This window comes from Phacochoerus africanus, chromosome X, assembly GCF_016906955.1.
Source record: "Phacochoerus africanus isolate WHEZ1 chromosome X, ROS_Pafr_v1, whole genome shotgun sequence".
In the NCBI taxonomy this organism is placed as follows: domain Eukaryota; kingdom Metazoa; phylum Chordata; class Mammalia; order Artiodactyla; family Suidae; genus Phacochoerus; species Phacochoerus africanus.
This window is the reverse complement of record NC_062560.1, coordinates 35206427-35494784: the sequence shown is the minus strand read 5'-3', so window position 1 is coordinate 35494784 and position 288358 is coordinate 35206427. Positions and strand designations below refer to the sequence as shown.

The 288358-nt window shown below is 41.8% G+C and overlaps 3 protein-coding genes, 3 long non-coding RNA genes and 4 pseudogenes across 10 annotated transcripts; 3 read left to right on the top strand and 7 right to left on the bottom strand.

Moving 5' to 3' along the window:
• Positions 1-7101: 7101 nt before the first annotated feature.
• LOC125118004 (ferritin heavy chain-like) lies at positions 7102-7580 on the bottom strand (the record flags this gene model as incomplete). The annotated part of the gene is made up of 1 exon (XM_047764184.1): positions 7102-7580. A coding segment is annotated over one exon (372 nt), but the record flags the coding sequence as incomplete, so codon positions are not given.
• A 5-nt stretch (positions 7581-7585) lies between these two features.
• On the top strand, positions 7586-9598 carry LOC125118709 (uncharacterized). The gene is made up of 3 exons (XR_007132882.1): positions 7586-7654; positions 8429-8764; positions 9412-9598. It is a non-coding gene; the product is annotated as an uncharacterized LOC125118709 (long non-coding RNA).
• Positions 9599-33053: 23455 nt separating this feature from the next.
• On the bottom strand, positions 33054-33839 carry LOC125118003 (ferritin heavy chain-like; the record flags this gene model as incomplete). The annotated part of the gene is made up of 1 exon (XM_047764183.1): positions 33054-33839. A coding segment is annotated over one exon (618 nt), but the record flags the coding sequence as incomplete, so codon positions are not given.
• A 26248-nt stretch (positions 33840-60087) lies between these two features.
• LOC125118378 (heterogeneous nuclear ribonucleoprotein A3-like) lies at positions 60088-61216 on the bottom strand (annotated as a pseudogene).
• A 6772-nt stretch (positions 61217-67988) lies between these two features.
• LOC125118616 (60S ribosomal protein L17-like) lies at positions 67989-68562 on the bottom strand (annotated as a pseudogene).
• Positions 68563-70609: 2047 nt separating this feature from the next.
• On the top strand, positions 70610-71874 carry LOC125118973 (uncharacterized). The gene is made up of 3 exons (XR_007132949.1): positions 70610-70638; positions 70770-70882; positions 71801-71874. It is a non-coding gene; the product is annotated as an uncharacterized LOC125118973 (long non-coding RNA).
• A 5612-nt stretch (positions 71875-77486) lies between these two features.
• LOC125118273 (transmembrane gamma-carboxyglutamic acid protein 1) lies at positions 77487-214637 on the bottom strand. Of its 3 annotated transcripts, none has more exons than XM_047764551.1 (4): positions 214529-214637; positions 154696-154744; positions 136376-136536; positions 77487-78153 (listed from the first exon to the last, which is right to left on the bottom strand). In XM_047764551.1, exons 2-4 carry the CDS (start codon positions 154703-154705, stop codon positions 77668-77670), a joined length of 657 nt encoding a protein of 218 aa, XP_047620507.1. In that variant the 5' UTR covers positions 154706-154744; positions 214529-214637; the 3' UTR covers positions 77487-77667. The 3 variants fall into 3 exon arrangements, with proteins under 3 accessions (XP_047620507.1, XP_047620506.1, XP_047620508.1); XM_047764550.1 differs by lacking the exon at positions 214529-214637 and adding an exon at positions 213568-213812; XM_047764552.1 differs by lacking the exon at positions 214529-214637 and adding an exon at positions 189548-189643.
• Positions 78015-88000, top strand: LOC125118276 (uncharacterized). Of its 3 annotated transcripts, none has more exons than XR_007132809.1 (6): positions 78015-78073; positions 78800-78840; positions 80908-81006; positions 81113-81183; positions 83678-83802; positions 87542-88000. It is a non-coding gene; the product is annotated as an uncharacterized LOC125118276 (long non-coding RNA). The 3 variants fall into 3 exon arrangements; XR_007132808.1 differs by having other exon boundaries at positions 80900-81006; XR_007132810.1 differs by lacking the exon at positions 83678-83802 and having other exon boundaries at positions 80900-81006.
• On the bottom strand, positions 116214-117030 carry LOC125118275 (ferritin heavy chain-like; annotated as a pseudogene).
• On the bottom strand, positions 191989-193698 carry LOC125118272 (zinc finger protein ZPR1-like; annotated as a pseudogene).
• Positions 214638-288358: the final 73721 nt, after the last annotated feature.

The following is a 288358-nucleotide window of genomic DNA, read 5'->3' as shown; positions in this document are numbered from 1 at the left end:
CTACGCCACAGCCACAGCAATGCCAGATCCAAGCCACATCTGCGACCCACACCACAGCTCATGGCAATGCCGGATCCTTAACCCACTGAGTGAGGCCAGGGATTGAACCTGCAACCTCATGGTTCCTAGTCAGAACCATGAGGAGAAGCTGCACCATGATGGGAACTCTGCTCCATTTTTTTTTTTTTTTTTTCCTCAGGATTGCTTTGGCTGTTTTGGGGTCATTTGTGTTTCCATACAAATTTAATAGGGATTGCATTTAATCTTGGTTACCTTGGGTAGTATAGTCATTTTGACAATATTGATTCTTCTTGCATGTTAATTTTGAATCCTGCAACTTTACTGAATTTGATGAATTTGAACAATTTTTTTCTGGTGGAGTCTTTAAGATTTTCCTGTATATAAAATCATGTCATCTGCAAATAGAGGACAATTTTACCTTTTCCTTTCAGATTTCTTCTGGGTGGGTGGGTGGGGGGGAAATAAATAATCAGTGTTTTATTTTTTTATTGAAATGTTTTAAATGTTTAGAAGTATAGTTGATTTACAATGTTGTGCCAGTTTCTGCTATACAGCAAAGTGACTCAATCATACACACACACTCCTTTTCTTATATTAACCTCTATCATGGTATGTCCCAAGAGACTGGATATAGTTCCCTGTGCTATGCAGTAGGACATCATTGCTTATCCATTCTAAATGTGATAGCTTGCATCTGCTAACTCCAAACCCCCAGTCCATCCCATTCCAACCCCCTCTGCCTTGGCAACCACAGGTCTATTCTCTTTGTCAGTGAGTCTGTTTCTGTTTTGCAGATAGGTTCATTTGTGTGATATTTTAGATTCCATATATGGGATATCATATGGTATTTGTCTTTCTGACTTACCTCACTTAGTATGATAATCTATAGTTGCAACTGTGTTGCTGGAGATGGAATTATTTTGTTCGTTTATATAACTAAGTAGTATTCCATTGTATTTATGTACCACATCTTAATCCTTTCTTCTGTAGATGGACATTTAGGTTGCTTCCAAGTCTTGGTTATTGTAAATAGTGCTGCAGTGAATATTGGGATGCATGTATCTTTTTGAATAATAGCTTTCTCCAGTTCTGTGGAAAATAACCTGGGTAATGTGATAGCAGTTGCATTAAATCTATAGATTGCTTTGGGTAGTTACAGCCACTTTAACATTAATTCTTCTAATCAAGTAACATGGGCTATCTTTCCATTTCTTTGAATCCTCTTTAATTTCCTTGATTACTGTTTTATAGTTCTCAGCATGTAAGTCTTTCACCTCCTTGGTCAGGTTTATTCCTAGATATTTCATTTTGGGGGGTTGTAATTTTAAAAGGTATTGTTTTTATATATTCATTTTCTAATATTTCATTGTTAGTTTACAGAAATGCCACCAATTTCTGAATGTTCATCTTATATCATGCTACTTTGCTATTCATCCGTTTGAAGAGTTTTTGTGTGGAATCCTTAGGGTTTTCTATATATAGTATCATGTCATCTGCATAGAATGACAGTTTTACCTCTTTTACTCTGATTTGGATACCTTTTATATCTTTTGTTGTCTGATTGCTGTGGCAAGGAATCCAATAAAATGTTGAATAAAAGTGGTGAGAGTGGGCATCCTTGTCTTGTGTCAGATTTTAGAGGGAAGGCTTTCAGCTTTTCTCAATCAAGTGTTATATTGGTTGTGGGTTTGTCATAAATGCCTTTTATTATGTTAATATATGTTCCCTCTATACCCACTTTGGTAAGAGCTTTTATCATAAATGGTTGTTGGATGTTGTTAAATGCTTTTTCTGCATCTATTAAGATGATCCTGTGGGTTTTGGCTTTTCTTTTGTTAATGTGAATGATGTTGATTGATTTGTGTATGTCGAACCATCCTCATGACCTTGGGATGAATCCCACTTAGTCTTTGTGTGTTGGATTCAATTGGCTAAAATTTTGTTGAGAATTTTTGTGTCTATATTCATAAAAAATACTGGCCTATAACTTTCCTTTTCAGTAGTATCTTTGTCTGGCTTTGGTATTAGGGTGATGGTGGCTTCATAGAATGTCTTTGGGCATGTTGCTTCCTGCATCTTTTGTAAAATTTTAAGAAGGGTGGGTATAAGTTCTTTTTTGCTTGGTAGACTTTGCCTGTGAAGCCATCTGGCCCTGGACTATTGTTTGTAGGGAGTGTTTTTATTACGAATTCAATTTCATTTCTAAGGATGGGTCTGTTTAAATGATGTGTTTCTTGATTCAATTTTGGTGAGCTGTATGTTTCTAGAAAGTTGTCCATTTCTTCTAGGTTCTCAAATTTGTTGGCATATAAAATTGTAGCATTCGCTCTCTCTCTCTCTCTCTTTTTTTTTTTGTAATTTCTGCAGTATCCGTTAAGATATCTCCCTTTATTTCTTATTTTGTTTATTTGGCTTCTCACTCTTCTCTTCTTGGTGAGTCTGGCCAGAGGTTTGTCAGTTTTGTTTACCCTTTTAAGGAGGCAGATCTTGGTTTTATTGATTTGTTTTTCTATTGTTTTTTTTTGAATTTCTATTTTATTGATTTCCTCTCTAATCTTTATGATTTCCTTCCTTCTGCTGATGTTAGGTTTTGTTTGTTCTTTTTCTAATTCTTTTAGATGATAGGTTAAGTTGTTGCTTTGAGATGTTCTTTTTTTGACGAAGGGCTGTACTGCTATGAACATCCCTCTAAGAACTGCCTTTGTGGCATCCCATAGATTTTGCATGGCTGTGTTTTCATTGTCATTTGTCTCAGTGTATTTTGTTTCTTTATATTTTATTTATTTATTTATTTATTTTTTCCACTGTACAGCATGGGGACCAAGTGACACATTTTTTTCCCACCCTTTGTTCTGTTGCAATATAAGTATCTAGACATAGTTCTCAATGCTACTCAGCAGGATCTCCTTGTAAATCCATTACAAGTTGTATCCGATAACCCCAAGCTCCCGATCCTTCCCACTCCCTCCCTCTCCCCCCGGGCGGCCACAACTCTATTCTCCAAATCCATGATTTTCTTTTCTGTGGAAAGGTTCATTTGTGCTGGATATTAGGTTCCAGTTATAAGTGATATCATATGGTATTTGTATTTGTCTTTCTGTTTCTGACTTATTTCACTCAATATGAGAGTCTCCAGTTCCATCCATGTTGCCGCAGATGGCATTATGTCTTCCTTTTTCATGGCTGAGTAATATTCCATTGTGTATATATTACCACATCTTCCTAATCCAATCCTCTGTCGATGGACATTTGGGTTGTTTCCATGTCCTGGCTATTGTGAATAGTGCTGCAATGAACATGCGGGTGCACGTGTCTCTTTTAAGCAGAGTTTTGTCCGGATAGATGCCCAAGAGTGGGATTGCGGGGTCATATGGAAGTTGTATGTATAGATTTAAAAGGTATCTCCAAACTATTCTCCATAGTAGCTTTACCAGTGTACATTCCCACCAACAGTGCAAGAGGGCTCCCTTTTCTCCACAGCCCCTTCCAGCACTTGTTACTTGTGGATTTATGAATGATGGCCATTCTGACTGGTGTGAGGTGATATCTCATGGTAGTTTTGATTTGCATTTCTCTAATGATCAGGGATGTTGAGCATTTTTTCATGAGCTTGTTGGCCGTCTGTATATCTTCCTTGGAGAAATGTCTCTTCAGGTCCTTGGCCCATTTTTCCATTGGGTTGTTGGCTTTTTTTGCTGTTGAGTTGTATAAGTTGCTTGTATATTCTAGAGATTAAGCCCATGTCTGTTGCATCGTTTGAGACTATTTTCTCCCATTCTGTCAGTTGTCTTTTTGTTTTCTTTTGGGTTTCCTTTGCTGTGCAAAAGCTTTTCAGTTTGATGAGGTCCCATGGGTTTATTTTTGCTCTAATTTCTGTTGCTTTGGGAGACTGACCTGAGAAAATATTCATGATGTTGATGTCAGAGAGTGTTTTGCCTATGTTTTCTTCTAGGAGTTTGATGGTGTCCTGTCATATATTTACGTCTTTCAGCCATTTTGAGTTTATTTTTGTGCGTGGTGTGAGGGTGTGTTCTAGTTTCATTGCTTTGCATGCAGCTGTCCAGGTTTCCCAGCAATGCTTGCTGAATAGACTTTCTTTTCCCATTTTATGTTCCTGCCTCCCTCGTCAAAGATGAATTGACCCTAGGTGTCAGGGTTTATTTCTGGGTGCTCTATTCTGTTCCATTGGTCTGTGTGTCTGTTTTGATACCAGTACCACACTGTTTTGATGACTGTGGCTTTGTAGTATTTCTTGAAGTCTGGGAGAGTTATGCCTCCTGCTTGGTTTTTGTTTCTCAGGATTGCTTTGGCGATTCTGGGTCTTTTGTGGTTCCATATAAATGTTTGGATTGTTTGTTCTACTTCTGTGAAAAATATCCTGGGTAATTTGATAGGGATTGTATTGAATCTGTAGATTGCTCTGGGTAGTATGGCCATTTTTACAATATTGATTTTCCCAATCCAGGAACATGGAATATCTTTCCATTTTTTACATCTTCTTTGATGTCTTTGATTAAAGTTTTATAGTTCTCGGCATATAGGTCCTTTACCTCCTTGGTCAGGTGTATTCCGAGGTATTGGATTTTGTGAGGTGCAATTTTAAAAGGTATAGTATTTTTTTTTTTTGTCTTTTTGTCTTTTGTTGTTGTAGTAGTTGTTGTTGTTGTTGTTGTTGCTGTTGCTATTTCTTGGGCTGCTCCCGCGGCATATGGAGGTTCCCAGGCTAGGGGTCGAATCGGAGCTGTAGCCGCCGGCCTACGCCAGAGCCACAGCAACGCGGGATCTGAGCCGCGTCTGCAACCTACACCACAGCTCACGGCAACGCCGGATCGTTAACCCACTGAGCAAGGGCAGGGACTGTACCCGCAACCTCATGGTTCCTAGTCGGATTCGTTAACCACTGCGCCACGACGGGAACTCCAGGTATCGTATTTTTATATTCCTTTTCTAATATTTCATTGCTGGTATACAGAAATGCGACTGACTTCTGAATATTAATCTTATATCCTGCTAATTTGCTGAATTTATTAATCAGTTCAAGGAGTTTTTGGGTTGAGTCCTTAGGGTTTTCCATGTATAGTATCATGTCATCTGCATACAGAGACAGTTTTATCTCTTCTCTTCCTATATGGATGCCTTTTATTTCTTTTGTTTGTCTAATTGCTGTGGCTAGGCCTTCCAAAAGTATGTTGAAGAGCAGTGGTGAGAGTGGGCATCCCTGTCTTGTTCCAGATTTGAGTGAGAAGGCTTTCAGTTTTCCCCATGGAGGATTATATTTGCTGTGGGTTTGTCATAAATGGCTTTGATTATATTCAGGAATGTTCCCTCTCTACCCACTTTGGCGAGGGTCTTGATCATGAATGGATGTTGGACTTTGTCAGATGCTTTTTTCTGCGTCTCTTGAGATGATCATATGATTTTTGACTTTTTTGTGTGTTAATGAGGTGTATGACGTTGATTGATTTGCGTGTGTTGAACCATCCTTGTGAACCTGGGATGAACCCTACCTGGTCATGGTGTATGATCTTTTTGAAATGTTGTTGGATTCGGTTGGTAAGATTTTGTTGAGAATTTTTGCATCTATATTCATCAATGATATTGGGCGATAGTTTTCATTTTTGGTATTATCTATGTCCAGTTTTGGAATGAGGGTGATGGTGGCATCATAGAATGTCTTTGGGAGTATTCCTTCTTCTTCCACCTTTTGAAAGAGTTTAAGGAGGATGGGCATCAATTCCTCTTTATATGTTTGATAGAATTTGCCTGTGAAGCCATCTGGTCCTGGACTTTTATTTGTAAGGAGTGTTTTTATGACCTCCTCAACCTCATGGCTCCTAGTCGGATTCATTTCTGCTGCGCCACCATGGAAACTCCAGAGGCTAAGTTTTTAAAGGGGAACAGAAAAGAAAAAAAACCCATAAAACCAAAAACAGATCTATTTTCTTAAGAATCTCTCTCTCTCTCTCTCTTTTTTTTTTTTTTGTCTTTTTGCTATTTCTTGGGCCGCTCCCGCGGCGTATGGAGGTTCCCAGGCTAGGGGTCAAATCGGAGCTGGAGCCGCCGGCCTACACCACAGCCACAGCAATGAGGGATCCGAGCCGTGTCTTCAACCTACACCACAGCTCACGGCAATGCCGGATCGTTAACCCACTGAGCAAGGGCAGGGATCGAACCCGCAACCTCATGGTTCCTAGTTGGATTCGTTAACCACTGCGCCACGACGGGAACTCCCCTCTCTCTTTTTTAAGTGGGAAATTTCTTTCTCCATAGTCATGAAAATAAGTTAAAAAACTAAATCTTCTCCACATCCTGAGAGACCAGGAGGCCACATGAAGGTCAGGAACAGGCTGCCTTGGGGCCCCTGGGTGTGGACCCAGGTGGCCACAGTCTGCAGTGAGGTCACAGTCCAGGTGGGGTCAGCACCGCTCTGGGTGTTTCATCACCTCAGCCCACCTTCTCAATGTTGGCCCTCCTGGGCTTGGCGCTGGTTGTGCCGTATTCTCTCTCTGCTCTTTGGTGAGCTTATCCAGTCCCATGACCTCAACAGCATCTGTGTAGGCTGACGTCTCCCCTGTGTGTTTCTACACCTGACATCCCTCCTGAGCTCCAGATTCATTTTTTTTTCTGGCTACCTGTGTGACTCCACTGGGGTGTTTCACAGGCCTCGCGGATTTTACATGACAGGCCTTCCCCACCCTTCCACCCCAGTTGTGCCCCCTAGCAAAAGACCGTAATTAATGAATAGCACCCAGGCCAACCCCAATCATGATTTTCAGGCCATGTTTTAGACTGTAACTATGCATAGGCACCAACATTCATGGGGGGCCGCAGACCACCTTCCACCCTGCAGTATTTGTAAGGGGAAGACTGATTTTGTTTTCCAGGGTCCCATGGAACACCTCCTCCCTCCATCTGTGGAGATTCTGAGCTGCACGTGGACAGGGCACGTGTCGGTGGTGAGACTCATGGATGCCCGTTTGAAGACTTAAAAGGTGAGACACTGGCACACACATAGCAACCAGAGACCTTTATTTACTGAAGAACCAGTAACTTTACGGGAAGAAATGGCACAAGGGAAAGAAGGAAGACCTGAGTGAACTTTGTCTGCAAGGGCAATATTGTGGGGGCCACGCGGGCATGGTGGCCTTGGACAGTGGCCCCGTGGCTCCGGGGAGGGCAGTCCAGGGTCAGTCCTTCTTGCGGCGGTCACCCAGGGTGAGCTTCTCAAAGAGGTACTCGGCCATCTCAACCTCCGGGGCCCCCATCTGGCTCAGCGTGGTGACATGGTCCCCCAGCTCTTTGATGAACTCGACCTGCTGGTCCAGGTAGCGACTCTTGAGGAAGTGACAGAGCTGGGCGTCGCTCTTGCGGGTGGCCAGCCGGTGCAGGTCGAGCAGGCTCTGGTGGACGCGCTTCTCCAGGTGCAGGGCGCACTGCAGGGCCTGGAGGCCGCCCCCCGAGGCTTCCAGGTCGGGCTTCTGGGTGCGGAAGCGGAGGCGGCCCCCGCGCCGGTTCTGCAGGCTAATCAGCTCCTGGGCGCGCTCGCTATGCTCGGTGGGGAGCGGCGCAGGAAGCAGCGGGCCAGGGGCTTCGCGGCCCCGTCCTCGTGGTCGAAGGAGAAGGCCATGACCAGGTAGCGAGGAGGCGTGCAGCTCCAGGTTGCGTGGCATTGAGGGCGGCCTCGCACTCGGGGTGGAAGTTCTGGCGCACCCTGCGAGGGCGGCGTGATCACAAGGCCGGGCGGCGGGGGCGCCAAGGCGAAGGGGAAGGCGGCGCGGAAGGCGGCGCGGAAGCGGGGGCTGCGGGCGGGCAGCGGCGGGGGCGCCGCGGTGCCGGCCGCCTCGGAGCGTCCCCAGGGCGGGTGATGGGGAGGGCCGGGGCCCGGTGGGCTCCGGGCCTGGCGGCGGGGTCCTAGGGCGCCGGCTCTGGGATGGACCGGAAGCCGCGTGGTTGTGCGGCGCGGGCGAGGGGGGCTTGGGGGACCGTTACAGGAAGTGGGGCGAAGGGCGAAGGGGCGGGGTCGAAGGGGGCGGGGTCGAAGGGGGCGGGGCATGACCCCTGTGGGGCAGGTTCCTTGGAAGCCTGCGGTTTTGACTTGAGCACCTGGAATCTCTTAAGTTTTTAACTTTGCAGTTTTATTTCCAAAGGCTTTCTCTTGTTCTCTAATTGTTCCCTTTCTAGCACCCAGTTCTCACTTTATAAACCCACTGTCTTCCTTAAAATTCTGAAAACATGAATTTGGATTTTTTTGGTGAAGCTCTCCCTTGTGTCCTGTATTATATTGGTTTTTTTTCTCCAAAAATAGTTCGGTTTGTTCATCATGATCTTCTCTTTCATTTTCTTCAAATATCTGGCGGATGTTTGTTCGTTCATATTTTGGAGTAAAGGACTCATTTGGTTGGCCTAGGTGACTAGCATGGCTGTGAGCTACAGCTTGAAGTCCATGTCATTAAGTCTTCTCCGAATGGAAGCGTGGAGTGTGTCCGTTGGGAGTGGTCTCTCTCTGGGATACATGGGTTGGAGCTTGCAGGTAAGATAGGGAGCATCTCCAAGGCCAAAATCTTGTCATTTTCTGACACTGGAAGACTTCTGTGTATCTCTTCTAGGTAGATGTGTCCTTCCATTTTGTTTCTCTTCTGCTGCACACTCTTCCACACTTATCTCACACCTGCTCCTGAGCCATTGAATGATGTAAGGAGACTATCGTCCCATCACTTGCACCATCAGTGTGCACTGGATCTTGGTAAGAACAAAAAATAAAAATGCACTGTGTTAAGCCAGTAGGACTCAGAATATTTGTTAGAGCAGTTAGCCTACCCTAATTACCCAGTCAAGTGAAGTTCTGGATGACTACGTGTTATATGCATGGGTATAAGTGACTAGGAGCTTACAGCACTTCCTCTTTGTGGAAGTGCAGATCCAGAAGTTAAAAGTCAAGGTAGAGCTGAACCATCATGCTCTCTTTCTTTGGCTAAATTCATCAATAATGTATATCAGCTCCGCCCCCTTTGCCCTCATGGAGAGTGGACGAAACCTCCCTGGATTGCAGGGAAGAAGTGTTTCCACCTCCTTCCGGGCTGGTCTTCAGCTGCCTGACCTAAAGCCAACGGCAGGAGGCCCGAGGCACAGGAACCGGGGCTGGCTGACCCCTGAGCCGTCAGCGGTGCTGAGGGAGATGCGGGTCAGGTGGGGGGGGGGCTCCCCCCAAGAACCAGGTAACCCGAGGACGTGTGTGTGGGGGCCCGCTCCCCAGAAGAGGAGGATGCCCTTCCAGGCGGTGGCGCAGCTAAGGAGGTGGTCCAGGCATTGAGCCAGTCAGTCTGCCCTATGGACGGTGAAGCCCGGAGCCCCGAGGGGGCCCCCATCTGCCGTGTCTCCCGCCCACAACAGCACGCCGGGCGCTGAGCACGTGGTTCCCGGAGCCCTCTTCCTTCCTTGGCAAAGAGTACAGAGAGAAAGGAGCCGCAAAAGCGGCTCCGGAAGGCCTGGAACAGCCGGTTGGAGACATCTGCTGGGGTGGAAGATGGCTTCGACTCCCACGTACAGCCGGGGGATGCTTCCGGGAAGGACCGGGTTGGGGAGCCTGCCCCCGGGAGCCCCCGTTAATAAAGGTGACCTGGGAGCCCGTCCCCGTCCTGTCAGCGGCCAACAGGACTTGAGGAGCCCCTGCCAGACCCGCTGATTTCCTGCCCTCTGGCCCATCCTGGCAACCCCTTGGGATAGGTTTGGTTTGAGCATCTCCCACGCGAGGAAACCGAGTCCGGAATATAAACGACTCACCCACGATGATGTGGACACTGGATTAAAGTCCGCGCCTCCTCCTCAGTCACCTGTTCAGGAAAACGGGGTGTCAAGAGGCCAGTGGGTCATGTGCTTTCTTGAGGCCTGTCCCAGCTTTATATAAGGTGCCAGCAAAGAGGTGCAGATAGCTGTTGTGATGCTCTAGCAGCTCAGGAAGGCGGCCCCTGCCCTTCTTGGCAGAGTCCTGACCTTCAGCAAGGCCAGTTTCTCCTCCCCCCCCCCCCGCCCCCCGCGCACGCAGAACAGTCCCTTTTTGGCTCTGTTTCTACTAGAAAATGTGTTTAGCGATTTTTTAAAAATCTTGAAGGGTCGTAGTTTGAGACTGAACACACCGTTTTCCCCAGCGGGCTGCCAAGCCCCCAACCAGGGCCGGGATGGGGCTGAAGAGGAAAGAAGGTGTCTCATTCCTCTCCTGAGCTGGCCAGACCCCCAGCTGGGTTCTTGCTTTACATTCTTCTGTTCTAATGTATAGGTGCTGCTTCCTCAGAAGTATGTGATCTCTCCACCTCTTTCAATGGAGACAATCAATATTTCATCCTAGGGCTAGAACAGAGGCTTGGGCTGCTTTTCCACATAGGACTAAAATAATTTTTCTCGAACATTATTTCGTACCTTGCTCCCAAACTACTGCCCCTTGGTTGATTCTCCAAATAACTTTTGATAGTTGTATATGCGTATTTCCAGCTATACTTTGTGAAATGTTATGAAGGTCATCTCCCCTCTCCATCTCTCAGCACTTCGATGCACATAAATCGCAAATAATTGCTACAGCTTATGTGTACCTCTTTGGCTTAACTGAACCAACACTTCTCAAATGTGGACCATAATTCTTCACACCGGAACTTTTATCTGGAGGGACAGGCGAGGCTGGCATGTCAGAAACCACCCATATTTTGCATTTAGTGGCCAGGGCTGGACTAGGATCCATTTCTTTTTCTTTTTTTTCCCCCAGGGTTGCACCTGCGGCGTATGGAAGGTCCCAGGCTATGGGTCGAATCAGAGCTGTAGCTGCTCATGTACGCCACAGCCGTGCAGATCTGAGCGGCCTCTATGACTTAGACCACGGCTCATGGCAATGCTGGATCCTTAACCCACTGAGTGAGGAGGCCAGGGATCAATTCTGCATCCTCATGGATACTAGTCGGGGTCCTTATCACTGAGCCACAAAGGGAACTCCTTGGATCCATTTCTTAAAGAAACTAACACAGCCATGGGGATCATGGCTAGTCTTTCATGCTTTCCTGTCGGTTATTTTAAGACTGAGCACCTGTGGTTCACAAATCCAATACCTTAGTGGTACTTTGTATTCTAGAAGGAGTTCCCATGATTTCTCTGTCACACATCGCCGGAGACTGTGACCCTCTCGTAGAGGGTTCTAGTCTAGCCATGGTCCTGTGACCGCTGACTGCTTATCAAATGGCCGGGTTGAGCCTAGGAGTGCGGAAGAACAGCTCCAGGAGGAAGGTAAACCGTGGAAGTGTTGGAGGCGGGGGCAGCGCCAGTGTTGTGTGCTGGCCTCTGCCTCTCAAAAGTGATGCTATTGGCCAGAAACGCCTGGGGGCACTCACCTGGGCTGTACTGCTTGTGGCAGCCCCCCGCCCTCCCCAGACATTTTCCCTTTGGGAGCCAATATTGTGATTGGACTCCCCCTTGGGCTTCTTCTTATGATCACAAGACACACCTCAGTAGCAACCATGAGGGGACTTTGAAAAAAACATGGTTTATCACTCATAGGTCCTGGAGGATACATGGGGATGTGTGGGGCCACCCAGTGAGCTCATGGGGAGAGGAGAGTATGTCCGCAGACCTAGGGTTCTTTTTGGGGGGGTCCAGGATCAGATCCCTAGAGTTTCACAGCTGTAGTCTTTATTGGTGGATTTAAAGCAGAAGCGAGAATTAAAATGCCTTAAGGAAAAAAACAAGTGGTCAAAGGATCAGTTGTTTCAGTCGGCCAGAGATCTCGAAAACCACGAAAACCTCAGGGGTGGGGCAGCCTGGCTCTTCTAGTGTGTAGCTAGTAATGTGTTTATTCAAGAGAAAAGTCTTTGGAGTTCCCGTCGTAGCACAGTGGTTAAGGAATCCGACTAGGAGCCACGAGGTTGCGGGTTCGATCTCTGGCCTTGCTCAGTGGGTTAAGGATCCGGCATTGCCGTGAGCTGTGGTGTGGGTCGCAGATGCGGCTTGGATCCCGCGTTGCTGTGGCTCTGGCGTAGGCTGGCGGCTACAGCTCCGATTCGACCCCTAATCTGGGAACCTCCATATGCTGCGGGAGCTGCCCAAGAAAATGGCAAAAAAGAAAAAGAAAAAAAAAAAGTCTTTGATGTGGATGCCGCAGCAATCAGCTTAAGCTCAGGCACTTGCATTACAATAAAAAAAAAACAAGCCTCACGTGCTTACACTACATTCTACCCTGTGATGCTGAGGCAGCAGAGTTGGAGGGGAGGACATTAACAACTTTCAGGCTAAGGGAGAGCCTAGGGATGCTATGTCGGCTCAACCCACCCTGTGAGGGCAGTCAGTGGACACAGCGCAGTCCCTGGAACCAGATGGGTTTTAGGTGCGGGCAGTCACAGGGCGGTGGACAAACATTCAATCAACTATCAAGTTAAGAAAAAAAAGGAGTTTTATTTGAGCCAAACTGCTGAGGGTTATAACCCGGGAAGCAGATTTTTCAGAAAGCCCTGAGAACTGTTCTGTTAGACGTCAAAGGCATAGTCGGAGACATCTTCGAGACAGTGGATCGTACATCAAAATGACATACTGATAGTTTACATAAAGGTCGCCAAGGACACATCGGCCAGGTAAGCACATACCAAGTGAGCAGTAAGTCACCGTGACCCGCTACAGAGCTGGGAAAGAACACTATTCTTTTATGAAGTTACATTGCCGGGATCAAAGCGAAGACAAAAAAGATCTTGACGGCTGAGCAGGCACTGCCGTCTTTGAGGGGCTGCTTAATGTGTAATGCAGATGCACACTGCCTGGGAGGGAGGGAGGGAGGGAGGAGGACTCAAACAAGCACGGAAAGAGAATGTAATGTTTAATTTGTTCCTGTCCTGCCTTCAAGTATAAATTTTATTTCATCAGGGCCAATTAGCGGTAGCACTATTTGATGTTGAAATTGGGCAACAGGCGTCATTTAGACTTTGCTTCCAGAGTGCCCCTAGCCTATAAAGGGATACGAGCCCTTTGCCGCCCAGACTCAGGGGCACACTGGCCTGAGCTCTTCCCACAGGGCTCCCCAGCGTTCCCTGCTTTTCCACCTTGTGGTGCAATGAGAGGCCAGAGCGGTACTTTTACAGCATTACCTGAGTGAGGGCCCGAGGGGTCTACCAGTGACCCTATCACTCAGGCTGTATAAAACCATAAGAATAACCAGAGCCAGGAGTTCCCATTGTGGCTCAGCGGGTTAAGAACCCAGGGCTGTCTCTGTGAGGATGCAGGTTCGATCCCTGGCCTCGTTCGTGGCTTAAGGATCTGGTGTTGCCACGAGTTGGGGGTAGGTCACAGACACAGCGCAGGTCTGGCATCGGTGAGGCTGTCGTGTAGGCTGGCAGCTGCAGCTCCGATTCTCAACCCGTAGCCCGGGAACGTCCATATGCCGCAGGTGCGGCCCTTTAAAGAATAAGGGAAAAAAAAAAAAAAGCCAAACCCAGATAGAGCGCCGCCGATGTTTGAAAGCACTTGGGTCACATTCCTTCTCCATGGGGCTCTCTGTGTGTTGCTTAATGGCTGGGCTCGGTTGCCTTGGTGAGGAAGTACTTGGGTCACCTTGCCTTGCGTGGGGCGAGACCACGCCAACTTGGAGCTTGCTCACCGTCCCCTCATCTCCAAATATGGCTCGTGTCTACCAAGCAGAGAGTCTCTCTTCCTCTTTCAGATACTTCTGTGCCCCTTCCTGGTTGGTCTTGGCACCATGTCATCTACTTCCTCTAGGTTAATTGGAGGATTCGCTTTGATCAGCCAGGCTTTGTCGCCACTGTATTTGGTGACAGTGGCCAGCGCGAAGGTGGCTCCTTTCGGAGAGGCCTCACCGTTGTCAGAGTTTCCAAAGAAAAGATCTCGAGCTGACCTGGTGGGCTTGTGGCCTGTGGTGCATTCAGATGAGGGGATTATATTGGATTATCTGCCCTCAATTAGGTTACCAGAATGAAGCAGGTGGGCAGATGAGTGAAAAAATCCTAGCAAAGGAGAACAAAAAAATAACAAAAAAATCATAGCTGCGGGGGCGGGGGTGGAGTCAGAGAACAAAATGAAAAGGGCATCATGTTACAGCATCAAAGCTTGAGGATTGACAGAAAGGGCCACAAGGGGAATTTGGGGGGGGGGTGATAATTGTGTAATAATTGGCATGTGGGGTATAAAGCGGGGAGGGGGGTGGTGGCGAGAGTTAAGCAAGATGAGGGCCTGGGGCAAGGGTTTGATCTGTTTTGAGAACCACTTGCTTGAAACTAAGTAGTGTCTCTTTAAGAAGGTCCTTAAGATGCGGGCTGAGCCCAGCCACCTGGGGGCGGCCAGCTAGGTGGAAGCTTCGGAGAACATGGGTGCGGGAGAGCCCGCTCTTGAGGCTCCTGAGAGGTAAGTAAGGTGTCCTGGTCCGAGTCAGCAATGTCTAGCGTTGCGGAGGGACCAGCACAGATTTTCGTAAGGAAAGAGCACCTGTGTGGAGGAGGAATTCTGCATGGGGTTCGCCAAGAGGAGTCCCGAGTTAAGCATGGGTTGGTTGTGACGGTGCGGGTGTATCTGGCAGCCCCGGCGGGGGTGGGGTGGGGTGCAATGTGCCAGGGTACCCGCGGGAGGATGGTCGGTCCCCCCTGGGGAGTGGCTCGTCCTGGTCGGGATGGCCCCTGTGGTTTGGTTGGGGTGAAGAGCACTCGCTCATCTGTCGCCGCCTGGGCTGCCGCAGAGGGGGCGGGGCGGGGGCTCCTTTGCTCAAGCCCCAATTATTTGATTTGTTTTTGCTCTTTTTTAGGGGCTGCACTGTGGCATATGGAGGTCGCCAGGCTAGGGGTGGAATCAGAGCTGCAGCTGCTGGCCTACCCGCCAGCCCATGGCAACACCAGATCCGGATCCCCGACCCACTAAGCGAGGCCAGGGATGGAACCCTCCTCTTCATGGATACTGGTCTGATTCATTTCCACTGAGTCACGATGGGAACTCCCTTGAGCCCCAATTACTAAAGCATGAATTCCAATGCCCCCAGGTTTCGCAGGCGCATTCCACAAGCAGGTGAGAAGGGTCGGTACCCCGAGGCCTCTACCTGGGGAGGAGAGGAGGGCTGAGCGAGGGGGTCTGCCGTCTTGTTGAAATTGGCTTCCGCTGTGGAGTAGTGAGCATCGGTGTTGAGGGCCAGGCATTCTCACAGTTCCTTCCGCACTATCTGGAGCCCCAGATGGCCTTGGCTTCCGTGAGAAAGCCATCCCTCAGCCATTGGCCAGACCAGACTGCAGGGCCGTTAGCAACAGCTCCAGAGTCTTTGACAACGTGGCTCGGTGAAAGGCCCTTTTTTTGGCCTCCTTAAGGGCTAGGTGCACCGCTACGAGTTCTGCCAGTCGGGCTGAGCCAGCAGGGTCCTTCTTGACCGGAAGGGCACCCGAGGCTGGGTGGCTGCTGCAGCCCCCAGCCAGCTGCATTGCGAGCAGCGATGGGCACTGCCCTTGGCAAGGAGCGCTCATTCCCTGTCTGTTTCAGACAGTCCCAAGGGGGTCCCCAAGTAGCCACAGGAGGAGAAAGGGGAGGAAGGGTACTGCCGTCACTGTGGGAAGGGGCGGATCACACACTCCTATCACTGGGAAGGGCCTCTGACATCAGGTTCAGCCCTCTCCCGAAGGTAGCATTCATTTCCCTGTTAACAAGGAGGCACCGCTAGCTGGGCTGAGCTTTTCCCTTGAGGGGCATCTCTAACCCAGGGCATTTTAGGAACTCGTGTTTGGAGTAGTACCAGGTGGGGGGTATTTAGGGACTCGCTTCCTGAGAGGATGGCAAAAGCCTGTGCTCACAGGGAGTGTTAGGGGCTGCCCCTTCGGGTAGGCGGCTAGTCCCACATCCCATAGGAAGCCATGTAGACGCCTGTTTGGACCAGAGGTTCTAGCAGGCACAGTCAGGTGTGGCCAAAGGCTTGAGATGGAACGTGGAGCCCGTGGGGACTAAAGGTAAGACTCGGACTGCCTGCCGGGCAGCTCCCAAGACACACTTGTTGGGTTTTGCCACAGTGGCAGGTGGCCAGCTGGAACGTGATTGTGTATATTGGGTGAAGAAACAATGACAGATGGGGGATGCGTTGCCCCTAAAACATTAAAAGGCCTAATGGGTGTTTTGTTTGAGTGTAGTGAGTGGTTTAATGTTGAGTGTTTGGTTGGGAGAAATTTCTCAATCTGTCAGATTGCTCAGAAATTTGACAGATGAGCCTCGGCTTTGGATCTTGAGGTCTCAGTGGTGTGTGAGGGGGTGCAGATTTGCTCGTACTGCTTTCTCAGAGGGACCCCTGAGCGTAATGTCCTTAATATAATGCCCCAAATGGCACCTTTTTGACGGTAAGGTATGTATGTGTATGTATTTTGCCTTTTGTCTTTTTAAGGCTGCACCCATGGCATATGGAGGTTCTCAGGCTAGGGGTCTAATCAGAGCTACAGCTGCCGGCCTATGCCAGAGCCACAGCAAAGCGGGATCCAAGCTGCATCTGCAACCTACACCACAGCTCATGGCAACCCTGGTTCCTTAACCCACTGAGCGAGGCCAGGGATCGAACCTGCAACCTCCTGGTTCCTAGTTGGATTCATTTCTGCTGCGCCACGACAGGAACTCCGACTGTAAGGTATTGAAATCTTAGTGGCAGAGGTTCTGCGTGATGGCACTGATTTTGGAGAGACCGCAGTGCGTGATGACTTCAAGTGAGATCTTAATTCTCTGCTCAGGAATTGAACCTGGGCAGCCTGGATGAAAACCAGGGATCCCAGCCACTAGACCGGCTAGAGGCTAGAGGTAGAATGGCCCCGATTTGTGCCCCCCTGTTGAAAGCAAGACTGTTTCGAGGAGGCAGAGACTGGAGAAACTGGTATAAAGTTTATTGTCAGAAACACAATAGAGCATGTGGGAGCGCACACAGAGAATAGTCTGTTTATCTAAGGCAGAAGCAAAGCAGTAATACACACACATCCAAAGGAATGAGGGCGGGGCCGTCCCCTTCAATGAGGAGCGCACCAGAGAGGTGATTTCATCCATTTATATATGACAGTTCTTCCAGGTCTTGGTCTTCCTTTGGTCAGTTATCTTGTTTTATCTTTTGTACCTGACCAGACCCAGGGCCTTCCTCCCATCTGCGTGCACGTCTTTTGGCCAAGATGGCTTCCGAAGCAAAGCATGGCGGGAAGGTTATCTAGACTTAGTATGGCCTGTCCCCGCCTCCATGTCTGACCCAGAGGGGTCTCTCTGCGCATGTGTAGTTGGGGTCTCCCTGATCCTGAGGATGGGGAGTAATGTGGCCTCTTTGGTCTTTTGTCCAGGCAGAGCTCAGCCCTCTTTCGATCCTGTCATTACCGTTGTTGAACAGGTCACAGAAGACAAGTCCCAGTTGGGTGCCTTGGGCCTGTTGTTATTTCTGTCTCGAAGTATAGATAGGCGGCTGGCCATAAATATTTGTCTCAGAGCCCACCTGTCTCCTGCCTCAAGAAATGTAAATAAGAGGCTAGTTGCACATGCCTATCCTGGAGCCCATCTATCTCCCACTTTTAAAATATCCCATTGGGACCCACATCGAGGCATCTTCAGTGCCTTCAAAAGTGAAAGCAAATAGAGCCTGGGATTCCTCAGAGATGGGAACAGAGGAGAACACGTTAGTGGGTCTGTGAACACAAAGGATGCTCCCTGGGCCCACTCGATGTCCTCGGTCAGTTCTCTATCATTAGGAATAGGAGCCTGGGTGGCGAACCTAAGCACTAAGGTTTTGATAGTCACGGGTGGAGTGCCCTTCGTTGGTGGCTGGCTTAAGTACCAGCCAGATGGAGCTACTGAAAGGGGACATGGTGGCTTCATGATTCTGGCCTCAAGCGTATCTTTAAATGACATGCCATAGGCCTTCGGTGCCCTGTTGAAGTTGATCTTGGGAAATGCCTAGTGTCTGGACCAGGAGAGGAAGAGTCCCGGGTGTCCATTTGGTGATTCCCGTCACGAAGGCCAAGAACCCAGACTTACACCATGCAGCATGGCCTCGTGTCAGTACATCTCTGCCTGTAATAGGGAAAGAATGAACCACCAGCCGGAGAAAGCCGTTTGAGGTGAATGGTCCCCAAAGTGATATCCAGGTGGGTTGGTGTATCTTTGATTCTTTTACTGCCAATGCCCTATAGGTGGAAAGGCTTCCCTTTCGGGGATACACAGGGATTTCCTGGGATGACAGAAACTTGGGGCCCCTTGTCTGTGAACTGAAGTTTGGTACTTGCCATCAGCCTCTACGTGGATTAAATTAGGAGCCACTGCAGCTGCCGACCCGACCCTGTAGCACCCCTTGAGCAAGGCTTAGGGTGGAGACCAGGAATGAGACACTGTGCTCTGGGGAAACTGGAAGAACAGGCCTTCAGATAATTTGAGGAGATTTTATGTGCCCAATTCTGGCATCTCCTCATATCTAGAAAAACAGTAAAATCCTTCATGGTGATGTCTGCTCCTTGGGGCTGGTAGCGACCTTCAGGAGATCAGCCACGTTTTGTCAAACGTGTGGCTGCTGCATGCACCTGCCCCTCCCCTTTACCATATCCTTATATCCCCCCTTTCCCCTTTGGGCAGTATTTCAGGGCTATCTGAACACTGCCTCCTGGTCTGTAGTTAAGGATAAAACAAAGAATGTCACGGTCATCTTCAAATGCAGTCACCTTCAAGGGAGAGAGCCTGTGAGTCTGCAGGCTGTGAAAGCTCAGGGTACTGGCCCTGAGAGTGGAGGAGCCTATCAAAGGACTGATTTCAGGGAGCCCAGGCCTCTTTTGTTCCTGCTCCCTGCCCTTTGTTGCAACAACTCCTATGTATCCTAGCTTCTCCCTCACCACCTCAGAGCGGTTTCTCAGGGCTGCCTGAGATGCTATCTTCCAGGCTTAAGTCCTCATTTTGCCCCAGATAAAACTTAACTCTCGGAGTTCCCATCATGGCTCAGTGGTTAACGAATCCGATTAGGAACCATGAGGTTGCGGGTTCGATCCCTGGCCTCGCTCAGTGGGTTAAGGATCCGGTGTTGCTGTGAGCTGTGGTGTAGGTCGAAGACTCGGCTTGGAATCTGCATTGCTGTGGCTGTGGCATAGGCCAGTGGCTATAGTTCCCATTAGACCCCTAGCCTGAGAACCTCCATATGCTATGGGTGCGGCCCTAGAAAAGACAAAACAAACAAACAAACAAACAAAAAAACCTTTCGACTTTCAGGTTGTGCATATTTTTATAAGTCTACATGTCTAATGGGGGCCAAGAAGGACTGTGCATTTTTATTGTCCTAATGGACCACAACAGAGGTATAGGGTTGACTCTCTCCAGGAGGTGGGACAAGCCTCAGGGAGCTGCTCATTTCCTAGGGTAGGAACTTATGTGGCCGTTAGGGAAGGGGGCAGAGGGAGTAGCAGGGACTGGCTTGGGCTTAGAGGGTTGTGGCCGGAGGATGGACGGCAGAAGGGGTCTGTGGCTGGGAAAATGTTAGCCTGGAGTTTAGAGCCTGGCTGTCCAGAGATTAAGTAGCCAGGGACCCCAAGTTTTCATAACTCCCAGTAGAGGTTTTGTGTATTCCCATAAGGGGAACAATTCAGTGGTTTATTAGGGAGAGAGTGGGGAACACTTTCCGTTGAGGGAAATGTGTTGGAGGAAGATGTTTCTAGGGCAGTGGGGATGGAGGACCATGAAGTCTGAAGTGCTGGGGCAGCTGGGCGCCCATCTTCTCTATGTCCAGCAACCATGTCATGGCCCTCTAGTGCCTGATGGATGGTTTCAGGAATCCCCACCCCCACCCCCCCAAAATGAAGTGGTGTTGCCCTGCACTTAGGGGAGGGCCCTGTAGAAAGAAGTCTCTGGACTTAGGGTCAAATGGAGCCTATTCAGGGTGGGAAATTTAAGGCATCATTTGGGTCACTATGGTCATGGACATGACAAAGCCATTGGACCTGCCAGTTTTGCACAGCAGGAGGCATTAAGGCCTTTTAAATTAGTGGTCTAATTGTCTCATTAGACCATGTGGCTTTGATCACGCCACTCTGGTGAGATCATTGAGTCGTGATGGCAGCAGTGACATCTTGGGATGGATACCTCAGGCAACACATGGCAGAGGCAATACGCAAGGCCACAGCAGCACGACAGACCTCCAGCAAGTGGTGTTCGGTTCCCAGATGGTATTACCCACCTAGGTTATTACCCACCTAGGTTAGTCAGCTAGTAAGCCAGTTGCAGCTCAAGGGTGTTTCCCCTGATTAACTGCAAAGGCAAACATGCAATCCTGCCAACGAAGCCAATTGTTTTGTCCTGGTCTCAGCCTGTCAGGAGTGAGGCTATTGGCTAGAAATGCCTGGGAGGACTCACCTGGGCCAGAGGAAACCACCGCCCCCCAGCAGACATTTCCCCTTTGGCAGTCAGTGTTGTGGCTGGACCAGCCCCTGTGGTTCTTACTATGATTACAAGGTGCACCTAGATATCAACGACCAGGAAACTTTGGGGGAAAAAGAAAGGATTATTACAGATCCTGGAGGATTATTGCTATTATAAACTCCTGGAGGATGACACCTGGGGCCCACATAGCCAGGTTTCACTAGAGAGAGAGTGGACCTGGAGCTCTGCCTTTTTCGGAGTCTAGGCTGGGATGCCTAGGGTGTCACAGGTTCACTCTTTGTGTTGGTGAATTTAAAACGTAAGGGAGGGAGTGAAAACTTAGGAAGGGAAAAACAAGGTCAATGATCTAAGGCAACCAGAGATCTCTAAAACAAAGGACACTTCAGGGGTCAGGCTCTTTATCTAGTGTTTATTCAAGATTGCTGTCTCTGAAGTGGATGCCTAGGCAATCACAGGCTTAATGTCAAGCACTTGCATTAGAATAGAAAAGCACTCAGGTGCTTACCCTATGTTTACATAGAGATGCATGGTTTGATTTCACATCCTCTAGGGCAAGGGTTGCTTACAAAAATGGTAGAGGGAGAAAGGGTGTCCTTCCAATGCCCAAGTGTGCTTAGTGATCTTTCTTTTCTTCCAGTTTTCCTGAGAGAGAATTGACATACAGCACTGTATAAGGTTAAGGGGTACAAATACTGATTTGCCGTATATACATCATGGAATGATTACCGCCGTGAATTAACATCCATCATGTTCTACAGAGGTTGTATCTCATGTTCCTCTTGATGAGAACACTTAGGATTAACTCTCTTAACAACTTTCATATATACCATACAGCTGTGTTAATTATAGTCTTCATGTTGTACATTACATCCCTCGTAATGCTTTACCTTATCACTAGAAGTTTGCACTTTTTACCACCTTCATCCAGTTCTCTCTCCTTGCATGTCCCATCTCTGGTAACCACTAATCTAATCTCTTTCTGTGAGTGGTTTTGTTCTAATTCCATGTATAAGCAAGATCATACAATATTTGTCTTTCTCTTCGGAATTTGACTGATTGCACTTAGCACAATGCCCTCAGAGTCTATCCATGTTGTCAACAAATGGCAGGATTTCCTCCTTCTTCGTGGCTGAGTAATATCCTGTTGAATGTATGTATACCATGCCTTTTTGTCCTTTCATCTGTAGATGGACACTTAGGTTGTTTTCACGTCTTGGCTATTAGAAATACTGCTGTTAGGAACATGGGGATGGGGACAGATGCTCTTTAATACAGTGTTTTCACTTCTTTCTAAGTGGAATTGCTGAACCATATGATAGTTAATTTTTGAGGACTTAACATACTAATTTCCATACCAGCTGTACCAATTCATAATCTCCCCATCAGTACACAAGGGTTCCTTTTTCTCAGCATCCTTGTCAACATTTGTTGTCTCGTCTTTTTTGTTGTTGTTGTTGTTGTTGTTGCTATTTCTTGGGCCGCTCCCGTGTGGCATATGGAGGTTCCCAGGCTAGGGGTCCAATTGGAGCCGTAGCCACCGGCCTACGCCAGAGCCACAGCAACGCGGGATCCGAGCCGCGTCTGCAACCTACACCACAGCTCACGGCAACGCCGGATGGTTAACCCACTGAGCAAGGGCAGGGACCGAACCCGCAACCTCATGGTTCCTAGTCGGATTCGTTAACCACTGCGCCACGATGGGAACTCCTCTTGTCTTTTTGATCCTAGTCTTTCTCACATTTATGAAGTGATATTATGATTTTGATTTGCATTTCCCTAATTGTGTTGAACATCTTTTCATGTACCCTTTGGCCATTCATATATCTTCTTTGGAAAAATGTCTATTCTGGTCCTTTGCCTATTGTTATTTTTTTTTCTTTCTTTTTTTTCCCTTTTCTTTCTTTTTGGCTGTTGTATGAGTTCTTTACATACTTTGGATATTCACCCTTAATCAGATGTTTGGTTTGCAGATATTTTTTTTCTCCTTCTGTAGATTGTCTTTTCATTTTGTTGATTGTTTCTATTGCTATGCAGAGGCTATTTAGTTTGATATAATCCCACTTCTTTTTTTTTTTTACGTTGTTGTGCTCTAGGTGTCATATATATACAAAACAATCATTGCCAACACCCATATTAATATGGGAGCTTTTCCCCCATGTTTACTTCAGGTAGTTTTATGGTTTCTGGGTTTCTATTACAGTTTTTTTTTTTTTTTTTTTTGTCTTTTTGCTATTTCTTGGGCCGCTCCCGCGGCATATGGAGGTTCCCAGGCCAGGGGTCGAATCGGAGCTGTAGCCACCGGCCTACGCCAGAGCCACGTCTGCAACCTACACCACAGCTCACGGCAACACCGGATCGTTAACCCACTGAGCAAGGGCAGGGACCGAACCCGCAACCTCATGGTTCCTAGTCGGATTTGTTAGCCACTGCGCCACGACGGGAACTCTTCTATTAAAGTATTTAATCTATTTCCAGTTAATTTTTGTGAGTGGTATAGGTAGGGGTCCAATTTCATTCTTTTACATGGGAAGATTCAATTTTCCCAGCACCATTTATTGAAGAAAGTGTCTTTTCTCCATTGAATATTGTTAACTCCCTTGTCAAATATTACTCAGCTATATATACTAGGGCATATTTCTGGGTTCTTGATTATGTTTGATTGGTCAAAATGCCTGTTTTTATGCCAGTAATACACTGTTTTGATTGACTATAGCTTTCTAATATAGCTTGAATTCAGGAAGTGTGATGCCTCCTGCTTTGGTCTTTTTCAGGATTGCTTTGGCTATTCAGGGACTTTGTTGGGACCAATTAAATTTTCGGATTTTTACTTCTACATTTGTTAAAAAAAAAAATCCCTTAGACTCTTAACATGTATTGCATTAAAACTATGGATGGCATGGAAAGCATGGAGATTTGGGTACTATAAATTCTCGTGTTCTGTGAACAAGGGATACCTTTCTAGTTATTTCTCTTTGATTTTATTCATCAAGGTCTTAGAGATTACAGTATAGAGATCCTTTGCCTGTCTGGTTATATTTTTATCTAAGTACATTCTTATGCTTTTGTAAACGGGATCATTTTCTGTATTTTCAGATAATTGCCTCTTAGTGCATAGAAGTGCTACTGATCTTTGCATGTTAATTTTTTTAAATGTTACTTGACTGTAGCAGATTTACAATGTTGTGTTAATTTCAGGTATACAGCAAAGTAATACAGCTATAATATGCATATGTTTATTGTTTATTAACATTCTTTTCCCATATGGGTTATTATAGACTATTGAGTATAATTCCATGTGCTGTATAGTAGATGCTTCTTGGTTATTTTATTTAGAGTACAATGTAAATGTTAATCCCTACTTTATCCCTCTGCCCCTTTCCCCTTTGATAACCATAAGTTTTCATTCTATGTCTGTGCATCTATTTCTGTTTCGTAAATAAGTTCATTTGTATTATTGTTATTTTTAGGTTCCACATATAAGTGGTATCATAAGATACTTGTATTTCTCTACCTGGCTTACTTCACTTAGTATGATAATGTCTAGGTCCATCCAGGTTGCTGCAAATGGCATGATTTAATTCTTTCTTATGTCTGAGTTATATTCCATTATATATATGTACCCCAGCTTCTTGATCCATTCTTCTGTCAGTGGATAGTCAGGTTGTGTCCATGTCTCGGCTATTGTAAAAAGTGCTGCAGTAAACTTAGGGGCCCACTTTCTCTTTTTTTTTTTTTTTTTTTGATGATGGTTTTCTCTGGAAATATGCCCAGGAGTGGGATTCCAGGATCACGTGGTAGTTGTATTTTAAGGATCCTCCCTACTGTTCTCCATAGTGGCTTCACCCACTTACATTCCCACCAACAGTATAGGAGAGTTCCTTTATCTCCACACCCTCTCCAGCATTTATTGTTTGTAGACCTTTTGACGTTGGCCATTCTGACAGGTGTGAGGTGATACCTCATGGTTGTTTCGGTTTGCATTTCTCTAATTAGTGATGGTGAGCATCCCTCCACAAGCTTTTGGCCATCTCTGTCCATCTTTGGAGAAATGTGTATTTAGATTTTATGCCTGTTTTTCAATTGGATTGTTTGTTTGATTTTCAACTGTATGAGATGATTGTATGTTTTGAACCCTTTGTCAGTTGCATCATTGGCAAGTGTTTTTTCCCATTCTGTGGGTTGTCTTTTTGCTTTGTTCATGGTTTCCCTTGCTTTGCAATGGCTTTTAAGTTTAATTAGGTCCCATTTGTTTGTTTTTGTTTGTATTTCCACCACTCTAGAAGATGAATCCAAAAAGATATTGCTGCAGTTTATGTCAGAGTGTTCTGCTTATGTTTTTCCCTAGGAATTTAGAGTATCTGGGCTTAAATTTAGGTCTTTGATCCGTTTTTGTTTTATTTTTGTGTGTAGGGTTAGGCAACATTCTAACTTCATTCTTTTGCATATAGCTGTGGAGTTTCTCCATCGACACTTACTGAAGAGACTGTTTTTTCTATAGTTTGTATTCTTGCCTCCTTTGTCATAGCTTACTTGACTGTAGTTGTGTGGTGTTTTTTGGCCATCCGTATATCTTTAGAGAAATGTCTGTTTGGATCTTCTGCTCTTTTTTTTTTTTTTTTTTTTGTCTTTTTGCTACTTCTAGGGCCACTCCCGTGTGGCATATGGAGGTTCCCAGGCTAGGGGTCCAATTGGAGCTGTAGCCTCCAGCCTATGCCAGAGCCACAGCAACTCGGGATCCGAGCCGCGTCTGCAACCTACACCACAGCTCACGGCAACGCCGGATGGTTAACCCACTGAGCAAGGGCAGGGACCGAACCCGCAGCCTCATGGTTCCTAGTCGGATTCATTAACCACTGCGCCACGACGGGAACTCCTTCTGCTCATTTTTTAATTGGGTTGTTTGTTTTTTTGATATTGAGCTGTAGGAGGTGTTTATATATTTTGGAGATTAAACCCTTGTCAGTTGCTTCATTTGCAAATTTATTCCCCCGTTCAGTGGGTCATCTTTTCATTTTATTTATGGGTTCCTTTGCTGTGCAAAAACTTCTAAAATTTAATTAGGTCCCATTGTTTATTTTTGTTTTTATTTCCATTACTCTAGGAGATGGATCTGAGAAGATATTGCTTCAGTTTAAGTCAGTGTTCTGCCTATTTTTTCCTCTAAGAGTTTCACAGTATCCAGTCTTATATTTAGATCTTCAGTCCATTTCAAGTTTGCTTTTGTGTATGATGTTAAAGAGTGTTCTAATTTCATTCCTTTGAATGTAGCTGTCCAGTTTTTGCACCACTGCTTATTGAAGAGACTATCTTTTCTCCATTGTATATTCTTGCCTCCTTTGTCATGGATTAATTGACCATATGTTCTTGGGTTTATTTCTGGCCTTTCTGTCCTGTTCCATTGTCTATATTTCTGTTTTCATGCTGGTAACATACTGTTCTGAAAACTATAGCTTTGTAGTATGGTCTGAAGTCAGGGAACCTCATTGCTCCAGCTCCATTTTTCTTTCTTTTTTTCTTTTTTCTTTTTTTTCTTTTTGTCTTTTTGCCTTTTCTAGGGCTGCACCCATGCCATATGGAGGTTCCCAGGCTAGGGGTCTAACCGGAGCTGTAGCTGCCGGCCTACGCCACAGCCACAGCAATGCCAGATCCAAGCCACATCTGCGACCCACACCACAGCTCATGGCAATGCCGGATCCTTAACCCACTGAGTGAGGCCAGGGATTGAACCTGCAACCTCGTGGTTCCTAGTCAGAACCATGAGGAGAAGCTGCGCCATGATGGGAACTCTGCTCCATTTTTTTTTTTTTTTTTTTCCTCAGGATTGCTTTGGCTGTTTTGGGGTCATTTGTGTTTCCATACAAATTTAATAGGGATTGCATTTAATCTTGGTTACCTTGGGTAGTATAGTCATTTTGACAATATTGATTCTTCTTGCATGTTAATTTTGAATCCTGCAACTTTACTGAATTTGATGAATTTGAACAATTTTTTTCTGGTGGAGTCTTTAAGATTTTCCTGTATATAAAATCATGTCATCTGCAAATAGAGACAATTTTACCTTTTCCTTTCAGATTTCTTCTGGGTGGGTGGGTGGGTGGGGGGGAAATAAATAATCAGTGTTTTATTTTTTTATTGAAATGTTTTAAATGTTTAGAAGTATAGTTGATTTACAATGTTGTGCCAGTTTCTGCTATACAGCAAAGTGACTCAATCATACACACACACACTCCTTTTCTTATATTAACCTCTATCATGATATATCCCAAGAGACTGGATATAGTTCCCTGTGCTATGCAGTAGGACATCATTGCTTATCCATTCTAAATGTGATAGCTTGCATCTGCTAACTCCAAACCCCCAGTCCATCCCATTCCAACCCCTCTGCCTTGGCAACCACAAGTCTATTCTCTTTGTCAGTGAGTCTGTTTCTGTTTTGCAGATAGGTTCATTTGTGTGATATTTTAGATTCCATATATGGGATATCATATGGTATTTGTCTTTCTGACTTACCTCACTTAGTATGATAATCTACAGTTGCAACTGTGTTGCTGGAGATGGAATTATTTTGTTCGTTTATATAACTAAGTAGTATTCCATTGTATTTATGTACCACATCTTAATCCTTTCTTCTGTAGATGGACATTTAGGTTGCTTCCAAGTCTTGGTTATTGTAAATAGTGCTGCAGTGAATATTGGGATGCATGTATCTTTTTGAATAATAGCTTTCTCCAGTTCTGTGGAAAATAACCTGGGTAATGTGATAGCAGTTGCATTAAATCTATAGATTGCTTTGGGTAGTTACAGCCACTTTAACATTAATTCTTCTAATCAAGTAACATGGGCTATCTTTCCATTTCTTTGAATCCTCTTTAATTTCCTTGATTACTGTTTTATAGTTCTCAGCATGTAAGTCTTTCACCTCCTTGGTCAGGTTTATTCCTAGATATTTCATTTTGGGGGGTGTAATTTTAAAAGGTATTGTTTTTATATATTCATTTTCTAATATTTCATTGTTAGTTTACAGAAATGCCACCAATTTCTGAATGTTCATCTTATATCATGCTACTTTGCTATTCATCCGTTTGAATAGTTTTTGTGTGGAATCCTTAGGGTTTTCTATATATAGTATCATGTCATCTGCATAGAATGACAGTTTTACCTCTTTTACTCTGATTTGGATACCTTTTATATCTTTTGTTTGTCTGATTGCTGTGGCAAGGAATCCAATAAAATGTTGAATAAAAGTGGTGAGAGTGGGCATCCTTGTCTTGTGTCAGATTTTAGAGGGAAGGCTTTCAGCTTTTCTCAATCAAGTGTTATATTGGTTGTGGGTTTGTCATAAATGCCTTTTATTATGTTAATATATGTTCCCTCTATACCCACTTTGGTAAGAGCTTTTATCATAAATGGTTGTTGGATGTTGTTAAATGCTTTTTCTGCATCTATTAAGATGATCCTGTGGGTTTTGGCTTTTCTTTTGTTAATGTGAATGATGTTGATTGATTTGTGTATGTCGAACCATCCTCATGACCTTGGGATGAATCCCACTTAGTCTTTGTGTGTTGGATTCAATTGGCTAAAATTTTGTTGAGAATTTTTGTGTCTATATTCATAAAAAATACTGGCCTATAACTTTCCTTTTCAGTAGTATCTTTGTCTGGCTTTGGTATTAGGGTGATGGTGGCTTCATAGAATGTCTTTGGGCATGTTGCTTCCTGCATCTTTTGTAAAATTTTAAGAAGGGTGGGTATAAGTTCTTTTTTGCTTGGTAGACTTTGCCTGTGAAGCCATCTGGCCCTGGACTATTGTTTGTAGGGAGTGTTTTTATTACGAATTCAATTTCATTTCTAATGATGGGTCTGTTTAAATGATGTGTTTCTTGATTCAATTTTGGTGAGCTGTATGTTTCTAGAAAGTTGTCCATTTCTTCTAGGTTCTCAAATTTGTTGGCATATAAAATTGTAGCATTCGCTCTCTCTCTCTCTCTCTTTTTTTTTTTGTAATTTCTGCAGTATCCGTTAAGATATCTCCCTTTTATTTCTTATTTTGTTTATTTGGCTTCTCACTCTTCTCTTCTTGGTGAGTCTGGCCAGAGGTTTGTCAGTTTTGTTTACCCTTTTAAGGAGGCAGATCTTGGTTTTATTGATTTGTTTTTCTATTGTTTTTTTTGAATTTCTATTTTATTGATTTCCTCTCTAATCTTTATGATTTCCTTCCTTCTGCTGATGTTAGGTTTTGTTTGTTCTTTTTCTAATTCTTTTAGATGATAGGTTAAGTTGTTGCTTTGAGATGTTCTTTTTTTGACGAAGGGCTGTACTGCTATGAACATCCCTCTAAGAACTGCCTTTGTGGCATCCCATAGATTTTGCATGGCTGTGTTTTCATTGTCATTTGTCTCAGTGTATTTTGTTTCTTTATATTTTATTTATTTATTTATTTTATTTTTCCACTGTACAGCATGGGGACCAAGTGACACATTTTTTTCCCACCCTTTGTTCTGTTGCAATATAAGTATCTAGACATAGTTCTCAATGCTACTCAGCAGGATCTCCTTGTAAATCCATTACAAGTTGTATCCGATAACCCCAAGCTCCCGATCCTTCCCACTCCCTCCCTCTCCCCCCGGGCGGCCACAACTCTATTCTCCAAATCCATGATTTTCTTTTCTGTGGAAAGGTTCATTTGTGCTGGATATTAGGTTCCAGTTATAAGTGATATCATATGGTATTTGTATTTGTCTTTCTGTTTCTGACTTATTTCACTCAATATGAGAGTCTCCAGTTCCATCCATGTTGCCGCAGATGGCATTATGTCTTCCTTTTTCATGGCTGAGTAATATTCCATTGTGTATATATTACCACATCTTCCTAATCCAATCCTCTGTCGATGGACATTTGGGTTGTTTCCATGTCCTGGCTATTGTGAATAGTGCTGCAATGAACATGCGGGTGCACGTGTCTCTTTTAAGCAGAGTTTTGTCCGGATAGATGCCCAAGAGTGGGATTGCGGGGTCATATGGAAGTTGTATGTATAGATTTAAAAGGTATCTCCAAACTATTCTCCATAGTAGCTTTACCAGTGTACATTCCCACCAACAGTGCAAGAGGGCTCCCTTTTCTCCACAGCCCTTCCAGCACTTGTTACTTGTGGATTTATGAATGATGGCCATTCTGACTGGTGTGAGGTGATATCTCATGGTAGTTTTGATTTGCATTTCTCTAATGATCAGGGATGTTGAGCATTTTTTCATGAGCTTGTTGGCCGTCTGTATATCTTCCTTGGAGAAATGTCTCTTCAGGTCCTTGGCCCATTTTTCCATTGGGTTGTTGGCTTTTTTTGCTGTTGAGTTGTATAAGTTGCTTGTATATTCTAGAGATTAAGCCCATGTCTGTTGCATCGTTTGAGACTATTTTCTCCCATTCTGTCAGTTGTCTTTTTGTTTTCTTTTGGGTTTCCTTTGCTGTGCAAAAGCTTTTCAGTTTGATGAGGTCCCATGGGTTTATTTTTGCTCTAATTTCTGTTGCTTTGGGAGACTGACCTGAGAAAATATTCATGATGTTGATGTCAGAGAGTGTTTTGCCTATGTTTTCTTCTAGGAGTTTGATGGTGTCCTGTCATATATTTACGTCTTTCAGCCATTTTGAGTTTATTTTTGTGCGTGGTGTGAGGGTGTGTTCTAGTTTCATTGCTTTGCATGCAGCTGTCCAGGTTTCCCAGCAATGCTTGCTGAATAGACTTTCTTTTTCCCATTTTATGTTCCTGCCTCCCTCGTCAAAGATGAATTGACCCTAGGTGTCAGGGTTTATTTCTGGGTGCTCTATTCTGTTCCATTGGTCTGTCTGTCTGTTTTGATACCAGTACCACACTGTTTTGATGACTGTGGCTTTGTAGTATTTCTTGAAGTCTGGGAGAGTTATGCCTCCTGCTTGGTTTTTGTTTCTCAGGATTGCTTTGGCGATTCTGGGTCTTTTGTGGTTCCATATAAATGTTTGGATTGTTTGTTCTACTTCTGTGAAAAATATCCTGGGTAATTTGATAGGGATTGTATTGAATCTGTAGATTGCTCTGGGTAGTATGGCCATTTTTACAATATTGATTTTCCCAATCCAGGAACATGGAATATCTTTCCATTTTTTACATCTTCTTTGATGTCTTTGATTAAAGTTTTATAGTTCTCGGCATATAGGTCCTTTACCTCCTTGGTCAGGTGTATTCCGAGGTATTGGATTTTGTGAGGTGCAATTTTAAAAGGTATAGTATTTTTTTTTTTGTCTTTTTGTCTTTTGTTGTTGTAGTAGTTGTTGTTGTTGTTGTTGTTGCTGTTGCTATTTCTTGGGCTGCTCCCGCGGCATATGGAGGTTCCCAGGCTAGGGGTCGAATCGGAGCTGTAGCCGCCGGCCTACGCCAGAGCCACAGCAACGCGGGATCTGAGCCGCGTCTGCAACCTACACCACAGCTCACGGCAACGCCGGATCGTTAACCCACTGAGCAAGGGCAGGGACTGTACCCGCAACCTCATGGTTCCTAGTCGGATTCGTTAACCACTGCGCCACGACGGGAACTCCAGGTATCGTATTTTTATATTCCTTTTCTAATATTTCATTGCTGGTATACAGAAATGCGACTGACTTCTGAATATTAATCTTATATCCTGCTAATTTGCTGAATTTATTAATCAGTTCAAGGAGTTTTTGGGTTGAGTCCTTAGGGTTTTCCATGTATAGTATCATGTCATCTGCATACAGAGACAGTTTTATCTCTTCTCTTCCTATATGGATGCCTTTTATTTCTTTTGTTTGTCTAATTGCTGTGGCTAGGCCTTCCAAAAGTATGTTGAAGAGCAGTGGTGAGAGTGGGCATCCCTGTCTTGTTCCAGATTTGAGTGAGAAGGCTTTCAGTTTTTCCCCATGGAGGATTATATTTGCTGTGGGTTTGTCATAAATGGCTTTGATTATATTCAGGAATGTTCCCTCTCTACCCACTTTGGCGAGGGTCTTGATCATGAATGGATGTTGGACTTTGTCAGATGCTTTTTCTGCGTCTCTTGAGATGATCATATGATTTTTGACTTTTTTGTGTGTTAATGAGGTGTATGACGTTGATTGATTTGCGTGTGTTGAACCATCCTTGTGAACCTGGGATGAACCCTACCTGGTCATGGTGTATGATCTTTTTGAAATGTTGTTGGATTCGGTTGGTAAGATTTTGTTGAGAATTTTTGCATCTATATTCATCAATGATATTGGGCGATAGTTTTCATTTTTGGTATTATCTATGTCCAGTTTTGGAATGAGGGTGATGGTGGCATCATAGAATGTCTTTGGGAGTATTCCTTCTTCTTCCACCTTTTGAAAGAGTTTAAGGAGGATGGGCATCAATTCCTCTTTATATGTTTGATAGAATTTGCCTGTGAAGCCATCTGGTCCTGGACTTTTATTTGTAAGGAGTGTTTTTATGACCTCCTCAACCTCATGGCTCCTAGTCGGATTCATTTCTGCTGCGCCACCATGGAAACTCCAGAGGCTAAGTTTTTAAAGGGGAACAGAAAAGAAAAAAAACCCATAAAACCAAAAACAGATCTATTTTCTTAAGAAATCTCTCTCTCTCTCTCTCTTTTTTTTTTTTTGTCTTTTTGCTATTTCTTGGGCCGCTCCCGCGGCGTATGGAGGTTCCCAGGCTAGGGGTCAAATCGGAGCTGGAGCCGCCGGCCTACACCACAGCCACAGCAATGAGGGATCCGAGCCGTGTCTTCAACCTACACCACAGCTCACGGCAATGCCGGATCGTTAACCCACTGAGCAAGGGCAGGGATCGAACCCGCAACCTCATGGTTCCTAGTTGGATTCGTTAACCACTGCGCCACGACGGGAACTCCCCTCTCTCTTTTTTAAGTGGGAAATTTCTTTCTCCATAGTCATGAAAATAAGTTAAAAAACTAAATCTTCTCCACATCCTGAGAGACCAGGAGGCCACATGAAGGTCAGGAACAGGCTGCCTTGGGGCCCCTGGGTGTGGACCCAGGTGGCCACAGTCTGCAGTGAGGTCACAGTCCAGGTGGGGTCAGCACCGCTCTGGGTGTTTCATCACCTCAGCCCACCTTCTCAATGTTGGCCCTCCTGGGCTTGGCGCTGGTTGTGCCGTATTCTCTCTCTGCTCTTTGGTGAGCTTATCCAGTCCCATGACCTCAACAGCATCTGTGTAGGCTGACGTCTCCCCTGTGTGTTTCTACACCTGACATCCCTCCTGAGCTCCAGATTCATTTTTTTTTCTGGCTACCTGTGTGACTCCACTGGGGTGTTTCACAGGCCTCGCGGATTTTACATGACAGGCCTTCCCCACCCTTCCACCCCAGTTGTGCCCCTAGCAAAAGACCGTAATTAATGAATAGCACCCAGGCCAACCCCAATCATGATTTTCAGGCCATGTTTTAGACTGTAACTATGCATAGGCACCAACATTCATGGGGGGCCGCAGACCACCTTCCACCCTGCAGTATTTGTAAGGGGAAGACTGATTTTGTTTTCCAGGGTCCCATGGAACACCTCCTCCCTCCATCTGTGGAGATTCTGAGCTGCACGTGGACAGGGCACGTGTCGGTGGTGAGACTCATGGATGCCCGTTTGAAGACTTAAAAGGTGAGACACTGGCACACACATAGCAACCAGAGACCTTTATTTACTGAAGAACCAGTAACTTTACGGGAAGAAATGGCAAAAGGGAAAGAAGGAAGACCTGAGTGAACTTTGTCTGCAAGGGCAATATTGTGGGGGCCACGCGGGCATGGTGGCCTTGGACAGTGGCCCCGTGGCTCCGGGGAGGGCAGTCCAGGGTCAGTCCTTCTTGCGGCGGTCACCCAGGGTGAGCTTCTCAAAGAGGTACTCGGCCATCTCAACCTCCGGGGCCCCCATCTGGCTCAGCGTGGTGACATGGTCCCCCAGCTCTTTGATGAACTCGACCTGCTGGTCCAGGTAGCGACTCTTGAGGAAGTGACAGAGCTGGGCGTCGCTCTTGCGGGTGGCCAGCCGGTGCAGGTCGAGCAGGCTCTGGTGGACGCGCTTCTCCAGGTGCAGGGCGCACTGCAGGGCCTGGAGGCCGCCCCCCGAGGCTTCCAGGTCGGGCTTCCTGATGTTGCGGAAGCGGAGGCGGCCCCCGCGCCGGTTCTGCAGGCTCATCAGCTCCTGGGCGCGCTCGCTCTGCTCGTGGGAGCGGCGCAGGAAGCAGCGGGCCAGGGGCTTCGCGGCCCCGTCCTCGTGGTCGAAGGAGAAGGCCATGACCAGGTAGGCGTAGGAGGCGTGCAGCTCCAGGTTGGCGTGGCAGTTGAGGGCGGCCTCGCACTCGGGGTGGAAGTTCTGGCGCACCTGCGAGGGCGGCGTGATCACAAGGCCGGGCGGCGGGGGCGCCAAGGCGAAGGGGAAGGCGGCGCGGAAGGCGGCGCGGAAGCGGGGGCTGCGGGGCGGGCAGCGGCGGGGGCGCCGGCGGTGCCGGCCGCCTCGGAGCGTCCCCAGGGCGGGTGATGGGGAGGGCCGGGGCCCGGTGGGCTCCGGGCCTGGCGGCGGGGTCCTAGGGCGCCGGCTCTGGGATGGACCGGAAGCCGCGTGGTTGTGCGGCGCGGGCGAGGGGGGCTTGGGGGACCGTTACAGGAAGTGGGGCGAAGGGCGAAGGGGCGGGGTCGACGGGGCGGGGTCGAGGGGGCGGGGCATGACCCCTGTGGGGCAGGTTCCTTGGAAGCCTGCGGTTTTGACTTGAGCACCTGGAATCTCTTAAGTTTTTAACTTTGCAGTTTTATTTTCCAAAGGCTTTCTCTTGTTCTCTAATTGTTCCCTTTCTAGCACCCAGTTCTCACTTTATAAACCCACTGTCTTCCTTAAAATTCTGAAAACATGAATTTGGATTTTTTTGGTGAAGCTCTCCCTTGTGTCCTGTATTATATTGGTTTTTTTTCTCCAAAAATAGTTCGGTTTGTTCATCATGATCTTCTCTTTCATTTTCTTCAAATATCTGGCGGATGTTTGTTCGTTCATATTTTGGAGTAAAGGACTCATTTGGTTGGCCTAGGTGACTAGCATGGCTGTGAGCTACAGCTTGAAGTCCATGTCATTAAGTCTTCTCCGAATGGAAGCGTGGAGTGTGTCCGTTGGGAGTGGTCTCTCTCTGGGATACATGGGTTGGAGCTTGCAGGTAAGATAGGGAGCATCTCCAAGGCCAAAATCTTGTCATTTTCTGACACTGGAAGACTTCTGTGTATCTCTTCTAGGTAGATGTGTCCTTCCATTTTGTTTCTCTTCTGCTGCACACTCTTCCACACTTATCTCACACCTGCTCCTGAGCCATTGAATGATGTAAGGAGACTATCGTCCCATCACTTGCACCATCAGTGTGCACTGGATCTTGGTAAGAACAAAAAATAAAAATGCACTGTGTTAAGCCAGTAGGACTCAGAATATTTGTTAGAGCAGTTAGCCTACCCTAATTACCCAGTCAAGTGAAGTTCTGGATGACTACGTGTTATATGCATGGGTATAAGTGACTGGGAGCTTACAGCACTTCCTCTTTGTGGAAGTGCAGATCCAGAAGTTAAAAAGTCAAGGTAGAGCTGAACCATCATGCTCTCTTTCTTTGGCTAAATTCATCAATAATGTATATCAGCTCCGCCCCCTTTGCCCTCATGGAGAGTGGACGAAACCTCCCTGGATTGCAGGGAAGAAGTGTTTCCACCTCCTTCCGGGCTGGTCTTCAGCTGCCTGACCTAAAGCCAACGGCAGGAGGCCCGAGGCACAGGAACCGGGGCTGGCTGACCCCTGAGCCAGTCAGCGGTGCTGAGGGAGATGCGGGTCAGGTGGGGGGGGGGGCTCCCCCAAGAACCAGGTAACCCGAGGACGTGTGTGTGGGGGCCCGCTCCCCAGAAGAGGAGGATGCCCTTCCAGGCGGTGGCGCAGCTAAGGAGGTGGTCCAGGCATTGAGCCAGTCAGTCTGCCCTATGGACGGTGAAGCCCGGAGCCCCGAGGGGGCCCCCATCTGCCCGTGTCTCCCGCCCACACAGCACGCCGGGCGCTGAGCACGTGGTTCCCGGAGCCCTCTTCCTTCCTTGGCAAAGAGTACAGAGAGAAAGGAGCCGCAAAAGCGGCTCCGGAAGGCCTGGAACAGCCGGTTGGAGACATCTGCTGGGGTGGAAGATGGCTTCGACTCCCACGTACAGCCGGGGGATGCTTCCGGGAAGGACCGGGTTGGGGAGCCTGGCCCCCGGGAGCCCCCGTTAATAAAGGTGACCTGGGAGCCCGTCCCCGTCCTGTCAGCGGCCAACAGGACTTGAGGAGCCCCTGCCAGACCCGCTGATTTCCTGCCCTCTGGCCCATCCTGGCAACCCCTTGGGATAGGTTTGGTTTGAGCATCTCCCACGCGAGGAAACCGAGTCCGGAATATAAACGACTCACCCACGATGATGTGGACACTGGATTAAAGTCCGCGCCTCCTCCTCAGTCACCTGTTCAGGAAAACGGGGTGTCAAGAGGCCAGTGGGTCATGTGCTTTCTTGAGGCCTGTCCCAGCTTTATATAAGGTGCCAGCAAAGAGGTGCAGATAGCTGTTGTGATGCTCTAGCAGCTCAGGAAGGCGGCCCCTGCCCTTCTTGGCAGAGTCCTGACCTTCAGCAAGGCCAGTTTCTCCTCCCCCCCCCCCCCGCCCCCGCGCACGCAGAACAGTCCCTTTTTGGCTCTGTTTCTACTAGAAAATGTGTTTAGCGATTTTTTAAAAAATCTTGAAGGGTCGTAGTTTGAGACTGAACACACCGTTTTCCCCAGCGGGCTGCCAAGCCCCCAACCAGGGCCGGGATGGGGCTGAAGAGGAAAGAAGGTGTCTCATTCCTCTCCTGAGCTGGCCAGACCCCCAGCTGGGTTCTTGCTTTACATTCTTCTGTTCTAATGTATAGGTGCTGCTTCCTCAGAAGTATGTGATCTCTCCACCTCTTTCAATGGAGACAATCAATATTTCATCCTAGGGCTAGAACAGAGGCTTGGGCTGCTTTTCCACATAGGACTAAAATAATTTTTCTCGAACATTATTTCGTACCTTGCTCCCAAACTACTGCCCCTTGGTTGATTCTCCAAATAACTTTTGATAGTTGTATATGCGTATTTCCAGCTATACTTTGTGAAATGTTATGAAGGTCATCTCCCCTCTCCATCTCTCAGCACTTCGATGCACATAAATCGCAAATAATTGCTACAGCTTATGTGTACCTCTTTGGCTTAACTGAACCAACACTTCTCAAATGTGGACCATAATTCTTCACACCGGAACTTTTATCTGGAGGGACAGGCGAGGCTGGCATGTCAGAAACCACCCATATTTTGCATTTAGTGGCCAGGGCTGGACTAGGATCCATTTCTTTTTCTTTTTTTTCCCCCAGGGTTGCACCTGCGGCGTATGGAAGGTCCCAGGCTATGGGTCGAATCAGAGCTGTAGCTGCTCATGTACGCCACAGCCGTGCAGATCTGAGCGGCCTCTATGACTTAGACCACGGCTCATGGCAATGCTGGATCCTTAACCCACTGAGTGAGGAGGCCAGGGATCAATTCTGCATCCTCATGGATACTAGTCGGGGTCCTTATCACTGAGCCACAAAGGGAACTCCTTGGATCCATTTCTTAAAGAAACTAACACAGCCATGGGGCTCATGGCTAGTCTTTCATGCTTTCCTGTCGGTTATTTTAAGACTGAGCACCTGTGGTTCACAAATCCAATACCTTAGTGGTACTTTGTATTCTAGAAGGAGTTCCCATGATTTCTCTGTCACACATCGCCGGAGACTGTGACCCTCTCGTAGAGGGTTCTAGTCTAGCCATGGTCCTGTGACCGCTGACTGCTTATCAAATGGCCGGGTTGAGCCTAGGAGTGCGGAAGAACAGCTCCAGGAGGAAGGTAAACCGTGGAAGTGTTGGAGGCGGGGGCAGCGCCAGTGTTGTGTGCTGGCCTCTGCCTCTCAAAAGTGATGCTATTGGCCAGAAACGCCTGGGGGCACTCACCTGGGCTGTACTGCTTGTGGCAGTCCCCCCCCCCCCCAGACATTTTCCCTTTGGGAGCCAATATTGTGATTGGACTCCCCCTTGGGCTTCTTCTTATGATCACAAGACACACCTCAGTAGCAACCATGAGGGGACTTTGAAAAAAACATGGTTTATCACTCATAGGTCCTGGAGGATACATGGGGATGTGTGGGGCCACCCAGTGAGCTCATGGGGAGAGGAGAGTATGTCCGCAGACCTAGGGTTCTTTTTGGGGGGGTCCAGGATCAGATCCCTAGAGTTTCACAGCTGTAGTCTTTATTGGTGGATTTAAAGCAGAAGCGAGAATTAAAATGCCTTAAGGAAAAAAACAAGTGGTCAAAGGATCAGTTGTTTCAGTCGGCCAGAGATCTCGAAAACCACGAAAACCTCAGGGGTGGGGCAGCCTGGCTCTTCTAGTGTGTAGCTAGTAATGTGTTTATTCAAGAGAAAAGTCTTTGGAGTTCCCGTCGTAGCACAGTGGTTAAGGAATCCGACTAGGAGCCACGAGGTTGCGGGTTCGATCTCTGGCCTTGCTCAGTGGGTTAAGGATCCGGCATTGCCGTGAGCTGTGGTGTGGGTCGCAGATGCGGCTTGGATCCCGCGTTGCTGTGGCTCTGGCGTAGGCTGGCGGCTACAGCTCCGATTCGACCCCTAATCTGGGAACCTCCATATGCTGCGGGAGCTGCCCAAGAAAATGGCAAAAAAGAAAAAGAAAAAAAAAAAAGTCTTTGATGTGGATGCCGCAGCAATCAGCTTAAGCTCAGGCACTTGCATTACAATAAAAAAAAAACAAGCCTCACGTGCTTACACTACATTCTACCCTGTGATGCTGAGGCAGCAGAGTTGGAGGGGAGGACATTAACAACTTTCAGGCTAAGGGAGAGCCTAGGGATGCTATGTCGGCTCAACCCACCCTGTGAGGGCAGTCAGTGGACACAGCGCAGTCCCTGGAACCAGATGGTGCGGGCAGTCACAGGGCGGTGGACAAACATTCAATCAACTATCAAGTTAAGAAAAAAAAGGAGTTTTATTTGAGCCAAACTGCTGAGGGTTATAACCCGGGAAGCAGATTTTTCAGAAAGCCCTGAGAACTGTTCTGTTAGACGTCAAAGGCATAGTCGGAGACATCTTCGAGACAGTGGATCGTACATCAAAATGACATACTGATAGTTTACATAAAGGTCGCCAAGGACACATCGGCCAGGTAAGCACATACCAAGTGAGCAGTAAGTCACCGTGACCCGCTACAGAGCTGGGAAAGAACACTATTCTTTTATGAAGTTACATTGCCGGGATCAAAGCGAAGACAAAAAAGATCTTGACGGCTGAGCAGGCACTGCCGTCTTTGAGGGGCTGCTTAATGTGTAATGCAGATGCACACTGCCTGGGAGGGAGGGAGGGAGGGAGGGAGAGGACTCAAACAAGCACGGAAAGAGAATGTAATGTTTAATTTGTTCCTGTCCTGCCTTCAAGTATAAATTTTATTTCATCAGGGCCAATTAGCGGTAGCACTATTTGATGTTGAAATTGGGCAACAGGCGTCATTTAGACTTTGCTTCCAGAGTGCCCCTAGCCTATAAAGGGATACGAGCCCTTTGCCGCCCAGACTCAGGGGCACACTGGCCTGAGCTCTTCCCACAGGGCTCCCCAGCGTTCCCTGCTTTTCCACCTTGTGGTGCAATGAGAGGCCAGAGCGGTACTTTTACAGCATTACCTGAGTGAGGGCCCGAGGGGTCTACCAGTGACCCTATCACTCAGGCTGTATAAAACCATAAGAATAACCAGAGCCAGGAGTTCCCATTGTGGCTCAGCGGGTTAAGAACCCAGTGCTGTCTCTGTGAGGATGCAGGTTCGATCCCTGGCCTCGTTCGTGGCTTAAGGATCTGGTGTTGCCACGAGTTGGGGGTAGGTCACAGACACAGCGCAGGTCTGGCATCGGTGAGGCTGTCGTGTAGGCTGGCAGCTGCAGCTCCGATTCTCAACCCGTAGCCCGGGAACGTCCATATGCCGCAGGTGCGGCCCTTTAAAGAATAAGGGAAAAAAAAAAAAAAGCCAAACCCAGATAGAGCGCCGCCGATGTTTGAAAGCACTTGGGTCACATTCCTTCTCCATGGGGCTCTCTGTGTGTTGCTTAATGGCTGGGCTCGGTTGCCTTGGTGAGGAAGTACTGGGTCACCTTGCCTTGCGTGGGGCGAGACCACGCCAACTTGGAGCTTGCTCACCGTCCCCTCATCTCCAAATATGGCTCGTGTCTACCAAGCAGAGAGTCTCTCTTCCTCTTTCAGATACTTCTGTGCCCCTTCCTGGTTGGTCTTGGCACCATGTCATCTACTTCCTCTAGGTTAATTGGAGGATTCGCTTTGATCAGCCAGGCTTTGTCGCCACTGTATTTGGTGACAGTGGCCAGCGCGAAGGTGGCTCCTTTCGGAGAGGCCTCACCGTTGTCAGAGTTTCCAAAGAAAAGATCTCGAGCTGACCTGGTGGGCTTGTGGCCTGTGGTGCATTCAGATGAGGGGATTATATTGGATTATCTGCCCTCAATTAGGTTACCAGAATGAAGCAGGTGGGCAGATGAGTGAAAAAATCCTAGCAAAGGAGAACAAAAAAATAACAAAAAAATCATAGCTGCGGGGGCGGGGGTGGAGTCAGAGAACAAAATGAAAAGGGCATCATGTTACAGCATCAAAGCTTGAGGATTGACAGAAAGGGCCACAAGGGGAATTTGGGGGGGGGGGTGATAATTGTGTAATAATTGGCATGTGGGGTATAAAGCGGGGAGGGGGGTGGTGGCGAGAGTTAAGCAAGATGAGGGCCTGGGGCAAGGGTTTGATCTGTTTTGAGAACCACTTGCTTGAAACTAAGTAGTGTCTCTTTAAGAAGGTCCTTAAGATGCGGGCTGAGCCCAGCCACCTGGGGGCGGCCAGCTAGGTGGAAGCTTCGGAGAACATGGGTGCGGGAGAGCCCGCTCTTGAGGCTCCTGAGAGGTAAGTAAGGTGTCCTGGTCCGAGTCAGCAATGTCTAGCGTTGCGGAGGGACCAGCACAGATTTTCGTAAGGAAAGAGCACCTGTGTGGAGGAGGAATTCTGCATGGGGTTCGCCAAGAGGAGTCCCGAGTTAAGCATGGGTTGGTTGTGACGGTGCGGGTGTATCTGGCAGCCCCGGCGGGGGTGGGGTGGGGTGCAATGTGCCAGGGTACCCGCGGGAGGATGGTCGGTCCCCCCTGGGGAGTGGCTCGTCCTGGTCGGGATGGCCCCTGTGGTTTGGTTGGGGTGAAGAGCACTCGCTCATCTGTCGCCGCCTGGGCTGCCGCAGAGGGGGCGGGGCGGGGGCTCCTTTGCTCAAGCCCCAATTATTTGATTTGCTTTTGCTCTTTTTTAGGGGCTGCACTGTGGCATATGGAGGTCGCCAGGCTAGGGGTGGAATCAGAGCTGCAGCTGCTGGCCTACCCGCCAGCCCATGGCAACACCAGATCCGGATCCCCGACCCACTAAGCGAGGCCAGGGATGGAACCCTCCTCTTCATGGATACTGGTCTGATTCATTTCCACTGAGTCACGATGGGAACTCCCTTGAGCCCCAATTACTAAAGCATGAATTCCAATGCCCCCAGGTTTCGCAGGCGCATTCCACAAGCAGGTGAGAAGGGTCGGTACCCCGAGGCCTCTACCTGGGGAGGAGAGGAGGGCTGAGCGAGGGGGTCTGCCGTCTTGTTGAAATTGGCTTCCGCTGTGGAGTAGTGAGCATCGGTGTTGAGGGCCAGGCATTCTCACAGTTCCTTCCGCACTATCTGGAGCCCCAGATGGCCTTGGCTTCCGTGAGAAAGCCATCCCTCAGCCATTGGCCAGACCAGACTGCAGGGCCGTTAGCAACAGCTCCAGAGTCTTTGACAACGTGGCTCGGTGAAAGGCCCTTTTTTTGGCCTCCTTAAGGGCTAGGTGCACCGCTACGAGTTCTGCCAGTCGGGCTGAGCCAGCAGGGTCCTCCTTGACCAGAAGGGCACCCGAGGCTGGGTGGCTGCTGCAGCCCCCAGCCAGCTGCATTGCGAGCAGCGATGGGCACTGCCCTTGGCAAGGAGCGCTCATTCCCTGTCTGTTTCAGACAGTCCCAAGGGGGTCCCCAAGTAGCCACAGGAGGAGAAAGGGGAGGAAGGGTACTGCCGTCACTGTGGGAAGGGGCGGATCACACACTCCTATCACTGGGAAGGGCCTCTGACATCAGGTTCAGCCCTCTCCCAAAGGTAGCATTCATTTCCCTGTTAACAAGGAGGCACCGCTAGCTTTTCCCTTGAGGGGCATCTCTAACCCAGGGCATTTTAGGAACTCGTGTTTGGAGTAGTACCAGGTGGGGGGTATTTAGGGACTCGCTTCCTGAGAGGATGGCAAAAGCCTGTGCTCACAGGGAGTGTTAGGGGCTGCCCCTTCGGGTAGGCGGCTAGTCCCACATCCCATAGGAAGCCATGTAGACGCCTGTTTGGACCAGAGGTTCTAGCAGGCACAGTCAGGTGTGGCCAAAGGCTTGAGATGGAACGTGGAGCCCGTGGGGACTAAAGGTAAGACTCGGACTGCCTGCCGGGCAGCTCCCAAGACACACTTGTTGGGTTTTGCCACAGTGGCAGGTGGCCAGCTGGAACGTGATTGTGTATATTGGGTGAAGAAACAATGACAGATGGGGGATGCGTTGCCCCTAAAACATTAAAAGGCCTAATGGGTGTTTTGTTTGAGTGTAGTGAGTGGTTTAATGTTGAGTGTTTGGTTGGGAGAAATTTCTCAATCTGTCAGATTGCTCAGAAATTTGACAGATGAGCCTCGGCTTTGGATCTTGAGGTCTCAGTGGTGTGTGAGGGGGTGCAGATTTGCTCGTACTGCTTTCTCAGAGGGACCCCTGAGCGTAATGTCCTTGATATAATGCCCCAAATGGCACCTTTTTGACGGTAAGGTATGTATGTATGTATTTTGCCTTTTGTCTTTTTAAGGCTGCACCCATGGCATATGGAGGTTCTCAGGCTAGGGGTCTAATCAGAGCTACAGCTGCCGGCCTATGCCAGAGCCACAGCAAAGCGGGATCCAAGCTGCATCTGCAACCTACACCACAGCTCATGGCAACCCTGGTTCCTTAACCCACTGAGCGAGGCCAGGGATCGAACCTGCAACCTCCTGGTTCCTAGTTGGATTCATTTCTGCTGCGCCACGACAGGAACTCCGACTGTAAGGTATTGAAATCTTAGTGGCAGAGGTTCTGCGTGATGGCACTGATTTTGGAGAGACCGCAGTGCGTGATGACTTCAAGTGAGATCTTAATTCTCTGCTCAGGAATTGAACCTGGGCAGCCTGGATGAAAACCAGGGATCCCAGCCACTAGACCGGCTAGAGGCTAGAGGTAGAATGGCCCCGATTTGTGCCCCCCTGTTGAAAGCAAGACTGTTTCGAGGAGGCAGAGACTGGAGAAACTGGTATAAAGTTTATTGTCAGAAACACAATAGAGCATGTGGGAGCGCACACAGAGAATAGTCTGTTTATCTAAGGCAGAAGCAAAGCAGTAATACACACACATCCAAAGGAATGAGGGCGGGGCCGTCCCCTTCAATGAGGAGCGCACCAGAGAGGTGATTTCATCCGTTTATATATGACAGTTCTTCCAGGTCTTGGTCTTCCTTTGGTCAGTTATCTTGTTTTATCTTTTGTACCTGACCAGACCCAGGGCCTTCCTCCCATCTGCGTGCACGTCTTTTGGCCAAGATGGCTTCCGAAGCAAAGCATGGCGGGAAGGTTATCTAGACTTAGTATGGCCTGTCCCCGCCTCCATGTCTGACCCAGAGGGGTCTCTCTGCGCATGTGTAGTTGGGGTCTCCCTGATCCTGAGGATGGGGAGTAATGTGGCCTCTTTGGTCTTTTGTCCAGGCAGAGCTCAGCCCTCTTTCGATCCTGTCATTACCGTTGTTGAACAGGTCACAGAAGACAAGTCCCAGTTGGGTGCCTTGGGCCTGTTGTTATTTCTGTCTCGAAGTATAGATAGGCGGCTGGTCATAAATATTTGTCTCAGAGCCCACCTGTCTCCTGCCTCAAGAAATGTAAATAAGAGGCTAGTTGCACATGCCTATCCTGGAGCCCATCTATCTCCCACTTTTAAAATATCCCATTGGGACCCACATCGAGGCATCTTCAGTGCCTTCAAAAGTGAAAGCAAATAGAGCCTGGGATTCCTCAGAGATGGGAACAGAGGAGAACACGTTAGTGGGTCTGTGAACACAAAGGATGCTCCCTGGGCCCACTCGATGTCCTCGGTCAGTTCTCTATCATTAGGAATAGGAGCCTGGGTGGCGAACCTAAGCACTAAGGTTTTGATAGTCACGGGTGGAGTGCCCTTCGTTGGTGGCTGGCTTAAGTACCAGCCAGATGGAGCTACTGAAAGGGGACATGGTGGCTTCATGATTCTGGCCTCAAGCGTATCTTTAAATGACATGCCATAGGCCTTCGGTGCCCTGTTGAAGTTGATCTTGGGAAATGCCTAGTGTCTGGACCAGGAGAGGAAGAGTCCCGGGTGTCCATTTGGTGATTCCCGTCACGAAGGCCAAGAACCCAGACTTACACCATGCAGCATGGCCTCGTGTCAGTACATCTCTGCCTGTAATAGGGAAAGAATGAACCACCAGCCGGAGAAAGCCGTTTGAGGTGAATGGTCCCCAAAGTGATATCCAGGTGGGTTGGTGTATCTTTGATTCTTTTACTGCCAATGCCCTATAGGTGGAAAGGCTTCCCTTTCGGGGATACGCAGGGATTTCCTGGGATGACAGAAACTTGGGGCCCCTTGTCTGTGAACTGAAGTTTGGTACTTGCCATCAGCCTCTACGTGGATTAAATTAGGAGCCACTGCAGCTGCCGACCCGACCCTGTAGCACCCCTTGAGCAAGGCTTAGGGTGGAGACCAGGAATGAGACACTGTGCTCTGGGAAAACTGGAAGAACAGGCCTTCAGATAATTTGAGGAGATTTTATGTGCCCAATTCTGGCATCTCCTCATATCTAGAAAAACAGTAAAATCCTTCATGGTGATGTCTGCTCCTTGGGGCTGGTAGCGACCTTCAGGAGATCAGCCACGTTTTGTCAAACGTGTGGCTGCTGCATGCACCTGCCCCTCCCCTTTACCATATCCTTATATCCCCCCTTTCCCCTTTGGGCAGTATTTCAGGGCTATCTGAACACTGCCTCCTGGTCTGTAGTTAAGGATAAAACAAAGAATGTCACGGTCATCTTCAAATGCAGTCACCTTCAAGGGAGAGAGCCTGTGAGTCTGCAGGCTGTGAGAGCTCAGGGTACTGGCCCTGAGAGTGGAGGAGCCTATCAAAGGACTGATTTCAGGGAGCCCAGGCCTCTTTTGTTCCTGCTCCCTGCCCTTTGTTGCAACAACTCCTATGTATCCTAGCTTCTCCCTCACCACCTCAGAGCGGTTTCTCAGGGCTGCCTGAGATGCTGTCTTCCAGGCTTAAGTCCTCATTTTGCCCCAGATAAAACTTAACTCTCGGAGTTCCCATCATGGCTCAGTGGTTAACGAATCCGATTAGGAACCATGAGGTTGCGGGTTCGATCCCTGGCCTCGCTCAGTGGGTTAAGGATCCGGTGTTGCTGTGAGCTGTGGTGTAGGTCGAAGACTCGGCTTGGAATCTGCATTGCTGTGGCTGTGGCATAGGCCAGTGGCTATAGTTCCCATTAGACCCCTAGCCTGAGAACCTCCATATGCTATGGGTGCGGCCCTAGAAAAGACAAAAAAAACAAACAAACAAACAAAAAAACCTTTCGACTTTCAGGTTGTGCATATTTTTATAAGTCTACATGTCTAATGGGGGCCAAGAAGGACTGTGCATTTTTATTGTCCTAATGGACCACAACAGAGGTATAGGGTTGACTCTCTCCAGGAGGTGGGACAAGCCTCAGGGAGCTGCTCATTTCCTAGGGTAGGAACTTATGTGGCCGTTAGGGAAGGGGGCAGAGGGAGTAGCAGGGACTGGCTTGGGCTTAGAGGGTTGTGGCCGGAGGATGGACGGCAGAAGGGGTCTGTGGCTGGGAAAATGTTAGCCTGGAGTTTAGAGCCTGGCTGTCCAGAGATTAAGTAGCCAGGGACCCCAAGTTTTCAGAACTCCCAGTAGAGGTTTTGTGTATTCCCATAAGGGGAACAATTCAGTGGTTTATTAGGGAGAGAGTGGGGAACACTTTCCGTTGAGGGAAATGTGTTGGAGGAAGATGTTTCTAGGGCAGTGGGGATGGAGGACCATGAAGTCTGAAGTGCTGGGGCAGCTGGGCGCCCATCTTCTCTATGTCCAGCAACCATGTCATGGCCCTCTAGTGCCTGATGGATGGTTTCAGGAATCCCCACCCCCACCCCCCCAAAATGAAGTGGTGTTGCCCTGCACTTAGGGGAGGGCCCTGTAGAAAGAAGTCTCTGGACTTAGGGTCAAATGGAGCCTATTCAGGGTGGGAAATTTAAGGCATCATTTGGGTCACTATGGTCATGGACATGACAAAGCCATTGGACCTGCCAGTTTTGCACAGCAGGAGGCATTAAGGCCTTTTAAATTAGTGGTCTAATTGTCTCATTAGACCATGTGGCTTTGATCACGCCACTCTGGTGAGATCATTGAGTCGTGATGGCAGCAGTGACATCTTGGGATGGATACCTCAGGCAACACATGGCAGAGGCAATACGCAAGGCCACAGCAGCACGACAGACCTCCAGCAAGTGGTGTTCGGTTCCCAGATGGTATTACCCACCTAGGTTATTACCCACCTAGGTTAGTCAGCTAGTAAGCCAGTTGCAGCTCAAGGGTGTTTCCCCTGATTAACTGCAAAGGCAAACATGCAATCCTGCCAACGAAGCCAATTGTTTTGTCCTGGTCTCAGCCTGTCAGGAGTGAGGCTATTGGCTAGAAATGCCTGGGAGGACTCACCTGGGCCAGAGGAAACCACCGCCCCCCAGCAGACATTTCCCCTTTGGCAGTCAGTGTTGTGGCTGGACCAGCCCCTGTGGTTCTTACTATGATTACAAGGTGCACCTAGATATCAACGACCAGGAAACTTTGGGGGAAAAAGAAAGGATTATTACAGATCCTGGAGGATTATTGCTATTATAAACTCCTGGAGGATGACACCTGGGGCCCACATAGCCAGGTTTCACTAGAGAGAGAGTGGACCTGGAGCTCTGCCTTTTTCGGAGTCTAGGCTGGGATGCCTAGGGTGTCACAGGTTCACTCTTTGTGTTGGTGAATTTAAAACGTAAGGGAGGGAGTGAAAACTTAGGAAGGGAAAAACAAGGTCAATGATCTAAGGCAACCAGAGATCTCTAAAACAAAGGACACTTCAGGGGTCAGGCTCTTTATCTAGTGTTTATTCAAGATTGCTGTCTCTGAAGTGGATGCCTAGGCAATCACAGGCTTAATGTCAAGCACTTGCATTAGAATAGAAAAGCACTCAGGTGCTTACCCTATGTTTACATAGAGATGCATGGTTTGATTTCACATCCTCTAGGGCAAGGGTTGCTTACAAAAATGGTAGAGGGAGAAAGGGTGTCCTTCCAATGCCCAAGTGTGCTTAGTGATCTTTCTTTTCTTCCAGTTTTCCTGAGATATAATTGACATACAGCACTGTATAAGGTTAAGGGGTACAAATACTGATTTGCCGTATATGCATCATGGAATGATTACCGCCGTGAATTAACATCCATCATGTTCTACAGAGATGGTATCTCATGTTCCTCTTGATGAGAACACTTAGGATTAACTCTCTTAACAACTTTCATATATACCATACAGCTGTGTTAATTATAGTCTTCATGTTGTACATTACATCCCTCGTAATGCTTTATCTTATCACTAGAAGTTTGCACTTTTTACCACCTTCATCCAGTTCTCTCTCCTTGCATGTCCCATCTCTGGTAACCACTAATCTAATCTCTTTCTGTGAGTGGTTTTGTTCTAATTCCATGTATAAGCAAGATCATACAATATTTGTCTTTCTCTTCGGAATTTGACTGATTGCACTTAGCACAATGCCCTCAGAGTCTATCCATGTTGTCAACAAATGGCAGGATTTCCTCCTTCTTCGTGGCTGAGTAATATCCTGTTGAATGTATGTATACCATGCCTTTTTGTCCTTTCATCTGTAGATGGACACTTAGGTTGTTTTCACGTCTTGGCTATTAGAAATACTGCTGTTAGGAACATGGGGATGGGGACAGATGCTCTTTAATACAGTGTTTTCACTTCTTTCTAAGTGGAATTGCTGAACCATATGATAGTTAATTTTTGAGGACTTAACATACTAATTTCCATACCAGCTGTACCAATTCATAATCTCCCCATCAGTACACAAGGGTTCCTTTTTCTCAGCATCCTTGTCAACATTTGTTGTCTCGTCTTTTTTGTTGTTGTTGTTGTTGTTGTTGCTATTTCTTGGGCCGCTCCCGCGGCATATGGAGGTTCCCAGGCTAGGGGTCCAATTGGAGCCGTAGCCACCGGCCTACGCCAGAGCCACAGCAACGCGGGATCCGAGCCGGAGCCGTGTCTGCAACCTACACCACAGCTCACGGCAACGCCGGATCGTTAACCCACTGAGCAAGGCCAGGGACCGAACCCGCCACCTCATGGTTCCTAGTCGGATTCGTTAACCACTGCGCCACGATGGGAACTCCTCTTGTCTTTTTGATCCTAGTCTTTCTCACATTTATGAAGTGATATTATGATTTTGATTTGCATTTCCCTAATTGTGTTGAACATCTTTTCATGTACCCTTTGGCCATTCATATATCTTCTTTGGAAAAATGTCTATTCTGGTCCTTTGCCTATTGTTATTTTTTTTTCTTTCTTTTTTTTCCCTTTTCTTTCTTTTTGGCTGTTGTATGAGTTCTTTACATACTTTGGATATTCACCCTTAATCAGATGTTTGGTTTGCAGATATTTTTTTTCTCCTTCTGTAGATTGTCTTTTCATTTTGTTTATTGTTTCTATTGCTATGCAGAGGCTATTTAGTTTGATATAATCCCACTTCTTTTTTTTTTTTACGTTGTTGTGCTCTAGGTGTCATATATATACAAAACAATCATTGCCAACACCCATATTAATATGGGAGCTTTTCCCCCATGTTTACTTCAGGTAGTTTTATGGTTTCTGGGTTTCTATTACAGTTTTTTTTTTTTTTGTCTTTTTGCTATTTCTTGGGCCGCTCCCGCGGCATATGGAGGTTCCCAGGCCAGGGGTCGAATCGGAGCTGTAGCCACCGGCCTACGCCAGAGCCACGTCTGCAACCTACACCACAGCTCACGGCAACACCGGATCGTTAACCCACTGAGCAAGGGCAGGGACCGAACCCGCAACCTCATGGTTCCTAGTCGGATTTGTTAGCCACTGCGCCACGACGGGAACTCTTCTATTAAAGTATTTAATCTATTTCCAGTTAATTTTTGTGAGTGGTATAGGTAGGGGTCCAATTTCATTCTTTTACATGGGAAGATTCAATTTTCCCAGCACCATTTATTGAAGAAAGTGTCTTTTCTCCATTGAATATTGTTAACTCCCTTGTCAAATATTACTCAGCTATATATACTAGGGCATATTTCTGGGTTCTTGATTATGTTTGATTGGTCAAAATGCCTGTTTTTATGCCAGTAATACACTGTTTTGATTGACTATAGCTTTCTAATATAGCTTGAATTCAGGAAGTGTGATGCCTCCTGCTTTGGTCTTTTTCAGGATTGCTTTGGCTATTCAGGGACTTTGTTGGGACCAATTAAATTTTCGGATTTTTACTTCTACATTTGTTAAAAAAAAAAAATCCCTTAGACTCTTAACATGTATTGCATTAAAACTATGGATGGCATGGAAAGCATGGAGATTTGGGTAATATAAATTCTCGTGTTCTGTGAACAAGGGATACCTTTCTAGTTATTTCTCTTTGATTTTATTCATCAAGGTCTTAGAGATTACAGTATAGAGATCCTTTGCCTGTCTGGTTATATTTTTATCTAAGTACATTCTTATGCTTTTGTAAACGGGATCATTTTCTGTATTTTCAGATAATTGCCTCTTAGTGCATAGAAGTGCTACTGATCTTTGCATGTTAATTTTTTTAAATGTTACTTGACTGTAGCAGATTTACAATGTTGTGTTAATTTCAGGTATACAGCAAAGTAATACAGCTATAATATGCATATGTTTATTGTTTATTAACATTCTTTTCCCATATGGGTTATTATAGACTATTGAGTATAATTCCATGTGCTGTATAGTAGATGCTTCTTGGTTATTTTATTTAGAGTACAATGTAAATGTTAATCCCTAATTTATCCCTCTGCCCCTTTCCCCTTTGATAACCATAAGTTTTCATTCTATGTCTGTGCATCTATTTCTGTTTCGTAAATAAGTTCATTTGTATTATTGTTATTTTTAGGTTCCACATATAAGTGGTATCATAAGATGCTTGTATTTCTCTACCTGGCTTACTTCACTTAGTATGATAATGTCTAGGTCCATCCAGGTTGCTGCAAATGGCATGATTTAATTCTTTCTTATGTCTGAGTTATATTCCATTATATATATGTACCCCAGCTTCTTGATCCATTCTTCTGTCAGTGGATAGTCAGGTTGTTTCCTTGTCTTGGCTATTGTAAAAAGTGCTGCAGTAAACTTAGGGGCCCACTTTTTTTTTTTTTTTTTTTTTTTGATGATGGTTTTCTCTGGAAATATGCCCAGGAGTGGGATTCCAGGATCACGTGGTAGTTGTATTTTAAGGATCCTCCCTACTGTTCTCCATAGTGGCTTCACCCACTTACATTCCCACCAACAGTATAGGAGAGTTCCTTTATCTCCACACCCTCTCCAGCATTTATTGTTTGTAGACTTTTTGACGTTGGCCATTCTGACAGGTGTGAGGTGATACCTCATGGTTGTTTCGGTTTGCATTTCTCTAATTAGTGATGGTGAGCATCCCTCCACAAGCTTTTGGCCATCTCTGTCCATCTTTGGAGAAATGTGTATTTAGATTTTATGCCTGTTTTTCAATTGGATTGTTTGTTTGATTTTCAACTGTATGAGATGATTGTATGTTTTGAACCCTTTGTCAGTTGCATCATTGGCAAGTGTTTTTTCCCATTCTGTGGGTTGTCTTTTTGCTTTGTTCATGGTTTCCCTTGCTTTGCAATGGCTTTTAAGTTTAATTAGGTCCCATTTGTTTGTTTTTGTTTGTATTTCCACCACTCTAGAAGATGAATCCAAAAAGATATTGCTGCAGTTTATGTCAGAGTGTTCTGCTTATGTTTTTCCCTAGGAATTTAGAGTATCTGGGCTTAAATTTAGGTCTTTGATCCGTTTTTGTTTTATTTTTGTGTGTAGGGTTAGGCAACATTCTAACTTCATTCTTTTGCATATAGCTGTGGAGTTTCTCCATCGACACTTACTGAAGAGACTGTTTTTTCTATAGTTTGTATTCTTGCCTCCTTTGTCATAGCTTACTTGACTGTAGTTGTGTGGTGTTTTTTGGCCATCCGTATATCTTTAGAGAAATGTCTGTTTGGATCTTCTGCTCTTTTTTTTTTCTTTTTTTTTTTGTCTTTTTGCTACTTCTAGGGCCACTCCCGTGTGGCATATGGAGGTTCCCAGGCTAGGGGTCCAATTGGAGCTGTAGCCTCCAGCCTATGCCAGAGCCACAGCAACTCGGGATCCGAGCCGCGTCTGCAACCTACACCACAGCTCACGGCAACGCCGGATGGTTAACCCACTGAGCAAGGGCAGGGACCGAACCCGCAGCCTCATGGTTCCTAGTCGGATTCATTAACCACTGCGCCACGACGGGAACTCCTTCTGCTCATTTTTTAATTGGGTTGTTTGTTTTTTTGATATTGAGCTGTAGGAGGTGTTTATATATTTTGGAGATTAAACCCTTGTCAGTTGCTTCATTTGCAAATTTATTCCCCCGTTCAGTGGGTCATCTTTTCATTTTATTTATGGGTTCCTGTGCTGTGCAAAAACTTCTAAAATTTAATTAGGTCCCATTGTTTATTTTTGTTTTTATTTCCATTACTCTAGGAGATGGATCTGAGAAGATATTGCTTCAGTTTAAGTCAGTGTTCTGCCTATTTTTTCCTCTAAGAGTTTCACAGTATCCAGTCTTACATTTAGATCTTCAGTCCATTTCAAGTTTGCTTTTGTGTATGATGTTAAAGAGTGTTCTAATTTCATTCCTTTGAATGTAGCTGTCCAGTTTTTGCACCACTGCTTATTGAAGAGACTATCTTTTCTCCATTGTATATTCTTGCCTCCTTTGTCATGGATTAATTGACCATATGTTCTTGGGTTTATTTCTGGCCTTTCTGTCCTGTTCCATTGTCTATATTTCTGTTTTCATGCTGGTAACATACTGTTCTGAAAACTATAGCTTTGTAGTATGGTCTGAAGTCAGGGAACCTCATTGCTCCAGCTCCATTTTTCTTTCTTTTTTTCTGTTTTCTTTTTTTTTTTTTTGTCTTTTTGCCTTTTCTAGGGCTGCACCCATGCCATATGGAGGTTCCCAGGCTAGGGGTCTAACCGGAGCTGTAGCTGCCGGCCTACGCCACAGCCACAGCAATGCCAGATCCAAGCCACATCTGCGACCCACACCACAGCTCATGGCAATGCCGGATCCTTAACCCACTGAGTGAGGCCAGGGATTGAACCTGCAACCTCATGGTTCCTAGTCAGAACCATGAGGAGAAGCTGCGCCATGATGGGAACTCTGCTCCATTTTTTTTTTTTTTTTTTTCCTCAGGATTGCTTGGCTGTTTTGGGGTCATTTGTGTTTCCATACAAATTTAATAGGGATTGCATTTAATCTTGGTTACCTTGGGTAGTATAGTCATTTTGACAATATTGATTCTTCTTGCATGTTAATTTTGAATCCTGCAACTTTACTGAATTTGATGAATTTGAACAATTTTTTTCTGGTGGAGTCTTTAAGATTTTCCTGTATATAAAATCATGTCATCTGCAAATAGAGACAATTTTACCTTTTCCTTTCAGATTTCTTCTGGGTGGGTGGGTGGGGGGGAAATAAATAATCAGTGTTTTATTTTTTTATTGAAATGTTTTAAATGTTTAGAAGTATAGTTGATTTACAATGTTGTGCCAGTTTCTGCTATACAGCAAAGTGACTCAATCATACACACACACACACACACACACACACTCCTTTTCTTATATTAACCTCTATCATGATATATCCCAAGAGACTGGATATAGTTCCCTGTGCTATGCAGTAGGACATCATTGCTTATCCATTCTAAATGTGATAGCTTGCATCTGCTAACTCCAAACCCCCAGTCCATCCCATTCCAACCCCTCTGCCTTGGCAACCACAGGTCTATTCTCTTTGTCAGTGAGTCTGTTTCTGTTTTGCAGATAGGTTCATTTGTGTGATATTTTAGATTCCATATATGGGATATCATATGGTATTTGTCTTTCTGACTTACCTCACTTAGTATGATAATCTACAGTTGCAACTGTGTTGCTGGAGATGGAATTATTTTGTTCGTTTATATAACTAAGTAGTATTCCATTGTATTTATGTACCACATCTTAATCCTTTCTTCTGTAGATGGACATTTAGGTTGCTTCTAAGTCTTGGTTATTGTAAATAGTGCTGCAGTGAATATTGGGATGCATGTATCTTTTTGAATAATAGCTTTCTCCAGTTCTGTGGAAAATAACATGGGTAATGTGATAGCAGTTGCATTAAATCTATAGATTGCTTTGGGTAGTTACAGCCACTTTAACATTAATTCTTCTAATCAAGTAACATGGGCTATCTTTCCATTTCTTTGAATCCTCTTTAATTTCCTTGATTACTGTTTTATAGTTCTCAGCATGTAAGTCTTTCACCTCCTTGGTCAGGTTTATTCCTAGATATTTCATTTTGGGGGGTGTAATTTTAAAAGGTATTGTTTTTATATATTCATTTTCTAATATTTCATTGTTAGTTTACAGAAATGCCACCAATTTCTGAATGTTCATCTTATATCATGCTACTTTGCTATTCATCCGTTTGAAGAGTTTTTGTGTGGAATCCTTAGGGTTTTCTATATATAGTATCATGTCATCTGCATAGAATGACAGTTTTACCTCTTTTACTCTGATTTGGATACCTTTTATATCTTTTGTTTGTCTGATTGCTGTGGCAAGGAATCCAATAAAATGTTGAATAAAAGTGGTGAGAGTGGGCATCCTTGTCTTGTGTCAGATTTTAGAGGGAAGGCTTTCAGCTTTTCTCAATCAAGTGCTATATTGGTTGTGGGTTTGTCATAAATGCCTTTTATTATGTTAATATATGTTCCCTCTATACCCACTTTGGTAAGAGCTTTTATCATAAATGGTTGTTGGATGTTGTTAAATGCTTTTTCTGCATCTATTAAGATGATCCTGTGGGTTTTGGCTTTTCTTTTGTTAATGTGAATGATGTTGATTGATTTGTGTATGTCGAACCATCCTCATGACCTTGGGATGAATCCCACTTAGTCTTTGTGTGTTGGATTCAATTGGCTAAAATTTTGTTGAGAATTTTTGTGTCTATATTCATAAAAAATATTGGCCTATAACTTTCCTTTTCAGTAGTATCTTTGTCTGGCTTTGGTATTAGGGTGATGGTGGCTTCATAGAATGTCTTTGGGCATGTTGCTTCCTGCATCTTTTGTAAAATTTTAAGAAGGGTGGGTATAAGTTCTTTTTTGCTTGGTAGACTTTGCCTGTGAAGCCATCTGGCCCTGGACTATTGTTTGTAGGGAGTGTTTTTATTACGAATTCAATTTCATTTCTAATGATGGGTCTGTTTAAATGATGTGTTTCTTGATTCAATTTTGGTGAGCTGTATGTTTCTAGAAAGTTGTCCATTTCTTCTAGGTTCTCAAATTTGTTGGCATATAAAATTGTAGCATTCGCTCTCTCTCTCTCTCTTTTTTTTTTTTTTGTAATTTCTGCAGTATCCGTTAAGATATCTCCCTTTTATTTCTTATTTTGTTTATTTGGCTTCTCACTCTTTTCTTCTTGGTGAGTCTGGCCAGAGGTTTGTCAGTTTTGTTTACCCTTTTAAGGAGGCAGATCTTGGTTTTATTGATTTGTTTTTCTATTGTTTTTTTTTGAATTTCTATTTTATTGATTTCCTCTCTAATCTTTATGATTTCCTTCCTTCTGCTGATGTTAGGTTTTGTTTGTTCTTTTTCTAATTCTTTTAGATGATAGGTTAAGTTGTTGCTTTGAGATGTTCTTTTTTTGACGAAGGGCTGTACTGCTATGAACATCCCTCTAAGAACTGCCTTTGTGGCATCCCATAGATTTTGCATGGCTGTGTTTTCATTGTCATTTGTCTCAGTGTATTTTGTTTCTTTATATTTTATTTATTTATTTATTTTATTTTTCCACTGTACAGCATGGGGACCAAGTGACACATTTTTTTCCCACCCTTTGTTCTGTTGCAATATAAGTATCTAGACATAGTTCTCAGTGCTACTCAGCAGGATCTCCTTGTAAATCCATTACAAGTTGTATCCGATAACCCCAAGCTCCCGATCCTTCCCACTCCCTCCCTCTCCCCCCGGGCGGCCACAACTCTATTCTCCAAATCCATGATTTTCTTTTCTGTGGAAAGGTTCATTTGTGCTGGATATTAGGTTCCAGTTATAAGTGATATCATATGGTATTTGTATTTGTCTTTCTGTTTCTGACTTATTTCACTCCATATGAGAGTCTCCAGTTCCATCCATGTTGCTGCAGATGGCATTATGTCTTCCTTTTTCATGGCTGAGTAATATTCCCAATCCTATCATCTGTCGATGGACATTTGGATTGTTTCCATGTCCTGGCTATTGTGAATAGTGCTGCAATGAACATGCGGGTGCACGTGTCTCTTTTAAGCAGAGTTTTGTCCGGATAGATGCCCAAGAGTGGGATTGCGGGGTCATATGGAAGTTGTATGTATAGATTTAAAAGGTATCTCCAAACTATTCTCCATAGTGGCTTTACCAGTGTACATTCCCACCAACAGTGTAGGAGGGTTCCCTTTTCTCCACAGCCCTTCCAGCACTTGTTACTTGTGGATTTATGAATGATGGCCATTCTGACTGGTGTGAGGTGATATCTCATGGTAGTTTTGATTTGCATTTCTCTAATGATCAGGGATGTTGAGCATTTTTTCATGAGCTTGTTGGCTGTCTGTATATCTTCCTTGGAGAAATGTCTCTTCAGGTCCTTGTCCCATTTTTCCATTAGGTTGTTGGCTTTTTTTGCTGTTGAGTTGTATAAGTTGCTTGTATATTCTAGAGATTAAGCCCATGTCTGTTGCATCGTTTGAGACTATTTTCTCCCATTCTGTCAGTTGTCTTTTTGTTTTCTTTTGGGTTTCCTTTGCTGTGCAAAAGCTTTTCAGTTTGATGAGGTCCCATGGGTTTATTTTTGCTCTAATTTCTGTTGCTTTGGGAGACTGACCTGAGAAAATATTCATGATGTTGTTGTCAGAGAGTGTTTTGCCTATGTTCTCTTCTAGGAGTTTGATGGTATCCTGTCGTATATTTAAGTCTTTCAGCCATTTTGCGTTTATTTTTGTGCGTGGTGTGAGGGTGTGTTCTAGTTTCATTGCTTTGCATGCAGCTGTCCAGGTTTCCCAGCAATGCTTGGTGAATAGACTTTCTTTTTCCCATTTTATGTTCTTGCCTCCCTTGTCAAAGGTGAATTGACCATAGGTGTCAGGGTTTATTTCTGGGTGCTCTATTCTGTTCCATTGGTCTGTCTGTCTGTTTTGATACCAGTACCACACTGTTTTGATGACTGTGGCTTTGTAGTATTTCTTGAAGTCTGGGAGAGTTATGCCTCCTGCTTGGTTTTTGTTTCTCAGGATTGCTTTGGCGATTCTGGGTCTTTTGTTCCATATAAATGTTTGGATTGTTTCTTCTAGTTCTGTGAAAAATGTCATGGGTAATTTGATAGGGATTGCATTGAATCTGTAGATTGCTCTGGGTAGTATGGCCATGTTTACAATATTGATTTTCCCAATCCAGGAACATGGAATATCTTTCCATTTTTTACATCTTCTTTGATGTCTTTGATTAAAGTTTTATAGTTCTCGGCATATAGGTCCTTTACCTCCTTGGTCAGGTGTATTCTGAGGTATTTGATTTTGTGAGGTGCAATTTTAAAAGGTATCGTATTTTTTTTTGTCTTTTTGTCTTTTGTTGTTGTAGTTGTTGTTGTTGTTGTTGTTGTTGCTGTTGCTATTTCTTGGGCCGCTCCTGCGGCATATGGAGGTTCCCAGGCTAGGGGTCGAATCGGAGCTGTAGCCGCCGGCCTACGCTAGAGCCACAGCAACGCGGGATCCAAGCCGCGTCTGCAACCTACATCACAGCTCACAGCAACGCCGGATCGTTAACCCACTGAGCAAGGGCAGGGACCGAACCCTCAACCTCATGGTTCCTAGTCGGATTCGTTAACCACTGCGCCACGACGGGAACTCCAGGTATCGTATTTTTATATTCCTTTTCTAATATTTCATTGCTGGTATACAGAAATGCAACTGACTTCTGAATATTAATTTTATATCCTGCTAATTTGCTGAATTTATTAATCAGTTCAAGGAGTTTTTGGGTTGAGTCCTTAGGGTTTTCTATGTATAGTATCATGTCATCTGCATACAGAGACAGTTTTATCTCTTCTCTTCCTATATGGATGCCTTTTATTTCTTTTGTTTGTCTAATTGCTGTGGCTAGGCCTTCCAAAACTATGTTGAAGAGCAGTGGTGAGAGTGGGCATCCCTGTCTTGTTCCAGATTTGAGTGAGAAGGCTTTCAGTTTTTCCCCATGGAGGATTATATTTGCTGTGGGTTTGTCATAAATGGCTTTGATTATATTCAGGAATGTTCCCTCTCTACCCACTTTGGCGAGGGTCTTGATCATACATGGATGTTGGACTTTGTCAAATGCGTTTTGAGCGTTTATTAAGATGATCATATGATTTTTGACTTTTTTTTTTTTTGTTAATGTGGTGTATGATGTTGATTGATTCACGTGTGTTGAACCATCCTTGTGAACCTGGGATGAACCCTACCTGGTCATGGTGCATAATTTTTTTGATACGTTGTTGGGTTCAGTTGGCTAAGATTTTGTTGAGAATTTTTGCATCTATATTCATCAATGATATTGGGCGATAGTTTTCTTTTTTGGTGGTATCTCTGTCTGGTTTTGGAATGAGGGTGATGGTGGCATCATAGAATGTCTTTGGGAGTATTCCTTCTTCTTCCACCTTTTGAAAGAGTTTAAGGAGGATGGGCACCAATTCCTCTTTATATGTTTGATAGAATTCGCCTGTGAAGCCATCTGGTCCTGGACTTTTATTTGTAGGGAGTGTTTTTATGACCTCTTCAATTTCATTTCTAGTGATCGGTCTGTTCAGTTGGTCTGTTTCTTCTCGATTCAGTTTTGGCAGGCTGTAAGATTGTAGAAAATTGTCCATTTCTTCCAGATTGTCAAATTTGCTGGCATATAAGTGTTCATAGTATTCTCTTATGGTTTTTTGTACTTCTGCAGAATCCGTTGTAATTTCTTCTTTTTCATTTCTTATTTTGTTTATTTGGGTTCTTTCTCTCCTCTTCTTAGTGAGTCTAGCCTGGGGTTTGTCAATTTTGTTTACCTTTTCAAAGAACCAGCTCTTGGTTTTATTAAATTTCTCTATTGTTTTTTGAATCTCTATTTTATTGATTTCTTCTTTGATCTTTATAATTTCCTTCCTTCTGCTGACTTTAGGTCTTTTTTGTTCTTCTTTTTCTAATTTGTTTTGGTGAAGGTTTAAGTTGTCAATTTGGGATCTTTCTTCTTTTTTGAGAAAAGCCTGTATTGCTATAAATTTCCCTCTGAGCACTGCTTTTGTAGCTGCCCATAGATTTTGTTTCAAGGTATTTGTTTGAAGGTATTTTTTAATTTGAAGGTATTTTTTAATTTCCTTCTTGATTTCCTCATTGACCCATTGGTTTTTTAGTAGCATTTTGTTTAGTCTCCATGTAATAGGTTTTTTCTCATTTCTTTTCCCATGGTTGATTTCTAATTTCATGGCATTGTGGTCAGAGAAGATACTTGAGATAATTTCTATGCTCCTAAATTTGTTGAGGTTATCTTTGTGCCCCAATATGTGGTCGATTCTTGAGAATGTTCCATGAGGATTTGAGAAGAATGTGTATTCTGATTTTTTTGAATGTCGTGTCCTGAAGGTATCAATTAAGTCTAACTTTTCTATTGTTTCCTTTAGGATCTCTGTTGCTTTATTGGTTTTCTGTCTAGAGGATCTGTCCATTGGTATGAGGGGGGTATTAAAGTCTCCTACTATGATTGTATTCCCATCAATTTCTCCCTTTATGTCTGTTAGTATTTGTTTTATGTATCTGGGTGCTCCTGTATTTGGGGCATATATGTTGATGATAGTAACATCCTCTCCTTGGATGGATCCCTTAATCATTAAATAGTGTCCTTCTTTGTCTTTCTTTATGTCTTTTATTTATTTTTTTTAAGAGTCCACAATGCATGATTTTTATCCTCTTGCTCTGAGAGCTTGTATCAAAAAAATGTATATTAAACTATGGAAAATAACCAAAGATTTAAGGGCCTCTTGTGCTTTAAAAAGGAAAAAAAAGGCAGCCATTAATTTGCTCAGATATAGCAGGCTTAGTGGTCCTGTATTTGAAATTTTTAAAAATGTTTTATAAGATAGGAGGAAGGGGAAGACATTCACTACCCCTTTCCCAAATTTAATCAGAGGGCAGCAGACATCCTTTATACCCAAATAAAACTATGGGAGCAGTTCACATGTGACCAAGGTGATTGCAGAATGGAGATGTTCTAAACACAGCTAGGACTCTCAGCAAAGCTAATACACTAAAATCATATGATTACATATTGAAAGAAAATGCACAAAAACCAAATAGGAATTTTGAGATTTTTAATTTGAAGGTAAATCCTAATGCTATTAAGTTCATAAATATGCTAATTTAAATACCCAATTCTATTATCTAAAACACACATTGCAAACATACAAATATCTATTCTCTCCACATGTCAGAGCCCACTCATTTCATGGTTTGGAAATGGGGAGAATAAATTTCCCCTTAAACTGCAAGTCAGCAGGTGTTTCTTTACAGTTAACTTTAGTAAAATTCATACAAAATAGTAATTAACAATGATCGTCTTTACTTGTTAACTCACAAGGAAACACCTTCAAAACTGCATTTTGTTAGTTTCTGTACTAAAATATAGAAAAACTGAACTACACAAATACTGAAAAGTTAAAAATTCCTTAATTTTTTGTTCCTGGCACCACTACCGCAATTTACAGGAATGTAATGAAATGAAAAAGAAAAAGCTACAACAGATAAAAGACCTCAGGAATGTACATCTAATTGACACTACATTGCATTTATCAATAGCTGCACTTTTTGCAAACTGTGGCTATGACAGTCCTGAACAAGAAGGGTTTCTTGTATAAGCTGCAGTAACTTTTCCGACCATGGATCATCGTTCCTTCTGTGGCAGATTTTTATAGTTCCTCTAATGCATTTGGGACGACTGTCTCAAAGTAACCTGCAGCTTTCCTGACAACCTCTCACTCTCTCTCCTGCTAAGAACTGTAGCCCTCTTCTGCTGAGTTTTTAGAACCTTCTGCTACCATATCCACCACTTCCACCACCAGATCCATAACCACAACCATAGGGACTGCCCGAGCTTCTTCCACCAAAACTGCCCCCCTTCATGGGTCCATAATTTGATTGTTGTTGTCCACTATAATTTTCATAATCATTATACTTCCCACCTCCAAAATTTCCTCCTTCATTGTAACCATCATATCCTCCACCACCACCACCATATCCACCACCTTGGTTCCCATATCCTGGTCCACCACCACCATAGCCTCTTCTACTACTATAACCAGGACCACCACCATAGTTGCCACCATCACCTCCTCCATAACTACCCCTGCTGCCACCACATCCACCACCATAACCTCCTCTTCCACCAAAGTTTTCGCCATGGCCAAAGTTGCCTCCACCACCTCCAAAGTTTCCTCTATGACCCATAAAGTTGCCAGATTCTCCTCCACGACCTCTCTGTGATCTGGCAGATTGCATTTCTTGTTTAGAAAGGGCCTTTTTCACTTCACAATTATGCCCATTTATAGTGTGGTTTTTCTGAACAACAATTTTATCAACTGTATCATGATCATCGAAAGTTACAAAAGCAAAACCTCTCTTTTTTCCACTCTGCCTGTCTTCCATAACTTCTATGGTTTCAATTTTGCCATACTTTTCAAAGTAGTCTCTCAAATTGTATTCCTCTGTATCTACTTTATTACCACCAACAAAAATTTTCTTCACTGTTAGATGGGCACCAGGCTTTACAGAATCCTCTCTAGAAACAGCTCTCTTTGGTTCCACTACACTTCCATCAACCTTGTGTGGTCAAGCACACATTGCTGCATCCACCTCTTCAACACAAGAGTAAGTCACAAAACCAAATACCCTGGAACGTTTTGTTTGGGGGCCTCTCATCACCACACAATCTGTAGGTGTGCTCCATTTCTCAAAATGTTCTCTTAAACTATCATCTGTAGTTTCAAAGCTCAGACCACCAATAAACAGTTTTCTCAATTGCTCTGGTTCCTTTGGATCATGGCCCTCCTCCCCCTCCTCCGGGCGTGGCAGTGACTGCCGGAGTTGGGCTGGGGGCGACTGGGTGGCTGTTTTACCTCCATTTTGAGCTATGTCTTTTGTTTTAAAGTCTATTTTGTCTGATATGAGTATTGCAACTCCTGCTTTCCTGTCATGTCTATTGGCGTGAAATATTTTTTCCCACCCCTTCACTTTCAATCTATATGTATTCTTTGTCCTAAGGTGAGTTTCTCGTAGGCAGCATATTGAAGCTTTTTGATTTTTATCCAGTCTGCCACTCTGTGTCTTTTGATTGGAGCATTCAGTCCATTGACATTTAAGGTGATAATTGATGATTATTTATTGCCATTTTAAACCTTGTGTTCCAGTTGATTCCATGGTTCTCCATTCTTCCTTTCTTTTTTTTTTTGGTTGGATGACATCTGGTTATTATGGGTTTTTTTTTTTTCCATTTTTTGCAAATGCAATGTTTGGTTTTGGCTTGTGGTTGCCCTGTTTTTTAAGTATGCTAACCCCTTCCTATAATTGTGTGTTTTAGCCTGATGGTCCTGTAGGTTCAAACACTTCATTACTGTATTAAAATTAAGAGAAACAAACAACAAAAAAGGGTCTATTTATTTCCTAACATCCCTTGCCCACATTTTATGATTTTGATGACTTTTTTTCTTTTTAATTTCATTTTGTTTGAAGCATGTTCATGATTAAATCTGTATGCTGGCTTATTTGAGTGACTGCTCTCTGATTGTGGTTTCCTCAGTCCTAGCTCTTCCTCCTCTTTTTTTTTTTTCTTTTTCCTCCCATTCTTTCCTTCCTTTCTTTTTGGTTTAGAGAAGCCCTTTCAGTATTTCTTTTAGCCTGGGTTTTGTACTGCTGTATTCTTTTAGCTTTTCTTTGTTGGAAAAAATTTTTATTTCTCCTATTTTAAATGATATTCTTGCTGGATAGAGTATTCTAGGTTGCATATTTTTTCCTTTTAGCACTTTAAATATCTCTTGCCATTCCCTCCTGGCCTGTAGTGTTTCTGTAGAGAAGTCAGCTGATAACCTTATGGGGGTTCCCTTGTAGGTAACATTCTGTTTTTCTCTTGCTGCCTTTAGGATCCTCTCTTTATCACTAACTTTTGCCATTTTTATTATAATGTGTCTTGGTGTGGGTCTATTTGGGTTCAACTTGTTTGGGGCCCTCTGCGCTTCCGGTATCTTGAACTCCGTATCCTTTAGATTTGGGAAGTTTCCAGCGATAATTTCTTCAAATATATTTTCCATCCCCTTATCTTTTTCTACTCCTTCTGGAATTCCTATTATGCGTAGATTGGCCTGCTTTATATTATCCCATAGGTCTCTTATATTGCTTTCCTGTTTTTTGATTTGGTTTTCTGTCTGCTGACCTGATTGGGTGATTTCCATTATTCTATCTTCCATATCACTGATTCGTTCTTCTGCATTATTCATTCTGGTTTTTACTGCCCTTAGTTCGGTTTGTATCTCTGCAAATGAATGTTCTAGTTTTTCTTGGCTCCTCTTTATATTTTCTAGTTCCTTTCTGAGGGTGTCTGCATTTACTGTTCATATCTTCTCTTAATTCCTTCAATATTTTCACTATTTCTCTTTTGAACTCCAGGTCTGTCAGACTGCAGAGATCTGTTTCATTGTTGACTGCTTTAGATGAGTTCTCCTGTTGGTTTAACTGGGGGTGGTTTCTCAGCTTCTTCATCTTGTTTGTTGTTTTCTTTTTCCTGGTGGAGTTGTACTCTCCATGGCCAGGCAGTGTTTGCCTTGTCGCTGCCATGGAATGTTTCCTGAGGGCTGGTGTTGTTGGTCAGTCTTTGAGGCAGCGTGGCTTTTCCAGAGGGTGGGTGGGGCTGACAGGGTCTCTCTGAAGCAAGGAGGACTTCCTGAGGGCAGACAGGACTGGGAGGTGCACACCACGATGGGAGCAGATTTCACTTGGCTGGGCAGAGCTTGCTCTGGTGTTTTTGGGCTGTGGGGCTTTTGCATGAGGCTGGCAGTGCTGGGCAGCTGTTCTTCAGGAGTGCAGCACCCCCTGAAGGCTTGAGCTGCTAGCTGGGCTGCTGCAAACCCAAGAGGCTCTTCCCCAGGGCAGCCCTACTTGGAAGGCCTGTCAGAGAATGTAGGCAGATCTTTTCACGGCCCGGCCAAGCTTGTTCTAGCTTTTCTGGGCTGCAGGCCTTTTTCCAGGGGTGGTGGTGTTTGGTGCTGCTCCATGGGGGTATAGCCCCTCCAGAGGGCAAGCAGGCCAGGGCAGGGACAGCCCCTGCAGTGGTAGGCTTCCGGTAATTGTCGAGGCCAGCCCTCCTGGATGGCAGGCAGCCCCAGGTCCGCGTGTGCATAAGGGGTGGCGGGGGCGGGGGGGGGGATGCACTGGGAAGCACAGCTTTCTGATAGCTGGTGGGCCATTGAGCTCACTGTGGCTGAGGAGTGTTCTTTGGGGGCCCACCCCTTCTTCTCTCCTCTCCTCTCCTCAACACTGGTGCCTTGTCCAGCTCTTCTCCCAGGTTCCCTCTGATGTGGCTTTCCACTTCCCAGCCCTTAGTGTATTGCTCCCTCCCCCTGTGATGCTCTGCTTTCTAGTCTCTCAGGCAGTCTCTGCCCTGTCAAACCTGACAGACCGGTTCCTAGACATGCCCCCCCGCCCCCCCCCCCCCCCCCACCCCCGGCCAAGCAGTCTCCGCACCTCCCACCCCAGCCTGTTCAGGGGACTAACCTCTGGAGCTGAGGTCTGGGTGCCCAGCCCCCACCCAGGCGTCTCAATTTTTGGTGACTCTGCCAATAGTTCAGATGATCTGTTTGGTTCTCGCTCTGCTTTTCAGAACTCTGACTTACTGCTGCACTCTTCTCTGCATCTGGAGATTCTCCGATTTGGTTGATCTTTCTGTCGAGTAGGTGACTTTCCAGGGTGTGGGATCCCTTTCTCCTCCACAGTTCCCTTTCGGAAGCGCCCATCTGGTTTGGATTCACCTTCTCTCACTCTCTTTTCTCTTGTTTTACCCAGTTATGTCACGAGATTCTTGCCATTATTGGAGTTTAGGTTCTTCTGCCAGTGATTGGCTGCTGTTCTGTGCGAGTCATTTATCCTGTAGATATGTTTTTTGTTGTTGTTGTGTTTGTGGGAGAGGGTGAACATGTCCCCCTACTCTTCCGCCATCTTGCCTCCTATCCCACACTGTCTTAATGACTGTGGCTTTGTAGTATTGCTTGAAGTCTGGGAGAGTTATGCCCCCTGCTTGGTTTTTGTTTCTCAGGATTGCTTTGGCAATTCTGGGTCTTTTGTGGTTCCATATAAATTTTTGGATTGTTTGTTCTTCAATGTATTTTTAAATTTTCTTTTTGATTTCTTCATTGATCCATTGTTTTTTAGTAGCATGTTGTTTAGTCTCCATGTAGTCAGTTTTTTCTCAGGAAGGTTGATTTCTAGTTTCATGCCATTGTGGTCAGAGATGCTTGAAATGTCTATACTATTAAATGTGTTGAGGTTACTTTTGTGTCACAGTATGTGGTCAGTCCTCGAGAACATTCCACATGCACTTGAAAAGAATGTATATTCTGGGTTTTTTTGGATGTAATATTCTGAAACTGTCAATTAAGTCTGTTTCATTTTGTGATTTAGGATCTCTCTTGCTTTATTGATATTCTCTCTAGAGGATCTGTCCATTGATCTGAATGGGGTATTAAAATCTGCTGCTATTGCAGTCCCATTAATTTCTCCTTTTATGTCTGTTAATATTTGTCATGTGTATTTGGGTGTTCCTATTATTAGGGGGCATGTATATTGACAAGTGTAATATCCTCTTCTTGAATTGATCCTTTTATCACTACATAGTTACCTTCTTTGTCTTACTTTACAGCCTTTGTTTTTAAAGTCTATTTTGTCTGATATGAGTACTGCAACTCCCATCCCAAGACTGAATCCCACTAGATCATAGTGAGTGGTCTTTTTAATGTGCTGCTGAGTTCAGTTTACTGGCATTTTATTGAGAATTTTGCATCTATATTTATCAGGGATATTGGCCTGTAATTTTCTCATAGTGTCCTTTTCTGGCTTTGATAATAGGGGAATGTTAGTTTCCTACAATGATGTTTGGGAGTGTACCCTCCTCTTTGATTTTTTTGGAAGAGTTGGGGAAATATTGTCATTAATTTTTTAATGTCTGGTAAAATTCAACTGTGAAGCTATCTGTTCCTGAGCTTTCCTCCTTTGGGAAATGTGTGATTACTGATTCAGTCTCCTCCCTAGTAATTGGTCTATTTGATTTTTTTCTTCCTGGTTTGGTCAGACTATGTTGTATTTTTCCAAGAACATATCTAATTTCTTCTAGGTTGTCCTGTTTGTTGGCGTATAGTTAGGCACATTAGCTCTTACGAGTCTTTGTATTTCTCCAGTATCTGTTGTAATGTAATGTAATGCTTTTCACTTAATACTTGTTGGTTTGGATCCTTTGTCTTTTTCCCTTGGTTAGTCTAGCCAAAGATTTGTCAATTTTATCTTTTTCAAAGAAACAACTTAGGTTATTTATTTCTATTCTCATATTATTTTCCTCTTCAGCTAAGTTTGGGCTTAGCTTTAAGCTAAGCCCAAAGTTATTTCGTGAAGGTATAGAGTTAGGCTGTTAACTTGAAATTTTTCTAGTTTCTTAACGTGGGTGTGCAGTGCTGTGAACTTTCTCTTTAAAGTGCTTTGGCTGTATCCCAGAAGTTTAGTGTGCTGTGTTTCCATTGCCATTTGTCTCAAGTTACGTTTTATTTCCTCTAAATTCTTTGATCCATTGGTTGTTCGGGAAAGTATGTTTAACTTTCCATGTATTTGTGAATTTTCCAGTTTTCCTCCCATTATTAATTTCTAGTATCATACCATCATTGTGGTCAGAGAGGATATTTGGTAGGATTTCATTCTTCTTCAATTTGCTAAAACTTCCTAACATGTGGTGTGTCCTAGAAAACTTTGTTCCGTGTGTGCTAAAGAAGAATATGTATGCTCTTGTTATCAAGTAGAATGTTCTGTTTAGGTCTGTTAGGTTCATTTGGTGTATATTGTTCAGATTCTATATTTGGATCATCTATTCACTGTTGGGTTTTTTTGATAAGTGTTTTTATTTTAAAAATTGTTATTGAAGTATTGATGATTTACAATGTGTTAGTTTCGAGTATATAGCAGAGTGAATCAGTTCCACATACATACATTTTTTCCAGATTTTTTCTCATATAGGTTACTACAGAGTACTGAGCATATTGCCATGTGTATGTATGTATAGTAGGTCCTTGTTGATTAGACTAGTGTGTATATGTTAATCTCAAACTCCTAACTTATCCCTCTGCCCCCTTTCCCCTTTGGTAACCATAAGTTTGTGGTCTGTGTCTGAGTGTCTGTTTCTATTTTGTAAATAAGTTCATTTGTATATATATTTTTTACATTTCACCTATACGTGACATTATATGATACTTGTCTTCCTCTGATTTAATTAGTATCATAATGTCCATCCAGGTTGCTGCAAATGGCATTCTTTTTTTATGGCTGAGTAATATTCCATTGTATATATGTACCCCAGCTTCTTGATCCATTCCTTTGTGACAGTTTGCTTCCATGTCTTGGTGATTGTAAACAGTGCTGCAGTGAACACTGGGGTGCATCATGTGTTTTTTTAAATGACGCTTTTCTCTGGATACATGCCCAGGAGATTCTAGGGTCATGTGGTTGTTCTATTTTTAGGTTTTTAAGGACCTTCTATACTGTTCTCTGAGGTGGGTTCACCTATTAATATTCCCACCAGCAGTGCAAGAGAATTCCTTTTTATCCACACCCTCTCCAGCATTTACTGTTGGTAAACTTAATTATTTGTCTTTTTTAGGGCCACACCCATGGCATATGGAAGTTTCCAGGCTAGGGCCTGAATAAGAGCTGCAGCCACCAGCTTATGCCACAGCCACACCAGATCTGAGCTGCGTTTGTGACCTATGCCACAACTCAAGGCAATGCTGGATCCTTAACCCATGTCCTTATGGATATTAGTTGGGTTCATTACCACTGAGCCAGAACAAGAACTCCATTGGTAGATGTTTTGATGACAGCAATTTTTCCTCACTGGTGTGATGTGATAGCTCATCATTTCAGTTTGCATTTCTCCAGGAATTAGTGATGTTGAGCATCTTTCTATGTTATTTTTGGTCATCTGTCTGCCTTTGGAGAAGTGTCTATTTAGATCTTTTGCCCATTTTTGGATCAGGTTGTTTGTTTTATTTTAATATTGAAATGTATTTCCTGTTTATATTTTGGGGATAAATACCTTTTTGGTTGCTTCATTTGGGAAGATTTTCTCCCATTCTGTGGGTCATCTTTTTGGTTTGTTCCTGTTTCCTTTGCTGTGCAACAGTTTTCAAGTTTAATTAGGTCCCATTTGTTTATTTTCATTTTTATTTCCATTACTCTAGGGGATGGACCCCAAAAGATATTGTTGCCATTTATGTCAAATAATGTTCCGCCTATGTTTTCCTCTAAGAGTTGCATAATATACAGGCTTATATTTAGGTCTTTCATTCATTTTGAGTTTGTGTGTGTTAGAGAATGTTCTAATTTTATTGTTTTCATGTAGCTGTCTGTTTCTTCAGCACCACTTATTGAACAGACTTTTCTCCATTGTATATTCTTTTTTTTTTTTTTTATGGCCACACCCACAGCATATGGAAGTTCCCAGGTCAGTGATTGAATCCTAACCCTAGCTGCAACCTGTGCTGCAACTGGCCACACCAGATACATTAACCCTCTGCACTGGGCTGGGGAAAAAACCTGCACCTCTGCAGCAATCCAACCTGTTGCAGTCAGATTCTTTTTTTTTCTTCTTAGTTTACTTTTATTTTCATTTATTTTTGTGAAATTTATTCCTGGGCCATAAGTTTTTGCTTCTTCAATTTCTTCTGGGATATCTTTCTTCTGTTCACCCTCCTCTTCTGGCTTAGGAACAATCTTCTCTTTTTTCAGTAAAGATCATCTCAGTGTGGCAGGGAGAACTCATGTAAGGGTTGCTCCAGCCATGAGCTCTCTAAGTCCTATGCTGCATCTTGGGGGCTTTGCTCACCTGGATGTGCTCAATGATCAGAGAATCTACATCTAAGCCCCTAAGTTCAGCACTACTCTCTGCATTTTTGAGCAGCTGCAATAAAAATTCAGCACTCTTTTTGGGCCACCAACCCGGTGTCCAGCCCCACTGTTTGGCCTGGGCACACCTACCACCTCTACCATTGCAACGACGGAATGGCACACATTGCTTCTGTAGAGCAACATCCTTCAGACATTTAGTGGCTTTTCGAATATGCATTCCCTTAATGGCCTGAGTGTTGTTAAAGTGAATATGAAGATTTGACCCTCTTGCTTTGCATGATTTTGTGGGGTTTTCTGGGTCAAGTGACGAGTGAACCATTTTTAGAGGTCACCTCAGGCCGTTTACCGGAAATGCTGCAGTCAGAGTCTTAACCCACTGCAAAACGGAGGGACCTCATGCATTATATTTTCTTGACACTTCTGTCATAGATTAATTGACCATATCATTCTGTGTATTTTGATTGGATAATTTAACCAATTTACATTTGAAGTAATTATTGACAGGTAAGGACTTGTTCCTGCTGTCTTTTTTGTGTTGATTTTTATTATGTGTATGCTTTGAATTCTTTTTCATTTTTTTTTTAATTCTAAAGATTTTTTTCCCTTTTTGTCACCAGGGGGCTCACATAAAATAGCTTAAAATTATAAGAGCTGATTTTACACTGGTAACAACTTTAACTGAATTTCTGAGCTTTATACTTTTACTTCTTCCTTCCATTTCCATTATTGATATTACAGTTGACATATTTTTATATTGCATAATAACAGATTATTTTAGTTATGATAATTTTTACTACTTTTTCTCCTGGCCGCACCTGTAGCATATGGAATGTCCTGGGCCAAGGACGGAATCCGAGCCACAGCTGTGGCAATGCTGGATCCGTAACCCACTTGTGCCAGGGCAGGGATCAAACCTGTGCCTCAGCAGCAAGCTGAGCCAGTGTAGAGACAGTACTGGATCCTTAATCTGCTGCACCTTAGCAGAAACTCCATACATTTTTTTAAACTTTTAATCTGTTGTCATAAGTGAATCATGTACCTCCATGATCATATTAGAAAATATAACATGGACTCTGCATTTGCCATTACCAGTGAGTTTTGCTCTAACTTTATGATGTTTATTACTGTCCTTTTACTTCTTCTCAAAGCATTCCCTTTAGCATTTCTTGTACAGCAAGTCTAGTGGTGATGAACTTCCTCAGATTTTGTTTGAGAAAGTCTTTAATCCCTCCTTGATTTCTGTACAGCTTTGCCCTGTATAGAAATCCTGGTTAACAGTTTTTTTTCCCCTCTCCATATTTGAAGATAGCAATTCCATTCTGACCTGAAAAGTTGATGTTGAGAAATCCATTGATAGTATTATGAGCGTCCCCTTGTATATAACTTCTCTTTTGCTGCTTTCAAAATTCTGTCTTTGTGTTTGACTTTTGACAATTACTATAATGTGTTTTGGTGTAGCCCTATTTGAGTTCAACCAATTTGGGGTCCTTTAAGACTTCTGGATCTGGGAGTTCCCATCGTGGCGCAGTGGTTAAGGAATCTGACTAGGAACCATGAGGTGGCGGGTTCAATCCCTGGCCTTGCTCTGTGGGTTAGGGATCTGGCATTGCCATGAGCTGTGGCGTAGGTCACAGGTGTGGCTCGGATCCCGTGTTGCTGTGGCTGTGGTGTAGGCCGGTGGCTACAGCTCCGATTAGACCCCTAGCCTGGAAACCTCCACATACTGCGGGTGTGGCCCTAGAAAAGGCAAAAAGACAAAAAAAAAAAAAAAGACTTCTGGATCCAGATGTCCATTTTTCTCCCCTGGTTTGAAAGTTTTTAGCCATTTATTGCTTTAAATACCCTTTCTGTTTTTCTTTCTCCTGGAATTCTCATAATATGGATATTGTTTCTTTTTATTGTGTCCCAGGTGTTCCATCATCTTCCTTTACTCTTTTTATTATTTTTCTCCTCTGACTGGATAATTCCAATAGTCTTATCTTATTGGTCACTGATTCCTTCTTCTGTTTGGTTCAATCTACATTTGAAGCCCTCAGCTGACTTCTTCATTTTACTCATATTTTTATATTTCTTAGCTCTATGGTTGTTTTCAGTTTTGATGGTTATTATTTCTTTGAACTTTTATATTTGTTCCTATATTGTTTTCCTAACTTCACTGAGTTGTCTTTGTGTTTTTGTGGTTCACTAAAATTCCTAAAACAATTTTTCTGATTTCTTTGATATTTGATAGATTTCTATGTCTTTTTTTTTTTTTCAGCTGCATCCACAGCATGTGGAAGTTTGTAGGCAAATGGCTGAACTTGCACCTGAGCGGTAACCCAAGCCCCTGCACTGACAATGCTGTATCTTTAACCTGCTGTGCCACAAGAGAACTCTAGATTTCTGTTTCTTTAGGGTCAGTTATTTGAGCTTTATTAATTTCCTTTGGTGGTTTCCTATTTATCCCATTTTTTAAAAATGATCTTTGATTCCTTACATTGGTGTATCCACATTTGTGTAAGTGGTTTGCTCTTCCATATTTTACAGGTTTGTTTTGTCAGAGACAGCTCTTCACCAGTCACCTTACTTTGGATTCATGAACATGTCTGCTGGTAACATCCGCGGGCTAGTGGGGTTTGCCACCAAGGTCTGTTTTTTTGGTAAGGCCACTGCCTAAGCTCTGAGGTTGGGGTCGTGTGTTGCTGGCTGAGAACTGCTGGATCATAGGACTGTAGGCTTGGCTCCCTGCCCACATGAAGCTGTAGGATGGGCTTCATGGTTGCCTGAGTTCTCTGGTCAGGCTTCCTAAGTGGTGCAGACTGGGTACTATACTAAGAAGTAAGTGGAGCTATAAATATTAAGGAATAGCAACTCTGGAAATCAGATTCCTGCCTTCCTTAGGGTTTGTTTTCACTATTTGTTCCAGTTGTTTTAGTAAGATTTTTAGGTCATTTTGTAAAATTTGTATTCTTTGTTATATGTGACTGAAGTCTCATTTCTGTTCTCTAGAGGTTAGCTAGGGATTTGGCACAGTTCCTTAAATACCTGGAATGTGCCCCTCACCCCCAAAATGTGTCCTAGTTTTTGCAGATGGGCTCTTTGTGTTAGAGGAAACTTTCAAGTTCCAGCCAGACAATATACAACTCTATCATAACCTTCACTTCTTGCTTATGGAGAACCTGAATGTAAGACAAAGGCGAGAATTTAAAGCCTCAGTTTTTTAAGAGCATGCGCCCAGCTTTGGATATGCGCTTGGCCTTCTATCTCAAGACCATATGGGAGCTTTTCAAATACCTTGTATTCTTTATTCCCTAGCCTTTCCGCCCAAGCTTGTCTGTCTTTTGTTTATTCTAGCTCTTTTTCCTTGTCCAGTTGGGAGTAACTAATGCTTTTACCTTTAAGTATTATTTTTGATTGCCTCTCCTCCCCCAACCATAGCTGCCTCCAACTTGGGAGAGTTCCTAGTAAGGTGAACTAAAGTAAACCCTTTGAACGAGTACTTCAGGGAGCCAAAATAGAGGCTAAACAGCCAACCTCAATTCTTTGAGAATAAGGTTCATTTTTCTCTCTGGTACTAGAAATCTATACCTGGAATGTGAGCTGTTGTCTTCCATGATGCCAACAAGAAGGGAAGCAGTGAATACGGGCAGGGTGAGTTACAGGTTTTATTCTTGATTGGTTGCTCTAAACTGTAGTTTCCAGAGTTCTAATGAAGTTGATTCTTACACTTTTGGGCAGTTTATTTGCTGCTTTTATGGGAGAGAACATACTTTTGGCATTCCCCATTCTATACTATTTTCATTGACATTAGTCTATGCTTATTTCAGAGTATGGCGTATGACTATCACAAAGCTATCATTTCCACAAATCTAAAAGGAGTGAGTATTCAAAACATGGCAAAAACTGTGGTGATGATGGAAAATGATGTAAACAAGGGATCAGAACTATTAACATTCCATGGCTCTCTCTTATGACAAAATTTTAATACATAGTATAGGTTGGTGGCCAGTGCAGTCTACTTGGGAGTTAGGAACAACTGGACCAGAAAGAACATTTTGAACCCTGAGCAGTCTGTTAGTGGAAGAGATCCTGTAGATTGCTTTTTTGTGAATGTGGAAAGATGTAGGACTAGAAACTGGACACCAATCGATGTTCTATTACAGTGGCTTTCCAATTAGGTTAATCAAATACTAATGTTTGCAGAGGGGGCTTGGACTAACCTGAAGTAAAGGGGATTGACGAGGAAGGTCACAGGTGGTGAGGTTCTAAGCTTCCCACTTCTACAGTCAACTGCAGTAGTCTCATCTGCTTAATGTATTAGGTTCTATGAAAAAACTGCTAAAAACTTAAAGAAGTCAAAACACAGCCTGATATACAGGACTGCATGATAAAGATGACTGATTATAAATTCCATGGGACTTTGGACAAAAAGAATCTCTGTGAGATGAGGTGGAATTAAGGTTACACTAAATTAGAAGATTAGAGGGTTATTCCAGTCTAATGGCCAGGGACAAGGGCTACAGGCACCTTTGTTTTCTAATCCCATTAGGGTCTAACACAAGGTATCAATCATCAGAGCCATGGAGGGAAATAAGGTTAGATAAGACTGTGGGACTATATTATAGTGGGTTTTGACCTTTTAAAAAGGTAGTAAAGTAAAATTACCGAGAACAAAATGTTATCATACAAAGTTTAAGGAAGTGACATGTGGTAAGAATTACAGCAGAAAGACAAGCATTTAAGGACATCAGCCAGAAAGGTACTGATGTTTTGGGTCAATTTATAATATTAGAAAACCCCTAACTTTTAGGTATTGAATGTATTTGTGGAAGAGAGTCAAATGGATTAAACATAACTCTGGCTCCCAAGAGGTTCAGGTACCTAGAAAAGGCATAGAATGAGTACGTGATTTCATGGAGGGCCAAGAGATGGAAGAGCATCTCAAACTTGTAGCTTGAACTTTTTTGGAATACTTCAAAGAATTTGAAAAGGGAAAAGAGGCAAGTCCATATGGACACAGCCCAGTATGAAATTTAAAAAATTGATCTTTTATGATAAACAGAATAATATATCTTTAAGAAGGGGGAGCTTTCTGGGGTGCTGGAAGTTTCTTAATCTAGGTGTGCTTCGCAGATGTATTAAGCTGTAAGTTAGGTAATTTTTAGAATTTGCTATATATTTTTAAATTTTGGACATTTTGGAGAACTCTGAAAACTTACACAATTTATAAGCATACTTAGATTTATAATTTGTACTTAAAATTCTTCCTTGGATAGAAGTAAATAGTTTGAATTTTTTATTCTATAAAGATCAATTCATATTTGCATTCACTTGGTCAATGACACATCCCATCAGATTTTAGTGTTTGAGGTAACTGCATTTAGGAAGATGCCCCGTGGTCACAAATGTTTGCATCCTGTGCTTTGCTGTCTCATTGTCTCAAATGTCAAATGCAAGCTATTCGGCTAAGGAAGAAAAACCAAGTTCCTTTGTATTTACAGACAACACTATTCCCGATAATTGACAAACTACATGAGAGCAGAGGGCTCAAGCTATCCCTTTGGAGCAAGTGTGCCCCATCTGTGTCATGCCAGCATCATTCATTCCCAAGTAGTACAGATAGTTCTTTCTTATGCTGAGAACACCCTGACATTTTTGATTTCCTTACAGAGTCAAATTCCCTAAATTCCTAAGAAAAAAAGAAATGTAATAATTTTATCACGTTAAACGGATCAGAGCTCATAAGAGCTTCTGCAGCATGTTTATCATCTAACCATAATATACGGCAAAAGAAATCTTGTGGGTTTAAAAATAGCTTTATTTAGCATACCCAAAACACAGAAATATAAGAAAAAAACCTTACCTAGAATGAACATAAAAATAGTTAAATACCATAATTTAATGTAAACCAAGTGTTTAAAAATGTGAAATATTATAATAAAATACATGCTATTTACACAGAACCAAGTTAAAGCTACCTCCACAGTTATCAGATCAGCGCATCAATCTTGAAGTCATCATTAACAATGAATCAAACACAGCATCCTTATTTGTCCTGGTCAAGAGGAAGAAAAGAAATCATGTAATTGACTTTAAACAGAGATACAATTCACTGTGACACTCAAAGCAGGGAGGCAGAAAAGTGCCAGTTCTAGGATTCCAGACCTGAGCACTGCGGAGGCCTGGAAACCGTCCCACTGGAGGACCAGGCAGCGCCTCCTTTCCTTTGAATGCACTGGTTGATTCAGTTGAGTTACTGCGTAAGAAAGGTACTACCTAGATCTGTAAAAATAAACCTTTATTAAAAATGATCAAAGGTGAATGTAATATCAATCAGGTAAGAAAGGCAAAAGCATAAAAAATATATATTATTCCAGATAAGCCCCTCGAATTGTAACAAATGTTAAGAAACTCAGTTTATAAAACCAGACAGGGTAGCAAAAGGGTTTCTAAAAAGGTAAAACCCAAACCAAAAATCAAACGAAACGAACTAACCTAAGAGCATGTTTCTTGAAGAAGGTACTTGTTTTCTTTTAAAAAGTGTGCTTATCCTGTCGTTATCCCATGCGTCCTGCCGCCAGGCCTGTGGCTGATGACCGCTGTTGACACTGCGGAGTAGCGTCTACTCCGACCAGGAGCCTAACAAGCTGTAGTCAGCGGTCAGTTTAAACATTTGGCTTTTGCTTCAAGGAGCAGCATTCCTTCTGACACTGACATTCAGCCGTCTCTACGAGACAGCATTAAATCCACTATCGGGAATTTAAAATGGCCAGAATACGTAATTGAGGAATAGAAAATCCTGCTCTTTCGCCTGTGCCTGTTAATTCTCAAACTTCTGGTCTCCAGACCCCTTTCTACTCTGAACATTTGGTGGGGATCCGGACCCCAAAGAGTTTTTGTTTATGGAGTTTATATCTAACGGCATTTGCCACATTAGACAGTAAAACTGAAAAATTTGAAAGAATTTATTCATTTAAGAAGATAAAAGTCCAGTACATGCTAACATAACATTTTAAAGAAAATAGCTGTACGTTCTAAAAGAGGACAAAAATTCATGGGAAGATGGCTTCTACATGTTTACTTACTTTCTGGGAGAGAGTGAAAAGAGCAATAATGTCTTCATATTATTATGAAAATAGTTTTGACCCTCAAAGTTTCTCAAGGACTCCCCGAGGTTTATGGGCCATACTTTGAAAATAATCTAAGGCCTGATATTATTGACAAAAAAGTCTACAAAAAAGGAGCCTTAATTCTTTCCTTTAAAAATCAACTCAAATACATACATGCATGCACACAAATCACCGGATCGGACACTCCCACTTTCAGCTTTAAATAGAAGCTAGAGGTCACCATGTACTCATGGCCGACTTCAAAACAATATTGTCATTTGTGCTCAGACTAGGTTCAAGATGTATTCATTTTTAGTCCATGAAAGCTATAAAACCTACTATCTAACTGTACATCTTAGTTCCCTTTCTGGCATTTGCTGAATCCTGTTTAGCGTGTGCCGAGTTGGCAGGCGTCGTTCAGTGGGCACAGCTTTGGTGCAGCGCAGAGAGTGGCAGGAGTTGAAGGGCCCACGGTCGGAGATTGGGAACAGGTTAGCCATCTGCTGTCTTTCTGTGGGAAAACTCAGATGAACCTCAGGGCAACAGAGAAAATTGTCCCTCAAGAAGAACAGTGCTGTGACCTCACACCCCGATAGCTCTTCCCATCTTAAGATGGGAAGGACATGCACGCCCACCCTCTCCTTAGGTCCTTTTAAAGCCCCAGGAGAGGCAGGACAGATGCTGCTGTGTCGTCTCAAGCGGGAGCGTGTGGGGAGGATGGAAGGGTCAGAGGTGGGTCTTTCCCAAGATCGCCTGGCACGTACGTGGCAGAGTGGGATTAGAATCACAGATGATGCTGTGCCGTCTCGGGGGGTGCGGATTGGAGGGTCAGAAGTGGGTTTTTCCCAAGGTCTTCTGGCCCGTGCGTGGCAGAGCGGAATTAGAATTCAGGTCATCTGACTGCTGCTTCAGGGACCTCCCCAGCAGTCCTCCTTCCTGGGGTTTGGGGCAGGGCTGGGGCAGGGTGGATGGAGATGGAGGCGGCAGGGTGTGACGGTTCAAAAACACCTGCATTCCTTCTGCCTGATCCATCATTTTAAGGAGTCTTGGGAGTGGCACAGACATTTCCCTGAATGATATAATGAATTTCCCATCAGTGCATATATAACTTCTTTTTTTCCTTTCTGAGCCAGTTGATGTTGGCAGTCCCGTCACAGGCTGTTCCCTTGCTCCAAGGGAAAAGTAAAAATCCTGCAGTTCAAAAAACATCTGATGAAAATACAAAATGAAACGGTGACAGTGAGATCTATGTGTGGCTATAGCTAGATTTCGTGTGCGCCTGGCACAGCCCAGACTGCAGTCTTCCTCCACCAACTGGAGAACAATCTCAAAATCACAGTTCTGAATTCAATGGAAACTCGCCTTCTAATCGTCTTGAGACAAAGACTTCACTCTACACAAAAACAGTAAGAAAGGAATTTTCACAATTTTTACTAAATTCTTAGGTGCTTGAAGATTCTGTGGTAGGAGAGGGTGTAAAAGGCAATTAAATGAGGGAAAAAAATAACTACTGTCACCAATAAGGAAAAGGGAAACGTGTATCTCTTGCTGTTGTTAATTCGTATAGCTACTTTAGACGTTATTCTTTCGTCTGGAGATCCACTCCAAGATGTTAATACAAAGAGCATGTGCCATTCAGAGCTACTAAACACATACTGTCTAATTTCTGCCAGGAAGCCAGTCAGCAGCAGCAGCAACAACAAAATCCCTCCTACGAAACCAGCCCAATGGCCCTAAGGACCAGTGAGTTTCTTGCTGTCCTCTCTAAGCTCGGGATTATTGATGGTGCCTTCCTTCTGAGATGTTCCTCAAATCAAGACTGTATGTGTTTTTTTTGTTTTTTTTTGTTTTTTTCCTTCTAAGGTAGTTGAAGAAAAAGGTTAATAAAAGCCTGCAAGAATTTGAAAACAGGCACAGTTCATCTTACTCTGAAAATTCAACAGCATGGTGCTGGCCATCTATTACGCAGATTGTGGGTGCCTTCCCCCTGCCCCCCAGTTTGGGTGAGTAATGTTCTCTTTACAGGTGGTTTAGACAGATGTTAATGGCTTCTTAGAACAGCTGCCCGTGTACCGGGCTGATGTACACACACATCTCCTCCCGTGAAGACCTCCACGAGTATTCTTCCCTCTCCACATACTTGCTTGAGCAAAAATGAGCATGGATAACGATTTTAATAGCAGGAAACAAAACTAATGAAAATCAAATCAGAGGGTGTGAAGTGGTATGCTGTCAGAGTCCAATAAGTCAAATGCACATGTATGTAGTGGTAAAGTGCTAGAAAGTCCTTGCATTAGTATTTTAAAAACGATTCTAGTAAAAAGAAGTGTGCAGGTTCATTTGATGGTGGTGACCACAGGCACCATAGCGATGGCACTGGCTGAGCTGGAGTTGATGATGTCCTCATACTCCGGGGGTGGGTCTAAGTGAGGTTCTGTTTCGCTCCTGCGCAGGTTCACCTGGCCAGTGGCTTCCTCATAGGTCGGTGGGGGATCGCAGTTGGACAGGCGGGTGGAGACCGAATCGGAGCGCCCAACCACATATTCCAGAAAGCCTGGTGACAATCCGCTGCTATCAAACACTTCATCTGGTGGGGGAGGCGGGGTGATGATATTGAGGTGCTGAGGGAAAGGAATATGGCCTTCAGTCACTGTCTGTCTGCGAGTTTTGTTTCTCAGGAAGCATCTCCAGATGAGGAAAATGACAAGGAGGATAATGAAGAGGCCAAAGATCAATGGGAAGGTAAGGTAAAACTGAAACCAGTCACTTCCTCTGTTGCTCTCTCCTTGTTGTGCTTTTGTGTACGTGCTCCAGAACTCCTTCTGAAAATAGTGAAAGGACGTGAACATCAGTATGATCAAAAGCTAGGAAAGAGCAGCTGAACCCATACCTGTGCTATAGGAACATGATGAAAACAAAATCTAAAACCAGATTTGTTGGCTCAAATGACCTACGGCCTGTATTTTCCCTGACAAGAAACTCCAAATCATGGCGCTCACTCTGGCTCCTCCCCTAAAATGGTCAGAAGTCCCAAATCTTCAAGACTTGCTGCTGTTACTTAGGACATACTAGAAGGACAAAAAATAAATAAATAAGGGATCCCCCCTTTTCCAACCATAGCAGATCTCTTCCATTTAAAAGAGGAATTAAGTATCATTTTCTGTATCCACTCACAAGGGTCTCGTCACAGATCCCATCATCATTAATAGCACGTGCCACTCTGGCTATGGGAGGCTTAGTGCTCATACTTGACAGGTGAACTGCAACTGGGTCTGTCTGGAGTGTCCTACCAGACTTTGCTCTCCAACCCCAAAGTACACAGATCTCATACCTCTAATTAAATTTCAGCTTCACATTGATAACCTATATCCCAAACCATGGAACAAAGACCACCCCCCAATGCTGTTGAGACTGTTTTCAACACTCAGCCAATGCGTGATTTTTTTCCACAATCATATTTGTTTGCAGGCACTAGAGGTCCCTGGTGTTATTTCCATATCTGACAGAAGGTAAGACTGTGGGCACTAAAGCTGCTTGTTTTATAGCACTGTATATTATTAGGCATGTACTTTGAAAATACTCTAGGGGTATAACAATGACCCACTGTCATCAGTGCTTGATCCCTGAACTAGACCTTCCATAAGGTACATTATTAGTCTATTATTCTGTGATTCTAAGATAAAATTTTGAAATGCTACAAGAAAATATGGTATGTTTTACCAAAGGCTACGTACAGATGAAACTATGCAAGGTGTAACATGAAAACAAACCAAGAGTAAAGATAGTATAATCCCAAAGTATACAGCATTTATTTTAGGACAATACTCCAGACCTAAAATTAAATTTTTATTAGTGAAACAATCACTTGATGACCCATGTTGAAAACTTAGGAAATATAGATACATGAAGCTTTTCCTTAAACAACAAAAGTGTACATGCCACTTTTTTTAGGATTGCCAACTTTATTATAGAAATTGTATATTATCAAAATTTACTAATGCAGAAACTTGGAAAAAAGAAAATCATGTGCAGTTACACTGCAATGATACATAATCACTATCAACATACATCTACTCATTTCCAACTCCATGAGATTCTTACAGAAACATACATTCTTTAGAAATCAGGTATCAAACTGTACTAAATCAGAATCTTTTTAGTAATGTATTTAAACCTACCACGTCTGACTTGTAGTCAATTTTTATCTACAGATGAGGATTTCTCCTCTCTTCCTAATCTCTCAGCTCACCATCTCCTTCCTCCCCCATTTAATCTTAACCCCCAAACTCAATAAATACATGATTTCAAATAATTACACAATGCTAATCTTAGATAGATATAATAATAAAAAGTGGCTTTTTCATCCTGTCCAGTCACTTTGGAATAAACAAGGATTCATAATGCACATGAAGTTCTTTTTTTTTATGCTTGGCTTGTATAATTCAATTTCTGTAGTTTCTTTGGCATGCTCGGAAATAAACCCACAGACTAGTAATTTTTTTCCTTCGGGAGAGAACTATAAAACAAAATCAGACCTTTTTTTAACCCTTAAATAAATAAAACGAAGCTTAGACAAAACTGAAATTACAACACCGGCTTTTTACTTAAGCTATAGTAACTCAATCCTCTAGCCTCACCCACCCAATACTGAAGGTGTAATTATCATCCCCACTTGCAGATGAGAAAATGGAGGCTCAGAGAGGTTATGTAATAATAAAACCAAGGTCATTTAACACAGAAATGTTGGAGCTGGGATTTGAATGCAACAGGCCCGGTGTCAGAGCAGACCAAAAAGCAGTATGCCGTGATGTGTAAGCTATTTTTTGAACCCGGCCACTTTCCTCGAAAATTCAATCTTCTCATCATGTTAAAGTGTGTAGTTGAAAGCAGACAACATTGATCTTTGTAAAAAGGTACTGACAGATTTATTTCTTTGGGAACTAGACGTATTTTGTCCTTGAGGCCAGAGAATTGGAGAAAAGTTCGGTTGAAATCCAGTAAAATATTATAATTGTCATTCAAACAAATCAACCCATTGGTCTCTTTAAGCTATTCAAATTGCTTATCTTACTAAAAACAGCTAAAAGATACTCAGAGCAAATGAAAATTTGTAATGAAAAAAATTAAAGGGTTGTAGTAGTCTTAGATAAGGCTAAAATTATACAGATAATAAATGTAATCTGAAGCTGCCAGACAGGTCTGACCATCATTTCAAAGGAAAGAGCTCCAAAAGATGTTTCACCACAGTAGGAGAGTTTTAGAACAAAATTCAGTATGTGAAAGATTGCATCAAACATAATTTGTTGCTATCTTATAAAATGTATGCTTTTCTGTTTTGAATTTTCTCATGGCCATTTCTGAATAGAATTTGAGTGACTCAAGGCCTGAAGGATGCTATTCCTCAATTCAGAGAGTCAAGATGAGAATGTTTTTACAATCTTTAATCAGCTCAGAACCTACCTAGTCAAGTTTGGAAGTGGTGATGAGCCCAGTGAGCTAGTATCTCTGAGTAGCCCTGCAGCATTTATAGCCAGCGCCTTACATGGCTTCTCCCTTTGCTTGAACAAGCACAACAGGAAAGGGAAGGAAAGACAACCAGAGACAAGGGACAAAAACCATCATCCTAGCTCCCCAAACTGCCCTGTTGAGAATACGTCAGGACATTCCAGCAAGAGGTTGGTCAAAACTTTTAAGATTCTTTATCAAGAGGGATGTTGTAGGGAAAATGGATGGAGATACACAAAAGTCACTCAATATCTCTGTTATTTCCTTCATCAAAAGGGCAAGCATATGTGGATCTAACTTCTGAGAAGACAAAGAATGCCTGTCGATTGTAAAGTAAGATACAAAAGGTAAGGCATTATCTTGAAAACTGCCACTAGGGTGTAGACAAGTTGCTAAGAAAACTGTATTTATGCTGAGTATGGTGTCAATTCACTTTCTTTTACTACAAGTTGAAAAATGACACAGCTGGGCGATGAAGAAGGTACAGTTTTGTTTTGTTTTGCTAGGTGGCACAGAGTTTACATAAAGTAAAAAGCTCTACAGTTAGATACAATTAGTGTGGAACTGTTAGGGTGTGTAGCTTCAGGATACTGGAGGCAGGAATTGATAGCTGTCCTGGTATAAGAGGCAACAGGAGAAAGCTCAAGTCTCAAAATATCCCTGGTGACCAGTATTAAAAATCATTAAAAAGTCATTCTTTCAGGGTTCCAGTTCAAAATAGCACCAGAGGAAGACTCTGACCTCACTTCTTCCCATGGACACAACAAATCTAAATAGGGAACATTTTTTTTTTTCCTGGGGGAAAAAAACCAGTTGACCAACTTCTTACTTATCAGGCAAACAAAACCTACATTCAAGTGGGTAGGAGAGGCTGAGACACAATCTCTCCCTCAACCCCACACCCAGTGTGATGACCTACAATCGGGAGGGAGCTCAGAACCATGAGCTGCTTGTTGAGGAGTGAAGGATTTGACCCCCACCCAATGGGGCACCCTGAGTTTTCTTAGCAGGATCATGTGAGCAGACACAGCCAACTGAGAAACAATTTTTTTGTGAAAGAGACTCACTTGCTGATCTTAAAGCATGAAGTTAAGGGGCAGGCCTCTAATTTAACGCATATATAGGGGCCTACTGAAATACTCTTCTGGAAAGAAAATTGTAACCTGTGGTGTCCTGATTTTTAAGGCTGCCACCTAGGGGATACTGCTAGGTTGCCTGGTCCTGGTGGCTAGTGGGGCTTTTGTTTACAGGTCACACAGGACTGTAACCAATGGAAAGAGAATTCTCACCAGCTACCACTGCCAGGGCAAGAGGCAGCACTGAGGCACTAAGTCCTGTGAAAGTGGCTTATTAGCTTATCTTCATAGCTATGGTTTAGGAGTCAGGCTTCCAACTAAACACACACAGCTAAGGGCCCAGTATCATCCTATCCAGAGATGGCTGATGGTAGACACTATCTTCACATTCCATACCTACCATGCGTCCCCCAGAGCACCAAACCAGACCTCCCTGAGAGGAGCTTGTACACATGTCTGCTGCCCAAGGGAAGCCCTCTGACCACCTGGCTCTGGTGGTCAGCATATCTTTTCTTTGTGGGTCTTGTGGTACTGTAGTAACTATTGGGGAAAAAACTCCCTGGCTGGCTACCACCCCCAGGGTACAGCACAGACAAGAGACTGAAACACAGCCCAGTGGAAAACACCTATTTGCTTGTTGTGCAGCTTCAGCCTGAGGGGCAAGATTCTGGTTTGGAATTCATCTAGGGACCTACTGAGGACTCTCCATGGATGAAGGCCAGTGGATGACACCTTTGTGCTTTCCCCTTGCATTGCTGGTATCTCCTGGAAAGGAGCTTATACCTCCTCTGGTACCCTAACTTTTCAGGCTGCTGCCTAGGACACAACTCTATCACCTGGTTTTGGTGGCCAGCACACTTAGCCTTATAGACTGTATAATATAATATATTTGCATATTTTACAGGCTACTGTTTGAGCTCTGGCTTCTACATCCGGCTGAACTAGGTGCTGACAGCAATTCTCCCCTACAGGGCACTGAAATGTCTCAGCATACCCTAAACTACTGGGAATCATTAAAAATAAAATTGGCTGCTTGGACAATCACAAAGGTTTGAGAGACAACCAAGAGCTAGGGGGCAGGGTTGAAAAAGTTCATCTCACACATAAGATTATTCCTTCAAGACTGGGAGAGGTGGTTATTTTATCTAATGTATTGAAACCAAAACAGAGACTCAAGGAAAAGTGAAAAAACAACAACAACAACAAAAAAACCAAAAACAGAGAAATATGTTCCAAATCAAATAGGATGAAACCCTAGAAAAAAAATCCCTACTGAAACAGATAACTTATCTGATTAAGAGTTCAAAATAATAGAAGCTATTGAACTCTTGAGGGGAATGGATGAACACAGTGGTAACTTCAAAAGGAAGTCACAGAGCTGAAGAATATAATAACTGTACTGAAAAATATACTAGAGGGGTTCAACAGTAGACTAGATGAAGCAAAAAAGATCAATGAACTTGAAGACAGGATAGTGGAACTCACCCAGTCAGAGCAGCAAAAAGAATGAAAACCTTTGGGAACAACATCAGACTGACTAACAATTGAATTTTACAGAGGTGGAAGAAATAATGGCTCACACTCACCCAACCTGTAACAGGAAACTGGGATGCCTATGGAGCTCTAAAAAGATGAACCTAAGGAGGTGCACACCAAGATATGTTATAATTAAAATGTCAAAAGTCAAGGAGAGACTTTGAAAAGCAACAAGAGAAAAACACTACAAAGGAATCCCTATAAGTGCAGTACATTTTTTTTTTTTCAGCACATGTTATAGGCCAGAACAGAGTGGCATGGTATGATATATTCCAAGTGCTGAAGGAAAAAGAAAAAAACTTCCAACCAAGAATACTCTCCCCAGCTAAGTAATCATCCAGAGTTGAAAGAGAGGTAAGTAGGCATTTTCTGGCAAAGCAAAAAGCTATAGGAGTCTAAGAAATGTTGAAGCGTTTCTTTAAGCTGAAAAGAAAGGGTATTAAAAAGAAAGGGTATTAATTAGCAACAAGAAAACATAAAGTTTAAATCTCACTTGGTAAATATATAGTAAAGCGGTAGATTAATCACTTATAAAGCTAGTTGGAATTTTAAAGGACAAAGGTAATACACATAACTATAATCAACACAGTTAACCTTGAGCAATGTGGGGGTTGGGGTGCTGACCCTCCACCCACTTGAAAATCTGCATGTAACTTTACAGTGTGTATGGTTGCACATCCATGGATTCAATCAACTGTAGAATGTATAGTATATTTACTGAAAAAAAGAATCTGTGTCTAAGTGGACCTGCACAAATCAAACCCATGTTGTTCAAGGATCAACTGTATACTTAGAGGATACACAAAATAAAGATGTAAGATGTGGAGTTCCCATCGTGGCACAGCAGAAATGAATCCGCCTAAGAACCATGGGGTTGCAGGTTCGATCCCTGGCCTCACTCAGTGGGTTAAGGATCTGGTGTTGCTGTGAGCTGTGGTGTAGGCCACAGACGTGGCTTGGATCCTGCACTGCTGTGGCTCTGGCATAGGCTGGCGGCTACAGCTCTGATTAGACCCCTAGCCTGGGAACCTCCACATGCCGCAGGTGCGGCCCTAAAAGGACAAAAGAAAAAAAAGGATGTAAAGTGTGGGGGATGGGGGGAGGAGTAAGAATGTAGAACTGTGGAATGTGTTGAAAGTTTTGGTAAGCTGTTACATGTAAGCCTCATGGTAGCCACAAAGCAAAAACCTATAGTAGAAGGAATTAAAGGAAATAAATCACAGAGGAGGAGAACAACAAAAGAAAGGAATGGAGGAACTACAAAACAGAAAACAAAGCAGTAAGTGTATATCTATAATTTATTACTTTAAATATATAAATAGACCAAATTCTCTATTTGAAAGACAGAGTGGCAGAATGGATTAAAAAAAAAAAGACCTGTCTACACGCTGCTTTCAAGAGACTCACCTTGTGTGTAAGGACACATACACACTGAAAGTGAAGGGAGGCAAAAAGATATTCCATGCAAAGAGGAACCAAAAGAAAGCTGGTGTAGTTATACCAAAGACTGTAATAAGAGAGAAAAAAGGGTATTACATAATGATAAAGGGGTCAATCCAAGGCAAAGATTTAACATTTGTAAATATTTATGCACCCAATATAGGAGCACTTAAATATATAAAGCAAATATTAACACCTAAAGGAAGAAACAGACAGCAGTACAATGATAGTAGGGGACTTTAGTACCTCACTTTCATGAATCGGTGGTCAAAATCATTAATGAAAATACCAGCCTTAAATGACGTATTAAACCAGATGGTCTTAACAGATATGTCAAAAGCAATAGAATATACATTCTTGTTAAGTGCACATATGATTTCTTCCAGAATAGCTCATATGTTATGACAAAAAACAAGTTTTAGGAAGATTGAAAGCATCTTTTCCAACCATAATGGTATGAAACTAGATGTCAAGAACAAGAAGAAAACCTGGAAAATTCGTAAATATGAAGAGATTAAACCACATGCTACTGAACAACCAAATGGTGTCAATGAAGAAATCAAAGAGAAAAAAATACCTAAGACAAATGAAATGAAAATGTAATATACAAAAACTTATGGGATACAGCAAAAGCAGAAAGGGAAATTCATAGCAATAAATTCCTACTTCAAGAAACAAAAATTGTAAGCAGCCTAACTTATACCTCAAGGAACTAGAAAGAGAAGGAAAAACTAAGGCCAGAGTTAGTAAAAGGAAGGAAATAACAAAGATCAGAGTGAAAATATACGCAACAGCAATTTAAAAAGATAATAGAAAAATCAAACTAAGAGCTGGTTCTTTGAAAAGATAAAACTGACAAGCCTTTAGAGTTAGCCAGAAAAAGAACTAAAGTAAAATCAGAAATGAAACAGGAGAGATTACAACTAAATACCATAGAATCACAAAAGTATGTAAGAGACTATTATGACTAATTACATGCCAACAAATTTGACAACTTAGAAGAAATGGATAAATTCCTAGAAATGTACAAATACCAAGACTGAATCATGAAAAAATAGAAAATTTGAACAGACCAATTACTAGTAAGGAGATTAAATCAGTAACCACAAAACTTCCAACAAAAGACAAGGACCAGACAGTTTCACTGGTGAATTGTACAAAAATTTCAGAGAAGAATTAATACCAATCCTTTTCACATGGTTCCAAAAAAGGAGAGGGGACACTTTCATAGTCTTATTACAAGGCAAACATAACCCCAAGACCATAAATCAGACAGGAATCTACAAGAAAATTACAAGCCAATATCCCTGATCAATACAGATGCAAAAATCCTCAACGAAATGCGAGCAAACCGAATTCAACAATACATTAAAAGTTATCATACACCATGAGTAAGGGGTATTTATTTCAGGGATGGAAGGATGGCTCAACATCCAAAAGTAGATGGTTTAAATCTGCAAGTGTGCTATACCTTATTAACAGAGTGAAGGTTAAAAGTGATATGGTCCAACCATCCAACTCAGGTGGGTAACCCCATCTGGGAGAAAGGACTGCTCGAGGTCTGTCGAGCTGCTCTGCGCTTTCACACAGTGCTGCTGTTTTATGTTGCCCACAGTATCCTACCCAAAATATCATGGCTGTTATAATAACTCAATATACCCAGAGCAGTGTGATCAAGGCCATATGGTCCAGCAACATGAACAAACTAATTATACAGGCTTTAATTGACTATGGATGTGTGTGAGGGTCTTTCCATACCTTAAGGCCAAGGAGCACTAAGGAGGGTAGACTGTATCACAAGGCTATTATCGCTGCCTGAGAAGAGGCTCTGGGTTAAAAACAGGATGAAAGGAAGATGAGAGACCTCTTCTTGTGACAGCTGAGTTGGTGGGCCATGCCTGGACTATGAACCTTAACCCATAAGCGTGAAATAACCTTGTGATACGAAACCAATGGCACCACAAAAGGAAAATTACAACAGAGGCATATATCTCTGCGTCCCTGCTTCAGTCACTACTGGTGCTCTTTGCCCTTTGACCCGATGACATGTCGAGGGTGCAACCCCTGGCATCATGTTGTTAAAAATAAAACATTGAACATATATGCGTCTTGAATATCTGCTGCTGGACACTCCTAACAACTCTAAGGTGGAGTACAAGCTCCTCCATAAATGTAAAACCCCATGGAAGCTTCCTAGGCAATGCTCAGTGCCAGCATACCAACATGCCAAGATTCTGTAGCATGCTCTAGAGGCCCAGGGTTTTTTTCCCGATGGCCTTGGGCATATTGTGCTAGTGGAGGCAGACCCTAATCTTGGTGAGATCCAGCGGGACACCCTGGAAAGGAAAGCAGCTGTCTACAAAAAAGGGCTCACAGTCATGTCATTCAAAATTTTCCAGCAACAATGCTCAAGACTGAGGTAACAGAAAATCAAGAAGAACAGATCAGAAACTGTATCACAACTAAAATTCAAACCTTTCTTAAAGATTTTATGCAGCAGGAAGAAGAAAGGGAAGCTAATTGGCCATTGCTGGGTTTTGTGGTTTTGGGGGGCGGGGGAGATAAGCTCTGGATTGTTGCTCATGGCTGCCAAAATGGGTCAGTTGGTTGGCATCTCTGATTTAAAATCTAAAGCCTGCTCATTTCCTCTAAGATTCCACAGATCCTGAGCCCCTGGGCTTTCCCCTGAATGGGACAGAATTGAGAAACATGCCTTATGAGACATTCCTGCCACCAAAAGAAAAGCTGACTGGGTTATTGAGGCCTCTACTGAGGAAGAGGAAGAAGGAAGAAAGGCAGAGGGTTCAGGAGCCACCAATATTTGTACCAGGGCCGTCCCTCTCCTTACTTGGATATTTATTCTTCGCACCATGCCCATCCTTCCACCACAGCGATCACTGACTGCTAAGCCTCACAGAGAATGGAAAACATTAAGATGAGAATCAGCTCCTGCTGCCCCAAGTTGGCAAAGTCCAATGGGTTTATCATTCTCATCACTATAGTGACCCAAATGACCTCTTCTTCATCTCCAACCTTGAATGGGGCCCCCTTTGACCCTGAGTCCAGAGAATTTTTTTTTTTTTTAAGGGCCACACCTGCGACATATGGAAGTTCCTGGGCTAGAGGTCAAACCAGAGCTGCCGGCCTATGCCACAGCCACAGCAATGCCAGATCTCAACTGCGTTTGCGACCTACACCACAGCTCACGGCAACGCTGGATCCTTAACCCACTGAGCAAGGCCAAGGATCAAAGCCCCATCCTCATGGATACTAGTCGGGTTCATGGGCGCTGAACCACAACGGGCACTCCCAGAGAATTCTTTTTACAGGGCGCATCCCCTAGTTACAGGGTGGGTTAGGACATTTTACTGGGATTCCCTAAATGTTCCAAAGGCACTAAAACTCCTAAAAGCAAATTTATATTCTTTCTCTGTCCCTTGGAGATGTCCTGGGGAGATTATGTTTCAAAGACATGGTAACCAAAACACTGCTCAAAATCACCTAAGACTGAGGGGGGGGGGGGAAGGTGGCGGTGGTGAGAGGCAGGATGCTTTTAATAATACAAACTGCCTTAAAAGCTCAGTTGCACAAAATCTAGTCCACAGCCTAAGATTACTTGTTAAAGATAAATACAAATCTTTAAAGGCTTCTCCACAAATATTAGCAAAAAGCTTTAGCCACTGGAGCAAGTAATCCAGAGGCACAATTTGCATTCAATTGTTTTTTATACATTAGTGAAGTTTGTATTGCTGTTCCTGATTCATGGCTGAATTTTTAGAAAGGAAGCTAATAGGGTTTCTGCGGATCTCTGTATGTCTAATGGATGCATGTTATGTATATGTGACATTTTTTCCTACCTCTAGATGATATTGCCAACATTAATTTATTTAGAAAAGCGCTATTTGACTTACAAAAAAGTAAGTGCTTAGCAAATATCTAAACTTCCAAACAACAGAAACTAACCAAAATTACTTTCAAGTTCTACATGATTGAGGATGACGTTCAGCAAATAAAAGCTAGTTTAAATTTACTGGTTTAAAATAGGTATGTCTTCAGAATTATTTTATTCTGAGTTTATTAGGCGAACAAGCTCATATTATCTTTCTTACAAAAGCTGTCATTATAGCTAGATTTTTAAATGTCTCATAAAAAGTTTCACGAGTAATCTGAATGACTGTTAAGAACAAGTAAACAGACATAAGTGGAATAAAAATTTGTAAGTGAATGTTTTTAAGTATGTCGACTTAAAAAGCTGCTCAGATCTTTATGGTAACTTGACACCTTAGAGTTTTCCTAAGTAAAGATAAATGATGGAAATTCAATGAATATCTAGATCATTTCCAAGTAAGAAAAAATACTGAAAGATTAATTACCAAATAGGGTTATTCACCTGTGGTTTCTTGCTACAGAGAAACTAAAGATACTTGGATGGATCTTTCAGCACACATGTGCCATATTAAAAATTCTACTATGAAAAAGCAAATGCTTCTAGAAATTATGAAATGTACACATAATTTTTCCAATACTTGTGTAACAATTCACAATTGCTTACTTCTTAGTTCTCAATAGAAGTTAAGATTTCTAAGGGTTAAAAATTCTAATTAATATATGTAACTAAAACTACTAGAGATAATAAGGGAAACGCCACTATGCAAGGAAAGTTGCATATGTTTTGGCCAGGAAAAAGTATGGAGATGCATTTTTCTGAAGGAAATCAAGGAATTGTGTCCTGAAGTAGAATGGGGTTTTTTTCATAATAAAAAGAGGAGAATAAAGGACAAACTGAATGGGTGTACAAAGTTGGGGGCAAGAAGAAGCAACTTTACCTTGGGTAGTCAAGATAGCTAAAAATGGAATAAATTTATTATGAGTTTTTTTTAATAAACTTTAATAGTATATGTACATAAATCTAATAATTTTCTTTCATCTGCTAAAAGGACAAAATTTTCATAGGCTACTGTTCTGCTCCTGATAAGATTATAAAAAGGTTTTTCTTTACCTTTTAAGAAATTTGATACCAAAAATAAATTTAAAACAAAGATTGTGTTTTATGAAAATAATCGCCTGTGCTTCATGTTGTCTTTATCAGGCCTTTGGCAACTATTAAAAGACCTAAGTTGTTGTTTCTACAATTTTGTAACTTTCTGTATTTGCCTGCTAAGACTTTGTCACTTTGATTAAACTGGATAAGTAATGTTTCAGAGCGACCTATGATCTTATTTCATCAAGTGTTTTATAAACTTCTCCCAAATCAAATTCCAAATGAAGTCTTTCTGACATTGAACTGACTTCAGGATTTTCCAGAGTCCCTGGAATAGGTCAAAAGACTTGTTTTCTCTCCTTACAAAAAGACAGACTTTAATTATGCTTATTAAATACATTAAATTACATGGTAAGCATTAATAAAAAAGAAAAAATGCTAAACCTTCTTTAGGTTATATTTGCATACCTATATGTTACTGATATAACTGTTCCAGTAATTGTATAAAACTCCTAAAAATCTTATGTCCTAGGAGAATGCTATTATTATAAATCTAGTTAGTGTCTTAAAATGTTTTAGGCCATAGGAATAACCAAATATCCATGTCAACTGCATCATAATGAACTCTGATCAATTTTTTATGATGGCCATTTCTGTCTTTTGGACCTTACGGATAGTTACTTTTGCCAAAGGATTGCTACAGAAACTGCTTCATCTTCGAGGACACTCATGGAAAGCACTCTAACAAAAGTAGAAGTTTCTGATAACTTCAGGTCGGGGAAAAAAAAAAGAGGGGAGGAAAGAAATCAAGAGGGCAGAGCAGGAGGATGCTCAGCTCCCCCCCTCATGAACACATCAAAGTTACATCTACCTTTAGAGCTATTATCACTGAAACCAACCTGAAGACTGGCAGAAAGGCTCTTCTATAACCAAGGCTGTAAACAAAGATCCACACAGAGTTGGTGAGAAAGAGAGGAGAAGCAATCAGATTGGGACCCACCTCCACAAGAGAGAACACAGAAGAGGAGGGAAATACGGGATCAGAGATTCTCCCTGGGGAATGAGGGCTGTAAGCCACATATTGAGCACCCCAGCCCTGGGGTCCAACACTGGGAAGCTGAGCCCTGTTAGCTGGCTTGAAAACCAGTAAGCTGTAAAAAACTGACACTCTGCTCCTGAAAAACACACGCAAGCTTGCTTACTCCTGCAACAAGGAAGCAGCAGCAGACTGAAACTGGCTGAGGCTCTGGTGGGTTTCCTGTGCTGCTTTGGCCTGTGATGAGTGCCCACTCCAGTTCTTCTAACTCTGATCAGCTCCCTACTAGGGCAGAGTTGCCACTGCTGAGGGGAGAGCACACTTGTAGGGGATGGAGCCAAGTTGGATCCAGCACTGCATCTGAAAGGGGTGAGAGCAGCTACTGCTGTTGCTCATGGAGGCAGTGGATTGGGGGCTGTCTGGAGCTCTGACCGGCATGCTGGGACCATTCCAGCATGCACTCCAGCTTTCCCCGAGTACCTGCTCCAGCGCCTCTTGCTTCAGTGCTGCTACTCTCTGGGGTGAAGGTGCCGTTGCCAGGAGCAAGGAGAATGCACACTTGGAACAGAACCAGTTTGGACCCAACCCTTAGAGCTTTTGCTGCAGCATCTTAGGACCTGCCCCACCCCCAATAAGACAGAGATGGCCAGTGAGCACAGGAGAAGCCTGGCTCTCACACCTGGCACTGACCCTAGCCCCTCCTCCCACCAAAGTGCTGTCAGCACTCCACAGGTGAAGATTGGACCTGTGCTCACTTCAGATCCAGCTCCACCCCCAAAGCCAGTGGGCACATGCAGACTGCACAGGGACATTCCCACACAAGGATACTACTCTTTTAAGACTGGGATAGGTTAACTGTTTCACCTAATTCCATAGAGACAGAGATTTTTTTTCAAGTGAAAGCACAAAAAACCCTGAAAAAAACAAATGACTAGTGATATAGAGATAACTAATTTACAAAATAAAGAATTCAAAGCATTAGTAGTGAGAGTGCTAACTGAAATTGGGAAAAGAACAGATGAACACAGAATTTTAACAAGGAACTAGAAAATATTTTAAAAACAGTCAAGTCGAATATAATAACTGAAATGAAAACACACTAGGAGAATTAATAGCAGACTAGATGATACAGAAGAACACAAAAGTGATCTGGAAGACAGAATAAGGGAAATGACTCAATCAGAACAATGAAGAGATTTCTAAAAATGATACAGTTTAAGGGATCTCTTAGATAAGATCAGATGTAGTAACACTCACATCATAAGGGTCAAAAAGGAGGAAGGAAAGAGAAAGGGGACAAAATGTGTTTGATGATTTCATGGCTGAAAAGTTCCTGAATCTGAAGATGAAAGCGATATCCAGGTACCGGAAGCACAGAGTGTCCCAAATAAGAGGAACCCAAAGAGACCCACATCAAGACATAACATGATTAAAATGGCCCAAGTGAAAGAGAATTCTAAGGGCAGCAAGAGAAAAGCAGGATCATATAAAAGGGAAAACTCATAAGGCTGTCAGCTGCTTTTGGATGGAACGACAATGTGCCCAGTTACTGGTGATAAGTCATAATGATTCCAAATCAGTCATATTCTCCTTACAATAGATGGTGCTGTAAAAACTGGACCACCATCTTGCACCATGCAAAAAATTATCTCAAATTGGATTAAGGAGTTGAAATGTATGACCTAAAACCATAAAACTCCTAGAAGAAGACATAGGTGGTAAGTTCCTTGGCATCAATCTTGGTGATTTTTTTGGATTTGACACCAAAAACCGGACAACAAAAGCAAAAATAAAGAAGTGGGACTACATCAAATTGAAAAGCTTCTGAGCAACAAAGCAACCCATCAACACAATGAAAAGGCAACCTACTAAATGGGATAAAATATTTGCAAATCACATATCCGATAAGAAGTTAAGATCCAAAATTTATAAGGAACTCATATAAATTCAATAGCAAGAACTACAAATCCAAAAAAACAATCCCGTCTAGTCATGGACAGAGGATCTGAAAAGACACTTTTTTCTAAAGAACAACAAACCTATATAGGTGGCCAACGGGTACATGAAAAGGCGCTCAACATCACTCATCATCAGGAAAATGCACATCAGAACCATGAAGAGGAATTACCCCACGCATGTTAGAATGGCTGTTACGAAAAAGACAAGAAATAACAAGCACTGGCAAGGCTGTGGAGAAAAGGGAACCCTTGTGCGCTGTTGCTGGGAATGTAAATTGGCATAGCCACTACGGCAAACAGTATGGAGGCTCCTCAAAATACTAAAAATATAACTACCCTATGATCCAGCAATCCCTCCTCTGGGTATTTATCCAGAAGACTTTATGAAAGCAGGATCTCAAAGAGGTATCTGCATCCCCATGTTCACTTCAACATTATTCACAACAGCCCACATACGGAAACAGTCTAAATGTCCATCAACAACCAGTGGATAAAGATGTGATGTATTCATTATCCAGCCATAAAAAAGGGAAATCTTGCTACATATGACAACATGGATGCATCTAGATGTCATTATGCCAAGTGAAATAAGTCATAGAAAGACCAGTGAGATTATCTGATCTCACTTATATGTGGAACCTAAACAATCAAAATAAAACAACAAAATAACTGAGCTCATTGATACAGAGAACAGATTGGTGGTTACCAGGGGTGGGGGTGGACAAGATGGGTAAAGGGGGTTAAATGCCACAAATTTCCAGTTACAAAATAAATCATGGGGATGCAGTGTACAACAGGGTGACTGTAGTTAATAATACTGTATTGTGTATTTGAAAGTTGCTAAGAAAATAGATACTTAAAAGTTCTCATCACAAGAAAAATGTGTAACTTTGGTGATGGATGTTAAATAGACTTATTGTGATCATTTTGCATTATATACAGATATCAAGTCATGCTGTCTACCTGAAACTAAGTGTAATGTTATGCTTTATATCTCAATAAAAATTTCATTCTTTCCTATTGTTAAGGATGGAAAAAAAATCAAGTTGCAGGATCCTTTGAATTATGCTACTATTTAGGTGAGAGGGGAGGGGGTATAAATCCATATATGCTGAAATACACATGAAACAAATGTATGGATATACAGAAAACTCCCAGGAAGAGTTAACATTCAAAGGGTGGGAGAGAAACAATTGAGAGTCTGGCGATAGGGACAGGAGGAAGGCTTTCACATAAATTATTTTATATGTTTTATTTCTGAATCCTGTGGAAATACTACTTTTACAACATAAAGCTAAGAAACTCCTTCCAAGAAAGTCAACAGATACAGGTAACCTTTTCTAGAAGCCTGGCTATGAATTAAAGATTGAGTTAGTTGGAGAGGCAAATGAGGTGTAGGGACCTGTGTGTTTAAGGAATACCAAACATGGAGTGGGAGGGAGGTCATTCAGGGCTGGGTGTGACAAGGACAGAATGAACTCTGGATCTGAACACCTGAAAGGGATATGCAAACACTGCCCAGAAACCAAGCTGCATCACTTTTTCATTTAAAAAAATAGAGGTAAAGTGACTCATTTTGCAGGGCTCTTGCTTAAATAAAAGCACCTGTGTAATACAGCTCATCTAGCTGAAGGAACTGAGGTGATAGCCAAGAAGTGATGCAAAGACATTACCCTCCCCTGAAACCAGCTGATTCTGGCTCTGTCGCTTTGTAGCCATGTAGTTTTAGAAAAATGACACCACCCTGAACCCACCTTCCCATCAAATAAGGAGGATCGATACTTCACAGGATTGTTGGTAACAACACAGAGAACATCTGGAGAGCACCTGAAAAAGGTGCTAAATACGAAATTCCACCTGTAGCACACACTTAAAATGCTGCTTATTTAAAAGGGAGGAGGAAAGGTAGATTCAATTTTGAGTGAGGCTACACAATGCCTTGTCCCTGTAGTCACGTTACATCTGTTAATTAGCTGCAAGTAACAGAATACCCAAAGTACTTACCCAATAACGTCAATCACGTTTTCATATCAAGAAGCCCGAGTGATAGAAAATGCTGGGGTTGATGACTCGGGTGCAAGTAGGACATGGTCTACACGGGTGTCCTGCAATTCTCCCAGCCTTTCCTCATGGTTACAAGGTGGCTCTCTCTGCTCCTGGCATCACATCCCCATACAAGCATCCCAATAAGGATGATTAGAATGGGGGCAAACTGTTTTCACAAAACTCTGTCTCTTCAACTAGGGAAGCAAACTTTTCCCAGGTGGCCAGGTTATGTACACCTACTACTTAGGCCAGAAGTCAGCAGCAGCAGGAGAAACAAAGTATCTTGTAAAGAGAACCTAACTGCCATGAATGATGTAGACCCATTATGACTTCTCACCAGCAACTGGGGACACTGTCATTCCCCTCACATTAGTGTTGCCTTAGCAAGGAAGGAGGTGTGACACGGCAGTTGGATAAGTCAACAACAGTGTCTGCCATACTTCTCTTAGAGATGCTGTATTAAATCATTATCCTCCTAGATTAAATGTGTACAGTGCATTGCTTACATTTCTGCCATAAGGCAGCTGTGGTAGCGAAATTGATGATTAAACTGTAATGTACATATGCTGGAGGTGTAAAGACAGTGGAAAATTTGTAAATATTTAGCAACATTAGGTAAATACGAGGCCTGTAACAAGTTAGTATAAAATAGGGGTTGGCAAACATTTTCTGTTAAGAATAAGATAGTATTTCAGACTTTGTGGGATATAAGGTCTTTGTCTTACCTACTAATATTGTAAGCAGCTTTTGGCAGAAAAGAGCTCTTTGCAGGAGGTCCCTTTTATCTTGTCACCATAGGTAAGCTATATTTTAACTTCTGGCCCAAGCACACCTTTCAAATATTTTGATTACACAACGCTTTGTCTAACCCACTGATTCTTTCCTTAGATCAAAGAAAGAGAAATGAAGAAGTAATTAACAGATGACCAGATCTCTTCCCCAGCTTCCCCTTCAGTAATCTCATGAACAAACTGTGAATGAGATGGCTTCTAAAGAAAGATCACAAGGAGCTGACAAGCCCGCATGCAGCAGGAGATGGTGATGAATCTGACCTCCTATCTCAAGGGTTATCTGAGATTACTTCCCTTTTTTCCCTGAGTAGAATCTTCAGAGTTGTTTTTGGGTCACTAGTTAGCCTCCTCCCTAGATTGCTGGCTTTCTGATTAAAACAATTTTTCCATTCCTGCCAACACTTGTCTCTCATACTGACATCTGAGCACCGAGCAGCTAGACCTGAGTTTGCTAACAACTGTACCACTGCAGTATGAAACCAGCAACAAGCAATATGTATAATCAAGTGGTCATGTGTTTGTTCCAATTAAACTTTATTAAAAAAAAAATAGATGATGGTGAGCTCCCCCTGTGGCACAAGGGTGAAGAATCTGACTGCATCGGCTTGGGTTGCTGTGGAGCTACCAGTTCAATCCCCAGCCCAACACAGTGGGTTTAAAAGGATCCAGTGCTGCTGCAGCTGTGACCTGTGCTGCATGCAGCTGCAGCTCAGACTCAATCCCCAGCCCAGGAATTTCCATAGGGTTTGGGTACGGTCATTAAAAAAAAAAAAAAAAAAAAAAAAAGACGAGGGACTGGATTTGGCCTGTTCCCAATCCATGTTTGTGAAAAACATATGGATTACCAATCCATTTATAAACACAGTGCTTAAAAGTGAGTGTGTATGTGCGTGTGTATGCATGCAACATCAATGGAAATGAGAGCTTTCCAAATCTTACTTATTTTTTGGCCACATCTGCGGCATGTGGAAGTTCCTGGGCTAGGGATCGAATCCAAGCTGCAAATGCAACGCAACCTATGCCACAGTTGCGGCAATGCCAGATCCTTAACCCACTATGCCGGGCATCAAACCCATGCCACAGCAGAGACAACACCAGGTCCTCAACCCATTGTGCCACAGCAGGAACTCCAAGTCTTTTTTACTATTTGCCAATTCAATAGTTGTTGAAGTTACAGTAAGTTTTTAGTGTGTTTGGTCGAGTGCATGCCTAAGGGTATATCTGAACGAGGTGTTTAAATTTAAGCATCAGTGTCATTTTCTAGCATCCCGGGTTATTCCAAGGTACAGCCATTGTTGAGCACCAGGATACTAAGTGCTTCAAAACCTTCAGCATGCAGTGACATCACCTCAAGTCTTACTAAAATGTAGATTCTGATTCAGTAAGTCTGGGGTAGCACTAAATTTCTAATAAGCTCTCAGGTGAGGCTGCTGCTGCTGCTCCACAGACCACACTTTGAGCAGGAAGGTGCTCATGCTGGCTTAACTGCCTGGCATGTCTAGGTTCTGCCCCCAGAGACTGATTTAAGTGTGGTGGGATGTACCCTGGAGGTAATTATAATGGGCAACAAAGCTTGAGAACCCCCATGGCAAAATGTGTGGTGATTTATCAGTTTTACTTATTATTTTATCAGGAACTCTAATACCCTGTCTACTCCCCAGCCCCTCATTCGGGTCCACTCCTTCCTCTCCTTTTCAGATCCCAACATCCAGATGATGGTGGGGATCCGGAGTAGCACTTGATCCTTTGGATCTTTTCCATCTCTGAGGAGCGGGAGGTCATTCAGGATGCAAAGAAGATACTTAGGCAACCTGGAATTGGGGAGAATAAGCAAAACATGTTCTATGGGGGGATTTAAAAGGGAAGCTGGCTGAGACAGAAACGGAGGGGGATGACCAGGGAAAGATGTCATAGCAGAATTCACCTGGAGACTTGGGCCTGCGTGGGGGGGCAGTGAAAACAGCAATCTACCCTCCTGAATCCTGGCAGCACCTGACAACTGAGCAGCTACAAAGAATTTTCCCCTCTAAATATGCGGGGTGACAAGGTTGGTCAAAGTGCAAGAGAGGCCCGCCAATGGCAAAGTATAGACATGAAATCTCCTCAAAGTATAAACAACACAGAAGAACTTAGAAGTGAGTAGATGCTGATGCTGGTGATGCAAAGCGATGAGGAACACATAAGGAACTTATGATAGACACCAGACACTGTTTAGTTTGTATATAACTCATTTAATTGCAAAACCCAATGCGAATGACACTTTCATTATCCTTATTTTACATGTGAGGAGACTGAGGCACGGAGAAGTTAAGTAGCTTGGCCAAATTCACCCAATATAAGTGGATAAACTGGGATTTGAAGGCAGGCAATCTGGGGTTAAGAAATCAATGTGGACAAATGCCTCTCCAAAACAGGAAAATAAGGACCCTTAGTCAATTTACAGGTATAAATATAAACAGATGCTCACTTTGTGCTTCTTCATATCTAGAGGAGAACAGCTATTTAATATATAAAAAGGTAAGATCTGACTTGATGTCAGAGCTCTTGAGAGGTCTTCCAAGCAGGCAGAGAAAGAAAGACGGTAAAAAGATCAACTTTGACTAAGAAGAGGTAAGTGACAAAAGCATTTTCTGGAAACTGAACTCGACATAATCTTTTTTTGTTTTTTTTAAAGTATTAAAGTGGAGTGATAAAATGTGGAAGGTAATTACTACATAGCCAAGCTTTTTTTTTTTTTTTTTTGTCTTTTTGCTATTTCTTGGGCCGCTCCCACGGCATATGGAGGTTCCCAGGCTAGGGGTCCAATCGGAGCTGTAGCCACCGGCCTACGCCAGAGCCAGAGCAACGCAGGATCCGAGCCGCGTCTGCAACCTACACCACAGCTCATGGCAATGCCGGATTGTTAACCCACTGAGCAAGGGCAGGGACCGAACCCGCAACCTCATGGTTCCCAGTCGGATTCGTTAACCACTGCGCCACGACGGGAACTCCCAAGCTTTCTATTAAATGTTCAAAGCAATCTTCTAGCTTTAAAGAGACTTACGCTACTCATGTAACCTTGAATACTGCACACAAAATGGGTAATTTTAAACTTTTGTCTGTAACCAACAGGCGCCTCAGAAGAAACAAGATGTTTTGATAATTTTTTCCCAGTCATGGACAACCTCAGATTTGACATGGGTACAGATTTCATCTGGTCGAACACAGTGGACTGAAGTTTTAAAAGGGAACAGAAAAAAAGAGAGACAGACATAGAAAAGCAGACCTATCATTTCCTTAAGGAATCTTCTTTCAACTCGGAAATAATTTCTTTCTACCCACAGCCATGAAGACAAGGTTAAGGTGCTAACTATTTTTCACTTCCTGGAAGAAGAAACCAGAAGTCACAGTGAGGTCAGCAACAGGCTGATTTGGGGCTACTGGGTGTCAACACAGATGGTCTCAGTCTGGAATGAGGTAATGGTCATGGTGGCGCCAGCAGCCCTCTGGGTGTTCCATCAGCTCTCTCTGCTGCTGGCTGCCCTGGGTGTGGGGCTGGCTATGCCACACTCTCTCTCCACTCTCTTTCTGGTGAGCTTCTCCAGTCCCATGACCTCAACATCACATGGGAAGAATGCCTCCCATAGGTGTATTTCAAAAAAAGACCTGCTCTGAGCCCCAGATTCATTTTTCTGGCTTACCTACATGACATTTTCACTTGGGTGTCTAATCAGCATCTCAAGATTTTTTTTAGATGGCATGCCTTCCCCACTCTTCTACCTCCAGTGTGTCCCCAGCAAAAGCCCCCAGATTAATAAACAGCACTATCATCAACCCCATTGCTCAAGTCCAAATCTCTGAATCTAGCTTATTTTCTCCATTTCTCATTCCTCGCTTCCAGATCCATGAGCAAATCCAACTTACCCCAAAAATCCATGTGAGAGCTGTCTACATCTCATTTCCTTAGCCACCACTGTCATGTAAGCCATCATGGTCTTTCGCCTGGACCACTGCAATTGCTTGTACTCGGTCCTCTTGCTTCAACTCTTCCCTAAACCCAGATTCTTCAAAAGAACCAGAGTCACGTGCCTGCCTAAACCCCTTTACAGCCTTCCCCTTGCACTCGGAATATAATTGGGAGAGGTAGGGTCTAGAGTACCAGACCCTACCTCTCCACCTTACCTTGTACAACTCCACCTCAATTCTTTGTGGTTCAGTGACAGACACCTCCTTTCTGATACCCTAACATCTAAAATGCTTTCAATTGGCTGTTATATTGGTGATTTGCACTTATGCTTTGGCCTTCAAACAAACATCAACCCACAGAGGTATCCCTGATCACCTTATTCAAAATAAAAATAATGTTTCCTCCAGCAGTGGCTATTCTCTATCACAGTGTATTTCTCTGTGGTTTTAATCCAATTGAAGCTAATCTTCTATTTATTTACTTATTTATTTTTAGGTTTTAAGCTCCTGGAGGACAAGTGCTTTTGTCTTACCATGGTATACACCCTCATCAATGAGTATAGTGTATACACACTAGGCTTGCAATAAGTATTTGTTAAATGAATAGCACAGAAATGAATAAAATTAGGGCAATTATAGTCTCATTCCATATCATATGCAATTAGAAATAAACAAAACTGGTAGCCCAAAATATTACTTAAATTTTAAAAACATCTGAGTTTCTCAAGGTAAAAGGGAAATAAAAATTGATGTTCCCTGCTATTTAGAAATTACACACAATAAGAGAATTACATATAAATAAGATTATCTACTTTTACTTTTCATTTATTCAACAAATACTTGTAAAGCATCTATTACAAGTGTTTTTTTTTTAAATTTTGGTTAAAAAACACATAACATTAGATATACCCTCTTAATAAAAACTTAAGTGCACAATACAGTGTTGTTAACTATAATCTCAATATTGTATAGCAGGACCTCTGGAACTTTTTCTTACATAACTGAAACTTTATACACATTAAATAGCAAATCCCCAGTTCCCTCTGCCCTCCAGCCTCTGGAAATCCCCATTCTACTTTCTTTTTTAAGAGTCTGAATACTTTGTGTATCTTTTATTAGTGGAATAATGCACTATGTGTCCTCCTGTGACTGGTTTATTTCACTTATACTGTTCTCATGGTTCATACACATTGTAGCACAAGAGGGGATTTCTTCTTTTCCTATGGCTGTAAATGTTCCACTGCATTTCTTCACCACCTCTTCATTATACATTCATCCATCAATGGACATTTAGGTTGTTTCTACCTCATGGCTATTGTGAATAATGCTGCAGTGAACATGGCGGTGCAAATCTCTCTTTGCGATCCTAATTTCAATTCTTTTGGATAAATGCTCAGAGGTGATATGCCTGGATCATATCGTAGTTCTGTTTTCTAATTTTTTCAGGAATATCCATACTGTTTTCCATGGTGGCTGTACTATTTTACATTCCCCAAAACAGTGCACTAGGATTCCAATTTCTTTACATCCCTGCAAAAACTTGTTATTTTTCTGATTTCTGGATCGTGGCCATCCTAACAGGTGCAAGATGACATCTCACTGTGGTTTTGATTTGCATCTCCCTGATGATTAATGATATCCAACAACTTTTCATGTACCCATTACCATTTGCATGTCTTCTTTGGAGAAATGTCTATAAATCCTTTCCTCATTTTTAATTGGGTTTTTTCTTTTTCTAATTGAGTTATATATGTTCCTATCATGTTTGGGATATTAGCACTTTATCTGATATGTGGCTTGCAAATATTTTCTCCCACTCTATAGACTGCCTTTCCACATTTTCTTTTGCTGTGCAGAAGCATTTTAGTTTGATGCAGTCCCACTTGCCTCTTTTTGCTTTTGTTGCCTATGTATTGGGTATCCAAGAAATCAATGCCAAGAACAATGTCAGCAAGGTTTTCCCCTGTATTTTTTCTACATGTTTTATAGTTTCATGTCTTATGTTAAAATCTTTAATCCATTCTGAGTTGATTTTTGTGTCTGGTGTAATGTACGGCTCTAATTTCATTCTTAAGCATGTGGCTAGCCAATTTTTACAATACTCTGGTGAACAGACTATCCAGTTCCCATTTTTGGAACCCTTGTTGAAGATTATCTGACCATGTATGTGTGGGCTTATTTCTATTCAGTTCTATTGGTCTATATGTCTGTCTTTATGCAATTACTATATTATTTTGTAGTATTTTTTGAAATCAGGAAGTGTGAAGCCTCTAGTTTTGTTCTTTTTTTTTCAAGATTGTTTGGGCTATTGGTTCCATATTAATTTAAGAAAAATTAAGACTAGTCCTTTTCAAACTCTTCCGAGAAACTGAAGAGGAGGAAACACTTGCAAACTGATTTTATATGGCCAGTATTACTGATTTCAAAGTCAGAAAAAGAAATTACAAGAAAAGAGAGCCAATACCCTGATGAATATAGATGCAAAAAAAACCTCAACAAAATACTAGCAAATCAAATTCAACAACACATTAAAGGGATCATATATCATAACCAAGTGGGATTTATCCTGGGGATACAAGGATATTTGAACACATGAAAACAATCAATCCAAAAATAAATCAATCATTACTGGAAAAAATTTAAAAAGGAATAAATGAAAAAACATATTATTTAATGGATTAGAAGACTTAATATTGTTAAAATATTCACACTACCCAAAGCAATCTACATACGCAATGCAACCACTATCAAAATCCCAATAGCATTTTTTAACAGAAATAAAAGTATCTATCTTTTAAAAAAAGAGCAAAGGGCAAATCTAGATAATAAGAATTCTACTAAGTCTTCTAATATGAAAACTATTCCAGAGCATATAAAAATGGAGAAAATCTCCCAATTTATCTTAAAAGGCTAGGATAATCCTAACACCAAAGAAGGACAAAGATGTCACTCACACATATTTAACAAAACACCTACATGTTAAAGTATGACTAGAGATGCAAAATCATAAATAGAAAGCAAGACTGATGTCAGTATCATGGCGGAATAAAACATTTATTGTTTTTGTCCCTCCTCAACAACAATTTGGCATCAATTCATGGACAAAATGCCTTTGTGGGAGCAGTGGGATGATCCAGCTCCATATGCCAAGTGACCCAGAACAAATTTCAACCACCCATGCACTGGGTAAAGGGAACATAGACTTGGTCACAGCTATGGATCCTGAGAGAACCTGTGAACCATTTCCGGCTCCTCTTGGCCACAGTCCAAGGACCCTTGGAAAACAGTTTTAGACAATCGCCCACAGATATGAGAGGCTTTGTGGAAGTCAAAGTTTCTAGAGGAAAAGTTCAAACACACCACTGGACAAAAAATTACAAATTTCAGATGCATTGGAGAGGAACAATAAATTGTGAGTTGCATGACTGGGGGTCAGGAAGAGGCTAAGCAAACAGTAGCTAGGCTGCTTAGAGGGTACTAAAGGGACATGAATCCTACTGTGTCTCTGACTCTATTAAGAAGCCTGGCCATGAGCCATTGGTAATGCCTTGCCCATGGATGACCCCAACTGACCTATAGGTTCCCTAAGTACTCAACATGCCTCCTTCAAACACCTTTGCCACATTTTGGTCAGCTCCCTGTGTGTGCTCCTGGTGGTGGTGGCAAGGATGAGCTTTGGCAAATGGCAAATGAGTATATATAGAAAATCACCCAAATCTGCAGGCTAGCTAAAGACCACAAACTTGAGGTCTAGTGCCACTTTTTGGAAAACAAAAGTGAGACTGTCAGCACTGGTCTAGTTCAGTGTGTGATCAAAAGAGGACATAAGAGAAAGCTAAAGAATTCTGCCATAAGAGGGAGGAAGAGGAGTTCCCTTGTAGCACAGTGGGCTAAGGGTCCAGCATTGTCACTGCAGCAGCTCAGGTTGCTGCTGTGGCATGGGTTTGATCCCTGCTGTGGGAATTTCCACATGCCACAGGCTCAGCCAAAAAAAAAAAAAAAAAAAAGGAAGGAAGAGGTGTGAAGCAGCTCTACCCATAGGAGGAAGCCTCAGAATCACTATCAGGGCTCAGGGTAGGTATGCCTTTTCTGAAGGCAATTAGTAAAGACTGTAGGAGGTGGCTACTACTTCAATGAAAAGACAGAAATGAAAAACTTCAAGGAATATGAAAAACATCAGGGGAACATGACACAACTACAGGATCACAATAATCATTAGTACCCAACCCTGAAGACACAAGGGAAAAACTTGTATTAGATACAAAAAATAATAATAAAGGAATCAAAGCATACCACTGCAAGAAGTCATATCGCAAAGGAAGATAGCAAGAGAGAAAAAAAGGAACAAAGGATGTACAGTCAGAAAGCAATTAACAAAATGGCAACGGTATGTGCCCTTACCTATCAATAATTACTTTAAACATAAAGGGAATAAATTCTCCAATCAAAAGACACAGAATGACTGAATGGATAAAAAACAAGTTCCAATGATAAACTGTCTACAAGAGAAGAACTTTGGCTTTAAGGACATAAATATACAGAGAGTGAATTGATGAAAAAAAGATATTTCTAGCAAATGGTAGCCAAAAGAACACAAAGGCAGCTACACCTCTTTCACATAAAATGGAGTTAAAGCTAAATATGGTCAAAAGACACAAGGAAAATCATTATGTAATGATAAATTGATCAATCCAACAAGAAGATGTAACAAGTGTAAATATTTAGGCATTCAGCGCAGAATGCCTAAATATGTAAAGCACATACTAACAGAACTAAAAGGAGAAATAAATAGCAATACAGATTAGCCTAGTGGATTAGAGACAAGATGGTAGAGTAGAAAGATTCAAATTCTCCTCCTCTCACAAAGACACCAAAGTCACAACTACCTGCTGAACCATCAACAAAACATAGTGGAAACTACCAAAAAAAGATATCCAACACACAAAGACAAAAAAAAGAAGCCACAACAAAAAGGTAGAAGGAGCACTTTTGTGATAGGAAATCCCATGGCCAGGTGAATGATGCACAAACTGAAAAATAACTATATTGCTAAAGGAAATTTTCTGGGCAGAAAAAAACGGCCACAATTAGAAACAAGAATATAACAAATGAGAAGGTTAGCTGGCAAAGGCAAACATAGTAAAGGTAAGAAATCATCCACACACACGTATGATATCAAAGCAAGCAACATGAAAAGAGGAGAGTATGACTGCAGATACTGGGAAAACATTTGAAATTAAGAGACCGGCAACTTAAAACAATCTTGTACATATATATTGACTGTTATATCAAAACAAAAACCTGTATTAGATTCACACACAAATAAGAAAAAGCAACACAGGAGTTCCTGCTGTGGCACAGTGGGTTAAGAATCTGACTGCAGTGGCTCAGGTGGTATGGGTTCAATCCTTGGCCCTGAACAATGGGTTAAAGGATGTGGTGTTGCTGCAGCTGTGGTGTAGAATGCAGGTGCAGCTTAGATTCAATCCCTGGCCCAGGAACTTCCAAATGCTATGGATGTGGTCAGGAAAAAAAGAAAAGATCACCCATACACAATGCTAAAAATAGTCATCAAACCACAAGAAAGGAAAACAAAAGAAGGGAAGAAAAAAGAACTACAAAAATAAAGCCAAAATAATTAACCTAATGGCAATAAGAACATACATATTGATAATTACCTTAAGTGTAAATGGATTAAATGCTCCAACCAAAAGACATAGACTGGCTGAATGGATACAAAAACAAGACTCATATATATGCTTTCTACAAGAGGCCTGCTTCAGATCTAGGGACACATACAGACTGAAAGTGAGAGGAAGGAGAAAGGTATTCCACACAAATGGAGACGAGTTAACATCTATCCTTCTGAAACTGTTCTAAGAAAACTGCAAAAGGAATACGCCCAAATTATTCTATGAAGTCACCATCATGCTGATACCAAAACTAGACAAAGATAACACAAAAAAAGAAAGTCACAGGCCAATATTGCTGGTGAACGTAGACACAAAAATCTTCAACAGAATACTAGCAAACCAAATCCAACAATACAGCAAAAGGATTATATACTATTATCAAGTGGGGTTTATCCCATGGATGTTAAGATTTTTCAAGATTCACAAATCAATTAGTGTGATGCATCTCATTAACAAATTGAAGAATAAGAACCATATGATCATCTCGATAGATGCAGCAAAAGCTTCTGAGGAAATTCAACACCCATTTCTGATAGAAACCCTCCAGAAAGTGGGCACAGAGGAAACCTACCTCAACATAATAAAGGCCATATTTGACAAACCCAAAGCTAACATCATTCTCAACAGTGAAAAGCTAAAACAATTTCCACTAAGATCAGGAACAAGGCAAGGATATTCACTCTAGCCACTTTTATTCAACACAGTTTTGGATGTCCTAGTCAAACCAAGCAGAGAAGAAAAAGAAATAAAAGGAATCCAAATTAGAAAAGAAGTAAAACTGTTGCTGTTTGCAGATGACATGATACCATACAGAGAAAATCCTCAAGATGCTACCAGAAAACTACTACAGCTCATCAGTGAATTTGGTACAGCTGCAGGATAAAAATTAATATAAAGAAATCTCTCATATCTCTATACACAGACAATGAATGATCAGAAAGAGAAACTAGGGAAATAATCCCATTCACCATCACATCAAAAAGAATAAAATGCCTATGAATAAACCTCCCTAAAGTGGCAAAAGATCTGTACTCTGAAAACTGTAAGATACAGATGAAATAAATGGAAGATGACACAAACAGATGGAAAGATATACCCTGTTGTTGGACTGGAGACATCAATATTGTCAAAATAACTGTATTAACCAAGGCAATATTCAGATTCAGTGCAATTCATATCAAATTACCAATGGCATTTTTCACAGAACCAGAACAAAAAATTTTAAATTTTTATCAAGACATAAAAGATCCAAATAGCTGAAGCAGTCCTGAGGAAGAAAAACAGAGACGGAAGAACCAGGCTCCCTGACTTCCCATTACACTACAAAGCTACAGTCATCAAAAGAGTATGATACGGGCACAAAAACAGAAATATAGACCAATGGAACAGGATAGGAAGTCCAGAAATAAACCCATGCACCTATGGTCATCTTATTTATGATGAAGGAGGCAAGAATATACTAAAGAGAAAAGACAATCTCGTCAATAAGTAGTGCTGGGAAAGCTGGACGGCTACATGAAAAAGAATGAATTTAGAACACTCTCTAACACTGTTCACAAAAAATAAACTCAAAATGGATTAAAGACATACATGTAAGACTGGATACTATAAAACTCTTAGAGGAAAACATACACTGAACACTCTCTGACATAAAATGCAACAATATATTCTGATTCACCTCCTAGAATAATGTAAATAAAAACAAAAACAAACAAATGGGACTTAGTTAAACTTAAGAGTTTTTGAAAAGCAAAGGAAAACTACAAGCAAAATGAAAAGACAGCCAACAAAATGGGAGAAAATATTTGCAAACAAAGCAATCAACAAGGGATTAATCTCCAAAATATACAAATAGCTCATGCAGTTCAATATAAAAAATACAAACAACCCAATCAAAAAATGAGCAGAAGATCTAAATAGATGTTTCTCCAAAGAAGACATGCAGATGGCAAAGAAAACACATGAAAAGATGCTCAACATCACTATTAGAGATATGAAAATCAAAGCTATAATGAGGTATAACCTCACACCATCATTAAAAAAAGTCTACAAACAAAATCTGCTGGAGAGGGTGCAGAGACAAGGGAACCCTCCTATGCTCTTGATGGGAATGTAAGTTGGTACAACTACTATAGAGGTTCTTCAAAAATCTAAAAATAGAACTACCCTATGATCCATCAATCCCACTCTTGGGTATATATCTGGAGAAAACCATAATTTGAAAAGATACATGCAAAACGTGCAGCACTATTTACAATAGCTCATATGTGGAAGCAACCTAAATGTCCATCAACAGAGGAATGTATAAAGAAGATGTGGTACATATATACAATGTAATAGTAGCCATAAAAAATGAAATAATGCCATTTGCAGTAAGCTGGATGGACCTAGAGATTAACATACTAAGTGAAGTCAGAGAAAGACAAACATCATAGGATATCATTTAAAAGTGGAATCTTTAAAAATGACACAAATGAATTAATTTACAAGACAGAAAAGGTTTCACAGACTTAGAAAACAAATTTATGGTTACCAAAGGGGACAGGTGCGGGGGATGGATTGGGTGTCTGGGACTGGCATATGTACACTATTGTATATGCAATGGATGGTCAACAGGGCCCTGCTGTAAAACACAGGGAACTTTACCCAATGATCTGTGATCATCTATATGGGAAAAGAATCTGTAGAAGAATGGCTATGTGTATAAGTGAATCACTTTGTTATACAGCAGAAATCATAACACTGTAGATCAACTATCCTTCAGTAAAACCTTCAAAAATGGAAAAAATAACAATACAATAATAGTTGAGGCCTTTAATACTCTATTCTCAACAATGGACTGATCATCCAGAGAGAAAATCAACAAGGAAATGTTGGATATGAACTATACTTGAGGCCAAAGGGATCAAATATACATACATACACACACACACACACACACACACACACACACACACACACACACACACACACTTATCTTTCCTTTACATATACATAAAATTTTCTCTAACAGCAGAATACAAATTCTTCTCAGCACATACAAAACATTCTCCAAGATAGATCATGTGATAAATCACAGAGCAAGTCTTAGCAAATTTAAGAAGATTGAATTCATACCAAGTAGCCTGCTGAGCACAATGGTATGAAACTCGAATAATGGAAGGAAAGCTGGAAAAATCACAAATATGTGGAAATTAAAAAATACACTCCTGAACAACCTATGGGTCAAAGAAGAACTCAAAAGGGAAAGAGAATATTATCTTGAGACAACCAACAATAAAAACACACAGCATATTAAAACAAATGGGGTCCACAAAAAATAGTTCTAAGAGGGAAATGTATAGTGACAAACGCATACATCAAGACAAAAGAAAGATCTCAACCTAACTTTATACCTCAAGGAACTAGAAAAAAAAACAAACTATGCTCAGAGTTAGGAGAAGGAAGGAAATAAAGATCATGGCAGAAATAAAACAGAAACCAAAAAAAGACCTATAAAACTAAGATCTGGTTTTATGAAAAGATAAACAAAATTGATAACCTTTGGCTAGCCTAAGGAAAAAAAAAGAGAAAAGACTCAAAATCAGAAATGAAAGAGGAGATGTTACAGTGGATACTATAGAAACACAAAGCATCCTAAGAGATCCTATGAACAACTACAACTATAAACCAACAAACTGGAGTTACCATCGTGGCTCAGTGGTTAATGACCCTGACTGTATCCATGAGGATAAGGGTTCCATCCCTGGCCTTGCTCAGTGGGTTAAGGATCTGGCATTGCCGTGAGTTGTGGTGTAGGTCACAGATGCGGCTTGGATCCCATGTTGCTGTGGCTGTGGTGTAGGCCGGTGGCTACAGCTCTGATCCAACCCCTAGCCTGGGAACCTCCATATGCTGCAGGTGTGGCCCTAAAAAGACAAAAGACAAAAAATAAATAAATAAAATAAACCAACAAATTGTAACCCAGAGAAATGGATAAATTCTGAGAAACATACAACCTACCAAGAGTGAATCAGGAAGAAACAGAAAATCTGAACAAAACAGTAACAAGGTGATTGAATCACTACTGAAAAAGCTCCCCTAAGGAAACGCCACGACCAGATGGTTTCCCTGGTGAATTCTACCAAACATTCAAAAAGAATACTAATCCTTCTCACACTTATAAAAAATGAAGAGGAGGGAACATTCCCAAAAGCATCTTACAAGGCTGGCATCACCCTGATAAAAAGCCAGATGAGGACATTACCAGAAAAGAAACTAGAGGTTAATATAACTGATCGATACAGTTGCAAATATTCTCAACATAACATCTGCAAAATGAATTGAGCAGCACATTAAAAAGGTTATATCCTATGATCAAGTGGAATTTATTACTGGGATGGAAGGACAGTTTAACATATGCAAATCAAAAACTGATCCAGTTCATGGTGCATGGAAACAAATCCGACTAGGTTGCAGGTTCGATCCCTGGTCTCGCTCAGTGGGTTAAGAATCTGGTGTTGCCGTGAGCTGTAGTGTAGGTCACAGACATGGCCTGGATCTGATATTGCTGTGGCTTTGGCATAGGCCGGCAGCTGTAGCTCCGATTGGACCCCTAGCCTGGGAACCTCCATATGCTGTGGGTGCGGCCCTAAAAAAAAAAAAGCAAAAAAACCTGATCCACAACATTAACAGAATGGAAGATTAAAATCATATGATCATCTCAATAGATGAATAAAAAGGATTTGACAAAATAAAACAACCTTTCATGATAAAAATTCTCAACAAACTGGGTATAGAGAGAAGACAGCTCACCATCATACAAGCCATACGGAACAAGTCCACAGGTAACATCATCTACAATGATGAAGAGTTGAAAACATTTCCTCTAAGACCAGGAACAAGACAAAAGTCCCATGCTTATCACTCCTATTTAACACAGTACTGGAAGTCCCAGCCACAGCAATTAGGCAAGAAAAAGAAATAAAAGGCATCCATAATGGAAAGGAAGAAGGTAAAAAAAATGTCTTTGTAGATGACATGGTTTTGTATAGAGAAAGTCTTAAAGACCCCACCCAAAAACTATTAGAATTAAGGAATTCAAAAAAGCTGCAGGATACAAAATCAACATAAACAGTCCCATCTTTTATATGCTAACAAGACATTTTAAAAATAAAGAAAACAATCTTATTCACAATAACACCAAAAAGCAATAAAATACTTAAGAATAAACTGAACCAAAGAGGTGAAAGTTCTATACACTGAAAATTTTAAGATTTTGATGAAAAAAAGACCTAATAAAATGAAAGCTAAACTATGTTCACTGATGAAAAGAACTGATATGGTTTAAAGATCCATATAACCCAAGGCCATCAATAGATACAGTATAATTCCTATCAAAATTTCAACAGCATTTTTAAAAATTTTACTATAGGTGCTTTACAATATTCTGTCGATTTCTGCTATACAGCAAAGTGACCCAGTAATACATATATATATACACATATATATTCTTTTTCTCATATGATTTTCTATCATGTTCTATCACAAGTTCCCTGTGCTTTACAGCGGGACCTCACTGCTTATCCATTCTAAATGTAATAGTTTGCATCTACTAACCCCAAATTCCCAGTCTATCACACTCCCTCCCCCTCCCCCTTGGCAATCACAAGTCTGTTCTCCATGTCTGTGAATCTGTTTGTGTTCTGTAGATATGTTCATTTGTACCATATTTTAGATTCCACATATAAATGATATCATATGCTGTCTTTCTCTTTCTGACTTCATATAGTATGAGACTCTCTAGTTCGATCCATGTTGCTGCCAATGGGATTATTTTGATCTTTTTTATGGCTGAGTAGTATTCCATTGCGTATATGCCCCACAACTTCTTCATCCATTCATCTGTCAATGGACATTTAGGTTGTTTCCATTTCTTGGCTATTGTGAATAATGCTGCTATGAACATAGGAGTGCATGTATCCTTCTGAATTGTAATTTTGTCTGGATAGATGCACAGGAGTGGGATTGCTAGATCATATGATAGTTCTATATATAGTTTTTTGAAGACCCTGTATACTGTTTTCCATATTAGTTGTACCAATTTACATTTGCACCAACAGTGTAGGAAGGTTCCCTTTTCTCCACACCCTCTCCTGCATTTGTTATTTGTAGACTGACCAGTGTGAGGTGGTACCTCGTTGTAGTTTTTGCTGTTGTTTTGCTTTTTGGGGCTGCACCCGTGGCATATGGAGGTTCCCAGGCTAGGGGTCAAATCAGAGCTACAGCTGCCAGCCTACACCATAGCAACGCAGGATCTGAGCCACATCTGCAACCTACACCACAGCTGACAGCATCACCAGATCTTCAACCCACTGAGCAAGGCCAGGAATCGAATCCACAACCTCACGGTTTCTAGTCAGATTCATTTCTGCCGTGCCATGATGGGAACTCCACCTCATTGTAGTTTTGATTTGCACTTCTCTAATAATTAGTGATGCTGAACATTTTTTTCATGTGCCTGTTGGCCATCCATATGTCTTCTTTGGAGAAATGTCTACTTAGGTCTTCTGCTCATTTTTCTTTCTTTTTTTTTTGCTGTTTAGTTGTATGAGTTGTTTGTATATTTTGGAGATTAAACCCTTGTCAGTTGCATAATTTGTAACTATTTTGTCCCATTCCATAGGTTGTCTTCAATAGCATTTTTATATAAGTATAAAAATAATCCTAAAATTCCCAAACAGACAAAAGCAACCATAAGAAATAACAACAAAGTTGGAGGCATCATACTTCCTGATTTTAAACTATAATACAAAGCTATAGTAATCAAAAGAGTTTAGTGCTGGCATGAAAACACACATAATCCAATGGAAAACAATTAAGAACTCAGAAATGACCTCATGCATATATGACCAACTAATATTTGACAAAGGAGCCAAGAATATTCAATCAGGAAAGGACAGTTGCTTTGTTAAGTGGTGTTGGGAAAACTGGATAACTACATGTACAACAATGAAACTGGACTCCTATTTTATTTCTCTCAAGAAAGTAGCTCAAAAAGGATTAAAAACTTGGAGTTCCCAGCATGGCTCAGTGGTTAACAAATCTGACTAGGAACCATGAGGTTTCGGGCTTGATCCCTGGCCTCGCTCAGTGGGTTAAGGATCCAGCATTGCTGTAGCTCTGGTGTAGGCTGGCGGCTACAGCTCCGATTAGACCCTAACCTGGGAACCTCCATATGCTGTGGGTGTGGCCCTAGAAAAAAAAGACAAAAAAAAAGGATGAAAAACTTAAACATATGATCTGAAAGCCATAAAACTCCTAGAAGATAACATAGGGAAAAACTTCTCTGACACTGATCCTGGCAACAATTTTGAAGGTATGACACCAAAATCACAAGCAACAAAAGCTTTAAAAATAAATAAGTGGGGAGTTCCCATTGTGGTGCAGCAGAAACAAATCTGACTAGGAACCATGTGGTTGCGGGTTCAATCCCTGGCCTCACTCAGTGCATTAAGGATCCGGCGTTGCCATGAGCTGTGGTGTCGGTTGCAGACACGGTTCAGATCTGGTGTTGCTGTGGCTGTGGTGTAGGCCAGCAGCTGTAGCTCCAATTAGACCCCTAGCCTGGGAACCGCCATATGCCACGAGTGTGGGCCCCCCCCCAAAAAAAGCAAAAAACAAAAATAAAAAATAAATAAGTGGGACTACCTCAAAACACCGACAAAAGAAACGATTAAACAAACAAGAAAATCACACATCTAATATGGGTTAACATCCTAAATATATAAATAACACACACAACTCAATAGCAAAAAACCCAAATAACCTAATTAAAAAATGTTCAGAGGACCTGAATAGACATTTTCCCAAAGAAGACATACAAATGGCCAATAGATACACAAAAAGGCGCTCAACATTACTAATCATCAGGGAAATGCAAATCAAAACCATACTGAGATATCACCTCACATCTATTAGAATGGCTATCATTAAAAAGAAAAGTGATAACAAGTATTGGCAAGGATGTGGAGAAAACAGAACTCTTGTGTACTGCTGTTGGGACTGTAAATTGATACAGCCAGTATGAAAAAACAGTATGGATGCTCCTCAAAAAATTACAAGTAGATGTCCAAATGATCCAACATCTGAGTATGTATCCAAAAGAAATGGAAACAGGATGCCAAAGGGAAAATCTGCATCTCTATGTTCAAGGCACCATTATTCACAATAGTCTACATTTGGAAATCACCGAAGTGCCTTACCAATAGATGAATGGATAAAGAAGATGTGGTTGGGGTGTGTGTGTGTGTGTAATGGGATATTACTTAAACACGAGAAAGGAGGAAGTCCTGCCCTCTATAACAACTTGGATGAATTCTGAGGTGGTTATGCTAAGTAAAAATAAGTCAAATATGCAGTCAATCACTTATACGTGGAAGCTAAAAAAGCGAAATTCATAGAGACAGAGTAGAATGGTGGTTACCAGAGGCTAGGGGTGGGAGGAAGGGGAAGATGTTAATCAAAGGGCACAAACTTTGGGGATCTAATGCATAGCATGGACATTATAGTTAATACTGCGTTATATACCTGAATGTTGCTAAGATTATCAATCTTAAATGTTCTTACCGCCAAAATGAAATGGTAATTATGTGAGGCGATACAGGTTTCACCTAAGGCTTTGGGAACAATCATTTCACTATAGATGTATCAAATCAACACATTATACATCTTAATTATATGATGTTACAGTGCAAAAAAATGTACCAAAAAACAAATCAACAGTGACCAAATAAGTTTCATTACAGGAATATCTGTTAATCTAATTTAGAGCACTGCTATATTAAAGGAAAAACTATATGACCATAGTATTTGGATTGTAGTTAGCCTTTTAAAAATTATTTCTTGGAGTTCCCATTGTGGCTCAGTGGTTAACGAATCCAACTAGGAACCATGAGGTTGTGGGTTCAATCCCTGGCCTTGCTCAGTGGGTTAAGGATCTGGTGTTGCCGTGAGCTGTGGTGTGGGCTGCATGTGCGGCTCAGATCCCAAGTTGCTGTGGCTGTGGTGTAAGCGGGCAGCTACAGCTCTGATTGGACCCCTAGCCTGGGAATCTCCATATGCCGCGGGTGCGGCCCTAAAGACAAAAAAAAAATTTAAAAACTAAAAAATAAAAATTATTTCTTGATTATTATGTTCCCTTTTATACAACCTCCTCTTTCTTCCTTTAGAAATTTCTTTTTTTTTTTTTTGTCTTCTGTTGTTGTTGTTGTTGTTGCTATTTCTTGGGCCGCTCCCGCGGCATATGGAGGTTCCCAGGCTAGGGGTTGAATCGGAGCTGTAGCCACCGGCCTACGCCAGAGCCACAGCAACGCGGGATCCGAGCCGCGTCTGCAACCTACACCACAGCTCACGGCAACGCCGGATCGTTAACCCACTGAGCAAGGGCAGGGACCGAACCCGCAACCTCATGGTTCCTAGTCGGATTCGTTAACCACTGCGCCACGACGGGAACTCCTCTTTAGAGATTTCTATTGGTGGCTATTAGGCATTATACAAGGTCTTTCTATGACTCTTATTTCTCTGAGCTCAGAGATGCAACCTACCATATATTATCAAAAAATTTATGTTAAGCAACTATCTTAAATTTTCAACCACTGTATTGAGTTTTTTCGTACAAAATTATTAGAAAATGTATTTTAAAAAAACAAAAGCAGAGGTTTTCTAATAGTAGCGTGCATGCCTGGCATTGGTAACCATGTGAAGTTATACCTGTGTCTATGGAGAAGCCAGCCTATGACAAAATTTCCATAATCACTGACAAAGCTGAGCTTGGCAATTAGGTCCTCCCCTATGCCAGTTTCCAGGGCTGACAGGCTGTTACTGAGAAACAATAAACATTAACACTTGCATAATTTAATAAGCTAAAATATTTCAGATAACGTTGAAGACTCCATTAACTTCAATCTCTAATCCTGTTTTCACTTCTTCCCCAGAAGCAACCACTATGATGAAATAAAGAAGTTTTTAATCCATATTTTTACCAAACACATGTGCCAACTGACACAAGTGCCCCAAACCACCACCCATCTCACACCTCTCCACATTACCACTATATAACCATATGCATATTTTAGGGCCACACCTGTGGCATATGGAAGTTCCCAGGCTAGGGGTCGAATTGGAGCAGCAGCTGCTGGCCTACACCACAGCCACAAGCAATGCAGGATCCAAGCCTCATCTGTGACCTACACCACAGCTCATGGCAATGCCAGAGCCAGTTAAGACCCACTGAATGAGGCCAGGGCAAAGGAGAGGTACTCTAAGGACAATATGTATATCCTCCACAGGAACCCACAGGAAGTCACCTTCACATCTATGCAGAAGCCAGTTTAAGGCTGTTTCCCTTGTCACTGCAGCCCAGAGTGAGCTTGTCAAAGAGGGACTCTGCTATACCAGCTTCCAGGGCCAATATCTTGCTACCCAGAATTAACCAAGAACACTTCAAATAAAGTGAAAACTCCCTTTCAGTCCCTTTCCTATCTCATTCCCTTCACTTTTTCCCCAGATCAACCCCAATCATGATTTTCAGGCCATGTTTGTATATTTTAAGCACAACATTCACTAGGGCCCAAGACCACTCCCCCACCCCCACATTATTTATAAAGGGAAGATTGACTTTGTTTTCCAGGGTCCCACGGAACACCTCCTCCCTCCATCTATGGAAATCCTGAGCTGCACGTGGACAGGGGATAGGTGGGTGGAGAGACTCCTGTATACCTGATTAAAAGATGAGGGTTTTGCACAGACACATCAACCTGAGACCTGTATTTACGAATCATTAACTTCACTGGAAGGAATAACAAAAGCAAAAGAAAGAAGACTTAAGTGAACTTTTTCTGCAAGGGCAATACTCAGTGTGTGCACACAGGCATGGTGACCTTGGGCAGTCACCCCGTGGCTCCGGGGAAGGCAGTCCAGGTCAGTCCTTCTTGTCACTGTCGCCCAGGGTGAGCCTGTCAAAGAGGTACTCGGCCGTGTTGTTTTCTGGGGCCCCCATCCTGCGCACCGTCGTGACATGGTCCCCCAGCTCTTTGATGAACTCGACCTGCTGGTCCAGGTAGTGACTCTTCAGGAAATGACAGAGGTAGGTGTCGCTCTGCTAGGTGGCCAGCTGGTGCAGGTCAAGCAGGCTCTCGTTGATGCGTTTCTCCGGGTGCAAGGTGCACTGCATGGTCTTGAGGCCGCTCTCCCAGTCTTCAAGGTCAGACTTCCTAACGTCATAGAGGCAGAGGCGGCCTCCGCGCTGGTTTTGCAGGCTCATCAGCTCCTGGGCGCGCCTGGTGTGCTCCTGGGAGCGGCGCAGGAAGCAGCAGGCCAGGGGCTTCAAGGCCATATCCTCGCGATCCAAGTTGAAGGCCAGGGCCTGGTACACGCAGGAGGCGTGGAGCTCCAGGGTGGCGAGGCTGTTGAGGGCGGCCTTCACTCGGGGTGGTAGTTATGGTGCACTTGTGAGGGCGGCGTGGGCAACATGGCTGGTAGCGTGGGCTCAGCAGGCGCCAAGGCCAAGAAGAAGGTGGTGCGGAAGTGGGGCCCGTGCGGCCTGGCGGCAGCCTCGGAGTGTTCCCTGGGTGGTTGACTAAGGTGGCTCAGGTCAGGGGGCAGCTCAGGGAAGACCGGAAGGCAGGTCCATTAAGGGAGAGGAGCTTCCGGCTCATTACAAGAGGTCGGGTGGGAACAGGACTGGGTAGAGGGTAATGGAGGATTGCGGGGGGGCGGGGGGCGGCAGAGGCACAAGTGCTACGTCCCAAGTTCCATGAAAGCCTGCCTGAGACAAGGAGATGCTGAGCTGAGACCCTAGTTATCTATTAAATTTTAAATTTTGCATCCTATTTCTATTTGCCAAGGACTTTCTCCTGTTCTCTGACTCCTTTTTATAAAAACACCCTGTTCTCTTTTTATACACCCACTGTCTTCCTTAAAATTCTGAGAATATGGGAGTTCCTGCTATGGCTCAGCGGTAACCAACCCTACTGTAACCATGGGGATCGGGGTTCGATCCCTGGCCTCACTCAACCCTGCGTTGCTGTGAGTGGTGTAGGTTGCGGACGTGGCTCCAATCTGGTGTTGCTGTGGCTGTGGTGGAGGCTGGTGGCTGCTGCTCAGATTTGACCCCTAGCCTGGGGATTTCCCTATGCCACAGATGCAGCCCTAAAAGGTCAAACAAACAAACAAAAAACAAAAAAAATTCTGAGACTGTGAATTTGGACTTTTTTGTAAAGTTCTCTTCTGTTCCCTTTACTATATTTTTTTTCTCCAGAAATAGTTCTGTTTATCATGATCTTCTCTTTCACATTCCTCAAATATGTGGCAAAACTTTGTTCATGTTATTTAGGAATAAAGGACTCATTTGATTAGCCTTGGTAATTAGCATGGATCTACTGTAGAGCTGTTAGGTCCATTTCACTATGAGGCTTCTCCTTGGAATGGGAAGGTAGATTGTGTCAGATATTCAGTGCCCTCTTTTGGGGGTATGTGGCATGGAGTTTGCAGGCAGGCTAGGGACTTTCACTGCTGTCAAAATAAGGATGATATTTCTGACACTCTAAGAAGCATGTTTTTCCTTTGGAAGTAGCTGTGTCCTGTTCTTTCCCCTCTATGCAACCGACAGCTGTTTTATTTAGATTCATCCACTGTCTTTGTAGTATAGTTTTGGGAAATTAAAGGGGGTCAAATGGCACAGGTTCTTATGCCCAGTGTAAATAGGGGTGGGAGGGTCTCAGGGCAGGGGAAAAAAAAATGTGCTGTTCACAGAGCAGCTCTTTAATCTCACAGCTGACCTAGGACTCTGTGCAGTACTTCAGTTTTGTTGACTGCTCTTGAAATGTGTCTCAATATGCTCGGTTTTCTATTGCAGATGTTTCACATTCTCTGAATTAATGAATTTGATTGCATTCGCTTTTCCTATCTTCCAAGAATTGCTCTTATTTCTGATGTGCTAATGATACCCTTTAGGGTGTACGTGTGTGTGTGTGTGTGTGTGTGTGTATTTAGTTGTTTATGGTGTCTTTAATAACTACCATGATTCAATCATCATTTCAATAAATTTCTAAAACTGTAAATAATTTTCTGAATAGGTTATATAGTCACATGGTTCAAGGCCATAGTGGTCTCCTCTTTGTAGGTAACCAGTATGATACTACTTATAAATCAGGAGGAAAAAGAGGGCAAAGAGGAAGAAATAATTCTCATGAGAGAGAGATAGGAAATAAAATGTAGTCTTTAAAAGCATATTCTTTTCAAGTACACATGGAATATTTACAAAGATAAATCATATTCTGGGCTATAAATCTCAAAAAGTTTCAAAGGATTCAAATAATGCAAGATTAGAAAACATCTAAACTAAAAAATCTAACCTTCTCTTTTAAGGAACTAGAAAAAGAAGAGCATTAATTACCCAAATCAAGCAGAAGTCACGAAATGATAAACAAAGGAAAATTCAGGGAAATAGAAAACAAAAGACAGAAAATAAATAAAACCAAACACAGATTCTTTAGGATTAAAAAACAACTTTCTAGACAGACTAGTTAGGAAAAAAAGAGAGAAGACAAATTACCAATATCAAGAATGAGAGAGAAGACATTACTACAGATTATGAAAAGGGAGTAATACTGCCATGATTAGCCATGGCAATGATGAGACTAGACCAGAATCCTGATTAGATTAATTATGATGTACCTCTAGCACCTGGGTATATTATTACTCCCCCAAATTGGGGTTATCTTAGCAAGGAAGAGGTAGGTAAAATGGTTTTTAGATCAACAGTATCTGCTGCATTTCTCTTCATTAGCAATTTATGATTTTTTAATTCAGGTGATTAGTATTTTCTGTCCTCACCAAGAATGTCTGTGGGAGGGCAATCCTTGACCAAATTTCAGTGGGCATATGATTTCTGGGATCATGGAAGTGAGGAACAGAAGAGGTGGCAGAAGGCAATCGGAATGGCATACACTAGAACAAAGTATCTTTTTTTTTTCATTTGGCTGTGCCTGTGGTACGTGGACGTTCCCAGGCCAGGGGTTCAACCTGAGCCACGGCTGTGATACAATGCTGGATCCTTAACCACTAGGCCGCCAGGGAAGTGCCAAAGTATCTTTTTATGGTATGCTGAAGAGATACTACAATCCCTCATAAATAATTATCTCTGTTTCATCTAGTTTTTACCCTGAATTTTAATATTTTAAAATAGCAGACAGCAAAATGGAACAATTTTAATGAAAAACTAATATAAATTCTAGGTTTATGGGGAATTATTATTCTAACTGCTTTATCTCATTTTTTTCTTGGCTGTGCCTACAGCACGTAGAAGTTCACATGCCAGGGATCAAACCCACACCGCAGCAGTGACAACCCCGGATCTTCAACCCACTGAGCCACCAGGAGGCTCCTACTTTATCTCATTTTAGTTATTAGTATGTACCTGGATCTTGATAATATAATGTTTTTCAAAGTAATAAAAATTAATCGCTTAGAACTGAAAAGTTTTGTTAGTTTTAAACACAATTTTTTATCATCTCTTTTACCTCTTCAGACATTGCTCTAGAATTGTAATGGAACCTCATCAGTTTACTTAGCTTAAAGACAGCTCCCCTGAAAATGATCAAACTAAACAAGTACAAAAGTGTCTAAGAGTTCAGGTTGCCACTTCTCAGATAACAGAAATCTTAGCCTACCTCTATATTCCTTTCTAATTGGCCCTACTATATTACAAGTTCTATTAGGCTTTCTTTTTCTTTTCTTCCTGCTTTGTGCTCTAAGTGTGTCAGCTACATGGTATGATGCTCAGAACTTGATTAGGAATCAAAAGCCACAAGTTCCAATTTTAGTCAGAAATCAGGTGTATTATTCGTCTTTTTGGCACTTGCAATACTGGTGTAATGGTGCAAAAGAATATCACCCACTTTGCCTGTCCTAAAGCATTTTAAACCAGTAAAAATAAAAATACAGCTAAGAGTATGAACCAGCCACCAATTTTTCCATTTCAGTCATATCCGGGCCTGAGTAAGCACACTGTGGTGTGCCTTTACTAATAGCCTATCAAGAACTCGCATAAGAAGCCTAGAGGTAAATTTTTCCACTGTAAAACCCTATGATAACCATCACCAATTAAATTAGGAGGGAATGCAGAGGGAGGGAAGAGCAAGGAGACCGGGGTCCTACTTAAGGCTACACCAATCAGTATCTTGCTCTGGGCAAAGAAGCAAATTGACAAGTTCTCTGGAGCTATTATTTCCTTATTTGTAAAATGAAGAGCTTGACTTATTTGGTTTCCATGGACCCTGTCAGTTATAAAAATGATGGGAGCCTATTCTATGGGTCTTTCTTCAATACAGAATGGAAAGAAAAAACAGCCTTTAGTCTATTTGTGATGAGCAGTGATTGGTATCAAATATTAGCATTGGGAATGGGATGCTATTTTAAAATGCAAATAATGATGCTATTTTAAGTTATGAAATTAGTGTGACCCTCTGAAGCACAGAATTCAAGAAAAGGCAGAGGCTTCTTTGCTCTGTTTGTTGCTATATGTGCAGTGGGAGAATGGATGCCCTGTTTCAGCTTGGTGGTACCTAAGACCCACAGCTGACAATATAGGGCTAGCCCCAAGTTCTAATTTCCTTTGTCACTGATTTTATTGTACCTCAAAAGTGGCTCAACTGAATCTTACTTCTCCTTCTATAGCTGCTGATATTCCAACCATTAAAACCATGGTCAGAAGTCTTGCCCTGGGAGAACTGCACCCTAACACTGGGGGAAGGAACTAATTATAATCCCCAACAGTACTAAAGAAATCAGCAGCCACCCGCTGTACCAGAAATTGATTTATGGTAGTGGCCCCACCCAGATGTGAATCTCTGAGGGGTAGGCAGGGTGGACTGATTGTTGTATTTTATCAGATATACATGAACTGAGAAGCACACTCTTTTATGCATTCAAAAAGGAAAAAAAAAAAAGATTTCAACTAATGTGACTGATTATAAGCTGCAGCTCAATTTCAGAAAAGTTAAAATGTGAATTAAAGATTAGAGAACTGATAAAATATGGTAATATTTATTGGGTTTTGTCATATGCTTGCCTTAATATAGTTATCAAAGTAGCTACTTTTTTAACCTATTCATAATTGTTTATACTTTTTAGTAATTTATTTGTGGCCCTATTGGTCTACAGTATTATGTATAAAATATAAACCATTAATTTTTAAAAAACTGGCATTTTCTGTTGGATATTGTATCATTTTACAACACTTCAGCCTCATCCCAGAATGGGTTTTATCTTTTTTCTTCTTTCTTTCACTTTTTTGGAGAGAGAGGTTTAGTACATTAGGCTAAGGGATATAATTCCTTGGGTAACAGGTAAGCAAGCCCCTGTTCTCTGAATTCACAGCCAGCCAACCTCCTCCTGGCATGCCATGGGAGCCATGTGACACCATCTTTTAGATGAAATAATAGGTGCATTACACATTTATCAGGCAAAGTTGCTGATTTAGGGTTCTACTCAAATCCCAGTTTGAATGTGAAGGTTTCATTCTTATCACTTCCCCTGACGGAACGCAGTTCCCTGTTGGATGACGTGAGGCATTTCTATCCGTGACAGTTCCTGGCTAGCAAGCAATCAAGCACTCCAAAGAGGCAGCTCCGTGGCCGACAGCGTCACTAGGATCCCCACTGCACACGCTAGGTCGGTTGTCACACTTTTATAGATTCAAAGTTACTGTTTAGACCCTGAGACTGAACTACTGAGGGGAGCTCCAGGAAAGCTAAATGTAGGGCACCCGCAGGAGGAGAACACCCACATTTCATTCCGTGAGGGGACATTCACGTAAGCAGTGGAGTAACCGACCCGCCCCACTCCTGGCCCCTGTGCCCGTAGGAAGGGCGGCGTGGACATAAGGAAAAGCAAGGTGGAGAACAGGCTCAGCAGTAGAACAGACTCCTTCCAAGGATTAAAATGAAGGTGTAAGAGGTTCTCTTAAGTGAGGTGGATACGTGGAAAGCTTGAGCTACATCGCTGCTGCTCTGCCCCAGAGGGCTCTTCGCCTGGCAAAGGGCCTCGACAACAAGGAAGTGAGGTGTGAAAACCAGGACAGGGGCCAGGTAGGGAAGGGGGCAAAAGAGGCCAACAGAGCCCTAACTCCTATTCCTGGAACGGTGTTGTGGGGCAGCTGTGCATCTCCCTCCCAACTTATGATCAGGTCCACCAGAGATTTAGTGACAGCCAAGAAGGGGCTACAGCATTATTGGTTAAGGTAGCGACATCTGTCTCCTTTCCCCTTCCTTCTCCCAGGTCCTCAAAATACCAGAGGGGAGAGAAATGGGAAGGGTATGGGCTAAGGAGCATATCAGGACCCTCTCCTTAATCCACAGTCTTAAGGTCAAGGTCTAGTGGGAGCTAAAGGAGCAGAGAAGGAAAAGGTGAGTGTCAAGAGAAACCAACACTGAAGTTTTAAGTGAAAGAGAGTGGACAGGAGTTTTTATGCCCAAAGTGCCTAGAAAGGTATGGGATCTGCTTGTTTCCAAGGAACAAGAGTGTAGACTGTCAAGCTAAAGTGGTTATACAAGGCAGACTCTTTCAGACACCTGATTCACCAGTTATGTGACCTTAAACTCTGGTGCAGTATTGCCATGGAATCCTTGGGCTCCCATCAGCTCCATGAGAAGAATTCCTTCTGGCAAATGCATTCTAACGAGGAGCGCTGATAAGTTCTGATATTCTTCTACATGTACCTTGAGTGTAATCACAGGTAAATAGTAGCATATATGGAGGTTAAACAGGGCATTAACATTACTAACTAGATACTGCTGCCTAAGATACACAGAGTTTTATTAAATCTATGGCGCAGATGATTCTACAAATGACCAACAAATAGACCCATCAGTCCCACAGGTACCCAGTCTCTGAGAGCAGGTCTGAAAAAGGTTAGCTGGCATTGGGAGAGGAAACTTGCTGAGAAAAAAACCATCAGGTCAAGGTTAAAAGACTGCTGGCCTGGGCAGGAAAGACCCACAGTGGAGTAAGTCCACTGCTTTGGTAACAGACAGGCTGACACCCTCCATATTAAGTTACTACCGTAACCTGAAAAGAGTAACTAAGACTACATGGGATTTATGATCAACCAAAGGGCCCAACCTCCAGAGAGTAGAGTTCGCCACTAATTTCAAAATAACATCAACAATATCATTAATAAAAACTGACCTTAAATGATCTTATAATGGACAAAGTGATATGTACTTGCAGAAGTCAGACCTTCCTCATCTTTCCAGTAGCTCAGAATACCAAGTCCATGAAATGAAAGACTTTGGCCCTATTTAACTTATTCCCAGGAAATCCCAAAAGAAGTAGTGACAATGTCCATAGGAGCCCCAGGAAACCAGCCCCATGTGGCAGAAGGGAAACTTCATATGTGGCTCCTCCAGGAGGGTTTGGGATGGGTCTAGAGAAGGTGTGGAAAGATGTGTATGGAAACACATAGTGTGGCTGGGAGACAGCCACAGTGATGCCCTTTTTGCCCCCCACATGTCTACGCCCAGTCTCAGCTCCCTCCCATCCTTCCTGAATTCCCTCACCCTCGAGGGGCAAAGTTCTGAATCAGCGGTCAAGCGACATCAGTGGATCATGAGAAGCTAAGTGAAATAGGAATTTCTCTGAATATGTCAAAGAATCCGAGTTTCTGCTTGCGAGTGTGATGAGTAACCTCCAGGGAACTAGTGATCAACTCTTAAACCCCTGAGACACTGAGCACTTCTTGCTAATCCCCATCTCCACCCACAAATGTGTACATGCTGCCTCCTGCCATGCGCTATGATTTAGAGATTCCCAATGTGGCTTTAGTAACATATCCTAGTACCAAAGGGCACTACCTATCTTTTTCTTCAATTTCTCTTTTAACCGTTTCCATACAAAATGAATTTAAGGTTAACACTTTGAAATGAGAGGTGCTATCCAAGAAGGAATAGCTGGACTTAGACTTAAAATCTATGGACTTGAGGAGGTCCTGTGGTGGCTCTGTGTGGGTTAAGAACATGACTAGTATCCATGAGGATGCAGCTTTGATCCCTGGCATCACTCAGTGGGTTAAGGATCTGGCACTGCTTGCAAGCTGTGGCATAGGTGGCAGCTGCAGCTCAGATCTGGCATTGCTGTGGCTGTGGTGTAGGCTGGCAGGTGCAGCTCCGAAATGACGCCTAGACCAGGAACTTCCATATGCCATAGGTGCCGCCCTACAAAGGAAAAAATAAAAAAATTAAAAAGCAAGAAGAAAAAATCTTTGGACTGTGTTTCTAAACTACAGACACAACTTGGGGGCAGAGTGGAGCGTGGAATAAACAGTGCACGGGAAAGACCCAGACATGACAGTTGTCTGCACCCCTAGAAACACCACCCACTGCAAAGCTTTTTGAGTATTCCAACTAAGCAGTTTTAATTAAAGCATTTGCTTTACAATCTAACAAAATGTTATCTTCTGATCACCTACATTAGAATCCCCAGGACTCACTAAAGAATGTTCCCTGACCCCCTGGAGACCTATGGGCCCTGGACTGGGCATTTAAAAAATACGTATAATTTTTTTTTTTTTTTTGGTCTTTTCTAGGGCTGCTCCAGCGGCATATGGAGGTTCCCAGGCTAGGGGTCTAATCGGAGCTGTAGCCACCAGCCTACGCCAGAGCCACAGCAATGCGGGATCTGAGTCATGTCTGCGACCTACACCATAGCTCATGGCAATGCCGGATCCTTAACCCACTGAGCAAGGCCAGGGATCGAACTTGCAACCTCATGGTTCCTAGATGGATTCGTTAACCACTGTGCCACGATGGGAACTCCAGGATGGTACATTTTTTATAATTAATCAACCAATACTGGTACATTGCTATTAACAATGGGTTTGGATTTCACTAGTTTTCTCAGTAATGACCTTTCTGTGGAAGAATCCAATCCCGCACTGCACTTAAACATCACATAGCTTCAGTGTCCTCTGTGCTGTGACAGTTTTTCTGTCTACTTTGTCACGACCTTGACAGTTTTGAGGGGTCAGGTATTTTGTAGAATGTAGCCATCTCAATTTGGGTGTCTTTATCATTTTCTCATGATTCCACTGGGGCTATGGGTTTAGGGGGAAATACCACAGACGTGAAGCCCCTTCTCATAACATTATAAACATCACGTATCACTGATGATGCGAGCCTTGATCACCCAGTCAAGGTAGTGTTTGCCAGATTTGTCTACTGTAAGGTCTCCCCCACTCCCCACTTTCCATTGGAAGCAGATTACTAAATCCAAGCAATGCTCAAGAGAGGCAGAGAATTAAGCTCTGCCTCCTCAAGAGGGAAGTATTTACATACATCATCTGGAATTCTTGTGAACTGCAGATTGGTTTCTCCTCACCTGTTTGTTTATTTACATAGCTATGGACGTGTGTATTTATTATATGCTTTGGGTTATAATCCAGTACTCCGTCATTTATTTGGTTACTCAAAATGTCCTAGCTTTGGCCACTGAGAGCTCCTTCAGGCTGGCTGTGTCCCTGAACAGGCTCTTTCTTATTGTTTTTCTGCGTACTTCCTTACCTTCTGGTGCAATAACATGCTTCGGTTTGTCCTGTCTTCTCCCTGCTCCAGACCTAGAATTGGCCATTTGCCCAAGGAGTCCTGCTTTCTTGTGCTGTGGAAGAGTATGAAAAAACCCAGATCTGGGCACTAAGGTGGCCTATGAAGTTCTGAGAAGCAACCAAGCTGATTCTTACGCATGCTGAAGTCTGAGGACAGCCATCGTGGGGAGTCAAGCACAAATTAACTAGAAATAATTTGCGAAGAAAAATTCTGAAATAGCTGTATGAAAGAATCACTATTTTCTTCACGTTAGTTCAAGATTAAAAGTTCCGAAATAAACTACCCTGGGGGACCCAGAGAGAAGAAAGGAGAAAACAAATAATTATGTGGTAGAAATCAAATAATTATTCCTAAATAAAGTGGTTATAATTCAGCCCCTAAAAAGGAGAATCAAATGTATTTATTGCAGGCTTTCTCTGTGCCAGGAAAGAAGCTAAGCGCACAGCTCCAAACCTAATGCTGACAGTGTAATTTCTCTTTTTTTAAAGATACAGAAATGGAGGCCTAGAAAGGTATAAGGTTTGCACAAAGCAATACAGTCAGTAGGTGGCAGAGCTGTGACACCAAATCAGGTCCACGTGATTGTCCAGAGGATTTGAGCAGGGCATTCTTTAACTACTGCTCCTGTGAGCTTTTGTGTATGTGACAGCTCTCTCTCCCAGATTTCAAATGCCTCGGGGCCAGGAGGTGGGATGGGCGGCAGTGGTTAGCTTGTCCACTGTTTTATGTCCCATGTCTATAATATTGTAGGCACTCAGCAGATAACACCCGAATAAGTTTGACTGAATGTCTACATGGTGAAAATGAGGACCACAAAAGTACAACACATTTTCTTCTACTATATAATCAGACTTCTGTTCCAAGTCAGGTAAAAAAAATTACCCCCCCCCCCCAATTCTACTGAAAGCCTAGTTCTAACTTCCCACAGTTCAGATCTGGGGATGATGAAATTAAGTATGAATAAAACTATTCTGACTGATACATTTTAGTAAACAAAAAGAGAGTTAATACGTAGTCTAAGAGTAGAAAGCAAATGCCAAAGTTGGTAATTTTCTTCACTGCTTGGATTAATTAAATGAGCTTCGAAAATGAAACTGTGTTGTTCAAATGCTTCTTAACACAGAGCAGATCCTTCTTAAGTAGAACAAACACTATTCTGAGATAGATGTTCTGAAATGGGTCCAGGATCGGAATGCCATTTCTATGACACTTATTAGATCAAAGACCTTGGGTACACCTTATTGCAAATGGCATGGTTTTAATGGTATAAGCAAACTAAGATGACAGGCTTTAAACTATAAAGAAGTAAAGGAACCTAACAGCAACATAATAGAAAACATTTTAAATTAAGTCCCTATCAGCTAACTTGTGAACAGTTTTAAATCACTACTTCCTATGAATTAAATGTACTTCATGACATGCCAATCCACTTGTTCATTCCTTCATTCATCAAATACCTGTTTATTTAATTCCTATAATGTGCCAGCACTGTTTCATACGCTCAAGACCACAGCTACAAACAACACAGAAGAGAAATGTTGCTGTCGCAGAGCTAATGGTTCTGGAGGGAGAGCAATGCTAAACAAATACAATGAATAGACATCAGGTGGTGATTAAGTGTAGGGAAGAAAAATAATTCCCCAAAGGGCGAGAGGTTGCAATTTGAAGTAAGATACCTCCTCGCTGAGAAAGTGCATTTGATGGAGGGTGGTGAGGGAGCTCGGAAACATCCACCTGGAAGAGGAACGGGCAGATGCCAAGGCCCTGAGGCCGGAAACATGCCACGTCTGTGTGTGGAGCCAAAAGGAAGCCACAGCCAAGTGAGTAAGGGGTCATGGGGCATTGCAGATGAGGTCAAGAAGCACCTGCAGCCGGCGCAGAGGTGTGGAGCGGAGCGGGGAGGGATGAGGACTGACAGTGACGTGCCTTGTGGGTGATTCCGAGCACCCTGATGTTTACTGAGGGAGAGAGAAAGCCGTTACAGAGAAGATAGTTTTTAAAGGATCACTTGAGCCTGCTGTTTTCAGAATGACCTATGAGGAGGGGGCCAAGAAATGATATGGATGAGAAGAGTGATGCTGGCTTGCATGTAAAGTGGTAACAAGTCAAGAGGCTGCAAGGTGGCTCTATTCGGAATATATTTTCATCTTAGCACCAACACTGTTGGCAGGTTGGGTGCGGACTGAAAGCGAGAGAAGAGTCAGAGAGGACAACAAGATTTGGGGCTTAGCAAAGGGATGGATGGACAGCATTATTATCACACACTAAGATCGGAAAGGCTGTGGCTGCAGCAGGTTTGGGGGAAAGAGACACAGATGTGTCTATGTTTAGTTTGAGAAGTATATTCAATTCCAAGAAGAGATGGTGAGCAGGCAATTCGTCAGCCAGGTCTGCAGTTCAGGGTAAGCCCCCAGGATGTATATATGGGAGTTATTAGCATTTCAAGCCACATACTAGGAGAGCTCACCCGGGGAGTGCATCTAGACGGACAGAGGCGAGTTTCCAGATATGAGGTGATTGCTGGAAGGAGATGTAAGGTGAAGAGAGTTCTTTTTTTTCCTTCCTAAAAGGCATGTAGGGTAATGAGAATGATTCTATAGAGAGGAAAAGATGATGCTGGAGAGCGCGGAGAATTGCTTGAGCAATTGTTGAAATAGTTTCTTCTATTTGCTTTGAAGTTTACTAAAATGCAGCATATTGTCTCTGCGGGCAGGAAAGGATACAGAAGCACTGACATGCATAACGGCCAGAGGGAAGCAATAAAAACATCTTTCACCTTGAAAGCAATAAAAAGAGGTCAGTAAGAGAGTAAGATATACAATTAACACATAAAAATCAATAGTCCACAAAATACATGTCTGACAATGCATTTGTATCTAGAACACACAGAAAACTCTCAAAACTCAAAAACACAAGAAAACAAAGAATCCAATTAGAAAATAAGCAAAAGGCAGGAAGGGAGATTTCACAGAAGAGAATATGTAAATAGAAAACAAGCATCTAAGATGTTCAACATTAGCAGCCATTTTAGGAAATGGAAATTAAAACCACAATGTGTTATCACTACACAACTATCAGAATGACTAAAATAAAACACCGTTCACACCACCAAGTGCTGGCAAGTACGCAGAGACACTGGATCACTCAAACACTGTCGGTGGTAATTTAAAACAGTAATTTGTACAATGACAGATTAATCGGTCAATGTCCTAAAGAACTACACATGGATTTCCCATACAACAGTCATACTCCTGGGGATTTAATCCAGTAAAATAAAAACTTATGTTCACAGAAAAACCTGTACACAAATATTCATAACAGCTTTATTTGAAATAGCCCCAAAGTGAAACAACCCAGATGTCCCTCAACAGGTGAGTAGTTCAACAAACTGATCCATACCATGGAATACGACTCAGCCATTGAAAAGGTATGTACTACTGACATACCCAACTTGGATGAACATAAGAGCATTATGTTGAGTGTAAACAGCCAATATAGAGAGGTTCCAGGAATTCCCATCATGGCACGGCAGAAACAAATCTGACTAGGAGCCATGAGGTGGTGGGTTCAACCCCTGGCGTCGCTCAGTGGGTTAAGGATCTAGCGTTGCCGTGAGCTGTGGTGTAGCTTGCAGATGCAGCTCGGATCTGGCATTGCTGTGACTGTGGTGTAGGCTGGCAGCTGTAGCTCCGATTGGACCCTTAGCCTGGGAACCTTCATGTGCTGCGAGTGTGGCCCTGAAAAACACACCAAAAAAAAAAAAAAAGAAAATCTCGAAATTGGCTAATTGCATACTGAAGTCAGGTATATGATAAAGGGTACCTAAAATCACTGGGGCAAAGAGGGATTTTATAATAAATGGTGTTTGGACAACTGGATAGCTATGTTAAAAAAATCAGATCCATAATTCATACCATACCCAAGAATAAATTATAACTGAATTGGACACCTAAATGTAAAAACTCAAATACATTAGAAGAAACTGTATGGATTCCTCTATAACGAGGGCATAAGAGGAACGTTTTCTGCTATGATCAAAAATTTGGATTCAAATAAAACCAAGAGCTGGTTCTTTGAAAAGGTAAACAAAATTGACAAACCCCTGGCCAGACTCACTAAAAAGAGGCGAGAAAGAACCCAAATAACCAAAATTATAAATGAAAAAGGAGAAATCACAACAGATACTGCAGAAATACAAAAAACCATAAGAGAATACTATGAACAACTATATGATGACAAGTTTGACAATCTGGAAGAAATGGACCATTTTCTAGAATCTTACAGCCTGCCAAAACTGAATTAAGAAGAAACAGACCAACTGAAGAGACCGATCACTAGAAATGAAATTGAAGAGGTCATAAAAACACTCCCTACAAATAAAAGTCCAGGACCAGATGGCTTCACAGGCAAATTCTATCAAACATATAAAGAGGAATTGATGCCCATCCTCCTGAAACTCTTTCAAAAGGTGGAAGAAGAAGGAATATTCCCAAAGAAATTCTATCACCCTCATTCCAAAACCAGACAGAGATACCACCAAAAAAGAAAACTATCGCCCAATATCATTGATGAATATAGATGCAAAAATTCTCAACAAAATCTTAGCCAACCGAATCCAACAACATTTCAAAAAGATCATACACCATGACCAGGTAGGGTTCATCCCAGGTTCACAAGGATGGTTCAACATATGCAAATCAATCAACATCATACACCACATTAACAAAAAAAAAAAGTCAAAAATCATATGATCATCTCAATAGATGCAGAAAACGCATCTGACAAAGTCCAACATCCATGTATGATCAAGACCCTCGCCAAAGTGGGTAGAGAGGGAACATTCCTGAATATAATCAAAGCCATTTATGAGAAACCCACAGCAAATATAATCCTCAATGGGGAAAAACTGAAAGCCGCCTCACTCAAATCTGGAACAAGACAGGGATGCCCACTCTCACCACTGCTCTTCAATATAGTTTTGGAAGGCCTAGCCACAGCAATTAGACAAACAAAAGAAATAAAAGGCATCCATATGGGAAGAGAAGAGAAATAAAACTGTCACTGTATGCAGATGACATGATACTATACATAGAAAACCCAAAGGACTCAACCCAAAAACTCCTTGAACTGATTAATAAATTCAGCAAAGTAGCAGGATATAAGATTAATATTCAGAAGTCAGTCGCATTTCTGTATACCAGCAATGAAATATTAGAAAAGGAATACAAAAATACAATACCTTTTAAAATTGCACCCTAAAACATCAAATACCTGGGAATACACCTGACCAAGGAGGTAAAGGACTTACATGCTGAGAATATAAAACATTAATCAAGGAAATTAAAGATGTAAAGAAATGGAAAGATATTCCATGCTCCTGGGTTGGAAAAATCAATATTGTAAAAATGGCCATCCTACCCAGAGCAATCTACAGATTCAATGCAATCCCTATCAAATTACCCATGACATTTTTCACAGAACTAGAAGAAACAATCCAAACATTTATATGGAACCACAAAAGACCCAGAATCGCCAAAGCAATCCTGAGAAACAAAAACCAAGCAGGAGGCATAACTCTCCCAGACTTCAAGAAATACTACAAAGCCACAGTCATCAAAACAGTGTGGTACTGGTATCAAAACAGACAGACAGACCAATGGAACAGAATAGAGAACCCGGAAATAAGCCCTGACACCTATGGTCAATTAATCTTTGACAAGGGAGGCAAGAACATAAAATGGGAAAAAGAAAGTCTATTCACCAAGCATTGCTGGGAAACCTGGACAGCTGCATGCAAAGCAATGAAACTAGAACACACCCTCACACCATGCACAAAAATAAACGCAAAATGGCTGAAAGACTTAAATATACGACAGGACACCATCAAACTCCGAGAAGAAAACCACTCTCCGGCAAAACACTCTCTGACATCAACATCATGAATATTTTCTCAGGTCAGTCTCCCAAAGCAATAGAAATTAGAGCAAAAATAAACCCATGGGACCTCATCAAACTGAAAAGCTTTTGCACAGCAAAGGAAACCCAAAAGAAAACAAAAAGACAACTTACACAAGGGGAGAAAATAGTTTCAAATGATGCAACCGACAAGGGCTTAATCTCTAGAATATATAAACAACTTATACAACCCAAGGGCAAAAAAGCCAATCAATCAATGGAAAAATGGGCAAAAGACCTGAATAGACCATTCTCCAAGGAAGATATACAGATGGCCAACAAACACTTGAAAAAATGCTCAACATCGCTGATTATAAGAGAAATGCAAATCAAAATTACCATGAGATACCACCTCACACCAGTCAGAATGGCCATCATTCATAAGTCCACAAATAACAAGTGCTGGAAGGGCTGTGGAGAAAAGGGAACCCTCCTGCCCTGTTGGTGGGAATGTCAACTGGTACAGCCACTATGGAGAATAGTTTGGAGATACCTTAGAAATCTATACATAGAACTTCCATATGACCCCGCAATCCCACTCTTGGGCATCTATCCGGACAAAACTCTTCTTAAAAGAGACACGTGCACCCGCATGTTCATTGCAGCACTATTCACAATAGCCAGGACATGGAAACAACCCAAATGTCCATCCACAGAGGATTGGATTAGGAAGATGTGGTGTATATACACAATAGAATACTACTAAGCCATAAAAAAGCATGACATAATGCCATTTGCAGCAACATGGATGGAACTAGAGAATCTCATCCTGAGTGAAATGAGCCAGAAAGACAAAGACAAATACCATATGATATCACTTATAACTGGAATCTAATATCCAGCACAAATGAACATCTCCACAGAAAAGAAAATCATGGACTTGGAGAAGAGACTTGTGGCTGCCTGATGGGAGGGGGAGGGAGTGGGAGGGATCAGGAGCTTGGGCTTATCAGACACAACTTAGAATAGATTTACAAGGAGATCCTGCTGAATAGCATTGAGAACTTTGTCTAGATACTCATGTTGCAACAGAACAAAGGGTGGGGAAAAAAAATGTAATTGTAATGTATACATGTAAGGATAACTTGATCCCCTTGCTGTACAGTGGGAAAATAAAAAAATATATATATATGTATTAAAAAAAATTGGGATTCAATAAAATATTTTTTTTAATTCATGGCTACAATGAAAATGAAAAAAAGTTGCATGAGAAAAACCCAGAAGCAAAGTCAAAATATAAATGACAACTGCAAGCAAATATCTGAAATGTATCACCAATAAAAGCTAGTATCTCTAATATACTCTTTAAAAATTCAGGAGGAAAAAAACCATAAATCTGATAGAAAAATGGGCAAAAGACACAGACAATTCATAAGACATATATAAACACATGGTAAAATATGCAACTTCACTTATAAGAGAAATGCAAATTGAAACACCACCAAGATATCATGTCACATCCAACAGAATGAAAAGAAATGTGAGAACTTTGAAAACACACTCTTTTGGTCAGACCGTGAGGAAACAAGCACTCTTACATATCTGGTGGGAGTGTAAAATAGTATAGCCCTTATGGAGAGTACTCTGGGAATATCAAATAAGAGTACATAGGCATCAACCCTTGAACAGCAATCCACTTCAAAGAATTGACCTTGAAGATATACTTCGAATAATGCAAAACTACTACAGCATTATCTGTAATTGCTGAGGTATTGGAAATTACTTAGGGCCTAAATACAGTCGACTGGTTGAATAAACTGTGACACAACCTTACAAGGAAGTATGAGACAGCTTTTTAAAAATAGGACAACCTCTGTGAATACATAGAGTGTGACTTCTAGAATGGATGGACAGATGGATGAATATAAATTTTCCCCCTATCATGATATGAGTATTACAATTCCGAAACCATTGTATATGTGTTGTAGGACTGAGCAAATGAGTTAATACACTGATGTTATTGGATGTCAGGGTTCTCACTGTGGAAGAAAATCCACAAAGAACATACGTATCTCATCTACAAATACAGAACAGGGAAAACAAAGAAGAACCCTGGGTGGTATTAGAATTGGGGAATCAGCAGGACCAATCTGCAAGTGCATGCACACAAACACCCACTTATGCGTAGTGTGTGTGTGCGTAATTTTTTTCCTAGCTCTGTCACTGGAAGGCCCAGAAGCAATGATACTGACAGCAATGAGAACACTCTAGATCCCAGATCTTGATTTCTAATTATTATTCCTAAGTAAATGTAACCAAGTCTCCTCAGGGAAACAGCCAATTCCTAGGCTGAGGCAGGCAAAGTACCAGATTATCCTGGAACAGCTTGCTGGGCCAAAAGGTAAAAAAAAAAAAAAAAATGCTCAAAGAATGATAGGGACATGTCAAAGAGACAGAAAAGCTGGTTTGAAGAAACTTCCATTAGTCAAATTTGATCAAAACACTGACAGTAAGAGATTAATACTCACTGAATTAAGTGATCTATGAAAAATGGACAAAGGGGAGGTCCCTGCCCATAGTGGAATGCCAACTGACAGATGTACATAGAATGATGAAATAAGAACTTCCACTATCTATTTAATTAGCATCATATTAAACTATAATGTAATTGATTTAGTGAAGGACTGTCAACAGCAGAGGTTAAAACTAGTGGGTAGAAGTTTGGTGGAGAATAGAGAATTTACATACTTCCAGAGTATCTTCCCACTAAAGTTCTTACCTTTGCTTTAAAGGAGAATGATAAAGCAGAATGAGAAGTCATTAGCTTTATGAAAAACCACAGTAGAATATCTAAAATACGTATTCTTTTGAAAAAACGCAATATCAAAAACTAAAAAACTAAAGTATGAGCCAGTTCTTATTGAAAACTGAATGCTACGAAGCATTATTTATAATATAATCCTATGGTTCTTTTTAAAAATTATCTGTGTACTAAACATAGGCCAGAAAAATAAATACCAAAATTATCAGATAGAGCTAAACATTCAAGTGATTTTAATCATTTTGTTTTACTACATTTTCACAATTTTTCTACAATGAATATGCATTAATTTTGTAAGAAAAAACATGTAAGAAAAGAAAAAAACAAGGAGTAGCAGATACATAACCAAAAAGCTGTTAAGAAGTTAAAAAAATGGAGTTCCTGTCATGGCTCAGCAGTTATTGGAAACCGACCAGTATCCATGAGGATGCAGGTTTGATCCCTGGCCTTGCTCAGTGGGTTAAGGATCCGTCATTGCCATGAGCTGTGATGTAGGTTGCAGATGTGGCTCGGATCCCATGTTGCTGTGGCACAGGCTGGTGGCCACAGCTCCAATTAGACCCCTAGTCTGAACCTCCATATGCCACAGGTACGGCCCTAAAAAGACAAAAGGAAAAAAAAGAAAAAAAAAAGATATTAAAAAGCTAACAGTACTTTTTGATAGCATGACGGAATCAGGATAATGTATTCTTTTCCTTGTTTTTAATTGTTTTTTTTTTTTTTTTTGAGAAAAAAGAATGAATATATGTATGTGTGACTGGGTCACCTTGCTATACAGTAGAAAATTGACAACACACTGTGAACCAGCTATAATGGAAAAAAATAAAAATCATTTTTAAAAAAGGGGAAAAAAACATGATGCTCATCGTTCATCCCTTTATAAACTGATTTGGCCTTTGCTGCGCACACTAGAATCTAGTAACATCGCCTCTCCAATCATCGCTCCTCGAACTCCTTCTTTGTGCCTCCTGGATCCTTCTATACCTAACAAGAGAACAAGTCCCCTTTCTTAAAACTTCTGCACCCGCTGCTCCTGAGACGATGTGATGTCCCTTTGTCAGCACATCTGACATCACTGTTTCGCATGTTGTGTTATTTTCATGACTGGTGCACAGGAACGGACCTTTCTAAATGGCCACCTCTCATCATTTGCAAGGGTGGACCAGTTCCATAGACTCTGCACCACCACCCTGTGCTTTCCCATCTCAGTTCACCTTGGACGGCATGCGGTCCAGAGTCAAGAGAGGTGAGGAGGCATCTTCTCCGAGCAGAGGGGAGTTCTGATAGGTCTTTTCTGTCGTAGAGGTGAAAGGTTTTAGAACAGTGTCACTTTCTATTAGCCTCCTCTGCCTTTGCTCCCTGATCAAGCAGGGTCAGGGGATGGCAGGATCTAAAACGTTCCCCAACAAGGTCTCGTGCGAAACGAATGCCTCCCCCTTGCTCAGAAGCTCCATCTCAGCTCGGCAGGGTCCTATGGAAACGTGCCCTCAAAGACAGACCAGCCCCCGGAGAAGCCAACCAAGCTCTCGCACGGTATTTTCAGTTAGAGGCCATGTTCAGAAACCCACCAGGGAGAAGTTTTTGACCGACAGCAAAGCACACCATTTGAGAACGCGGGCCTCAAATACGTTTAACAAAGGGGCCGAATCCGAACCTTTTAAAAAGATGGCCGACATACTTACAGTTTTTTCATCATTTTCAAAAGCTTCTCTCGCTTCTTCAAATGTGCAGACTTCTTCTTTGCACTCACGCTCAATGTTGCCCTGTCTTATTTCCTCAAAAAATCCATTAGCTCTTGGGTAGCGTTTTAATACTGAATTGGCTTTTTCTCCTGTGAGGAAAACTAAAAAGAGATACAATAATAAGCACAACATTGTAATCTTAGAAACATGTGGAAAGTCGAGACACAGGGTGAAATCGGCTCCCTGCTCTTTGGAAAGCACAGCCAACACCCTACACCTCTCTCTGCGGGTCAGCAAGGAGGTAACATCAGCTCTGAACCAGCCAGTCTGCTGCCTTCCTCCTCGTGTGAGTATGTCCTTTCAGTGGCAGCTGCCCTGGGCAGGGACAGGGACCTGATCCACTAGGCTGCGTCCAGACTTCAGCACCTTCCTGCCAACCATGGGTGTTTAAATATAGTCATAATAATACCACTGCTTATCCTCAGGACGGTAAGAGGAGGCCCTCGGGCCTTCTGCTCCTGAACAGCGGTAGCCGATCAAAATCCAGTCTCGGGACTCTTCGTCTTCGTCCCCCTAACGAAAAATAAATGAAACTCCAAGTGACCTAAGATAACCCAGATAAACCCAGAGACCCCTAGTTGCAGGCAAAGGCCATGCTGTGTAGTTATACTGTTGGCCACGGGGGAAGTCCGGCTGTATGAAAACAAGAGGTGACAAAACCGTTTTGAGAGGCTAAGATAAATGGGGCCATATCCACATCAAGGAAGAACTAACAGTTTTGTTCCTAAAAGTGCTTAAGTAATATATAGTGTGATGCTTTAACGTACTGAACCCCATTCGATTCTCTTTCAGCAAAAGTTCTTCTGCCTGACCTCTAGTGATACTGCATACAACAGATATGTCAATGAAGTCTAAGACATCCTTGGCTTTTGCAACAGTTTTGGTGAAAATACACCAAATAATCAATAATAATATTTTAAGCTTTTAAGAGGGGAAAAAAAATCTAAATTCTCCTAAGAGAAAATCTTATAGGCTATCTCCATGGAAAAAGAGGTCAAGGAAAGCAGTTAACTCTTGAAACCAGAAAGCAGGCTAATTCAGAACGTTAATTTTCAGAAGGACACAGCTCTGTGAATCCCAGCTTAATCAAATTACCAAGAGCATTTCACACACACCTTCTGTGTATTTCTTGTCCTGGAAGGCAACATGATACAATACTGAGAACTCGAGAGGCAATAAATAGGCAAGTAGATTTTTATCTCACTTGCCAAGTGTGGTCAATTAGAAGATACCACCTGGAGAAAGAATCCGATGAGGAGGAAAGATACTGTTACAGAGTAGTTATGTCTGCCGTATATGAGGGAACACGAAATTGTGGCAGAGTATTTGTCAGGCCTCATCAAAGTCGTTAGGAAATCTAATGGGTGATATCAGAATGAGTATTTTTTTTTTCCCAGTGTAGAAACAAAATAAAGGGGAAGGTAGTAGCTTGGACCTACAGAACAAAATTTGACTATTTCTTCCTAAAACACTGGGCAATTTCTGTGATGTAGGGGCTGTGGTGTTTGGACTTCTAAAACTAAAGCAGTGAGTTTGAAATGAAAGTTTTTTACTTCCCTCTACCTCCTTCCCATCAAAACATGCGAGCTATTCCACAGTTGTCCAGAATCATGTGTATGCCCTCATCAGAGATTACACAATGTGACAAGTAATACAGAATGTAAATTTACTCTGAGAACACAACACTGAGGTGTTATTCAAACAAACTCTTTTCTCATTCAAGAAAAAGCTAAACTGTTTTCTTTAGATTCAGTTAGGAAACACTCTTACTAAAGAAAATATTTAAACTTTAAGGCCAGTGAACTCACAGACAAGCACAAAAGAAGTAATTAATTCAAAACTATAACTACTTTTTCATTTACCCATGTCTTCTCTTCAAAAGAATAAAAATAAATGAAATAATACGGCATCTCAAGTAACTGCCTTAAACCAAAACATGTAATCATGTAATATATTTTTTAATGTGTTGCAAGATATTAAAACCGATATTTTAATGGGAAAATTTTTTTATCCAGGAGAAATCATGTGCATCATACATTTGCTGAAAAACAGCAGATGATAAGGCCTGAAAATTACCAGTTCACATGAAAAATCTGTACTCCAATGATCTAATCAGTTTTCTCAACCTGGGTGTGATTCATTGAAAGAGCCATTATTTAAAGATGCAGATGTTTACATTTTTCTTTTCAGTGAGCAAAATTCTTTCTTTGGGACAGATTTGCTGAAGACAGACTACCTACAGTGAGATCATGACAAATCACAAGGATGAGGCGGAGACAGCCTTTGCCCTCAAGAGAGAATGAAGATAAAAGAGAGACACAAACAGTTCTGACATGAGACAAAACAAGGTAGATACCCTTGGAGGTCAGAAGGCAGGCATATTTCTACTGGTTAGGTGTGTTTGGATGGGATGGGGACCTGGAAAAGGGCTCGTGAAAAGTGTATTTGGGCTGGCTTTTTAAAAACTGACAGGAGAAAGGGAAAAAAAAAAAAAAAAAAAGGAGTTGTCGTGGTGCAGCAGAAACAAATCCAACTAGGAACCATGAGGTTGCGGGTTCGATCCCTGGCCTTGCTCAGTGGGTTAAGGATCTGGCATTGCTGTGCGCTGTGGTGTAGGTTGCAGATTCCGCGTTGCTGTGGCACAGGTGTAGCTCTGATTCGACCCCTAGCCTGGGAATGTCCATGTGCCACGGGCATGGCCCTAAAAATAAAAAATAAATACATAAAAACTGATAGGATTGGGACATGCAAAGATGGTGAGGAAAGACATCCTAGGAAAACAAAACAGTGAGTGAGGGCCTAGAATTGAATAAACCAAAGGCCATAAAAGAGGAATAATAAGCTGGTCAGTAGGGCAAGCCAACAAGTATCTGGCTATGCCCTACTCCCAGAACTGTAGGTGTCTAGCTACTCTACCTATACGTAACTATTAGAGGAAATCAATGGACACACACACACACACACACACACACACAAAAGGATTTTACAAATTTCAAAAGATAGTTTCTCTTGTGAAAAGTATTCAAGTGCTATCTCAATTAGAGGCATGGTTCATGACTTGCCAGCTTGTAGTCATTCCAATTTCAAGTTTCTCCCATTCTGCCTTACCCTTTATTCCACAATTATTAAAACCTGTCCTGTACCAAGTTCTTTACTAGCTGTCTTGAAAGACAGAGGTTGGATCAAAATATTAGTAGTACATGGGCCCTTTCCTCAAGAAGCTCATAGTCTTAAGGGGGAACGAGATAGGCATACCAAAAATTATAAAATAGTTAATTGCTATAATTGAAATATACAGTGGAGTTCCCATTGCGGCTCAGCAGTATCCATAAGAATGCAGGTTCAATCCCTAACCTGGCTCAGTAGGTTAAGGATCCAGCATTGCCATGAGCTGTGGTGTAGGTCGCAGATGTGGCTTAGATCTGGCGTGGCTGTGGTGTAGGCCAGAAACTGCAGCTCCAATGCAGCCCCTAGCCTGGAAACTTCCATATGCCACACATGCAATAATAGCATTATGTCTTAAAAACCAATGTACATATCTTAATTAAAAATACTTTATTGCTAACTATCACCCAACAAAACAGGGTTTTTATAAACCTTCAATTTGTAAAAACCACAATATTTGCAAAGTGCAATAAAAGGAAGTAGCTTGTACTATCTTTTCCAATGGCGAACAAGCTGTCATAATATAAATACCTATGATGCTGTTTGGACCTAATTACTTAATAAATGGAACTACTAGGCATTTCCTTTGGCTCAGGGTTGCTATGAAAAAAAAAAATCACTGCAACAACTAAGGGGACCTTAAACTCAGAAAGTTTGGGAACCTGTGACCTAGGGAGTTTGGGATTGGCATACGCACACTACTGGATATGGAATGGATGGCTGAGGGGACCTGCTGTATAGCACAGGGAACTCTACTCGGTATCCTGTGATAACCTATGCGGGAAAAGAATCTGAAAAAAACACATAGAATGTCTCTCTATGTATAACTGAGTCCCCGTGTTGTATAGCGAAAGTCATCACAACATTGTGAATTAACTATACTTCCACGAAATTTAAAAAATTAAAAAAAAAAAAACCAAAACAACTAAGGGCACCTTAAACTCAGAAAGTTTGGGAGCCTCTGATCTAGAGGTTCTAGAAACTGACGGAGTCCTGCCATTGCTCTCCCTAGTCCATCTGGCATGCCAAGCTTTAACAGGCTGGGAAGTGCCTTCTCTGAGGAAGGAAACTGAGATCCCTTTTGAACGTTGAAGGTTAGTGAAACCTGTTAAATGGATTATTGTGACCCTGCTAAGAGCTGGCAGGTAAAGAACACAGTGTAGTTCCCTATCCCATCCTGTCACAGCGCTCAGCTGGAGGTTACCCGAAGGTCTTCCTCGATTCACCAGTCCGGTTCTGTGAGCTTGCCTGAGGAAGAGGACAGGGAGAGGCAAACTGAAGCAACAAGGTCACTAGACAGCCGAAACACTGCATTATGCAGCGAGCACAGGTGAGTGAAAGGCTGGGTAGAAAAGTGCCCTCCTTGGAGTCCCACTGCAGCACAGTGGGTTAAGAACTCAATTGCAGTGGATTGGGTGGTTGCAGAGATGCAGGTTTGATCCCCGGCCCAAGAACTTCCTATGCCACAGGTGTCTCCACTCAAAAAAAAAAAAAAGTGCCCTTCTCTTTTCCCAGTGCTTCTGATAATTACTACCAGTCCAGCTACAGCAACCTATGCCTCCTGTTACTGAAATGACTCCTCTACTGTCCTTGGAACTGTTCTGGGTACTGGAAAGCCCAGTTTGGGTGCCATGGTTCTGATGCAAGACTGTATGCCAGCAACAGGAGCCAGAACATCAAAAGCAAGAGAGAAGAGGGACTTTCTACAAATGCACTTACGCATTCCATTATCTTCCTTCGGTGCAGGAGTCAGGGCGTACTCCTCTAGACCTAAGGTACAAGGCTAGGGTTCTTGAATTTCCTGTGGGAACTGGGATGGTCAGAGAAGAAAGACATTCTTTTTTTTTTTTTGTCTTTTTAGGGCTATACCCTCGGCATATGGAAGTTCCCAGGCTAGGGGTCCAATCGGAGCTGTAGTCACTGGCCGACACCACAGCAACAGCAACGAGGGATCCCAGCCCCTTCTGCAGCCCACACCACAGCTTAGGGCAATGCCAGATCTTTAACGCACTGAGCGAAGCCAGGGATCAAGCTTGCATCTTCATGAATGCTATTTAGATTCGTTTCCGCTGAGTCACAACAGAAACTCCATGAAAGACATTCTTATATCTGGAGGGGCTGTGGTTGTTTGAATAATAAATGTGATCTCCTTGGTTTCCTAAGCTTGTTAAGTGGTACCCATCAGTTACACATTTAGAGAGTAAGAAAAAAAGTTGTTAAAGCAAACAGCTACATAAAGAAAGCAAAACCCCTAAGCTTCCCTTCCTCATCTATAAAACTGGAATAACAGCACCAACCTCAGAGTCATAAATGAGGTAATGGACATAAAGTGCTTTGCTCAGAGCCTGGCAAAGAATGGAGCTCAATAAACAATAGTATGACTTATTGTCACTGTGATGGTGGCAGCTATTCCACGAAAGGAAAAACAAGAGATTTACAAGATGATAAAAATTACACTTAGAAAATAAATAATAAATGATCAACGAGAGCATTAACTTGCAGTGAGAATGCATGTTTAACTCGAAGGATGCCTGGCACTTTGGTCTCCTTGGTCAAGTTTGGGTTGAAATGTACTAGCTTTATAAAGTGTTGGTTAAAGTCTGAAACATCCGTGGAGGCACTTTGAACCAGCTTATCTACACTGTTTATTAAAAATGTATAGACCGATGATGTGCATTGATGGTATGTAGCCTACTTGCAGCTACTTGACCACTGGGTATCAAAGATTCTTAGAAAACTTGTACCTTGGCTCCCCTGAGACCTATCTTGATGGGGCACAATTAGAAGACAAAAAGCCTGTCCTATGTGACTAAAAATGGCCTTAGGAGCCATCTTTCTCCTGCTGCACCATACCTGTAGCCATTATTAAAGGCTTATGAGAGTCTCATGGGTCCTTTCAATTACCTAATATCGAGTAGTGGTACAATATACTTCGAAGATTCATAAATCTCTTGAGGCTATCATGAAATTTAAAATTTTCAGAGATTCTTCAGAATGTAAATTAAGGACTATTTCTGGTACTTATTTAGAAGGACTGATTTTCTAAGAAACTTGTAAGGAAGCATATACCATTTGCTTATTTTTATTAACTCCAATTTTGGTCAAATGTATGTATGCTGATAGCCTATCGTCATTAGAATTTTAACAATGGATCACAAAGAAGCTTTTAAGAAGAACAGATTAAGAAATGAAAATTATATACATGATCTATATGGTTAGAGAATCATGAATGAGTAGCTGTAACAAAATACACTAAATTATTTTCTATTGATATTTGAGTTATTTGATAGTTCAGGTGGCTATACAATATTTTACATAATCATTATGGATATTAAGGGCAGTAAGGCATTATTTATGTGTAAGTCACTCCAATAAATCAATTCTCATAAAGTTAGAAACAAAAGATGACCAAGGTCATGCATTAGAACTTATGTTTTACCTACAGCGGAGTCCCAGCTCCCTTAGACTAATCAAGGATCGATATGCAACCCTCATCCAGGAGCCTGGCTATAAGACCTGAAAGCCTCACTGTGCATTAAAGCTGAGAAGGAGAAGGGACTAGGGGTGGGCTGAACTAGATCAACACACTGACAGCAACAAGAAGTGAAAGCTGATGAGTCTGAAGACAAGGGAAAAGAAAGACAGCAGGCCCTGTGAGGTTATTTAGAGTAGGTTCTAACCCCACTCATACTAACAGCTTCCAAAGCTACAGACGTCAATGATTACGTTTATAATGGTGAACCTAAGTCACCAAGAAAGGACCATATGATATTCAGGATATTGTTTAGGAAGGCGGTAGTTATACGACCTATGCTAGAACCATTTCCATAAAAATAGGTTAAGTTTTTTAAACAAATTTAAAAGGTGGGCATCAACCATCTGCAAATTGTATTTATTCACATGGAAAGTTAGTTCCCAGACAGTCTTGTATAAATGGTGGTGTGCCACAGACTGAAACTATGAGTCCATATGCTAACCAGGAAGATGGTTTTCTTTTCTGAATAAATCTGATACCTTGTTTAGTTGTAAATTTCTCATAAAAGACTACAGAAGATGCTAAGCTGTCCACTTATTTGAGCCTTCTGCTTGCTATATGAAAACTGCCTTCTGAGACTTTCTTGATGAAGTCTAAGAAAGCCAATATCCATTCCCCACTTTCACCAACTGCAGGCAAAGAGGGAAGTATGGGATGGTGAAAAGGTCATGAATTTGCAGTCAGGTATAAGCATTCCTGCCCAGCTCTGGCACTAAACTGGCTGCATGCTTCTGCATTTGTTGCTTGACTTCTCTGGGCTCCTCTCCTAATCCTTGAACCTAAGGTGACATATGTACATGATTTCCTAGGTCCTTTCTGTTATAACTGTGAAATTATGTGTTTATAATTGGAAAGATTTTTGTTAAGTGGGAGTAGTCTATCATATCCAAATTCTTGGGGGATATGAACACACTATTTTTCAGCCAAGTGACCACGATCTCCCAAACCAACAATAAAAACAAACGAGAAGAAAAATCAATAAGATATCCTCCCCACCCAATCCTGTGCTCAGATTTATATACTATAAAAGAAAATCTTATGAAGTCACCCTCTTAATTCCTTGTTTTCTTGCTTGTAAGCTATTTTGATACTATCATTTACGCAGTTGTGTGTGCATATAATGCCTTCAAGGTTATCTTCTGCTAAAAATAGGTAATAGGCATTTCTTATTACAGGCTGATGGACATAACTTTCCCTAGAAAAACAAGGTCTCACTAGAATTCTAAAGTGAGCTTTCACTTTCTAAAAAACCAAAATTATGCAAAATAAAATGATGCTCTTTGAATCATCTTCCTATTGCTCAGGGAGGTGGAAAAAAACAAATGATTTCTCAGAGTTCTCATTGTGGCTCAACAGTAATGAACCCGACTAGTATCCATGAGGACACAGGTTTGATCCTTGGCCTTGCTCAGTGGGTTAAGAACCCAGCGTTGCCGTGAGCTGTGGTGTAGGCCAGCAGCTACAACTCCGATTCGACCCCTAGCCTGGGAACTTCCATAGGCCGTGGGTGCAGCCCTAAAGACCAAAAAAAAAAAAAAAAAAAAGATTATTTCCCAATTGTATTTCGCCACTGTAACCTATTTATGAAAATGAAAGGCTAATTTTTTTCATAGCAGGTAGGTTTATAATTCCCAATGTGTTGCACAGTGGTGCTCATGTGCCCAAGCAGCTTGTCTCAAAGTTGGAGCATAATTAGAATGGCACATAATATATATTCTCACAGGAAGTAGGAAAGTGAAACCTATTTAAGGACTGAGATATTTAAAAAATAATTTGAAGATAAAGGATTGAGCTAGTGAGTGCGGAGAGTCTGGGTTGAGAAAAGAAACAACGGTTATTAATATCTTTAATATCCTGAACCTGCTTCTTTAGGACAATGTAGTGGTTATCATCACTGTTCCGAGACGTTAAGCAAAAGCTATCTTTGTGCTACCAGAGGTATGCAATGAAATGTCAGATGCTAACAGGCAGGTTTCAGCGAATAAGCATGGAGAAAAAGCCAGAAATGGATTTCTATAAGAGAGAAGACCAAAGAGGTAATGTATGCCTATAAAGTCAATATTCTTTAAAAACAAAACAACTGTGCCCCCCCCCCCCCCAGAGTGCATCTTACTAACTCTACATGGTTTTTGAAAAGCCAAATTTTACATCATATATTCAGATGTCTCTTGGCCAACGAGTTTATGCTTTGTAAGGAATAATGAGCTACAGAGACATGCCCTAATAGATTCTCCACAATGGAAGGTAAAAGGCCAAATTTTCCTTGAAGGAGTCTTATAATGTATAACTCCTTATCAAAAGGACTTCTTCATGAAATGGTAGATGACAGCACTCAAGTTAATAGCAACTACAAGAATTGATTGATTGGTTTTGAAATGATTTTTATGTTTTCCATTATAGTTGGTTTACAGTGTCCTGTCGATTTCTACCGCACAGCAAAGTGACCCAGTCATACATATATATATTTATATATACATTCTTTTTCCCACATTATCCTCCATCATGGTCCATCATAAATGACTAGATATAGTTCCCTGTGCTCAACAGCAGGATCTCATTGCTTCTCCACTCCAAATGCATTAGTTTTCATCTATCAACACAAGAATTGATTTAAATGCACAGTACTCTAACATATGGTATTTATGAACTAGGGGCAGTGCCTTACCCACAGAACATGGAATTAGAAAGTGGTCTAATTGGCACAAAATTAAGCACATAATCAGGTAGAATCACCAATACAAGGGAATTCCAGAGATGGGTATTTCTCCTGTCACTAGTGCCTCAACTATTATCAAAGAGAATATTATTAATTTTAGAGTTTATAGCTATTACAACCATAAAGCTTTGCTTTTAATTTATGGATCTTATTCATGCTAAATATTGTTCTGTCTCATGTGGAAGAACATGGCAACAACTATAACTAATAATCACCATTTAATGGGGGAAAAGGCATGCATCAGAGAGACTCAGCAAATACGAACTATAGTTTTTTTTTTTTTTTAGTGCCGCACCTGTGGCATATGGAAGTTTCCAGGCTAGGGTTCGAATCAGAACTGCAGCTGCCAGGCTATGCCACAGCCATGGCAACACCAGATCCAAGCCGTATCTGCGACCTAAGCCACAGCTTAGGCCAGCGCCAGATCCTTAACCCACTGAGCGAGGCCAGGGATCGAACCCGCAACCTCATGGATACTAGTCGGGTTCTTAACCCACTGAGCCACAATGGGGACTCCTGAACTATAATTTTAAATACATAACTCTATGTTATAGTGAATGGTTTACAACCTGTCAACATATACAGGATGGTATTATCTGTGTGATAGTCAACTTTAATCTAGATGCTAGGAGTGGATACTTGTACTAATAGAACACATACGACATTTAATCAAAAAGCCACATTGCAGAGGTGGTTGCTCACCTAGCATTCAAAGATAGTATTCAGCTATCTTTCTCACCTGTCTCCTGTGCACAACGGCAGAGCATGATGGATTTCAGAAGTGGAGTCTCACTGACAAACAAATGCCTTTGTTACACACACACTACACATGGATTTCAGAAATGACTTCTCGCTGGTGAAATCAATGTTGTTATAAGGGAATTTCCTGTAGAAATGATAGCAGAACTCAAACTTTTGCTTGCTCTGTCTGAAGGGAGTTACTACATACCAGCAGGGCTTCGTTTCCCTTCCTTTCTCTCATATCAGCTTCTCAGGGACCCTTTTAGAAAACCTGGGGCTTCACTGAGCACACCAGAAACCACTGATCCACCTCAACCCCTTCATTTCACTGACAAGAAAACTGAAATCCAGAGCTTCAGTGAATCATCCAAGGACGTGGCTACTTCATTACAGGGCCAGGACTGCGCCTTGGTTTCTAGAACCATAGTGGAAGAAATTTTCACGTACTGAGGTATGGCAAAGTCGCCCTGGCTTATGCGTGATTCAACTTGAGTTTTATGGTAACTAAAACAGCCTGTTTATGGCCTATCAAACATATACTGTACATCTGCTTTAATCCTTCAAGAAAAAGGTGCACTGGCCAGAAAGAATGTCTGTGTTGAAAATAAAGATTAAATGCCTCCCCTCCTGGGTCACCAATGCTGGTACTCCTTTTCTGATAAGACTCCCTCCCCAGGCACCGAGGCCATACCGACTCCATGTGTCCATGCTGATTTGTTTCTATGGCAGTTGTTGGGAAACCTTGAAGGAATGGATCCCTGACTTCCTTGATCTTCGTTCTGACAAGATATAAAACTGTGCTGAAAACCAGGCTTCTTCAGAATAGTTCCTCAGAGTTATCTGAGACGCTGTCTCCTGGGTTACACTCCTTAGTTTGGCTCAAATAAAACTCCTTTCTATTCCTATCATAGACTAGTTTATGGGTGATTTCTACTGACAGCCATATGCATTTGTCCCTCGGTAGCCATGGCTGATTCATTCCAGGACCCCCTATGGACACCAAATTCCACAGATGCTCGAATCCCTTAAGGGAAATAGTGTTGTATGTGCATATAATCTATGCACAGCCTCCCATATACTATAAATCATCTCCACATTACTTATAATACCTAATAACAATGTAATACCACAGAAACGGTTGTAAACATTAATGTAAATGCTAGGTAAATATGTGCTAGCAGGCAGAAAATTCAAGTTTCTCTTTTGTGAACTTTCTGGCGCTTTTGCTTTTTCCCCATGTTTTTGATCCACAGTTGGCTGAATGCATGAAGGTGGAACCCGTGAATAACCGTAGATACAGAAGGTGGACTTTAATGCTCTCCTTTAGACTCCAATTATTTCTATGAAAAACATCCTAATGGTAATTACATCTTATCTCTAAAGATGTCCTTTTCTTTAGTCTCAATCAGTGGTTTTCAACTGCGGGCTATTTTGCACCCCAGGGAGCTTTCGGCAGTGTCTGGACACAGTTTTGGTTGTGACAACTTGGAGGGGTAGGTGCTCCTGGTGACTAGGAGGGAGAGGCCAAAGATGCTGCTAGACATCTTACAATAATGCACAGACAGCCCCCCAGCAACACAGACTTATCTGGCCCCAAATGTCAATAGTCACTGCTACATACATGCCCCCAAAGAACTGTGAATAGATACCTCAAGGTTCACAGCAGCACTAGGTTACAACAGCCAAAGAGAAGAAACAACCCAAATGTCCATTAACTGATGAATGGATGATCAACATGTACCATACGCATACACAGAGCTATAAAAAAGGAATAAGCTACAAATACGACATGAATACACCTAAAAAACATTACGCTAAGTGAAAAAAAGCCTGACACTAAAGGGACTAAAAGAAAATATATTTCATTATTCCATTTATATCAACTATCCAGCATCGGTAAATCCATAGAGAGAGAAATGAGATCACAGATTTCCAGGGTCTGGCGAGACGGAAAAATAGAGAACGACTGCTTACAGTCTCCCTTGGAGGTGATGAAAATGTTTTGTCACTAGACAGTTGCGCAACATTGTGAATGTACGAAATGCCACTGAACTGTACACTTTGAAATGGTCAATTCCATGTTATGTGAGTTGTTTCGCCTACGTTATGTATTTTGCTTCAAATTAACAAAAAAAAATGTCAATAGTGCTAAGGTTAAGAAACCATTCCAAACTTATGTATCGACGTCATGTTCTTCTTGATTAGGAGAAGACTGAATCAAAGACAAAAAGGATCAAGTACTATAATGAGTTTTAAAAAAAGAAAGTGGCCTGACCCTTAGTTAGCTCTTTTTTTTTTTTTTTTCTGAAGGGAAAGGCTTGCCAGGAAAAAATAATGGCTGTTGTCAGCCCCAAACAGATTTGTTTTACTGTTATAAAATTATGAAGATAGACAAGGTTTTCCAATAAATTGGTGACATCATCTAAACTGCAGAGGCATGAACATGCTCCCGTAACAGAGAGACTCTCAAACTTAATACAGGCCAGAAAATAAAATAATTGTCTTTGAATGTGTGCATTCACTTGAACTACAAACCAGGGAGCTGTCAAATAAAATCAGGCACTACATTATCAGATAGTCACTTTATAAGGTTTGTCAGTTTGCACACTTGCTCCCTGTTTCAAAATATGAAGCTATACCTCAAAATTAAAGTTTAGGATTTGCCTCGGCTGGGCAGTGAATCAAAGAGCTTAGGAATTTACTGTGGTATCTATAAATCATCTTTCCTTCCATTACGTCTTATTAAGTAGAGGGGACATATTTGGGTTCTTTGAACAAAAGGAACCAAGCACATCCAGGGACCCAAAGGAATGATGCTGCTATGTTTTCATGATAATAAAAAGACTAACTGGTAGACTGTCATTGCTTCTCTAAAGCACGACAATATGGTCATGTATACTAGGACATCAAGGGCATGTTACCATTAAGTATGGAAAATGAAGAAGGCAACTGACTTTTCAGAGGAAGAACTTAGAGACCTGGGATTTCCTTCCAGGCTAGGTAAAAGTTACTTCCAAAGACTAAATACTGAAAGAGGAGAAACAGGAAAAATGCTAAGGTATCTTTAGATTTTTATTATAATTATTTTCCACACATAAGACCTGCTATCATTCAGCTATTCCAGATACTGTCTTCTAGACAAGGCAAAATTAATCTGTTTAAAGATTTATGGCTAAATATTAGTCCTATTTTGTAAAAGAGAAGTAGAAACACCCTGTTGTTTGCTATTGAGAAAACATAATGAATTTCTTCCAGAAGTTTTGTTTTAAGGTGCAATTAGCTATCAATAGCTGCGTATTAGACTAATAAATACCATAAATTGCTATTACAGCACTTAAAACATGCAGTAAGAGAAGTGTGCTCTGACATAGAAAAAAATCAGATGGAAAATAGGTACAATTAAAAAATCAAATTCTACTCAAACACTGTAACCAAAAAAAAAAAAACAAACCCAAAACAAAACACCCTCAAATTTTTCAGCAAGAAAACTCCCAAGAAACTGTTTTGTAGAATACTGAGACTTCTGTCATTTTATTGTGAATATACCAGTTATGGGAGGCGGATGAAAAGGTAGAATAAAGTTTTAATTTCCATCTGAAAATTACAGATAAATACTCCCTAGTATTACGTACATAAGATTTGGTGAGCCTATATATACACATTTGTAAAATCCTCACATTCTCTTCTTTGTGAAAAATGTTAATTCTCTAATATCTTACGCATAATATTATTTATACAAGCTGTTCTTTTTTGTTGTTGTTGTTAACACCTTCTCCCCTTGTCTCATACTTTTCTGGTGTTCCCCACTGTATTATATTCTTTGTTTTAACAAAAACCACAAAGACAGAAACCCATCGATCAGGAAGGGTGATTTTCACCGCAGAAGTTTTGGTGCCTCCCCTTGTGGGTTGTGTACAGCAAGCTTCTGAGCTGAATTATCTGGTTATCTAGCTTGATGAGTGCCCATCAGTGCTGCTGCCTTTGAATTACCGCAGCCATGGACCACCACTGCTCAGAGGGCTTTGACATCTGAGGCACTCCACTAGCAGAGAAACATGTGTTTCAGCTGTCACCATACATGGTCATGAACACTGAGCCATCTCTCTTTGCCTATCTGCCCACTCCCCCAGGCTGTGAGAAATATGTGAATATCACGGTAGTTCTTAGAAAATATCTTCTCCCATACCTTTCACAGCATCAGACAGCTCCTAAGGTTTTAATCAACCTTATATACTACTGACGACTAAGGTACTGAGAATTCAATTTATTGGAAGAAAATTAAAACTGGATATGACATAAAGAGACCCAGGTTTGCCTTCTGACTCTTCATTTATAAACTGTGGACCCTGGATAAGATTTTGTCTTATGACCCTCAGTTTTATAAAACATAAAATGAAACTAATAATCCCTATTTACATCATAGGGTTCTCTTATAGCTAAAATAAGATAATGAAAGAGAAATACCTCTGAGTTATGAAATGCTCTACACTTGTTAATATCAAAATAATTATATATTCTTAAGAGTCTTAAATACAAAGCCACAGCTCAGAACTCACATATAGTCAATGGCCTAATGAGAAATTAAATACCCAAGTCTGTTCTTATTCCCTGTACCATTTTTAAGACTTCATGAAATTTTTTTATGCCACATAAACAAAAGACGGATGCCTCTACACATATTTATAAATAATTTATTCATCTAATATCAAAGAATCCTGAAAGGAATTCACCTTCATTTAATTTGTACCCATACTGTATTGTTTCCCAGCTGTGTTCTTTGTTTTCATGCCTCCTTAATTAATGAGGCTAGTGCCATGTCTTCATGGTATTTTCCTCTGCTGTCCCTTTGTATAACACATTTGAGCTATGTTTGTGAGAGCCTTTGCCAAATCCATTAAGAACTTCATTGTACACTGCCAGAAAAGAAAAAAAAAAGAGCACACAGGCATCTTTTTTCCCCTTAACAGTGTCAGCAATTAACAAGTATAATCAGACAAACTAAGTAAGGCTTAGAGCGTAAAGGACAGATTCTTTGAGATTTGGGATGTTAAGGATGTTTTCAAAGTGCTCAATGCAGTCAAAACGCTGCTAATACAAGTTTCTGTATGTTTGTAAAAACAGCATTTTTTTTGAAGCACTGCTCTTCTCTCCAGGTTGGAAACATGCCCATCTTTGCAGATTACCATGCCCTGTCCTTTAGCAAGAACTCTATGAATTGCCTGACCATTTAAACAAATAACTTGCTGGGGCACCATTTCAAGTAAGCACCAAATGACCTCCTTGCTAATGATCTGATGACCATTCTGAAAAGGAAGAACAGAAACAAGAAGGAATGTGCTGTCCTGTCTCGGTGCAGCTCTCTTTGCCATATGGCCATGATGAAACCCAATAATCAGAACGTTCTCCAAATCCACATGAAGCTTGAAAGAAGGTGAGGACCAAACCATGATGAGTTGCTTTGGAAACTTCCGTTGACAAGCGACTTGGAGTTAGGACATGGCATGGATTAATCTTATAACTTTGGTTTTTTAAAGAACTTGTTCACTTTTTCTGGGGGGGGGGAGGATCTTTTTAGGTCCACACCCAAAGCACATGGAGGTCCCCAGGCTAGGGGCTGAATCGGAGCTGTAGCTGCCGGCCTACACCACAGCCACAGCAATGCAGGAACCAAGCCATGTATGTGACCTACACCACAGCTCATGCTAACACCAGATCCTTAACCCACTGAGCAAGGCCAGAAATAGAACCTGTGTCCTCATAGATGCTAGTCAGATTTGTTTCCACTGAGCCATGACAGGAACTCCAAGAATTTATTCACTTTTCAAAAATTTCTAAACTATCAGAGATTCGTATCTTTTGTGAAGGTTGGGAGAGATCCAGAATCCCTGGCGACGCTCCAGAGAAAACCCACTAAAGCTGACTCATTGAGGTTCAGGAAGATAATTTTCTTTCTTTTTATTACTCAATGAATTTATTACATTTGTACTTGTACAATGATCATCACAATCCAATTTTATAGGATTTCCATCCCATATCCCAAACACATCCCCCCACCTCCCAGAGGGTCTCCTTTGGAAGCCATACGTTTTTCAAAGTCTGTGAGTCAGCATCTGTTCTGCAAAGAAGTTCAGCCTGTCCTTTTTTCAGATTCCACATGTCAGTGAAAGCATGTGATGTTGGCGTGTCATTGTCTGACTGACTTCACTTAGCATGATAATTTATAGCTCCATCCATGCTGCTAAAAATGCTGGTATTTCGTTCCTTTTAATGGCTGAGTAATATTGCATTGTGTATATGTACCACACCTTCTTGATCCACTCCTCTGTCGATGGACATTTAGGTTGTTTCCATGTCTTGGCTATTGTAAATAGTGCTGCAATGAACACTGGACTACATGTGTCTTTGCAAGTCATGGTTTTCTCTGGATAGATGCCCAGGAGTGGGATTGCTGGATCAAATGGTAGTTCTATGTTTAGTTTTCTGAGGAATCTCCACACTGTTTTCCACAGTGGTTGCACCAATGTACAATCCCACCCACAGTGTACTAGGGTTCCTTTTTCTCCACACTCTCTCCAGCTCTTATTCTTTGTAGACTTTTGGATGATGGCCATTCTGGCTGGTGTAAGGTGGTACCTCATCATGGTTTTGTTTTGCATTTCTCTAATAATGAGTGATGTTGCACCTCTTTTCATGTGTTTTGGGGGAGATATTTTCTGTCCATAATCCTTGGGGCTGCCTACCCAGGGCCCATAATGACATGGGGTCAGCAAGATGCCTGGAGCAGGAAACCTAAGGAAACACTGTCATTTGCACAACCCTAGTCCCATGCTCCCTACGGAGGCATCTGATCAAATAACTTCATTTTAACTAATGAACCAATAAAGATATACTTATTTAATAAGGACGGCAATGAGCAGATACCACTGCATTCTTCCATTATACTTTAGAGTTCTCAACGTCCTTGCATATGCATTATCACATTAGGCCAACCACTGTTTCCTGAGGCTAATACTGCAGGTTATTAATCACACCTCAGAGATGAACAAACAAGTTTAGGGGAACACGAGAACTTGATCAAGACAGCAGAGGTTGGAGTTCCCATCGTGGCTCAGTGGCTGCTGAACCCGACTAGCATCCATGAAGATGCAGGTTCAATCCCTGGCCTCGCTCAGTGGGTTAGGGATCCGGCATTGCTGTGAGCTGTGGTGTAGGTCACAGACACGGCTCAGATCCCGTGTTGCTGTGACTGTGGTGTAGGCCAGTAGCTGCAGCTCCGATTTGACCCCTAGCCTGGGAACCTCCATATGCTGCTGGTGCGGCCCTACAAGACAAAGACAAAAAAAAAAAAAAAGTTAGCAGAGGTAAAACTTGAATTCAGGCCTCTGACTCTATGTCCAGGGCTCTTTTCTTTATACTCCACAACACCAAGTCTTCCTCTGAGGTCCTTCAGAGCATCAGATTTTATAGTTGATTTTATCTATGCTGATTAGAATTATTTAGGAAGTCACTGCAGTGGTTGGTTGTTAACAACTTAACAAAGAAATGGCCTTAAATTTGTCTATTGTCCACTACCTCTGAAACAGTCTTATGAGAAAGAAAAAATAAACGATGAGAATTCATCTAATGGTTCTTAATGGCAGACTTTAACATTTTAGGGGCAACCAAAGCCACTTATAAGTCAAGTTCATAGATGGATGTTTTATTACTATCACCGGTTGCATAGTGTGATTGTATTTTTTGTAGACATTGTTAGCAACAAGGCTTAGAAGCCATTAGCAGCATGAGTAACTTTGCTGAGAGTTGTAAAGAAGTTGGGATTAGGGCAGGTCTGTACAATATCAAGTTTGAGCCTTCTCTCCCTGTACTGGGAGACGTACAGAAAAGAGTAGGGGGCAAAGAGACCCTTTCCACTGAACAACATGTGATCCATTTGTCTCTCGCTGCACAGCCCTGCTTCAGACAAAACCTTTCCAACATTAACCAGAAATACAATTTAGGTGTCTACACACACACACAAACTCTGGAGTTGCAAATCTCATTTCCTAGATATTATGGATTACTGTGGACAGAATCTTAATTATTTAAAAGCAAAGAGAAACTTACTTCTCCCCATGTTTTCTTGTGGTCTCCAGCAGGTCCTGGGATGATGACTCTGTACAAAACAAAGCACATCCACACAGTCAGATTCAAGCTCCATTAAAGCGAATGTGCTCAACACGAGCATTTCGTTTTAGTGCATTCCAATCTTGCTCCCCTTACATAAGTGTTTTCTCCATTACAAAGAGATATCTAACCTCAGAGAACAGAAGCATAGTATTCTGGAAGCACGGGCTTTATATCAACTTACTATGACCTTGTTTATCTGGCATTAGTTTCTGACCTTGCCAAATAAAAATCATCAAATTGGTCACATGCTTATTTCTTAGGAAGGCAGTGGTATCAGCAAAAATCATGGACTGAAATGCCGAAAGGCTTCATTTTAATAACGAGGCTAGCATATTATTAGTTTGCCTACTGCTGGTTTCTCTTCAATGTCTCTCTGTGACAAATCCAATACCCTTTATAGTGCAACATTTTCCTGAATGGTGTCAACAGCAGTATCTCTAATCAAATCATCCCTCTGGCAAAGCAGCCTGCAGTTATTACCAATAAATGGTATGAATCAATAACCACGAACTACTGAGAACAGAAATCTGGAGGAAAAAACCACATATTGCAAATGCGGGTGTGCATGCAGGAATAACAATTCTGTTTCTTTGTGAAAATATATACACAGAAGCTAATTTATACCGCAGTGCTTCATTTTCTTACAGGGTTTAATCATAGAACTACCACCCATTTATTGTTCATCTGCTACATTCCCAATGTAAGTACCAGAGAGGCAAAATTATAAGGCATAATTTATCACTAGGTTAAGGAATATAGAAACCAAGCATATAGAGGAGAGTGATGCCAAAGATGACATAGATCATTCCCAACTTCACTCTCCCTCATAAGAAGACCAACCAGCAACTATCTATACGAAAGACTCCATTGTGAAGATGCTAAAACCTGGGGGTAAGGCTGAAGCACCCTGCTGGACAGCAGTGACAGAGAAGAAGAACATTAGGATAAGAGGACTGGATACACTCTGACCACATCGCCATCCTCTCTGGGGGGGTGAGTTGGGCGATATGGATTCTATAGTGGGAAGAGAGTCCAAGGCAGACATTCAGCTCCCCCAGCATATGGGACACTTCCCAGGGGGCCCACTCAGGTCTTGCCTAATGGAGATCATCGGAGGAATCTGCTGGCCTTGACTATTGGGGATCAGAGATGGAGAAGGGGGTGGGGCTCATAGCAAACAGTGCTCAGGTTCTGGCAGAGGGCACTCCTGCTCACAGCAGCACCTGAGCAAAGATCCCTGCCAGCAGCTCTGGCCATGTGCATAGCTGATCCAGGCCCCTTCTGGCTAGGGAGCTCAGCTGGCAGTTCTAAACACAAAATCCAGCCAGTGGTACCACTTGGTTGTGGAGCACAGTCTGAGACCGCACACAACAAGGGGTGATTGCTGAACCCAACCCACAGCCCTACTCAATCATGGAATCCAACCACTGGCACCACCCTACCCATGAACGCAGCCTGGGGCTTTACTGAACAGGAGGTGACTGCAGAACTCAGCTAGTGGTCCCATCTGACTGCTGAGCAAAACTAGGAGCCCCACCCAAATAGGGAGATGGTCACACAGCGGTTCTGCTTAAACGTGGAGCCTAGCTAGTGGCATCCACGCAATCTCAGAGCATAGACAATGTTCTCACCCAACTAGAGACCCCAATAACAAGACTTGATGACTGTGGAGGCTACCAGCTGACCTGTCTAACAGCCTCAAGCTGTCATGACTAGTGAAGGTCTTTCCCTACCAGAAGAAAAGGAAAAGTCTGGAGGAGAAATGCACAGATATCAATGCAAGGTATTCAAGGATCATGAAGAAACAGGTAAATGTGACACCACCAAATGAAACTAATAAAGCTCCAACAACTGACCCTAATGAAATAAAGATCTATGAACTGCCTAAAAAAGAATTCAGAATAATCCTCCTAAAAAAACTTCAGTAAACTACAAGAACACATAGGCAATTAAACAAAATTAGGAGAACAGTACGCAAACAAAACAAAAAGTTCAAGAAAGAAATAGAACCCATAAATATAAAAAACAGAAATCTTAGAGCTGAAGAAAGAATACAATGACTGAAGAGTTCAACAGGACAAAATGGCAATACCTATCAAAAATTCTTTTAAACATACATGGATTAAATTCTCCAATAAAAAGACAGAAAGGCTGGATGGGTAACAAACAAGATCCCAGTAACATGCTGCCTACAAGAGGCTCACTTTAGTTTTAAAGACACATATAGAAGGAAGTGAAGGGACTTCATAAAATAGATACTCCAAGCAAATGGTAACCAAAAGAAAGCAGGGATAGCTATACTTACATGAGACAAGGTAGGTTTTAAGCTAAATATGGTCACGAGAGAAAAAGAAGGTCATTATATAATGAAAAGGGGGTCACTTCATCAAGAACATACAACAACTGTAAATGTTTATGTACTCAACACTGGAGCATCTAAATATATAAAGCAAATACTAATACAAATAAAAGGAGAAATAAACAGCCATATAATAACAGCTGTTGACTTTATTTTTTTCATTTTTTTATTACTCAAATGAATTTATCACATCTGTAGTTATATAATGATCATAACAATTTGATTTCACAGGATTTCCATCCCATAGCCCAAACACATCCCCCCACCCTCCAAACTGTCTCCTCTGGAGACCATAAGTTTTCCAATGTCTGTGAGTCAGCCTCTGTTCTACAAAGAAGTTCCATCTGTCCTTTTTTCAGATTCCACATGTCAGTGAAAGCATTGGATGTTGGTGTCTCATTTTATGGCTGACTTCACTTAGCATGATGGTTTCTAGGTCCATCCATGTTGCTAAAAATGCTGGTATTTCATTCTTTTTAATGGCTGAGTAATATTTCATTGTGTATATGTACCACCTCTTCTGGATCCACTCCTCTGTCGATGGACATTTAGGTTGTTTCCATGTCTTGGCTATTGAAAAGAATGCTGCAATGAACACTGGAGTACATGTGTCTTTGCAAGTCGTGGTTTTCTCTGGATAGATGCCCAGGAGTGGGATTGGTGGGTCAAATGGTAGTTCTATGTTTAGATTTCTGAGGAATCTCCATACTGCTTTCCACAGTGGTTGCACCAATTGATAATCCCACCGACAGTGTAACAGGGTTCCTTTTTCTCCATACCCTCTCCAGCACTTATTGTTTGTAGACTTTTGGATGATGGCCATTCTGGCTGGTGTAAGGTGGTACCTCATCATGGTTTTGATTTGCATTTCTCTAATAATGAGTGACACTGAACATCTTTTCATGTGTTTCTCGGCCATCTGTATGTCTTCTTTGGAGAACTGTCTGTTTAGATCTTCTGCCCATTTTTGGATGGGGTTGTTTGTTTTTTTGGTATGGAGCTGCAGAAGTTGTTTATAAATGTTGGAGATGAATCCCTTGTCAGTCGATTCACTTGCAAAGATTTTCTCCCATTCTGTGGGTTGGCTTTTTGTGTTGTTTAGGGTTTCTTTTGCTGTGCAGAAACTTTGAAGTTTGAGTAGGTCCCATTTGTTTCTTTTTATTGTCAATACTCTGATAGATGGATCTGAGAAGATGTTGCTGTCGTTTATGTCCAGAGAGTGTTTGGCCTATGTTTTCCTCTAGGAGTCTGATAGTGTCTGGTCTTATATCTAGGTCTTTAATCCATTTGGAGTTTATTTTTGGGTATGGTGTTAGGGAGTGTTCTAATTTCATTCTTTTCCATGTGGCTGTCCAGTTTTCCCAGCACCACTTATTGAACAAGCTGTCCTTTCTCCATTGTATAGTCTTGCCTCCTTTGTCATAGATGAGTTGGCTGTAGGTGTGTGGGTTTAATTCTGGGCTTTCCCTCCTGTTCCACTGATCTATAGTTCTGTCTTTGTGCCAGTACCATGCGGTTTTGATGATTGTTGCTTTGTAGTATAGTCTGAAGTCCGGGAGCCTGATTCCTCCAGCTCCATGTTCCTTTTTCAGGATGTCTTTGGCTATTCTGGGTCTGTTGTACTTCCAAACAAACTTTAAAATATTTTGTTCGAGTTCTGTGAAAAATGTCCTTGGTAATTTGATAGGGATTGCATTGAATCTGTAGATTGCCTTGGGTAGTATAGTCATTTTGATAATATTAACTCTTCCAATCCACGAGCATGGTATGTCTTTCCATCTATTTGTGTCATCTTTGATTTCTTTCATCAGTGGCTTGTAGTTTTCACAGTACACGTCTTTTGTTTCTTTAGGTAGGTTTACTCATAGGTATTTTATTCTTTTGGATGCGATGGTAAATGGGAGTGCTTCCCTAATTTCCTTTTCTGCTTTTTCATTGTTAGTATATAGAAATGCTATCGATTTCTGTGTATTGATTTTGTATCCTGCAACTTTGCCATATTCGTGGATGAGCTCTAACAGTTTTCTAGTAGAGTCTTTAGGATTCCCTAGGTATAGTATCATGTCATCTGCAAATAGCGATAGTTTTACTTCTTCCTTTCCAATTTGGATTCCTTTTATGTCTTTTACTTCTCTGATTGCTATGGCTAGGACTTCCAGAACTATGTTGAAGAGTAGTGGCGAGAGCAGACATCCTTGTCTTGTTCCTGATCTCAGCGGGAATTCTTTCAGCTTTTCACCATTGAGAATGATGTTGGCTGTGGGTTTGTCGTATATGGCCTTTATCATATTGCGGTAGGTTCCCGTTATGCCCACTTTCTGAAGGGTTTTTTATCAGAAATGGGTGTTGGATTTTGTTAAAGGCTTTTTCTGCATCTATGGAGAGGATCATATGGTTTTTATTCTTCAGTTTGTTAATGTGGTGTATCACACTGATGGATTTGCGGGTATTGAAGAACTCTTGCATGCCTGGGATAAATCCCACTTGATCATGGTGTACAATCCTTTTAATGTATTGTTGGATGCGGTTTGCTAGTATTTTGTTGAGGATTTTTGCATCGATGTTCATCAGTGATATTGGCCTGTAGTTTTCTTTTTTTGTGGAGTCTTTGTCTGGTTTTGGTACCAGGGTGATGGTGGCCTCATAGAATGAGTTTGGCAGTATCCCTTCTTCTGCAATTGTTTGGAATATTTTCAGAAAAAGAGATGTTAGCTCTTCTCTAAATGTTTGATAGAATTCGCCTGTGAAGCCATCTGGTCCTGGACTTTTGTTGGTTGGAAGTTTTTTAATCACAGTTTCAATTTCAGTTCTTGTGATGGGTCCATTCATCTTTTCTATTTCATCTTGGTTTAGTCTTGGAAGATTGTACTTTTCTAAGAATTTGTCCATTTCTTCTAGGTTTTCCATTTTACTGGCATATAGTTGCATATAGTAGTCTCTTATGATCCTTTGTATTTCTGTGGTGTCCGTTGTTACTTCTTTTTCATTTCTAATTTTATTGATCTGAGTCCTCTCTCTTTTTTGCTTGATAAGCCTGGCTAGGGCTTTATCAATTTTGTTGATCTTTTCAAAGAACCAGCTTTTCGTTTCATTGATCTTTTCTAGGGTTTTCTTTGTTTCTATTTCATTGATTTCTGCTCTGATCTTTATGATTTCTTTCCTTCTACTAACTTTAGGTCTTGTCTGTTCTTCTCTCTCAAGCTGCTTTAGATGTAAAGTTAGCTTGTTTATTTGGGCTTTTTCTTGTTTCCTGAGGTGGGCTTCAATCACTATAAACTTTCCTCCTAGAACAGCTTTTGCTGCATCCCATAGGTTTTGGAGTGTCGTATCTTCGTTGTCATTTGCTGCTAGGTATTTTATAATTTCCTCTTTGATTTCTTCAGTGATCCATTGGTTGTTTAGTAGCATGTTGTTCAGTCTCCACATGTTTGTGTTTTTTGCAGTTTTTTTCTTGTTGTTGATTTCCAGTCGTATAGCGTTGTGGTCAGAAAAGATGCTTGATATGATTTCAATTTTCTTAAAGTTACTGAGGTTGGATTTGTAGCCCAGGATATGGTCAATCTTAGAGAATGTTCCATGTGTACTTGAGAAGAATGTGTATTCTGTTGCTTTTGGATGAAATGTCCTATAAATATCTATTAAGTCCATCTGGTTTAATGCTTCATTCAGGTCCTGTGTTTCCTTATTGATTTTCTGTCTGGTTGATCTGTCCATTGCTGTAAGTGGGGTGTTAAGGTCCCCCACTATGATTGTGTTATTGTCGATTTATCCTTTTAAGGTTGTTACCAGTTGCATTATATATTGTGGTGAACCTGTGCTGGGTGCGTAGATATTTAAAATTGTTATAACATCTTCTTGGATTGATCCTTTGATCATTATGTAATGTCCTTCTTTGTCCCTGAAAATATTCATTTTAAAGTCTGTTTTGTCTGATATGAGTATTGCTACTCCAGCTTTCTTTTGATCCCCGTTTGCATGAAATATTTTCTTCCATCCTCTCACTTTCAATTTGTATGTGTCCCTAGAAGTGAAGTGGGTCTCTTGAAGACAGCATATGTATGGGTCTTGTTTTTGTATCCATTCAGCCAGTCTATGTCTTTTGGTTGGGGCGTTTAGTACATTCACATTTAAGGTAATTATTCATATGTATGTTCTTATTGCCATTTTATTAATTACTTTGGATTTATTTTTGCTGCTCTTTTTCCTTTCCTTCTTCTCTTGTTCTTTTCTGCCTATAGAAGTTCCTTTAGTATTTGTTGTAAGGCTGGTTTAGTGTTGCTGAATTCTCTCAGCTTTTGCTTATCTGAGAAGGTTTTGATTTCTCCTTCAAATCTGAATGAGAGCCTTGCTGGGTAGAGTAATCTTGGTTGGAGGTTTTTTCCTTTCATCACGTTAAGTATATCATGCCACTCCCTTCTGGCCTGCAGAGTTTCTGTTGAAAAATCTGCCGATAGCCTTATCAGGGCTCCCTTGTATGTTATTTGTTTCTTTTCCCTAGCTGCTTTCAAGATTTTCTCTTTGTCTTTAATTTGGGTCAGTTTGATTAGTATGTGTCTTGGGGTGTTCCTCCTTGGGTTTATTTTGTATGGTACTCGTTGTGCTTCCTGGATTTGAGTGAGTGATTCCTTCCCCATGTTAGGGAAGTTTTCGGCTATTATCTCTTGGAATATTTTTTCTGTCCCCTTCTCTCTCTCCTCCTTCTGGCACCCCTATAATACGGCTGTTGGTGCGTTTCACATTGTCCCAGAGTTCTCTGAGACTCTCTTCATTTCTTTTCAAACTTTTTTCTCTTTTCTGTTCTGCATCCGTAATTTCCACTCATCTGTCCTCCACCTCGCTTATTCGTTCTGCCTCCTGTATTCTGCTGTTAGCTGCTTCTAGTGAATTTTTTATTTCAGTTATTGTATTTTGCATCTCTACTTGTTTAAGTTTTATATCTTGTATCTCTTTGCTCAGTGTTTCCTGTAAGTTATCCATCTTTGCCTCCAGTTTATTTCCAATGTCTTGCATCTTCTTCAGCATCAACAGTCTAAAGTCTTTTTCCTGGAGGCTGAGAATCTCCTCATGGCTTAGCTGTTTTTCTGGGGTTTTTCCTTTCTCCCTCATCTGAGTTATAGTTCTCTGTCTTTTCATTTTTATAGGTTTTTGGTGTGGTGACCTTCTTACATATCATAGAGTTGTAGCCTCTCTTACTTCTGATGTATGCCCCCCTGTGGCTGAAGTCAGTATGGGGGCTTGCTGTAGGCTTCCTGATGGGAGGGGCTGGTGCCTGCCCACTGGTAGGAGGAGCCGATTCTAATACCTCTGGTGGCTGGGGCTTAGTCTCTGGATGGGATTAGAGGCAGCTGTGTGCCTGAGGGGTCTTTAGGTAGCCTGTTTACTGAGGGGTGGGGCTGTGATCCAACGTGGGTTCTTGTTTTCCCTGGGGCTTCTCAGCGGCTAGCTGACGGGTGGGGCCAGATTTTCCCAAAATGGCCACCTCCAGAGAAAGGCACTGCTGCTGAATATTCCCGAGAGCTTTGCCTTCAATGTCCTTCCCTCACAACAAGCCACATTCACCCCTGTTTTACCAGGATGTCCTCCAAGAACTGTGGTCAGGTTTGACCCAGATTCCCTTGGAGACTTTGCTTTGCCCTGGGACTCAGTGCACGTGAAGGTCTGTGTGCATCTTTTCAGAATGGGGTCTCCATTTCCCCCAGTCCCATGGAGCTCTTGCACACAAGCCCCATTGGCCTTCAATGCCAGATGCTCCAGGGCTCTTTCTCCCTGTGCCAGATCCCCACACGTGAGAGTTTGATGTGTGGCTCAGAACTCTCACTCCTGTAGGTGAGTCTCTGTGAACCAGTTAGTTTCCAGTCTGTGGAGCTTCCCACCCAGGAGGTATGGGGTTGTTTATATCGTGAAATCGCCCCTTCTACCTCTTGATGTGGCCTCCTCTTTTTCTTCTGGAGTAGGGTATCTTTTTTAAGGTTTCCGGTCCATTTTGGTGAAGTGTGCTCAGTCTTTAGTTGTGAATTTTGTTGTTTTTACGAGAGAAGTGGAGCTCCAGTCCTTCTATTCTGCCATCTTAATCCCCTCTCCAACAGCTGTTGACTTTAATAGCCTACTCTCAACAATGGATAGATCATCCAGACAGAGAATCAATCACAAAACAGTGGATTTAAATAACACTAGAGACCAAATGGACCTAGAAGACATATATAAAACATTCCATCCAATAGCAGTAGAATAGTCATTCTTCTCAAGCACACAGAAACCTTTTCTAGGATTGATCATACAAGAGGCCACAAAAAAGTCTTAACAAATTCAAGAAGATAGATACTACATCAAGCATCTTTCACAAACACAATATTTTTCATTTTTTGAGGTATAGTTCATTTACAATTTGGAGTTAATTTCCACTGTATAGCAAAGTGATACAGTTGTACACGAATACCTTTTCATATTCTTTTCCATTATGGTTTATTACAAGATACTGAATACAGTTCCATGTGACAGTAGGACCTTGTTGTTTATCCATCCTATATACAATAGTTTGCATCTGCTAATCCCCACCTCCAATCCTTCCCTTCCCCTTCCCCCCTTGACCACAAGTCTGTTCTCTTTATCTGTACACACAATGCTACAAAGCTAGAAATCCATAAAAGGAAGAAAGCCAGAAAAATTTCAAATACATGGAAATTAAACAACACATTCCTGACCAACCAATAGACCAAAAAAGAAAAAGATAAATTAAAAAACCTTGAGACATACAAAAATGGAAACACAACATAAAAAAACCAATGAGATGCAACAAGCACAGTTATAAGAGGAAGTTTATAGCAATAAACTTTTAAGAGAAAAGAAAGATCTCAAAGAAGAACCTAACTTTACCCCTCGAGGAACTAGTAAAAGAACAACAAACTAAACCCAAATTTAGTAGAGGAAGGAAATACTAAATCTTAGAGCAGAAATAAATGAAATAAAGAAGAGGTAAACAACAGAAAAGATTAACAAAACTAAGAGCTGGTTTATTGAAAAAAATAGGCAAAATTGACAAATTATTTGCTAGACCAAGAAAAAAATAGGACACAAATAAGATTAGAAATGAGGACACATTAAAAGTAATGCCACAAAAATACAAAGGATCTTAAGAAACTACTATGAACAATTATATGCCAACAAATTAAACAACCTAGAAGTACTAGCATAAAAGAACAAATAGACCGAAGGAACACAACCCAGCATCTGGAAATAAACCAAAGCATATAAGGGCAACTAATTCTTGACAAGGGAGCCAAGAACGCTCAGTGAGGGAAAAGACAGTCTTTCAACTAATGATTCTGGGAAAACTAGACATTCACATGGGAAAGTAAGAAAGTGGACATCCTGCCTTACACCACTGACAAAAATTAAGTTGAAATTTATTAAAGACCTAAATGTAAGACCTGAACTCTTCAACGTCCTAGAAGAAAACGAAAGGGAAAAAAATGCCTTGAAACTGATCTTGCCAATGATTTTTGGATATGATGTTAAAACACAGGCCACCTTCCCCAAGTAAATACATGGCAATATATCAAACTAAAAAGCTTCTGCACAGCAAAAGAAATGACATGCAAAATGAAAAGGCAACCTAAAGAATGGAAGAATGTATTTGCAAATCACACATCCAATAAAGGGTTAATCCAAAATATACCATGAATTTATGCGACTCAATAGTAAAAGATGAATACCCAAATTTTAAAATGGTCAATTAACCTTAGACATTTTTCAAAAGACCATACAAATGGCCAACAGGTACATAAAAAGGTGTTCAACACCTCTAATCATGAGAAAAACGCAAATCAAAACCACAATGAAACATTTACACCTCACACCTGCTAATATATCTATTATCAAAAAATCAAGAGAGAAGTTCCTACTGTGGCTCAGCGGAAACGTATCTGACTAGCATCCATGAGGATGCAGGTTCAATCCCTGGCCTTCTCAGTGGGTTAAGGATCCGGCGTTGCCGTGAGCTGTGGTATAGGTTTCAGACGTGGCTCGGATCCTGAATTGCTGTGGTGTAGGCCGGCAGCTACAGGTCCAATTCAACCCCTAGCCTGGGAAGCTCCACATGCCTCGGGTGTGGCCCTAAAAAGGCAAAAAAAAAAAAAGTCAAGAGAGAAGGTCCCGTTGTGGCACAGTGGGTTAAGAATCCAAGAGCAGCAGCTCCGGTCGCTGCAGAGGCGCATGTTCAATCCCCAGCCTGGCGCAGTGAGTTAAGGACCCAGTGTTGCCATAGCTGAGGCATGGGTTGCAGCTGGGGCTGGAATTCAATCCCTGGCCCAGGAACTTCCATATGCCGCAAGTGCAGCCATTAAAAAAAAAAAAAAAGACAAGAGATAACATATGCCAAAGAAAACGTGGAAAAGGGGGGACCTTGTACACTGTTGGTGAGAATGTAACCTGGTACAGCCACTGTGGAAAACAGTATGGAAGTTCCGCAAGAAAAAAAAAAAAAAAAAAGAAATGTCACGTGATCCAGTAATAATTCTTCAGGGTATTTATCTGAAAGAAATAAAATCACTATCTAGAAGAGATTTCTGTACCACCACATTCACTGCAGTATCATTTACAACAGTCAAGACATGGAAGCACCTAAAGGTCGACCAAGAGATGTAAGATGTAAAAATATACACACATACACGATGGAGTATTATTCAGCCATAAGAAAGGAAATTCTGCCGTTTGTGACAATCTTGAGAGCATTACATTAAGTGAAATAAGTCAGACACTGAAAGACCAATACTGTATAATTTTATACGTGAACTTTAAAAAAAACCTAAACTCATAAAAATAGACAGTAGGCTGGTGGTTGCCAGGGTTGAGGACAAGGAGTGGTGGTAAGAATGGGTGAAGAGAGTCGAAAGGTATAAACTTCCAATTTTTAAAATGAATAAGTTCTGGGGATATGATACACAGCATGATCACTATAGTTATCAATAACTTACCATGCAGAGGAAAGATGCTAAGCAAGACAATCTAAAAAGTTGTCAACACATCACACAAAAAAGTATACTATACCCATGTGAGGTGATGGATCCATTAACTAACCTCATTGCGGCAACCATTTTACAAGATACCTGTGTATCAAATCATCCTATTGTACACCTTAAACTTACACACTCATATATCAATTGCATCTCAAATAAAGCTGGGAAAGAAATTAAGCATATATGAAACAATCAGGTATTAAATATGTGACTGAAACCTGATAACTAGTTGTTTGACAATAGAAAATCATTTCTATCTCAAATTTCTTGCAAATGGAGGGGGGGGCTGAACTAGATGAGTGTTGCCCAAATTGATGCCCACAGGATGCCAAAAGGTGCATTATTAAAAATAGGGCCCGGTGGAGTTCCCTGGTGGTCTAGTGGTTAGGACTTGATGATGTCACTGCTGCGGCCCACATTCAATCCCTAGTTTGGGAACAGAGATCCCACATCAAGCCACGGCACACCACGGCCAAAAGCAAAACAAAACAAAAGACCAAAAAAGCCCCACAGGGCTCTGAACAAATAAATGTAAGAAATGCTGTCTCAAAGTTCAACAGGTTTCTTTATTATAAAACTTTTCAGAGCCTTAAAAATGCCAATAAGCAATGTGACAAAAGTATGGTCTCTCAACATATTTGCTACATCATCCTTTTTGTGAGCAATCAATATTTCTCAGGAGTTCTATTCTTTGGAGCTCACTTTGGGAAACTGGACAAGATAACTGCTAAAAACCTCTCACAAGTCTGAAATTTCATTACTTTCTAACAAGGCATTATATTATATGGAACAAATTTAGCATAAAGACAATCAAGAAAGACATCAAGGGGGCTAATTTTGAAGCCAAAAGGAACCTGAGATATCAAGTGATTGCGCATCACCCCCACCTCTTATTTAAAGCAGCGGCCCACTCTCAAAAAAATCTAATGCAGAACACTAATATGTAAAATGGCCAAGGACCAAACTCTTGAGGCTGAATTGGGGTGATGGGCTGTATCCCACACACTAGGGTTTCTCCTTGAGACAGCCTTATGAGAAAGCGGTTTTGTGAGCCCTGCCCCTTCGGGTGAAGCTATTCTGGGAAGGCTTTAGGAAAGAGCTAGAACTCTCATACATGTTCACAGGAAGGCCCTTCGTCCTTTCCAGTAGCATCTCAATTTTCATTGTTAACTCTCCAAGTCAGATAAATAACTCAGATAAATAAAGGAAGCATGTAAAGAGAATTCCAAAACCTTTCTCACTCCAGGAAAAAACCCTAAAAAAGTTAATACACTAAAAGGCAATCCCTGTACAAGTGAGACGCTATGAAAGAGTGAAGCAAGGCAATCATATGGCTATGTTTGGATTTTTAAGACGTTCTCTTCGGCAGCAAGAGGGCAAAGAGATTTGACTGCCAGGACTTCTTGTATTCTATTCGTTTATTCTTCAACATTTAATAGTCTTTTTGAAAAGAATCAAGCCATTCTCAGTTGTGTTAGGGGGACTACAAAGGGAAGAGCTGTCAGGCATAGGCCGAGATTTTCAAGGAGGACTGGCCTCTCCAGAGGTCAACGTGGTGGAGAGAACAGGCTGCTTCTTGGCAGCTCTCTTCCAGGGCAAGATGACACCAAGTAGGTAAAGATCGATGCTATCTGTCAGCTGACTCACCTAGTGTTCCAGGAGTCAACTTCCCAAGATCTGAATCTTGTCTTACAGAAGACAATTTCCTTACAGAGATGTGGAGGTCAAGGCCTACTGCTAATATCACCCCCAACGCTCAACTCCCCCGGTCCCCCGTCACTACTTCTCCTGCTGCCAGGGTTTAGTTTTCTCTTTCTCCTCTGACCCCCTATTGCTTTATTCTCTTCTTTCACCTGGAGTGGGTGTGTGTATGGTTAGGTCTGTATACTTCTCTAAGCAGCAGTATTCGTCAATCTTGACTCTCGGTCAGATCCCCTCCCGAGCTAAACATGACTTCTAAAGTAATGGCAACACACTTAAAGACCACAAAGCAGCTTTTAGCCGGGCATTAGAAAATCTAAATAAAAATCACCTTTCCGGTGTTCCCGTCGTGGCGCAGTGGTTAACGAATCCAACTGGGAACCATGGGGTTGCGGGTTCGGTCCCTGCCCTTGCTCAGTGGGTTAACGATCCGGCGTTGCCGTGAGCTGTGATGTAGGTTGCAGACGCAGCTCAGATCCCGCGTTGCTGTGGCTCTGGCGTGGGCCGGTGGCTACAGCTCCGATTGGACCCCTAGCCTGGGAACCTCCATATGCCGCAGAAACGGCCCAACAAAACAGCAAAAAAAAAAAAAAAAAAAAAAAAATCACCTTTCCATGGATTTACCCCAGCCTGGCATGAAACATTCTCGACAAGCAGGTTCCACCTTCTTTAGCGGCTACGCCACACTCCAGCTAAAGCGGCCTCTACTCAACCCTTAACTACACTTTAAACTTGCAGCTCTAGGCCTCTGCTCTCTTTCTCTGCGTTACGCATACCTACCAAAGTCCCATTCGTCCCTCACTATCAGGGGGGGAAGCCTTTCCTCATCACCTGGAATAGGAGGTCATCTGTTTTTCCTCTGAACTCTCATACAATCTGGAACTTAGGTGCTAACTCATACAGATGTGCATCCCTTACATTATCTATCAGACAGTCCAGTTTTCAGAGGGTCAGCAATCTGTCTGCTACATCTGTGTCTAGGTTGTGCAGGACACCAGATCATTCCCAGTGAGGGCTTTCCTACTAAGTATGTTCAGGACACAGTTTGCCTAGGTTTCCCTTGGTAAAGATCAATGTAACAAACTCCAGTCGTTTACATACCATTTTGATCAATTTTATGGTTTCTGCTAAAAGCATTTATGGTTTATACAATGTTTCCTTCAATTAAGACTTTTTTAAATTTCAGTATCTACTTCAGCATGGTCCTATAAAATACGACATGAAATCATGGATGGGGTATGTTTTCTTTTTCTAATGCATATAAAAATGCATAACTATTAAAGTTCTAGAACTTTCTCAAGGTTCCCTCTAGTTACTTTGCATGCATGTCACAAGCAGTATACTTTGTGGACCACCGTTCATGCCTGTCTCCAGTCAATTAAAAAATACTGGGTAACTTTTACTTGCCAGCACTGCTCTATTCTTTAAAAGGGCAGTTGTTCTCAACTGGGGGTAATTTTTTCTCCAAGAGACATTTGGCAGCGTCTAGAGATAGCTTTGCTTGTTCCATCTGGAGAGGGGTACTACCAACACCTACTGGGTTCAGGCCAGAGATCCTGCTAAACATCCTAACAATTCAAAGAACCGTTCCCCACAACATAAATCACCCAGTCTAAAATGTCAATAGTGTCAAGACTGAGAAACTCTGCTTCAGAGAAACATGGCAGACAAAAGAGACAAATTCCCTTTTTGGGAGCTTACAGTCCAGTAACAACATTACAGAGGCTACTCTCTTCCAATATATTCAAGTAAGATTCATCAGTCGACAGTTTTTAAGAGTTCTTCTCTGTGGGTAGATTTCTTACACATGGAAGACATGATAGGACTCAGCCAATTTCCAGAACTGTGGCCTCTTAAATGATGGCAGCTTAGGTACACCCTGACACGTGATCCACCACCAGGTCAGAGTGTGGGCTTTGTCACCACACATACCACCAGGGTTTGAGGCCTGCCTTGCCAATTACTAGCTACATGACCTTGGGCAAGTTTTTTAACCTCTCCAAGCTTCAGTTTCTTCATCCATAATGAAGTTATTGTTCATAGCCCTAATTTCATAGCCTTTGAGGGAGGGAGCCTTTGAGAACAGAACAGTTCTTGATAACAATAAATAAATAGTGAGCAAGACCTGTGAGGATAGTAACACAGATTTCCTTTCCCAAAATGTCTTGGTTCAATATACTTCTGGTGATCAATCTGGCTTAATACATTAAGTGTAAATATTACTACTTAAGACAGAGGGTAGAATAATACATATTTTATGAGCTGAATGTTTCTAAAAACTCATTTATTTTATTTTATTTTCGTCTTTTTGCCATTTCTAGGGCCGCTCCCACGGCATATGGAGGTCCCCAGGCTGGGGGTCGAATCAGAGCTGTAGCCACTGGCCTAGGCCAGAGCCACAGCAATGCGGGATCCAAGTCGCGTCTGCAACCTACACCACAGCTCACGGCAACGCCGGATCCTTAACCCACCGAGCGAGGCCAGGGATCAAACCCACACCCTCATGGTTCCTAGTTGGATTGGTTAACCACTGTGCCACGATGGGTACTACCCCATTTATGTAAAAATAAAACTCGATTTTAAAGTTTTAGCTTCAGGTACATGTTCTACTGAAGTTTGGAATGGGTGCCCTCAGTTCTTTAAGAGCCTCCTTTGCCATCTTTGATGTCCTTACATGTGCTAGTGTCTATTTTCCCAGCCTTCCAGGGACAATCATAGCCTGGCAACTCCTAATCCTGGTAGTGATTCTTCTTACAGTAATCTCCTGAGATTCAATTACATCTAGCTTTTTATTAGTTTTGAAACACTGCAGGGTATATTTTAATACGTAGAGAAGGACTTCAACGATGGCTGTGTTTTTGAGCCACATGGCTCTCTCATGGTTGATGAGGTAGGTCAATCACCTCACTGTTCTCCACTGTGGAGGACAAAGATATACCCTTGCATTAATTTCTGGCTACCCTACGAAGGGCTTTGCCAGTCCTATTCTCCTGCTCTTCCCCAAGCCCCAAGGTCCTTGTAATTTTGAATAAGAGGGCCTTTAGCCCTTTAAAATTCAGGCCTTTAGGTCTTGTGGCATACTCTAGAGATGAGATGAACTCTGTTCTCTTCTCACCGTGTCTCTTCAAACCCCAGCTCTTCAGCTGCCTAAGGGCCCCCCTCTGTAAGAAATGTGTTTATTCTACGAGGTTTCGCAGAGCTTCCCCTCTGCATCTTCTCAACTTCTGCATCCTTCCAATGATAACGTTTCAACTGGTATATTTGTTTATCTACAACAATGAGGCACTTTCACATACCTCATCGTATCGGTGCTCACAACAGCCTTAATGGGTACAACAATACCTTTGGATAACTGGTTAAGGAAATTTCAAAGAAATGGATTCACATAACTCAAAAGACTGAATGGAATTGAATACTGCATTCAAAAATCACATAACTGATTTTCACATAATCAGTAAGGAGGGGCACCCCAGGATTATTTTTACCTCATCAACACATTTACATCAAAAGTGCTCGTATTATACGTGTACAGCTCATTGACTTCACAAAAAACACCTGTTTAACTGGCATCCAAAACAAGATTCAGAACACATTCCACAGGATTTTAACCTAGGAGTTCTGACACGAAGTCCAGCGCTTTTTAAGGCATATACGTACTCATTCAACAAATATTTACTTACTGCTTACTAAATGTCAGTAATATTGCGAAGCACTGGGGACTTGATGGTGAATAAGACAAATCTGATCCCCGCTTAGAGTCTATCTATCGGAGCTCATAATAATTTTTCTTTTTAAAAAAAAAAAAAAAAAAAAAAAAACTATAAATAGGGAGTTCCCGTTGTGGCTCAGCAGGCTAAGAACCCGACTAATATCTATGAGGATACAGGTATGATCCCTGGCATCACTCAGTGGGTTAAGGATCTGGCATTGCTGCAACCTGCAGTGCAGGTCGCAGATGTGGCTCGGATCCGGTGTTGCCATGGCTTTGGCATAGCCTGGCAGCTGCAGCTCTGATTCGACCCCTAGCCTGGGAACTTCCATATGCCACAGGTGTGGCCCTAAAAAGAAAAAAAAAAAACTATACATAAAGGAATTTAAAGTATTAGAGAAATCTAAAGAAGTTTCAGTATGGCTTTAACATGGCAAGCAAGAGAGAAGAGGTTGGAGACAGAGACAAATGGTTAAATCATACAAGAATTTACTGGCTGAAAAACAGTCTGAATTTCAGTTTTTTTTAAATTTTATTATAGTTGAATTTTAAACTAAATGTGATGGGAAACTGTTAAACAATACCTCTGCATTCATAATACAATCAATTCCCAAAGAGCTTGCTTAAATCTTCAGTTACTCTAACCTTTGAGTACTTACTCTGCACCATTCACTTTGCTAGGCCCATTAACCTCAAGGTACAAATATAATAACTGACATAGAGGCTTGAAAAATATATTTTGTAATATATAAACATTAAGTATGAATACAGTAATTATTATAAAATCAATAAACTATAAAACCATAATATGACACTACTGAATAATTTTAAAATTAATATATATAACATGTGTTTATAAATGCTCTTCCTCCAAGTGATATACACGAGGCAGCAGCATCCAAAGTGCTGTCAGATATTGCTCCATTCCATGGATTCTTACATTTTGAATCAGGAGAGCAAAGGGAGACAAGTTATGCAAACGATGAAAGGACACTTTGTTCTCTAGTTATCCTCAGATTTGGGTACAGTAATAGGTAGTCCATTCAGTATGGTCATCTTTTCAATTCAACAAATATATACTGTGTGACTACTCAAACACATAGTGTGTTTCTACTGCATGCCTAGGTGCTGGAGATAGAGCAGTAAATTAAAAAGACAAAAATCCCTGCCCTCAGGAAAGTTACAACCTGGCTGGGAACCTATGCTTCTTTATTTAACCAAGCAAAGCATGTAGCATGTTAAATTGGGATAAATCGTGGTACTTCAAAGGATTAAAAAAAAAAAGTGAGGCAGAAAAGGAAGCTAGAGGTTATTTAAATGACTACCTATGTAAACACACACTTTTTTGATATGTCTTTTAGTAGTTTATCAATGACCAGGAGTCAGCAAACTTTTTCTGTAAAGGGCCACTGAGTAAATATTTTAAGCTTTGCAGGCCAATATGGTCTCTGCCGCAACTAATTGACTGCTGTTGTAGCAGAAAAGCAGCCAGAGAAATGAATTTCTGTGTGACTGTGTTCTAACAAAACTTTATGGATAATGAAATTGTAATTTTATATACTTTTCATGTGTCATGAAATATCCTTTTAAAATTTTTCAACCATTTAAAAATGTAAAAACGATTCTCAGTTCACGGGCCATACGACAACAGGCAGCAAGCCATTATTTGCCAACCCCTGGAGTATACATGAAAGGGCTTACTGAATTTCCATAAGTCAACAAGTCAAAAGAAATACCAGTAAGCCCAAGATAAATATTATTGAAACAAAGGTCTAGCACTATCAATAACAACAGTTAGAAAATTCTCTAATAACCTTTAAGTTAAAGATATTAATTTTATGTGACAGCAGGACTTATATTTCAAGTACACAATAAAATATTAAAGATAAGGGTAAGTAAATAAATCAGGCTAAAGCTATAGAAGTACCTCAGTGAGTAAAAAGAAGTCATCACAAACTACATCAAATAATCCAGATGTCCTATAAATCACTTGACGTCAACAGTGTTTCCTAGGAGAAGCCGTTTATTTCATCTACAATAATGTTTCAATGATCACGTCTATCGCAATAAAATACAAAGCTATAGATCCAGGCTTGTGTTTCCCCTAACTTGCATACTTTCAAAGGCGTCAGAGAAACCTACACCTGGATATCCCGCTACCACCTGAAACATCAAGAATCTGAAACCAAGGATTTTTTCCATCACATATATAAAGTAGCTTTACCTCTAAATTCCGTAACTATAAGATTAATATCTTTGTCATCTCGTTCAACCCAAGTACTGTGGGATGACATCTGAAGCTATTTAAAAGTTTATGTCTCCCAAGAGTTCATTTTTTCCCTTCTTTGCTACTCCTTACCTATTACCTCCTCCACAAGTAATGAAGTTATTCTGCGCTCATTGCTTCAAATAAAGAGAAGCCTGGGTCAGAAAAAGAGGAAAAAATGTCCTAACTTTGTCTTCTCAGGTACAGTGGAGACAATATGAATGAAGAATGTAATGAGGGTATGGGCTCTCCCTGCAATCCGTTCCACTCATTCCCTGACGCAGGCCAGAGAGGCTCCCCTGGGTTAAGGGAGGAGAGAAGTCAGAGGGGCCTGGGACAGAAGGGCCAGATCCACAGGGACCAAAGAGATGAGTAACGATGGCCCATTTCGGCGAGGGGCATTGCATGAGTGCCCAGGAGTCTCCTGGGAGTGGTTTTACATTCAACAGACCACCAGCGCAAGCGTATGGACAGAACTTTTCCTGGTGGGCCACGGCGAGGGCTTCTCTGGGATAGACAGGCGTTATCCCCTTGCCGATGACCTCCCTGCTAGGAGGAAGCCTATCTTGGTCGGAGGCTTTTTTATTCAGTCCCCACTGAGTCAGCCATGTAGACTGCTCTCTTTGCAACTTCCCGGGACCGGAAACCCTGAAGAACAGATCCCTGGTCATTCCTCGCAGGCGATGGTACAGTGGTGGTGAAGGTGATTGGGGCAAGCCTTGTACTTGGAATCAGCAAGGTGAGGAAAGCCGGCGGGGCGGGGCGGGGGCGGGGGGGTAAGCACTACTAGTAACCACTAACCTGATTTCTTATACCATAGATGTGTTTTGCAAGGGTTTTTTTTTTTTTTTTGGACCTTCACATAAATACAATCACAGTGTATTCTTTGAGAAATAGCTTCTTCCACTCAACATCATGTATGTAATCATCTATACTGTTGCATGTGGTTGTAATATATTCATTCTCACTACTGACTCCATGTTAGGTATACACATCACTATTTATTTACTAATTCAACCACTGTTGGACATTTGGGTTGTTTCTAGTTTAGGGGAAGTAGTAAAACACACTCCCACTTCACGGCTTAACAACAGTGGCAGTATCCTTAGCTCAATGTAACATAACCAATCAGTAAGACCTACTCTTTCCTCCTTTTTGGTATCTCTAATACCTGATCCCAGTCTTTCCATAGGCACTACTTCAAAATCTAATTATATTTTTTCATGTTGACAGTAAGCTTCTCAAGGACAGATAACATCTTTATTTGTTGAATCTTTCATAGGATATGTATTAGGATATATCCAAGGAATAGCTATTGTACATGTACAACCACTACCATCACAGTGATCACTAACAACTTTTCATGTAGAAATAAATGCAAGGGTATTCTGACATCCTGACTCATAAGGTCTTGGGATTTTTAAACTATCCTATTTTGGGTATCTCTTAGCACACGAAATGTCCCTCTAAGACATTATACCAAAAAAAGCCTGGTTTCAAATGCATACCTCGCCTCGCCTTCAGCAAGGAGCTCAGAGGGAGGTGATACAGAAGGAGATGTGAACGGAAGAGAGAGGTAGGTGCCAGTAGGATATTTGAAGGTAGGGCCCTCTCAACGCACAGCTTTATTATCGTCAGGAAAAACTGAGAACTGAGGATTTTAGCAAAGCAACCTAAGGGAACAACAACAGCAGGACAGTAACATATTGCTTTTTAATTATGTATATTAATTTCTTTAATCTCTGTAATCTTATGAGTTGGGTATAGTACTAGCATTAGCACTAGAGGTACAGATAAGGAAACTGATGCATAGTAGTTAAGTAACTTGTCCAATGTCATATAGTCTGCAAAGTGGCAGAGCTAAAATTCTAACCCAGGCAATCTGGCTTATATGTTCTTGACTGAGAGAGGGATTTCTTCCTCCCAACAGGGTGAGAGGTCTACAATTTAAACAAAACATTAGATTGAGCTATCTCTGAGCATACCTCAGTGTGGATTTTAAAGATACTTTATATATGTAAATAAAACTTTTCAGCCATCAAAAAGAAATGAGAGGAGAGACTACAAGAAAGAAGAGGAATTTCTGAGGTGACAAGTTACTCATTATCTTGATTGTGTTGACAATTTCCTGGGGGTATACATACACAAAAAACGATCTGGTTTTACACTTTAAATACGTACATGTATGTCAATTATATCTCAATAAAATTCAAAAATTTGTTATGTGGCAGTAATATAGTACTTATTACTTTTATATAAATTATTCAAATGAAGCATAAATACAGAAAAGTGTACAAAACATAAGTATATATACCTGTTGAATTTTCATAGCGTGAGCACACCGTGTAACCCGTTCCAAGATCAGGAGACTAAACAGATCATTACTGGCACCCCAGGAGCCCACCTCTTGTGCCCACATCTAGTCACTATCTCCTAAAAAGGGCAGCCACTAGCCTGCTTTTATCATATCACAGATGAGGTTTGAGTGTTTCTGAACTTCATATAAATGGAATCACAGGGTATATACTCTTTTGGATCTAGCTTCTGCTCAACATCTTGTTTCTAAGATTGATCCACATTGTTACAGGCAGTTATAGTTCATCTGTTCTCACTACTAATTCCATGTTAGATACCTATCCCCATTAATGTACTTATTTTACTGGTGATGGACATTTGGGTTTATTATTACACATAATGCTCTGTACATGCTTAAATATGTTTTTTTAGGAACCTGTGTAACTATTTCTCTGTCTCTGCCTAAGAGTGGAATTACTAGGCTCACAGGCATGCCTATATTCAGCTCTATCCATTACCATGACTTGATAAACATGTTTCCACTGTGCTTGTACCAGCCGAAACTCTCAGAAGCACTAGAGTAGAGTTCCAGTTGCTCCAACTCCTTGCAGACCCTTAGTACTGTCTTTTTCATCTTTGCTATTCTGGGGGGTGGTAGTGGTATGGCAACAGGCATTTTCCTGATGACTGACAAAGTTGAACACCTTATTGTATATGAACTAACTGGCAATTTGCATATCTTATGTGAAGTGCCTGTTCCAAATTTGTGCCCATTTTAAGCAAATATTACTTTGAGGATCAGCAGAATGCCCGTGCTTTTGTGAAAACAAGTCCCTCTGGGCAGCAGAACAGAGCCACTGAAAATAAAAAGAAAGATCAAACTAGTAACAGGAATACGGTTAGGTGCCTCTTCTAAATCTAGGAATGTTTCAAAAAGAGAAACAAGAAAAACACTAAGGCAGAAAGCGCCTTCAATGGGGGAATGAGATAAAAAGGGAGAGGCTATTAGGAAGATGAAGCATGTGGGGAGAACTTGCTTCTTGGTGGATGGGAAGTGCAGCCCCCACACCGGACCTAATTCAAGAACCATGTTAGCCACAGTCACCGTCCAGAAAAGCTTTTCTGAGGAAAACAAGGGGCACAGACGGACTTAAACCCTACACTGTGCCATACAATCAGAGCGGTTCAGTGCTAGTAGGCAAAGTGGTAGATATTTTGTAAACGGAAAAGTATTTTGTAAATGGAAAAGTGTGGTCTCCTTACATCGCACGTCTCAAGAAAGGAAAATGGTAATTACATATACCCTTGAATAGCCAATAAATGTATAAGTGTATTCACTTTCCTTTAACCTCATAAGCCTACATTAGGCCTTACTTTCTTTTTCTCTTTTATGAGTTACCAGAACGCACTATGGCATTAGCTGCTTATTTTTAGTTTACTGATTAAATTTTAATAAGATTCTTCAGATAGCAGAACAATCAGTTAAAGGCAGTTAATACTGCTGGACAAGATCAATGCATAATGGACACCATGTGTGAGTGAAAAAGTAGACGAAAAAACAATGTGGCTTTGGTTGTATTACCTTAGGCATACTACAGCATAAAATCTTAGCCTTAGACGCAACAAATTGGTGCTTTACATGTCATCCTATAAGAAGTTCGGCTATTCTACTGTTTTTAAATAAATGAGGTCAGATATACTAAATAATTTCAAGAGCTCAACATTTGTAATTCGACCAGGAAAGAAAAATTCGGTCTCATGTTTTTAATATTCCCACTGTCCTACTGTTGCACGCACATTACAAAAAAAGGCATTGAGAAATCATAACAAATAGTATATGGATGAAATCTGATACACCCTTGAGGCTTTAGAGGAGTTCTTTCTATGACATGTAATAAGTTGCATCACTACCTAACAAAGCCTATCATTGTAGTGAATATGTTCAAGGATATTACACTAAAGCTACTGAGAGAACCAAAATTTAATGGTCTGACACGGATCATTAAACATTAAACATTAAATTAAAACATTAACCTTAGTTCTAAAGAAGGTGTACTTTACAGGATAATTTTCTTAAAGAAACAAGAGTTATAGCTTCTTCAATAAAAACTATTTTTGACTAAAGGTCTATTTCCTATCACTTAAAAGTTTTTAAAGAAAATCTGTTTCAGGAGTTCCCGTCGTGGCTCAGCAGTTAACGAATCTGACTAGGAACCATGAGGTTGTGGGTTCGGTCCCTGGCCTTGCTCAGTGGGTTAAGGATCTGGTGTTGCTGTGAGCTGTGGTGTAGGTCGGCAGCTACAGCTCTGATTCGACCCCTAGCCTGGGAACCTCCATATACCGAGGGATAGGCCCTAAAAAAGGCAAAAAGACCAAAAAAAAAAAAAAAGAAAGAAAATCTGTTTCAAGAACAAAAGTTCATGCTACGCAACAAGAATCACATTCTATAAAAGCACATGTAAGGTTAAAAAAAAAAAAAACCAGGCAGAAATGGTTTTTATCCTTCATCAACTAGTATCTTCTCCTGGAGAAGGACAGATTCCTAAGAGAAGCTATTACACTGATGTCATTGGTTTAAAAAAAAAAAAAAAAAAAAAAAAACAGTGACTAGGTTAAAAAAAAAAATCTAAAGATGACTAGGAATGTTAGGCTTGAACTGTCTGTTGCTATTGTTTTTAAATTCTACCACTCAATCTAATTGAACTGGAGAGCTATTACTTTCCAGACAAACAGAAGAGAAATGAAACCAAGGTCCTACAGAATCCACAAACTAGAAAATGAGCTTAATCACGTTTGACTAGAAATCACTAATCTCCAAAGGGAGACTGAATTTCATAATCATGTCCCACTGTGTTTAATACTGGTAGGGATCACATCCATCTGTTTGATGCTATATCCTCATACCCATCACTCTCCTTGACACAGACTAGACATGCAAAATTTATTGAAAAAATAAAATACTGTATTTTAACAAGTTGAGCTCATATGATACTCCATCTTGTGTCCAAAATTTTTCTTTTTTTTCCTTTTTTTTTAAATTTCCCCAATACATTATTTTTTTTCTACTGTATAGCATGGTGACCCAGTTACAAATACATGTATATATTCTTTTTTCTCACATTATCATGCTCCATCATAGGTGACTAGACATACTTCCCAGTGCTATACAGCAGGATCTCATTGCTCATCCACTCCAAAGGCAAGAGTCTGCATCTATTAACCCCGAGTTCCCAATCCATCCCACTCCTTCATTCATACATCATCATCATAATTTTCCTATGAAATTAAATACTTTGTAAACACGATTCTTTATGGCTACATTATACTCATGTACCATAATTTAGCCACTCCTTAAATGACAGAGCATCCAGAAATAAACTTTGTTACATCCACACAATAAAAATTTATGCAGCCATTAAGAACTGATTCTATTTTTGGCTGTCATAAATAATGTAGCAGTGTATATTTAAAAATATAAACTGTTATTCTCATTTCTTATTATTTCCTTGGGACCAATAAATGGGAGAACCTGGATTTAAATATCTAGAGGTAGAGCTATCTTACCCCTTAGGGCAAATAAGCACATATTAAAAGGAAAATCAGAGGGATTTATCAGCTCTTCACATAGGTGTAAATTACTTTATACCTAGCTGACATGGACTACAAAAATTGGACTTTTCTCATGATAAAATAAAGATGACCGGTATGGCAATGAAAGACTTGGATCATACAGGGTGGGTGTGGGAGAACTGATCCTGATGAAGGAACATGCATGGCGCTGGTCTTTTGTTCTGCTTACTTCATGAGTTTTGAAAAATATCTGGGACTCTGTCTCCTCTCCTATAAAAGGCTTCCTGGTGAAATGAACTGAGACTTGAGAAGCCTGACCAGGAAAGGGCCAAGATACAACTCGTGCCCTTGAGGTATTCACTGTGGAGGTTACTGTAGGCATATGATCACCTGATGCTTTACCTTGCATGCTATCTTATCAAAAAGTTCAGTTGTTAGATACTTCAAGATATCACCTAGTTTGGCACCTAGATTACCAACAAGTCATAATAACCAACAAAAGCAAAACAGACACCATTTCAACACATTAAACTTAGTATTTCAGTATCCAATTAGTTTCATTTACTCATACCTTAGCTACTTCTGGAAAGAAAGATGTTCTATGTAAAATTGGATTATAAAAGAAGACAAAATAAAATTTAAAATAAAAAGCATTTGAGGAAAATGTGACAACGAGAAAAATCAAGAATAGAATTTCGGGATAACATAGTCCGAAAAGAGAAGACTGAGGTTTGTATACAAAAAACTTGTCGAAAGGTTCTGTATCTTAGTAGCCAATGTCAAGAGAAAACACTGTTCCTTACACGAGCCATGGTATCTCTAAGATAAAAACAAAACAATTGCCTGGAAGCCTCCTTATGATTTTGAGATTAGAGAGAAAAATTATCCCTAGTGTCCTAAAAAGAAGAAATGTAATGAACAGTAGCTTCACCATCCATACAGTAAATACCATAAGGCATTCTACAGCACAACTTCTGTAATTTTCTTTGTTATAAGCAGGCCAATGGACGAGAGCACAGAAGCAGTGTGTACTACCTTTGTAGAATACATTTAGAAGCTGACCCACTCAAATGGCTTCATAAAACTGCCCAGATACAATCAAAAACACACCAGGCCCAGTGGAATACCCACCCCAAAGGAAACTCACTGTACCTGGCTGATTCAGACAAACATCCTGACGGCCCATCTACAAACAAATCCTAAATGATCTGACTCACTTTGCTGGCCCTTCTCCAAAAAAGAGCTGCAGCCCTGAAAAAAATGTCAGTAAGCAATCGCATGGGCCAAGAGAATTCAGACTATCATTCCATTTTAAAGAATTAAGGATGAGGTATTACAGTTCATTTGGGCGTAGCCTTCGGTCCCTAAGAATCAGCACAACTTGGAAGCACACTGTGGAACTCCTGTCAAGTTAGTTTACCAAATCAGTACAACCCTGGGATCAATCAGCCAAAACAAAAGAGGCTGTTTGTTCCAATATAATAATGGCTAAAAAGCAACCCCCAAACCTAAACTGCAGTTCAACTGTCTGGTGTCAACACATGAAAGACTTTGGTACTGGGTGGGGGAACATTTTCTTGAATGATTGCCACATTGGTACTCAATGTTCACTTGGGTTCAAATTTCTCTGTAAATCCTTTATTTCCCTTAGTTGCACAGCTTTGCATCAGAGTTGAGCTTGAGGGAGCACATGGGGCAGAGGGGGTTCCGTCTGAAGATGGTTTTTCGCTCCCTCAACACTGCATCGAGAAGAATCAGCAGATCATTTTACTTGATCTGCACATTAGGAACCCTGTGAGCTCAGCAAGGGGAATAATATCACACTTGTTTTACAGATGAGGAAACTAAGGCTTGGTTTGATTACAGGGTTGCTACTTGGTACAGCCTGTAGCACATCCAAGGTCAGATTCTCACTCTAATGCTGTCCTCACTATAGTACTGAGCAAAGAACAGAAAATGTTCAGCTCTCAGTTTAAAATCATATGTCCTAGAGTCGATTTTTCTGATAGTAAAATGGACAGTTTTGTGAGTTGCAACTAAAAGCAACCAACACAACTGCATGCAAACCTGCATCAGTGGTCCTAAGACAAGAGAAACATGGTAGGCTGAGTTCTGGCCTCGTTACTTGCTTTTCTACTCCAAGAATCCTACAAATCAAGTCAAACTAGCTCTCTACAAAGGCTATATACTTTTCCATTCCCAAGCCTTTGTTGATCCCATTCCCATTAACTTAAATGTGATGTCCCTTCCTTTCAGCTTATTTGAATCCTAAAGTTATTATTAATGACAGTATAATTCCCCCACCCCCTTAGAAATGCATCTCTATCAGTCCAACAGGACATAATCTCTCCTCTGCTGTTTTTTTTTTTTTTTTTTTGGTCTCTTTGCCATTTCTTGGGCCACTCTCACGGCATATGGAGGTTCCCAGGCTAGGTCTAACCAGAGCTGTAGCCGCCGGCCTACACCACAGCCACAGCAACGCGGGATCCGAGCCGCATCCGCAACCTACACCACAGCTCATGGCAATGCAGGATCCTTAACCCACTGAACGAGGCCAGGGATCGAACCCTCAACCTCATGGTTCCTTGTCGGATTCATTAACCACTGAGCCACAATGGGAACTCCTCTCCTCTGAATTTCTATAGTATTCAATTTTGTAGTACTCATTTGTCAAATATTACTCTCTTGTTAGTTCACCAGTTATCTGTGTATTCTCTCTGCCAGATCTCAGAGCTGCCTGAGGGCCTTTCTGCACTTCAGCACCCAGCAATCAGGTGACACAGGAAAAAAATACTCAGTTAGCTAAGACACCAAGTCCGCTGAACAGCCTAAACAAACCAGCCACCTGCTTCACTGTCTTTCTTTCATCATAAGCTCAACCAATCTCATAATTTTCCATTTTCCCCTTACCTTTCTTTTTCTACTGTTCACAACACAAAACCAAAGTATATGTTTTAACACTGGACTGACTACCGATTTTTGTATGACATGTATGAGAAATATTTTATATTCACTGACATATACTTAGGGTAGACAACTTGGAACACGCATGAATTTTCATTGCTGCTTCATAATCCATTACATGAATATTTATCATTTATTTAACCAGTCCTTTATTGGTGTTCCTTTAGGATGGTTCTATTTCTTTAATGTTGGTAAATGGACCCATCTATATTTTTATCCACATCTCATCATTTTTGGAGATTAAATTCCTAGGGCGATTGATAAATACTGCTGACTTGCCCTCCAGAAAGTTTGAAGCAATTTCATTTTTACCACCGGTGTACAAGAGTGCCTGTTTACATAGACTGGTTGCCTCAGGTTGGCTTTAGGGAGGCTGACAATGAAGGAAGGCGGGAGGAAGAAAGGGAACCAGATTAGGGAGGGTTAGGCCTTTTAAAAAAGATCTGAAATAAATAAAATGATGAACGTTGAATGTTGGCCCCTTTACTTTTTGGTATGCTTCACTTTCCACCATGAAAACAAATCTTTTAAAGTCTATTCCCCACACTTGTCAGCAATGAGTCTGAGGTTTTTGGTTTTCAAATTTGTGAATTCAATAAATGGAAAATGGTATCCTGTTGCTTTAACTTATGATTCCCTGATCACAATTAGGTTGAATATATAATACATAACGTATGTATGAGCTAGCTGTATTTCTTCTTTTAAAAACCTATAGCTTTTGGTCAACATTTCACGCTCTATGTTCTTTGGGGGCATACACGCTGTTTTTAAAGCACACTTGAAGAACATTTTCTCTCAAAAAAACAAAACATCTGGAGTGCCCGTCCTGGCACTGCAGAAACCAATCCGACTAGGAACCATGAGGTTGCAGGTTCAATCCCTGGCTTCGCTCAGTGGGTTAAGGATCTGGTGTTGCAGTGAGCTGTGGTGTAGGTCGCAGACGAGGCTCAGATCCTGAGTTGCTGTGGCTCTGGTGTAGGACCACAGCTGTAGCTCCAATTTGCACCCTTGCCTGGGAACCTGCATATGCCATGGGTGCGGCCCTCAAAGGCAAAAAAATAAAAAAAAATAAAACATCTACCCAAAATAACTACCCTCTAAGTAGGGTCTTTACCTGGATGACCCTTTTTTGATCTCTTCCTCCTTATACTTGTGGCCTTAAAGAGGAAAATAATTCTCACTAAACCAAATTGTACATAAATTTCCGAGAAGCAGTTCAAAAATACAAAAGACCTTAACTGGGTCACTTCACTGTACAGAGAAATTTACAGATCATTGTAAAAAAATATTTAAAAAAATATATAAAGACCTTCAGAAAAGCCCCTGCTTCTCCTAGAACAACTAAAAGGAAGTCCTGTGGAGGAAAGCTTGGTCTAATAGATATTTAACCAGAACTCTTGGGTTTTCCTGTTGCTGTAAGGGAATTTACCACTGAAAACAAACATTCTGTATTTGGATAAAGAAAGAGACATTAAAATTCCCAACTACCTAGAGAACACAGTAAGGAATGCATCAAAGGAAGGAGTACCCTAAGACGGCAACAGAGAGTCAGAGTGCGGGGCAGCAGCAAAGATTAGAGGGGCCTAAGGGTTCCCAGATGCCCCCAGCTTCATTCCAACCCGTTTAAAAAAGACGACATCCAGAAACTGTTGACGTGGAAATTAACCATACTCGCACCACAAATAAGGGGACCCATCAAGTGCAGCAGCCCCTCCCTCTATCAAACACAATTCATAAAAGGAGGAAGGAATTGAAAGCTAAAGGGCTTCTAGTAATCACAGAACCCTAGGAAGGAGACAGCTTATTTATGGAGCCCTCACTTACAGAGTTAAAGGGTTTGCATAGTGCTGAGGCCAAGTTCCTGGAACCACATTCTCTAGACTACTGCTTATTTTTCCATCTTTGACCATATCCTTCATCTTGAAAATGGTCAAAGTAAGTTGAATTTGAAAACAAGAGCCAGATCACACTTTGGAAACAGATACAAAGAATCCGAAGAAATAGCAAAAACCCAAATTCTGTCCTTGAGATGTAAGATGGTAAGCCTGCTACTAAAATAGGTTCAATATGTGACATAATTGATTGGACACGTGCCAGGACCATTTTGAGGGAGACCCCCAGTCATCAGCAGGACATTGCAGACTACCTACACAAATGCCATCACTCGCCATGCCTTTGCCTCCAGCCTTTCTCTAGTAGAAGGTCTGGAAAAGTTCTCAGACTCCCTTGTAACGAAGGGTGTACATGTGACCTAGTTCTAGCCAATGCAGCGTAAGGGGGAAGTCTTTTTCTCAAGAGGACATACTCCAGGCAAACCCACTGCCATCTGCCCTCTTTCCTCCTACCTGGAATACAGATGTGAGGTGTGGAGTACAGCCACTGTACAATCATGAGAATGAGAACCCACATGCTGCACTTAGTGGGTTGGAAAAACAAAGATGTGTCCTTAAAGACATCGGCCCTGAACTGCCTACCTCCAAACTTATTTTGTCAGGTAACTACACCCTTCCTAAGCCTCTATGAATTGCATTGCCTGTGAAATGCAGCCAAACTCATTCCTACTCATATACCAAGGGTAAACAAACCAACCATAAGTTGAGCTCTCCCCTGGGGTTTAAAGAGCTAGATACACATCAAAAATTAAATAAAAAATGGCACAGATGCTCTAAGAGAAGCAAAGGATACATGACAGTAAGAAATGGCCAAGTCAGTGGTTACCAGAAAAAATATGAAGGCTTCACAGACCAGGTGACACTTGAGAGATTTGAAAATAGACTTGTTTGCCAGGGGCAGAAGGGAAATCCTGCCCTGCCTTCTGTCCAACATCACCGCCTCTATTCCCAGGCTAAAACAAGTAAAGAAACCTAGGACACTGAAATACAACAGACTTCCCATTCTTCCAACAAAAACGTACAAGGATCTACCACAGCCAAGCATCGTGCCAGGAGGCAATGATGACCGAAATGACATAAAAGCTGCCTGCATGCAGATTACAGTCTAATCGACTTTTTCAAAGCTGTCTCAATAAAACAGCCGCCACAACTCCGCAGCTGCACAACTGAAGCTGAGATATACTGCGATTTGGCCTATGAAGAGGTCTGACCTTCCAAGTCTTCCAAACTAAAATCAAGCTTGTTTCTTAGCATCTGGGAAGCACCTCTCTCCTAGAATAAAGGAAAGGACGTCATGTTGTCATTTGTGAACACGAACAATCTCAGGGCAATTACAAACCTGGCCAAGGTCCCAGGAGATCAAATCAGTCTATTTTGTAACCACGGCTTCAAAGCCTCTGGAGACGATCAGGATCCAAGTACTTAAGAAAATTACCTCACCCTCAATTCACCTCCTTGGAAACTGCTTCTGAAATGTCTGCAACGTCCTGCTTTGGCTACCAAGGAAAGTCAGTCTTGGGAAGGTTCCTCCCACATAGCAATTTAGTTACTAATTTGAGGAGAAAATTCTCTAGGGAAAAGCATTTCATCAAACTTCATTATAAGCGTTAGAGGATTCTAACACGTCATGCAGTTTATTCTAAAACAGACTTTCTTCCTCCTCCTTGTCACACAAGCCACCGTGAAATACAGGAAAGTCCCTTGAAAATACAGCTCCTGGAGTTCCTGTGGTGGCTCAGCAGAAACGAATCTGACTAGCATCCTTGAGGATGCAGGTTCGATCCCTAGCCTTGCTCAGTGGGTTAAGGATCCGGCGTTGCCGTGAGCTGTGGTGTAGGTCGCAGACGCAGCTCGGATCCTGTGTTGCTGTGGCTGTGGTGTAGGCCGGCAGCTGTAGCTCTGCTTCGACCCCTAGCCTAGGAACCTCCATATGCCACAGGTGTGGCCCCAAAAAAAAACCAAAAAAAAAAAGGAAAGAAAATACAGCTCCTCACTGCCTGCAGAACTAAAGCATTCATCTTAATGGGAGAGAAAGACACAGGGCCATAAGTGATGTGGTCTGATTCATAAACAATAGGAATGCAACTGGGTGCTAAGAAGCCTCAAACATAAATTTGTTAAATTATTCATGAATCTTTCAGAATCACGTGGGGGGAGAAAACTGAATCCTGCTGGCAACATGCATGAATATCCATGAAAACCTTCTTTGGCCTCACCTTGTTCGTCTGCTCTACAATTGTTTTCACATTTTTAGTGCTCAGTCATGCAATTAAGGCCTCAAAGTGCCTTTGGCGCACTGGATTTCAACCCCAGAAAAAAAGGTGCATACAGGGGGATCCATAGCTACAGGTTAAGCGCCAACAGCGGGAAAGCTGGCACAATCTCTTCAAAGTCCTAAGCCTTCTCAGGGTTCACCAATACGCCTACAGCACTGAGCAAATGGAGACCTGGGGCAGAGAACTGTGAACTGAACCAGTTTCTGAGCTGGGATGCTACATACTTGGATTAACCTCAGCAAAGAGCCCCACGCTGCGCTTCTTTTACAATAACCGCACTGTCAAGTCAATGCCAAGTCTCTGACTTTAGTGACAGGCCAACATGGCTGCTTTGATCTCATCCCCATTCAGGAGTGAGGAGCACCTCGAGCACCGCCTGTGATCTACCCAAATGCTATCAAGACCCAACACGATCTCCTACATGTGAATTAACAGGAGGGCAGGTAGTGAACCAAAAGTACTGTGAGTTGTGATTTGGTAAATTTTATACTTTGTATGTGTGCAGACATACTCCCCAGAACACGTTAACCCCATTATTCGAAGAACTGTAATTCTCTGCTATTCTATCGCTGCAAATTCCTTGATGATTTCTATAAACCTCCTAATTACTACATACATTCTTAAGGTGTTCAAGTTAATCATCTCATTTACTGTGGCTGTAATATAATGTGGAAACTACAAAATGAACTTTAATTACCTAGCTCACTATTCCCTGCAGTCCTTCGACAAGTGAGTTACATGGAAGAAATAACCATCAGCGGGACTTCCTCCCAAACACTGCATTTATATAGCACTACACAACAAAGTCTATCACCGACAAAATAATCTCACTTAAAATGGCTTGAAGTGGAGTTCCCATCGTGGCAGGGTGGTTAACGAATCCGACTAGGAACCATGAGGTTGCGGGTTCGGTCCCTGCCCTTGCTCGTGGGTTAATGATCCGGCATTGCCGTGAGCTGTGGTGTAGGTTGCAGACGCGGCTCGGATGCCGCGTTGCTGTGGCTCTGGCGTAGGCCGGTGGCTACAGCTCCAATTGGACCCCTAGCCTGGGAATCTCCATATGCCGCGGGAGCGGCCCAAGAAATAGCAAAAAGACCAAAAAAAAAAAAATGGCTTGAAGTATATATCAGCTGCATATCTTCAAGAGTACAAGAAGAAAAATACACAAATACATTCCTTTAATCATCTGATTTCTGAGATAATCAAAATGCTCACTCTTAGCTAATTCATTAGTGGTAATTTACTACAGTGAAATAATGTTTACTGAATATCTATTACACTGTACGAAGCAGAGTAACATCTAACATATTCAAAACAGCTGTAAATAGTTTAAAAAAAAAAAACTCTCCAAGCTTGGTGAAAAGTTATTTCATTTTCAATACAACTCAGTGAGGTGGTATCATATCAGTTGCTCACAGCCCCCAAAGGATTCAGCTCATCTCTAATATGTCTCCCTCCCCTACTCCCTTTTGTCTATAAAACAAGAAGCTAGGACATCACAAGGTTCTATCTTACCAGCATTCACTAAAGGAACACATGGTCTTGGTTTCTAAGAGGTTATTCAATAAAGTAAATTGGGTTTCTTGCCCTCATGGAAATATTCCTCAAAACTTTCCATTTCTGGGTATGATAAACTCAGAACATACAGGACTCTCTCCCTCCCCTGCACTCACGCACATGCACGCGCACGCGCACACACACACAACAGGATACAATCACGAAGCCTGGCTATCATAGAAAGAGAAACGAACGTAAAGTACTGGGTAGTGCACAAAAGCATACAGATGCTCAGAGGGAACTCACAACTGCTGGGAGGGACAGAGACAGGGAACCATACAATTAAGTTTCAGTCACTGTGGCTTTTAGCCTGAGGCTACAGGCAGCATTTGTAGCGTACAGCAGCTAGTGGAGGAGGGAGCACAGATGTGAAAAAAAGACATCATCCTGGCCTAGGGAACCAGAGAAGCTGAACTGGAAAAATGCTGAAGGAGAGAACCCCAGAAGGAAGAGAGCCAGAGAGAGAACCCCCAAACTCTGTCTGTCCACATCTCTAATTGAATCCTGAACTATGCTGGTATGGAATAAATGCAAAGCAAAGGAACAAATTCTGAACTGAGACTGTAACGGCCACCCAGAAGGGGTAAGAAGTGGGATGTATGGGGAGTTTGGGGTTGGTAGATGCAAACTGTTGCATTTAGAATGGTAAGCAATGAGGTTCTACCACATAGCACAGGGAACTATATCCAGTCTCTTGGGACAGACCATGATGGAAGAAAAGAAAAGGGGATGTATATATACATATATAGCAGAAATTGGCACAACAATTTAAAAAAATAACATAGTCCAGAATCTCAGCTTAAAATTCATTAATATCCAAGGTATAATCCCAAAAGTACCCAGCATACCAAAAAGTCAATAAAATATAACACACACACAATGTAACACATTATCATAAGAAAATAAAGTCATTCTAGTCCAATTCCAAGATGAATCAAGATGCTGGAACAAAACAAAGATGTTGAAATGGCTATCCTCAATGAAATACAAGAAGGCATGTTTTCAATTCATAAAAACCTGACTTCCGACCTTGGCATATAAGGACCTTGGAAGTTATCACTTACATTCTCACAATAAGAAAAATCAACAACTCTTTCTGGATCCATCAGAGGACTGAGATCCCAAGGCAAACCACTGCTCCCAAAATTGTAGAGACAGACAGGTGGATACAGAAAATACAACTTACCAAAGCAGAAGCCCAGCAACAGGAAATTCCAGATCCAGCACCAGAGTAGAAAACCTAAACTACAGTTGATTGCTGAAGGCTCTGTGTGGACAAATTTGAGAGTTAAAAACTTCCGGGGGGATCTGATCTGCGGAGGCCCCCTCATACTTTTTTTTGAGTTTTACCTCCAAGAGGACTTCTAAGTTTTTACAGCAAAGATCAGAGAAAAATTCCCTCAGGCTTCCAGCAGGGGGAGGGAAAAAGTAGCCATTTTATAATATGCTCAGAACATTCTCTTCCTTTTAACAAGACCTGCCCTCAGGGGAAACTATTTAACAGAGCCTAATCAACCTTCAGGAAGTGAAATACCCAAACTGGCTCAAAATACTCAAACAGCCAGTTTGTTCTAACCTCCTTTGGCATTCCACATGGGGGAAGGAAATTACCCAATTCCAGCCCCCATTTCACCTTCCTATCTCTTCTAAGGGAGAAAAACAAAAACTGAGAAGCAGATGTGAAGGTCACAGCCCAGGGGTAGAGGGTCACTAAAAGACTAAAACCCAAGCTTAGAATTATAAAACATTTCCTCTCTCCCCACACTTTCCCACCATATCAAGAGGACTCTTGTATAGTGACAGGGGGATAAAACTGAAAGAACAGCACATCCCAGACCTTATTTAAGAACAAGTCCCAAGGAGAACCCAAAGATAACAGGGGAGTAAAAGATAAAGACATCTGAGGAAATTTTATCCTCTGATACCTAGAGCTATGGTAAATACTATACACACCCTAACTTCTAGCCAGAACATTGAAACTCACAGTAAAGGCCTATTTACCTTAGTTCCTTTTACCCAGTACATGATGTCTAGTTTTCAAAATAAAAATCAAACCATAATAAAAAACAAAAGCCCAGTTAGATGAGACAAAGAGAACATGAGAACCAGACTCAATTATGGCAGAGATGGTGGAATAAAAAATTGATGAAAACTTCAGCAGAAAAACTAGAAGCCTCAGAAGAGAAACAGAAATAATATAAAAGAAATTCTAGGATAAAAATATGTATAATTTCTGAAAAAAAAAGATTACCAGATTTACTTAATGTCAAAATGAACATGACAGAGGAGTGAGTAAGCGAACTTAAAGACGAACCAAGAGAAATGACGAAAGGTGATGGATAGAAAAAAAAAGGAAACACAACAGAAGCTAAGAGATCTGTTATATTATACAGTTATAAATAAATGTAACTAGAAGGCCACATGAAGAAGAAAAAAAAATATTTGAAGAAATAATGGATGAAAATGTCCCAAAACAGATGAAATTCAGAAACAACATGAATTAAAGGAGGATAAACACAGAGAAGCCCAGCCAATATACATAACAAATGATTGTAAGCCAAAAATAAAAAGCAAACCTTGAAAGCAGCCAGAGAAAAATGATATATCACCATCAAGAGAATAATGAGCTGATTAATGCTTGACTTCTCATCAGAAACCATGGAAGAAGACAAAGACTGGAACATCATCTTTAAAGCCTTGGGGGGGGAGGGGAATGTTAACCCAGAATTTTATATCCAAGGAAAAGATCAATGAAGGGTGAAAACAAAATAAAGATACTTTCAGATAAAAGAAAACTCAAAGTATATGTCACTGGCAGACCACTATAAGAAGTGCACTTGTTAGCAGCAGACTTCACTGCAGGAAATGTTAGAAGTTATTTAGATGGAAGGCAAATGATGCCAGATGGAACTGGGACACTTACAAATGAATAAAGAACATCAGAAATGAAAAACAGCTGAGTAAATACAGGACTATATTTTGTTTTCCTTTAAGTTTCTTTATAAACCAAATAACTATTTTAAACTAAAATAACAGGATCTGGTGGGGGATATGGGTGTGTAGGTGTGTATGTATATTTAACAACTATAACAAAAAGGACAGAGCTATGAACCTGTAAGTTTTTAAGATTTCCGTGTTTTACCTGAAGTAGTACATTATTAACCAATGTACTAAGTAGTACATTATTAACTAATTAAGTGGACTGTGGAAAGTTATGTTTGTACATTGTAATCCCTAAGGCAGCCACTATAAAAATAGTACAAAAAGGAACAGCTAAAATATCAATAAACAAAAAAATAAAATAGAATTCTGAAAACATCCAAATACTCTAAGAACAAGGCAGGAAAGAGGAAGAGAGGAAGGAAAAACAGATGAGATGTGTAGAAAATTAAAAAATATCAGGCCTAAGCCCAATCATGTCAGTAATTACATTAAAGATCATTGAACTAAACACTCCAAGTAAGCAGCAGAAATTGTCAGAAGGCAAAGATAAAAAATAAAAATAAACAAAGCACACAAGTCAATGCTGTTTACAAGACACATTTTATTTTATTGAGGTCTGAAAGCTACCATTTTAATGAGAACTTCTTCACCTATGTTAGATCCTCCCCCCCCCCCGCCCCAGGAGACTGTCTTCCGGTTGAAAGTCAGTATTTTGTATACACAAACCAACTCCCAAACTCCAGATCTAGCTGTCTTCTACCTTTTCCAACTGGAGGTGAGAGAGCATTGCGTGGAGGGAGGGTAAAGACGTGATTGGAAAAATGTGACAACGACATGCCTAATGGTTCCTTTCTGGGTTTCTTCCAAGCCAATTCGAAACTGCTAAAATAAGGTCAAGTAACCCCAGAGGCTTTCACTTCCATCTCAAACTGTTCAGAAAGAGTGGCCAGATCTCCAACTCAGACCAGGTGTCCACTGGCCACTGACACACCAGCCTTTTCCAATAGCAATACATAACTCCGTGGTCTGAGCAGCACTGGAGGCTGGCCGGGAACCACCCACTGCCACCCCTGGGAAGCCAGGACTGTCTCAAAGCCCTCCATCTTCACGCCGTTGAGCCCTAGCTGCTCGTTTGGGTCAAATGTGCACTTATAATGCTCTACCTTCATCTCAGGATAATCTTCAGGTATATGTATATTCTGCAAGTAGCTGTTTCCAGCTGGATCATCCATAACAAAGTGGGCCTTCGTGTCACCCTCAGGGATCTGGTCGAACCTCTGGCTAAACTCCTGCAGTTTCTCCACCTGGCCAGGAATCAAACTGTCACCCAGTGTGAAAAGTTTCCTGGTCACCAGTTCCCAGACAAGCTTCAGCATCCGCTCCAGTGTGATGAACCTGCCCCGGAGGACAGCCATTCCCAGTTCAAATTCCTGCTCTAAGATTTCCGTGCTACATGTCTTGAACCGGAGCAGGTCTCTGCTCATATCTCAGGATCTGGGATGTGGAGGGTGATCCTGGTGCCCAAGGGCTCTATGGCTCCTCCAGATTTCACCTCATTGGTCCAATGGCTACAATTCTTGCAGTTGGTAGCCATGATGATAACCTCCTTAAACGGGGGATTCCAACTAGCTTCAGGTCGGTCTGGGCCAGAACAGGGTACTCCAGGCAGTTTGTGCTGAACTGGAGCACTTCGTTTCTGAGATTTTCCTCTTGTGGCGCCTCTGCCCAGAGCCACAGATCTCTTCCTGCTGTAGTCTGATTACAGTGTGTGATCACCAGGGTATCATCTTTCCAGGGAGCATGTGGGTTTTCCACAAGGCTCTTCCCTGAGGGATCATCAACAGCCAGGGTGAAAGGGAAGGCCACTTGCTTTAGCTCTTTCAGTTTGACAATGAACTCATCAATTCTTTCAGCTATGGCTTCTTCATTTGCACTTCAGGTGGGCTGATCCTGCTCCAGGCCAGAGAGAACATGGCCGATCAATCCGTCCGTAGTTGTCAGAGCGCCTTTCTGGCTGAAGGTAGGAATTTCAAACTCCAGCTCTGGGATCCGTATGGTGCCAGAGTCAGTCTTCTCTGTTCACATCCTCCTGGGTTCTGAGGGTCAAACTGTAGTGTACTCCCTGGTCCTGGATCCTGTCTGCTGACTGGATCTCTGTGTGGTTTCAGCCACAGTGCTCGTGGGAAAAGGAGCTCAGGATTATTTCTCTGAAGAAGGGGATCTTGTTGAGCAGGAGGTGAGGCGTTGGCATGCCACTGCGGTAGCAGTTCATGCACAGTAACTCCATCTCAGTGGCCTTCTCCTCCTCGTCCTCCATGCTGATAAGCCAGAACAAGTGCCCCAGCCTAGGAGCCCAGAGGGGTAAGGGGATGGCAGCAGGCCCCAGGGGCCTGGGCTCCATAGCCACGAGGCACTCTTTTTTTTTTTTTTTTTTTCTTTTTAGGGCCACACCTGCAGCATGTGTATGTCCCCAGGCTAGGGGTTGATCTGGAGCTCCAGCTACCAACATATGCCACAACCATGGCAATGCCAGATCTGAAACACATCTGTGGGCTTCGCCACAGCTTATAGCAATGCTGGATCCTTAACCCACTGCTCAAGGCCAGGGATCGAACCCACATCCTCATGGACGCTAGTTGGGTTCTTAACCCACTGAGTCAGAGCGGGAACTCCAAGAGAGTCATTTTAAATATAAATAGACAGGTTAAAAATGAACAGATGAAAAAAATATATATGTATCTTGCAAAGAGTAATAAACAAAAGATTGTAATGGCTATTATCATCACAAGACAAATTTCAAAACCAAATGTATTACCAGAGGTAAAGGAGGACTCTTCTTAATGATAAAAGGGTCAATTTAAGAGAAGGCATCAACTCAAATGTGTATGCATCTCATAGCAGAGTTTCAAAATACATGAAACAAGAATTGACAAACCTAAGGGAGAAATGAACGATTCTCCAGTCCTAGTTAGGGACTTTAACACTCCTGTCTCAGCAATGGATTAAACCAGAAAAAAGAAAAAAAATCAGGAAAGCCAGAGAAGACCTAAACAAAATTATCAGCCACTTTAACCAAATTAGTATTTATAGAACATTATACCCAATAATGGCAGAATACACATTCTTTTCAGACTTACATGGTATACTTACTAGGAAAGACCATATTCTAGGTTATAAAACAAACCTCAGTAATTTTTTCTTAAAAAAAAAAACCCTGAAATCATATGGAGTTTGTTCTCTGACCACAATAGAATCAAAATAGAATATGGTTTTAGGGCACACAGGACCACTTCAGGTTTGTGATTCACCAAGAAGAGACTTTACAGTAGGTTCCACTCGTGGCCATTTATCAGAGTCAAGGGTAGAGTAAAGATAAGCCAGACACAGACTTGTTATATATAATTTCTCTCCAGAAGCAAAATACAGGGACAAATGCAAAATACCTCTGCCCAGGGAAGAGAGAAAGAGCATGTGAATCTCAGAATTCATGATTTGTGTACGAAGGGCTAGTCATACAGGCATATCTTGCCATGCAACCAGCCATGGTAACTGAAACTCAAGACCCCAGCAATCAAACTAGGTACACTTCATCAATCCGGATGTTTGTACAAAGCAGTTCTAACAAACGGGTACAGCACGGTCTATTGCTCCTGGTGTACAAAACAAAACCAACCATTAAACACAAAAACATGCAGAGGGCTGACCAAGAGTCAATCATGGTTCCAGGTTCCCTCAGAAACATGAAAGAGTTAGCAACCAGAACTACTGTGTTAACGTTTTCCTCCCAAATATCAATACGTAAGCCAGTAAAACAATAAAACTCTATAAATAATCACTGGGTCGAAAAATAAACTACACACTAACTTTTCTGATGAAAGGGATCTGAAAAACTGAAGGAATATTACTGTATTAGAATAAACATTATAGGGGTATAGAATGAAATGAGTATGACTGCATTTGGATAAAAAGCTTTCAACACGGGGGAACACAAAAAATTTAAAAATAAATTACAAGAGAAATTAGACAATATTTTAAACTAAATGGTAATGAAAATACAAAACACAATCTGTGGAATTCAGTTCAAGTTGTGTTTAGAGGGAAATTTATAGTCTTAAAAAAAGTCTGTATTTAAAAAAGGAGCATAATATAAAAAACAAGTATTGTAAAAAATTTTTTCAAAAATATTTGAATAGAAATTACTCTCCATGCTGTCTTCTATTTTTCCCAGATCTAATGCCAGAATAGAAATGTTTTTGTAGATTACTGTATGGTGAAAATTTGGTTTCTTTGTAAACCAAAATACCACAAAATCCATGAGCAAGAGGGAACCACCTCCTAAGGAGGAATGTACCATTTAAAATACATCATTTTGGAGTTCCAGTCGTGGCGCAGTGGAAACGAATCTGACTAAGAACCATGAGGTGGTGGGTTCGGTCCCCAGCCTTGCTCAGTGGGTTAAGGATCTGGTGTTGCTGTGAGCTGTGGTGTAGGTCACAGACAAGGCTCGGATCTGGCGTGGCTGTGGCGTAAGCCGGCAGCTGTAGCTCCGATTAGACCCCTAGCCTGGGAACCTCCATGTGCAGCCCTCAAAAGACAAAAGACAAAAAAAGAAAAGAAAAGAAAATACATCATTTTGAGTAGGCCCAAACACTGTGACTGGTCTTTGTTTCCTACTACACTTAGGGAGATGTGGAGGCTGGGGGCAGCTTCAGAATTTGAGAGGTCCTTGCAGTTGCATAAATAAGACTTTCTAATGAGCAGATTTGGTATTTTCTTTGGCCTGCCTAGGGGAGAAAAGGGTAATTCCAATAGAAAGCCTTGGTTTCTGCCCACCTACAAACCACAGGCCCCTCTCTGCCCAGAGACAAGTACAAGGCTCAAAGAATACCCCATGGTACGTACAGCAGCTGAGTGTTTGGTCAGTGTGAGCCCCACTGTGTCACAGTCAAACATTCCCAAAGCAACACATCAGTGGCTCATGGGGCCACAAGTATTGCTAGTGCAGCTGTTAGGCTGGCTGCTGCACTTTCCTAGATTAGGCTGGTAAGGAGACAATGAGCTCAAATGGATTCAGACAATTTATTACTTACACACACAGCAAAAGCAAAATCAGCATGGTGTCAGCACACTGAGTCCTTAATCCCACATGCTGACATCAAACAGGAGGGGCAGATGACAGAAGTCCCCGCGATGTGTCATGGTGCTGTAGAGGAGCCACCTCTCAACTAAACTAAGCAGTTTTACAGACTGACACAGATACCGCAAGTTGTACTCCACAGGGTACAAGGTGGAAACACCTGCGCTCAGCTGCACTAAGAGATGGATGAGAAATGGACGTATGACAGGTTCCCACAGATATGTTAGGGGAAACTGCCTAGTGGCGACTCCTCACCAGGCTGCTTATCTCCTCTGGCTCCAGGAAGAACTACGGGGCATTTTGCCGAGCCTTGAGTCAGACGATGGTCAAGCATGGCCCCGTGTCATGAATGAAGACATGCAAGGTGGCCAAGGTGCTGCGCAGAGAAGCGCTTCTACATACAATATGCTCAACTTACCTGCTTCTCTGTGAGCCAGGAACACTAGACGGATGTTCCATGCCAAGACTTCCAAAGCATTTACTAAGAGGTGACACTGCACATCTCAGTGGGGCCCTGAATTAGTTAAAAGCAAGTGATGAGCGAGAAGGCGAAGTGTGAAGTGTTTAACAGACTATCCTTTGTCATCTACCCACGCAAGCAAATAGAACTAACTACTCCAAGTACAGGCCCCCTTGAAGTAGGAGACCTACGCATGGCAGCTATGCGTAGGGCACGGTGAAGGAAGTGGTGCCCTTGGTGCCCGAGGTTTATGGCTTCCCTAAGCACTCAGTCTTGGTCCTTATGGAGGGATCCTCTCAGGGTCTGGTAATACTCCCCGGAATTAATGATGCTGCTTCTGGTCAAACAGAGTAAGGTCAGACCAAAAGCTATGGTTCTCAAACAACCGGCATACTGTCATCAGAAACATCCACCCCAGACAGTGCTAGAACCTTAGGCTGTAGACAAACTCGTATCAGAGCTCTCTAACAGTCTGTCTTGGTCCTGACTAGCTGGGGAAGCCACAGCAAAATGAGTTTGAATTACATTTCTATAAATACAGATGTGGACAGAAAGACAATGGATGATCACACAGCAACTAAGACTTACCTGTGCCAAGGTGGAGGTGACTTTTGGTCATTTTAATAGAATCCACAGCGATCAATAAGAAGCTATAGTAAACATTTTTGGAATAAAAAGAACAAAATACTCCTTAGAAATTTCTCTTTAACGCAACTAAATGTAGGAAGGAAGCACTTAAGATTTCTTTGCCAACATTACACAGAGACAGCATCTGACTTAATTAAGGCTGTTTGAAGACATTTCATATACAGTGTTAGACAATTGAGTCCCACCAGTGTGTGATGAAGGAAAAAAAGAGAAGCAAAACCATTGTAGTAATGTAACAGGAAGAAAACAACACTAGCAACTGAAGTCCAGTGACTTGCAGCACAAGGAGAAGCCATGGATAGGTCCAGAGAAATAGCCAAGAGTTAACTGCACAGTGTCACCGGGCAGGCCTCTCGTGAAGACTGGAAGTACTAGGAAAAATACATCACAAAACAACTCATGGTCTATTATGCAGCCAGGAAAGAAAGAGACAATGGAGGAAAAAATCCACACTAACCCTGAGAGAGTTCTGTAGATGCGGCATGAGAGTATATTCTGTCACACACCATGCTTGAGAAAGGAAGGAGAAAGAGGTCTCCCTCTCCTGTCACCCCTGCTGGCATCAGCAAGGAGGAGTAGAAGGTCACCTGGCCCAGAGAAGCACCAAAAGACAGAAGCTTGTCTGGAGGGAGTGAGGGAGACTCCTGTTAGCCCCTTAAGAGAGAGGCTTTAACTCTAGGCCAAGACTCCAAAGCAGTGGCTAAGGGAACCGCATGTGGTCATGTTCAAGATTGTACTCAGGCTGCTTCCTACCCAGAGCTCTCTGTCCTGAATACAGAGCTTCCTTCCCTTTAACAATTTGAGACCCCAAGGAGAAGCAGCAGGCCTGCACATGGGGTAGTGGACAGGGGGAAAAGTTCTAAGACATTTTAGTTGAAGGTCGACAGTCATTTTTACAGCCTCGATGGTCAAGGAAAAATTCTGACTAGATATAGCTGTGGGAGTTGTCATTGTGCACAATGTAGCTGGGCGTGGGAATGAATGGCTTCACCCAGGCAAAGGGCAGAGGTCAAGAGAGGAGTGTTAGGGAGTGAATGAGTGAGAGGTCCAGTGAGATGAAGTAGGTAAATCAAGCCTTGTTCCGGAAGTGGAGTTCTTCAAAGGATAGCAACTACTCTTTGAGAGATACAGAGGAAAAAACATCCATTAAAACCCATATTTTCTTCACCAAAAGACCAGATCTATCACTCAAATACTTAGATTCGTCATCATGTTTTAACAGAAGGGTACAGTGGATAATCTCATTAATTCAACAAATATTTTTTGAGTCCCTACCACATCCACATGCCTGCCACTGTGTTCAGCACAGAGATTACCCTTTCTAACAAATCTACCTAATACCCTCTCATTCATTCACTCATCAATTCATTCAACATTCTTCAAGCACTTAATGCTTGCTAGACCATAATGTTTGATGCTTGAGATGCATGCTTGGTAAGTGTTCAATATACATGTTCTCCTCTTAAACACAAGAGTTTTACTGTATAAAGCTGAGAATGGGAAGAGGCAGCCCCAAAGCACGCTTCATGCTTCAGGGGCCTCCTGAAACAACCCCCAAGATTTAGTCAGAGAGACCTGCGCTGGAATTCCAGCCCTACCACATACCCCAAAGTAATCCTGAGCACTTAACCTCTCTGAACTGTTGTGTCCTCAGTATAAAGCGGGGATAAATGTCATATTCCATACAAGGTAATAAAAATAATAAAAGTAAAGTATCTGGTACAACAAAGGGGTTACTGTCACTGCTGTTATTGACATTATTAAGGAAAATAATCCACGTGGCCGGTATCTGCTTGACAGAGGAGAAGAAAAAAAAAAATGTGGGCAATCTTCTGAATAATGAATGTGCTATACTCCTGTGAAGGACAGGATTGCTAAGAGTGTGTTTGGGTCCCAGAGGGAAAAAGCAAAATCTCCTTCTAAACAGGATTTACCCCAGTGCCTTTCCTGGTCTTCAGAAGGCCCTGATGAAGTACACCAGACGCCACTTAACCTAGTGGCAAGGAGCTCAGAAGGATTCAAAATGCTGATTTCCAACCTTAACCAGGCAGACACCCAGTAGACAAAGACAACAGAGATGCTCTGACCCCTGGCTAATGAGGCTGAGATTCTGGCAGAGAGCTGCACCCGTTCAATAGTTAAGAGCTAAAATGCAAATGAGGAACTCAGAAAACAGCAGAAGCCAACTCAGAAAGGTTAGGCACAGACAAATCTTTTCAGAAAGTGAAGAGTTCCGTATTCAGGGCTGGATGCATCTTTCTAGAAGCACTATGCAGGGTGGTACCCTTAGGCTGGAGGAGGCTTCACTATCTGTGGATGGGCAGGTTTGCATTATGGACTGGGAAGAAATGACGGGAAGACCAGTAAAAAGGACACGATTACAGTGTTCAGAGAGAAGTAATAAATACTCAGCAACACGGATGGACCCAGAAATGATCATGCTAAGTGAAGTCAGTCAGACAGTGACACACCAAGGTCATATGCTATCACTTACATGTGGAATCGAAAAAAAGGACACAATGAACTTCTTTGCAGAACAGATACTGACTCAAGGACTTTGAAAAACTTATGGTTTCCAAAGGAGACCCTTTGGGGGGGTGGGCTGGGGGTTGGGGATGGAAATGCTGTAAAATTGGGTTGTGATGATCATTATACAACTATAAATGTAATAAAATTCATTGAGTTTTGTTTTTTTTTTAAATTAGTTGCTGTGGCTGTGGTGTAGGCCAGCGGCCATAGCTCTGATTAGACCCCTAGCCTGGGAACCTCCATATGGCGTGGGTGCGGCCCTAGAAAAAAAGACAAAAAATAAAAATTAAAAAAAAAAAAAGTGGTAATGAATCCTGAACAAGGACAACCGCAGTGGGAATGGACTAAAGAAAACTCTGCCAAGGTCAAATCTATGAACTGCATGAACATTCATAGTTTAAAGAAAATGCTAATAATCATGTCTACCATTTGCATCTTAAGTTAAAGGAACTTTTAAATTCAAGGAACGCTTAAAAAAAAAAAAAAAACAGGAGTTCCCTCGTGGCTCAGTGGGTTAAGGATCCAGCATTGCTGATGCTGTGGCTCTGGTTACAGCAGTGGCATGGGTTTGATCCCTGGCCTGGGAACTTCCGCATGCTGCAAGTGCAGCCAAAAAACAAAACAAACAGGTAAGAGAAACTCAGGGAACATTAAAATTTGCAACATACTTCCTATCAATGCAACAAAAAACATTTTCAGACTGCTTATGAACCTAAAAAAAGAATTTTTTCAATTTCTCTACATCATAATATTTTCTTGATAAATCCTAGGGAAAAAATGAGTGATACTGAGGAATGATAAAATTACACAGCAAAGTAAATATATTCTTGCCAAAATCATTATACCGGTCCCATGAGTAATACTAACAGAGGAAAAAACTAGAAATATATTCCATTAACTTTTTTTCTGCAGTGACAGCAAATTTTAAAACGAGGCATGTGTTTCTAACTTTGCCAGTTTTCTCCCTGAAGCAAACATGTCAGCAAGGATTACTGCGACAAGTTAGTCATATGGATTTTTTTTTTTTTAACAAAATTGTGATGCATAACATTAGAAACGAAACCACAAAGAACAGGCTCTCTGGAGCCAGAATGGAACAGATACACAGAATATACAGTGCTTTGAATAACAAGGTTTTGTCACTCAAAAAGGAGGAGTTTGGTTAACTAGGACTCCAGAAAATAACGCCTATCTTCTAAGACACAAAGAAGGGAAAAAAGAGCACGCAAGGAACTTATTCCAAGTCAGGAATGTAAAAGAGAATACATTTTCCCAAAGAAATCCTAGATTCTAAATTCTGAGGCAGTGAAAAATGTACCTAAGAAGCTCAAATTGTTATTTAAATTCTGGCCCATTTAACTGCCAAGCCTTTCAAGAAGATAATGAGTGCTATCAAAAATTCATCGTAAGTATGTGAATGAGCTTGAAAAGAAGTATACCAGCTATTACCACACAATAATGAAGAAAGCAAAGCAACCACTGAGCATTTTTAAGAGCTCTGATTATCTCTGCCCTGTGGCACTTTCTTTGACTCTCACTTCATTATGCTCAGTAACATTCTTGGGAAGTATTTATGTTTCTTCCTTACAAAGGGTAAGGCACACCCCTTTCACAGCAAAGGTGTTCAAGAAACGCTGAATACAATTTTGACAGACATTGTGTAAAGCCATTTCCTGAGGAAACTCTAAAGTCAACTTGCACTGACAATAGTATTTCTATGGTCCTCAAGGGTTTCAGGATAACCCAGTCATTTTGCCATTGGAGGAAAGGTGTTGCAATACCAAGAGGCTGTCTTCTAAACCCTGTGAAGAAGGGGGAAAATCAAAATAAAACCAGACTTAGATATGGCAGGCATGTTGGAATTATCAGACCAGGAATTTTAAAATACTAGGATTAACAGGCTATGGGCTTTAATGGAAAAAGTAAGTAACAGTCCAGAAAAGATGGATACTGTAAGCAGAGATGGAAATTCTAAGTATCAGAAAGATACGCTCCCAATCCAAAATGCTGTAACGGAAATAAAGAATGTCTACGATGGGATAATTAGTAGATTGGACACAGAGGAGTAAAGAATCTCTAAGCTTGAAAATGGTAGTAGACATGTCCCCAAACCAAAACACATCCAAGAACTCTAAGACAACTACAAAAGACATAACGCGTATGATGAGAATACCAGAAAGAATGAAATAGAAAACAGAAGCATTTTTTGACACAATAATGACTGAGAACTTCCCCCAATAAATGTCAGATACCAAACCATAGATCCAGGAAGCTCAGAGAATACCAAGAAGGATAAATGCTTAAAAACGCAACAAAACAAAACAGGAGTTCCCACTGTGGCACAGTGGGTTAATGATCTGGCTTGTCTCTGTGGAGGAGCCAGTTCAGTTCCCAGCCCAGCCCCATAGGATAAGGATCCGGTGTTACTGCACCTGTGGCGCAGATTCAATTCCAGGCCAGGGAACTTCCACATGCCATGGGTGTGGCTGAAAAACAAAAACCAACCAACCAAACAAACAAAAAGCTACATCTAGGCATGTTATAGTCAAACTGCAGAAAATCAAAGACAAAAAATGTGGAAAGACGCCCAAGGGGTTGGGGGAGGATGGGACTTTCCCACAGAGGAACAAAGATAAGATTTTCAGCTGATCCTAGAACAACAGGGGTTTGAATTGCCTGGGTCCACTTCTATGCAAACATTTTTCAATAGTAAATGCTGCAATATTACAGAGTCTGTGGTTGGTTGACTCTGCGAATGCAGAGGAACCGCAGCTATGGAGGGATGACTATAAATTATACTCACTTGGATTAACCCCCATGTGGCTAAGGATCAAGTGTACGTCTGACTTTCTCTCAAAACCAAGCAAGCAAGCAAGAAGGGAGTGAAAAATATTTATAATGTTGAGAGAAAGAAAATTCACTAACAACCTGAGAGTTTTGTACCCTGAGAAATTCTCTCTCAAAAGGGAAGGAGAAAAAAATGACTTTCTCAGACAAACAAAAATTGAGGCTATTGTGTGCCAGGAGATGTGCCTGACAAAACATGTTAAAAGACGTTCTTCAAAGAGAAGGAAAATAGCACAGGTCAGAAATAAGGATCTACATAAAAAGGGGAAGAGCATCAAAAATGAAAAACTAAAGGTAAAATGAAAAACTTTCTCTTTTTTGCTTTTTTTCTTTTTCTTTTCAGGGCCGCACCTATGGCATATGGAAGTTCCCAGGCCAGGGGTCGAATGGGAGCTGCAGCTGCCAGCCTACACCTCAGCCATGCAGGATTCAAGCCATGTCTGCGACCCACAGCTCACGGCAACATAGGCTCCTTAACCCACTGAGCGAGGCATATACCCAGACAAAACTGTAATTCAAAAAGATACATGCTTCCCAATGTTTATAGCAGCACTATTTACAACAGCCAAGCCATACTGCAACCTAAATGTCCATCGACAGATGAATGGATAAAGATGTGAGGTGTATACACGCATACACACACACACAATGGAATGCTACTTAGCCATTAAAAAGAATGAAATAATGCCATTTGCAGCAACAAGGATGGACCTAAAGATTATCGCACTAGGTGAAGTAAGCCAGATGGAGAAAGACAAATATATTTGGAATCTTTTTTTTTTTTTTTTTTTTGACTTTTTCTTGGGCGGCTCCTGCAGCATATGGAGGTTCCCAGGCTAGGGGTCCAATCCGAGCTGTAGCCACCGGCCTACGCCAGAGCCAAAGCAACGCAGGATCCAAGCCACGTCTGCGACCTACACCACAGCTCACAGCAACGCCGGATCCTTAACCCACTGAGCAAGGCCAGGGATCGAACCCGCAACCTCATGGTTCCTAGTCCGATTTGTTAACCACTGAGCCACAACGGGAACGCCTATATTTAAAATATTTTTTTAAAAAATGATACAAATGAATTTATTTATAAAACTGAAACAGATTCAGAAACACAGAAAACAAACTTATGGTTACCAAAGGAGATAGCAGGGGGTGGAGAGAGATGAATTAGGAGTTCGTGGTAACATATATATACTACTATATATAAAAGAGGTAAAGGACCTACTGCATAGCACAGGGAACTATATTCAATATTTTATAAAAACTTATGGGAAAGTTATTTACCAGAATCACTTTGTTATACACTTGAAAGTAACATAACACTGTAAACTAACTATACCTCAATAAAAAAGAAGAAAGAAAAAGGAAAGCAGGAACAGCTACATTGATTTCGGACAGCTACTTCAAGGCAAGGAAAGTTGTCTGGGATAAATGGGTTGAGTGTCCAAGAAGACATAACATAATCCTTAATGTGCATGCACATTGCAACAAAGTGTCAAAATACATGAGACGAAACCCCAAAGAGCTGCAAGGAAAAATAGATAAATCCCCTACTACAGTTGCAGGCTAACATCGCTCTAACAGAAATGGACAGATCCAACTGGCAAAAATTGATTAAGTACATAGTCCAACTGAACGGCACCATCAATTGGATATAACTGATCTCCTTACTTGATCCAACAACAGAGAATTCACATTTTTCTGTAGCTTGATGGAATATGCAGCAAACAGACCACATTCTGGGACATAAAACACAACCTTAACAAATTTAAAAGAATAGAAATCACATAATGTCTGCTCTCAGACCACACCGGAATTAAACTAGAAATCAGTAAGATAACTGCAAAATCCCCAAATACACAGATTAAACAACTCACTTCTAATACACATGGGTCAGGGAAGAAGTCACGAAATAAATTTCAAAATATTCTGAACTAAATGAAAATGAAAATACAACTTACCAAATAGTGTGGAATAAAGTGAAAGCAATGCTTAGAGGGAAATGTACAGTATTGACTGCATACAATAAAAAAGAAAAAAGATCAAGAGCTCCCAATGTGGCGCAGTGGGTTAATGATCTGCTTGTCTCTGTGGATGTGTTGCTTCAATTCTCAGCCCAGCACACAGGGTTAACAATCCAGCATTGCTACAGCAGCCATGGCGCAGGTCACAGCTCCAGCTTGGATTCAATCCCTGGCCTGGGAACGTTCATATACCACGAGTGCAGCTGAACAAGAAAGAAAAAAAAAAGGATCTAAAATCAGCAATAATCTAAGCTTCCACCTTAGAAAGCCAGAAAAGGAGCTCCTGTTGTTGTTCAGTGGGTTAAGTATCCATGAGGATGTGGGTTCAATCCCTGGCCTTGCCCAGTGGCTCAAGGATCTGGCCTTGCTACAAGCTGCAGCACAGGTCACAGATGTGGCTTGGATCTGGTGTGGCTGTGGCTGTGGCTGGCAGCAGCAAATCCAATCCTACCCCTAGCCTATTAACTTCCATATGCCATAGGCACAGCCCTAAACAGGAAAAAAAAAAAAAGAAAGAAAGAAAGAAAGAAAGCAGAAAAGAGCAAATTAAATTCAAAGTAAGCAAAAGAAGAGAAATAATAAGAAAAAAAATCTATAAAATCTGTAAACTTTTAGCCAAGCTATGGGGGGAAGAAAGATAAAAATTACAATATCAAAAATGAAATAAAAGACATTACTATGGAGTGCATGGACAAATCTATGCCCACAGATTTCATAAACTAGACTAACCAATTCCTTCAAAGACCCAATCTGCCAAAACTCACATAAGAAAAATAGACCATATGGATAGGCCTATATGTATTAAAAAATTAAGTCACAAATTAATAACCTCCCCAAACAGAAAGCAAAAGGCCTAGACAGGCTTACTTGTGATTTCTATCAAACATTTACGGAGACACTGTATCAATTTTCTATAATCTCTTCCAGAAGACAGAAAACAAGGGAATATTTGCTAACTCATGAGGCCAGAACTACCTTAATACCAAAACCATACAAAGACATTACAGGAAAAGAAAACTACAGACCAGTGTCTCTCACGCACAGACATGCAAAAATCCTCAACAAAAGATGAGCAAGTCAAATCCAACAATGTATAAAAAGAATTACACACTACGACCAAGAGAGATTTATCCTAGGTACGCAAGGCTGGATCAACATGTGAAGATCAATTAATGCAATCCATCACATCAATGGGCTAAAGAAGAAAAATAACATGAGCATATCAATAGATGCAGAAAAAGGACTTGACAAAATCCAAAACCCATACAAGATTAAAAACACAGCAAGCCAGAAATAAATGGGAACTTCTTCAATTTGTTAAGAATATCTACAAAAAAATCTAAAGCTAATATCATACTTTATATTGAGAACTCAAAGCTCTTCAACGAAGATAAGGAACGAGGTAATAATGCTCTCTCCCTTTCATCTCACCACTCCTTTTGAAGTTATACAGACTAGTAAGTAAGGAATCAAACTTTCACAGATGGCATTAGCGTCAGGTAGAAATTGCAAAAGAATAAAACAACAACAACAAAAACTCCTATAATATGCAATGCTGCAATATACAAGATTAATACTCAAAAATTATCAAAATCCTATACACCAGTAGTAACTGGAATTTGAAATTAAAATAACATTACCATTTACATTAGCATCCCAAGTGAATTACGTATGTATAAATCTAATAAAATATGTACAATATTTATATGAGGAAAATTTCTCCCAATTGTGACAAAAGATATCAAAGAACTAAATAAATGGAGAATCATTCCAATTTCATGGATAGAAAGATTCAATAGTGTCAAGATGGCAGTCCTTAGATGTGTCCCTAAAAAGCAAAAAAAAAAAAAAAAGATATCAGTTCTTCACAAGTTGATCAATAGACTCAACACAATCTCAATCAAAATCTAGCCGGTTATTTTGTGGATATCAACAAACTTAATCTGAAATTTATATGGAGAGGCCAAAGACCTAAAACAGTCAACTCAGTATTGAAAGAGGAGAACAGAGTCAGAAGACTGACTCAACCCTATTTACAGACTAACTATAGACGTACAGTAATCAAGGAAGTATGATATTGGGGAGAGAATACAAATAGATCAATGGAATAAAACAGAGAGCCTAGAAAAAAGGCCCAAACAAATATAGCCAACTGATTATTAACAAAGTAAAAGATAATATAATGGAGCAAAGACAGTCTTTTCACCAAATGGTGCTGTAACAATTGAATATCCACAGACCTTACATCCTTCACAAAATTTAACTCAAAATGGGTCAAAAACCAAACGTAAAATACAGAACTATAAAGCTCCTTGAAATAACATAGGAGAAAGCCAATTTGGCCTTGGCTATGGCAATGACATTTAGATATAACACTAAAGGCATGATCTATGGAAGAAAAAATAAGCTGTATTTCATTAAAATTAGAAACTTTTGGACTGTGAAAGACGATGTTAAAAGGATGAGAAGACAAATCACAGATTGAGAGGAAATATTTGCAAAACAAAAACAGACATCTCATACGGGACTGTTCTCCAAAATGTACCAAAAAAATCCTCTAAAAACTCAGTAAGAAAATGAACAACTTGATTAAAAAAATGGGTAAATGACCTAACAGCCACCTCAAGAAAGAAGATATATAGATGGCAAGTATAATATGGAAAGATGTTCAGTATGTCATTAGTAAATTCCAAATTTAAAAAATGAGATACTACTACACACCTATTTGAATAACCAAAATTCGAAACACTGACAAAACCAAATGCTAGTGCAGATGTGGAGCAATGGGAATTCTCATTCATTGTAGGTGGGAAGTAAAATGGTACAGTCGCTCTGGAAGACAATCTGGCAGTTTCTGACAAAAGCGAACATACCCTTACCATATGATCCAACAATTGTGCTCCTTGGTATTTACCCAAAGGAGTTAAAAACTTATGTCCACCAAAAAAACCTGCACAAGGATGTTTACAGCAGCTTTATTCATAACTGCCAAAACTTGGAAGCAAGCAACATGTCCTTCATAAGTGAATGGAAAGTGATATATCCAGACAATTGAATATTACTTTGCACTGAAAAGTGAACAATAAGCCATGAAAAAGACATGGATGAAAATTAAACGCATATTGTTACATGAGTAAGCCAACATACAAAGCTCTCATACTGTGTAATTCCAGCTCTATATAGGACATTCTAGAAAAGGTAAATCTATATTAACAGTAAAAGGATCAGGGTTGCCAGGGGTTGCCACGGATGAATTACATAGAGCCCAGAGGATTTTTAGGGCAATGAAATCATTCTGTATGATGTTACAATGGTAGATGCAAGTCATTTAACACTTGTTCAAACCCATAGAATGTACAAAACCAAGAGTGAAGTCTAAACCAGGGACTTTAGGTGATGACACTATGTCAGTGGAGGTTTGTTGCTTCTAACAAATGTACCACTATGTTGCAGGATGCTGGTAGTGGAGGAGGTTGTGTGTGTTTGGGGGTAATGGAAACTGCGGATTTTCTGCTCAATTTTGTTGTGAATCTAAAATGCTCTAAAAATAGTTCTTTTTTTTTTTTTGAAAGCCAAGGAGTGACCTCTTCTCTTCCCTTCTAATGATTTGATCCATCCCCAGAGCTTCCTGTCCACCCATACCACTCTCCTGAATTCTACCTGGATATCAAAAAGTCATCTCAAACTCAATATGCATAGCACAGAATTCTTGGTCTTCCTTCTCTCAAATTTTCTTTCTCCAACCATCTTCCATATCTCACTAAATGGCCACTGCACCCTTCTGGTTGCTCAGATCAAAATCCTTGAAATTACCCTTGACTCTCTTCCTCTGTCACAGTGCCCTTCCAATTCCACTTCCTGTAAGTGAGCAGGAAATCTGATCACTTCTCCTATCTCCAGCATTACACTTTCTTGGTCCAGGCCATCACAGCTTCTCCTCAATCCTGGTCGCTCTTGTCTTCTTGCTCCCCCTGCAATCTAGTCTCCTCAAAGCAATCAGATTAATCCTTGCAAAAGAAAAATCAGATCAGATCATCTCTCTCTTGAAACACTCTCTGGTTTTCCTTCTCATTCTGTATCCTTACAATGTCCTCTCAAAATGAGCTGAATAGCCCTCATATGCTCTTCCCACCTTCCAACACACGTTGTTACTTACTTATCCCTGTTTCTTGTTATTCACCCCCACTTATTTATGCTACTCTAGCCACAAGGACTGTTTTGTAATTCCTAACAAAAAGGTCTCAAAAACACCGCCTCAGGACCTCTGTACTTGTTCTCTACACCCAGAGATCTCTTTCTCCAAATAAATGGCGTTCTCATCAAAGACTCTGTGGTCAGCAAAGTCCTGCCTGATCACCACCTCCAACAGATCCCGTTCACCTATACGTGAAAACCTATAGATGCTCCCCTATTATTCATTTTCCCCACTTCGTAGTTCTCTGAAGAATACAACACTACATAACTACACACACACACACACAATCACACAAACACATACATATGTATATATAGAAAGCTCACACATGTGCACTTACATTTTTTTATTTAACTTATCCTCAGCCTCCCTCTAAAAGGATGTAAGCTCCTTGAAGACAGAAATAGCCAACAGAATGCACAGATTTTATTCACTGCTCTATCCTTAAGTGCTTAGAACAATGCCTGGCAACTGAGAGGCACACAAACATTTGTTGAATAATAATCATGTACATACTGATGATACATCGATATTATAGCAAGGGCTTGGACAAAAGCATTACAGCACAGTGTGTCTGGACTTAATTTCAAAAAAAAATTCTTCTAAATGAGAAAAGTTGTGAAAAAACACAATTGTATAACCATTAGAGGTAGCTGGAATAGCTGAACTGACTAGTTTATTTACCAACAATATTAAACTTGAAAAATCCATAGAGTTCACGGACTATTTAAGTTCCACTGAAGAACAGTAGTGTGTAAACAAGCTGCCCTTACAGAATATTCCTTCGACTGCTCCCCTCTCTACCTTTAGATTGATTTTTCTTCATTCTTTTCCCTGCTATTATCTTGGTCCCCGCTCCATTCCCTCCTATCTCTGTGTCCAGTTCTCTATTTCCTCAATTATATCTCCTTATGACACCTTCAAACACTCCAGCAGGCTTTTCACTTCTTGACACATTCCAATTTCTTTGATTGTTGAAAATTCTCAAACTCCAGTTTTTTTAATTCCCTCCTCCCTTCATCAACAATTTACAAAAAAAAAAAAGTTTATTTTTACCACTTCTCCTTCCTGACCACCACGGTTCAAAAGAGCGTTTCTTAACCAGGGTATTCAGGAAAAGCTCCTGGTATTTTCTCATGTGCTGGTTCCACACTCAAGTTTGATGAGTCTGCTTCGGGAGGAAGGGCACTAAACGTTTAAGTCAATTGGTGAAAACAGCTCCCTAACAGAGTCAAATGCACATCCCAGATTAAGAACTATTACCTCAAATACCTGCGGTATGTTTTTCCTAGTTGTAATAATAATATTCCACCAACTGAGTAGTATAATTAAATCGACCCTCTGTAACTGATACACATGAAAAAACAAAACAAAAAGACTCCGGGTCACCAAAACCAACTGTGTTCTCTTAGTCCTATCTTTTCCAAACTTTACAAGCTTTTTTTTTTTTTTTTTGGTCTTTTGTCTTTTTTGTTGTTGTTGTTGTTGCTATTTCTTGGGCCGCTCCCGCGGCATATGGAGGTTCCCAGGCTAGGGGTTGAATCGGAGCTGTAGCCACCGGCCTACGCCAGAGCCACAGCAACACGGGATCCGAGCCGCGTCTGCAACCTACACCACAGCTCACGGCAATGCCGGATCATTAACCCACTGAGCAAGGGCAGGGACCGAACCTGCAACCTCATGGTTCCTAGTCAGATTCGTTAACCACTGCGCCACGACGGGAACTCCTTTACAAGCTATCTTATGCCATCAGCTTTAAGCACACTCCTCTCTTTAATAACTTTTTGTCTTTTGGTCTCCTTTCACTTCCTTCCTGCCAACGTGTCCTAATGCCATCTAGATCAGTGCCACTCAATGTAATCTGATGGTCAGCAGCATCACTATCATTTGGAAACTTGTAAGAAATGAAAATTCTCAGACGTTGACTCAGACATCAGAAACTCTAGCGGTGAGGCTCAGAAATCTATGCATTTTTGTGATTATTGTGCATGCTGAGGTTTGAGAACCACTGTGCTAAGACGCCTGTTTTATGTATATAAGAGGACTCTACAATCACAGAACTGAAGCTGGAACAGAGCAGATGTCGATATGTCCATATTTTGAAATTAATTGCTACTGAAATTTCAGTTGTAAGAAATGGCAATTGCGTATAATGACAGCTACCATTTTTAGGGCAATTAGTATGTACCAGATACTATGATAAGCCATTAATACACCAGATCTCACTTATCAGGTATTATCATTTTCACAGATGAGGACACTGACACTTAAAGAAAAATGTGGAACATCTTGCCTCCACATCTCATGCCCCTGCCCACCATATTACTGTCTCCTGCACAGAGTAGGAAAGAGTGAGTCTTGGACAGAACCCCAAGAAGATGACTCAGGGGAAGTGACTGAGGTTGACCGGTCAAAGAATTAGAGGAACGTCTATGGGAGGAAGTCTAGGTGAGGAAAGTTTAAAGTAGGAAGCCTTAATCACAGCGGTGGGAATATTTTCTTTCTATGAGTCTACAGACCACAGAGGATGTAGAACTTTCATAAAAAAGAAATTTAATGGATGCCATTCATTCTCTCTGAGTCCCAAATTTTACTCATGAAAATCAGGCACTTAATTTGTGGGGTGGGGGGTGTTGATACCATATATTTCAAAAAGTGAAATGAAGAGCTTTTACATTTAGGTAGAGAGGAGCTATGTTAAGTGAGGGGAGAAAACTTAGACGTTTACTCAAAGCCAAAATAGGTTTTCTGCTTTGTAGGCACAGAAACCTGGACTAATCAAGTAGCCGACCCCGCTTCATTTTTATGACTTTTATTTTTTATTTTTATTTTGGGTCTGTACCCATGGCATGTGGAAGTTCCTGGGCCTGGGATTGAACCCTCGCCACAGCTGCGGCCTGTGTCACAGCTGCGGTGGCAACCCCAGGTTCTTAACCTGCTGTGCCACAGAGAACTTCCAATCCTGACTCATTTTTAGAAGTCTCAATTCTATTTACTTATACATTGAATAATCATTGGCTCATGATATTCTCTCCAATGGGTAAATCCATTTAGCAGATGAAAGCTAGGTGTGGGGGTGATGTGCTTGAGTGGTAAGGAGCAAGAGGAAAATAATTCCTCTTATCAGCCAGAGGTGACTGGAAGGCTAACGATGCTGATGGAGTTGAGAGAACTGGCTGGCAGAAAGAGTCAGGCCAAGCCTATTAAAGGCACTACAATGTGAAAGAGACTCATTAGCCAAATGCTCGAGACACCTTGAGATTCGGGAGTATAATACGACTGATGAATCTCCTTAATTGTCTAATAGGTTACAGGTTCTTCAGTTATATTAGCCTTCAGAAGATCCCATCTTGCCAGCTTGATCCACACAAATTTCCTAAATTCCAGCAGCAAAGAGGCACCCTATTTGTCTTTCTACAAATCTTCATGTCATGTTGACTTTTCACTGGTTTCAGTATCACAAGTTGACCTTTTAAAAAAAAATTGGCCTTTTTCTGATGGCGGTTTTGCCTTCTTTTAGAAGGATTCCACGGACTAATACATGGAAACGTATTTCCATACTTATTTCTTATTCACATTGCAATTAATGTTGTCCAAATATTAAATATAATTTTAGCTTTCTGAATTTCTATTATCCCATTAACGTTACGTGATCTTAATTACTACCTAACAGCATTTATTAACATCAAACTGTAAGTGCATTTATTAGGCATTTAGTACATACCCAATAGCCCTAGATAGTGGGGTAACACAGAAGACCGAGGTTCTAGTAGCAAGAGAGAAATAAGGCCAGTGGTATCAGTTGAACAGAAAGGGAGGAGATTAATTCATTCTGAGCTATTTGAGAAATTTTTCCAAGTGGTGAACTGGGCTGAGTCTGAAAGGATGGAGAGGAGTTCATCAGGCCCTGGAAAAGGGAGAAGGTATCCTTAACGCTTCCCTCCCACACTTTGGTCATGCCAGTGGCATTTAACTTAAAATAAGAGGAACAGAAAAAGTAAAATGACAATAACACAAGAAGAAATTCTGATCACTTCACGATTTGGGGGTTGGCGGTTGGCTGTGCCTTTAAACACACTTCAGATCTGAAAGTAAATGTTTATAATACAGGACTCACAATCAAGGGAAAGGGGTGGAGGAGGAGGAAGTTCAGTTTGTTAAATTGTATTAAGTTAAACAAATGAGTAAAAATATCAACATCTATGCTTGGGAACACATATACTACTTTTCCTAAAGATCCTAAATTTGAAAACAAAAGCCTTGTAACCTTATCCAAATTTACAGTATTTGCCCTGGTGTTTTATATCCCTAATATCGTTTTTAAAGGTTCTAAAGTGAATCTGCCGAAGAACTTGGCAACATGTATACACACACACAATCCACTCTTGACTGCAACAATCAACCGCACCCTAATTAACTTTCCACTTACCCTGACTTTCACACCTCCACATCCTTTAAAGTTTGGCTTCATCTGTACTATGACTATCTCAAGGCATTAATAGTTTTTAAGTTTTGACACTGCACCTCTTCATCCTTCCATTCAATTATTTCCTCTTAAATTCCATCAGTTTCGCCTTTCTCCTGAAGGGACACTTAGAAAATACATCAACAGCTCAATTACAAAACCAATGGCCCTGAACACACACACTAATTTCCACTCATCTCTCTCCCGAGGCTGTTTCTACCACTGATCAAAATCAGCGGACCAGGAAGGAGGAAAACGCTGAGGCAGGAGGGTTGTTCCCTTCCTTCTACGCCCCCCCCCATGCCTGCCCCCTTCTTGCTTCCCGGTCCCCCACTGCCGCACCGCGACCTCGTGCGCCCCCCTCCACTGACCCACCCCCGCTGTCACCCGCCACTGCCTAGAAAACAGTCACAGCCTTTGTTAAAACGTCCCTGAGCACACTGTACCAGAAGACCCACACATTCCCGGGGGCGGGGTGAAGAAAGTCACACGAATGCCACGCCCTCCTTGGCACTAGCCTGGGGCGACAGCCCACCTCCTCCAAATCCTCTTCCCCTCGCGATGAGGAATGTTCCTGGCAACTCCGTACTCCAAGACGGCAGCCGGGGGAAGGGATAGGCCTGGGACGCTCGCCGCTCAGGGGCGCCAACCGGGGGATACCGAACTTGAAGTTGGGACACCCTCCAGCGCTCTTGGCGAACCTCCCGGTCCTGCCAAGCTTGAGTCCTGACTTCCAGCCTCTGGAGCCCTTTCCTTCTATTTCTCTCCTCAAACAGATCCTCGCCGGCTCCCACCACCACGCACTCCGTTCCGCACGCGGCCAGGGCCGGACACACTCCGGCAGCGCGCCAACCCAGCTGCCAGCACGTCTGGCAGGTTTCTCCTTACTGGACCGAAGGCTCCCCGGGGCGTCACCAGCACCTACCTCGATCCTTCCTGGGACGCTCGGCCAGAACCAGGTTCCCCGTCTCCGAGCCCCGCGCGGCCACAGCACTCACCGCGCACCCCGCGCCGCTACTCTGCGCTCTGCCAGCCGCCAACTGCGCCTGCGCGCTCCCACCTTCCCCAAACCCGTTCCGAGCCTAGAGCCTGGAGCCGACGGAAAGGGCGGTGGGAAGTGGCGAGGGCGGGGCCCGGGCGGGGTTAGGAGAGGAGAGGCGGGGCCAGGCAGGGTGGGAAACAGAGGAGCGGGGCCCTCGCCGCCCCGGTCCAGAAGACTATTGCTCTAGGCACCCGGTCGGGGCTGTTTTCCACCGCAGAGGCATGTGTGTAACACTGGCGGATAAGTCGTCGAGGCCCCGGGGTGCACCCCCCACACACTCACACTTCGAAAATCCCAGTTTGGCGCGGGGCCAAGCTAGCCAGCGCCCCCGCCCCCCCCCCCCCCAGGGTCACCGCGCCTCTCCCTGGAGCCACCCTAGATCCTCGGCAGCCTTTTTGCATGCCTATCTCCCCACACTTTGTCCCACCCGCCCACTGGCCTCTCTCCTCATCGCGCGCAAACCTCAGCCCTCCAGAGGTGAGCGGCAGAGAAATTGCTCACTCGCAGAGCGCCAGTGCAGGGCATCCTAGTTAACATATCTCCTCTGTCTGTGATCCCAGAACGTGGTTAGCGACTTTCCAAGCGTTGCCCACTGCTACAGCTCAGCCCTTTCCCTGAGACCAAACTCTTGCTGGTTCTGGCCTACTGCTGACAACATCTGCTTTTTCTTTAAAAAAGAGTCTTAAATAAACCTACCTGACTATCTTGGGAAGAACACATGTTGTCAAATAAGACCAATGAGTGACCCTACTTTTTAGGGAGCCACCTCAAAATTTGGGCTTCTTAAAAGTCTCTCTGAGAAACAGAATATTCAGCTTGTGTTGTCCTGTGGATTTTACCCTATTGGTTTCAGGTTTTCTGGCACTTGGCATTTTAAGAAGCCTAACTTGATTATTATTCCATGCTGCATGTGTGCTTAGTTTTAAGTTCCATACTTTTGTGTTTAAAATCTGGTCAGCTGTGGTATCTCACATGCCTTCAGAGCAGCTATTAAAATAAACACACCTGAGTGAATCCAAAGTGGCTTGCCTTGTGGGCCCGAAGTGATTTATTTGAAATTACTTTTCCTTTCTTCTTTTTACTTTAGTTATGATGGAACTGAGAAACATGTAGCTTATTAAGAATAAAAGAATTGCCACAGGGCCACACCAATAGTCCTTCCCAGCAAGCGTTTTGACTGAAAAGGGAAAGGGACATTTTTGAGAAGAGACTGGTAATTGCCCTTAGAGATCTAAATTTCCTGAAATCCTCCCCATTAACCTTTGTGGTTTTTCTGTTTGTGTTATTTTACAAACCAGGCTTTCTGAAGTCATTTCTGCTTTGCATTTGTCAAGTTAGCATTAGGGGAATTATAGTCAGGACATATTGTAAGAGGGTCTCTATATTGGCAAATGCAGACACAGACTCTGTAGGCTGAATAAATCTCTAAGTGCCTAGAAGTAGGACCTTGTCCTAGTCATTTCACTGATAAAGTGTTTCACGTACAGAAAGTGCTAAAAGGAAAAACAAAACTGGGTTATTAATAAAGACAATGTTTGCATCTCTAATAGAAATGTATATACGTTTGTTCACTTCCATTTGGATACTGGATTTATTTTCTTATTTTATGTCTGAATTTGTCTGAACATTTTGATGAAGTGATGAAAACTAACATAAAATAGCTTAGGCAAAAAGAGAAAAGTTATTGTGTAACCCAAGTTGCAAAAGGGCAAGTCTATGACTGGCCTTGGGAATAAATGGAATCAGTAACTGAATGCTTCAAATTCCAGGTTAGCCTCTCAACCCTCCCTCTCTTGGAAGGGGTCATTCTTCAGACCCTCTGAAAGTCATGCTCTGTAGACTTGGAACCATGGCCTCTGACAAAGAGTGAGCTCATACCTACCAAGTTGTTACCAGACAGAATGCGCCTCTTTCCAAAGCTCCAGTTTTTGGAATACCAGATAAAGAGCATGACTGGGTGAGGCCAAGTAATATAACAATTCTTGGAGAGAAAGTGCAGGTGTAACCCAAGTAGAACCACAGAGTTGGAAGAGAAAATGAGAAAATTTCTAAATTATAGAAGGAGATGCTGTTTTCAGAAGAGAAGTTCTAGAGAGAACAAAAAGCAATGTTCATCCTTGGAGTTCCTGCTGGGGCTCAGCGGTTAACGAATCTGACTAGCATCCATGAAGATACAGGTTCGACCCCCAGCCTTGCTCAGTGGGTTAAGGATCCGGCGTTGCCGTGAGCTGTGGTGTAGGCTGCAGACGTGGCTCGGATCTGGCGTTGCTGTGGCTGGGGTGTAAGGCCGGCGGCTACAGCTCTGATTGGACCCCTAGCCTGGGGAACCTTTATAAGCTGCAGGTGCGGCCCTAAAAAGAAAAAAAAAGAAATGTTCATCCCAGAACAACTGTATTTAAGGAATACAGCCTTGGGATTATCTTTGATCGCTCTCTCATTTATTCAAGTACCAACCAGTCTTTTCAATAATGTCTCTATTGGTTTTCTATGGCTGCTGTTAAAACAAAACACACCACCGCCACAAACTTAGTGGCTTGAAATAACACAAATGTATTACAGCTCTAGAGGTCAGAAATCTGAAAAGGGTCACAACTGGGCTAAAATTAAGGTGTTAGCAGGGTTGAATTCCTTTATGGAGGATCAAAGGGAGATTCCTCTTTCTTGATTTTCCACTTTCCAGACACCACCCACATGCCTTGGGTCATGGTCCCCTTCCATCCTCAAAGCCAGCAATGACATTTCTCTCAGACACAATTCTGCCTACTTCTTCCACATTTAAGGACCCCTGTGATTATATGGGCAGCCCCCCCAATAATCCAAAATCATCTCCTTATTTTAAGGTCAGTTTATTAGCACCTTTAATCCCATCTTCAATTCCTCTTTGCTGTGTAATGTAATACTTGCACAGGTTCTGGGTATTAACCTATGGACATGGCCGGGGTGGGGGAGGGCATTATTAACCCTACCACAGTCTTTATTTTCATAAAAATAACAGCCTTGGTTCCAGAACTGGGACACCTGTAACAAATAGTGATGTCTGGATCCCATCCCCAGATATTATGATTTAACTGGCCTGGAGTCCACTGGCCCCTAAACACACACACACACACACACACACACACACACACACACACACGCACACACTTGATTGGATCAGGATGGAGCATCTCACCCATGCTGGGCCAATCAGAGAACTTGCCTGGGGACTTAGAATGGGAAGGGGGAATTGGTAACACTGGGTGTCTGGAGCCGTAACATCAATTTAGGAGTTAATGCCATCAGAAGAAAGAGAAAAAAACTAGTTAAAAGAGGGAAGAGACAAAGAAAAGAGGGAAACAGAGTGGACCCAAGGCTGGATTCTCAGTGGCTGTCCACCTCCAAGTTATAGTGGCATTCTTACCCTTGACTTCTATGAAGCACCACTGCATTCTCATAAGAAAGTTTTATTTTACTGAAGCTAGCGCAGATTGGTTTCTCTTGCATAAACCCTCAGATGTTCTCCTTAATACATGACGTGAGCTTAATTTCCTCCCACGATTGCTTTTTTATGAGATGCCTCTTGTTTAAGAAATCAAGCAAGTTTAAGGACCAAACCATCCGAGTTGGTATTGCCAGGCTGTGTGCTTCACTAGCACTCCATCTCCTGGTTATCCTCTTCCCTCTTAATAGTTACTCAAAGGCCCAGAAGGGGACTCACGAGTTATCTCAGCCTTTTTCTCATTCAATAGTCCAGGCTCCCTAAGACACACCAGGTGGGTGTAGTTCCGGTTCTCTGTTTGACTGCTGCCCGGTAAATATTAATGACTTGCAAATCTAATCTCTAGCCCTCCCACTTCTAATCTTCAGCGCTATGGTTAAAATTAATAGATCTTTCCTCCTCCATCGATAAGAAATGAAACTCAGTTTTGGCTCCAAACTCTGCCTTTTGTCCTACAGTTTCTTTCCCTGTAATGAAACTCCCATGTGCCCCGTCACACATCAGAAATGGGAAACTCAAAGTTCCTTTGTGGCGCAGTGGGTTAAGGATGTGGTGTTGTCATTACAGTGGCCCGGGTCACTCCTGTGACTGAGTCACTCCTGTGGCTGAGTTCAATCCCTGGCCTGGGAAATTCCATATGCTGCGGGCTCAGGAAAAAGAAAAGAAAAGAAAAAAGAAAGAAAGTAATGGGACATTCACCCATGACTCCTTTTCTATCCGTAGTTTGTCTACTCATTCTACCTCCCTCAGGTCTTACCTTTTTAAATTTTTATTTATTTAATTTTTATCTAGGGCCGCAACCGCAGCATATGGAGGTTCCCAGGCTAGGGGTCTAATCAGAGTTATAGCTGCCAGCCTACACCACAGCCACAGCAACTCGGGATCCGAGCCACACCTGCGACCTACACCACAGCTCAGATCCTTAACCCACTGAATGAGGCCAGGGATCAAACCTGCAACCTCATGGTTCCTCATTGGATTTGTTAATCACTGAGCCACGAAAGGAACTCCAGGTCTTACCTTTTAATGACTCTTTCCTGCCTCACTTCAGATTCATCATCAATCACCTGACCTAAGATGGTCTACCAACGAACTAGTTTCCCTGTCTTTAGTTTCTCCCAAATCCTATCCACCCTTTTCGGTTCCACCAGATAGCTTTAGACAGTCCATGACTCCCATCCACTTAAACAGAAAATACAAACTCTTTAAGCACAAATTTTCTAATTCCGACTCTAGGGCACCTTTGCAAATTCCTCCCTCTACTCTCTACCTAAGCAGCTCTCTGTATTTGTCTTATACTTTCAAGCTATTAGGATTTTCTATTCTCTTAATGTGGCAGGTATATTCTTAAAGACCCAGCTCAAAAGTTACCCACTAGGTCTTCCTGGTCTATGCAAAGTAAATTAGTTGTGGCTACTCCCCTTGCTCTCCTAGTGCCTGCACCCCCCTCTACTCTATGCCTGAATATTTCTCGTCACCAAGACCTTTTTTGGCAATGTAGTTCTGCCATTAATTACAAAGCCTCACAAATCCTAGGTTAGAAAAAATTCTTGACAAGGGAGGCAAGAACATAAAATGGGAAAAAGTATTTTCAGCAAGTATTGCTGGAAAACCTGGACAGCTGCATGCAAAGCAATGAAACTAGAACACACCCTCGCACGATGCATGAAAATAAACTCAAAATGGCTTAAAGACTTAAATGTAAGACAAGACACCATCAAACTCCTGGAAGAGATCATAGACAAAACATTCTCTGACATCAACTTCATGAATATTTTCTCAGGTCAGTCTCCCAAGGCGACAGAAATAAAAGTGAAAATAAGCCAATGGGACCTAATCAAACAGACAAGCTTTTGCACAGCAAAGGAAACCAAAACGAAAACAAAAAGACAACTTAGAGAATGGGAGAAAATAGATTCAAATGATGCAACGGACAAGGGCTTAGTATCTAGAATATACAAGCAACTTATACAACTCAACAACAAAAAAGCCAACAATCCAATTGAAAAATGGGCAAAAGACCTGAATAGATATTTCTCCAAGGAAGATACACAGATGGGACCAACAACCACATGAAAAAATGCTCAACATCCCTGATTATTAGAGAAATGCATATCAGAACTACCATGAGATACCACCTCACACCAGTCAGAATGGCCATCATTCATAAGTCCACAAATAACAAATGTTGGAGGGGGTGTGGAGAAAAGGGAACCCTCCTGTACTGTTGGTGGGGATGTAAGTTGGTACAACCACTGTGGAGAACAGTATGGAGGTACCTTAGAAATCTATACATAGAACTACCATATGACCCAGCAATCCCACTCTTGGGCATATATCTGGACACTACTTTCCTTAAAAAAGACACATGCGGAGTTCCCATTGTGGCGCAGTGGTTAACGAATCCGACTAGGAACCATGAGGTTGCGGGTTCGGTCCCTGCCCTTGCTCAGTGGGTTAAGGATCCGGCGTTGCCGTGAGCTGTGGTGTGGGCTGCAGATGCGGCTCGGATCCCGCGTTGCTGTGGCTCTGGGGTAGGCCGGTGGCTACAGCTCCGATTCGACCCCTGGCCTGGGAACCTCCATATGCCGTGGGAGCGGCCCAAAGAAATAGCAGAAAGACAAAAAAGAAAAAAGAAAAAAAAAGACACATGCACCTGCATGTTCATTGCAGCACTATTCACAATAGCCAAGACATGGAAACAACCCAAATGTCCACTGATAGATGATTGCATTAGGAAGATGTGGTATATATACACAATGGAATACTACTCAGCCATTAAAAAGAACAAAATAATGCCATTTGCAGCAACATGGATGGAACTGGAGACTCATATTGAGTGAAATAAGTCAGAAAGAGAAAGACAAATACCATATGATACCACTTATCTCTGGAATCTAATATACGACACAAATGAACCTTTCCACAGAAAAGAAAATCATGGACTTGGAGAATAGACTTGTGGTTGCCAAGGGGGAGGGGGAGGGAGGGGGTGGATTGAGAGCTTGGGGTTAATAGATGGAGACTGTTGCCTTTGGAATGGATTAGCAATGAGATCCTGCTGTGTAGCGCTGGGAACTACGTCTAGTCACCTATGATGGAACATGATAATGTGAGAAAAAAGAATATATACATGTATGTGTAACTGGGTCACCATGCTATACAGTAGAAAAAAATATATATTGGGGAAATAACAATTGATTACAATTTAAAAAAATAAAGGCATGAGAAAAGGAAAAAAAAAAGTTCTTGTGGGAAAAGAAGAAAAAGGAAATAAGATTCCATGCTGTCTTCCTCTCATGACGTGCAAAATCCTTTTATAATCCCTTAATCATTTCACTTATTAGTTCTCCAACTTCCAACCTAATACTTTGTGCCCAGAACTTGCTTCAAGAATTGGCTCAGGAGTTCCCATCATGGCGCAGTGGTTAACGAATCCGACTAAGAACCATGAGGTTGCGGGTTTGGTCCCTGGCCTTGCTCAGTGGGTTAAAGGATCTGGCGTTGCCGTGAGCTGTGGTGTAGGTTGCAGACATGGCTCGGATCCCACGTTGCTGTGGCTCTGGCATAGGCTGGTGGCTACAGCTCTGATTGGACCCCTAGCCTGGGAACCTCCATATGCCGCAGGAGCAGCCCAAGAAATGGCAAAAAGACCAAAAAAAAAAAGAATTGGCTCAAACATTTATGTCCAGCAAGAATGGAGGGGTGCATATCTTGTTGAGCTCCTACTCTTTTGCTCTTACTCTTGTTTTTCTTTCTTTCTTTCTTTCTTTTTTTTTTTTTTTTGGCCATGCCTGAGGCATGTGGAAGTTCCTGGCCCAGGGAATGAATGTGTGCCACGGCAGTGCACCACAGCTGCTGCAGTGACAGCGCCATATCCTTAACCCACTGCACCACAAGCAAATTCCTTGAGTCCCTACTCTAATAAATCCTTTAAGACTTTTCATCACTTATGAGGTTGATCCCTACTGATGATATAATTTAGTTTTTCTGGACTTTGTCATATTGTTCTAAGTATTTATGTTTTTAACTCCCATGTGGCAGTAAACTGCAAGAAAGCAGAGTTTAATGTTTCTATTCCTTTTGTATCTTGTCAAAAAATCTTGGTAAATATACATTTAGCATGATAGACCATACGATGGGTCATAAACCTAAGGTTAATAAAAGGAATTAACTCATACAGAGTATGTACTCTGACTACAAAGAGATTAAATTAAAAACATGTACAACAGATTTCTAGACAAGTATCTATATATTTGGAAATAAAAATCAGTTGTGTTTTATAGGCTAGAACACAATTAGAAAATAAAACAATTTCATTTACAATAACATCAGAAACTATAAAGTGGTTAGGGATACAAAGGATATGCAAGACCTCTTTATTGTTAACTACAAAAAACTGCTCATGGAAATTCAGAAAGATCATACTAAATGGAAAGCTATACCATGTTCATGTATTGGAAGACTCAATAATGTTAAGATATATTTCTCCCAATTTTGATTTTAGATTCATCACACTTCAAATCATAACCTCAGCAGACCTAAAAACATAGTCAAACTGATTATAAAAGGCATATAGGAAAACAAAGATATAAGAAATGAAAAGGAAGAATCCATGGAGAGTTTCCATTGTGGCTCAGCAGAAACGAATCCTACTAGGAACCATGAGGTTTTGCATTCAATTCCTGGCCTCGCTCAGTGGGTTATGGATCTGGCGTTGACGTGAGCTGTGGTGTAGGTCACAGACGTGGCTTGGATCTGGTGTTGCTGTGGCTCTGGCTTAGGCCAGCAACTGTAGCTCCAATTAGACCCCTAGCCTGGGAACCTCCATATGTTGCAGGCGCGGCCCTAAAAAGGCAAAAGACCAAAAAAAAGAATCCAAATTATCCAAAGCAATTTTGATAAAGAAGAACAAACTTAGAGGACTTGACTTATAGTAGCTGACCTTTAACACCTACTATACTGTCATAGTAATAAAGACAGTCTGGCATAGGGACCGAAAAAAAAATATCAATAGAGTTAAAGAGAGAGCCTAGAAATTTCCCATGTGTATGGTCATTTAATGTTTGACAAAGTAGCCAAGGCAATCTGTTGGGGACAGGAAAGCCTTTTCCATAAATTATGCTGGAACAACTGGGTGTCATATGCATAGAAATTGAAGCTTGATTCCTACTTCACACAAAAAGTTAATTTGAGATAGAACAGAGATCTAAATGTACAAAGTAAAGCCATAAATCTTTTATATGAAAACATAGAATATCTTTGTGACTTGGAGGTAGGCAAAGATTTCTAAGACAGGCGAAGACAGCAATAACCATAAATGAAAATGATGATGAATTAGACTTCATGAAAATTTAAACCTTTTGCTCATCAAGTGATATCATTTCAAAAATTAATGAATAATCTTCAGACTGGGAGAAAAATTTGCAAAACATATATTTCACAAAATACTGGTTATCAACATTCATACGGACTTTCTGAGACTGAATAGTAAGAAAAATTCAATTTAAAAATCAACAAAAAAGTTGATAGAACTCTCACTAAGGAAGAGATACGAATGGCCCCATGAGCACATGACAATGAGTCCAACATCGTCAGTCATCAGGAAAATGCAAAATAAAGCCATTATTAGCTAATACAACACACCCACCAGTTTGGCTAAAATCAAAAAGATTAACACCACCAAATTTTATTGAAGATATGGAATCATCAGAACATTCGCACATTGTTGGTGGGAGTAGTTGTATGGGAGTGAAACACCATACAACTACTTTGGAGAACGATCTGGCTGTTTGTTTATGGAGTAAGCATGTGTCTAGTTTTAAAAGAAATTTTTCTTTTAAATAAAAGTCTATTATGTTTTATATGCTAGAACATAATTAGAAATGATTTTTTTTTTTTTTTTTTTTTTAGGGCCGAACCTGCAGCATATGGTGGTTCCCAGGCTAGGGGTCTAATCAGAACTATAGCCGCCAGCCTACGCCACAGCCACAGCCACACCAGATCTGAGCCATGTCTGCAACCTACACCACAGCTCACGGCAACGCCAGATCCTTAACCCACTGAGTGAGGCCAGGGATTGAACCCGAAACCTCATGGTTTCTAGTCGGATTCGTCTCCACTGTGCTACAACAGGAACTCCAAAATTATTCTTTTAAAACTAGACACATGCTTATTCCATAACCAGTTTTCCTCATCAGTATTTACTCAGTAAAAATGAAAACAGGAATTCCTGTTGTGGCTCATCGGGTTAAGAACTTGACATAGTGTCCATGAGGATGTGGGTTCCATCTCTGGCCTCGCTCAGTGGGTTAAGGTTCCAGCATAGGTCACAGATCCAGCTCGGAACCTGCATTACTGTGGCTGTGGCATAGGCTGGCAGCCTGAGAACTTCCACATGCCACAGTATGGCCCTAAAAAGGAAAAAAAAAAAAAAAAGGAAAAATGAAAACGAATATGTACAGAAAAGACTAGTACAAGAAGGTTCATAAGAGCTTTATTTACAAGTCTGAAATTGGAAACAGAGTTGCCCATCAGTAAGGCAATGGATAAATAACCTGAAATCTTCACACAATGAGATATTACTCAGCAATAAAAAAAGAATGAATTCCTGAAACAAGTGACAATGTGGATGAATCTGAAAAGAATATGCCACGAGAAGAAAGCCTTACATGAAAGAGTATGTATGATTTTACATGACTTTGCTAGAGCAGGCAAAACTCATCTACAGTGGAAAAAAAGAGAATGGTATTTTTTATGGGGTGTTGGGAGATTGGCTGGGAAGTGGTATTGGGGGCATGAGATAACTTTATGGGATGATATTAATATTTTGTATCTTGGCACACAGGTTTGTGCACTTGTGGAAACTCATTGACTGGTCCACTCCAGACATTTGCATTCTACTATATAGAAATTTTACCTCAAAAGAAAAAAAATACAGTCAAATATCAACCTCTAGTGAATTCTAACGTGTTTTAGGGGGAATATACGGATATGTACAATCTGCTTTCAAATCTGTTGAAATAATTTAGAGTGATACAAGGGTGAAGTCATGGACAGATGGACAGATAAATGTGTTAAACCAGGTAAAATTAAATGCTATTTGTAGAATCTAGGTGGTGAGTGTTCCGTGTACAATTCTTCTGAATTTTCTGTGTCCTTGAAAAATTTTATAGTAAAATGTTGGAAAAAATACTCAGCAATATGTGACATACTTAGGAGATGTTAAATAAACGAACAAATTTATATTTACTGAGTTTCATCAGAATACAGGAAACGTCTTTTGGCTGCAGAATATAAATATTAGTAACATAATAACTATGACTGCCATGTATGTGGAGGTTAACTTATTTAAATTGTTAGATAATCCAGGAAGCCAATATTCACATTTTAAAAAGTATCTTAAAGTGAATTGGAACATCCAGTGTATAAACACAGAATTCAATCTGTCAATCTGTCCATACATCTCTGTAAAAACATATACAAGAGAATATCTTCTAGTATACGGTCATGATGGATAGCATACAGCTTTACCTTTCTAACACCCCACTGCTCATTTCGCTTTCAACTTTATTTATTATGTGACAGAGTAATCCAAAAGCATAGTCTGTCACCTTCCTGAATTTGGTAAAAAGTAAGGATATGTAAAAAACCTATTTCATTTTCAATGAATGCTTTATACATCTCACTGATGTGAAAGGTCTACTTTAAGTAATCCTTCATCACATCCAAGAAACGTGAGGTGATTCTTTGCTCATTACAACTGGGAAGTACTTGGCAACATGGATACAACGCCTATCCTCAACGAACCTGAAAACTAATAGAGGATGCTGTTTTTGCATCTAACACGTGCTTATAATATTGAAAATATAACTTTAAACTTATGAATTTCAATCACACAAAATATAAATGAAATTTTATGGTTAGGTAGGTCAGCATTTTAAACGCCAATTTTATTGCTATATTTGGGAAGACAAGAATGAATATTTACTTCCTTGTCTCTAAAAAGAAAATCAACTTTCAAGTATGTATTTTAAAATCCTTTACTGTAATATGCAATTTGTTCCTTCCTTTAACAACTCAAAACTTTGGCAAAATATACTCAAGAAAAAAATTAAAGGCTTTAACTTATAAAATGTTAAATGACGTAAGGCATAAAAACAGGGAAATAACTTACTATAATAAACTATATCGAGGGAAGGTATAATGTGGGAACTCTGGTAGCCATTCCACTATGCCTCTCAGATACTCCTTCAAGAAAGAAAACTGTTGTTCAGCTACAAGGAGAAGGCTTAACTGGCAGCCTTCGGCTACATCATCTTCGGGATGCGCCTCCACTTTTGAGGTGGGGGTGCTATGCATGCTTAGTTGGCATTCAAATGAGCATGGTGGGGCACTGGTGCCCGGCCATTCCTGCCCAATGTGGGTCTCCTCTATGGAGCAATCTTTGCTCTGGAATTCCCTCTTGGGTTGGCTGAAACTTTATTGGATGTGCATTTTGGTCTAAGTTTTCTCTGAGGTGTTCCTTGCCCACGTTCCCTTCAAAAGTGTCAAATCGGTGTCTTCTGTGCCCAAGCCTTCCTCCCCCATTCACCTTTCAGAGATGTTACTTCTCCACCCTTCCCCCGAACCTCTTGTAAGCCTGATTGTCTCGGAGTTGACTTCCTGGAGGACCCAAACAGGTCAACTCTCTAAGTCCTAACTACATGAAATGTGGATCATCTTTTTGGTGGCTGAATGTCGGGAAAGGATAATCAATCTGATATTGTCAATACTGGAATAAAAGCTAAAATAATTACTATAAATATCAATTATACTTCTGCATATTCTTTTATTCCCTGGAGCTTCATGTGAAAGAGCAAGATCTGTAAAGAAAGATTTGACTGACTAGGGTGTGGTCACTCAGGACTATGCCTTAGTACACCAGCATTTCTTTAGAGGCTGAAAAATTCTAATAGTATATTTTTTAAATAGCTCCCTTTCAGTGAACTAATGCCATGGATCTGACAGTCATTCCTTCCTGCCAGTCTCTCTAACCACCTCCAGAACAAATGAATAGGTAAACTACAGTTAATATCTGTTGATTATTATATTAGTTAATATATGCCCCAGACACAGTGCTATGCTCTTTACATATGAATATTCCATGTCATCACCATTTGTACCTATTACAGTTTGGTTCTATTATTGTCCCTGTTTTGCAAATAGCATCCAAGGTTAGGAAAAGTTAAGCACTATGTCCAAGGCATGGCTGCTAAGGGTCAAGGACTAGATTAGAATCCACTAATCACTCAGCTCTGAGAGGTTAAGTGTCTTCACCTAAATACAGAATGGAGTTGGGACTAGAATTCAGGGCTTCTGAAACCTCACTTTGTGCTCTTGCCTGTAAATCATAAGTATCCCTTTTCAGGCTAAAAATCATGATTCTTAATCTAGGATGTGAGATTGAATTCTGAAATCTTCTAGTCAAACAAACATCCAGCTTTTGACAGAAAAGTCAATACAACATCAGTAATTTTGCATTTGCTCTCTATTTAGTCTGAATGTTTGTTGGCCATTTTGTCTTCAGTTCTAATATGTCTTTAGTTTCATCACAATCAGGTTTTTCTTTTTTGTTTGTTTGGGGTTGTTTTTGGTTTTTCTTTTTTAGGGCCGCACTTGCAGCATATGGAAGTTCCCAGGCTAGTGGGAGAATTGGAGCTGCAGCTGCCTGCCTACACCACAGCCACAGCAATTCTGGATCCTAGCCAGGTCTGCAACCTACACCACAGCTCATGGTAATGCCAGATCCTTAACCCACTGAGCGAGGCCAGGGATTGAACCTGCACCCTCATGCATACTAGTCAGATTCGTTTCTGTTGTGCCATGAGAATTCCCTAGATTCTTAATCTTAAAAATGTATGGAAGAAATGATTTAGTGGAATGATACTTATGTGCCATGGGAGCTTTGTATTTTCACACAATTGGGTCTCATTTTTTGTGTTTTTCAAACTATTAATATGCAGACAAATAAATCAACTTCTAGGAGAATCCCTTATCGAAAGCAATTACAATTGGAATTAATTGGCAAAAGTTCGTTAATTGGCAAAGTTGAATAATTAGAGATCATTTTACCATAAAACTATATGTAGATTTTATCAGTCTTTTGACTTAAAGCCCAGGAGTCTTTCTTGAGCATGACTCCATCAGTAGATGGTCCACATAGAGAACAGACTTGTTGACAAGGGGGAGTGGGATCGGGTAAGGATTGATTGGGAGTTTGGGATTAGCAGATGCAAACTATTGTATATAGAATGGATAAACATTATAGCACAGGGAACTATATTCAATATCCTGTGATAAACCATAATGGAAAGAGACATGAAAAAGAATGTGTGTATAATTGATGTATAATTGAATGAATCACTTTGCTGTACCCCAGAAATTAACACAACATTGTAAACCAACTGTATTTCAATAAAAATAAACAAATAAATAAATTGAATAGATGGTCCAGGTAGTCATTCTTGAATAAACCACATACACAGTAGCAGTACCAGTATTAATAATAACAGTTGAAAAAAAAATAATAACAGTTGAGCATTTACTATGTGTCATATGCTTTTAGTCTTGCCAGTATCTTTTTGAGGTAGCAATTACAATCATTCTTATTTTACATTTGAGGTTAAGAAACTTGCCTAAGATTACACAATCAGTATACAGTCAAGATAAGATTAAAACTCATGTGGTCTTTCTCCCAAGTTTACATTCTTAACACAACGTCATCTCTCATTTACACTTCTGGGTGTCCTTAGAGAAGAGCTTTTAAGAAACTAAATGCAGGAACTCCCATTGTGGCATAGTGGTTAAAAATCCAACTATAGCAGTTTGGATCTCTGCAGAGGTGAGGGTTTGATCCCCAGCCTGGCACAGTGAGTTAAAGGATCCAGCTTTAGTGGCAGAATAGGTTTCAGATTCAATCCCTAGCTCAGGAACTTTCATATGTCATGAGTGTGTCCATAAGTTTTTTTTTAGAAAAAGAAACTAAAGACATTCATGAAGCAGTCTAGGAAAGAATCCTAGATTTTTATGATTTTTTCCAAAATTTTTAAGCTATTGCCCTATCCATATTTTGACAGCAATTATATTAGCTATTCATTTTCATTAAATCATTCCAAAGTATTTTCATGAAAACAAATTTTCCTGGAGTTTCCGTCGTGGCTCAGTGGTTAGCAAATCCAAGTAGGAACCATGTAGTTGTGGGTTCAATCCCTGGCTGTGCTCAGTGGGTTAAGGATCTGGCGTTGCTGTGAACTGTGGTGTAGGTCGCAGACTCGACTCGGATCTGGTGTTGCTGTGGCTGTGGTGTAGGCCGGTGGCTACAGCTCCGATTAGATCCCTAGCCTGGCAACCTCCGTATGCCAAAGGTGCGGCCCTAGAAAAGACAAAAAAAAAATTCCTTTCCAATTTCTATCTTATCCGTTTATGAAATGTTTAATCAAATGATGGAATTTATTTATTTATTATTTTTTTTTCCACTGTACAGCATGGGGACTAAGTTACATATACATGTATACATACTTTTTCCTCCCATTGCTGTGTTGTGATGTAAATATCTAGACATAGTTCTCAATGCTACACGGCAGGATCTCATTGTAAATCTATTCCAAGAGCAATAGTTTGCATCCGTTAACCCCAAGCTCCCGATCCCTCCCATTCCCTCCCTCTCTCCCCAGGCAGCCACAAGTCTATTCTCCAAGTCATGATTTTCTTTTCTGTGGAAACGTTCATTTGTGCCTTATATTAGATTCCAGAGATAAGTGGTATCATATGGTATTTGTCTTTCTCTTTCTGACTTATTTCCCTCAGTATGAGGGTCTCTAGTTCCATCCATGTTGCTGCAAATGGCATTATGTTGGGTTTTTTTTATGGCCGAGTAGTATTCCATTGTGTAGATATACCACATCTTCCTAATGCAATCATCTATCAGTGGACATTTGGGTTGTTTCTATGTCTTGGCTACTGTGAATAGTGCTGCAATGAACATGCGGGTGCATGTGTCTCTTTTAATTAGAGTTTTGTCTGGATATATGCCCAAGAGTGGGATTGCGGGGTCATGTGGTAGTTCTATGTATAGATTTCTAAGGTACCTCCATACTGTTCTCCATAGTGGCTGTACCAGTTGACATTCCCACCAACAGTGCAGGAGGGTTCCCTTTTCTCCACCGCCCCTCCGGCATTTGTTATTTGTGGATTTATGAATGATGGCCATTCTGACTGGTGTGAGGTGGTATCTCATGGAACTTCTAATGTGCATTTCTCTAATAATCAGGGATGTTGAGCATTTTTTCAAGTGTTTGTTGGCCATCTGTATATCTTCCTTGGAGAATGGTCTATTCAGGTCTTTTGCCCATTTTTCCATTGGGTGGTTGGCTTTTTTGCTGTTGAGCTGTATAAGTTGCTTGTATATTCTAGATTCTAAGCCCCTGTCTGTTGCTCCGTTTGAAACTATTTTCTCCCATTCTGTCAGTTGTCTTTTTGTTTTCTTTTTGGTTTCCTTTGCCGTGCAAAAGCTTGTCCGTTTGATTAGGTCCCATGGGTTTATTTTCGCTTTTATTTCTGTTGCCTTGGGAAACTGACCTGAGAAAATATTCATGAAGTTGATGTCAGAGAATGTTTTGTCTATGATCTCTTCCAGGAGTTTGATGGTGTCTTGTCTTACATTTAAGTCTTTCAGCCATTTGGAGTTTATTTTCGTGCATGGTGTGAGGGTGTGTTCTAGTTTCATTGCTTTGCATGCAGCTGTCCAGGTTTCCCAGCAATGCTTGCTGAATAGATTTTCTTTTCCCCATTTTATGCTGTTGCCTCCCTTGTCAAAGATGAATTGACCCTAGGTGTCAGGATTTATTTCTGGGTTCTCTATTCTGTTCCATTGGTCTCTGTGTCTGTTTTGGTACCAGTCCCACACTGTCTTGATGACTGTGCCTTGGTAATAGTGCCTAAAGTCTGGGAGAGTTATGCCTCCTGCTTGGTTTTTGTTCCTCAGGATTGCTTTGGCGATTCTGGGTCTTTTGTGGTTCCATATAAATGTTTGGATTGTTTCTTCTAGTTCTGTGAAAAATGTCCTGGGTAGTTTGATAGGGATTGCATTGAATCTGTAAATTGCTTTGGGTAGTATGGCCGTCTTTACAATATTAATTTTTCCAACCCAGGAGCATGGAATATCTTTCCATTTCTTTACATCTTCTTTAATTTCCTTGATTGAAGTTTTATAGTTCTTGGCATAGAAGTCCTTTACCTCCTTGGTCAGGTGTATTCCCAGGTATTTGATTTTTTGGGGTGCGATTTTAGAAGGTATTGTATTTTTGTATTCCTTTTCTAATATGTCATTGTTAGTATACAGAAATGCGACTCACTTCTGAATGTTAATCTTATATCCTGCTACTTTGCTGAATTTGTTAATCAGTTCAAATTGGGTTGAGTCCTTAGGGTTTTCTACGTACAGTATCATGTCATCTGTATACAGTGACAGTTTTATCTCTTCTCTTCCTATTTGGATGCCTTTTATTTCTTTTGTTTGTATAATTGCTGTGGCTAGGACTCAAATGATGGAATTTAAATTGTACATATACAATTATAATATGTGTGATCAAATTACGGATCTGTAATTGAAATAAATGGGTTTGGGAACAAACACAACTACTCTCAGAGAAGACCACTAGTTAAGTGGAGTAGAAGTAGGCATAAACATTATTGTCCAAGAGTTTTCATTGTGCTATGAACATCAGTTAGTAGGTTTTACAGTTGAAATAGAGATCATCAATTAATATACAACCCATTTCCCCAAAGAGACATACAGATGGCCACAAAATACAGGAAAAGATGCTCAACATCACCAGAGAAGTGCAAATCAAATCTACAAGGAGGTATCACCTCACACCAGTCAGAATGGCCATCATCAAAAAGTCTACAAACAATAAATGCTGGAAAGGGTGTGGAGAAAAGGGAGCCCTCCTGCACTGCTGGTGGGAATGCAAATTGGTGCAGCCACTGTGGAGAACAATATGGAGATTCCTTAAAAAAATGAAATATAGAACTACCATATGATCCAGCAATCCCACTCCTGAGCATCTAGCCAGAGAAAACCATAATTCAAAAAGATACATGCACCTCAATGTTCACTGCCCCACTGTTTACAATAACCAAGATGTGTAAGCAACCTAAATATCCATCAACAGAGGAATGGATAAAGAAGATGTGGTACATGTACACAATGGAATATCACTCAGTCATAAACGAGTGAAATAATGCCATTTGTAGCAACATGGATGGACCTAAAAATTAACATATTAAGTGAAGTAACCAAAGACAAATATATGAGATTACTAATATTTAGAATCTAGTAAAGAATGATTATTAGACAGGGGAACTTGTTCACAAAACAGAATCAGACTCTAAGATTTTAAAACCAATCTTATGGCAAAGGTAAGAGATTGGGAGGGGTATAACATGGGAGGTTGGGACTGATACATATACACTACTGTGTGTGGAATGGATGAGTAATAAGGAGCTACTCTGTAGCATAGTGAAATCTACTCAATACTCTGTAGTGACCTTATGGGAAAAGAATCTGAACAGGAATGGATATATGTACATATATAACTGATTCACGTTGCTGTACACCTGAAACTAACACAACACTGTATATCAACTCTACTGCAATAAAATGTAATGAAAAAAACCTCCAACTCCTTCAGGAGGAGATCAGCCACAAGAGTTTCTGCCATATTCCAATCTCATCTGTGTTTCACTATAGTCACAAGTGGTACAGTAATTGCTTCTAGGCCTTTTGGCTAAGAGGAAGTGTAGAACAAGTGGTATATAGTGACTACGCATATCACCTTTATATGATTACAGAGGAATGTGTGATTTTTCATTTTTATTACAAGTAACATGTCAGAGACTTGGTTTCGTATATAGGAAGTATGTATATGTGAATAGCCTTTTACATATGAATATAGCTTTAAAATATATATATACGAATATGAACATATGTATGTATGTATACACACGTGTATGTATACACATTATTTACAGCCTTTTTTTTTTAGCTTTCAGATCCATTCACACTGGTTTGCTATATTTGTTTCTTACTGTGGCTGTAACAAATTACCAGCAATTTACTGACTTAAAACAACACATTTATTTTCTTGTAGTTCTGGAGGTCAGAAATGTCTAAAATCTACACAAGCCTAAAATCAAGGTGTTGGCAGGGTTGCGTTCTTTCTGGAGACTTCAGGAGAGAATTTGTTTCCTTGCCTTTTCCAATCAGTGGAGGTCTCCTGTATCCTTTGGCTAGGGGTCTCTTTTATCCCCTTCTTCACATCATTTCAATCTCTTGGTGCTGTTATTGCATTCCCTCTTCTGCTGCCAAAGTTCTCTCAGCCTCCTGCTCATAAGAACCCTTGTGATTACATTTAAGACCCACTTAAATAATGCAGGCTGATCTCCCCACCTCAAGATCCTTAACTTAATCACATCTGCAAAGACCCTTTTACCCTGTTAGATAATATATTCATGGATTGCAGGCATTGGAATGTGAATATCTTTGGGGCTCATTATGCAGTCTACCACACAAGGCTTAATTAGAGACTAAAGAACTAATTTCCAAAAGTAAAGTGAAAAAGTAATCAGGTCAATGTTTTCAACAGAGATGCCTAGAACGCCTAAACTGTGAGGAATTAAACAGTAATTTAACTTTTAAAGGCAATTTAAGAACTTTGGTAATGGAGAGTTTCAGATTGTACTTGGGAGCTTGTAGCGTACATGGCTCATTTCTTTTAAAAACAAAATCTATTTCAAACTCAAGAAAACCATCCTCCCTCTCTTCTGCCTTCCCTCTTTCCCTCCTTCTTTCCACTCTTCACTTTCCTTTTCTTAATTACACTCCTCTATAATTTATTTAATGAGTCTATAAGTTCTTGAGCTTTTATAGTCATTTCTTATTCAATTTTGAACTCAATAATAAATAAAACTCCAGCTTGATTTTTTTCTAAATAAAAGGGCAGTACTTATTTGAAAATGGAAGCTAGACTTACATTTAAAATATATAACCAAGATAAATATAATAATTTATTTTTCTTGCATCCAGTAAGGAAGTTGCCAGATTGCTCTTTCCCAACTTGAGCCATAAAATTAGATTAATTAGTTTTACCTCATCCTGTTTATTTCCAAAGCACTTTAGCTACTTTGAGGTCCCACAGGGCTTTTAGGGCTAATGTTATTAGTGTTTGGGGTGACAGTTTTTCTATACTGAGGGCTTAAGAGCTATCTCTAGCTTTTTTCTATCGAGGAACTAGCACTAGGGATTTTTTGTGATCTAACAGATTTTGTTTGTGGCTTTTCATTTCTTTTCTTTCCCCCTAACAATGTTAAAACTATACATTTATAATAGTTCTACTCCACAGGGGAACAAAATTAGCCGCATCAAAATGTGTCTCTTTGACATGCAGATTATGTCAAGTTGCAAATAACCAAAGCTCAAAAGACGCAGGAAGAATCTCGGACCTTCCAACTCACTGCCTAAAAGAATTCAGACAGAAGGCCTGTTCCCAGAACAGAGCTATCACTAGCGATCTCTGTAAAGAATATGCGCTAGATGTATTGCGGAAACTCAGCAGAGCCTAGAGATCAGGGTTCACTCTGTGTTCCACCACCTCTGCAGGGCCCAGCAAACATTTGTTTAACAAACATTTACTTTTCCATCTCTGTGTGGATTGCCTTCCTTCCCTATAAAGTCCCAAACCACTTTTCCCAAAGTCCTCTTCTGTCTTTAGCCGCCGCCAGTGGTATTTCAGGCGGGGGCTTCAGCCATTTTGGCAAAATACTCGGATTTCCTGGGTCTCTCCCATGTATATATGTTCATACACTTTTGTTTGATTTTCTGCTGTTAATGTGTCTCATATGAGTTTAATTCTTTAGACCAGCCAGAAGAACTTACAAGGGTAGAGGAAATTGTTTTCTTCCCTGACTCTTTTACATTCATCTGGTTGCTTTATGCTCTTCTGATATCAGTGTCTCAAACCTTCCATTCTCTCCATTTCTACAGCTTCCTCAGCTCACCAGCTGTTCATGATTTTGCAGTTGAGTTGTCCTCTTTCCATTCTATTCTTTTTTAAATTTTTTTTGAGTTGTCCTCTTTCTACCAACAAATATCATCAAGTTTTCTGTGCATAAGTTTTCTAAATTGTAAACAATGATTGAATGAAAGGACTAGGATTTTTTTCTTTTGCCTTTTGGGGCATTTTTTTCATATACTTTATATTGTGTAAATTCTAGAAATATGATATATAATTATAATATTATAATACATTAATATATTATCTATGTTAACTATTATAATATGTAATTCTAGAAATAATATATATTACAACATATAGTCTAAAATACTATATGTTGTATTAATAAAATAATTTCTTGGAGTTCCTGTCGTGGCTCAGTGGTTAACGAATCCAACTAGGAATGATGAGGTTGCGGGTTGGATCCCTGGCCTCGCTCAGTGGGTTAAGGATCTGGCTTTGCCATGAGCTGTGGTGTGGGTCGCAGACACGGCTTGGATCCCATGTTGCTGTGGCTGTGGCGTAGGCTGGTGGCTACAGCTCCAATTAGACCCTTAGCCTGGAACCTCCATATGCTGCGGGTGCAGCCCTAGAAAAGGCAAAAAGACAAATAAATAAATAAATAAATAATAATTTCTTGCTAAAATTATCTATTGTGACAGAGATATTGGCTTTTTCAGAAAATAGTTTTTGATCATTTCTGCACAAAAATACTGTATTGTGTATAGAAAGCAACATATGTTCCTGTATCTTTTGGTTTCTCTCTCCACTTTCCCCCCTTGCCCCCATATGTAGGTATGAAAGGAGCTAAAAAAACTAATTATGTTAAATATTTACTTAGTAAGGTTGAGGAAAGAGGTTAAAGGTAGATAATTACAATGATACAAAGAAACCCACCATATAAACTATGAAAGACTAGCTAAGATAGTCTACGTTCAAAAAAATTAAAACCCAACTATAGCAATAAAACAGTCCATGAATATTAAGTCCAAAATCCAATGTAGGGACTACTTTTGAAGGGACAATCAGTAATTAATAGTGAACATTTCAGGCTTGGGATTCCTAAATGGATTACACGCAGGCCACTCCCACATGTTAGAGCAGATAGCCCCAAGAGAGAAAGGTCAACCCTAGCCCAGTAGCCTCCCTGGGGTTGAAGGGCTGTCAGTATGAAGGTGGCCTTAGCTGCACCAACCCTCAGTGGCAGGTTCCCAGTGCTCCTATCTTCCATAGAGGCTGTAGCTTACATTCTTGTATATAAAAGCTATATATACTATATTTCTTATTGTACAAGTATACACTCCATATTGCTCTGTAACATAGAGCAGGTTGCTGAAACTACTGAGAAAAGGGAGCAGAAAGGACATCTTGTAAAATGCCATTCCCCCACCAAATGCAACTCTGTTTATAAATCAATAATTACTCTTTATTGTAAGTACTAAGTACTCTTCTGAGGTAATCTTGAATATTCCTGCAGTATGCAAGAAGTACCAACTGTGGAAAGAAGGTCATCTCTCTCTTCCATGAAGAAAAGAAATATGAAATAAAAATTATATCTTTTTTTTCTCTAATAGCCTTGATTAAAAGGAGAGGATGACACATACAGTGCTATGTGTTCACCATGCCTTTTCCTCTTCCTGGACTCAAAGAAAGAAAACCTTCCCAGCCTGCCTTGCAGGTGGACAGGGACCAATTCACCGAGTTCTAGTCAATGTAGACTGAAATAGCAGGCCATTTCCAAGTCTGGCTATAAAAAGCCTGTGTGCAAGCAACTCTCTGGCTCTTTCTCTCCCTGTAGCAGAGGTTATACAAGCCACCTGTTTACATGGCAACATCACAAGATTGTGGGAACCTGGACCCCTGAGTCACTAAATGGAAGAGAGCCTCTGTCCACCCACATCATACTTTGAGGGAGAAAACCTATCCTGAGATCCAATGTCTTTATCTATAGTGACTTAGAATCGAGGTCACACCCTTTGCATTTAATTCTCATCTTACGTCTTCTGTAATGCCATTTATTCTTCCTTCATATACCCTTAATTTAAGTAATTATTGTTCTATTTACTTCTTTTTTTTTTCCTTCTATGGTGACACTCGTGGCATATGGAAGTTCCTGGGCTAGGGACTGAATCAGAGCTGCAGCTGCTGGCCTATGCCACAGTTACAGCAATGCCAGATCCTTAACCCACTGAGCAAGGATTGAATCTGCATCCTCATGGACACTGTGTCAGGTTCTTAACCCACTGAGCCACAACGGGAGTTCTGTTCTTGTTTTTATTCTATGATCTTTTGAAACATTCTATTTTAAAAAATATTTTGGAGTTCCCATCGTGGCTCAGCAGAAACAAATCTGAACAGCATCCATGAGGACACAGGTTCCACCCCTGGCCTCGCTCAGTGGGTTAAAGATCAGGTGTTGCTGTGAGCTGTGCTGTAGGTTGCAGACGTGGCTCGGATCCCACATTTCTGTGGCTCTAGCATAGGCCAGCAGCTGCAGTTCCAATTGGACCCCTAGCCTGGGAACCAGACAAAAAGACAAAAAAATAAGTAAAATAAAATATCCTTCTAAAAAAAATTAAAATAGGAGCTCCCACTGTGGCACAGCAGGCTCAGTGGCATCTTGGGAGCACTGGGACATGGGTTCAATCCCTGGTGCGGCACAGTGGGTTAGGGATCCAGTATTACCGAGGCTGTGGCTTAGGGTGCAACTGTGGCTCTGATCTGATCCCTGGCTCAGGAGCTCCATATGCTGCAGGGTGGCCCAAAATGAAAAAGATAAAATAAAAATATTTAAATAGCTTAGAGAAAAGTTATATTTAGTAGGCTGACCTTTAATAGCTAGATTGATTATTTGTATTATAATATCCCACTAGCAAAAATACCACAGAAAACTTCAATTCACAAAGTTTATTTTAGAGTGGTCATATTTGAAATCACATAGACCTATATAGGTTTGCTATTAGTGTAGCTGAGTAGCTCTATTAGATCCAAGCCTGCCACAGGAAACAACAACAAATTCTGGAAAAAAATATCAAAAATAATATAAGACAGTGACTGGAAGGCATAGGAGAATAAACAAAACCAGGTATATCCTGGAGGGAGTTCAAAACTCAGAAGGAACAGGGTGGGCGCAATACCAGTTTTCCATGTTTTCGACTGAGGATGGAATAGATATCTCTACATGGAGTGGCTAAAACTCCAACAGAAAAACTGCAGACAGAGTTTCCTTTGTGGCTCACTGGAAACTAACCCGACTAGGATCCATGAGGATGCAGGTGTGATTCCTAGCCTCGCTCAGTGGGTTAAGGAGCCAGCACTGCTGTGAGCTACGGTGTAGGTCGCAGATGCAGCTCATATCTGGTGTTGCTGTGGCTGTGGCTGTGGCTGCCAGCTGCAGCTCGGATTTTACCCCTAGCAGGGAACTTCCATATGCCACAGGTACAGTCCTAAAAAGACCAAAAAAAAAAAAAAAAAAAGAGGAAACTGCAGAATTTCTGGCCTGCAGAACTAGAGGAAAGTATCCAGGGCAACCACAGCCACTGGCAAGTATTAGAAACCACAAGGGAAGAAGGAGGCAGAGACAGGAGCAATGCGATCTCAAGCAGGTTTATTGACCAACAGAGTGGCCAGGAGCACCGAAAAGAGAGAACTCAGGATGCCTGCAGCTTAGGGAGCAGTGGGTTATCCAGGGAAAGGGCTAAGTTTCTATTTTTAGCACATTCTATTTTTAGCACAGGTGCTGCATGGAGTAAGAAACAGGGAAGATCCAAATTTTGCTGCTACAATTTACCAGTTTCGCCAGCTATTCTTGTCTTGCAGCCTTGTCTTTCATTTTGTACCGTTACCACCTAACATTAAGCGAGGGAATGGTAAGGAGACAGGAGGGGGAATGCATCCATTTCTCGCTATACTCTTGGCTCAGTTCTGTGGCTGAACCGCCCAGGAGCTGGGATAGGCTCAAATAAACGCAGCTAAATCTGAAGGAGCTGAAATTTGAGATGCTGCCACCTCAGGAGATTCGGACCATGAAGTCTGAAACCCCCCAAATGATGTCCCCGATTTAAAAACAAACAAGCAAAAGAGCAAACGCAACTCTTCAGAAGACCACAACAGAATCTAGTCTCCGTGACATCGCATTCGCAATATCCAGGGTAAACTCCAAAAGGATACAACCAAACAGGAAAACGTGGCCCGGTTTGCAGGAGAAAAAAATAATCAGCCAAGAGCAGCCCTAAGACGACTCGGTTGTCTAATTTATCAGGCAAGGATATTAAAGGAGCTCTTTTAATTATGCTCAGGGAACTAAATAAATATACTCTCACCATGAATACAAAGGCAGGAACGCGCCGCAAAGAACAGGAATATAAATGGAACCCAGGGGAAGTTCTAGAACTAAAACCATACAGAGTTGCAGTCGACGTCTCAATTATGAATTAGAAAGTAAAATTAATTTTTAATAACATAACTGTAAACGAAGAAGAACGAGGAGACAGCTCTATGTCATGACTGACTGACAGTTCACCCTGAAAAACAGGATGAGACACTCTGCGCGCTTTGGAAAGAAAAGCCCTTAGACAGGTGCATCTTCCCATACACAGAGAAACACTAAAATCATGACCTTGAAATATCTGTTCTTTGTGATCCTCAGTAATTTTTTACCAAGGTCCATGCTTTTTTTTACCAAGATTCCCTAGCCCCAAATCATATACGAACTAGGCTTATTTCTCTTCCTTTTTTTTTTTTTTTTTTTACCAGTCTCTTTAGGGCCACACCCAAGTTCCCAGGAAGTTCCCAGGCTAGGGGTCCAATCGGAGCTGTGCACCACAGCCACCGTAACTCGGGATCCAAGCCGAGTCTGCGACCTACACCAGAGCTCATGGAAATGCTGGATCCTTAACCCACTGAGCGAGGCCAGGGATCGAACCTGTGTCCTCATGGATCCTAGTCAGCTTCGTTTCCGCTGCGCCACAACAGGAACGCCCCTCTTTTTCTTGGCAGCAGGTCACTCAGAGCTACTGCAAGGCTGTCTGCTGGGCTACAGACCTCAGGATGCTCTCCGAAGAAAAGTTAAGCACCCAACTCTTAACACTGTGCATTTTTCCTCAAATCACCCAAGCAACAAAGAGCAAAGTGACCTCCCACCACTCACACCTTTCTCCAAACTCCTGTGATAAAGTAAGCTCTGAGAAGAGTCTGAGCGGGTGGGGAGAAATACAGAGGTGAAGAGTCATGGATTCACTTCCTTTCCTTACCGGAGTTTAGAGTCTTTGAAATTCACTCACCTTTATTATGCGGCATGCAACAGAAATCAAGACGTCTTCGTAACAAATAATGTATATATTCTAAAAGTATAAAGAGTATTGGAAAATAATCGTTTGGGGACTGAGAGTACCGGAAACGAATCTTTTCGTGACGTTAAAATTCTTTGATGGCCATCGTTATTTGTCACATCACTTCTATTTTAATGGCAGATCATTTTAAGAGGCTTCACATTACAATGAGAGCAATTCCCTGCCATCTTGGTCCTCACACATTACTGTCACAGCTTTCTTCTTTTTCATCCTACCCTCTTGCAACTTTCTGGTAAAATCCATTTCCCCTTAAGACCCGTCTTTCCCCATTTCATCCATTAAGCATCTTGAGTTGGTAGGGAAGAAGGAAAGGTAATTACAAAGTGGTCAGTGAGTGGCAAGGGGAAAAACAAGGGGGCATATGCTAACTATGCATAAATATTACAGGAATCAGCAGAAAGGAAGAGCATGTCAAGCCATACTCTGAATAGATGAAATCTCTTTCTTAAATTATTACTCATTTTCTGGAAATACTCCGTGAAACTGTATGAAATGTATTAAGCACTGTCAGAACATTGGGTTTTATGCATTCTGAAAAATCACATTGCTTTAAAAGGATAAGAAAAAAAATCACAGTGATGTTTAGAAGATGTACATTGCACGGCAGGACTGTTTCCTAACATTTTATATTGTTACAGTATCTTTTTATGACAGATTTATTATGAAAGTGATATTTTAATTTTACCTGATGTCAGGCTTTGGCATTTTAATTCTGTCAGGCATCTTTCCTTTGAAGGCGATGATCTCAAAGAACATGCTTCTTTGTTCTTTTGTTTTCAGTTCCATTTCAAAACAGATTGTCTGAATACTTTTTTTTTCCCTTCGTTCACAAATATTTAACAGCCCTCCAGCACCTAAACAGAATAGGCAAAACACATACGGATGTTGTCGTGAAGGTAATGTTATCGTAATTTTAAAAGACAGTGTTTACTAAAAACAAAATAAAGGATACATTTTTAAAAGAAAAAAAAAACCATCAAAAAAACAAACCAAAAAGACAGCATTTGTTAAAAACATGATTCCTCTTTATTTCTGCCCACCTTCTCCCTTGGCTAATATTTTTGGAAGTCCATAGGAGATCTTCATATGGCTTCTTGGATTTTTTTTTTCTCTCATAATTCTCAGAACAAAGAATAATTGTGCCCTAAGGCTAAAGGAACAATGCCATTTCTGCCATTGTTATTTTTCTTTAAAAGTGAACTATTGTTTCTGCTGTGTGCCTTCACTGCCTGCCCGATTCTCTTCCAGAACTTCTTATTGTGTAAAATGTTTGTTGCAAGCTGATGTATTGAAATCCAGATTGCAAATATATTTGAAGTTTTATTTATCTTGTCAGAACAGGGGCGAGACGCCAAGTCTTTCTACAATTTGCTGATGAAACACATGAACTTCGTACTGCTTTTTAAATGAAAGCCTATGGAGGTAAAAGGCCCATGGAAAGTGGCTGTGCTGAAGGGTTTCCAAGACCATCCCCACATTCAGAGATGCATCATGAGGACTTATGAGGCTCAGTGCAGAGTTGCACATGTGGCTTAGATTTGTTACGGTGAGGCTGTATGGATATGCAGCCAGATGGAGAGGGAGGAAAGATACAAGTGGAATCTACAGGAATATGCGTTTAGGCTTCCTTTTGCTCTCTTTCTGTTACTGAACCAAATTTGGGTCTGCTGGCCCACAGAGCAGCAAAGCCAATCTACTGACACCAGGTTGTGGAGAAGGACATTATAGCATTAACGGCAGCGCACCAAGCAAGGTGGATGGGCAGCTCATGCTCAAAAGACTGGAACTCCTTGATGGCTTTCAGGGGAAGGTTTGTTGTTGTTGTGGTCGTCGTTGTTTTGTTTTTTTAAGGCCACACCCGAGGCATACGGAAGGTCCCAGGCTAGTGGTCAAATCAGAGCTGTAGCTGCCAGCCTATGCCACAGCTGCAGCCACGCCAGATCTGAGCCACGTCTGTGATCCACACCACAGCTCACGGCAATGCCGGATCCTTAACCCACTGGGCGAGGCCAGGGATCGAACCCACAACCTCATGGTTCCTAGTCGGATTCCTTTCCGCTGCGCCATGATGGGAACTCCTCAGGGGATTTAAAGGCAACATTTGGGGTGGGGGTGGGGCTGCAGCTTGTGGACCTTATTCTGATTGGTTGGTGGTGAAGTAATGGGAGGACGTTTCCGTCATCTTAATCAATCATCAACCTCCTGGTTCCAATCAGTCTGAGGTCTACCCACTTGTGGTCCGCAAGTTGTCACCATCCTCCACCTAGGTAGGGAGTACTAGTTTATTCAGAACAACTCAAAGATATACACTGGATTATTATCTGTATCTCTTGAGGAGGAACTAAGACTGTTTTATCGCGGCAGTATAGCTGTTTAAGCTATCATTCCTTCCCTTGCTTGACTGCTTTTCCTTTGCTCCTGCATCCCCTCACGTCCCTAATTACTCACTGCTTGAGTCTTCTCTTTGGAACTCAGGAAGGGCCTAGGAGACTAAAGCCTTCTTCTACGACACGAAATGGGGAACTGGAGGCATTTTTGTACCCTACCTTGGAGGGCCCGCCGTATCCTGCTCTGTTTCATTCTTCCCATGAGGGGTCACTCAGTGCACTCTTACCGCCGCCCCCGCCGCCCCCCCGCAACAAAAAATGCAGCAACACGTGTGTGAAGTTATTGCCCTGGGAAGCCCATTAGAGCCGTAGCACTTTGGATTTTCACTGGGGGCTGGTCATGTCAGTACCCTCTGCCAATCATAGATCAACATTCCTGACTCCCAGAAGGAAAGCAGAGTTCACTATGAACCGTGTTGTTTGTACCCACCCTTATCAGTCCTGGGACTGGTGAGAACCCTCTCAAAATCCTAGTTTGCAGATTGCAGGCAAGGTCCAACCTTACTAGCAGGCCATTTTCAGGATGGCAATCTCAGGTATGCCATCTTCATTCTTTTTTGCCTAGTAGCTAGCCTTGCACATAGAACATTCTTGAACACCAGCAATTTACCTAAAAATAAATGCTCTTTATACTGTAGCTTCCCTACCTCAGCAAAGTTATTGTAATAGCAATTTATTTTCTGGTCACTAATATAGATTTTTTCCAGTGCAATTTGTCAGCTTTTCTTTAGGAAGGAAATGTAAATTGAAAAGCCACAATAAAAAACAATTGAGCTTCCATTCTTCTGTCAACAGTCTCATTAACCAGCTTGTCAAGGTATTCAATTAACAGGATGTTGGAATTCATTGGAGTTAAAAAGTAATTTCTGTCTGATCCTACTGAAAAGTCAAAGCCTATTATGACACTTGGGCTACTATAAGTCTCATGGCAGGCCTGGAGGTTCTCGTGTTCGGAGGCGAATTGAAGTTATGGCACATTCTTTGCTGTTCATCTCTACGTTTACTAAACAAGCCTTTGACATTTGTACCAGTTGAACTCAAGTTTTTCATAGTTATTTTTCCATTAAGAATTCAGCTGCGGGAGTTTCCATTGTGGCTCAGGAGGTTACAGATGGAGTGTTGTCTCTGCGATGGTGAGGGTTTGATCCCAGCCTGGCTCAGTGGGTTAGGCATCTGGCATTGACACAGCTATGGTGTAGGTCACAACTGTGGCTTGGATTTGATCCCTGGCCCAGGAAAGCCATATACCACAGGTGTGGCCAAAAGAGGAAAAAAAAAAAATTCAGCACAACTGTTTAATTCAGCACAACTGTTTTTTCATTCTTTTAACCTACGAAATTCTGCTCCTCTGTACTTACATACTTTAAATGTAGATATCATGGTATTGGACTCATTTTACTAGTGGATAGGTGACAATTATGCTTTTGGGTAAAGCATACTTGGGATGCTCTTAACTCATCGGGATGTATTTTATCTGGCTCTAGGTGACCCCATTTTTGTTTTATATATTCGGGGATTCCATGTAGATAAGTTCAGGTGGATAATTAAATTTGTCCGATTTCACTCGGGGGGCTTGGTCAGAGCCTGAGCCTAGGGTGGCTGGTATTAGGAGCACCAAATCTGGCTCCAGGGAGACTGGATTGGAAGGCTCTGTGCCACTTCCTGTGTGACCAGGGTTAAGACTCAGCCTCTCCTTAATCTCTAAATACATAAAAAAGGGTAAACAATAGCTCCTTAATCCAGTGAAAGGATTAAATAAGAATATAAAACTTAGTAAGTTAAGACACTGCTGTCTAGGAGTTCTCGTCGTGGCTCAGTGGAAACGAATATGACTAGTATCCATGAGGATGCAGGTTTGATCCCTGGTCTCCATCAGTGGGTTAAGGATATGGTATTCCCATGAGCTGTGGTGTAGGTTGTACACATGGCATGGGTCCCACATTGCTGTGGCTGTGGTATAGGCCAGTGGCTACAGCTCCGATTGGACCCCTAGCCTGGGAACCTCCATATGCCATGGATGCAGCCCTAAAAAGACAGAAAAAAAAAAGACACTGTTGTCTATTATTATTGCCATTCTCATTTCATGACTATGGATAATTCAGAGTTGGCTTTAAATGCAATTATCAGAGTTAACGTAAAACAAACAAACAAACAAACAAACCCACTATAGTCCATGCTTAAAACATAGTAAATCTGATAGACTTTCTCAAAAATATATTTCCTTCGTCAAAATACATTTTTAAGGAGTTACTAAGAATTAAAGCAATTGAAATACATACATGCATACACACTGAACACCAGGAACAAAAGATACTGCAGAAAAATATACTTTAGGAATTATATATCTATAAATTTAGGATAGTACAAACAACTCAGGAAAAAATTCCACTTATTTATTGTCCTAAAATCATACTGAGATTGATCTTTTTATGCAGTTCCTTCTTAGACAATTTAAGTGATTAAAAAAACTTTTTTTTTGTCTTTTTTAGGGCAGCAACCACATGGAGGTTCCCAGGCCAAGGGTCCAATCCGAGCTATAGCTGCTGGCCTATGGCACAGCCACAGTAACACCAGATCCGAGCCGTGTCTGCAACCTACCCACAGCTCACAGCAACACCAGATCCTTAACCCACTGAGCGAGGCCAGAGATTGAACCCGCAACCTCATGGTTCCTAGTTGGATTCGTTAACCACTGTGCCACAACGGGAACTCCGGGGGCTACACCTTTAAAAGCTAGTATGTAATTTGCCTTGTCTCCTTTTTCACGTGCCATGGTCAGAGCACAGCAACCCTCCAGATGCTGGCTGCTCTAACCACCCAAGTCAGCCAGAGTAGAGGGCTGTGGAGTAGAGACCCAGCCTCTCCGTGACAGACTGGTTACATGAGCCAAGAAATAAGCCCTTGTTGTCATACGTGGTTACAACGCTGGGCTTCTTTGTTACTGCACAAGATGTTGCCTGTTCTGATTGATAGAGTCTATACATTATGTTGGAATGGTTTACCATTTGTTTTTGCTAGTTTCTACTTGTTACATTTCTAAGTGCTAAAAGGCCCCATGTTCAGGTCATTAAAGTAATTCTTTGTTATTCTTTCACTGTCCTGCCATTTCATTAATAAACTCCTGGTCAGTGAGAGAAAGGAGGTAATGTGCATGCAGATTGGGTGTGGCATTTGGGAAATTATTGCTCCTTCAACCAAGAGCCTTTGTCTTCTTCCCTAGTGATGGTCCCTCGGCATGTGGTACACACTGGGTGAGAGATGGGAAGTGTGAGAAGTAAAAGATTCAGGGCAAGGAAAACCACCACCACCACAGCAACCATAATTTTCATTTGTTGCAGGCCTATGCCATGTACGGCCGAGTTGTAAGCCCTTGATCTTTATGAACTCATTTCATCCTTCAAATTACCCAGTGAGGTAAGAACTATTACTTTTACATCTTGCAGAGGCTAAGTGATTTGCCAAAGCTTACAGAGTTTGGAAATGGCAGAGCAAGGGTGCAAGCAGCTCTTAAGGAACATGTTTCCGGAATTGCTACGTGGGTGTGTCAAAATGTGAATGTAAAGACATCAAGAAAAGCCATTGCGTTTGGTCTTAGAGTTTCGAGGTCCATCCGCAGAGCAAAACAAAGGAAAACCAAAAAGCAGAGTCTCAGTGAAAAGCCAGTATTTGGCAAAGAAAGACGAAGAGGACTAAGTCTCGAGTCCTTTAACCTGGTTCATGCCTCTCTTTAGAAGCCGGGCAGATGTCCGAGTTCACCCATGCCCTTGACCTTTTCCACTCCCTCTGCCTCCCACAGTGACTCACAATAAATTCTTTCACTCTCTGATGGGCCAGGCAGCTTGCCAGCTTCACATCCAAGTTCAGTCAGAGGAGACGCTCACTGTAGAGACAGGGCTCACTGCTGCTGTTTAGACCTTCAGCACCAGCCACCTAGCAGCCAAATTGGTAACGCTGCCCTCCACACTCTGGCTCATGAATGAAAAGTTGACAAATCCAAAGGGCTTCAGTGGAGTGATTTAGGAATAGATTCCGCTTGGGTTGGAAACGTGAAATGCACACACTTTCCTTAGTGGCCCTCAGCAAGAGGAGAGAAAGGGTGAATTTGATCAGAATCTCCTGGGGAATGATTTCAAGTGTTAAATATTTCTGCCCCTGGGCACTAAGTATACACTTAGATTATTATAGTTGGGAAACGTCCCCAGAGATGCAGGGCAACAAAAACGCCTGCTCTAGAGGAGAGGTTCAAATCTGACATTAAGGAACTGTGTCTTGGCTGTAAGCTTCTAGAGGAAATAATGCTGTGCCCACATCTTCTGCCCACACAGTGTCACGCATAAAAGGTAATTGAAAGTCTCCATGATGTTTTTACATCATATCCTCACCTCCTGAATGTGTTTCTTTCCGTTTACTGTGTAGTGCGTAGTGTGGTGGCTTAAGAGACGGGGCCCCAGCAGAGAGCAAACCTGTTTCCTTTCTCTCTACTGTCTTGAGAGCAGCCAAATCTTTAGCAAGGGGAACCACTCTGGAAGCCCTCTGAGAATCCTTTAAGCCTGCATCTAAAGTACCTGGAGGGTAGGTTAAACCAGGGACAGCTGTGCCCTGTCCCCAGGGTTTCTGAGTCAATGGATCTGGAATGGGGCCCAAGAACTTCCACTTCTAACAAGTCCGCAGGTGATGCTGATGCTGCTGGTCAGGGGACCACACTTGGAGACTCACTGCCTTTGACCAATCTGAGCTTCAGACAGGAGTTCCTGCAGCAGTTACCGAATCATCATCCTCACGTCCCTGTTACAACTCACATCTATCTGGTGGGTCTCAGTTGGGTGGAATCTCGCCACCTCCACTACCGGATGCCACTGTTTTGTCTTTTTTTTTTTTTTTTTTTTTTTTTTGCCATTTCTAGGGCCGTTCCCGCGGCATATGGAGGTTCCCAGGCGAGGGGTCGAATCGGAGCTGGAGGCACCAGCCTACACCACAGCCACAGCAATGCAGGATCCAAGCCATGTCTGCAACCCACACCACAACTCACGGCAATGCCGGATCCTCAACCCACGGAGCAAGGCCAGGGATCGAACCCGCAACCCCATGGTTCCCAGTCGGATTTGTTAACCACTGAGCCATGACAGGAACTCCTGGGTGCCACTGTTTTGATAGTTCTGCTCCTGCGTGGAGTTTTCTGAGCACAATGCACACCCTCCTATCCACTTCCCCGGCCTTGGGAACCAGGCTTGGAGACGGATTTTTGACATCTGGTTCTGCGAGTTACTAAACACTCTGCAAGCAGGAAGGAATGAAGGTATTGAGTAGCTGCCAGAAGCTGGAGACGCTCACAAATCTGGTTCTCAGCAGATGAGTTTATTTCTGAAGAACAGCTCAGTATCCTGCCCACCCATTTCACCACTTTACAGGCGAAATTCAGGGGCGTTGCAGAGCAGGGAGGCCCTCATACTCCCAGGTTAAAAACACCTTAGGGAATTCCTGCCCTGGCACAGTGGGTTAAGAATCCAACGGCATGGGCTCAGGTCGCTGCAGAGGCACAAGTTCAATCCCAGCTTGAGGCAGTGAGTTAAAGGGATCTGGCACTACTGCAGCTGCCGGAGGTCTTGGCTGTGGCTTGGATTCCACCCCGGGCCAGGGAACATCCAAATGCCACAGGGGCGGCCATAAAATTAAAACCAAACACCTCCCACCCCAAACCACCTCAGTGCCTGATAACACATATTCTGAAGAGAAAACAGAGTACATGTTTTCAAAAACAGGAGGTGAGCCCAAGAGTCCCTTTACCTGGTTATTCAATCCAACACTTATCTAGGTACTGCTGTGAAGGGACTTTGCAGCCGTAATTAATCTGTTTATTATAATTATTACAGTGCATTACAATGACCGGTTGATTCATAAGTGATTCACAGTGATGAATCGGTTAATCTTAAAACAGAGAATATTCTGGATTGTCCCTGTGGGCCCCTTATAGACAAATGAATCCAGAAAAGCAAAAGAGAAAAGCAATGAAGTGAGTCAGAGCGAGGCAGCAGCAGCAGCAGAGAGTGGAGGAGAGGTGCTAGACGGGGGGCGAGTCACAGAGGTTCCAAGTGCGAGACGCAGTCAACCAGCTCTTGCTGGTGAGAAGTAAAATATTGCCTGCCAGGTCCGTAAACAAAGAGTGTCACAGTCCTCAGCAATCGCAGCCCCCTTTAACATCGGTGAGCCCCGAGGGAACTCAGGAAGGAAACAAAGACTACCTGCCAGCTAGCAGCCATCAGACCGAAGCCACTGTGAACCCCGAGGAAAGTCAGGATGGGAAAATACAGGAGAGTGGCCCCAGAGAGCTGAGGTGCACAGCAAAGGAATGATTTCAATGAGCATCTTCCCATACAAAGAAAAAGAGCTATAAATTCCTTAATGTGAGATGGCTGGCTTTCTGCTATTAGCAGTCGTCTTTGGCTCTGACTACCTCCTTTTCTCAGGGTTACTTGAGATGCTGTCTCCCCGGCTTACGTCCTCTCTGGCCCCAAATGAAACTTAACGCTCACATGGTGCATTTTTTTAGTCGACGCTGGTTTTGAAGATAAAAAAATGGACTACAAACCAGGGAATGTGGGCAGCTGCCAGAGGCTGTGAACGACTCCCAGACAACAGCCAGCGAGGAAATGAGGGCTTCGGTCCTAAAACAGCATGGAAGGAAAGTCTGCTAAAAATCTGAAGATGCCTAGCAAGGCAAGCGCTCCCAGAGCCTCCAGATAAGTGCCCAGGCCAGCCAGTGCCTTGACTGCAGGCCTGTGGGACCCAGAGTAGAAAAACCTGCTAACCCAACCCAGACTTTTGACCTGCAGAACTGTGAGAAAGTACATGTGTATTGTTGTAAGTTGCTAAGTTTGTGACAGTCTCTTATGTCAGAAACAGAAAACTAATGCAGGGAATAAGAAGTAAAAGTGAAATCTACATTTAAAAAGGTATTCAAGTATATATTATGAATAAAGGGAAACATAAGGCAACGAGAAAGGGAGCCACAGTCTGCATGAAGAAAAGGCTGGATTTTGAATATATGTAGAGTTCAAAGGGTTCATTCAAGAGAGTCAAGTATTAAGGATCCTTTATATTAGCTGAGGGTTTGGTTTTTTTTTTTTTTTTTTTTTTGGTCTTTTTAGGGCCTCACCCGTGGCATATGGAAGTTCCCAGGCTAGGGGTCAAATCGGAGCCACAGCCACAGCAACGCCAGATGAGAGCTGCATCTGTGACCTACACCACAGCTTGCGGCAATGTGGGTTCCTTAACCCACTGAGCAAGGCCAGGGATGGAACCCGCATCCTCAGGGACACTATGTCAGGTCCTTAACCCACTGAGCCACATGGGACCTCCATGTTAGCTGAGTTTTTAACTGAAATGTTGATTACCTGGCCGCTACCCGCTTCGGCCTCAGTTTATGAAGCTGGATTTCTGTTTTGGATGCTAGTCTACGATTCTACTCTGGTCCACCTTCTAGTCCTCAAGGTTTCTTGCAGGAGCAGTGACTCCACGGTGCTCTTAGGAGGAAAGCGGTACCCGGCTCCTGAATATCAGAGATGGATGGACTGTAGCCCAAAGACTTGACCTTCCAAATGCCAGCGGCTCTTCCCTACCACCATTTCGGAGCCTCAGCTGCTTCATACGGGTGAGTGCTCTGATTTTCTCCTGGGACTATGTACCTGAACCACAACTGGAAAAGGCTCTACCCCTGAGGGAGCAGCCTCTCAATTAAGACATATTTACTGAGCTTCTGCACACGGTGACCGTAAATCGAATCATCCAACACTTTGTGCAGTGAAAGGAGTGCAGTTAATAATCATGCCAATTTAGAAATCAACTCGAAATGGATTAAATACCTAAATGTAGGACCAGCTGCTATAAAACTCCTTGAGGAAAACATAGGCAGAACACTCTTTGACATAAATAGCATCCATATCTTTTTGGGTGCATCTCCTAGTGCAGGGGGAATCAAAACGAAAATAAACAACTGGGACCCAATTAAACTTAAAAGTTTTTGCACGGCAAAGGAAACCATTTTAAAAAAGAGCAACAATGAAAAGACAACCCTCAGAATAGGAGAAAATATTCTCACATGATGTGACTGATAAGAGATTAATTTCCAAAATACACAAACAGCTCATAACGCTTAATATAAAAAAAACCAACAACCAAACAACCCCATCAAAAATTGGGCAGAAGGTCTAAATAGACATTTCTCCAAAGAAGACAGACAGTTGGCCAAGAGGCACATGGAAAAAAAGTTCAATATTGTTAATTATTAGAAAAATGCAAATCAAAACTACAATGAGCCATCACCTCGAACTGGTCAGAATGGCCATTATTAAAAAGTCTACAAATAATAAATGCTTCAGAGTGTGTGGAGAAAAGGGAAGCCTTACACATTGTTGGAAGGAATGTACATTGGTGCAGCCACTATGGAGAAGAATACGGAGGTTCCTTTAAAAATGCTAAAACTAAAACTACCATACGATCCAGCAATCCTACTCTTGGGCATTTATCTGGAGAAAACTATAATTTGAAAATATACATGTACCCCAGTGTTCACAGCAGCACTGTTTCCAAGAGCCAAGACATGAAAGCAACCTAAATGTCCATCGACAGATGAATGGACAAAGAAGATGTGCCATGTGTATAGAGTGTAACACTACCTGGACATAAGAAAGAATGAAATGATGCCATTTGCAGCAACATAGGTGGACCTAGAGAGTCTCATACTAAGTGAAGTAGACTAGACAAAGACAAATATCATATCACTTATTGCAGAGTCTAAATATGTATATACACACACACACACAAATGAACTTATTTACAAAACAGAAATAGACTCACAGACATAGAAAGCAAAGTTATGGTTACCAAAGGGGATAGTGGGAAGTGCGGGGGAGATAAAATTAGGAGTTTGGAATTAACATATACATTACTGCTGTATATAAAACAGGTAAACAAGGCCCTACTGTATAGTGCAGGGAACTATACTCAATATTTTGCAATAACCTGTATGAGAAAAGAATCTGAAAAAGAATATATTTATATATGTGTGTGTGTGTGTGTGTGTGTGTCTGAATCACTGTGCTGTACACTGGAAACTAGCATGACATTGTAAAGCAACCATATCTCCATTAAAAAACATATTCATGATTTGAAAAAATAATAATAAGCATGCCAGGATAACAGGCATAACTGGGACAGTCCTGGCAAACCAGTATGGATGCTCAACCTGGCTATATTCCAAGTGCTATTCCAGGGGCTTGGATGAGAGCCAGGAACAGCATGGACAAGGTAAAAATCAGTGCCTTGTTGGAGCTTACACTGTAGCAAGACAGACAGACAATGCCACAGTCCAGAAAGGTGATCTAGCATGTTAAATGATGATAAAAGGCTGAGGGAAAATGAAAGCAGGGACGAGAGAATCTAGTTATATAGGTAGGAATGGGGTGTCCGGAGGATGCTAATTAAAATGTGGCCATCAGGGTAAGCCTCACGGAGGAGGTAATTTCTAAGCAGAGACAAGTGGACAATGAGGGAGAGGGCCATGCGGAAATCTAGGGGAAGAGGATTCCAGGCAGAAGAGACAGAAAATGCACAGGACCAGAGGAGGGCAGTGCTTGGTGTGGCCCAGGCCCAGCAAGAGACCAGTGTGGTCCCGGGTGCTTGGAGGGAGGGAGGTGGAGAGCCATAGGAGGAAAAGTTGGAGAGGTAAGAGGAGGACACGGGTCAGATCAAGCAGGGCTTTTCGGGCCATTGTGAAGACTTGGTTTTTCCTCTGAGTGAAATGAGAATGCAAGGGAAGGCGTGAAGCAGTGGCGGGATGTGATATGATCCTATTCGGGTTTCAACAGGATCCCTTGGGCTGCAGAGTGCGGGCCAGGATGGAGGCAGTGAGACCAGTGTCTTGTTTACTTGGATAACAAAGGAATAAACCCCATATGACCTCCCAGGCCCTGGCACTTGTGCCCCCTGCCCCCTGCCCCCGCCAGCCCCACAAGCCATCAGGCTCCACCAGACTATGCCCACTGGAGACCCCTTCCTGTCAGTCCACCACGCTGTGAATAAAAACTGCAGCTCTCAGACAGCTGTCAAAGGTCAAGATGAGACACAAACCAGAGCTACAAGTATGTTCGTTTTTGTTTTGTTTTGTTTTGTTTTTTTATGGTCCCACCTGTGGCATATGGAAGCTCTTGGGCATCCACCTCGCATCTTCACAGAGACGATGTTGGGTCCTTAATCCACTGAGCCATAAGGGGGAACGCCTGTAAATATATTTGTAATATAAATGAAGAACAAACATGGTTTACCCCCCCTGACAACTGATCCTCTTAGGGGATACCTGCTCTTGCAATTAAAATTTCCATAGAATAGCTGTGCCAAAGATGTAAGCACCCCAGGATGTGTGTCCTGCCAAGCAGAAAACATGCCTCAATCTTTCTTTTGTTTCAGCAAAAAGGAGAAGCATGACCTCTCATCCAGCCTTTCGCACAGTGACAGGAGTTGCTTAAAGCAGCCCACGGCCAGGTGAAGACACAAGAAACACCGCTATTAAGTGCAGCTTAATTTGCTGCTGACAAGGAGGAAGATTGCTCCTGAAGTGCGAAGTTCTGAGACAGAAGCTAAATTAACATCTGTGCCTATCCTGCCGCCAACCCCTCCTGCATGATGATGGAAATGGAGCCCTCCGTGCTACCTTATCAGGCAGATGTAGAAAAAACAAACAACAAAAAAACCCAGACCCTCCCTTCTCAGGCAAGGGGAAAAAAAAAAAAAAAAAAAAAGCGACAGAAATTCAGGCAGAAAAGAAGTTAATAAACAATCATTTCCAATGTTTGGCTTGTATCCAGCGTTCGCGACCTTCAACATTTTCTGCTGTTCTCATTTTCCTCATTGTTCTAAATAATGACCACTACAGAATTCGCTGGTTTCCTGTACCGAGAGCTATGCGTGTGAGAAGCTTTATTTCAAAGGCGGCTTTTGTCTTTTGTCCTGTAGTCATTCAACTATAAACATTGTCCTGTTCTTTTTCTGTAGGAAGAATCGGCAACCACTGGGCAGAGGGTATGTGGGAAACATCTGTACCTTTCTCAATTTTTCTGCAAACCTGAAACTGCTCTAAAAATGTAGTCTTAAAAGAAAAATCTTTGCACGATCAAAAAAGATCTGAACCAGGGACTACAGCTGAACCCTACACTATTTCCCCGGGGGCGCTCTTTAATCAAAGACTCACAAGTTTCCGCGCACGTTCACATTCTGGGGCCTAGAGTAGCAGGTTGATAGTAAATGTCTATGAGGCACAGTAAAGGGTGTCAAACAAAAAATAATAATAATAATGCAAGAAGCTGCAAATAAGAAAATAGTTTACTTGGGGGTCCTCAGAATTATAACTTGGGAGCCCCATATTCTGGTTGAGGCAGAGTAATAAATGATGATTTAGGTAGTTAGTGTAGAAACATGGGCTTCGATGTATTCTTTGATATAGTTGCTGATTAATATCTATGATTTGGGAGTTCCAGGAAATAACATTCTCAGGCTTTGTTTTCTATAGAAAGTATATCTGCTGTACGTTTAGGTGGACGTTAATCTCTAACTCACCCCCTGCCTGATAGGGAAGGAATGAGAGGAATGGTGACTCCCAGTCCAGGGGAAAGAAGAACAAAGTAGCCATAAAACCGATGGGGCATATCCATCTCTAAGGGCCCTATTGGCTAAGGCCTGATATAGGTGACTGGACAAGGTCAATGGGAAAAAGGAATGATGCCTGGACCCCACGTTGGCACCCTCGTCCTTAAGAAAGAAAAACCTCCATAGAAAAACAGGAGGCGGGGGACTCTTTCTCCCCCTCCCAGTGTCTGTGCTGGGAGCTATTTGCTTTTCTGTAATAAAGACTTTTGCTTGCTTGCTGCCTGTGTGTTCGCGATGTTCACTCTTCGGCTCCGTGAACAAGAACCTGGATTCTGGTTAACATCTTCCTGGTCTCATGGTTACCCCCAAGAGACTGTTCTGGGGAAGAGAGTCAGGGGCTTATACGGACAAAAAAACCCACAAGGTGGTTAAAAGCTAGTGAGAACTGTGAGAACTGTGACTGACTCTGACGTGGGTATGAAAATATTCGTCCTTAAAGAATCACAAGTTGTTTTAGGGTAGGGGTCCCATCAGTAGACAGACTGTCACAAGTTGTTTTAGGGTAGGGATCCCATCAGTAGATAGACTGTCACAAGTTATTTTAGGGTGAGGGTCAAATAAGTACCTCGAGTTTCTGGCAGGTGTTCTGGGTGACTTCCTCAGGTTAAAAGATCAGATTCCATCCATGCATAAGTCATACTTAATGGCCTCCCAGCTGCATTTTAGAAAACTCTCTTAGCAATACTGACTCCATCTTGATTTTCCTTTCCTAAGGGTTCACTCAAGGTCTTAGAAGTTGTTTTCATTTTGATTTAGAAGAGTGGTGTGTGTGTGTGGGGGTGTGTGTGTAATTCAGTAAATGATTCAGATTTTGATAAAAGGAGCGTTTCATTCATTTAACAAATATTTACTGAGTTTATTCTTGTGGAGGGGCAGGCAATAAACTCTAAGCATAGTAACTTGATAATTTGTTGATAGTGTCTATCATCTACCTATTGCTCAATCCATCGTTAACAATCCACCTAGAGTGTGAAAAATGCTACAGAAAAGAGAAAATGAAAGTGGGGTAAGAAGTTCCAGGAGCGTGTGTAGATATGGACGGCATATTCCAAAGGAAAGGACGGGACAAGGAGGGGTTATGGAGAAAGTGAATTTTGAGAAAAGACGTTCAACAGAGAAGGAGGCAAGCAATGTGGTATGTCTGTAGGAAGAGGGCTCCAGACAGGGGGACTCAGCAGTGCAGAGACAGGGAATGTCGGAATTGTCTGAGGAACAGTGAGGAGACATCAAGGCATGTGCTCAGGGCAAGAGTATGGGGAGTGGGAACTAGGGTAGTGGTACAGATGTCAGTGGGCACGGATTCAGGTTTTGTGGGGCCCGAATCTGGCACATTTCAAAGAAAGAATTCAACGGCACAAATACCAACAAGGCCCCACCTCGGAGATTTATGGAGAATGACAAAAGACACTGCAACAAATCACAAACCTCAAAAAGCCAACGAGCTGCCACAAACGTCCAAAATCCTCAAGTATGGCATGGCGTTTAATTGGCTGTGCTGCATTTTCAAGGATGTTCCTGATAGGAGAAAACGTCTGTTTTGACAAGCACTGGTGTGAATAAACCACTCTGTCTACGATTTTATATGTCTGGTGATTAGAAGTTTCCCACGGTCTAGATTCTGGCACCACACCATCCGTTTCCGTAACTGTTTCTCTTCCACTGCCTACATTCTTGCAGGTGCCAGGAACCACGGCACATGTTCATATTACCAAACAGTATTTGGCCTTGATCTTCTTGTTCCAACTCCAGGTGAGTCAACAGAGTGGACATGAGGAGAATTTCTGGAAGCGATTCCTTACATGGGAAAGCTAGAAGGAGCGTACCTCCAGGTAGGACTGTGAACCAGAGAAATACATCTCAGAAATCCAGACTAAATATATCCTCAACTCAATAGTCCTATGGCTAGATTCCAAACACCCACCTGGCCACCCCAATGAAAACTCCCTCTGGGGCAAAGACATAGTTGCTTGGGATGGAGGAGCAGCTCTGTGAGTTGCTTGGCAAGGAGCTCACAGAGAACGCCATAGGATACGGTGGGGATTCTGGTAAGTGCAAGAGAGAGCCTTTGATAGTTTTGACTATAGAAGGGACATGATCTGACTTATCAAATTTTATAACTTTCCCCCTACATTTTATGATGGCTTAGATTGGGGTTGTTGGGCTTATCTTTGTAGAAACTGTATTATAATAATCGTCTGCCAGGTGGCGGTTCAGGCATAGTTGTCACTGCCTGCACAGAGGAACTTGCTCAGGAAAGTTCTTAGTGACTTCCCTTTAGGCAAGTTTTGTGCATTATCAGTACTACCCGTGTAGAGTTTAACTGCGTTTTAAAATGTCTTCCAAAAGATTACATGATCGGGAGTTCCTGTCATGGCTCAGTGGTGAACGAATCCAACTAGGAACCATGAGGCTGCGGGTTCGATCCCTGGCCTTGCTCCGTGGGTTAAGGATCCAGCGTTGCCGTGAGCTGTGGTGTAGATCGCAGATGCGGCTTGGATCCCAGGTTGCTGTGGCTGTGGCTGTGGCGTAGGCCGGCAGCTGTAGTTCTGATTGGACCCCTAGCCTGGAAACCTCCACATGCCGCGGGAGCGGCCCAAAAAATGGCAAAAAAGACAAAAAACAAAAACAAAAGATTACATGATGATTTGGGACTGAAATGAAAAGTTAAAGGGCAACAGAAAGCAGCAGTGTAAAAACTTGATACTAGTGAAATGAATGTTTATTATTGGAGGAATGAGTTAAAGTCTGTGATTTCTTGCAAAGCAATTACCAAGTAAGTGCCTTCAAAGACCAAAGAAAATATACCAACAAGTATAGAGTAGATGGACTTGGGTTTTCTTCTGTTCATGATATACACCGGAAAGGACTGCCTATCATTGCATTAAGAAATGAATCTGGATGCACTAAACAGTGTCAAGGAGTTCTCCTGTGGCACAGTAGGTTAAGGACCTGGTGTTGTCCCTGCTGTGGGGCTGGTTCAATCCCCGCTTGGGAACTTTCACATGCTGCAGTGAGGCCAAAATCAAATGTCAAATATACTGGAATTGTGAAGTATCTTCAACGCAGGCAGATTCTGGCGAGACTAAGGAATGTTTTGCACAAAATTATTATTAAGGCAAAGTGTCATAGTTTAGTTCATGGCAATGTTGTGTACTTTACTTATCCATAAAATGAGGCTGCTTCTTACAATTGATGGTATTTTAGGTTCAATGACACATGGTAAGTTTAACAAGATCACTCTACTACTTGGTTTGAAATAGACCCTAACTGGGGCAAGGATAGAAGCAGGGAGGCCACAGATGACTCTGGTGATCCAGGTGCCTTGGATGGGGTGGTACCAGTATAGGTGGTGAGAAGTAGTCAGCCTTTGGATGTATTGTGAAGGTAAAGCAAGTAGGATGGGATATAGGGTATGAAGGAAAGAAATACGACAAGCATCACTTTAAGGCTTTGGATTTGAGCAACTGGAGGAGTGACAGTGACATCAGCACAGATGGGTGCATAGAACTTGGTAGAGGAGATTGTGTTGACATGATCAGAACTTCACTCTTGCACAAGGAATGTTTGAGATATCTGTTAACAGGTGGAAAGGCAGAATATGTGGGTCCAGATGCTGGCAGGTCAGTAGTCGAGGTGATGGAGATGCGAGGTCTTCTACGGATTCCTACACCTTCCTCATGCGGTAGGAAGCAGGTCACTAGCTGGCAGAGGGGGTGGGCGAGGAGGTGTTGGAAGCTTGGAGAGAGAAAAGTAGGCATAAAATAGTCATCTAGGACTTTGCTACCCGCTGGTCACCCGTGGCGTAACTTACCCGGAAGCCTGTTAGAAACACAGGCTCTCATACTCCATGGCCAGGTCAGAAAGTGCATTTATCAGGATCTCGGGGGATTTAGAGCCCACTGAAGCTGGACTTACACTTTAGGGGGCGTGGCTAGATGGGGGAAGAAAAGCCTGACGGCCTAGCTGCGTTAGGGGCCCACTGGAGGCTTGCAGCACAAATTTCCAGAGAGACCTATCTGCATGGAGGTGAGCCTGACTCCAGCCAAAGGCACTATGGGCACAGCTGCAGGGGAGGCAGAGAGCTGGCTGGGATGAGGGTTTTGGTTGTTTCAGGGACATACGTTTGCATAAGAATGAGTCAAGGGAGTCAAGAATATAGGAAATGAAATGTGTATAGACATGGTGGCGATACAGATAATTTTTTTTTCTTACTGATACAACTGACTTTTTCCTGATAGGAATCAACATTTTTATATGATACACATTTAAAGAACCCTGATTTATACGCTATTGGGTAAGACTTTACTTCCCCCAGGGTGTTTATTTTTAGCAGAGTTTTGGTGAAAGTCCACCTATTAGTAAGATGCAGAGAAATGAGTGTTTAATGGTGTAACATGAGAAGTTTCAGTCAGTTGGGACTAAGGAACTTGCTGGTGTACATTGAAATGGCATCTGCAATTCAACAGAGTCCCTCACGAGGTAGCGTCCTGATGTCTGCCACATGACCCCCAAAGGTTAGTTCTAGAGGTGCAATTTCAGGCATGGATCTTGCCAGTGAAGAGGTTTGTCTCCACATGGAGCGCCTGCCTGTAGGAGGCGGCGTTAGGAAAGGAGCCCCCAGGGCTTGGGAGCATCCCCAGGTTCCTGGGACAACACCCAGAATGAGATTCCCAGACCCGGGCAGAGGGCACTCTTGTCCTTCCTCTGGCTGTCCGCTCAGCAGCCTCCAAGCCATGGGCACAGTGGGAAATGTCTAAATGAAGACACCCACAGGGCCAAGCATTTTAGAGTAAAAAGAGATGCTCTAATCTCAGTTTCAATGTCACATGCAGCCTAGAGACACATGGTCATCCAGCTGTGTGAATACTTCTGCTACTGGGGAAATAGTCTTGCCCATGTCAGCTGATTCCATAGGTGGGCTGTCCTAACTCCTCTTTTTATATTGTCTCTGCATCTGCCCCCCTAAAGCTGCCTCCACTGGTCGTAGTTCTGCCAAATGGAGCAAAAGAGACTCACAAGACTCATTTCAAAATGATCAAAACCTCATTTCAAAAATGATAAGAGTGCTCATATATCAATGTCACTGTAGCAGTGTGTACTACCTACTGCACTTTTATTTATTCATATCCGCATTAGAATAAGAACCTTAGAAGTGTATACATTTTCCAAATGATGTTTGATGGGTTCAGAATACCATGGCGGTTCTACATCCATTGATCTGGACATGACACACCCATTAATTTAGAATAAGTTTCCATTAGGTTTTCCAATGGCTCAGTTAACACTGTTAGTTGATATTGAGCAACAAACCTCCCTGGGGGTTTTTCACATTAATTGCTGTCAAGCTGGGTCTCCTCCGCCCAGCATAGTAATTGATCTTTTGGCCTTTAATGTAAAGTTCTTGTTTTCTCTTAATAAGCTCCACCTTGTTGGTTTCGCCTCATCATTCTACCCCACAGGGTTCCATGACACTTCTGATGGTATTTTCTGAGGTTTCCGCCAACTGTCCTCGGCTGCTCTGTCTTCTGCAGAAATGAAAATGTAGCTCTAGATCTAAGACTGTTACCCTTAGTGAGGTTTATTTGCAAACTTGGCCTTTGGCTGCTGTCTGGGAGCTTGGATTGGGGGAAGGTTTTTTTTTTTTTTTTTTGTATTTTTATTGGAGGGGGTGGGATGGACTGGGAGTTTGGGGTTAATAGATGCAAACTATGCATTTAGAGTGGATAAGCAACGAGAGGCTGCCGTACAGCCCAGGGAACTATATCCTGTCACGTGTGATGGAACATGATGGAGGATAATGTGAGAAACAGAATATATATATATGTGTGTGTGTGTGTGAGAGAGAGAGTGACTGGGTCACTTTGCTGTACAGTAGAAATTGACAGAATAGTGTAAATCAAGTATAATGGAAAAAATAAAAAATCATAAAAAAATTTAGAAATAAAATTATAGTTGATTTACAATGTTGTCAATTTCTGTTGTACCACAAAGTGATCCAGTCATACATACATACATATATATATATATATATATATATATATACACACACACACACACACACACACACATTCTTTTTTAATATTATTTTCCATCATGGTCCATCTCAGGAAATCATATCTAGTTCACTGTGCTGTAGGACCTTATTGCTTATCCATTCAAATGTATTAGTCCGCATCTACTAACCCCAAACTCCCCATTCATCTTCTCCCTTGTCAACCACCAGTCTGTTCTCTATGTTTGTGAGTCCATTTGTTTTGTAAATTGGTTCATTTGTGCCCTGTTTTATGTTATCTTTGTTTTTTTCTTTGGGGCGCACCTGCTGCATATGTAGTTTTCCAGGCTAGGGGTCAAATTGGAGCTGTAGCTGCCAGCCTGCACCACAGCCACAGCAATGCCAAATCCAAGCCACGTCTGCGACCTACACCACAGCTCACAGCAATGCCAGATCCTTGACCCACTGAGTGGAGCCAGGGATCAAACCCACATCCTCATGGATACTAGTAGGGTTCATTGCCACTGAGCCACAATGGGAACTCCCGTTTATGCCATATTTTAGATTACACATATAAGTGATATCATATAGTATTTGTCTTTCTTTCTGAATTACTTAGTATGAGAATCTCAGGTTGCATCCATGTTGCTGCAAATGGCATTATTTCACTTTTTATGTCTGAGTAGTATTCTGTTGTATATATAGATGTACCACATCTTCTTCATCCATTCATCCATTGGTGGATATTTAGGCTGTTTCCATGTCTTGGCAATTGTGAATAGTGCTGCTATGAACATACAGGTGTGTGTATCTTTTTGAATCACTGTCTTGCCCAGGAGTGGGACTGCTAGATGATATGGTCATTCTATCTTTAGTTTTCTGAGGAACCTCCATACTGTTTTCCATAGCAGTTGTAGGGGAGGGTTGTTAACACTCCCTAATTGATAAGGATGTTCGCTGTGCCTGGACTGTTTATACAAAAAATGTTTTGCTCTGGGTACCTCCTCTTCTTCTGGAAGTCCGTGTATTCTCTCCTACCTGATAGGCAGAGTTTGCCTAAGTGAGCGAAATCCCTAAACCGAGTCTCAAATGGTTTCTCTGGGCAGAAACATCGCACACATGCTGCTGCTTTTTAATTGCTGGGGGAAGAAGATGTTCTGTGCCACCCCCTCATGGGAGGCAGAGAGCATAAGAGGTCTACACATGGATTCCTCCAGACTCCACCTGTGCCGTGTCCCCTTAAGATCTGGCCCTGTATTATTACTACATTGTGCTGACAAATCCCAGCCCCGACTGCAACTACATGCTGACTCCCAAGAATCCGGTTCTATGAGTCCTCCTAGTGAATCTTTGAACATGGGTGCAGTATTGAGGACCCTCGACATACCTCCCGACTTTGAACTACCCACAGATCTAAACTGCCTGATTCTTACTGTCAAGCAGGGGTAGGAGCTCAAGGAGGAATATGACAGTCCATCTGTTAAAAGCTTGAGTCTGTGTCTTCACTCATTTGGGGTGACTACTAATGGCACTGAATGTTTGATGATGATATCCACCACGCAATAAAGCAGCACTTCCCAAATGTGTTCTGACAGCTTCCAGCCAAGAAGACTCTCCAGGAATAAAAGGGCGTCAATGTTAAGTATTTTTTATTTTTATTTTTACTTTTTGTCTTTTTAGGGCTGGACACACAGCCTATGGATGTTCCCAGGCTAGGGGTCGAATTGGAGCTACAGCTGCCATCCTATGCCACAGCCGCAGCAACACCAGATCCAAGCCATGTCGGTGACCTACACTACAGCTCACGGCAATGCCACATCCTTAACCCACTGAGCAAGGCCAGGGATCGAACTTGCATCCTCACGGATACTAGTCAGATTTGCTTCCTCTGAGCCATGACGGGAACGCCTTAAGTGCTTCTTAGAAGACTCAATGCAATTGATTCCACTTTGAGTTTCTCAGCAACACACAGCAGGGTCCATAACTGACACATTCCCTGAGCATAAGAAGATGTAGCTTTTCTTTTTATGACTCTTTCAAATACACAACAGAAATACAGATAATATAACAATTACTCATCTAACACCTACCTAGATGTATTATATGTTAACATGTTGTCACACTTGCTCCTGCTCTCTTTAAGAAGAAATGAAATATTTTTGCACCAGTGCCTTCTTTTGTATGCCTCTTCAATGGCAGCCCCCAAGCCCCTTCCTAACAAGAATATTACCTTGGGGTTGTAGGGTATATTTATTGCCTATGTTTTCACAAGTTCACCATCCACACATGTAGAAATATTTTAGATGGGCTAATCCTTACAGAAGTGTTATTGTGCTATAATGTGATTATTTCCCATACGTTGCCTTTTTTATTTTTCTTTTTCAGCTGCCCCCATGCCACATGGAAGTGCCTGGGCCAGGGATCAAATCCAAGCTGGAGCTGCGACCTGTGCCGCGGCTGCAGCAACGCCAGATCCTTAACCCACTGCGCCTCCACAGAGACAAGCTGGATCGTGAACCCACTGTGCCACATTGGGAACTCCCGTGAGTTGCTTTTTTGATGGTACATTTCGCTATGTAGATTTGTGTAGTCTTGGCTCATATATTTTCACTGATCTATATACCATGTCATAACGATCTCAACTTCTTTCTTAAAATGTCTGTTCCCAAGCTAAGCCTATGTTTAACATGTCCTTCCCCATTCAATTAGGCTTTTATTTTGTAAGGCACCAGAAATCTCTTTTTGCTATTATTAATGTATGAGGGGCCATGTTAGCATTGACATTAAATTAGGGAGTAACAATATTTGATTTGTGGCAGAGGATGGGCGTGGACTGGTAATGAAAATAGTTTTCATTCACTTCTACCCCCACACCCTCCTTAACCACAGTTCTTCCTCCTCTAACAATCTTACATTAATTCACCCAAGAAGTTCTCATGTCAAATACACTCTAGTTTGTATTTTCTTCTTTCCTTTCCTTTCCTTTCCTTTCCTTTCCTTTCCTTTCCTTTCCTTTCCTTTCCTTTCCCTTCCCTTCCCCTCCCTTCCCCTCCCTTCCTTCCTTCCTTCCTTCCTTCCTTCCTTCCTTCCTTCCTTCCTTCCTTCTTTCTTTTTGCTTTTTAGGGCCACACTCATGGCACATGGAGGTTCCCAGGCTAGGGGTTGAATCGGAGCTGTAGCCGCTGGCCTACACCACAGCCACAGCCACGAGGGATCCGAGCCGTGTCTTCGACCTATACCACAGCTCACGGCAACACCAGATCCTTAACCCACTGAGGGAGGCCAGGGACTGAACCCGCAACCTCATGGTTCCTAGTCGGATTCGTTAACCACTGCACCACAACGGGAACTCCTAGTTTGTATTTTCTTAAATTGAGATTTCCCAGGTTTCAGAATTCTAGAATATGACTCTCTAATATAATCCTTCTCTGTGGTAGAATTAAAAAGAGTTTTTAAAATCTTTTACATAAGCATTTTTATGTATAGCAATGAAACATCAATATGCCTTCCTCAAGTAAACTATGGATGAATTTTTCAAAATGTAAAATCTCATTTCTTTCATGGAGTTTACACTTGAAGTTTACCTTTAAGAGGTAATAGAGATAAATGACAAGGTCCTACTATATAGCACAGGGAACTACATTAAACATCCTGTAATAAGCCATAATGAAAAAGAGTATGAAAAAGAACACACACACACACACACACACACACACACACACACACATACACACGTATAATTGAATCATTTTGTTGTATACCAGAAACTAAAATAACATTGTAAATCAATTATACTTCAATTAAAAAACAAGAATAGAGCACAGTGAATTAAAAAATAGTACTATATGGATCTTAGGCCATCAAAATGTGCCTGTCTTCCATCTGGGGATCAAAGATATAAGAGTCTGCTTCTATAATTATGTTAAAATAAGACATAGGACAAAGTGCAATAACTGCTATACATAAGTACTAATAAAGTACAAAGGGAAAACAGGAGATTGAGAGATTATGAGCAGGAAGAGCAGAATAAAGAATAATTAAACCTTCCCCAAACCCAAATACACACTGTCTACAAGAAATTCACTTCAAATATAATGATATAGGTAGGTTAATAATAAAAGCATGCAAAATGATATACCATATAAACATCATTCAAAAGAAAGCAGGGGTGATTATATCATCAGATAAAACAGACCTTAGAGGAAAAGTATCGCCAGGGATAGTGGGACATTATATAATGAGAAAAAGATCAATCTACCAGTATGATATAGCAATCACAGCATACAAGAAAGGTGCAAAATACAGAAAACCAAAACTGACAAAACTTAAAGAGAAATAGGTAAATCCACAATCACAGTTGAGGAGCTCAACACCTCTCTTTCAGTAATTGATAGAACTACTAGAAAAAAAATTAGCACGTATATAAAAGAATTGAACAACAGGAGTTCCCACTGTGGAGCAGTGGGTTAAGGATCTGGCATTGCCTCTGGGGCATCTCGGATTTGATCCCTGGCCTGGGAATTTCCATACACCATGGGTATGGCCAAAAAAAAAAAAAAAAAAAAAAAAAAACTGAACAACAACGTCAACCAATGGGATTCACCTGACATCTACAGAACAGTCTACCCAACAACAGCAGAACACCCATTCTTTCCGAACACACAAGGACTATTCACAAAGGTCATATCCTGGGTCATAAATAAAACAGTAACAAATTTAAAATAATTGAAATCTCTGATGATGATGGCATTAAACTAGAAATCATTAACAGAACGTTAACAGGAAAATCTCCAATCATTTGGAAATTAAACGCCACTCGTCCAAACAATTCGGTGAGAGGAGGTCTCAAGTGAACTTTCAGAAAGTGTACTTGTGAAATGAATGCAGAGGGTAATGAAAAATTTAGGAGTTCCCGTCGTGGCGCAGTGGTTAATGAATCCGACTAGGAACCATGAGGTTGCGGGTTCGATCCCTGCCCTTGCTCAGTGGGTTAACGATCCGGCGTTGCCGTGAGCTGTGGTGTAGGTTGCAGATGCGGCTTGGATCCTGCGTTGCTGTGGCTCTGGCGTAGGCCGGTGGCTACAGCTCCAATTCAACCCCTAGCCTGGGAACCTCCATATGCCGCGGGAGCGGCCCAAGAAATAGCAACAACAACAACAACAAAGACAAAAGACAAAAAAAAAAAAAGAAAAGAAAAATTTCAGTGTGTTCCATCTCCCCTAGGCATCCTTCCTTCCTTGCTAACCCTTTCCAGTGAGGTCTTGGGCATAGTTTGTTGTTGTTGTTTATAATTTTGTATTTTTTTTTTGAGAGTATTGTTGATTTACAGGGTTGTGTCAATTTCTGCTGTACAGCATAGGGACCCAGTCACACATACACATACATTCTTCCTCTCATACTATCTTCCATCATGTTCTATTTGAATGTGTGCATGAAACCACTTGAATTGATCTGTCCAAATCACTGAAGCAACAAATTCCTTGCCATCTGTAAAACTGACCAGGATAAGGCTACACACGTTAAGTCAGTACTGGCCCTGGTGCATAGGAATGGATGGAGATGCATAGAGAGAGCATGAGAAAAAGGATACTTCCCAGATCTTGAAGGGAATATCTGCTTGTCGTGGAATTATAGCCAATGAAAAACGGAGACAAAAATGCAGAGACGCATCCCTATTCACACCTCTCGCAGATTCTGAGCACGACTTAGCCATATTCATTTCTAAAATGTACTGAGGACTAAAAGCAAGTCAGGGAAAAGAAGGGATGAATTAGGGACTTTTTATCTGACTTTCCGACAATCCTTTATTAAGCTCCTACTGAATAGTGTATTAAGCGCTGAAGAAGCCAAAAAACAAAAAACAAAATGAAAAACTAAATAGGAAACATATCCTTCAGAAGCCTTATGGTCTAAATGAATGAAATAGTAGAGGAGAGGAAATAAAGGCGGTGGTAATCTACCATACAATCTACCAAAATTAATTACAATTCCTTCTAAGAAGATTATAGTTACAAAATTATTAATCAGGCAAATCCCAAGCATGAAGCTAACAGCAGGGATTTAAAAGGGAGTTGAGGACCTAAAAGGGAGTCAGAGTGTGAAGCGGCGATTTTATGAAATAAAAGTTAAAATTATTTGTTACTTGTGTGAAGATCAAGTGGAATGAGATGCAAATATTTTTCTTATTGTTCTTGTATCCCATGTATATTTCTGGCCCTATGCAACTTTTACAAGAATCAACAATTAATGATGTTAAAATAACATCAAATTTTCCGTTTCTCTTCCCTTTCCCAGTTTATATGTACAGAAGCTAAGTAACTCATGTATTGTTGTTTAGAATATTCGCATGTGTAGTAGGAACTAGGTCCCTTGAGATGCAAATATGTATTAACATACTGCTAAATATAGGACTCTTTCACTTGAAGTTCTATTCCAAGATGTTATGAGTTAAAAGAAACTTGGAACCATCAAATTGAAGCTACTTTTTATTTTTATTTTTGTAAGGAACCTTCATTCTGTTCTCCATAGTGGCTGCACAGATTTATGGTAAGGGTTTTTTTGTTGTTGTTCCTGTGTTTTGGTTTTTTTTTTTTTGTCTTTTCTAAGGCCGCACCCATGGCACATGGAGGTTCCCAGGCTAGGGGTCAAATCGGAGCTATAGCTGCCGGCCTACACCACATATACAGCAACTCGGGATCTGAGCCGCGTCTGAGACCTACACCACAGCTCACGACAACGCCAGATCCTTAACCCAGTGAGCGAGGCCAGGGATCGAACCTGCAACCTCATGGTTCCTAGTTGGATTCGTTAACCACTACGCCACGACGGGAACTCCGTTTTGTTGTTGTTGTTGTTGTTTTGGTTTTTGTTTTTGTCTTTTTAGTGGCAAACCTATGGCATATGGAGATTCCTAGGCTAGGGGTCGAATTGGAGCTGAGCCACCAGCCTATGCCACAGCCACAGCAATGCCAGATCTGAGCTGTGTCTTCAACCTACGCCACAGCTCATGGCAATACCGATCCTTAACCCACTGAACGAGGTCAGGGAATGAACCTGCGTCCTCAGGATTCATTTCTGCTGAGCTATGACAGGAACTCCTGAAGCTACTTTTAGGAGTGTTCCTGTCTTGTAGACATTTGCATGCTCACTGTTTATAATAAAAAATAATTGTTAAGATTCATACATAACTAAATTTTAAATCTTTATAGCATGATTCTGCATTATTAATAACGAATAAATATACCAGTCAGAATGGCCATCAGCAAAATGTTTACAAACAATAAATGCTGGAGAAGGAGGTGTGGAGAAAACACTGTTGGTGGGAATGTAAATTGGTACAACCACTATAGAAAACAGTATGGAGATTCCTTAAAAAATTAAATATAGGAGTTCCCGTCGTGGCTCAGGGGTTAACGAATCTGACTAGGAACCATGAGGTTGTGGGTTCGGTCCCTGGCCTCGCTCAGTGGGTTGAGGATCTGGCGTTGCCGTGAGCTGTGGTGTGGGCTGCAGAAGCGGCTGGGATCCCTCGTTGCTGTGGCTGTAGTGTAGGCCAGTGGCTACAGCTCCGATTTGACCCCTAGCCTGGGAACCTCCATATGTGGTGGGAGGGGCCCTAGAAAAGGCAAAAAGACAAAAAAAGAAAATTAAATATAGAACTACCATGTGACTCAGCAGCCCTACTCCTCGGCCTCTATCCAGAGAAAACTATAATTTGAAAAGATACTTGCACCCCAATGTTCACTGCAGCACTATTTACAGTATCCCAGACATGGAAGCCACCTAAATGTCCCTTGACAGAGGAATGGATAAAGAAGATATGGTACATATACACAATGGAATATTACTCAGCCATAAAAAGATGAAATAATGCCATTTTCAGCAACATGGATGGACCTAGAGACTCTCATCCTGAATGAAATAAGTCAGAAAGAGAAAGACAAATACCATATGATATCACTAATACGTGGAATCTGATAAAAATGATACAAAATAACTTATTTATAAAACAGAAATAACTCCACGGATTTTTGAAATCAAACTTAGGGTTACCAAAAGGGAAATGTGAAGGAGGGGGGATAAATTAGGAGTTTGGGATTAACACATACACACTAGTATATATAAAACAGATAACTAACAAGGACCTACTTGATAGCCCAGGGAGGTCTACTCAATGCTCTGTAATAACTTGTATGGGGGAAAAAGAATGGCGATATATCTATATATATATCTATCTGTGTAACTGATTCACTCTGCTGTAAACCTGAAGCTAATACACCATTGTAAATCAAGTATACTTCAATACAATTTTAAATCAATCAATAAAATTACATAGAAATATTTAAAGTATTTTCTTTTAAATAAAAGCCTTATTAAAACTCGGGGAAAAGAAGACTTAATAGAGCATCTCAGTTTTAAGTTAATTTAGGGCTATCATTTTACTGCAGGTTCAAATGCTGGATACAGTTTATCGCGAGAGTACTACAAACATGATTTTTGTTTGTTTGCCAGGTGACCACCTGATCAAAGGTGATCTACCAGGACCTTTCAGGATTGGCGTTACACCTATTCTCCTGCTGAGGAGGGTCCGGTTACTTGCCTGACACCAGTACACCTTCTTTGAGAGGTAATTCCTGGTTTGATACTGGGCACTGGTTGGCACGGAGAGACACGCTGGCTAACTCCTACTAGCCTTCAGACCTTAAACTTCTCTCTCTCTGGTTAGTCCCAGATGGCTTCCTTCGCTTGTGGGATTATTGGCCCTATGTCGGGTGAGGCAGGGGATGACTTGGTCACCTGGCCCTCATCATCCAGCAGGCTAGCCTGGGCTTGTTCCATGGTTACAGGATTCCCCTGAGCAGCAAAAGAGGGCAAGTGTTTTTCAAATCTCTATTTATGTCACATTTGCTATTGTTCCATTAACGAAACTAAGCCACCCAGACAAACACAGAGCCAACAAGGGGGCGGCGGGGGGAGGGGGGGGAAATGCTCCTGGGTATAGAAAAGTGGGAGGAAATTACTGCAGTCTTTTTTACAAATACAAGCAGACCTCAGAGAGCTTGCAGCTTCAGCTCCAACCCTGCAATAAAGCCAACACGGCAATAAAGCGATTCACATGAATTTTTTGGTTTCCCTGTGCGTGTGAAAGCTATGTTGACATTATGCTGTAGTCCACTAAGTGTGCCACAGCATCTGTCTAAACAGCCTTAATTAAAAAATACCTTATTGCTAAGAAATGCAACCATCATGGGAATCTTCAGCGAGTCGTAGTAGAAACATCAAAGATCACTGATCACAGATCATCTTAACGAATACAAGAATGATAATGAAAAAGTGTGAAATACTGCAAGAATGATCAAAAAATGACATGGAGACACGAAGTGAGCAAATGCTGTTGGAAAAATGACGCCAATAGATTCACTCAATGCAGGATTGCCACAAAGCTTCAATTTGTAAACGGTGCAGTTTCTGGGAAGCACGGTAAAGAGAAGGACAGTAAAATGGCATAGGCCTGTAATTTTCCATAACCATTGTGGCATTTCTAATAATAGGAACTCGTCTTCTGAGGTGCTAATGTTAAGAGCCTCAAAGTTTTTTTCTCCCTCTCCTTTTCTCTCATTTAATTAGTTAAATAAACTTGCACTTTGTGGGGAAATCATTTTCTCCCAATACTTTAATAATTTTGCTATCAATCAGAACAATAATCACAAACCTATGATTTTCATTAGTCGTATTTGAAACCTAAGGAAAAATAACATAATTGACAAACTAAAATATTAAACTTACTTAAAATCCCTTATAACAAAATCCCACGTAATAGCTCGGGAATACATTTCATTGTATGTTTTCTGACAAATATGCAACGTGTTCGTCACCGCAAAGTGGGAATATTTAAAGACCCGGAAAAAATATTAAGCAGCACTCCTGTTTTAGGTGGCTGTGTATATGCTTCTTATCTGAAGCCGGCAGCAGGGGAAATAAATGGTTTTCCCAATGACTGCATTGTCAATCCGCCTCCTTTCAGCTAACTGACTGATTTCTGTCACTGTTGCCCCCCCAAGGGGTCACTTGCACTGACCATGGAGACTGACAGTCTCCAAGCACCGACGCTTCCTATAACCACGGGTTGGCGCAACCCTATAAGGGGTCCTTCAGAAAATTCTGAACAGGGACCCTTTCCTGCCAGGAGAGGCGGAGTGGGCTGGCAGTGTGGCATTGCAGAGAGGCATACTGTCAGTCCTCACTCAGATGAGCTTTGTAACAATTCTGGGCCTCAGGTGATTCATCTGGATCACAGGAACCTGCCTTTAAGGTCTTCCCTCAACCTGGGGCTCTGGGTCCATGTGAGCTCTGCCCATATCTAAACGCCACACTCTATGGACCGTAGAAATGGGGGAAGGGCCCTGAACACCCCCAGTTCCGGTTAAAATGGGAGGCAGGAACAATCACAACCAGTATCTGGTAACATGTTTATCCTTCTGCAGAGACAGATCCAAAGTTCAAGTGACACAAGAATGACAGCAGGGTAGGCATCCAAAACTTCACGTGCACCAAAAGGTTACCATCGTCCGGGATGGTGGGTGTTGGTCCATAACTGAGCCTTGATTGTTTTTTTTTTTTTTTTTCCTGGGCAGCATCCCCTCGTGCCGGAAATGACCGCTCCCCTGCTTTCTGAAATCGGTCAGGCTGATTGGGTCAGGAGGGAGTCTCCCTCACATTTGCAGGCTCCGGCCCCTTTAAGAATGTGTGCGGGTTTCGGGTGGGGCTCGTCCTCAGCGAGATGGGGCTTCCTGGGTCTCAGGCACTGGGCCGCCTGCTTGGGGGGCCGCCCGCTCGCTCTCCTGCCCGTTTCTGACCTGCATGCGCACAATTGCACCCCTCCTCATCGCAACCCCCTTTGGCACCCGGGCCAGTCAAGCCAGACAAGCTGGGAGTAAATCCCTCATCTCCAGGTAAATTCCACATCCCCTTGTATTTCCCTCCCTCACATCTTTTTCTCCATATGCCTCAGGGCTCCTGTGCTTTGTCAGTGTAACGCTGCCTGAGAGATTTTAAAGCAGACCCGGGAGGTGCACGTCTCACAGCCTTTAGAGCTGAGTCCTAAACTTTGAACTAGGATGTCGGTGTCCCATCCTTCCTCCCTCCCTGCCTGCCAGTCTTGAAAGCACGGAGAACAGAGAGCCCTCTAGTTCCCTGTCATGTGAAGCCATGTGTTCCTGACCACACAGGAACTTCACAGCATGGTTATTTGGCATCAGTGTTCCAGGCTGCATCTCTCCATGTGAGTTCCTGAACAAGAGCTGTGGCTCTCCTGGGGAAAGGGGAGCTCCTCAGGAATACTTTAAGCTGCAATACTTTAAAACCCGTCTTAGAGCAGCTTAAACAAAGATGAAGTTTCTGTTTCTTCCATAACAGAAAGTCTGAAGGTATGTGACTGCTGGCCTTGACACAGAAACTGGACACTTTCCGAACCAGCATCTTGTACTCATTTGACTTTTTCCTCCTGGTTGACGCCCTGTGATTATACCATGGCTGCTCCAGCTCCATCGCTTCCCCTGACCCAAGGCGGTATAGAGAGAGGATTCAAAAGTTAATGGTTCCCAACAGGGGGTTCCCAAAGCTAAGTGATGTAGGGGAGGAAATTAATTTTCCCTCTTCCTTTCTAGGTTCTTGGATGAGAACCTCCCTGTAATAAAAAACAGATTAGGGGTTCCCGTCATGGTTCAGTGGTTAACGAATCTGACTAGGAACCATGAGGGTGCAGGTTCGATCCCTGGCCTTGCTCAGCGGGTTAAGGATCCAGCGTTGCCGAGAGCTGTGGTGTAGGTCGAAGACGCGGCTTGGATCCCGTGTTGCTGTGGCTGTGGCGAAGGCCGGCTGCTACAGCTCCAATTAGACCCCTAGCCTGGGAACCTCCATATGCCTTGGGAGTGGCCCTAGAAAAGGCAAAAAACAAACAAACCAAAAAAAAGCAAAAAACAAAACAAAAAAAAGATTAATAGGAGAAAAACAAAGGAAAGCTGCATAACCTGGTCACCTCCTACAGGCATGGGAGAGCCCCAGGAAAACTGAGTAACTCCCTGAATGGCCCAAGCCAGCACCTTAAATCCCATCTCCAGCTAAAGACGAAAAACAATATTGGAGGGGCAGGGGAGCCAGGTTTTGGAAGCTATCAGGCAAAGCACAATAAACATGGGTAAGGTTGTTATCCAGACTTAAGTCCTTGCCCTTCTCCATGGATAAGGGTTTCTAGAGATTTCTTCCTCCACCTTTTCCTGGTGCAAAGAAGATACCCTTACAAATGGATGTTCACTTATAAAGGTAAATTGCCCTCACAAAAGGGTAACTTCTACTCAGTGTTTAGAGCTTCTATTGTGTTGGCAGCTTCTCAAAAATCATCAGTCTAAAATAATCCGTATGCCCAAGAGTTATATTCGGGAGTGGCATATTCTGCTTCACTTCAGCCACAATGAGCACTTTGATTCTCTGAGTCTTATTCATCCAACAAATATTCACTGCTCTGTACTGAGACAGACACAGACATACATTAGCAAGACGGCAATCATCGTTTTTCTCAACAAGCATATATTACCAGCTTTATTTTTTTTCTTACAATGTCTTTTATTCTGATGAAGAGGCCATGAACACCCACAAGGAAGAAGTATAAAGAGTATTGCTCATCATTCATCACACACAGGTTACGTCACAACCTACTCCAGCCGCCCGCGGACAGCCACGGAGGGCAACTCGAGATGAAAAAACAGGATGAGGCCTCCTGTGCTTCGGCTCAATGGCTCCTAGATAGTTAAGGTACATATCTCAGGGAGAATTTCAAGGACCCCAGATTCTTGTATCTTCCCATACATAAAACACGAAAATTACTCACTGGAGATATCTTTTCTTTGTGATCCTCAGTAATCTTTTACCTAGATGTATGCTTGACTGCATGTATTTCTCCGTCAAAAAATTCACATGTTCTGGCTCCTCCCCTTCTTCTTTGGAGTTTATGCAGAGCTCCTGAGTGGCCACCTCCCGGGCTATAGTTCTCAGTAAGACCCTGAATAAAACTGAAACTCACAACTCCCATGTTGTTTTTTTTCGATCAACAGTATGAAAGTAGATACCAACCACTTTTTAAAATGTACCATTAACTTAGATAAATAGACAAAGTCTCTAAAGGTCTAAAAAATACATTTTTTTAAAATATAAAGAACATAAAAATATTTTATATCCAGAGGAAACTTTTGTTGTTGTTGTCTTTTTGCCATTTCTAGGGCCGCACCCATGGCATATGGAGGTTCCCAGGCTAGGGCTCCAATTGGAGCTGCAGCCGCCGGCCTACACCAGAGCCACAGCCATGCGGGATCCGAGCCGTGTCTGTGACCTACACCACAGCTCACGGCAATGCCAGATCCTCAACCCACTGAGCAAGGCCAGGGATCGAACCTGCAACCTCATGGTTCCTAGTCAGATTCATTAACCACTGCGCCACGACAGGAACTCCCAGAGGAAACTCTTAATTCGAAAAGATACATGCACCTCAATGTTCATAGCAGCACTGTTCACAATTGCTAAGACATAGAAGCAACATAAATGTCCATTAGGAGATGAATGGATTAAGAAGATACACACACACACACACACACACACACATACATAGAGACAGAACAGAATACTACTCAGCCATAAAAATGAAATTTGCCATTTGCAGCTACACGGATGGACCTAGAGATGATCATGCTAAGTGAAGTATACCAGGTGGGGAAAGACTTATATGATATTACTTATATGTAGGATATAGAACATGACATATATGAACTTATTTGCAAAACAGAAATAGACTCATAGACATGGAAAACAAACTTATGGTTACCAAAGGGGAGAGCAGGAGTAGGGGGAGAGATAAATTACGGGTTTGGGATTGACATATACACATTACTGTGTATAAAACAGACAAACAACAAGAGCCTACTATAGAGCACAGAGAATTATACTCAGTATCTTGTAATAACCTATAATGGAAAAGCATCTGAAAAAAAATATATGTACAACTGAATATATATATATGTGTGTGTGTATAATTGAATCGCTTTGCTGTACACTTAAAACTAATAAAACACTGCAGATTCACTACACTTCAACTAAAAATAGTTTAAAACATTTTAAGACAACATTAAAAACTATTTTAGATGGGGAGTTCCCGCTGTGGTGCAGCAGAAACGAATCTGACCAGTATCCATGAGGAAGTGGGTTCGATCTCTGGCCTCACTCAGTGGTTTGGGGATCCAGCATTGCCGTGGGCTGTGATGTGGGTTGCAAACTCGGTTCGGATCCTGCGTTGCTGTGGCTGTGGTATAGGCCGGCAGCCGCAGCTCTGATTCGACCTATAACCTGGGAACTTCCATATGCCACAAGTGTGGCTCTAAAAAGCAAAAAACCCCACAAAATCAAAAAAAACTATTTTAGATGGCAAACAAGGCTTACTATTTCTGATGTAAATCAAATAGGTAATGTTCTAGAACACTGTATAGCACCCTGGTAAATCATTTGGATTTACAGAATACTCATTTGGCATAGAATTTGATAATGAGAAAAACCTCAAGTGAATTTCAATGCCGTTAATTCAGTGAAATTACTGCTACCTCATGTAATGTCCCTATTACTGTTGGCAGCCTTTCCCAGCCTGGTACATCAAAATATAAGGCAAAACATAGAAAGACTGAAAACTGAAGATGATTATTTTCCCTTTTGCCAGAATTCTGCAGTAGCAAAAATCAAATCCATTCACTGAACTGAATGTTCAGGAGGAAATAAAGTCCTGGTCTGAAGGTGTTTAGTGTTTGGTGTTGTTAAAAGATAAACTGAGGCATACTGAATTTTTTTTTTGTCTTTTGTCTTTTTAAGACCACACCTGCGGCACGTGGAGGTTCCCAGGCTAGGGGTCGAATCAGAGCTGTAGCCGCCGGCCTACGCCACAGCCACAGCAACACAGGATCTGAGCTGCGTCTGTGACCTACACCACAGCTCACGGCAACACTGGATCCTTAACCCACTAAGCGAGGCCAGGGATCGAACCCGCAACCTCATGGTTCCTAGTCGGATTCATTAACCACTGCGCCACGATGGGAACTCCTGAAATTGTTTCAAAATGATTTTTATTTTTTCCATCATAGCTGGTTTACAGTGTTCTGTCAATTTTCTACTACACAGCCAGGTGACCCAGTCACATATACATATATACATTCTTTTTCTCACATTATCATGCTCCATCATAAGTGACTAGCTATAGTTCCCAGGGCTCTACAGCAGGATCTCATTGCTTATCCATTCCAAAGGCAACATTGAGATTTTTAAGAGCTTATGGGAGCAAAAAGTGATTCCAATGGGGCCATGCCAACCCAGAAATGGCTAGGAGCACTCCACAGATAGGAGTCAGGGGAAAGAGTATATCGAGAGAGTGCAGCTGCAAAGAAAGGAAATTCGTTGATGGGCTATAGCTTAAAGCCTAGTTGGCTTGTTGTGATTGGTTGTTCTTAGGTTTCAATTTCATAACCTTGAGGCATTTGTAGGCTTAGACTTTCGTTTACTTACACAGTAGCACTAGAGCCACCTCAGCCCAATGACTTCCTCTTTCAATGCAACTGTCCAAGCCAGTACTTCTCCCACTAGGGTTCTACACTGACAGGCAGGAGCAGCACTAGCACTACAAGTGAGTCGGCTTGGAAACACATTTCTAGAACTTATCCCCTTTGTTATTTTATTTATTTATTTTTTGGTCTTTTTGCCTTTTTCTAGGGCTGCTCCCTCGGCATATGGAGGTTCCCAGGCTAGGGGTTGAATCGGAGCCGCAGCCACTAGCCGACGCCAGAGCCACAGCAACGCGGGATCCGAGCCGAGTCTGCAACACACACCACAGCTCACGGCAACGCCGGATCCTTAACCCACGGAGCAAGGCCAGGGATTGAACCCACAACCTCATGGTTCTTAGTCGGATTCGTTAACCACTGCGCCATGATGGGAACTCCTAGAGCTTATTCCCTTTGGGCCTATGCGTTTCTTCTTATGAGGTAGTAGTGTTATGATTAAGAAGCTCCACTTCTAGTTTAACCGCATCACTCAAAGTGAAGGCCAAGAGAATCATCAGGAAAATTCATCAATGTTTAGAAAACAAAATCACTGCTAGAATTGTAGCTGTGGCCTCTGCAATCCTAGAAAAACTTTCCCTTTGTTGCTATCCAAGTCATGGTGAGCGCCGATCTGCAGTTCTAGAATAACTAGTAAGCTACCCAGACTAGGACTCTACAAATCTAACATGAAACACTTCATTAACTAGCAGCCCTGTAAAATCGCCTGATTTATTCACAATCCGAAGAAGAATAAGATACGTTCGGCTGCCAAAACAAACCCTGCATAGCACAAGGAAGGCTCAGTGTGCCAACAAAGATCTATGACGACCTTATTGTCCAAAAGTCTTGGGTTTTGTTTTTAAAGGCCTGAAGATTAAAGCATCAGATGATTAACTGCCAAATGTAGCAAGCACTCTCCACCCCATGACGGTGAAAAGGTACACGGAGCAAAGATCACAGATCCTGAGAACAGAGGACTTCTGATCTGAAGAGGAGTGTGGGCTGTGGAACAAGAAACCCTGGTTTAAGGCGCTGAGAGCTGCATGCAAAGTGAGACAGAGGTCAAAGACAGACGGGTTTCTTCTGACTCATCCAAGTTTGGCTCCTCAGCCAAGTCAGCAAGATGTCATCCTTTCCCACTCTCTCCACTTCCTACCCCTGGCTCCCTGGCCTTGGTGAAAACAAATACCGTCAACATCAGTATTTCCGTGCATCTGGTGAAAATGTACTTATTAAAAATAATAAAGGAAGGTCTGAGTCTCAAATTGCTAACATACTTTCGATTTGTGTCTCACCGCTAATCTGTCTGTGGATCATGAGGATGTTTGGTCTGAAGCTTAGTCATGAGGAGAGAGATTTTTATTGCTCATAATATATGGGGAAAGGTAAGGGCCCTGTGTTTGAGAATACAAGAAATATTAGAACTAAAGATGAAAATGTAACGCTAGTTGGAAAATATGTTAATTGCTTTGGGAAAAATAAAATAAAGGTAACAAGGTTTAATGTAAAGATGAGAGGCAGGAGCATTCTAGGCAGCATCTAGACACTGGCTTTCTTGTTTACTGTGGTCAATGTAACCCCACAGAATGGCTGATGGAACCTTGGATTAGCTGCGATACTACTTGCGGAACGTTTCACGTAGGACTTTTTCTCTTTTTCACAAGTGATATCCCAATCTTTAACTCCACAAATGATGATAATAAAGTAGATGAAAATTTTTTCTTTTAAAGTCCTGTAGGTATTTAATAACTTATTAAAATGGAGCTATTAAAAATGGAGTTTTCTAAATAATCATTTTGTCTCTCTCTCTTCCTTTTCTTTTTTTTTCTTTCTTTCTTTCTTTTTTTTTGGTTGCACTCACAGCATGTGGAAGTTCCTGGGCCAGGGATCAAATCCATACCATAGCAGTAATAATGCTGAAACCTTAACCCACTGAGCCACCAGTGAACTCCTAAGCAATCATTTTCTTTATAGTCTAGTGGAATAATAAAAATAAATAACAGAAACACTATCACAAATAACCTTTACTGAAGCCATCAAGGAGGTCAGTGAATGACTACAAAAATCACAGTTCTGACAGATGGCCAAAAAGCACATGAAAATGCTCATCAGTAAATTACTAGAGAAACGCAAATCAAAACTCCAAGGAGGTATCATCTCACACTGGTCAGAATGGCCATCATCAAAAAGACTACAAACAAATACTAGAAAGGGTGTGGAGGAAAAGGGAACCCTCCTATACTGTTGGTGGGAATGTAAATTGGTGTAGCCACTATGCAGAACAGTATGGAGATTACTTAAATGAATACAGAACTACCATACGATCCGGCAAACCCACTCCTGGGCATATATCCAGAAAAACCATAATTCAAAAGGATATATGCACCCCTATGTTCATGGCAGCACGATCCACAGTAGCTCAAACATGGAAGCAACCTAAATGTCCAATGACAGAGGAATGGTAAAAGAAGATGCGGTATATATACACAGTGGAATATTACTCAGCCATAGAAAGAATAATATCATGCCATTTGCAGCAGCAGCAGGGATGAACCTAGGGATTATCATACTAAATGAAGTCAGTCAGACAGAGAAAGACAAATATCATACGAGATCACTAATAGGTACAATCTAATAAAAATAATACAAAAGAACTTATGAACAGAAATAAACTCAAAGATCTTGAAACCAACCTTATGGTTACCAAAAAGGAAATGTAGGGTGTGTGTGGGGGGAACAGATACATTAGGGGTCTGGGATTAAAATATACACACTACTATATATAAAATAGATAAGTAACAAGGACCTACTATATAGTAGAAGCAAATCCACTCACTACTCTGTAATAACCAAAACAGGAAAAGAATCTGAAAAGGAAAGGCTATATGTACATGTTTAACTGGTTTACTTTGCTGTACATCTGAAACTAACACAACTTTGTAAGTCAACTATATGCCAATAAATTTGTTTTTAAAATTTAACCTTTAAAAAAACTCTCTGAAGGACAAAATGGAGGGAAATTTAAAGCTTCTTCTGGCTTGCAGATCTAGTATACTTTTTGTTACTCAATATATTCTAAACAGTTAGCTGGAGTTTACTAAGTCCTAGGATCCAAATGAAAAATAAGTGTTTTCTTATTAAAGGAGAAGATCTTTTTCATCTCAACTGAAAAAAAAATAAGTTGGGTATGGATACAAAAACAGTTAAAAAAAAAAACAAAACCACTTACGAAGGCTCAATCCATCTTTTTAATATGACCAAAATGAAGGAAGATCTTTTACTTATTCTTCTTTTATAAATGAACACTTTAGAGAATAGGTAGCACACTGTGCCTTAGTTATGATGTAAATTTTGCACACCATCATGATTTTTACTGTGGTTTTCCTTCATTTATCTTTATTGGGAGAAAGCTCATGGACTCCCACACTACAACAGGAAGGAAAACAGTAGCTTCAAGACCTATGTTTGTGATAATTCTTTGGACAATTTCTTTTTCTTAACCAAAGTCTTCATATGTTAAAATTAATTTGAATGAAGCATTTCAAAACAAAAATCTATAAGATTATTCTTAGAAGATATAAATGATATAATTTCTGATCTATAGGTAGAGATCCTCCTAACATTTCATACAGGCTTATGTTGACAAAATCTCAAATAAAGATCATAAAAAGAAATTTTAGGAAAGAAACTTTGGTTGCTCCTACACATATGCCATATGATGATTAAAATAGCAATTGTGGATTTTTTTTTTTTTTTTGGCTTTTTAGGGTTGCACCTGTGGCATACAGAGGTTCTAAGCCTAGGGGTGGAATCAGAGCCATAGCTGTTGGCCTACACCACAGCCACAGCAACGCAGGATCTGAGCCACGTCTGCCACCTACACCACAGCTCACGGCAATGCTGGATCCTTAACCCACTGAGTGAGGTCAGGGATTGAACCTGCGTCCTGATGGATGCTAGTCAGGTTCATTAACTGCTGAGCCACGACAGGAACTCCGCGATCATGGATTTTTTAAAGATAGGTAGACAGAAATAACTAGGTAGATTCTTATCTACAAAAGCACTACCATACAAAATTGAATGTTCTAAATGTTAAGAAAACCTAAAAATGTCTCTTTAATATGTAAATTGAAGTGGAATAAAACCTATCTGTGTGAATGCATTGTTAGGAAATGTGGTTTGGAAACTTTTGGAAACTATCCAGTTACTGGCAGAAATGCTCATTACCTCTTATGTTGTCACCTGAAGCAGATTCAATAAATTTCTTCAGCAAAGGAACAATTGTTAAACTAATACAGTACAGGTTAGTCATCACATATTACAACCAAATGTGATTTCATGAAAATAACAGGTCTTAGAGGACATCAAAGTTAGCTATGCTCTTAAATTCTTGCCTTGAAGCCAAGGTACCTTTGGAATCAGTAAACACAGACAATGGATATCTTTGTACCTTGTTTTCTTAAAGCTTGTATCACCAGTTGTATTCGTTTACTCGGGCTGCCAGAACAGAAAGTACCACAAGCCAGATGGCTTAGAAAAACAGAAATGCATTGTCTCACAATTCTGGAGGCTAGAAGTTCAAAACCAAGGTATGGGCAGGGTTGGTTCCTTCTGAGAGCTGAGAGGGATTTGTTAGGTGCTTGCCTCTTGGACTTGTAGACACATCACGCTGTTCTCTGTCTTCAGGTTCACGTGCTATTCTCCCTGTGTGTCTGTCTCTATGTTCACATTTCCCCTTTTTCTATGACAACAGTCGTATTGCATTAGGGCCCATCCTAATGACCTCATCTTAATTATATCTGCAAGGGCCCTATTTCCAAATAATATCACATTCTGAGGTACTGAGGATTAGGACTTCAACTTACCATTCTGGGGGGGGGGACACTTCAACCTCTAAAACAAGTCTAAAGCAAAAAGAGTTTCACGGTCAAGTTCATCCTGCATTAAAATCATCAAAGAGTGGGTGTATCTTGGAATAGCACATCTGACTAGTGTCGATATTAGTACCACCTTCCCAGTGATATTCAGATCTTGGACCTGCAGACATGATTGGATAGGTTATTTCAGTGAAGAGTTATGACGGGGTTGAAGGAAATCCACAGGGTTAGGTGTCATCCATTGGTCGCGGTCTTCTTGCTCTGGCCACGTGACACCTCCGGCTGTGTCCCCACTTTATACAGTGCTTCTGCGTGTACATTATGGGTTCATACTGATAAGGCCCTTCACAGATGTTCTTGGACTTGAATGTATTAGAAGAATGGCTGCTGAAGAGGAACCTCTTTTCTTCCTGGGGGTTCAGGTAGAGGTGGGGGGAGGAATAAGCCATCAGACTGCCATGCAGTTGGTATTCAGAGGAAGCAGTCAGGAACCCAGAGGGGTAGATAGTCCTCAGTGTGTGGACAGCGAAGCCCAGGCTACCACTGCTCTGAGCTGAAGTTGAACTGGATGCAAATCCCTGTGCTGCCTCCCCCACTTCGCCAACCAGAATAACAGACCCAGCTACATCTCACAAGAAAAGGCTTCATTAACATTGCAATTATAATGTCAGACATTAATCAAATACCCAAACAAGTAAGTATATAATTGTGTATTGTAATAAGCTATATGAAGGGAAAGAAATTCTCTAAAGAACCCCAGTGTCTGCATCTATAAAATTTGATAATATGCGATCTGCCTCAAGAATTAAATGAGATAATGCATGAAAAGCACTTTGCACAGCTTTTGATGTTCAGTAAATGCTCAATCATATGACCTATTCTGATATGATGATTTTGCCCTGTAATTCCAGACACTAGTGTATATATATCACAACAGTTTCTGATTTATAGTGATGGATTCTTTGTAGGAATTCGTAGTCCATCAATATTATTCACTACAGTTAATTCACCAACTTGTCATTCTACCCTTCCCGAAGTAAGAATTAAGTAAATGTGAGTTTTAGGTCACAATGCAGGCTGTATAGTTTCTCCCTCTGCACACTAATCACACTGTTCTATTCACTCTATTGCGGTCAGACAGAACTGACAAATTATGTGACATTATTTGCATTATTTTCTGCCCAAACACTAAGAATATTTATAATCATGCAGAAATTTAATATTTATATCATGCGAAAATCAGATTGACGTCTTCATCGTCCTTGCCAGTTTTCACTATCAATTATTTACTTAACATCTCTTTTAGCATTTCCAGTCACTCTGCAAAGTCTTATGATCTTGATTTACTTCGGCTTGACGCCAATTTTTCCTCCACTTTGAAAGCATTCTTGGCACAGAGCACTGGGAGGGAGGCCACTGCCACGGGCAGCCTCCGGGCCCTTCCAAGAGCATCCCTTTGTGACTGGGTGCCCATCTCTGAGGCGGAAAGAATGGAGTTTTCCTCCAGAGTGTGGAGTGGCGTCAACTATGGGCTTATGTGACGATGACTCTGGTCTCTTCTGCTGTCTACCTTCGCTCATGAATTTGCAGGCAGTAAAGCAGGTCAGAGAGTCAGATGATGGGGAATTTCAGGCCTGCGAAGGGCTTTAAAGACCATCTGGTCACGCACCTGAGCATGGGCCTGTATCTGCTAGAGAACAATACTAATTAAAAATCATCATATGGCTTCTCAGCCTTTTGGCTAAGATCAAGTGTAAAAATAATCAGGAGAGCTAAATTGATTAAATCTTTCATAAATACTAGCCCTGTACAATAAAGGGTAAAATAAGCACTTTACCTATTGACTTGTAATTTCAGCAAAACTTGCATGCAGGATATCGTGTTTTTTCCATGAGCAAACTGATGTGCAACCTAAAGCTTGGAAACGTTGCAAATGTTGTCCAAGAACCTGTTACAGAGGTCGTGTGATCACCGTTGTTTTTTTTTTTCCCCCCTAAAAGCAATATTATATATGTATGTCCTTCTGTAGAGCTTCCAAACTTCTTTGGCTTATATCGTTTCCATTTGATTTTCCTCCTCGCATGCTCACGCGAGTCCCCTCTAAACATACCTCGCCTGCCATCTATTTTGGCATCTTTCCTCGCAGGTGGAAACCATTATCTTTAGAACATTACCTACAACTTAGAAACAAGGGGATTCACGTCTGGGCCTAAATACGGCCTCCATCATTTGTTCCTGGCTAAAGAAGCTTTCTTATCCAGGTAAAGGGTGGTTTGGGTAAAGAAGCAGATAGCCTCCAATGTACCAAGAAGCCTTTCGCATGGTCGGTAGCTAAGACACTGAGCATAACCCCCTGTCCCCAATCTCCTCTCCTCACTGAAGCCACAAGGAAGCCAGGCAGCACCAGGAGCAGGGACATTCCTTCTTGGCCACTAGAGGCCAGTACACTACAGCTAAGAACCTCCCAGCTGGCATCTATGTGCTGCTTCTGACAGCAGGGGACCCGTTCATACAAAATAAGGAAAATGATACTAGAATGTTTTTAGAAGGAAAAAAAAAAATCCTGGAGTTCCCATCGTGGTGCAGTGGTTAACGAATCCGACTAGGAACCATGAGGGTGCGGGTTCGGTCCCTGGCCTTGCTCAGTGGGTTAAGGATCTGGCGTTGCCGTGAGCTGTGGTGTAGGTTGCAGACGCAGCTCGGATCCCACGTTGCTGTGACTCTGCTGTAGGCCAGTGGCTACACCTCCGATTCAACCCCTAGCCTGGGAACCTCCATATGCTGCGGGAGTGGCCCTAGAAAAAGGCAAAAAAAAAAAAAGACAAAAAAAACCTCATATATTTTCAATACATACGGCTGAGATGAGTCTGGTTTATAAGCTTTCTGAGACTTCCCTGAATGTCAGTCTTAAGCAAATTAAGCAAGTAGAGAAGGTGGGTGTCCCTCTCCATTTCCCAAAAGCCCTAAGCTTTCCATTTTATCATAATGCTTTATTTCCCCCACTCCCTTACCTATTTGCAACAAAACACAACTTGAAGTATTCTCTTTTTTTGTCTAATAATTTATTTTCTTGATAATGTCTCACCCCTTCTTCACTTGAGGTTATATACCCTGCTCTCCCTGCTTTTCTTTCTACTGCTCACTCCTCTCTTCCCTTCTCTGTTGCATTTTTAGAAGGGAATAAACACTCTCACTGTTTCAGCTACCACTGGTCAGCTTATGACTTGCAACTCTAATATCTCAGGCCCACACCTACCTCTCCTGCAACCCTCAAAGGTCTATTTCTCCGTTCCCATGTTCACAGCAGCCCTATGTACAATAGCCAAGACATGGAAGCAACCTCAGTGTCCATCAGCAGAGGAGTGGATAAAGAAGATGTGGCATACAGACACACAACACACACACACACACACACACACAGAGGAATATCACTCAGCCATAAAAGAAATGAAATAATGCCATTTGCAGCAACATAGATGGACCTAGAGATTATCATACCACATGAAGTAAAACAGGCAGAGACAAGCATCATACAATATTGCTTATATGTGGAATCTAAAAAAAAATAATAAAGATATAAGTGAACTTACACAAAACAAACAGACTCACAGACATAGAAAACAAACTTATGGCTACCAAAGGGGAAAGGGAGGGAGGAAAAAATTAGGAGTCTGGGATTAACAAATACACATCACTGTTTATAAAACAGATAACCAACAAGGACCTACTGTATAGCACAGAGAACTATATTCGATATATATACATATATATATTTTTTTTGTGTGTGTGTTTTTGCCTTTTCTAGGGCCCCTCCCGCGGCATATGGAGGTTCCCAGGCTAGGAGTCTAATCAGAGCTGTAGCCGCTGGCCTATGCCACAGCCATAGCAATGGGGGATCCGAACCGTGTCTGCGACCTACACCACAGCTCATAGCAACGCCGGATCCTGAACCCACTGAGCAAGGCCAGGGATCGAGCCCGCAACCCCATGGTTCCTAGTCGGATTCGTTAACCACTGCGCCACAACAGGAACTCCTCGATATGTTTTAATAACCTATAATGGACAAGAATCTTTAAAAGAATATATATATATATATATATATATTCCTGGATCACTTTGCTGTACATCCAAAACATAACATTGTAAATCAACTATATTTCAATAAATTAAAAAAAAATCTATTTCTCACTAAGTAGTAGACATTTGTAGATGGGTATGTCCCCAGGACCACAACTCAACTAGGTGGCACTGTGTGAAATAATCCCAACCACCACAAACATCTTTGGACATATTTGCATATGCAGAGAATATCTTTGAAAGGATATACCAGACATCAATAAAAGTGATAGCCCCAGAGCTGGAAGCACTATAGCCAGGGGACAAGGTTGGAGAAAGAGTCACTTTTGAACCCTTTGGATTTCATATAATGTGCATGGATTACCTATTAAAAATAAGTTTTTTGTTTTTTGTTTTTTTCTTTTTCAGAGCAACACCTGTAGCATATGGAAGTTCCCAGGCTAGGGGTCTAATAGGAGCTTCAGCTACCAGCCTACACCACAGCCATAGCAACTGTGGATGTGAGCTGCCTCTGCCACCTACACTACAGCTCATGGCAATGCTGGATCCTTAACCCACTGAGCGAGGCCAGGGATGGAACCCACATCCTCACAGACACTACATCAGGTTCTTAACCTGCTAAGCCACAATGGGGACTCCTAAAAATAAAAGTAAATAAACATTTTAATGTTCACATCTTCTAGAGGTCTACTGAGCCCAGTGTTGCCCTCTGCCATGCACTTGTCGGGTGGATAGATTCACTCTCAGTTCCAATTACTGGTTGCGAGCCGAGGATGCACTGAGCTGTTATCTTTGGCCCACATGTCTCCCAGTAAGCCTCAAAGTTCGATTTCTCACTATCGGACGTGTGTCCGTGGCTGTGTCATCAGGCCCTCAAACAACGTCTCTTGCACCCCATTCACACTTTCCAGCTACTCCACCCCAGGAAGGCCCTCGGTAGATCCCGCTGGATTAAAGGACCGACCTGCCGCTGCTCCTCCCAAGCTGTTGGTCTCAGCTGCCAACAACCCTCATGTGGCCGCACACCCGCCAGAAACAGGACCCCTTCCTTCCCTCCCCAGATCCACCGAACCAGCCACACAGCCCTGCCCCCGCCCCTCCCCCAGAACATACCAGCCCAGTTCACCCTCCTCCCCAGTTCTGTTCCTTCCTGGAGGCCAGCCTCGCCGCTTTCCTGGGCTTCCAGGCTCCCTCCCAATCGCACTTCCTACTTCCGGGATGGTGGCCTTTCAAAGTCACGGCCAACACAGCTGTATGTGCCTATAGGTCTAACCCCTGGCTCCTGGCTCATACGGGGAGGCTCCCTGTACCAGGTGATGAGGGACCGACCAACCCCTCAGCACCGCGCCACAGCCTTGGCCCTCCCCACCCGGCCTTGTCAACGGCCCATCCAGCCTCATCTCCTCCCATTTTGCTGCCTTGTTACACAAGTCACCCAACTGTCTGCACTTTCCCAAACACCCTGTGCTGTTCCTCCCTGACACCTTTGCTTACTCTCCTTGCTGGGCTTGGGAGGCCCACTCCTGACCCCCTGCGGCTTCCCTTCACCTTGGCCATCTCCTCACTATCATTTGAGACGCACCCAGGACCCAAGGGAGGAACACGGGCTAAAGACGTCCTGAGACTGAAGATAGAACACTACCAGCCCCGGGCCCAGTCATCGCATCATTTTCAATCCAAAGCAACAGGATCACGAGCTCCAGCCAGTTTAATTCAGTGGTATAAGAACCCATCTAGAATTGCTCTGAAAACAACATTAACTATGTTGCACAACCCTTGGACGAATGAGAAGGAGCAAGAGAAAATTCAAGTTTAGGCTGCATCATGTCTGGTCACCCACAAGAAGACATATGAAAAGGACTGAATAGGTACTAAGAATCCACAGAGTCCCCTGTTGTCATGTAACATCTATTAACAACTTTAACTAACTTTATACTTCAGAGCAAATCAGGTTAACATTGGCCTTCCTTTTAGACTTACTGCAGGGAACAGAATGAGAATGTGTTTTTTGTCTCTTATAAAGGCTCCCTTTCTGTTGCCACGGACATGTGTTGAGTTTCAGGGCAAGTCAGTTCACCTAGTACCGAGAAAAATACGGCAGGATATGTCTTAAGTCTATATCCATATTACAGATTTTTCGTAAAACAAAAGGACCCTGAGTCTTTGTATAACTTTGCAGTGATAAAAGTACACAGTGGGGAAATGCCCCACATCCGAGGGGCCTCGACCAAATAAAACTGGGGTGGAATTAACTGTGGTGATGAGGGACAGATATGCAGAACAGAGGCTTCTGACACGTTTACATTTCCCTAATGTCACCAAGTCGCTCAACCTCATCGGAGACACTCTCAGGAAAATTCAGAGTCTGGGTTGGCTTTTGCCTCACTTTTGTGGCACACGCCAAGGATCAGAGAATGGAAAGCAGAAGAATGCTGACCACCAAGAGTACTTAGCTGTATTTCAAATAATTTATTAACTCATTCCATAATATTTAATGAATGCTATGTGCCACAATTTGGAGGAAGATCATTCTAAAGAGAGTGGTAACACCCCCCCAGGATACTTCTAAACTAGCCAGCCCCTATCTCCCTAGGTGATTTGTGGAGAGGGGTTGTGAATGAAAAGAAATAACAGAATGAAATCGCATATCTAGTCAGGAATGGGGGTCTCCAAGTCCCTTTCCTTTGCTCTCTTGTGAAGCTAAGTTATAGCTATGGAATAAAGGAACACGAAATACACATAGATAGCTAGGGCGACCATACGCCCAAAGGATCTGGAACAATCTCAATTTTAATATCCCTTTCCCTTGTCTCAAAAAGCATGCTTCTATTTGTCCAACAGCTATTTGTGACTTGGGAAATACAGCTAGCTTGGCAGACACACGGAGAGGGCTTCTAACAATGTGCTGGGTCCCATCAGGAGAAGAACACAAAGAGATCAGAGTATAGGCTTCCTAAGAAACACTGCATTTGAGGACCGTGAAGGCAAAGATATGGATGGCCCCGAGTATAGGAGAAGTAAGAGAAAAAAAACCTGGACAAGCTGTTCTCAAGAGTGGAACTCCTTAGAAACATTTCTTTGGTATTTAGAAGGAGGAGAAAATGCAAAAAAGGAAAGAAAGAAGGGAGACAA

What these genes read in the sequence shown, in the direction of transcription:
- LOC125118273 (XM_047764550.1), bottom strand. Translation starts at nt 213,609, where the DNA reads ATGAAGCCAAACTTTAAAGGATGTGGAGGTGTGAAAGTCAGG. An exon ending in GTGGAGGTGTGAAAGTCAGG is followed by an intron (nt 154,745 to 213,567) that starts GTAAGTGGAAAG and finishes TGTTTTGTACAG; the next exon opens with AGTCATCATCCCAGGACCTG. An exon ending in ACAAGAAAACATGGGGAGAA is followed by an intron (nt 136,537 to 154,695) that starts GTAAGTTTCTCT and finishes ATCTCTTTTTAG; the next exon opens with TTTTCCTCACAGGAGAAAAA.